This window comes from Chiloscyllium plagiosum, unplaced genomic scaffold, assembly GCF_037043375.1.
Source record: "Chiloscyllium plagiosum isolate Xiang-an unplaced genomic scaffold, Cpla_swu_hap1 HiC_scaffold_11, whole genome shotgun sequence".
Classification (NCBI taxonomy): Eukaryota; Metazoa; Chordata; class Chondrichthyes; order Orectolobiformes; family Hemiscylliidae; genus Chiloscyllium; species Chiloscyllium plagiosum.
The window spans coordinates 4,987,625-5,248,261 of NW_028270149.1; the positions used below are offsets into that span (position 1 = coordinate 4,987,625).

Consider the following 260,637-nt stretch of genomic DNA (forward strand, 5'->3'; position numbering starts at 1 on the left):
CTGGTACAGAGGGTGCTAGCTATGAAGAGAGGTTGAGTAGATGAGGATTATTTTCATTTTAAAGATGGAGGTTGAGGGGGGATCCTGATTGAGGTTTACAAAATCATGAGAGTAATTGACAGGGTGGATAGCAAGGAGCTTTTTCCCAGAGTGGGGGACTCAATTACTAGGGGTCACGAGTTCAAAGTGAGAGGGGAAACGTTTAAGGGAGATATGCATGGAAAGTTCTTTACACAGAGGCTGGTGGGTGCCTGTAACATGTTACCAGTGGAGGCGGTAGAGGCAGGCATGATAGCATCAGTTAAGATGTATCTAGACAGATACACGAATGGGCAGGGAGCAAAGGGATACAGATCTTTGGAAAATAGGCAGCAGGTTTAGGTAGCGGATCCAGATCGGTGCCGGCTTGGAGGCCGAAGGGCCTGTTCCTGTGCTGTAATGTTCCTTGTTCTTTGTTGTTCTTTATCATTTCTGGAGAAACTCAGCAGATCTGGCAGCACCTGTGGAGACAGAAACAGAGTTAATGTTTTGAGTCCGGTGACCCTTCAACAAGAAATTCCAAAGGGACTGTAAACTGGCAGCTAACACAATGTAGTAAACTCCTCATTAAATCCCAATGATACTGGTTAGCGTTACAGTCATGTCCCTGTGTATCTGTCTAACACCCCAGTGCTTTTTCATTAATTAACAATGTGTTAATGCAGCTTAATAGAATGTGCATAAAACCATCGTTGTGACACAATGTTTAAGTGCTTGAGGTAAGTGGAATGCAATAGTAATGCAATGTTATATTGAATATTTATTTACTCAGTAAAGTACTGTTAGTAATCTGGCTGCTGTTCAAATGTTAACTTGCTATAAAGAAAATGTAAAATCTTGAACTTCTTGTAACCTCGGGAAGTCTCAATGTTTTTACAGGCAACGATGTGCTTCTGAAGCCTTGTCACCGTCGTTATTGTGAAAACCCAGCAGCTAATTTTGCACAAAATAAGATCCCGAAAGCTGAATTTGGTCCAACACACCCATGCTGGCCCTTTGAAAGAGTTATTGAATTAGTTTCCCACTCCCCCCAGTTTTATTCTTATCCCAAAGCCCTGCAAAACTCATCATTCTGGTTGTATATCCAATTCTCTTTCTCAAGTTACTATTGAATGTGCACCCCTCACCTTTAGAGGCAGTACCTTCCAAATCATAACAACTCACTGTGCAAACAGGTTCTCCTGTTCTCTGCACTCACCTTTGTCTATGTTTTTTTACCAATTTATTTAACTCTAAATCCCTCCATTCCCACTGACGCACCTTTGTCTGCTTGTCCCCATCCACTCTACCAAAACCTTTCTTAATTTTAAACAGTTCTATAAAATTGTCCCCCCGACCTCTGTTTCCAAGAACGCAATATCAGTTCTTCCTATGTCTCTTCTGGAATTTCCATGCTGTACCCAAAACTGAGAGTTCCCTGCAGGTGCTCCAGTTTTCTCCCACAGTCCAAAGCAGGTTAGGGTGGATTGCCCATGTTAAATTGCCCATAGTGTGCAGTGATGTGTAGGCTAGGTAGGTTAGCCATGGGAAACACAGGATTACAGGTATAGAGTATGTGGGTGAATCTGGGGGGAGGGGGGATGCTCTCAGGAGGGTCAGTATGGACTCGATGGGCTGGACTGTCTGTTTCCACACTGTAGGGATTCTATGATTCCATCATCAACAATTTACTAAACTGTCACTCAGCTGTTACATTATATCTCCTTTCTAGTGCAGTGCAGTCCCTGATGCCTTTCCAATACAGGAGTGAAAAACAGGTTAAAAGAGATCATAAAACATAATTCTGAAGATGGTTGACATGGTTATCATTGACATGGTTAATATGCTTTTCCCAACTACAACAATCCTGAATATGTGCTGATTCATTCACTGCGCTCCCCACACTTGCCCAGTTCTCTCTTCTGTGATTGATTGTGCAGTTGGGAACCATTTTGTGAATATTGCTACCATATCCTTCCTCTTTCAATTATACTTTCCTATATTAAATGTTCTTGAATGTGGCAGTTATGACTCAGTTATACAGTCGCTGAGTCCTACAACACAGAAACAGATCCTTCAGTCCAACTCTTTCACACCAACCAAGTATCTCAACTGAACTAGTCCCATTTGACTGCTTTTGGCCCAAATCCCTCCAAACTTTTCCTATTCATGTACCCGTCCAAATGTCCTGTAAATGTTGTAACTGTACTTGCATCTACCACTTCCTCGGGCAGTTTATTCCACAGACATACCACCCTCCTTGCGAAACAGTTACCCCTCAGGTTCTTTCTCCCCTCACCTTAAATCAATGCCCACCAATTTTGAACTCCCCTACTCTGGGAAAAGACCTTTGCTATTCACCTTATCTATGCCCCTCATGATTTTATAAACCTCTATGAGGTGACTCCTCAATCTCCAATACTCCAGTGAAAGAGGCCCCAGACTCTCCTTATAACCCAAACCCACCAGTCCTGGTAGTATCCTTGTAAATCTTTTCTGAACCCTTTCCAATTTAATAATATCCTTCCTAAAGCAGGACAACCAGAACTGAACATAGTACTCCAAAGGGGCCTCACCAACACCCTATACAACCACAACATGGCACCCCAATTCCGATACCGAATGGTCTGAGCAATGAGGGCGAGTGTGCCAAACTGCCTTCGTAACCACCTGAAGTGAAAGTGAGGACTGCAGATGCTGGGGATCAGAATCAAGGTTAGAGTGGTGCTGGACAAGCACCGCAGGTCAGGCAACATCTGAAGAGCAGGAAAATCGACATTCCCAGCAAAAGCCCTTCCTGATGAGGGCTTTTTCTCATGAGAGTGAAGAGCTGGGCTGAGGAGTGGCAGATGGAGTTCAACCCTGTCAAGTGTGAGGTTGTCCATTTTGGAAGGACAAATAAGAATGCGGAATACAGGGTTAACTGTAGAGTTCTTAGTAAGGTAGACGAGCAGAGAGATCTTGTTCATAGCTCTTTGAAAGTTGCCACTCAGGTGGATAGAGCTTGTAAGAAGGCCTATGGTGTATTAGCATTCATTAGCAGAGGGATTGAATTCAAGAGTCGTGAAGTGATGTTGCAGCTGTACAGGACCTTGGTTAGGCCACATTTGAAGTACTGTGTGCAGTTCTGGTCGCCTCACTTTAGGAAAGATGTGGAAGCTTTGGAGAGGGTGCAGAGGAGATTTATCAGGATGTTGCCTGGAATGGAGAATAGGTCGTACGAGGATAGGTTGAGAGTGCTAGGCCTTTTCTCATTGGAACGGCGAAAGGTGAGGGGTGACTTGATAGAGTTTATAAGATGATCAGGGGAATAGATAGAGTAGACAGTCAGAGACTTTTTCTCCGGGTACAACAGAGTGTTACAAGGGGACATAAATTTAAGGTGAAGGGTGGAAGGTATAGGGAGGATGTCAGGGGTAGGTTCTTTACCCAGAGAATGGTGGGGGCATGGAATGCGCTGCCTGTGGGAGTGGCAGAGTCAGAATCATTGGTGACCTTTAAGCGGCAATTGGATAGGTACATGGATAGATGCTTAAGCTAGGACAAATGTTTGGCACAACATCGTGGGCCGAAGGGCCTGTTCTGTGCTGTATTGTTCTATGTTCTAAGGAAGAGAGGTGACTTGATGGAGGTGTACAAGATGATGAGAGGCATAGATAGTGTGGACAACCCAGAGACCTTTTCCCTGGGCAGAAAAGGCTAACACGAGGGGGCCTAAATATAGGGCTTTTGCCCGAAACGTCGATTTGCCTTCTTAACCACCCTGTCTACCTGTGACACCACTTTCAAGGAATTATGTACCTGAGCCCCCAGATCGTTCTGTTCAACAACACTCCCCAAGGCCCTCCCTTTAACTGTAAGTATTGCTATTGTTCATCTTACCAAAATGCAACACCTTGAATTTATCAAAATTAAACTCCATTTGTGACTCCTCGTCCCATTGGCCCAGTTTCTGAAGATCTCTTTGTAATCTTAGACCATCTTCTTCACTATCTACTGTACCACTAATTTTGGTGTCATCCGCAAACTTACTAATCATGCCTTCTAAATTCTCATCCAAATTGTCATTCTTGTACAGTGCCAATGGACTGTGGAGACAGGACCCACTGTATTGAGTTGAGCCTGAAGGCCAGTCTGACAATCCAATGCAATGCCGGACTGAGGGAATGCTGCATGGTTAGAGCTTCCAGCTTTGGATCAGACATGAAACTGAGTTCTCATCTGCCCTCCAGATGAATGCCTTTTCAAGACTGCATCTTTTTATTTTTTTCTTCATTTTTAGTTGCAGATTACATGGGAAAAAAGATAGTTTTAAAACCATTGACTGTGGAAGGAATTTCTGCACTTTCTCAAAACAGATTCTTGAGTTTAAGAGCTGTGAGGTTACACTGTAGCTCTATAAAGCCCTGGTTAGACCACACTTGGAATATTGTGTTCAGTTCTGGTCGCCTCATTATGGGCAGGATGTGGAAGCTTTAGAGAAGGTGCAGAGGAGATGTACCAGGATGCTGCCTGGACTGGAGGACATGGCTTATGAAGTAAGGCTGAGGGAGCTAAGGCTTTTCTCATGACAGCGAAGAAGGATGAGAGGTGACTTGATGGAGGTGTACAAGATGATGAGAGGCATCGATAGAGTGGACAACCACTGGGCAGAAAAGCCTAACACGAGGGCGCTAAATATACGGTGATTGGAGGAAGATGTCAGAGATAGGTTCTTTTACACAGAGAGTGGTGGGTGCATGGAATGCACTGCCAGCGGTGGTAGTAGAGTCAGATACCAGAGGGACAGTTAAGCAACTCAGCGACGATAGTATAATGAAGGGTATGTAGGTTAGTTTGACCTTAGAGTAGATAAAAGGTCAGCACTACATCGAAGGCCAAAGGGCCTGTACTATGCTGTACTATTTTATGTTTCATGTTCTAAGTTCCTGGAACTCATTGTGAGTTGTGTTTACACTGTCAATTTACAAGCAGTGGTGGGGGAGAGATAAGTTAACAAGGCGGCAGGGTCAACATGCAGAGTGAGATTTCTCCAGCAGCAGATTGCTGATTGGTTTATGCAATTGTGACCAGATACGGATGACATGAAATCATCAGCTTGACAACAGCTCTCTGATTGGCTTGTGTGCTGTGAACAGGATTTACAACAGACAGGGAGAAGCTTCTGAGCTGCTGAACAGCACAGTGAAAGTACCTGAAGCTCGAAGAAAGCCAGTTATTGTCTGTCACCAGTTCATGTGAGTTGCTGCCTTTAACTAGTAACTGAGAACTTTTATAATTAAGCTACTGGGGGCAAATTTTAAGGTGAGAGGGGAAAGAATTAAAAAGTCACAATTTTGTTTTGACACAGAATGTGGTTCATGTGTGGAATAAACTTCCAGAGGAAGTGATGGATGTGGATACAGTTACAACATTTAGATTAGTACATGAATTGGAAATGTTTGGAGGGATATGGGCCAGTGGGACTAGTTACATTTTGGATTATGTTTGGCATGGACTGGTTGGACCGAAGGGTCTGCTTCCGTGCAGTATGACTCTATGACTCTACCTGTCTTCTTCTGCCTCCTTTGAAGAAGCGAATGAATCTGGAGAAGGCGATCAAAGAACAGAAGGTGTTGGGAATTAAAGGACCACCTTGTGAAATCCTGTAGAATGGTGCGATTGAACTGTGTTTCACCAATGTTTCTCCTCCACAGTTACACCATATTTTTCGGTTTGCCTGTAACTATAGGTTTTGTAAAATAGGGTTAGAGTTTCAAAGAGAACGGTTATTTGTGAATAATTCATCATTTTGTTTACCTGTGGTGTGAACTTATTTATTTGTGATAATGGCACATCTCATCAAGAAGAGGAACCTGTCCAATGTTTTCTGATCAAATGTTTCTGTGAGTTTTAAATCATTAATATTTGTGGTGACCCTGAAAGTAGCAGAGGTCAGGATTCAGTGCACTTTCCTGGGTGGGACGTAACAGTGTTCTCCTCAGTGAGGGTCCATCATCTACTGGGAGTGTGATGGAATATGCCCCACTTGGAGAAAGTGAGGATTGCAGATGTTGGAAAGTGTGTTGCTGGAAAAGCGCAGCAGGCCAGGCAGCATCCGAGGAGCAGGAGAATCGACGTTTCGGGTATAAGCCCTTCTTCAGGAATGAGGCTGGTGTGCCAAGCCGGCTGAGATAAAAGGTAGGGGGGTGGATTTGGGAATACAATAGGTGTAAGGAGGTGAGGGTGAGGGTGATAGGCCGGAGAAGGGGTGGGGGCGGAAAGGTCGGGAAGAAGATTGCAGGTTAAGAAGGCGGTGCTGAATCCGGGGGTTAGGACTGAGATAAGGTGGGGGGAGGGGAAATGAGGAAGCTGGAGAGATCTACATTCATCTCGTATGGTTGGAGGGTTCCTAGGCGGAAGATGGGGCAATCTTCCTCCAGGCGTCATGTGGCCAGGGTCTGGCGATGGAGGACGCCAAGGACCTGCATGTCCTTGGCGGAGTAGGAGGGGGAGTTAAAGTATTCAGCAATGGGGTGGTTGGGTTGGTTGGTGCGGGTGTCCCAGAGGTGTTCCCTGAAACGTTCCGCAAGTAGGCGGCCTGTCTCCCAAATGTAGAGGAGACCACATCGGGTGCAGCGGATACAGTAAATGATGTGTGTGGAGGTGCAGGTGAATTTGTGGTGGATATGGAAGGATCCATTGGGGCCTTGGAGGGAGGCGAGGGGGGAGGTGTGGGCGCAAGTTTTGCACTTCTTGCGGTTGCAGGGGAAGGTGCCTGGAGTGGAGGTTGGGTTGGTGGGGCGTGTGGACCTGACGAAGGAGTCACGGAGGGAGTGGTCTCTCCGGAATCTGATAGGGGTGGGGAGGGAAATATATCCCTGGTGGTGGGGTCTGTTTGGAGGTGGCGGAAATGACGAAGGATGATACGATGTATCTGGAGTTTGGTGGGGTGGTAGGTGAGGACCAGTGGGGTTCTGTCCTGGTGGCGATTGGAGGGGCGGGGTTCAAGGGCGGAGGAGCGGGAAGTTGAGGAGATGCAGTGGAGAGCATCGTCGATCACGTCTGAGGGGAAATTGCGGTCTTTGAAGAAGGAGGCCACCTGGGTTGTTCGGTATTGGAACTGGTCCTCCTGGGAGCAGATGCAGCGGAGACGAAGGAATTGGGAATATGGGATGGCACTTTTACAGGGGCAGGATGGGAGGAGGGGTAATCTAGGTAGCTGTGGGAGTCGGTCGGTTTGTAGTAAATGTCTGTGTTGAGTCGGTTGCCCAAGATAGAAATGGAGAGGTCTAGGAAGGGGAAGGAGGAGTCTGAGATGGTCCAGGTAAATTTGAGGTCGGGGTGGAAGGTGTTAGTAAAGTGGATGAACTGTTCAACCTCCTCTTGGGAGGACGAGGTAGCGCCAATACAATCATCGATGTAGCGGAGAAAAAGGTGGGGGGTGGTGCCAGTGTAGCTGCGAAAGATGGATTGTTCCACATATCTGACGAAGAGGCAGGCATAGCTGGGGCCCATGGCTACTCCTTTGGTTTGGAGGAAGTGGGAGGATTGGAAGGAGAAGTTGTTAAGAGTGAGGACCAGTTCAGTCAGTTGAAGGAGGGTGTCAGTGGAAGGGTACTGGTCGGTACGGCGGGAAAGGAAGAAGCGGAGGGCTTGGAGGCCTTCGTGATGGGGGATGGACGTGTATAGGGACTGGAAGATAAGGCGTTGGGGGCCGGGGAAGCTAAAATTATGGAGGAGGTGGAGGGCGTGGGTGGTGTCCCGAACATAGGTGGGGAGTTCTTGGACTAAGGGGGACAGGACCGTGTCGAGGTATGCAGAGATGAGCAGGCTGAGACAATGGGTCGGCCGGGGCAGTCAAGTTTGTGGATTTTGGGCAGGAGGTAGAAACGGGCGGTGCGGGGTTGTGGGACTATGAGGTTGGAGGCGGTGGATGGGAGATCCCCTGAGGCGATGAGGTTATGGATGGTCTGGGAGATGATGGTTTGGGAGGTGGGGTCATGGTCAAGGGGGCAGTAGGAGGAGGTGTCCGCGAGCTGGCGTTTAGCCTCAGCAGTGTAAAGGTCGGTGCGCCAAACTACCACCGCGCCTCCCTTGTCTGCCGGTTTGATAGTGAGGTTGGGGTTGGAGTGGAGGGAGTGGAGGGCTGCACATTCCGAGGGTGAGAGGTTGGAGTGGGTGAGAGAGGTGGACAGATTGAGGCAGTTAATGTCGCGGTGGCAGTTGGCTGTGAAGAGATCGAGGGCAGGTAGGAGGCCAGCACGGGGTGTCCAGGTGGATGGGGTGTGTTGGAGGTGGGAGAAGGGGTCGTCAGATGGTGAGCAAGATTCTTGGTTAAAGATGTAGGCGCGGAGGCGAAGGCGGCGGAAGAATTGTTCGATGTCTCGCCGCGTGTTGAACTCGTTAATCCGGGAGTGTAGGGGGATGAAGGTGAGGCTTCTGCAGAGGACTCAGAGAGGGGGGGGGTCTGGACAGATGGTGAAAATGAGGCAGGGCTGGGAGCTAGGACCTAGTGTGGGGCTGGAGCTGGGTGTGGGGGCGGAGTTAGTCATGGGGGCGGAGATCGACATGGGGCGGAGATCGACCTGGGGGTCCCACCCCTCCAATCGCCCCACCAGCATCGTATCATCCTCCATCATTTCCGCCACCTCCAAACAGACCCAACCACCAGGGATATATTTCCTTCCCCTCCCCTATCAGCATTCCGGAGAGACCACTCCATCCGCGACTCCCTCATCAGATCCACACCCCCCACCAACCCAACCTCCACTCCCGGCACCTTCCCCTGCAACCGCAAGAAATGCAAAACTTGCGCCCACACCTTCCCCCTCACCTCCCTCCAAGGCCCCAAGGGATCCTTCCATATCCACCACAAATTCACCTGCACCTCCACACAATCATTTACTGCATCCGCTGCACCCGATGTGGTCTCCTCTACATTGGGGAGACAGGCTGCCTACTTACGGAACATTTCAGGGAACACCTCTGGGACACCCGCACCAACCAATCCAACCACCCCGTTCCTGAAAACTTTAACTCCCCCTCCCACTCTGCCAAGGACATGCAGGTCCTTGGCGTCCTCCATCGCCAGACCCTGGCCACATGACGCCTGGAGGAAGAGCGCCTCATCTTCCGCCTAGGAACCTTCCAGCCACACGGGATGAATGTAGATTTCTCCAGCTTCCTCATTTCCCCTCCCCCCACCTTATCTCAGTCCCAACCCCCGGATTCAGCACCGCCCTCTTGACCTGCAATCTTCTTCCCGACCTCTCCACCCCCACCCCCTCTCCGGCCTATCACCCTCACCCTCACCTCCTTCCATCTATCGTATTCCCAGCACCCCTCCCCCAAACTCCCCCCCCCCCCCCCCCCCCCCACCCCCCCACCTTTTATCTCAGCCCGCTTGGCACACCAGCCTCATTCTTGAAGAAGGGTTTATGCCCGAAACATCGATTCTCCTGCTCCTCGGATGCTGCCTGGCCTGCTGCGCTTTTCCAGCAGCACACTTTTCAACAATACTCCCCACTTGCCAGGATGGGTGCAGCTCCAATACTCAAGAAGCTTGACACCATCCAGGACAAAGCAGCACTTGGCACCACATCCACGAACAGTCACTCCCTCCACCACTGAAGAAATCACGAAGACGCCTTAGTTATCACCTTCACCACCTTTACCATCCAGAAGGACAAGGGCAGCAGATACATGGGAGCACCATCCCTTGCAAGTTCCCTTTCAAGGGATGGTATGGTGGCTCAGTGATTGGGGTGGTGCATTGGCTCAGTGATTAGCACTGCTGCCTTATAGCTCCAGGTTCCCAGGTTCGATTCCAGCCTGGGGTGACTGCCTGTGTGAAGTTTGCACATTCTCCCTGTAACTGCTTGGGTTTCCTCTAGATGCTCTGGTTTCCTCCCACAGTTCAACGATGTGTGGGTCAGGTGAATTGGCCATGTTAAATTGCCCATAGTGTTAGGTACATTAGTCAGAGGGAAATGGGTCTGGGTAGGTTACTCTTCAAAGGGTCGGTGTGGACTTGTTGGGCCGAAGGGCCTGTTTTTACACTGCAGGGAATCTAATCTAATCACTCACCACTGTGACTGGGAAACAAATCGTTGTTCCTTCACTGTCTCTGGGTCAGAATCCTTGAATTCCCTCCCTAAGTGAATTGTTGGTTAACTCACAAGTGGACTGCAGCGGTTCAAGAAGGCAGCTCATCATCACTTTCTCAAGGGGCAACTAGGGACAAGCAATAAATACTGGGCCCAGCCAGCAACACCCATGACCCATGAGTGATTTTGAAAAAGATTATTCAAGTAACGCAACTAAAGGCCACGTCTATGGGAGAGTTTCTTCAGGCAGAGAGAGTTGGTGTGAGAGCACGCAAGGGAATCAGAGCAAGGCAAGGTGCTGCTAGAGAGCTCAATGACATATTATGTTTTCCTGCCAAAATCCCACCTAAGAGATTAATGTGTAACATTAAAGCACAGGAGATTGAGGTAGAGTATTGAAATTGAGAGAAAATTAGTTAGCAGACAGGTAACAGGGGAGGGATAAATTAGCTTTTCTCTGAACAGCAAGCAGTGACTCATGGGGTACTGCAGGGATTGGTACGAGGACCCCAGCCATTCACATTATATATTAATGACTTAGATAAGGGAACAAAATGTGATATCTCAAAGTTTGCAGACAACACAAAGCTGGGTGGGAGGGTGAGCTGGGAGGAGGATGCAGAGATATTGCAGTGTGATTTGGACAGGCTGAGTGAGTGGGTAAATACCCAACTGATGCAGGATAATGTGGATAAATGAGACGTCATCCACTTTGGTAGCATAAACGTAAGGCAGACTACTATTTGATTGGCTGAAAATTGAGAGAGGGGAATATTCAATGAGACCTGGGTGTCCTTGAACACCAGTCCCTGAAGGTGAGCATGCAGGTGCAGCAGGCAGTGAAGAAGGCAAATGGTACATTGGCCTTCATAGTGAGAGGATTCATTACAGGAGCAGGGATGTCTTACTGCAATTGTACTGGGCCTTGGTGAGACCACACCTGGAGTACTGTGTGCAGTTTGGGTCTCCTTATCTGGGGAAGGATGTTCTGGCGATGGAGGGAGGGCAGCGAAGGGTTACCAGACTGACACCTGAGATGGCAGGGTTGACATATGAGGAGAGATGGAGTCAGTAAGGATTGTATTCACTGGAGTTGCGAAGAATGAGAGGAACCTATAAAATTCTAATAGGACGAGACAGGTTAGATGCAGGCAGGATGCTCCTAATGGTAGAGGAGTCCAGAACCAGGGATCATAATTTAAGAACAAAAGATCAAAGAAAATTTACAGCCCAGGAACAGGCCTTTCGGGCGTCCAAGCCTGAGCCAATCCAAATGTACTGTCTAAACCTGTTCCCCAATTTCCAAGCATCTGTTTCCCTCTGCTCCCCATTTACTCATGCATCTGTCCGGATGCATCTTAAATGAATCTACCGTGCCTGCGCTATTACCTCTGCTGGCAACGCATTCCAGACACCCACCACCCTCTGTGTGAAGTACTTGCCGCGTGTATCCCCCTTAAACCTTTCACCTCTCACCTTGAAAGCACGACCTCTGATTATTGAATCCCTCACCCTGGGAAAAAGCTTGTCTCTATCCACCCTGTCTATACCCTTCATGATTTTGTAAACCTCAATCAGGTTCCCCCTCAATTTCCATTTTTCTAATGAAAATAAACCTCACCTACTCAACCTCTCTTCATAGCTAGCACCTTCCATACCAGGCAACATCCTCGTAAACCTTCTCTGCACCCTCTCCAAAGCGTCCACATCCTTTTGGTCATGTGGTGATAAGGGGTAAACCACTGAAGATTGAGATGAGGAGAAATGTCTTCAGCCACAGAGTGGTGACCCTGTGGGATTCTCCACCGCAGAAATGGCAGTGAGGCCAAACATTACGTGTTTGCGAGGAGGAGGTAGGTATAGCAATGTGGCTAAAGGGATGGAGGGAAGTAGGGGAGGGGTGGAATTAGAATATTGAACTCGATCATCCATGGTCACGCTGAATGGTGGAGCAGGCTTGGGGGCTGAATAGCCTTCTCCTGCTCCTATCCTCCATGTTTCTCTATTTCAACCCTGAGAACCTACAAGATTATTCCAAACTGAAGGCTTTACACTCAGAGCTTTATTCCTTTCTGTTCTATTCCTTTCTTCTTTTAAAGTAGTGATGGGAAGGGTAGACCAGATCGAAAAGTTGAAGCTCTAAACTGGAAGAAGGCTAATTTTGACTGCATTAGGCAAGAACTTTCAAAAGTTGATTTGGGCAGATGTTTGCAGATAAAGGGACGGCTGGAAAGTGAGACGCCTTCAGAAATGAGGTAACAAGAATCCAGAGACAGTATTCTCCTGTTAGGGTGAAAGGGAAGGCTGGTAGGTATAGGGAATGCTGGATGACTAGAGAAATTGAGGGTTTGGTTAAGAAAAAGAAGGAAGCGTATAGCAGGTATAGACAGGATAGATCGAGTGAATCCTTAGAAGAGTATAAAGGCTTATGAGAGAAATCAGGAGGTCAAAAAGGAGACATGAGGTAGCTTTGGCAAATTGGGTTAAGGAGAATCCAAAGGGTGTTTATAAATACATTAAGGACAAACGGGTAACTAAGGAGAGAATAGGGGTCCTCAAACATCAGCAAGGCAGCTGATGTGTTGAACAGCAGGAGATGGGGGAGATCCTAAATGAGTATTTTGCATCTGTGTTTACTGTGGTGAAGGATATGGAAGATATAGAAAGTGGAGAAATAGATGGTGACATCTTGAAAAAGGTTCGTATTAAACAGGAGGAAGTGCTGGATGTCTTGAAATGTATAAAAGTGGATAAATCCCCAGGACCTGATCAGTTGTACCCTAGAACTCTGTGGGAAGTTAGAGAAATGATTGCTGGGCCTCTTGCTGAGATATTTGTATCATCAATAGACGCAGGTGAGGTGTCAGAAGACTGGAGGTTGGCTAATGTGGTGCCATTATAGAGTCATAGAGATGTACAACATGGAAACAGACCCTTTGGTCCAACCTGTCCATGCCGACCAGATTTCACAACACAATCTAGTCCCAACTGCCAGCACCCGGCCCATATCCCTCCAAACCCTTCCTATTCATATACCCATCCAAATGCCTCTTGAATGTTGCAATTGTACCAGCCTCCACCACATCATCCGGCAGCTCATTCCATACACGTACCACTCTCTGCGTGAAAAAGTTGCCCCTTAGGTCTCTTTTATATCTTTCCCCTCTCACCCTAAACCTATGCCCTCTAGTTCCGGACTCCCCCACCCCAGTGAAAAGACTTTGTCTATTTATCCTATCCATGCCCCTCATAATTTTGTAAACCTCTATAAGGTCACCCCTCAGCCTCCGACACTCCAGAGAAAACAGCCCCAGCCTATTCAGCCTCTCCCTGTAGCTTAGATCCTCCAACCCTGGCAACATCCTTGTAAATCTTTTCTGAACCCTCTCAAATTTCACAACATCCTTCTGATAGGAAGGAGACCAGAATTGCACGCAATATTCCAACAGTGGCCTAACCAATGCCCTGCATAGCCGCAACATGACCTCCCAACTCCTGTACTCAATACTCTGACCAACAAAGGAGAGCATACAAAACACCTTCCTCACTATCCTATCTACCTGCGACTCCACTTTCAAGGAGCTATGAACCTGCACTCCAAGATCTCTTTGTTCAGCAACACACCCTAGGACCTTACCATTAAGTGTATAAGTCCTACTAAGGTTTGATTTATCAAAATGCAGCACCTCGCATTTATCTAAATTAAATTCCAATTGCCACTCCTCAGCCCATTGGCCCATCTGATCAAGATCCCGTTGTAATTTGAGGTAACCCTCTTCGCTGTCCACGACACCTCCAATTTTGGTGTCATCTGCAAACTTACTAACTGTACCTCTTATGCTCGCATCCAAATCATTTATGTAAATAACAAGAAGTAGAGGACCCAGCACCGATCCTTGTGGTACTCCACTGGTCACAGGCCTCTAGTATGAAAAACAACCCTCCACCACCACCCTCTGTCTTCTACCTTTGAGCCAGTTCTGTATCCAAATGGCTAGTTCTCCTTGTATTCCATGAGATCTAACCTTGCTAATCAGTCTCCTATGGGGAACCTTGTCGAACGCCTTACTGAAGTTCATATAGACCACATCTACTGCTCTGCCCTCATCAATCCTCTTTGTTACTTCTTCTAAAAATTCAATCAAGTTTGTGAGACATGATTTCCCACGCACAAAGTCATGTTAACTATCCCAAATCAGTCCTTGCCTTTCCAAATACATGTAAATCCTGTCCCTCAGGATTCCCTCCAACAACGTGTCCAACACCGACGTCAGGCTCACCGGTCTATAGTTCCTTGGTTTGTCCTTAACACCTGATGTGATATATACTGGAATGTGTCTTATAAAACAGTCATAGATTTTATAGCATAAACAGTTAGTTTCTGTCCTGTCTTTCGATATTTTCAAACTGCTATTGGTGACGTAGAACTTGAAGATTGTTGAAAAGAGAGATATGTTTTGAAGCTTTCCATATTGTTGTCATCAGGCCAAACATCAGAATGCCAAATTTCAAACAACATGTATTAGAGGAGAAAGAAATGTTGACAAGTTAATTTTGATTGGGTGAGGTATTACTGGGGAGAAAGCAATGATTGTTCCCCAAGATATGTTCCCTGAAACTCTCAGGTAGTTCAAAAAAAAGTGCAAAGCTTGAACATGTTCCTTTTGTTATCAGAGTAACTGGATGCCAGTTTTGCCATGCGTAAGTGAGTCAAGGTAGAAGCTTGATTGATCACACAATCATAGCACAGCTATTGTCACACTTGGGATTGAACAGGTCCTGCCAAGTTGTAGAAACACATTTAACAGAGAGACGTTTTGCTTTGGGTTTTGCACTTGTGGCTGCATGTGTACAGTTTGTATCTTGTGAATTATAATTGTAGGAGTATGCAACCAACAACATTTATTTTCAACAAGAATAGATGTTTAGTGATAATGAGCAGAGCAACGTGGAGCACAGGAGTTTCATGTGGAGAACTGAACCTGTGTGATTAATCACGATACCCAAAGCTTGGGTTCATTTGAATTTGGTTTCCCTGCTGCAACAAAAAAAATTGTTCATTTATCAGATACAAAGTCAGAGAGATGTACAGCACAGACACAGACCTTTCGGTACAACTTGTCCACGCCCACCAGATATCCGAAATTAATCTGATTAGAAACTGTTTCTCTTCAGTGATTTAATCTGTTCCAGTAATGACAGTGTGCCTCATTTTGAACTCATGTCGTATTCAAGAAACAGTTACTTTGTCAAAATTAACTTCTGTCGTTGCAGTAACATTGAACCTTGTTTGAACTTTACTCCTGATAATAGATTATGTTAAAATAGATAAGAACACGTATTCTTCAGCTCTACTGGGTCAAAATGTTTCAATAAAATATACCCACACGTTGTGGGCCAATTTTCTCCGCGACTAAACATATCGGTAATGGACGAAACACTCTCCTTTGCAGGTTTGATGTTGCGATTACAGAATCTTGCTCAGCTTGTTTTTGTCAGTTCTTTCAAAGACGGTGAGTTCACAAAAACCCAGGAAATACGAGCAGGAGTGGACTGTTCGGCCCATCGAGCTTGTTTTGTCATTCAGAACCATCCGTGATGCTGCTGGGCTTCAGCACAAATTTCACACCCATTCCCTAATTCCTTGATGCCTCGAGAGAGCAAAGATCCATCTACAACAAACTGAAATATATTAACTATTGCAGATATCATAAACTTGCGGGGGAGAGAACTGCCGAGATGCACAACCTTTTGAGTCAGGCAGATGCTAGTCATCCATCCTCCTTTAAGCGTAGATGACAAAACTGCACTCAGTATTACAGGAACTGTCATCAAAACTGCACTCAGTATTACAGGAACTGTCACCAAAACTACACACAGTATTACAGGAACTGTCACCAAAACTGCACTCAGTATTACAGGAACTGTCACCAAAACTGCACTCAGTATTACAGGAAATGTCACCAAAACTGCACTCAGTATTACAGGAACTGTCACCAAAACTGCCCTCAGTATTCCAGGAACTGTCACCAAACCTGCACTCAGTATTACAGGAACTGTCACAAAAACTACACTCAGTATTACAGGAAATGTCACCAAAACTGCACTCAGTATTACAGGAACTGTCACCAAAACTGCCCTCAGTATTACAGGAACTGTCACCAAACCTGCACTCAGTATTACAGGAACTGTCACCAAACCTGCACTCAGTATTCCAGGAACTGTCACCAAACCTGCACTCAGTATTACAGGAACTGTCACCAAAACTGCACTCAGTATTCCAGGAACTGTCACCAAACCTGCACTCAGTATTACAGGAACTGTCACCAAAACTACACTCAGTATTACAGGAACTGTCACCAAAACTGCACTCAGTATTACAGGAACTGTCACCAAAACTGCCCTCAGTATTCCAGGAACTGTCACCAAACCTGCACTCAGTATTACAGGAACTGTCACCAAAACTGCCCTCAGTATTACAGGAACTGTCACCAAACCTGCACTCAGTATTACAGGAACTGTCACCAAACCTGCACTCAGTATTACAGGAACTGTCACCAAAACTGCCCTCAGTATTCCAGGAACTGTCACCAAACCTGCACTCAGTATTACAGGAACTGTCACCAAAACTGCCCTCAGTATTACAGGAACTGTCACCAAACCTGCACTCAGTATTACAGGAACTGTCACCAAAACTGCCCTCAGTATTCCAGGAACTGTCACCAAACCTGCACTCAGTATTACAGACACGGTCACCAAAACTGCACTCAGCATTACAGACACTGCACCAAACCTGCACTCAGTATTACAGGAACTGTCACCAAAACTGCACTCAGTATTACAGGAAATGTCACCAAAACTGCACTCAGTATTACAGGAACTGTCACCAAAACTGCACTCAGTATTACAGGAAATGTCACCAAAACTGCACCCAGTATTACAGGAACTGTCACCAAAACTGCCCTCAGTATTCCAGGAACTGTCACCAAAACTGCCCTCAGTATTCCAGGAACTGTCACCAAAACTGCACTCAGTATTACAGGAACTGTCACCAAAACTGCCCTCAGTATTACAGGAAATGTCACCAAAACTGCACTCAGTATTACAGGAACTGTCACCAAAACTGCCCTCAGTATTCCAGGAACTGTCACCAAAACTGCCCTCAGTATTCCAGGAACTGTCACCAATCCTGCACTCAGTATTCCAGGCACTGCCACTAAAACTACACTCAGTATTACAGGCACTGCCATCAGCACTGCTCTCAGTATTACAGACACTGCCACCAAAACTGCACTCAGTTTTCCAGGCACTGCCACCAAAACTGCACTCAGTATTACAGGAACTGTCACCAAAACTGCCCTCAGTATTCCAGGAACTGTCACCAAACCTGCACTCAGTATTCCAGGAAATGTCACCAAAACTGCACTCAGTATTACAGGAACTGTCACCAAAACTGCCCTCAGTATTACAGGAAATGTCACCAAAACTGCACTCAGTATTACAGGAACCGTCACTAAAACTGCCCTCAGTATTCCAGGAACTGTCACCAAAACTGCCCTCAGTATTCCAGGAACTGTCACCAAACCTGCACTCAGTATTCCAGGCACTGCCACCAAAACTACACTCAGTATTACAGGCACTGCCATCAGCACTGCTCTCAGTATTACAGACACTGCCACCAAAACTGCACTCAGTATTCCAGGCACTGCCACCAAAACTGCACTCAGTATTATAGGCACTGCCATCAGCACTGCTCTCAGTATTACAGACACTGCACCAAAACTGCACTCAGTATTACAGGAACTGTCACCAAAACTGCCCTCAGTATTCCAGGAACTATCACCAAAACTGCCCTCAGTATTCCAGGAACTGTCACCAAACCTGCACTCAGTATTACAGGAACTGTCACCAAACCTGCACTCAGTATTACAGGAACTGTCACCAAACCTGCACTCAGTATTCCAGGAACTGTCACCAAAACTGCCCTCAGTATTCCAGGAACTGTCACCAAAACTGCCCTCAGTATTCCAGGAACTGTCACCAAACCTGCACTCAGTATTACAGGAACTGTCACCAAACCTGCACTCAGTATTACAGGAACTGTCACCAAACCTGCCCTCAGTATTACAGGAACTGTCACCAAACCTGCACTCAGTATTACAGGAACTGTCACCAAAACTGCACTCAGTATTACAGGAACTGTCACCAAACCTGCACTCAGTATTACAGGAACTGTCACCAAAACTGCACTCAGTATTACAGGAACTGTCACCAAACCTGCACTCAGTATTACAGGAACTGTCACCAAACCTGCACTCAGTATTACAGGAACTGTCACCAAACCTGCACTCAGTATTACAGGAACTGTCACCAAAACTGCCCTCAGTATTACAGGAACTGTCACCAAACCTGCACTCAGTATTACAGGAACTGTCACCAAAACTGCCCTCAGTATTACAGGAACTGTCACCAAACCTGCACTCAGTATTACAGGAACTGTCACCAAACCTGCACTCAGTATTACAGGAACTGTCACCAAACCTGCACTCAGTATTACAGGAACTGTCACCAAAACTGCCCTCAGTATTACAGGAACTGTCACCAAACCTGCACTCAGTATTCCAGGAACTGTCACCAAACCTGCACTCAGTATTACAGGAACTGTCACCAAAACTGCCCTCAGTATTCCAGGAACTGTCACCAAACCTGCACTCAGTATTACAGGAACTGTCACCAAAACTGCCCTCAGTATTACAGGAACTGTCACCAAACCTGCACTCAGTATTACAGGAACTGTCACCAAAACTGCACTCAGTATTACAGGAAATGTCACCAAACCTGCACTCAGTATTACAGGAACTGTCACCAAAACTGCACTCAGTATTACAGGAACTGTCACCAAACCTGCACTCAGTATTACAGGAACTGTCACCAAAACTGCACTCAGTATTACAGGAACTGTCACCAAAACTGCCCTCAGTATTACAGGAACTGTCACCAAAACTGCCCTCAGTATTACAGGAACTGTCACCAAACCTGCACTCAGTATTACAGGAACTGTCACCAAACCTGCACTCAGTATTACAGGAACTGTCACCAAAACTGCCCTCAGTATTCCAGGAACTGTCACCAAACCTGCACTCAGTATTACAGGAACTGTCACCAAAACTGCCCTCAGTATTACAGGAACTGTCACCAAACCTGCACTCAGTATTACAGGAACTGTCACCAAAACTGCCCTCAGTATTCCAGGAACTGTCACCAAACCTGCACTCAGTATTACAGACACGGTCACCAAAACTGCACTCAGCATTACAGACACTGCACCAAACCTGCACTCAGTATTACAGGAACTGTCACCAAAACTGCACTCAGTATTACAGGAAATGTCACCAAAACTGCACTCAGTATTACAGGAACTGTCACCAAAACTGCACTCAGTATTACAGGAAATGTCACCAAAACTGCACCCAGTATTACAGGAACTGTCACCAAAACTGCCCTCAGTATTCCAGGAACTGTCACCAAAACTGCCCTCAGTATTCCAGGAACTGTCACCAAAACTGCACTCAGTATTACAGGAACTGTCACCAAAACTGCCCTCAGTATTACAGGAAATGTCACCAAAACTGCACTCAGTATTACAGGAACTGTCACCAAAACTGCCCTCAGTATTCCAGGAACTGTCACCAAAACTGCCCTCAGTATTCCAGGAACTGTCACCAATCCTGCACTCAGTATTCCAGGCACTGCCACTAAAACTACACTCAGTATTACAGGCACTGCCATCAGCACTGCTCTCAGTATTACAGACACTGCCACCAAAACTGCACTCAGTTTTCCAGGCACTGCCACCAAAACTGCACTCAGTATTATAGGCACTGCCATCAGCACTGCTCTCAGTATTACAGACACTGCACCAAAACTGCACTCAGTATTACAGGAACTGTCACCAAAACTGCCCTCAGTATTCCAGGAACTGTCACCAAACCTGCACTCAGTATTCCAGGAACTGTCACCAAAACTGCCCTCAGTATTCCAGGAACTGTCACCAAAACTGCACTCAGTATTACAGGAACTGTCACCAAAACTGCCCTCAGTATTACAGGAAATGTCACCAAAACTGCACTCAGTATTACAGGAACTGTCACCAAAACTGCCCTCAGTATTCCAGGAACTGTCACCAAAACTGCCCTCAGTATTCCAGGAACTGTCACCAATCCTGCACTCAGTATTCCAGGCACTGCCACTAAAACTACACTCAGTATTACAGGCACTGCCATCAGCACTGCTCTCAGTATTACAGACACTGCACCAAAACTGCACTCAGTATTACAGGAACTGTCACCAAAACTGCCCTCAGTATTCCAGGAACTATCACCAAAACTGCCCTCAGTATTCCAGGAACTGTCACCAAACCTGCACTCAGTATTACAGGAACTGTCACCAAACCTGCACTCAGTATTACAGGAACTGTCACCAAACCTGCACTCAGTATTCCAGGAACTGTCACCAAAACTGCCCTCAGTATTCCAGGAACTGTCACCAAAACTGCCCTCAGTATTCCAGGAACTGTCACCAAACCTGCACTCAGTATTACAGGAACTGTCACCAAACCTGCACTCAGTATTACAGGAACTGTCACCAAACCTGCCCTCAGTATTACAGGAACTGTCACCAAACCTGCACTCAGTATTACAGGAACTGTCACCAAAACTGCACTCAGTATTACAGGAACTGTCACCAAACCTGCACTCAGTATTACAGGAACTGTCACCAAAACTGCACTCAGTATTACAGGAACTGTCACCAAACCTGCACTCAGTATTACAGGAACTGTCACCAAACCTGCACTCAGTATTACAGGAACTGTCACCAAACCTGCACTCAGTATTACAGGAACTGTCACCAAAACTGCCCTCAGTATTACAGGAACTGTCACCAAACCTGCACTCAGTATTACAGGAACTGTCACCAAAACTGCCCTCAGTATTACAGGAACTGTCACCAAACCTGCACTCAGTATTACAGGAACTGTCACCAAACCTGCACTCAGTATTACAGGAACTGTCACCAAACCTGCACTCAGTATTACAGGAACTGTCACCAAAACTGCCCTCAGTATTACAGGAACTGTCACCAAACCTGCACTCAGTATTACAGGAACTGTCACCAAACCTGCACTCAGTATTCCAGGAACTGTCACCAAACCTGCACTCAGTATTACAGGAACTGTCACCAAAACTGCCCTCAGTATTCCAGGAACTGTCACCAAACCTGCACTCAGTATTACAGGAACTGTCACCAAAACTGCCCTCAGTATTACAGGAACTGTCACCAAACCTGCACTCAGTATTACAGGAACTGTCACCAAAACTGCACTCAGTATTACAGGAAATGTCACCAAACCTGCACTCAGTATTACAGGAACTGTCACCAAAACTGCACTCAGTATTACAGGAACTGTCACCAAACCTGCACTCAGTATTACAGGAACTGTCACCAAAACTGCACTCAGTATTACAGGAACTGTCACCAAAACTGCCCTCAGTATTACAGGAACTGTCACCAAAACTGCCCTCAGTATTACAGGAACTGTCACCAAACCTGCACTCAGTATTACAGGAACTGTCAACAAACCTGCACTCAGTATTACAGGAACTGTCACCAAAACTGCCCTCAGTATTCCAGGAACTGTCACCAAACCTGCACTCAGTATTACAGGAACTGTCACCAAAACTGCCCTCAGTATTACAGGAACTGTCACCAAACCTGCACTCAGTATTACAGGAACTGTCACCAAAACTGCCCTCAGTATTCCAGGAACTGTCACCAAACCTGCACTCAGTATTACAGACACGGTCACCAAAACTGCACTCAGCATTACAGACACTGCACCAAACCTGCACTCAGTATTACAGGAACTGTCACCAAAACTGCACTCAGTATTACAGGAAATGTCACCAAAACTGCACTCAGTATTACAGGAACTGTCACCAAAACTGCACTCAGTATTACAGGAAATGTCACCAAAACTGCACCCAGTATTACAGGAACTGTCACCAAAACTGCCCTCAGTATTCCAGGAACTGTCACCAAAACTGCCCTCAGTATTCCAGGAACTGTCACCAAAACTGCACTCAGTATTACAGGAACTGTCACCAAAACTGCCCTCAGTATTACAGGAAATGTCACCAAAACTGCACTCAGTATTACAGGAACTGTCACCAAAACTGCCCTCAGTATTCCAGGAACTGTCACCAAAACTGCCCTCAGTATTCCAGGAACTGTCACCAATCCTGCACTCAGTATTCCAGGCACTGCCACTAAAACTACACTCAGTATTACAGGCACTGCCATCAGCACTGCTCTCAGTATTACAGACACTGCCACCAAAACTGCACTCAGTTTTCCAGGCACTGCCACCAAAACTGCACTCAGTATTATAGGCACTGCCATCAGCACTGCTCTCAGTATTACAGACACTGCACCAAAACTGCACTCAGTATTACAGGAACTGTCACCAAAACTGCCCTCAGTATTCCAGGAACTGTCACCAAAACTGCCCTCAGTATTCCAGGAACTGTCACCAAACCTGCACTCAGTATTACAGGAACTGTCACCAAACCTGCACTCAGTATTACAGGAACTGTCACCAAACCTGCACTCAGTATTACAGGAACTGTCACCAAACCTGCACTCAGTATTCCAGGAACTGTCACCAAACCTGCACTCAGTATTACAGGAACTGTCACCAAAACTGCACTCAGTATTACAGGAACTGTCACCAAACCTGCACTCAGTATTACAGGAACTGTCACCAAAACTGCCCTCAGTATTACAGGAACTGTCACCAAACCTGCACTCAGTATTACAGGAACTGTCACCAAACCTGCACTCAGTATTACAGGAACTGTCACCAAACCTGCACTCAGTATTACAGGAACTGTCACCAAAACTGCCCTCAGTATTACAGGAACTGTCACCAAACCTGCACTCAGTATTACAGGAACTGTCACCAAAACTGCCCTCAGTATTACAGGAACTGTCACCAAACCTGCACTCAGTATTACAGGAACTGTCACCAAACCTGCACTCAGTATTACAGGAACTGTCACCAAAACTGCCCTCAGTATTACAGGAACTGTCACCAAACCTGCACTCAGTATTACAGGAACTGTCACCAAACCTGCACTCAGTATTCCAGGAACTGTCACCAAACCTGCACTCAGTATTACAGGAACTGTCACCAAAACTGCCCTCAGTATTCCAGGAACTGTCACCAAACCTGCACTCAGTATTACAGGAACTGTCACCAAAACTGCCCTCAGTATTACAGGAACTGTCACCAAACCTGCACTCAGTATTACAGGAACTGTCACCAAACCTGCACTCAGTATTACAGGAACTGTCACCAAAACTGCCCTCAGTATTCCAGGAACTGTCACCAAACCTGCACTCAGTATTACAGGAACTGTCACCAAAACTGCCCTCAGTATTACAGGAACTGTCATCAAACCTGCACTCAGTATTACAGGAACTGTCACCAAAACTGCCCTCAGTATTCCAGGAACTGTCACCAAACCTGCACTCAGTATTACAGACACGGTCACCAAAACTGCACTCAGCATTACAGACACTGCACCAAACCTGCACTCAGTATTACAGGAACTGTCACCAAAACTGCACTCAGTATTACAGGAAATGTCACCAAAACTGCACTCAGTATTACAGGAACTGTCACCAAAACTGCACTCAGTATTACAGGAAATGTCACCAAAACTGCACCCAGTATTACAGGAACTGTCACCAAAACTGCCCTCAGTATTCCAGGAACTGTCACCAAAACTGCCCTCAGTATTCCAGGAACTGTCACCAAAACTGCACTCAGTATTACAGGAACTGTCACCAAAACTGCCCTCAGTATTACAGGAAATGTCACCAAAACTGCACTCAGTATTACAGGAACTGTCACCAAAACTGCCCTCAGTATTCCAGGAACTGTCACCAAAACTGCCCTCAGTATTCCAGGAACTGTCACCAAACCTGCACTCAGTATTCCAGGCACTGCCACTAAAACTACACTCAGTATTACAGGCACTGCCATCAGCACTGCTCTCAGTATTACAGACACTGCCACCAAAACTGCACTCAGTTTTCCAGGCACTGCCACCAAAACTGCACTCAGTATTATAGGCACTGCCATCAGCACTGCTCTCAGTATTACAGACACTGCACCAAAACTGCACTCAGTATTACAGGAACTGTCACCAAAACTGCCCTCAGTATTCCAGGAACTGTCACCAAAACTGCCCTCAGTATTCCAGGAACTGTCACCAAACCTGCACTCAGTATTACAGGAACTGTCACCAAACCTGCACTCAGTATTACAGGAACTGTCACCAAACCTGCACTCAGTATTACAGGAACTGTCACCAAACCTGCACTCAGTATTACAGGAACTGTCACCAAACCTGCACTCAGTATTACAGGAACTGTCACCAAACCTGCACTCAGTATTCCAGGAACTGTCACCAAACCTGCACTCAGTATTACAGGAACTGTCACCAAAACTGCACTCAGTATTACAGGAACTGTCACCAAACCTGCACTCAGTATTACAGGAACTGTCACCAAAACTGCACTCAGTATTACAGGAACTGTCACCAAACCTGCACTCAGTATTACAGGAACTGTCACCAAACCTGCACTCAGTATTACAGGAACTGTCACCAAACCTGCACTCAGTATTACCGGAACTGTCACCAAAACTGCCCTCAGTATTACAGGAACTGTCACCAAACCTGCACTCAGTATTACAGGAACTGTCACCAAACCTGCACTCAGTATTACAGGAACTGTCACCAAAACTGCCCTCAGTATTACAGGAACTGTCACCAAAACTGCACTCAGTATTACAGACACGGTCACCAAACCTGCACTCAGTATTACAGACACGGTCACCAAAACTGCACTCAGCATTACAGACACTGCACCAAAACTGCACTCAGTATTACAGGAACTGTCACCAAAACTGCACTCAGTATTACAGGAAATGTCACCAAAACTGCCCTCAGTATTACAGGAACTGTCACCAAAACTGCCCTCAGTATTACAGGAACTGTCACCAAAACTGCACTCAGTATTACAGGAAATGTCACCAAAACTGCCCTCAGTATTACAGGAAATGTCACCAAAACTGCACTCAGTATTACAGGAACTGTCACCAAAACTGCCCTCAGTATTACAGGAACTGTCACCAAAACTGCACTCAGTATTACAGAAAATGTCACCAAAACCGCACTCAGTATTACAGGAACTGTCACCAAAACTGCACTCAGTATTACAGGAACTGTCACCAAAACTGCACTCAGTATTACAGGAACTGTCACCAAAACTGCACTCAGTATTACAGGAAATGTCACCAAACCTGCACTCAGTATTACAGGAACTGTCACCAAATCTGCACTCAGTATTACAGGAACTGTCACCAAAACTGCACTCAGTACTACAGGAAATGTCACCAAAACTGCCCTCAGTATTACAGGAACTGTCACCAAAACTGCACTCAGTATTACAGGAACTGTCACCAAACCTGCCCTCAGTATTACAGGAACTGTCACCAAAACTGCACTCAGTATTACAGGAAATGTCACCAAAACTGCACCCAGTATTACAGGAACTGTCACCAAAACTGCCCTCAGTATTCCAGGAACTGTCACCAAAACTGCCCTCAGTATTCCAGGAACTGTCACCAAACCTGCACTCAGTATTCCAGGAAATGTCACCAAAACTGCACTCAGTATTACAGGAACTGTCACCAAAACTGCCCTCAGTATTACAGGAAATGTCACCAAAACTGCACTCAGTATTACAGGAACCGTCACTAAAACTGCCCTCAGTATTCCAGGAACTGTCACCAAAACTGCCCTCAGTATTCCAGGAACTGTCACCAAACCTGCACTCAGTATTCCAGGCACTGCCACCAAAACTACACTCAGTATTACAGGCACTGCCATCAGCACTGCTCTCAGTATTACAGACACTGCCACCAAAACTGCACTCAGTATTCCAGGCACTGCCACCAAAACTGCACTCAGTATTATAGGCACTGCCATCAGCACTGCTCTCAGTATTACAGACACTGCACCAAAACTGCACTCAGTATTACAGGAACTGTCACCAAAACTGCCCTCAGTATTCCAGGAACTGTCACCAAAACTGCTCTCAGTATTCCAGGAACTGTCACCAATCCTGCACTCAGTATTCCAGGCACTGCCACCAAAACTACACTCAGTATTACAGGCACTGCCATCAGCACTGCTCTCAGTATTACAGACACTGCCACCAAAACTGCACTCAGTATTCCAGGCACTGCCACCAAAACTGCACTCAGTATTATAGGCACTGCCATCAGCACTGCTCTCAGTATTACAGACACTGCACCAAAACTGCACTCAGTATTACAGGAACTGTCACCAAAACTGCCCTCAGTATTCCAGGAACTGTCACCAAAACTGCTCTCAGTATTCCAGGAACTGTCACCAATCCTGCACTCAGTATTCCAGGCACTGCCACCAAAACTACACTCAGTATTACAGGCACTGCCATCAGCACTGCTCTCAGTATTACAGACACTGCCACCAAAACTGCACTCAGTATTCCAGGCACTGCCACCAAAACTGCACTCAGTATTATAGGCACTGCCATCAGCACTGCTCTCAGTATTACAGACACTGCCACCAAAACTGCACTCAGTATTACAGACACTGCACCAAAACTGCACTCAGTATTACAGACACGATCACCAAAACTGCACTCAGTATTACAGGAACTGTCACCAAAACTGCACTCAGTATTACAGACACGATAACCAAAACTGCACTCAGTATTCCAGGCACTGCCACCAAAACTGCACTCAGTATTACAGGCACTGTCACCAAAACTGCACTCACTATTACAGGCACTGTCACCAAAACTGCACTCAGTATTACAGACTCTGCACCAAAACTGCGCCCAGTGTGACAGGCACTGCACCAAAACTGCACTCAGTATTACAGGCACTGCCGCCAAATCTGCACACAGTATTACAGGCTTGCCAACAAAACTGCACTCAGTGTTACAGACACTGCCACTAAATCTGCACTCAGTATTACAGACACTGCCACCAAAACTGCACTCAGTATCACAGACACTGCACCAAACCTGCACTCAGTATTACAGGCACTGCCACTAAAACTGCATTCAGTATTACAGACATTGCTTCCAAAACTGCACTCAGCATTACAGACACTGCCACTAAAACTACATTCAGTATTACAGACACTGCCACCAAAACAGCACTCTGATTTAAAGACACTGTACCAAAACTGCACCCAGTATTATAGGCACTGCAACCAAAACTGCACTCAGTATTACAGACACTGCCACCAGAACTGCACTCAGTATTACAGACACTGCACCAAAACTGCATTCAGTACTACAGGCACTACCACCAAACCTGCACTCAGTATTACAGGCAGTGCCACCAAAACTGCACTCAGTATTACAGGCACTGCCACCAAAACTGCACTCAGTATTACAGCCAGTGCCACCAAAACTGCTCTCAGAATTACAGACACTGCCACCAAAACTGCACTCAGTATTACAGACACTGTCACAAAACTGCACTCAGTATTACAGACACTGTCACCAAAGCAGCACTCAGTATTACAGACACTGCCACTAAAACTGCACTCAGTATTACAGACACTGCCACCAAATCTGCACTCAGTATTACAGACACTGTCACAAAACTGCACTCAGTATTACAGACACTGTCACCAAAGCAGCACTCAGTATTACAGACACTGCCACTAAAACTGCACTCAGTATTACAGGTCCTGCCACCAAAACTGCACTATGTATTACAAGCACTGCCAACAAAACTGCACGCAGTGTTACAGGCACTGCCACCAGAACTGCGCTCAGTATTACAGACACTGCCACCAGAACTGCACTCAGTATTATAGACACTGCCACGAAAAGTGTACTAGGTATTACAGGCACTGCCAACAACACTGCTATCAGTACTACAGGCAGTGCCACTAAATCTGCACTCAGTATTACAGACACTGCACCAAACCTGCACTCAGTATTACAGGCACTGCCACCAAAACTGCACACAGTATTACAGGCACTGCCACCAAAACTGCACTCAGTATTACTGACACTGCCACTAAAACTGCATTAAGTATTACAGACATTGCTTCCAAAACTGCACTCAGCATTACAGACACTGCCACTAAAACTGCATTCAGTATTACAGACACTGCCACCAAAACAGCACTCTGATTTAAAGACACTGTACCAAAACTGCACCCAGTATTATTGGCACTGCAACCAAATCTGCACTCCGTATTACAGTACACTGCCACCAAATCTGCGCCCAGTAATACAGGCACTGTCACCAAAACTGCACTTAGTATTACAGACACTGCACCAAAACTGCACTCAGTATTACAGTCACTGCCACCAAATCTGCACTCAGTATTGCAGACACTGACACCAAAACTGCACTCAGTATTACTGACACTGCCACAAAACTGCATTCAGTATTACAGACACTGTCACCAAAGCAGCACTCAGTATTACAGACACTGCCACTAAAACTGCATTCAGTATTACAGACACTGTACCAAAACTGCATACAGTATTATCGGCACTGCAACCAAAACTGCACTCCGTATTACAGGCAGTGACACTAAAACTGCACTCAGTATTACAGACACTGCCACCAAATCTGTGCCCAGTATTACAGGCACTGTCACCAAAACTGCCCTCAGTATTACAGACACTTCCCCAAAACTGTACTCAGCATTACAAACACTGCCCCATAACTGCACGCAGTATTACAGGCACTGCCACCAAAACTGCACTCAGTATTACATGCACTCAATACTACAGCACTCAATACTACAGACACTGTTACCAAAACTGCACTAAGTACTACAGACATGGTCACCAAAACGGCATTCAGTTTTATAGGCACTGACACCAAAAGTGCACTCAGTATTACAGACACTGCCACCAAATCTACACACAGTATTACAGACAATTCCACCAAAACTGCACTCAATATTACAGGCACTGCCACCAAAACCGCATTCAGTATTACACACACTGCCTTCAAACCTGCACTCAGTATTACAGACACTGCCACGAAAACTGCATTCAGTATTACAGACACTGCCACCAAAACTGCATTCAGTATTACAGACACTTCCACCAAAACTGCACTCAGTATTACAAGCACTGCCACAACAACTGCACCCAGTATTACAGACACTGAACCAAAAGTGCACCCAGTATTACAGGCTCTGACACCAAAGCTGCACTCAGTATTACAGACACTGCCACCAAAACTGCACTCAGTATTACAAGCACTGCCACAACAACTGCACCCAATATTACAGACACTGAACCAAAATTTCACCCAGTATTATAGGTACTGCAACCAAAACTGCATTCAGTACTACAGGCACTGCAACCACAACTGCACCCAGTATTACAATCACTGAACCAAAACTGCACCCAGTATTATAGGCACTGCAACCAAAACTGTACTCCGTATTACAGGCACTGTCACCAGAACTGCGCTCAGTATTACAGACACTGCACCAAAACTGCATTCAGTACTAAAAGCATTGCACGAAAACTGCACTCAGTACTACAGACACTGCCACCAAATTTACACTCAGTATTACAGGCACTGCCACCAAAACTGCACACAGAAGTACAGGCACTACCACCAAAACTGCACACAGTATTATAGGCACTGCCAACAACACTGCTATCAGTACTACAGGCAGTGCCACCAGAACTGCGCTCAGTATTACAGACACTGCCACCAAATCTACACTCAGTATTACAGGTACTGCCACCAAAACTGCACTCAGTTTTATAGGCACTGACACCAAAAGTGCACTCAGTATTACAGACACTGCCACCAAATCTACACTCAGTATTACTGACACTGCCACAAAACTGCATTCAGTTTTACAGACACTGTCACCAAAGCAGCACTCAGCATTACAGACACTGCCACTAAAACTGCATTCAGTATTACAGACACTGTACCAAAACTGCACTCAGTATTACATGCACAGCCATCAGCACTGCTCTCAGTATTACAGACACTGTCCACAAAATTGCACGCAGTGTTACAGGCACAGCCACCAAAACTGCACTCAGTATTACAGACACAACCACCAAAACAGCACTCAGTATTACCGCCACTGCCATCAAAACTGCACTCAGTATTACAGGCACTGACACCAAAACAGCACTCAGTATGACAGGCAATGTCACCAAATCTGCACTTAGTATTACAGGCAAGGACACCAAAACTGCACTCAGTATTACAGACACTGCCACCAAATCTGCACTCAGTATTACAGACACTGCCATCAAATCTGCACTCAGTATAACTGACACTGCACCAAAACTGCACTCAGTTTTACAGACAATGCCACCAAAACTGAACTCAGTATTCCAGACACTGTCACCAAAGCTGCACTCAGTGTTACAGTCACTGTCACCAAAACTGCACGCATTTTTACAGACACAGCCACTGAAACTGCACTTAGTATTATGGACACTGACACCAAAACTGAACTCAGTGGCACTGCCACTAAAACTGGGCAGCACGATGGCACAGTGGTTAGCACTGCTGCCTCACAGCGCCAGAGACCCGGTTTCAATTCCCACCTCAGGCAACTGTCTGTGTGGAGTTTGCACATTCTCACCGTGTCTGCGTGGGTTTCCTCCGGGTGCTGCAGTTTCCTCCCACAGTCCAAAAACATGTAGGTTAAGTGAATTGGCCATGCTAAATTGCTCGTAGTGTTAGGTGAAGGGGTAAATGTCAGGGAATGGATCAGGGTGGGTTGCTCTTCGGCGGGTCGGTGAGGACATGTTGGGCTGAAGGGCTTGTTTCCACACTGTAAGTAATCTAATCTTAAAACACTGCCCTCAGTATTACAGACACCGCCACCAAAACTGCACTCAGTATTACAGGCAATGCCACCAAACTGCACTCACTATTACAGGCACTGCTATCAAAACTGCACTCAGTATTACAGGCACTGTCACAATTCTGCACTCAGTATTACAGGCACTACCACTAAAACTGCACTCAGTATTCCAGTCACTGTCACCAAAACTGTACTCACTATTACAGACAGTGCACCAAAACTGCATTCAATATTACAGACACTGCCACCCAAACAGCACACAGTATTACAGGCGCTGCCACCAAAATAGCACACAGTATTACAGGCACTGCCACCAGAATTGCACTCAGTATCACAGGCACTGCCACCAAAACAGCACTCAGTATGACAGAGACTGCCACCAAAACTGTACTCAATATTACAGACACTGTCACCAAAACTGCACTCAGTATTACAGGCAGTGCCACTAAAACTGCACTCAGTATTATAGACACTGCACCAAAACTGCACTCAGTATTACAGACACTGCACCAAACCTGCACTCAGTATTACAGGCACTGCCACCAAAACTGCACTCAGTATTACAGGCAGTGCCACTAAAACTGCACTCAGTATTACAGACACTGCACCAAAACTGCACTCAGTATTACAGGCACTGCCACCAAAACTGCACTCAGTATTACAGACACTGCCACCAAAACTGCACTCAGTATTACAGGCAGTGCCACCAAAACTGCACTCAGTATTACAGACACTGCACCAAAACTGCACTCAGTATTACAGGCACTGCCACCAAAACTGCACTCAGTATTACAGGCAGTGCCACCAAAACTGCACTCAGTATTACAGGCACTGCCACCAAAACTGCACTCAGTATTACAGGCACTGCCACCAAAACTGCACTCAGTATTACAGACAGTGCCACTAAAACTGCACTCAGTATTACAGACACTGCACCAAAACTGCACTCAGTATTACAGGCACTGCCACCAAAACTGCACTCAGTATTACAGACAGTGCCACGAAAACTGCACTCAGTATTACTGACACTGCCACAAAACTGCATTCAGTTTTACAGACACTGTCACCAAAGCAGCACTCAGCATTACAGGCACTGCCACCAAAACTGCATTCAGTATGACACACACTGCCACCAAAACTGTACTCAATATTACAGGCACTGCCACCAAAACTGCACTCAGTATTACAGACACTGCCACCAAATCTGCACCCGGTATTATAGACACAGCACCAAAAGTGTACTCAGTATTGCAGGCACTGCCACTGAAACTGAACTCAGTATTACGGGTACTGTCACCAAAACTGCACTTAGTATTGCAGACCCTGCACCAAAACTGCACTCAGTATTACAGGCACTGCCACTAAAACTGAACTCAGTATTATGGGTACTGTCACCAATACTGCACTCAGTATTATAGGCACTGCCACTAAAACTGGGCAGCACGGTGGCACAGTGGTTAGCACTGCTGCCTCGCAGCGCCAGAGACCCGGTTCCAATTCCCACCTCAGGCTGTGTGGAGTTTGCACATTCTCACCGTGTCTGCGTGGGTTTCCTCCGGGTGCTCCAGTTTCCTCCCACAGTCCAAAAACATGCAGGTTAGGTGAATTGGCCATGCTAAATTGCCCGTAGTGTTAGGTGAAGGGGTAAATGTCGGGGAATGGATCAGGGTGGGTTGCTCTTCGGCGGGTCGGTGACGACTTGTTGGGCCGAAGGTCCTGTTTCCACACTGTAAGTAATCTAATCTTAAAACACTGCCCTCAGTATTACAGACACCGCCACCAAAACTGCACTCAGTATTACAGGCAATGCCACCAAACTGCACTCACTATTACAGGCACTGTTATCAAAACTGCAGTCTGTATTACAGGCACTGTCACAATTCTGCACTCAGCATTACAGGCACTACCACTAAAACTGCCCTCAGTATTACAGGCACTGTCACCAAAGCTGTACTCAGTATTACAGGCAATGCCACCAAAACTGCACTCAGTATTACAGACACTGCACCAAAACTGTACTCAATATTACAGGCACTGCTATCAAAACTGCAGTCTGTATTACAGGCACTGTCACAATTCTGTACTCAGCATTACAGGCACTACCACTAAAACTGCACTCAGTATTACAGGCACTGTCACCAAAACTGTACTCACTATTACAGACACTGCACCAAAACTGCATTCAATATTACAGGCACTGCCACCAAAACTACACTCTGTATTACAGGCACTGCCACCAAAACTGCACTCAGTATTACAGGCACTCACCAAAAGTGCACTCAGTATTGCAGACACTACCACCAAATCTGCATCCAGTATTACAGACCCTGCACCAAAACTGCACTCAGTATTACAGACACTGCCACTGAAACTGCGCTCAGTATTACAGGCACTGCCACCAAAACTGCATTCAGTATTGCAGACACTGCCACCAAATCTGTACCCAGTATTACAGGTACTGTCACCAAAACTGCACTCACTATTACAGACCCTGCACCAAAACCGCACTCAGTATTACAGACACTGACACCAAAACAGTACGCAGTAGTACAGACACTGCACCAAACCTGCGCTCAGTATTACAGGCACTGCCACTGAAACTGCGCTCAGTATTACAGGCACTGCCACCAAAACTGCATTCAGTATTGCAGACACTGCCACCAAATCTGTACCCAGTATTACAGGTACTGTCACCAAAACAGCACTCACTATTACAGACCCTGCACCAAAACTGCACTCAGTATTACAGACCCTGCACCAAAACAGCACTCACTATTACAGACCCTGCACCAAAACTGCACTCAGTATTACAGACACTGACACCAAAACAGTACGCAGTAGTACAGGCACTGATACCAAAATTGCACTCAGTATTACAGGCACTGCCACTAAAACTGCTCTCAGTATTACAGGCACTGTCACCAAAATGCTGTGTATTTGTTCCAAGCCTTTTGTTAATTCCCTCCTCCAATCTCCTTGCAATAAGGGCCAACCTGCCATTTGTGTTTCTAACTGCCTGCTGCATTGGCAATTTTAACGTTAGTGGGTCTTGTATGATCAGACCCTGGAACATCAACACTCATACATTTCCGGCCTTTTAAAAATTATTCAGCTTTTCTATTCTCACCACCAAACTGAATGACCTCACTATTCCCTACACTCAACTTAGTCAGCCATCTTGTTGCCCACTATCTCTTTGTAGCCTCTTTGTCCTCCTTTTTCCCCAGGGTTAGGATTTTGTAGCCAACTTCACAACTTTGCATTCTCCAATTATTCTCAATCTCCTGCTGTTACCTCTGAGCTCTGCAAATCTTTTCCTGGTCAGGAATATCGATTGATGATTCGAGTACAGGAGAATGGATGTCTTGCTGCAATTATACAGGGCCTTGGTGAGACCATTCCTGGAGTATTGTGTGCAGTTTTGGTCTCCCTGTACATTCATCGAGTCATACAGCACGGAAGCAGACCCTTCGGTCCAACCAGTCCATGCCAAAGATAATCCCACCTCGTCCCACCTGCCTTATCTGAGGAAAGATGTATTCACATCCATGGAGTGATGAGTTTGTGGAACTCTGGGATATAAGAACTGGTTGAAGCCAAAACATTAAATGTTTTCAGGAAGGAGCTGGATTTAGTTCTTCAAGTCAAAGATAAAGTTGCCATAATCCCACCAGAACCTAGTCCTGCTCTTTCATTAGAGAGAGATGACTAGTGGTGGCTTAATCTGAGGGTATCCTGGTCTCAGGCGGTGGGGGAAAGGTTGAGAAGGAGAGTCATTCTGGGTAACCTCAGCCAGAGGGGAAATTGAACCCATGCCATTGGTATTGCTGTGCATGGCAAACCAGCCATCTGTACCAATATAACTCTTCAAGCTAAAGGGATTAAAGGGTCTGAGGAGAGAGTTGGGGGACTGAGTTGGATGATCAGCCATGATCTTATTGAATATCAGAGCAAGCTCAATGGGCCAAATAGCTTACTCCCACCCCGGTTTTCTGTGTTTCTATGTAACATGTAGAGTGCCCATTTGAAACTGAATTGAATAAAGTTGAATCTGTTTTCACCAGTTTCCAGCATATCCAAAGTTAAAACAATTCACTGCAAAACAAAATCTGTTCTTCATCCAGCAGCTCTGTTGCTAATTACCACAAATGCTTTCTTTGGTTCTCAACACACAACAGGGCAAAAACGTTTTCCTAATGGTCTCTGTTATACCTCCTCATAATTGTGGGCTGCATTCCAATGAATACCTTCTGTATTTTATCAAACACTTGGACATCATTCTGAAAGTGGGGCACTGTGCACTTGGTAGAACAAGAGGCTTCACCAATGATTGATGAAGGCTGAGATTAACGTCCTTCCTTTTGTACCTTGTGTCTGTATTTATAAAGGCAAGGATCCTGTATGTCCTTCTGTGCTGAAAGGTTGAAATTTAAATCACAATATATTTGAATAAACTCTGTGGAGCTAAAAATAGGCAGCTGCAAAGTTATGTGACAGTAGTCAATGAAATGGTAAAAGCTGGGTAAAGAGAAGCAGAGTGAGCTACCAGGAATGAGTAAAGGACTCCTCTCAGTGACCACACACTATCAGAGATACTGTCAACCGAACATCAGGAGACACCGGTTATGATATACACTAGAAACATTGATATTTGATAATAACGAATATTGATATTTCTCAAAAGATACACAGCAGCACATAGCTTACAGTGAACCAGGAGGGATTAGGCATTTTGGACAATCTCACTGGGATATTAGATTTTTTAAAGCAAATTTTGCAAGCAGCACTCCAGTTCTCCCTAGTTAACATGAATCACCTCTGACACAAAGATGCTCAGGAGATCTTGCTATATGCAAACTGGCTATCACAGAGTGGAAACTACAACATTGACTACACTTCATAATTACTCATTCGGCCATCCTGGGACACGGTAGGTGGTTATTAAGACGTTACGTATCTTGAGACACCAAACAATTAAATCTCCGTGGTTTATGATCTTTCTTAGCGTCACCTACAGATCTGTCTAAAGTGGGGCGCACAGTCAGTTGCACTCCTACATCTTAGATCAGAAAATCATTTATGCATGTCACAGTATACAGACATCAGCAGAGAAATCAGATAGATGCATTGCTAATATTGGCACACCGTCAGTACTGAGGAATTGATAAACCATTGGAGGGTCAGTACTGAGGGAGTACAACACTGTCATAGGGTCAGTGCTGAGGGAGTGCCACACTGTCAGATGGTCAGTACTGAGGGAGTGCTACACTGTCAGATAGTCAGTGCTGAGGGAGTGCCACACTGTCAGAGGGTCAGTGCTGAGGGAGTGCCACACTGTCAGAGGGTCAGTACTGAGGGAGTGCTACACTGTCAGAGGGTCAGTGCTGAGGGAGTGCCACACTGTCAGAGGGTCAGTACTGAGGGAGTGCTACACTGTCAGAGGGTCAGTACTGAGGGAGTGCTACACTGTCAGAGGGTCAGTGCTGAGGGAGTGCCGCACTGTCAGATGGTCAGTACTGAGGGAGTGCTACACTGTCAGATGGTCAGTGCTGAGGGAGTGCTACACTGTCAGATGGTCAGTGCTGAGGGAGTGCCACACTGTCAGATGGTCATTGCTGAGGGAGTGCCACATTGTCAGAGGGTCAGTGCTGAGGGAGTGCCACACTGTCAGAGGGTCAGTACTGAGGGAGTGCCACACTGTCGGAGGATCAGTGATGACGGAGTGCCGCACTATTGGAGGGTCAGTGCTGAAGGAGTACAACACTGTCAAAGGGTCAATACTGACGGGTTCCGCACTGTCAGAGGGTCAATGCTGATGAAGTGCTGCACTGTCGGAGGGTCATTGCTGAGGGAGTGCCACATTGTCAGAGGATCAGTGCTGAGTGAAGGCTGCACTGTTGGAGGGTCAGTGCTGAGGGAGTGGGCACTGTCAGAGGGTCACTACTGAGGGAGTGATGCACTGTTGGAGGGTCAGTGCTGAGGGAGTGGGCACTGTCAGAGGGTCACTACTGAGGGAGTGCCACACTGTCAGAGGGTCAGTACCAAAGGAGTGATGCACTATCGGAATTGCCACATTCTGAAAATTGTTTTGCATCCTATTTGAACAGTAGTATGTTCTATTCTCTCCAGAATATACAGTCTTGGTGTGTTTTATGAAGTTCTTTTCAGTACATTACACTCCATCACAAACTAACTGTTCCCAGCATTCGTGTCTCTCATGATCATTCATGGGCTGCGGAAATGTTCCTTTCCCAAAGCTGTGAATGTTTTGATGAAATGTTGTTCAATCTTACACACTGTGTCGATATAATGTAGCGAGGCTGGAAGAGAAGTAGTTAGTCAATCAGCTCAGCACTTTCATTCACAGACAAAGAGAATCAATTTTCAAGCTTCAGAGATAACGTGCATTCACCTGACTTTAGTTGATAAAATAGCAGGCAGATGGCGAAGTACTGTCGATTCAGAAAATTGGTTGATATTTTCATCTATCAACAAATACCCTTTTCACCTAAGGTGAAGTTGTTGTGGGGGAGCGGAGGCAGAGGGAAATTGATAGGGAAAATGAAAAAAATGGTATGAGGAGTCTCATACAAATCATAAAGACCAACATAAATGGGTTGGTCTGAATGGACAGGCAGGAGGCTGGGGGAACTCAGCAATCCAGGCAGCATCAGGAGGGACAGGCAGGAGGCTGGGGGAACTCAGCAATCCAGGCAGCATCAGGAGGGACAGGCAGGAGGCTGGGGGAACACAGCAAGCTAGGCAGCATCAGGAGGGACAGGCAGGAGGCTGGGGGAACGCAGCAAGGCAGGCAGCATCAGGAGGGACAGGCAGGAGGCTGGGGGAACTCAGCAATCCAGGCAGCATCAGGAGGGACAGGCAGGAGGCTGGGGGAACACAGCAAGCCAGGCAGCATCAGGAGGGACAGGCAGGAGGCTGGGGGAACACAGCAAGGCAGGCAGCATCAGGAGGGACAGGCAGGAGGCCGGGGGAACACAGCAAGCCAGGCAGCATCAGGAGGGACAGGCAGGAGGCTGGGAGAACACAGCAAGGCAGGCAGCATCAGGAGGGACAGGCAGGAGGCTGGGGGAACTCAGCAAGCCAGGCAGCATCAGGAGGGACAGGCAGGAGGCTGGGGGAACACAGCAAGGCAGGCAGCATCAGGAGGGACAGGCAGGAGGCTGGGGGAACACAGCAAGGCAGGCAGCATCAGGAGGGACAGGCAGGAGGCCGGGGGAACACAGCAAGCCAGGCAGCATCAGGAGGGACAGGCAGGAGGCTGGGGGAACACAGCAAGGCAGGCAGCATCAGGAGGGACAGGCAGGAGGCTGGGGGAACACAGCAAGCCAGGTAGCATCAGGAGGCTGGAGAAGTCAATGTTCCGAGTATAATCCTTCTTTAGCCTCCTGCTTGTTTGCCTTGGATTCTAGATTCTGCTGTTTTTTTTATCTCTAACTGAGTTGTGCTGAATGGCAGCTTTCTATGCAGTATCCTTGTCATTGCAGTGTCAACCAATTCAGTGACAGCACAGGGAGGCACAGGTTTTCATTTCAAATCTGCAATCTTACGGTGTGTTCTTAGGTAGTGTTCCGAGCTCTGAGCCAGTGCACCTGGCTTCACATTCCCACATTTGCCAGTCTTGTGTCATTATATCACTGAATGGATTATTTAATTTTTTTTTAAAGATTACTGCTGACACTCCAGTGTAGAGCAGAGGGAGTGCTGCACGGTCGGACGGTCAGTACTGAGGGAGTGCCGCACTGTCAGAGGGTCAGTGCTGAGGGAGTGCCGCACTGCCAGAGGGTCAGTGCTGAGGGAGTGCCGCACTGCCAGAGGGTCAGTGCTGAGGGAGTGCCGCACTGCCAGAAGGTCAGTGCTGAGGGAGTGCCACACTGTCGGAGGGTCAGTGCTGAGGGTGTGCCGCACTGTCAGAGGGTCAGTGCTGAGGGAGTGCCGCACTGTCAGAGGGCTTGTGCTGAGGGAGTGCCGCACAGTCGGACGGTCAGTGCTGAGGGAGTGCCACACGGTCTGAGGGTCAGTGCTGAGGAAGTGCCGCACAGTCGGACGGTCAGTGCTGAGGGAGTGCCGCACGGTCTGAGGGTCAGTGCTGAGGGAGTGCTGCACTGTCAGAGGGTCTTTACTCGGAAAGTGCCGCATGGTAGGACAGTCAGTGTTGAGGGAGTGCTGCACTGTCAGCGGATCAGTACTCAGGGAGCACTGCACTGTTGGAGGGTCAGTACTGAAGGAATGCCACACTGTCAGAGGGTTAGTGCCGAGGAAGTGCTGCATTGTCAGAGGGTCAGTACTGAGGGAATGCTATGCTGTCGGAGGGCCAGTGCTGAGGGAGTGCTGCATTGTTGGAGGGTCAGTACTGAGGGAATGCTTACCTGTTGGAGGGTCAGTGCTGAGGGAGTGCAGCACTGTCGGAGGGTCAGTCCTAAGGGAACACTGCACTGTTGGAAGATCAGTACTAAGGGAATGCCACACTATCGAAGGATCAGTGATGAGGGAGTGCTGCACTGTTGGAGGGTCAGTAGAGGGAGTGCTGCACTATTGGACGTAAAGCTGATTGAATGAGACATTAGACTAGAGCCCTTTTGGCCTGGATGTAACAATTCTCTGACATGATCAGGAGATAGAAGTGAACTTGTGTTCAATGTGCTCGGCCATATTGCCTCTGTGTGATCTTGCTGTGCCTAAACTGGCAGCAGCCATTTCCCGTATAACAACAATGATGACATCTCAGACATACCTCAATCATTTGAGATGCCTAGTAGATGTCAAAAACCTTATTTTAAATGGCAATCTTTTTTTCTATGTAACTGGTTATTTTCTCTTGTTGTTATAAGTGTAGTGTTTAATCCTTGACCTAGGATTTTAGTAAATGAACAAGGTCAACATTTTTCAATGTTTATTTTATTGATGTAGAGACTCCTTATCGATTAAGGAATACGTTGTGAACTTTGCCCTTGTGAAAACCCGTGTGCAAATTGACTCTGTCATCATTTGTTGGAGATTCAAGATCAGCAGGATATTTCCTCACACAGCTGTGAATAGGCAAGACTGTCTACAAAGATGAGTCTGCATTGAGTAGGAACCAATTTCAATAGTTGAAACTTGCCTCAAAATAAGAGATGTGCTTAAAGATTGGAGGACTGCCCATTTTACATCGATGTAAGTCACTGAGCCACATCAGCCCAGGATAACAAGTGTTCCCTTGTTTCAGTCCCAGGACATTTCCAGAAGACAAATACTAATAATATGCACCAATATGTAAACATGTGGCCAGGATTCTGTAAACTTAGATCATGTTTGATTTACTTGACAGAATGCTTTGAGGGAATAATTGTAAAAGCAAAGTCACCACAGCCCTTCGCTCTCATTAGAGAGAAAGAGGTGACTGGTGGTTGTTGAACATGAGTGTCACCACATCTGAGGTAATGTGAGAGGAGGAGATGGAAAGTCCTTTCCAGTAACTTGATGCAGTTCAGGAACTGAACCCACACGGTTAGCAATATTCCAAACCCGCCATCCAGTCAGTCCTGAAGAAGGGTTACAGTCATCGAATCATAGAGATGTACAGCAAGGAAACAGACCCTTCGGTCCAATTCATCCATGCCGGCCAGATATCCGAACCTAATCTCGTCCCATTTGCCACCACTTGGCCCATATTCCTCTAAACCTTTCCTATTCATATACCCATCCCATTTTAAATGTTGTCATTGTACCAGCCTCCACCACTTCCTCTGGCAAATTGTTCCATACATGCACCACCCTCTGTGTGAAAAAGTTGCCCCATAGGTCCCTTTATATCTTTCTCCTAAACCTATGCCCTCTAGTTCTGGATTCCCCAACCCCAGGGAAAAGACCTTGTCTATTTACCCTATCTGTGCCCTCCATGATTTTATAAACCTCCATAAGGTCACCCCTCAGCCTCCGACGCTCCAGGGAAAACAGCCTCAGCTTGTTCAGCCTCTCCCTGTAGCTCAGATCCTGCAACCCTGGCAACATCTGTGTAACACTTTTCTGAACCCTTTCAAGTTTTATAACATCTTTCTGATAGGAAGGAGACCAGTTTTGCACACAATATTCCAACAGTGGCCTAACCAATGTCCTGTACAGCTGCAACATGACCTCCCAACTCCTGTACTCAATACTCTGACCAATAAAGGAAAACATACCAAACACCTTCTTCACTATCCTATCTACCTGCGATTCCACTTTCAAGGAGCTATGAACCTGCACTCCAAGGTCTCTTTGTTCAGCAACACTCCCTAGGACCTTACCATTAAGTGTATAAGTCCTGCTAAGATTTGCTTTTCCAAATGCAACACCTCACATTTATCTAAATTAAACTCAATCTGCCACACCTCAGCCCATTGGCCCATCTCATCAAGATCCCATCATACTCTGAGGTAACCTTCACTGTCCACTACTCCTCCAATTTTGGTGTCATTTTGGTTATACCCGAAACATTGACTTCGCCACCTCCTGATGCTGCCTGCTTTGCTGTATTTCTCCAGCTTCCTGCCTGTCCCTCCTGATGCTGCCTGCCTTGCTGTGTTCCTCCAGCCTCCTGCCTGTCCCTCTGATGCTGCCTGCCTTGCTGTGTTCCTCCAGCCTCCTGCCTGTCCCTCCTGATGCTGCCTGCCTTGCTGTGTTCTTCCAGCCTCCTGCCTGTCCCTCCTGATGCCTGGCTTGCTGCATTCACCCAGCCTCCTGCCTGTCCCTCCTGATGCTGCCTGCCTTGCTGTGTTCCCCCAGTCTCCTGCCTGTCTACTTTGGATTTCAGCATCTGCAGCTTTTTGTCTCTAATGCAGCCAAATGAGCTAACCAACAGCCCAGTTGATAAGGGAAAGGAATGGAGTGGATTTGGTTTATATAGACTTCAGGAAAGAATTCCATAAAGGAAAGCTTAATCAACAAAATTCAATTTAAATAAACTTTTAAGGGAGAGGACTGATAGAGACAGGGAATCTTCAAGAGGTGTAGCGTAGGAATTCCATAGCTGAGCACTCAGGCAACGGAACGCCCAGTCACCACTGATGTAGTGAAGCAAGTGAGGGAAGGAGAAGAGGCCTGAAATGGAGGAGCACACACCTTGGGATTGGAAGTGTGCAGGGGATTACAGGAAATGGGAGGGACAGCACCAGGAAGAGATTTGAATACCAGTGAGAATCTTAAACACAAGATATTGTTGGACCTGAAGCCAATATAAGCTGATGAGAAAAGGATAATGAGTGAATAGAACCAGTTGTGGGTTTAGATACGGACAGCAGGGTTCATATTGTCCATTGAAGAAAATGAGGACTGCAGATGTTGGAAACATCGGATGCTGCCTGAGCTGCTGTGCATTTCCAGCACCACACTCTCTCGACTTTATATTGACCATTGTCCAGATATAGACAGCAGAACATCCATTGGCTATGACAAGACCTTTGTGTGCGGAAGTACTCTCAGTGAGATTTGAATTTTATCACAGTTAACAGTGAGCTTTACTTTTGGTTTTCATTTGATTCAATTTTAGTCTTTGCAATATCAGTGCTTCAGTGCCAGGCCATTGTTGATGAGTCAATGGTGATGAGGTAAAACATCGGATGCTGAGAACGAATAAGAATGGAATAGAAATTGAACAGTGTTCCATTTACAGAAGTTGCAGTGTTTGATATTTAATAATGGATTTGGAACAGACGTCTTTTATTCACACGTTATCATTTTCATTTCAGCAGAGGTAGACTCAGGGGCAGTCACAGTCCAGCTGGAATTTAAACAATTTCTCACCCATTTCAATTACTTTGCCTTTCATCATTTCCCCAAAGAAGTGAAAATATCTTTTAAGAACACGGGGAACATCACAGCTGAGGACAGGTTGTAGAAAGGGGGAATAACTTGTTTCAACTTCTTCTTTTGGAGGTAATTTGAGCAGTTTTTCAATAACATGAGAGATTTAGCAAATGGCTTTTTTCGCAGATTCTCACTCAGCAACCATCTGAATACACGTTGCTGAATACATGCCATCATCCAATTGCAGAATACAATTCTTAAAGATTTCAGGTTCAGAAATCGACAATGTAGAAATTTCCAATAAAATTCTTCTCTCTGATGCCTGAACATTGACTCGATCCTGCTTTATCTCAGACAGGAGTATTGCCTGCAATAAACCAGGATTTGGAGGAATCCAAATAGATGGTGCTCTTGTCCACTTATATCGACAACAGGTCATCTTTCAATGGCAAGAACATAAGCAAACAAAGCAGGAGCAGACCATTCAGCCCATCATGACTGCTCTGCCATTCAACGGCTGATTCTGGGCTTCAATTCCCTTTGCTAGCCCACTCCCATATCCCTTTATTCCCCAAGAGACTGAAAATCTGTCTGTCCCAGCCTTAAATATATTTAATGAAGGAGACTCCACAGCCCCTTTGTGACAGCAACTTCTCCTCAGCTCAGTGACTGGCTCCTTACCCTGTCACTGGACCCATGTGTTCTAGGTTCCTCAGCTGAGGAAACAAGCTCTCAGTAAAAGGGATCTACCCTGTCAAACCCATTCATAACCGTTAGTATTTGAATGAGATCCCAAACAGCCTACATCCAATTTACTCACCCTTTCATCAGTAGTCATGATTTGGAGGAGCTGGTGTTGGACTGGGGTGGACCAAGTTAAAAATCACAACATCGGGTGATAGTCCAACAGGTTTATTTGGAAGCACTAGTTTTCGAAGCGCTGCTCCTTCATCAGGTGGTTGAAGTAGGCCTTGAAAGCTTGAGTTTCCAAACAAACCTGTTGGGCTATAACCTGGTGTTGTGTGATTTTTAATTTCATCAGTAGTAAACCCTGTCATCACTGTGGTCGATTTCATGAATCTTCATTGTGCTGCCTCCAATTCCAATCTATCTTTTCTTACATTTGGGGGCCAAATACTGCACAAAGTATTCCAGGTCAGATTTCACCAAAGACCAGGACAGAGGTAGTGAGGCTCGTTTAACCATACACTTGAAACTTTTTTCTAATAAGGCCAAATCTGAATTTCTAATTGCTTGGTGTACCTGCATACTGAATTGATGGGCTACTTATATGAACAAAGCAAAGTATTCCTGGAAATGAATGTTTACAAGTTTCATGCATTTTAAAAATATTGCAATGTGACCATTTAAAGGGAAGCTAGAGAACAATACAGAAGGATAAGGTTGAGATGAAAAGGAGACTCATACTGAGCACACGGACCAGTTTGGGCCAGGGTACCACAGAGCTGTTCCTGTGGTGTAAAATATGATGTGACCGTAATGTAGTGGCAAGATGAATGGCCCTCAATCAGCAAACATCACGACGAGATGATTAGAACATAACAGCAAGGAGCAAACGGTACAGGAGTCATGAAGCATGAAGGATGAAGGATTAGCTACATTCAATCGATGATGAGATTGAGGTGGAGCTGAACAAGAGATTTTAAAATCCTGTGAGCCCTTTGACTTTATTAAATCTCAACAAAGGTCTAAAATGAGTGATAAACAATATTAAATTAAAATAAACAACATGAAGAAGTGATTTAAGATAAATTAAATACAACTTGAGAAAGAAAAAGGACTGAGAGATGAATTCAGTAAAAACTCAGAATTCATTAGACTTGGTACTGGTTCACATGAGAATTGCTACCTTTAATGTTCCCTTGTTTGCATCAAAACCATTTGTGTGATATTTAGGACCACATGGAACCATTCAGTGCTTCAAGTGAGTCCCACCATTCTTCCATCCCCTCACTGGGATAGCATGTTGGAAATTGAACCGTGATATTCCCAGAATCATCACAAAAACTAAAGCTTTGAAAGGAAACAAGCAAAATCTCCAAATTACTGGTTTCCAGACCCAACTTTTGTACTGAGCAAGAACAATTAATTATTACACATCATTAGATTCTAGCTATAGGTAAACAATTAAACTAAATTAAGTAAACTCTATAAATTATAACTCTAAACCCCTTAAAAACTCCCTTTTACATATTCACAGTCAGATATAAATAAGAAATAAAAAGATGCACATGGGTGAAGGGAAATATGGGAAAAATTCCATAGTCTTTGTTCACTCGATCTATTGGGTTGGTTCTTGCTGCTACAAAGGTTTCTCCCTGATCTCCCTGATTTTGAAAGTTTTAACTGGTTTATAAGAGGCACAGGGTGGCTGGTTCATTTATGAAAGGCCTCTAATTCATCCAATTCAAAGTTACAATTTGCAGCATCTGCTGAGGGAAATGTAAACTGGTTTTAAAGTGGCTTACTGTGGAGAACTGAGAGAAAAAAAATAGTTCTTTCTTCAGAGTGCTACACACTGTATGGTTTCTCTTCTGGTCTGACTAATTTCTCTCTGCCCAAGCTGTCAGCCACCTGCCAACCAGTCACATTGTGTTGATGGGCAGAGGACCTTTGTTATTGATAATTGGTTTCTAGTTCATGAGTCAAAAAGAGTGGCACTGGAAAAGCACAGTGGTTCAGGTAAATCTGAGGAACAGGAGAGTTGACGTTTTGGGCATAAGGTTTGACATCAGTGCAACATTTCACATTCATGGGTTGCAAAAATACATTCCAACAGGTAAATCAGTAGCAGCAGTAGGCCACTCAGCCTCCTTGAACTCACCCTGCCATTCAGTAAGATGGTATTCCACATTCCCAACAAATCCGCAATAACCCTTCACCCACTTGCTAATATTGCCTTAAAATTATTCATTAACTCTGCTTCTACTGCCCTTTGAGGCAGAGAGTTCAATGGATTTAAGAATTGATTCCCTACAGTATGGAAACAGGCCCTTTGGCTCAACAAGTCCACACTGAACCTCTGAAGAGTAACCCACCCAGACTCATTTCCCTACCCTATATTTACGCCTGACTAATGCACCTAACACTGTGGGGAATTTAGCATGGCCAATTCATCTGACCTGCACGTCTTTGGACTGTGGGAAGAAACTGGAGCACCCGGAGGAAACCCATCCAGACACAGGGAAAATGTGCAAACTCCACACAGACAGTCACCCAGGGAAGGAATCGAACCTGGCTCCCTGGCGCTGTGAAGCAGCAGTGCTAACCACCGAGCTGCCCTCAGGGCTGGGAACTTGGGCCATTGCTGTTTGTGGTATAGATTGATGATTTGGATTTACATGTTTGAGCTGTGCTCAAGATGTTTGCAGATGACGTGAAAATTGGTGGAATGATAAATAGTGGGCAGAACTGCAGCAAGATATCAACAGACTAGTCAGCTAGGCAGGACTGTGTCAAATGGAATTCAACCTGGAAAAGTGTACTTGGAGAGGGTGAATAAAGCAAGATTACATTATGAATAGTAAGACCCTGGAAAGCTGAAGATCACGAGGGATGTTGACATGATGTCCACAGATCCCTGAAGGTCAATAGATGTGAAGCTGGGAAAGCACAGCAGGTCAGACAGCATCCAAGGAGCAAAGGGTTTCAGTCCGAGATGTTGTCTGACCTGCCGTGCTCTTCCAGCTTCACATCTAGTGACTCTGACTTCCAACATCCACGGTCCTTACTGATCCCTGACGGTAACAGGGCAGGTCGAGGTGGTTAAGAAGGCATAAGGGATACTTGCCTTTTTAAGCCATGTCATCGAACACAAAAGGAAGGAGATTATGCTGGAAAGATATGAAATGGTGGTTAGACAAACCAATGGAGTTAAATGCAGGTAAGTCCCCTGGCCTGATGGCTTGTATCTTAGCATCCTAAAATAAATAGATACAGAGATAGTTTCTTGCATTGGTTGCAATTTTACAAAAATCCTTGGATTCTGGAGAATTACCAGAGGATTGTAGTTGCAGTGTCTAGCAGGTTGAGAGTAGCGAGGCCAGAAATAAGGTTTCAAGTTCACAAGAGTGCACTGGCAAGCAGGAAGGTGGTTTGAAGTGTGTTAACTTCAACACCAGGAGCATCCGGAATAAGGTGGGTGAACTTGCAGCATGGGTTGGTACCTGGGATTTCGATATTGTGGTCATTTCAGAGACATGGACAGAGCAGGGACAGGGATGGTTGTTGCAGGTTCTGGGATTTACATGTTTCAGTAAGAACAGAGAAGATGGTAAAAGAGGGAGAGGTGTGGCATTGTTAGTCAAGAACAGTATTAGGTGGCAGAAAGGATGTTTGAGGACTTGTACACTGAGGTTAGAAACAGGAAAGGAGAGGTCACCCTAATGGGAGTTTTCTATAGGCCTCCGAATAGTTCCAGAATTGGAGAGGAAAGGATAGCAAAGATGATTCTGGTTAGGAGCGAGAGTAACAGGCTAGTTGTTACGGGGGTCTTTAAGTTTCCAAATATTGACTGGAAATACTCTAGTTCAAGTACTTTAGATGGGTCAGTTTTGTCCAATGTGTGCAGGAGGGTTTCCTGACACAATATGCAGACAGGCCAACAAGGGACAAGGCCACATTGGATTTGGTACTGGGGAATGAACTCAGCCAGGTGTTAGATTTGGAGGTAGGTGAGCACTTTGGTGATAGTGATCTCAATTCGATTATGTTTACTTTAGCAATGGAAAGGGACAGGTATATATTGCAGGGCAAGAGTTATAGCTAGGGGAAAGGCAATTATGATGCGATTAGGCAAGATTTAGGATGCATAGAATGGGGAAGGAAACTCCTGGGGATGGGCACAATAGAAATGTGAAGCTTATTCAAGGAACAGCTACTGCATGTCCTTGACAAGTATGTACTGGTCAGGCAGGGAGGAAGTGGTCGGTGCAGGAGCCGTGTTTTACTAAAGACATTGAACCTCTTGTCAAGAGGAGGAAGGCTTATGTTAGGATGAGACTTGAAGGCTCAGTTAAGGTGCTTGAGAGTTACAAGTCAGCCATGAAAGACACAAAGAGCCAGGAGGGGACATGAGAAATCATTGGCAGATAGGAACAAGGAAAACCCTAAAGCTTTCTTCAGGTATGTCAGGAATAAAAGAATGACGAGGGTAAGATTAGGGCCAATCAAGGACAGTAGTGGGAAGTTGTGCATAGAGTCAGAGGAGATAGGGGAAGTGCGAAATGACTATTTTTCCTCAGTATTCACACTGGGAAAAGACAATGTTGTTGAGGAGAATACTGAGATACAGGCTACTAGAGTAGATGGGATTCAGGTTCACAAGGAGGAGGTTTTAACAATTCTGGATAGTATGAAGTTAGATAAGTCCCTTGGGCTGAATGGGATTTATCCGAGGATTCTCTGAGAAGCCAGGGAGCAGATTGCAGAGCCTTCGGTTTTGACCTTTATGTCGTCATTGTCTACAGGAATAGTGTCTACAGGAATAGTGTCTACAGGACTACTGTCAGAAGACCGGAGGATAACAAACGTTGTCCCCTTGTTCAAGAAGGGGAGTAGAGACAACCCTGGTAATTCTTGACCAGTGAGCCTTACTTCGGTTGTGGATCACATTTAAGAAAAGGTTATAAGAGATAGGATTGTTAATCATCTAAAAAATAATAAGTTGATTAGGGATAGTCAACACGGTTTTGTGAGGGGGAGGTCATCCCTCACAAACCTTACTGAGTTCTTTGAGGTGGTGACCAAACAGGTGGATGAGAGTAAAGTGATTGATGTGGTGCATATGGATTTCAGTAAGGCATTCGATAAGGTTCCCCACGCTAGGCTATTGCACAAAATACAGAGGCATGGGATTGAGGGTGATTTGATGGTTTGGATTAGAAATTGGCTAACTGAAAGGAGACAGAGGGTAGTGATTGATGGGAAATGTTCATCTTGGGGTTCAGTTACTAGTGGTTAACCGCAAGGATCTGTCTTGGGGCCACTGCTGTTTGTCATTTTCATAAATGACCAGGATGAGGGTGTAGAAGGATGAGTTAGTAAATTTATGGACGACACTCTGATTGGTGGAGTTGTGGATTGTGCTGAAAGAAGTTGCAGTTTTCAAAGGGACATAGATAAGCTGCAGAACTGGACCTAGTGGTGTCAAATGGAGTTTAATGCAGAAAAGTGTGAGGTGATTCACTTTGGAAGTTGAGCAACAGGAATAAAGAGTACTGGGCTAATGGTAAGATTCTTGGTAGTGGAGATGAGCAGAGAGATCTCCGTGTCCAGGTACATAGATCCTTGAAAGTTGCCAGCCAGGTTGATAGGGTTGTTAAGAAGGCATACGGTGTGTTAGCTTTTATTAGTAGAGGGATTAGTTTCGGAACCATGAGGCCATGTTGCAGCTGTACAAAATTCTGGTGTGGTCACACTTGGGGTATTGCATACAGTTCTGGTCACCACATTATAGGAAGGATGTGGAAGCTTTGGAAAGGGTTCAGAGGAGATTTACTAGGATGTTGCCTGGTATGGAGGGAAGGTCTTACAAGGAAAGGCTGAGGGACTTGAGGCTGCTTTCATTAGAAAGAAGAAGGTTGAAAAATGACTTAATTGAGACATATAAGATAATCAGAGGGTTAGATAGGGTGGACAGGGAGAGCCTTTTTCCTCTGATGGCAATGGCTAGCACGAGGGGACATAGCTTTAAATTGAGGGGTGATAGATATAGGACAGATGGCAGAGGCAGTTTCTTTACTCAGAAAGTAGTAGGGGTGTGGAACGCACTGCCTGCAACAGTCGTAGACTCGCCAACTTTAAGGGCATTTAAATGGCCATCGGATAGGCATATGGATGAGAATGGAAAAGTGTAGGTTGGATTGGCTTCAGATTAGTTCCACAGGTTGACGCAACATTGAGGGCCAAAGGGCCTGTACTGCGCTGTAATGTTCTATGTTCTATGATTGGAAAACTGTGAATGTGACATCCCTATTCAAAAAGGGAGGGAGCGCAAAAGCAGGTAACTGTAGGCCAATCCACCTGACATCTATTGTTGGAAAAATATTGGAATCAGTTATTAAGGAAGCAATAGCAGAATATTGGGAAAAACCATAATCTAGTCAAGCAGAGTCAGTATGGCTTCATGAAAGGGAAATCATGCCTGACTAATTTATTAAACTTCTTTGAGAAAGTCTCAACCAGAATGGAAAGACGGGAACCAGTAGATGTCTTGTTTTCTTTGCCAGAAGGCCTCTGATGAGGTATTTCATGAAAGGTTAAGTCAAAAGATGAGAGTTCACAATGTTGGAATGGCTTATGGGCAGGAGACAGCGAGTAGGGATAAGGGATTATTTTTCAGCTTGATGACCCATGACCAGTGGGATTCCACAGGGATCAATGCTGGGATCATAACTGCTTACAATATATATTATTGACAGAGAGAATGGAAGTGAAATTTGCAGATGACATAAAAATTGGTGGAAAAGCAACTTGTGTGATAGATACAGTTTAAACGTGACAAATTGAGTATAATGTGAGAAATTGTAAACCTGTTCACTTTGGAAGAGAAAACAAAAGAACAGAATATTACTTAAATTGAACAAAACTGCAGAAATCTGCAACGCAAAAGGGCTTGGGGTGACTTGTACATGAAACACAGAAAGCTGGTAATCAGGAAGACTCATGGAATATTGGGCCTTATTTCAAGGGGAGTTGGAATCTAAGAGTAGGGAAGTCTTACTGCAACTAGACAAGGTGCTGGGGAGACCACAGCTGGGGTACTGTCAGCAGTTTGGTCCCTTATTTTAAGGAAAGATTATTTTACCAGAGACAGTTCAGACAAGGTTCACTAGGATGATCCCCAGTTTGGAAGGATTGCATTTTGAGCAAAAGCTAAACAGATTGAGAGTTTACTCATTGGAATTTAGAAGAATGGGAGGAGATCTAACTATAACATAAAGAATTCTTCAGGGACGACAGGGACAAAGCTGAGAAAATTCAGCTTCTTCAGCTTGCTCTGCAATCAACAGGATCATGGCTGAGATGAGGAGGAATTACTTCCCTCAGAGGGTTGAGAGTCTTTGGAACTTGCCACAGAGAGCGGTGGGGGCAAAGTCCTATTGTGAGTTTAAGGCTGAGATTGATAGATCCTTGATCAGTCGGGAATTCAGGGTTAAGAGGAAGACATAGGAAAGTGACATGAGGAATGTAGGATCAGCCGCGATCTTACTAAATGGCAGAACAGGCTCAATGGCCTACTCCTGTTCCTATTTATATTAGATTCTCCACAGTGTGGAAACAGGCCCTTTGGCCCAACCAGTCAATACCAACCCTCCGATGAGTAACCCAGCCAGATCCATTTCCCTCTCAATGATGGACCGAACACTATGGGCAATTTAGCATGGCCAATTCACGTGACCTGCACATCTTTGAACTGTGGGAGGAAACCCACGCAGACACGGGGAGAATGTGCAAACTCTACGCAGCCAGCAACCCGAGGCTGGAATCAAACCTGGGATCCTAGTGCTATGAGGCAGCAGTGCTAACCACTGAGCCACTGTGCCTCTTATGGTCTTATGGCCTTAACTGGTGTACTGTGTGCAGTCCTGGTCACCACATTGTAGGAAGCATGTGGTTGTGCTAGGGAAGGTGCAGAGGAGAGTGACCAGGATGCTGCTGGGGCTGGATCTGATATAGAGGTGTATAAGAATAACAGGAGCATATATAGTTTAGATAGGAAGACACATTTTCCATTAGTATAGGGGCAATAAACAGGTGGCATAAATTTATGGTTGGTGATAGAAAGCTAATAGGAGAGTTGACATGGAATTAGTTTTGCTGAGATGGTGGAGGGAACTCTCTGCCTTAAAGAGTGGTTGAGTCAGAAACTCTTGTAACATTGAAGCAGTATTCAGATATTCACTTGTGTTACCATGGCGTCCAAGGCTGTAGGCAAAGGGCTGGAAAATGGGATGAGTTAGTCAAATCTTGGTGCCCAAAATGATCTCTTTCTGTGCTGTGAATGTCTATGAGCCTATTTGAGTTTTGATATTTCTGTGAAAAAGAAATTCATCTAACCATTGTCTTATATGGACAACTGCTATTTTAAAACAGTGGTCTCTAGATCTAGTTCTAGATCCTCCCACAAGATGAATGATCCTCACCACACCATCCAGTCAAGCCCCATTGATCAGGAGTGGGAGGATGGAAACTCAATGTAGCTCATATGGTACTGCCTTCTGGGAGGCAGACCCATATCGGGATGGATGCTCAGGATCGTCACCTACTCCAATGTCACCTTTCCAGATCACATTCCTGGCAGCTATCAGTGCATGGCAGGGGCACCATGCTGGAAATGTTACCATTGGCTGTTTGTGCTGAGGATGGTGGGTTTCTGCCTGTGGTGTTAATGAACCCTGCTGTAATGTGTTGACCTTTAGCTGTTTCATGGATGAGATATGTTGCAAACTGTTATTTGAGAAGCATTGGCACCCAGAGGACAGAGCTCCTTTGGAGCGTTACTGGAAATCTGGGTAACTGACTGATTAATGATCTAGGAGAAAGTGAGGACTGCAGATGCTGGAGATCAGAGCTTAAAAATGTGTTGCTGGAAAAGCGCAGCAGGTCAGGCAGCATCAAAGGAACAGGAGAATGACGTTTTGGGCATAAGCCCTTGTTCAGGAATCATTAATGATCTGCACTGAGTACCATACAAGATTCTTTGAAATCACAAGAGGGTGAGAAGCCTCAGCTGAAGGGATTATGCTGTTACACTGCGTGCACAAACCATACAGAACTGCTTTGTCCGTCAGCACCTGGCATAGCCTTGGCCTGAAAGAGTACAATCCTGTCAGATTACTGCAATCCTCCCTCATTCCTTTTCAATTTCACGTTTAAGGATGGAATTTCTGTACGTGGATGGGCAGCCCTGAACTTCAGTATAACCTGGGAACAAGACCTGGAAATTTGAGATCTTGGCATACACCTGTTTTCTGTTCCACATCAGTGACATTGCTTTGCAACACAGAGTATTGCCAACAGAGTCGGTACAGTTCCTACACCTGCTGAGGTTACCATGAAGGACTCTCCTTCTCAATCTCTCCCCTTGCCTGACATGTGGTGACCTTGAGGTTAATATCCAGCCAACAACGACAGAGTCCCAGACAATTCTATGGTCCTGAAAATCTGACTGACAGAACTGGCCCCTGCAATTCAGACTGAAGCTTACATATAACCGTTATCCTCTCATTCATTCAGTTTGTGATCCTGGTGAGGATTTAGAACCAGGCTGTTCTGCTGCTTCATTGGTGGAAATCTCATTCCGGGCATCAAGATTGGTCTGTATTTCAGTTGTGATTTTTATTGAGTGACCCCAATTGAACGTAATTTAAGAGTAGAACAATTTTATTCTTTTTTCCCTTTCCTAGGGGTTTGCTGGCATGGGGCAGCATTTATTGCCCTTGCCTCATTGCCCTGGGGAGAGTGGTGGTGAGTTGCCTTCTTGACCTACTGCAGTTCTTAAGGTGTCAGGGCAGTCACCGTGCTGTTAGATTAGATTAGATTAGATTAGATTAGATTACTTACAGTATAGAAAGGGAGATTGTAAATGCTGGCAGAGCAACTGTGGAGGAGTGAAGGCGGTACATATTCCCAAGTCAGGGTGGGTTGGGGTTGGAGGGGAACTTGCAGGGGCTGGTGTTCCCATGTATCTGCTGCCCTTGTCATTCTAGATGGTAGTGATCGTGGATTTGGAAGGTGCTGTCTCAGGACCCTTGGTTATATTAATGTTGAAAAATGCAAGCAAATATCAGCAATAGTACAAAGTATATTTTGAGATTAATTACACTTAATTGGCTTCTTGTGTAGCAGACAGTGATAAATCGTTGGAGCGTTTAATGCAAAATCATATTGGACGTGTGAAGATCAACTCCTCTTCTCCTCTCTGCTTCTTCTAATTCACTTCAGTCTGTAACCCTCTGGACACTGACCTTTCTTCCACTAGAAACTGTTTCCTCTTATTTACTGTCAAACTTGTCCATTAGTTAAATCTCCCTTTACCTTGTCTTCAGAATGGGAACAATTCTATCTTCTCGAGAATCTTCGTGCATCACAGACTAAATTATACAAAATATGTAATAAATGTATTCATTTAAACCTAGATGTGATTTAAAACAATAAAAAAAGCTGAAGTACTGCAACAGGTCAGTCAGATTAATGTTCTATGTTCAACTAATTTAAGTGCAGTACAGGCCCTTCGGCCCTCCATGTTGCGCCATATTGTGAAATCAATCTGAAGCCCATCTATCCGACACTATTCCATTCTCATCCATATGCCTATCCAATGACCATTTAAATGCGCGTAAAGTTGGCTAGTCTACAACTGTGGTAGGCAGTGCATTCCATGCCCCTACCACTCTCTGAGTAAAAAAAACTACCTCTGACATCTGTGCTATATCTATCACCCCTCAATTTAAAGCTATGCCCTTCATGCTATCCATCACCATCCTCAGAAAAAAGCTCTCACTGTTCACCCGATCTCACCCTCTGGTTATCTTATATGTTTCAACTAAGTCGTCTCTCACCTTTTTTCTCTCTAACGAAAACAGCCTCAAGTCCCTCAACCTTTCCTTGTGAGACCTTCCCTCCATACCAGGCAACATTCGAGTAAATCTCCTCTGAACCCTTTCCAAAGCTTCCACGTCCTTCGTATAATGCGGTGACCAGAACTGTACACAATACTCTAAGTGCAGCTGCACCAGAGTTTTGTACAGCTGCAGTTACAGTTGGTTGGTCGATCAACCATAGTTGATTGTTTTAAAAACCCATCTGGTTCACTAATGCCCTGTTGGGAAGGAAATCTGCCATCCTTACCCAGTCTGACATACATGACCAACCCAGAAATGTAACTGACTCTTAACTGCCCATTCCTAATTGCCTGTGGGGCATTAAGTCCCTAGACAGGGATGCCCACATCCCATGAGTAAACAAGAAACAAAAATCTCAAGTCTTTCACACAGAAGGGTACAAGATGTAATTCATTTGATAACTCTGTTTCCCTTATAATAACTCACAGAAAATTCTTGTCATATTCCTCATGGTGATTAGGACAATGCACCTTTAAGAGACTTGTTCACGGTATTGTCATTGGATCAAAGGATGTGACCTGAGGGTATAAAGATCACATTCTCCATCAAACTTCAGATCACTTCATGCATGACACGCTAGTAAATGTATTGTAACCTGATAGCTTAATGTGTGCCCAGACACTGATGTGTCCATGAAATTAGTATTTATACAGACTAATGAGCAATAGGATGCTTCTGTTGGATTCTTCAATACCATGTCCTGGTTCCTCATGTAACGAAGGATGGATTAAGCTTTGCCAGATCAGGTAAAATCCTTTGCTGGAGGCAAAGACATCACATTGGTCTCCAGAGAGGCTCAAAAATTCTCATCTGCTGCTATGATGGGAAAGTCTTCCATTGGAAGAGCTCAGACAATTGAGGCAGGTGGGAGTCCCATATAAGATCCCTATGTTGGAAAATATAGCATGATAGCACACTCAAATTAGAAGCAGAATTGATGTTTGTAAATATTTTACTCAAACGTCTCAGCCACCTCTGGAGCTGGTGGGACTTGAACCCATGGTTCTGGCCAAGCTGTGTTTATGTGCTGTACCAGGCAGAAACACTTATTTGACTCAAGAATGCTCATCATACTGATTGAATTTATAACTCACCTCTGGGCCAGTTTAATGGGGAGCAGTTCACTTGATTGACAATTCATCTCTGGTCTCTTGACTACTATTTATCTCTCTGCTGGCATTTTATTGTGACCGTGTTTGCACAAAGTCAGTCTATGAAGACTGACTGTCATCTAGTTTGGTATTTAAATAACTAGCTCACTAAATTATACATTGCAGTCAACAGAAGATAATTATTGCATTGTTTAATTAGCAATATCTGGTAATTCATCAACAAATGTTGAATGAGATTGATAGTATTCATTGAGGATTAGACAAAATTTAACACAACACATTAAGGAATGGCTGATGGGTTCTAATGTGAGTAAATATCAGTAATGCACTTTGGATTAGGTGTCCAAGGAATTTTTTTAGTTAGTCTGATAAGCCTGTGCTAAACACAATAAATTCAAGGCAAATGCTAAGTTTCTCTGATTAAGAACAGCAGCACGACTGAAATCCAAAGAAATAAACAACAAAAAAAAAACAAAATCAAAAAGATCGCTTAATTCTTTTCAGATGCCCCTTAAAACCTAACAATTTGACCCAAATGTGGTGCTGTGGGCCATCAACAGCAGCAGAACTGTACTCCAGCACAATCTGTAACCTCATGGCCTGGTATATCCCTCACTCAACCATTACCATCAGGCCAGGGGATCAATCCTGGTTCAATGGAGACTGCAGGAGGGTATGCCAAGAGCAGCACCAGGCATTCCTGAAGATGAGGCGTCAACCTGGTGAAGCCACCAAACAAGACTACTTGTGTGCCAAACAGCATAAGCAGCAAATGACAATGAACAATGTTCAGCACCATGTGGGGCTCCTCAGATACTGAACCATTCCTATTTAAATGCAACTAGATCTGGGCAATATCCAGGTTTGGGCTGACAAGTGGCAAGTAACATTCATGCCACCCAAGTGCAAGGCAATGTCCACCTCCAAGAAGAAACAATCTAATCACTGCCTCTTGACATTCAATGGTATTACCATCATAGAATCCACCAGTATCAACATCCTGGGAGTTACCATTAACCAGACACTCACTGGACCCCTGCTCGCCTTCTGAGTGCCACATCAGCACACTTCTCAAAAGGCAGTGGGCACCTTTACCTCCTGCCTCCTCCATTGTTGTCATGTCAGACTTTCGCTTCTGCATCTCTGTGGCAACTCTGCTCTTGTCTGGGGCCCTGAGCCATCGACAAAGTCCTCAAATGGTTTGAAATGATCTCACATTAATACATAATGCAGACATATGGTGTTTTGGATGGATAACCATTGTTCAATGTTGTATAAAGTGATGGATTGTGAATGGGTCAATGCTGAGGAGCACATATGACAATGTAACATAGACTGGGGTGGATCTACTAGCAACCCATACTTTTAATAACAATGCATGACATTCCAGTCCAGTGATAACCACTTTGAAGGTTGTTGTGGAAAATAAAAGGTTACGGTGTAGTTGGTAACATACTGACCTGGATAGAAGTACAGGCAGCATCCGAGGAGCAGGAGAGTCAATGTTTCAGGCAAAAGCCCTTCAGTATAGAAGGCTGGCTGACTAAAAGGAAGCAGAGGAGTCATAAATAGGTCCTTTTCTGGTTAACAAGAGGCAACAAGTGTCTGCTACAGAGATCAGTGCTGGGACCTCAACTCTTTACCATTGAGATAAATCATAGAACACAGAACATAGAAAAGTGCAGCTCAGAACAGGCCCTTTGGCCCAAGATGTTGTGCCGAGGATTAATTCTAATCTAAAATAAAATAACCTACACTATGCACCCCTCAATTCACAGCTGCCCATGTGCATGTCCAGCAGTCGCTTAAATGTCCCTAATGACTCTGCTCCACCACCACAGCTGGCAACACATTCCATGTATTCACAACTCTCTGTGTAAAGAACCTACCTCTGACATCTCCTCCATACCTTCCTCCTAATATTTTCAAACTATGACCCCTCATGCCAGTCAATTCTGCCCTTTGAAAGTCTCTGGCTATTAACTCTCTCCACACCTCTCATTACCCGGTACACCTCAATCAGGTCACCTCTCTTCCTCCTTCTCTCCAGACAGAAAAGTCCAAGCTTAGTCAACTTCTTGTCATAAGACAAGCCCTCCAGTCCAGGCAGCATCCTGGTAAACCTTCTTTGCAACCTCTCCAAAGCCTCCTTATCTTTCCTATAATAGGGTGACCAGAACTGGACAAAATATTCCAAGTGTGGTCACACCAGGGTCTTGTAGGGCTGCAGTAAAACTGGCTCTTCAACCCAATCCCCCTGTTAATGAAAGCCAAAACACCATATGCTTTCTTAACAACCCTATCCACTTGAGTGGTAACTTTGAGAGATCGAAGGAGGGATCCCACTGTTCCTCTTTAATCCTATATTCAGCATTCAAGTTTGGTCTTCCAAAATGCATCACTTCGCATTTATCTAGGTTGAATTCCATTTGCCATTTCTCAGCCCAGCTCTGCATCCTGTCTATGTCACGCTGCAGCCTGCAATAGCCCTCGATACTATCAACGGCACCTCCAACCTTTGTGTCATCTGTAAATTTACTAATCCATCCCTCAACCTCCTCATCCAAGTCATTTATAAAAACTACAAAGAGCAGAGGCCCAACAACAGAGCCGTGTGAGACACCACTCACCACTGACCTCCAGGCAGAATACTTTCCATCTACAATCACTCTCTGCCTTCTGTCAGCCAATCAATTCTGAATCCAGATAGCCAAATCTGCCTGTATCCCATACTTCCTGATTTTATGAATGAGCCTACCATGGGAAACCTTATCAAATGCCTTGCTGAAGTCCAAATACACCACATCCACTGCCTGACCTTTGTCAACCTGTATGGTCACCTCCTCAAAGAACTTAATAAGATTTGTGAGGCATGACCTGCCCTCGCAAAGCCATGCTGAATGGTTTTCCAAGTAATCATAAATCCTATGCCTCAGAATTCTTTCCAAAACCTTGGTAACCACAGACTGACTGGTCTGTAATTGCCAGGGATAAGACCATAAGACATAGGAGTGGAAGTAAGGCCATTCGGCCCATCGAGTCCACTCCGCCATTCAATCATGGCTGATGCGCATTTCAGCTCCACTTACCAGCGTTCTCCCCGTAGCCCTTAATTCCTCTAGACAACAAGAATCTATCAATCTCGGCCTTGAAGACATTTAGCGTCCCGCTTCCACTGCACTCCGTGGCAATGAATTCCACAGGCCCACCACTCTCTGGCTGAAGAAATGTCTCCGCATTTCTGTTCTGAAATGACCCCCTCTAATTCTAAGGCTGTGTCCACGGGTCCTAGTCTCCTCGTTTAACTGAAACAATAGGATGTCCCTATTCCCCTTCTTGAAAAGAGGAACAACATTCGCCTCCTTCCAATCCTCCAGTACGACTCCCGTGGAGAGTGAGGAGGCAAATATCCTCACCAGCGGCTTAGCAAACTCCTTTCTCACTTCCCAGAGCAGTCTAGGGTAAATCTGGTCTGGCCCTGGGGACTTATCAATTTTAATGTTTTCCAAAGTTTCCAGCACATCAAACTTCATCAATCTCGATCTGTTCAAGCCTGTATCCCAGCTCCTCTAAGTTTTCATTTACAACAAGTTTCCTTTCCTTGGTGAAAACCGAAGCAAAAAAAACCATTTAGGGCTTCCCCTATCTGCTCAGACTCCATGCACAAGTTCCCTCCGCTATCCCTGATCGGCCCTACCTTCTCCCTGATCATTCTCTTATTCCTCACGTATGAGTAAATTGCCTTTGGATTCTCCCTATCCTTCTTGCCAAGCCTTTCTCGTGCCACCTCCTGGCTCTCCTCAGTCCATTTCTGAGCTCCTTTCTAGCAAACCTGTAATCCTCTAAAGCTGCGCTAGATCCTTGCTTCCTCCACTTTACGTAAGCTGCCTTCTTCCTATTGACGAGAAGCTCCTCTGTTCTCATCATCCAAGGCTTCTTAATCTTACCCCTTTTTGCCTGTCTCAGGGGAACAAATTTATGCATCACACGCAACAACTGTTCCTTAAACAGTTTCCACATGTCTGTTGTACCCTTTCTGTGGAACAATTGCTCCCAATCTGTATTTCCCAACTTCTGTCTGACAGCATCATCATTTCCTTTTCCCCAATTAAATATCTTTCCATGGTAATGCTCCTTTCCCTCTCCATGGCTACAGTAAATGTGAGGAGAAAGTGAGGACTACAGATGCTGGAGATCAGAGCTGAAAATGTGTTGCTGGAAAAGCACAGCAGGTCAGGCAGCATCCAAGGAACAGGAGAATCGACGTTTCGGGCATGAGCATGAAGAAGGGCTCATGCCCGAAACGTCGATTCTCCTGTTCCTTGGATGCTGCCTGACCTGCTGCGCTTTTCCAGCAACACATTTTCAGCTACAGTAAATGTGAGGCAGTTGTGGTCACTGTCACCAAATTGTTCTCCCACTGCGAGATCTGACACCTATCCTGGCTTGTTGCCGAGCACCAAATCCAAAATGGCCTTTCCCCTCGTCAGCCTGTGCACATACTGAGTAAGGAAACCCTCCTGAACACAGCTGACAAAAATAGCACCATCCAAACCATCTGCACTAAGGAGATTCCAGTCAATATTGGGAAAGTTGAAGTCACCCATAACAACAACCCTGTTACATCTGCATTTTTCCAAAATCTTCCGGCCTATTAGCTCTTTGATCTCCCTACTGCTATTGGGGGGCTGTAGAAAACCCCCCAATGAGGTGGGTGCTCCCTTGCTGTTCCTAACTTCCACCCTTACTGACAAACCTTCCTCAACAACCTTGGTTTTTGTAGCTGTGACGCACTCTCTGATTGGCAAAGTTACAACCCCCCCGTTTTAAACATTCTAAACCCTGGAACATCTATCAACCATTCCTGTCCCTGTGAAACCCACGTCTCCATTATGGCCACAAAATCATTGTCCCAAGTGCTGATCCATGCTCTAAGTTTGTCACTCTTATTTCTGACACTCCTTGCATTAAAGCAGACACACTTTAACCGATCCCTTTGTTTCATCACATGAAAAACCTCCCTGATAAATTCACTACATCCTCTCACTGCCCCATCTACACTTGGACAAATCACTTCGACAAAGGGACTAAAGATGTGGTTGCTGCAATGAAACATAGGAAAGTAAATTCCAAAGAGAATGTCAGGTGACCATAAATTAAGACAAATAAAGAGAGTGGACAAAAACATGTATATTAGCATATAACATAAGGATATGTGAAATTGTCCATTTTGGCCAGAAAAATAAAAAAGAACTATGTCATTGAAATGGAGAAATGCAGATAATGGAGATAATCTGAGATGTAGAGGGATTTGTGTATCTTCGTGCATGGACTGTAAAAGGTTAGTTATGCAGGTACAGCAAGCATTTAGGAAAGCTAACAGAACATAACAATTTAATGTAAGGGGAATTGATACAATGATATGAAGGTTATGTTTCAGTTACACAGGCCATTTCTGCTACCACATCTAAATTGAATTGAATTAGCTTTACTTTCACATCTATTCAAATAAATACAGTGATAAATTGAGAAGTCACTATTTATAGCATCTTCATAGATACAAAGATACTTTGGTACAGTTTCTTCACTTACAAGATTAAGTTGGAGGACTGTGTACAGCACTGATCTCCTTATTTAAGGAAGGATGTAAATACATTGAAAACAGTTCAAAGAATGTCTACTTGCCTCTATCTGGAATGGGCAGGTTGTTTCATGAGGAAAGGTTGGAGAGGTTAGGGCAGTATCACTGGTGTTTAGAAGAATAGGTGATTTGATTGAAATGTATAAGGTCCCGGGGGATTTTGACAAAATAGAGATGGAAAGGATGTTTCCTGTTTGGGGAGAATCTAGAACTTGTAATCACTGGATTTAGGTTTTCTTGCTGATCTGGAAGGTTCATTCCAGACGTTTCATCACCGCACTAGGTATCATCATCAGTGAGCCTCTGGACGAAGCACTGGTGGTATAGACTGCTTTCTATTTATGTGTCTGGGTTTTCTTGGGCTGGTGATGTCATTTCCTGTGGTGATGTCATTTCCTGCTGGTTTTCTCAGGCGGTGGTAAATGGGATCCATGTCAATGTGTTTGTTGATAGAATTCCGGTTGGAATGTCATGCTTCCAGGAATTCTCGTGCATGGCTAGGGTTTCTGGAAAGTCACTGGATAGATGATTTTCCACTGCTATTCGTACACCTAAATAATAAATTCAAAAAGAATAGGTACCAAATGAACACAGTCCGCCAACTTCTCAGTAACAAACCTCAACAAGCAAACAAAACGCGTCCAGAAACCCTAGCCACTCTCCCCTACATCAAAGACATCTCGGAAATGACTGCCAGACTGCTCAGACCTCTTGGCATCATGGTAGCTCACAAATCCACCAACACACTAAAACAGCAGCTAATGAACTTGAAAGACCCTATACAGACAACAAGCAAAACTAATGTCATTTATAAAATATTGTGCAAGGATTGTAACAAACACTACATTGGACAAACAGGCAGAAAACTAGCCACCAGGATACATGAACATCAACTAGCTACAAAAAGACATGACTCTCTCTCACTAGTATCCTTACATACAGATGAGGAAGGACACCGCTTCAACTGGGACAACACATCCATCCTAACACAAGCCAAACAGATACATATACGAGAATTCCTGGAAGTGTGGCATTCCGACCGGAACTCTATCAACAAACACATTGACTTGGAGCTCATTTACCATGCCCTGAGATAAATAACAGGAAATGACATTACCATAGGAAATGACACCACTACAGTAAATGACATTATCAACCCAAGGAAACCCAGACACATAAATAGAAAGTGGGCTCTACCACTAATGCTTCATTCGAAGGCTCACTGATTCACTGATGATGTTACCGAGTATGGTGACAAAATAACTGAAATGAACCTTCCAGCTCAGTGAGCAAACCTACATCCTGAATCTCAACCTGAGCTACAAATCTTCTTAAGACTCGCTAATTTGTGATCACTGTTGCAGAATAAAGCATCAACCATTTGAGTTGTGATAAGGAGGGCCTATTTCTCAAAGGCTCATGAATCTTTGGAACTGTCTTTTTGAAAATGAAGTGGAAGCAGAGCTCTTTTTACTCTTTGAAGGCAAAGGTGGACCTTAATAAGCAAGGTGTGGTGAAAGTTTATTGGTGTAGGCAAGTATATGGAATAATGAGAGGCTGAGTGGCCTATTCCTAATTCAAGGTCTTAGAATAAGAATCTTTTCTCAAGGGGCCATCAAGTGGTTTTCCTTGACTACACCACACCAACCAGGCCCTTTGGATCCCAAGCTGAAAGGAGGATAGTGACAGCAAGGTAGCTTTCACCAGGGGTAGATGATGACGACCCAGCATATAACAGTCTACATCAGTGTGGCATCTCGGAAGATTTGTAAAACTTCAATTTTCATTCTGACCAGGTTTCGTACATTGTTGGACCTCATAAACAGCACTTTTACTGTTCCCCAGTAGGCATAAAGATCTCTGCCAGATTATAATTCCTCATTATTCCTGCTGTGAACACGTTAATTACCCAACTCATCTTACCATCTGCACCTCTGCATTTCACGTGCCCAAGTTGTGTTTTATTAAACCAGAGCAATGGTTGTGCCATTCTTTCACAGTCTTCGCCATTAGCCATCAATGCTCAATTGGACTGCAGGGTATTAGGGGGATAGTCTCCTGAAAGAGCTAGTGGGAAGATAAAACAGGAGCTAAATTGTTGACAGCAGACTATGCATCATTCGCTGTTCGTGTGTCAGCTGTTGTTCTGCTGGTAACACACTCATCTTGGAGTTACTTCAAGTCCCATAGAATCACAAAATCATACAATCATACAATACAGAACAGGCCTTTCGACCCATCAAGTCTGTACCACCAGAAACACACTACAATTTACACTAGTCCCACTTTCCCAATCTAGACCCATAGCCTTGAATGTTATGATATTTCAAGTGCTTATCCAAGTGTTTTTAAACTTTAATTGCCCTCCCAGGCAGAGCATTCTAGACCCCCATCATCCTCAGCTCCCTCTTAACCTCCTGCCTTTCACTTTAAAATTGTGTTTCTTTGTTACTGAATCTTTGACTGAGGGAAATGGCTGTTTTCTATTCACCCTGTCCATGCCCCTCATAATCTTATTCACTTCTGTCAGACTCACCCCTCAACCATAAAACATAGAACATAGAACATAGAAAAGTACAGCACAGAATAGGTCCACGATGTTGTGCCGAGGTTTAATCCTAATGTAAAATATAGTAACTTAACCTACACACCCCTCAACTCACTGCTATCCATGTGCATGTCCAGCAGTCGCTTAAATGTCCCCAATGACTCTGCTTCCACCACCACAGCCGGCAACGCATTCCAAGCATTCACAACTCTCTGTGTAAAGAATCTACCTCTGACGTCTCCTTTATACCTTCCTCCTAATATCTTCTAACTATGACTTTTCGTACCAGTCAATCCTGCCCTGGGGAAAAGTCTCTGGCTATTGAATCTATCTATTCCTCTCATTATTTTGTACACCTCGATCAGGTCTCCTCTCTTCCTCCTTCTCTCCAGAGAGAAAAGTCTGAGCTTATTCAACCTTTCTTCACAAGGCAAACCCTCCAGTCCAGGCAGCATCCTGGTAAACCTTCTTTGCACCCTCTCCAAAGCCTCTGTATCTTTCCTATAGTAGGGCGACCTGAACTAGACACAATATTCCAAGAGTGGTCCCAATGGGGACTTGTAGAGCTGCAGCTCGCGGCTCTTAAACTCGATCCCCCTGTTAATGAAAGCCAAAACACCATATGCTTTCTTAACAACCCTATCCACTTGGGTGGCAACTTTGAGGGATCTATATACTTGCACACCCAGATCCTCGGTTACTCCACACTGCCAAGAATCTTGTCTTTAACCCTATATTCAGCATTTGAGTTCGATCTTCCAAAATGCATCACTTCGCATTTATCCAGGTTGAACTCCATCTGCCATTTCTCAGCCCAGCTCTGCATCCTGTCATTGTCTGCTCCAAAGAAAAAAAATACAATCCTATCCAGCATAGTGGCTCAGTGATTAGCACTGCTACCTCACAGCGCCAGGGACTTGGGTTCAATTCCAGCCTCGGATAATTGGATGATCCAAGGATGTAGAGGCTAGGAGAGTTAGCGATGGGAAATGCAGAGTTACAGAGATGGGGTGGGTCTGGGTGGCTTGCTCTTCTGGGGATCGAGACTCAATGGGTCGAATGGCCTGCTTCCACGCTAAAATGCTCCATCCCAGGCAATATCGTGGTGAACCCCTCTACACTGACTCCAATGCAATCATATCCTTCCTGTAGTGTGGAAACCAGAGCGACACACAGTACTCCGGCTATGGCCTGACTCCACGCTTGCAGCAATGCGCCGGCACCTAACCTCTCTACAGTCAGCCCTGCCTCAGCTGAGGGCCACACTCTCTCAGAATTGCAAAGGACCCACTCTGTACTACATCCTCAGGAGAATTCATACTCTCAACAAACACTATTTCAATTCCATCTCAAACATCAAAAACTTAAGTACAACAAACTTTTATCCACCCACCTCCATAACCAGCTCTCCTCAAACATTCCAGAAGATTCCCCTGACCTCAGAATCTATTCCGCCATTAGCCATGCGACTGTTGCAGCTGCCACCCCCACGCTGATTGATGATGTCACTTCCGCCCTCATCATGGCCACTTCCACCCCTCACAATTCCTCATGCATCACACGTGACATCACTTCCGCCCCTCACATCATCGCTGATGCCACATGCTCAGTGACGTCTGCCACCCCTACTGCCGTGGTCACCACCACCTCCACCCCAACCAGCGCCACTCACCTGCATTCTGCTGATACGCCCCCCACAGACCCCACTGTCACTATCCCCGCCCCCCAGAACCCCGAGGGGAACACTACCCCTGCTCATGACTCTACCCCCATTCCCCCCAACACCACACCCACTCCAGTTACAGGTTCCGCCCCCACTCCCAGCTCCCAGCCCTGCCGAGTTTTCACCATCCCCCCAGACCTCCCTTTCACTGAGGACGAACGATCAGTCCTCAGCAAAGGACTCACCTACATCCCCCTCCGTCCACGCATCAATGAATTTAATACACGCCGTGACATCGAACAATTCTTCCGTTGCCTCCAAGCTTACTTTCACAATCAGGACTCCCGCCCACCTTGCGAGGACCCCTTCGCCCACCTCCAACACACTGCATCCACCTGGACACCCCGCGCTGGCCTATTACCTGCCCTCGACCTCTTCATTTCCAACTGCCGCCGGGACATTAACCCCCTCAACCCGTCTACCCTCCTCCCCCACTCTAACCTCTCACCCTCACAACGCACAGCTCTCCAATCCCTCTGCTCCAATCCCAACCTCACCATCAAGCCAGCAGATAAAGGGGGTGCAGTGGTAGTCTGGCACACTGACCTCTACACTGTTGAAGCCAAACGTCAACTCGAAGACACCTCTTCCTACTGCCCCCTCGACCATGACCCCAACCCCCATCACCAAACCATCATCTCCGAGACCATACAGAACTTCATCACCTCAGGAGATCTCCCACCCACAGCTTCCAACCTCATAGTCCAGGAACCCCACACTGCCCGATTTTACCTCCTTCCCAAGATCCATAAGGCTGACCACCCTGGCCGACCCATTGTCTCAGCATGCTCCTGCCCCACTGAACTCATCTCTACCTACCTCAACACTGTCCTATCCCCCCAGTCCAGGAACTCCCCACATACGTTTGAGACACCACCCACGCCCTCCACCTCCTCCAAGACTTCCGTTTCCCCAGCTCCCAACGCCTCATCTTCACCATGGATATCCAATCCCTCTACACCTCCATCCGCCATGACCAGTGCCTCCAAGCCCTCCATTTTTTCCTATCCAGACGTCCCTAACAGTACCCTTCCACCGACACTCTCATTCGTTTGGCCGAACTGGTCCTCACCCTTAACAATTTCTCCTTTGATTCCTCCCACTTCCTCCAGACCAAAGGGGTAGCCATGGGCACACGTATGGGCCCCAGCTATGCCTGTCTCTTTTTTGGCTACATAGAGCAGTTGATCTTCCGTAGTTACACCGGCACCACTCCCTACCTCTTCCTCTGCTACATCGATGACTGCATTGGCGCCACCTTGTGCTCCCGCGAGGAGGTTGAGCAATTCATCAACTTCACCAACATATTCCACCCTGACCTTAAATTTACCTGGACCATCTCTGACATCTCCCTCCCCTTCCTAGACTTCTCCATCTCCATTAATGACGACCGACTTGACACTGACACGTTTTACAAACCCACCGACTCCCACAGCTACCTGGATTACGCCTCTTCCCACCCTACCTCTTGCAAAAATGCCATCCCGTATTCCCAATTCCTCCGCCTCCACCGGATCTGCTCCCAGGAGGACCAGTTCCACCACAGAACACACCAGATGGCCTCCTTCCTTAGAGACCGCAATTTCCCTTCCCACGTGGTTAAAGATGCTCTCCAACACATCTCATCTACATCCCGCACCTCCACCCTCAGACCCCACTCCGCCAACTGTAACAAGGACAGAACGCCCCTGGTGCTCACCTTCCACCCTACCAACCTTCGCATAAACCAAATCATCCGCCGACATTTCCGCCACCTCCAAACAGACCCCACCACTAGGGATATATTTCCCTCCCCACCCCTTTCCGCCTTCCGCAAAGACCGTTCCCTCCGTGATTACCTGGTCAGGTCCACGCCCCCCTACAACCCACCCTCCCATCCTGGCACTTTCCCCTGCCACCGCAGGAACTGTAAAACCTGCGCCCACACCTCCTCCCTCACCTCTAGGAGCCTTCCACATCCATCAAAGCTTTACCTGCACATCCACCAATATTATTTATTGTATCCGTTGCTCCCGATGCGGTCTCCTCTACATTGAGGAGACTGGGCGCCTCCTAGCAGAGCGCTTTAGGGAACATCTCCGGGACACCCGCACCAATCAACCACACCGCCCCGTGGCCCAACATTTCAACTCCTCCTCCCACTCTTCCGAGGACATGCAGGTCTTGGGCCTCCTTCATCGCCGCTCCCTCACCACCAGACGCCTGGAGGAAGAACGCCTCATCTTCCGCCTTGGAACACTTCAACCCCAGGGCATCAATGTGGGCTTCAGCAGTTTCCTCATCTCTCCTTCCCCCACCTCACCCTAGTTCCAAACTTCCAGCTCAGCACTGTCCCCATGACTTGTCCGGACTTGTCCTACCTGCCTATCTCCTTTTCCACCTATCCACTCCACCCTCTCCTCCCTGACCTATCACCTTCATCCCCTTCCCACTCACCCATTGTACTCTATGCTACTTTCTCCCCACCCCCACCCTCCTCTAGCTTATCTCTCCATGCTTCAGGCTCACTGCCTTTATTCCTGATGAAGGGCTTTTGTCCGAAACGTCGATTTCGAAGCTCCTCGGATGCTGCCTGAACTGCTGTGCTCTTCCAGCACCACTAATCCAGAATATAGTTCTGTACAGCTCCAAAATAACCTCCCTGCTCTTATAATCTAGCTATGGTTGATAAAGGTAAGCCTCTGTTGCTGCCTCAACTCCTTTATTAACCTGTCCTGCCACCTTTAGGGACAAGCTCCTCTGACCTCCCCCTAGTGTCCTGCCATTCATCAAGAACTCCCTAGTCTTCTTCCAAAGTGCCTCACCTCACATTTAACAGGGTTAAATTCCATTTGCCACTGATCTGTCCATCTGACTAACCCATCCAGATCCTTCTCTAACCTAACACCTTCCAACTCACTGTCAACCACAATCTTTGTGACATCTGCAAATTTAATTATCATCCCTCCCACACCATTTATGGATATCACAACCAACAAGAATCCCGGTCTGTAATAGTTAAGTCAAAGCTTCTGGAGCTCTGCAGGAGCTGTGTGTATTGACTGGTGACATTGGAATTCAAGCAAGAGATACAGTCCCAATGTCTGCAACACAACACATTGTCCAAAGATTTCATGAAGGCCTGCTTTTCATCATTAATGTGGTTATTAAACTGGCAATTTATGATTCTTTTATATTCTTAATTTATTCCTTAACTGGGTCTGTCTGCCGGTGTGTGAGTGAGGGTTTCTGCTCAGAGCAGATTGGGCTCTGGTCATAAATATTAATTGGATTACCTTGTTGTTTATCTGTATTCTGCAAAAGTTAAAAAGTCATGGAGTCTTCAGTCCAACTAGTCCATGCCAACTAAATATCTTAATCTAGTCCCATTTGCCAGCATTTGACCCATATCCCTCCAAACCCTTCCTATTCCAAGTGTCTCTTAAATGTCATAATTGTACCAGCCTCCACCACTTCCTCTGGCAGCTCATTTCATACACGTACCACACTCTGCGTGAAAAAGTTACCCCTTAGGTCCCTTTTAAATCTTTCTCCTCTCACCTTAAATCTATGCCCTCTAGTTTTGGACTGCCCTATCCCAGGGAAAAGACTTTGTCTATTTACCCCATCCTTGCTCCTCGTGATTTTATAAACCTCTATAAGGTCACCCTTCAGCCTCCAATGCTCTAGGGAAAACAGTCCCAGCCCATTCAACCTCTCCCTATAGCTCAAACCCTCCAACCCTGGCAACATCCTTGTAAATCTTTTCTGAACCCTTTCAAGTTTCACAACATCTGTCCGATAGGAAGGAGACCAGAATTTGTTGTGGGGTCTGTGACATTCTGACAGGGATCAGAGTATTTGAGAAGATTTGTAGCTCAGGTTATGGTTGAGGTTGCTGACCTGATTACTAAGCTAGTAAGTTTGTTCACAACTGTTTCACCAACTGAAACAGAACCAGCAACAAAACCAGAAATGACACCACCCACACCAGCATACCCAGACCCACAAATAGCAAGTGGGACAGAACGCTTCACTGGAGGCTCACTGATGATGTCACCTAGCATAGTAATGAAACACCTGAGAACTAATTTATTAGCTCAGCTAAAACTTTATTGCTGGAACAGCACAGCAGGTCAGGCAGCATCTAGGGAACAGAAGATTCGACGTTTCGGGCACATGCCCTTCTTCAGGAATGAGCAGAGAGTGTTCAGCAGGAGAAGATAAAAGGTAGGGAGGAGGGACTTGGAGGAGGGGCGTTGGAAATGTGATAGGTGGAAAGAGGTCAAGGTGAAGGTGATAGGTCGGAGTAGGGTGGAGGCGGAGAGGTCAAGAAGAAGACTGCAGGTCAGGAAGGCGGTGCCGGGCTGGAGGGATTCGGCTGAGACAAGGTGGGGGGAGGGGGGATGAAGAAACTGGTGAAGTCCAAGTTCATCCCCTGTGGTTGGAGGGTTCCCAGTCGGAAGATAAGACGCTCCTCCTCCGACCGTCGCGTTGTTGTGGTTTGGCGGTGGATGAGTCCAATGACCTGCATATCCTCGGTGGAGTGGGAGGGGGAGTTGAAATGCTGTGCTACAGGGTGATTGGGTTGGTTCGTCCGGGTGGCCCAGAGGTGCTCTCTGAATCGCTCCGCAAGTAGGCGGCCTGTCTCCCCAATATAGAGGAGGCCACACCGGCTGCAGCGGATGCAGTAGATAATGTGGGTGGAGGTGCAGGTGAATCTGTGGCGGATATGGAAGTTTCCTTTGGGGCCTTGGAGAGAAGTGAGGGGGGAGGTGTGGGCGCAAGTGTTGCACCTCCTGCGGTTGCAAGGAAAGGTGCCGGGAGTGGAGGTTGGGTTGGTGGGGGGTATGGATCTGACAAGGGAGGGTGGGGGGTATGGATCTGACAAGGGAGGGTGGGGGGTATGGATCTGACAAGGGAGGACTCCTATTAGCTCAGCTAGCAAGCCAACAACGTTATTCTGACAGTGAGGATTTGGACTGAGTACAATGCTCTGGGACAGGCTTGTTGCAGCACTGCTATTACCCTGAACAGCAGAGTCTGGGAATGGTTATATTTCCATGGTGATTTCCAGCCCTACACAACAGGGTAACCTGCAGAGCGAGAACACCATGTTACTGTACAGCTGTTGTAAGGGTCTTAGCAGCAAACAAAACATATTTTTATGGCAGAATTAATTTTTTGGGGAAAATTGAGGGAAATGTAGAATTATTGTCCAGTATTCAGTTATCCAAGAGACACCATCCTTGAGGCCATTGATGGGAGTAGTTGGTATTATACAACAATGAACGTGAGTACAAAGCTCTGACTTCCATGCCAACTATTTTCAGTCTCCAATTCACTCACAGCAGACAGTAGGATAGGAAGCTGCATGTGAATGTGGTGAGATCTACAGTTAATAAGATCATTAACACACAATAATCTGCTTGAAGAGACAACTCACCATTTCCCAGTGAGAACCTCACCACGGCACCATGACCGCCACTGAAACATGCAGCAGGTTGTTTGTGATGTCTCAATCGTACCCACTGAACTCATGTGATTGTGTCATGTTTCTCACCATAGCCCACAGCGTTCAGGTCCCCATAAGATTCACTCCAAAAAGACTGTAATAAAGAAAGTATTTATATTTATCATACTCCCCTTCATAATTTCAATACTTCCAAAGAAGGTTCACCCAACAATGTTGTTTTTAGCGAAGTCCTTACAGCTGTAATGTAAGAGAAGTTGATTTTGTACTTAATCAGCAATGATAAAAACCAGGTAAACCCCCGGTTGTGGAATATTTGTTAACTGGGATAACTGCTAACCACTCTCCTCTGAAATACCTGTCAATGGTTTACCAACAGCTGGGAGTAGGAAATGTGTTGCTGGAAAAGCGCAGCAGGTCAGGCAGCATCCAGGGAACAGGAGAATCGACGTTTCGGGCATAAGCCCTTCTTCAGGAAGGCTTATGCCCGAAACGTCGATTCTCCTGTTCCCTGGATGCTGCCTGACTTGCTGCGCTTTTCCAGCAACACATTTCCAGCTCTGATCTCCAGCATCTGCAGACCTCACTTTCTTCCCAACAGCTGGGAGTACACCTTGTGCTTTCATTTAAGAATTCAAAGAATTAGAAACTGAGGATGAGAATTTTTAAGACAAGGTGTTTATGATCTGAACAAACAAGCAGTTTAACCAGTGAAGGCGGATCAGTGGAACTGAGTGAGAATTAGGATGACAGGTAACAGATTGTGGGTGGCCCCTGGTTTGTGGAGTATAGAACATGGAAGGCCAGCCAGGAGTGTATTGGACTATCCAAGACTAGACCATAAGACCATAAGAAACAGGAATAGGAGGAGTCCATTCAGCCCCTCGAGCCTGCTGCACTTTCAATAGGATCATGGCTATCCAATATTCCTCACGTCCACTTTCCTGCCTTTTCCCCATAACCTTTGATTCCCTGACTAATCAAGAATCTCCCTCAGCCTTAAATATACACAAGGGCTCCTCCCCCACAGCTCTCTGTTCCAAAGACACACAACTCTCTGAGCGAAGAAATTCCTCATCTCAGTCTTACATTTGCTCCCTTTTATTCTGAAACTATGCCCCTGATCCTAGACTCTCCCATGAGGGGCAATATCCTGTCAGCATTTACCCTATCAAGCCACGTAAGAAATGTCCTGATGAAGGGTCTTGACTGGAAACATCAACTTTCCTGCTCCTCCAATGCTGCCTGAGCTGCTGTGCCTTTCCTGCTCTGCATTTATCGATGCTGACTTCCAGCGTCTGGAGTCCTTACTATCTCTAAGCCCCTTAAGAATCCTAGACTTGAGGTGAGAAAGGCTGCCACTGACAGTTTCAGCATCAGTGGAGCCGAACCCAGGCAGAGTCGCGGGGGGGTCCTTTGGAGGTGAAGGTTGATGGTCTTGGTGATGGAGTGGTTGTGGGGTCAGAAGCTCATATTCAAGTTCCAACCTGAGACAAAGGCCGCAGTGATCAAACTGAGTGTTACACAGAGCCCGAGGAGAAGGATGGTGTTACTTAGTGAACAGAGTTTGTGGCTGCAATCAAAGACTATTTCATGTTTTACAACAAAATAAAGCACAGGGAAATTGTATCATTATGATGGTAATTAATATTTGTAGCAGGTTTAATAATAGTTGAAAGTAGTTTTCCATTTTGGTCATGCTGTATAATCAGTGAGACAAACATTTACACTTGATTTTACAGTAGTTCGAATGAGCAGATGTTCATGTTACAGTTTGTTTTGAAGAGAGTTTACATCACATTGAATTAGAAATTATGTTCAGTGCTGTTCCAAAATGCTTAATGCATTCACAGTAAATCCCTCTGTACCATTCCAAGCATCTGTCAAAATTACATGCATAAAGAAATTTGACATGCGGGTGTTAGAAGTTTGTGTGAGGACAATGTTGATCATAATTCCTGTTGTTCATTACAGAATCTAGAACAGCATATTTTATGCTTTGTTGATGGGATAATTATCTACAATTCACAAGGGAGCAGTAGCATTTCTCTCAACTGGTGAGTGAGAGAGAGAGAGAGAGATGCACTCACGAGTAGTTAGATATCTTTTTGAATCTATCTGTTCAGAGATGTAATTTCACACCTCTTGAGCAGGGTCTCCAGGTTCATAAATTGAGGGGTACCAGACTGTAACAAGTCCAGGTTCAGGTCCCACCTGCTCCAGAGGTGTACAATACCATGTCTGGACATGTAGATTTTAATGCATCTGGAGCAGGGTGAGAAGACTCCCAGTGCAATGGAATGCAATGTGGGAAAGTGTGAGGTTAGGCACTTTGGTAGGAAGAATATTTTCCAAATGAGGCAAGTCTTCAGAAATCTGAAGCACAAAGGGACTTAGGAGTCCTATGTTTAAGATTCTCTTAGGATTAACTTGCAGGTTCAGTTGGTAGTTCAGAAGGCAAATGCAATGTTAGCATTCATGTTGGCTGGGGTTGTATCAGTTTCTGGAGTATTGGGAGCAGTTTTGGGCCTCATATTTAAGGATATGCTGGCAAGTTGAATACAAAACTGTCTTGGTCACAGAAGATCAGAAATCATATAATACCAGGTTATAGTTCACCTATTCAGGCTGTCTCTATTGTTTCAGCTTTTAAAAAGATATCCCAAGGCCTCACAAACTGATTACTTTATTGTCTTGGAACAGACCACTCACCATCTCTGTCTCAACCTCTGTTCATAAACAAAGCAGAACAAAATACACCTCTCAAAGCCATAGTATTATCACAGAAGGCAATTGGACTCTAATTGGTGGAGATTGCATCTATCTAAATTCAGAGAAATTGCCCCCTGCATGAAATCTTTAAGTTCTACTGAACTAACTCTATTCATTTTTCAATAAAAGTAACTCTCCGTTACTCCTTTAAACAGAAAAAAAAACTAAACTTGCTTTATCACCAGTCCTCTGAACTGTCTTAAAAAGCTTTCAGTCTCTGGCCTTTCTAAGCTAAGATCAATCTTTGAATTTTCTGAAATCAAAACAGGCTATTGGCTGCCAATGTGGACCCACCTGCTGTAAATCACCAAAGTATATGTAATTGTCAGGACACATTAATATATTTAAAGGAGCAATGAAAAGTCACTTCAATTGAAAAATTCTGTTGATGTAGCTTCCAAAACAGTTCGAATAGAACTCTACAAGTTGTTAGATGCTTGTTAGAGTCAGAGCTCTCTTTTCTGTGGGTACTCATGTGTGAAAACTCCACAGTTGATAGGACAGCTACTGGGTAGAGTTAGTTAAAAATCACACAATACCAGGTTGTACACCCCAGTCCAACACCGGCGTCTCCAAATCATGGGTAGAGTTAGTTCATCAGAAGGTTTGATGCTGGGGTAATTTCTCGAACCATATATTTCCGTGAATGGGTAATGTTCAAAGGTCGGTTGAAAACTGAGTTACACAGCGACGACTTTTCTAAACTGTCTTCTATATCTTGAAAGTTTTTCATTTGCTTTCCTCTTTTTGTAATAAACTTCTGTCCTGCTGTTGAAAAAACTCAGCAGCTTCATGAAAATGTTTCAGTGACTGACCATCACATCAACAAAAATAAAAATAAATAATTTGTCAAATGAGATTACATTCTGGATCGGACTTGTTCGATAGTTACATCAGCTGGGGTCATAAGAAACCTTTGGAATGCACTTTAATCAATGGATGGACCTCATCTGTACAAACAGTGCAACTCTCCCAAATAAATGATTAAGGCATCACATGTCCACTTTGTCATGAGAGAGAATGAACTGGTGATGGTTTAACCTGAGAGTCACCACACCCCAAAGGGGTGTCCTTCACAGCATCTCATCCAGTATGGGAACTGAATCCACACTGTTGCCTTCACTCTGCACCAGAAACCAGCCACAGAGCCAACTGAGGTAACCAACCCCGACAGTACCATAACAAGCTATCCATTTCCAAGTTGCAGAGTAGCACAACCATCTGTGAAGCACAAGTATGACTAACTGGGCCAAACTTTCACAGCTTCTCGCACTGAGAATCACACAGTTATACCATTATTCATATCTGGGTTGGATTCTCTCACTGAAGTGGTGTGGATCAAGAAAACTTTGTTGCAAAATCTTTTGTCATGTTTGATGTACAAGACTCTCAGTACTCCATCATGAACAATCATTTTCTGACTGCTCTTTGGACTCCTGAAACATTTAAACCTCCTGGGCACAATAATATTGTCATTTCGTTCTTGCAAAATTATATCCTTTCAAAGTCATTGAACCATAGAGATGTACAGCACAGAAACAGACCCTTCAGTCCAACTCATCCATGCTGACCAGTTATCCGAGATAAATCTGGTCTGATTGGCCAGCATTTGGTCCATCTCCCTCTACAGCCTTCCTATTCATGTCCCCATCCAGATGCCTTTCAAATGTTGTAATTGTACCAGCCTCCACCACATCCTCTGGCAGCTCACTCCTTACATGCACCACCTTCTGCGTTAAAAGGTTGCCCCTTAGGTGTCCTTTAAATCTTTCCCCTCTCACCATAAACCTATGCCCTCTAGTTAGAGTCATAGAGATGTACAGCATGGAAACAGGCCCTTTGGTCCAACCAGTCCATGCCAACCAGATATCCCAACACAATCTAGTCCCATCTGCCAGCACCCAGCCCATATCCCTCCAAACCCTTCCTATTCATATACCCATCCAAATGCCTCTTAAATGTTGCAATTGTACCAGCCTCCACCACTTCATCTGGCAGCTCATTCCATACATGCACCATCCTCTGTGTGAAAAAGTTGCCCCTTAGGTCTCTTTTATATCTTTCCCCTCTCACCCTAAACCTATGCCCTCCAGTTCTAGACTCCCCGACCCCAGGGAAAAGACTTTGTCTATTTACCCAATCCATGCCCCTCATAATTTTGTAAACCTCTATAACGTCACCCCCTCAGCCTCAGACGCTCCAGTGAAAATAGCCCCAGCCTGTTCAGCCTCTCCCTATACCTCAAATCCTCTAATCCTGGCAACATCTTTGTAAATCTTTTCTGAACCCTTTCAAGTTTCACAATATCTTTCCAATAGGAAGGAGACCAGAATTGCATGCAATATTCCAACAGTGGTCTAACCAATGTCCTGTACAGCCGCAACATGACCTCCCAACTCCTGTACTCAATACTCTGACCAATAAAGGAAAGCATACCAAACGCCTTCTTCACTATCCTATCTACCTGAGGCTCCACTTCAAGGAGCTATGAACCTGCACTCCAAGGTCTCTTTGTTCAGCAACACTCCCTAGGACCTGTATAAGTCCTGCTAAGATTTGCTTTCAGAAAAATGCAGCACCTCGCATTTATCTGAATTAAACTCCATCCTCCACTTCTCAGCTCATTGGCCCATCTGGTCCAGATCCTGTTGTAATCTGAGGTAACCCTCTTCGCTGTCCACTACACCTCCAATTTTGGTGTCATCTGCAAACTTACTAACTGTACCTCTTATGCTCGCATCCAAATCATTTATGTAAATGAGAAAAAGTCAAGGAGCCAGCACCGATCCTTGTGGCACTCCAATGCTCACATGCCTCCAGTCTGAAAAACAACCCTCCACCACCATCCTCTGCCTTCTACCTTTGAGCCAGTTCTGTATCCAAATGGCTAGTTCTCCCTGTATTCCATGAGATCTAACCTTGCTAATCAGTCTCCCATGGGGAACCTTGTCGAATGCCTTACTGAAGTCCGTACAGATCATGCCTACTGCTCTGCCCTCATCAAGCCTCTTTGTTACTTCCTCAAAAAACTCAATCAAGTTTGTTAGACATGATTTCCCATGCACAAAACCATGTTGACTATCCCTAATCAGTCCTTGCCTTTCCAAATACATGATTCCTCCACACCAAGTTCTTGATTCCCCCACACCTTGTCTATTTGCCCTGTCCACGTGCCCCTCAAGATTCTGTAAACCCCTGTAAGGTCACCCCTCAGCTTCCAACGCTCCAGGGTAAACAGCCCCAGCCTGTTTAGCCTCTCCCTATAGCTCAACTCTCCAACACTGGCAACATCCTTGTAAATCTTTTCTGAACCCTTTCAAGTTTCACAACATCCTTCCTTTAGCAGTGACCGGAATTGTGCATAATTATGACAAAAATTCTGTTCTGTCCGTGAACCTTAAGATAATAACACCTTTAATATTGGAGGTTCAGGCATTGGAATAATTCAATATAAGTGTTGTGTGTAACTGTGAAGGAGTGACAGAATTTACAATCCTGTTTAGTGCTACTTGCAGTAATGCCATGCACACTCTGTGAACGATTCACCAGTCACTCAGAAGATCTCACTTGATCGAAACAATTATGATTAGATTAGATTACTTACAGTGTGGAAACAGGCCCTTTGGCCCAACAAGTCCACACTGACCCGCCAAAGTGCAACTTACTCATTCCCCTACATTTACCCCTTTACCTAACACTACAGGCATTTTAGCATGGCCAATTCACCTGACCTGCACATCTTTGGACTGTGGGAGGAAACCGGAGCACCCAGAAGAAAACCACACAGACACGGGGAGAATGTGCAAACTCCACACAGTCAGTCGCCTGAGTCGGGAATTGAACCCGGGTCTCTGGCGCTGTGAGGCAGCAGTGCTAACCACTGTGCCACCGGCTCTTCATCATTTTCAGTGAGAAAGGTGAGTGGGAGCTGATTTGATCGCATGAATGCCCCCACCCAACGTCCTGCCCCTAAAAGCTGCCTATTCATTACAACAATGTTCATCTCCCCAGTTTCCCATGGCACATGAAAAAGGTGGCTGAAATAACTGCATAGAGGCCAGTATCGTCACCAAGTCACTCTCTATTACATGTGCACAGTACACTGTCTGTGACCAGCCAGCTCAGAGACAGTCCCTCAACTGAGAAGATTCTGAATCTCCTGTTTCTTTATTTTTATTCTTTTTGTTTTCTTAAAGCAGCAGTCTTTCTCCTCACAAGAGTACGCTGGTTGTGGGCAGCCGGCTGCGAGTCAGTCCCCTGGACTGAGGATCTCCTGTTTATATTTGTTTTTAGAAAAATGTAAACTCAAAAACAAACACACAAAACCAAAAGGAAAACCAGAAGGCAAATGTCTCCTAGTACAGAGAATGCTCTTCTTCCTCCTCACAGCACACTGGCTGTAACTAGCTAGCTCAGAGTCAGTCCTCAACTGAGGAGATACTAATCTCCTGTTTACTTTCATTATACCCCCCACACTACCGCCTAACAGCAGTATTTCCCCTGCACCTATGTTGTGTGTGTGTAGGTGTAAGACACAGTGACATCAAGTGCATAAAACTTTATTCATATTGCACCACCAGGAAGAAAGGAAACACCCAAGTGGCCAGTGACAAGCATTTCCCTCTTCAACAAAGGGCAGCATTGGCTGATTAGTCAGCCAGGGCTCCCTGACTGGCCTAGGCTAATAACCCTAATCCAGGAACTCAGTCAATAAAATCCACCTGATTCCAATCAGTACAGTGGCACTTAATTCCCCATTGGGAGATTCTCGTTAATCAAGCAGCCATTTCTTTTCCAACCACTGACCTTTTTCTTATCATTTATCAACAAACAATGTTGAAAGAATCTTTATTTAATGCTCCTGTTACTTTCTATCTTCCCCTGGCTTTGCTCCCAGGTAATACCTGGAGATTCATCTTCAATTGCTGAAGATATTCGGACAAAGAATATTAATTTTTGGAATGTACCCAAAGTGTCTGTATGGATCAAGGATTCAAAGAACAGTTGGCGGGAGATAGCAGTTATGATGTCCCAGAGTCACCGAACGGTTGGTGGAAACTTTGCATTCCGATCACAATGTTCCAAAAATTGGAGCAACAGGAACTGTCAAATTGCCAGCCGTCTGTCTGGTCAGTCCTCTTGTGAACTTGATGAGTCAGTGCATTAATCATTCATCTGAACACTTCTTCGCTCCAGTCTCTCTGATTTTCATCATCAATAAAACAAATTATATTTTGTTATGGACAGATTGAGAAACTTCAAGAGATGGTTGAGTGTTCATGTACGTTAAGGAAGATAGTGCTGTCTCTCACCTACTGATCCAGAGAGCCAGAGTAATGTTCTGGAGAACATGGGCTCAAATCTCATTACTTTAGCTGGTGGAATTTAAACACAATTAATGAATACATCTGGAAGTGAAGGCTAGTCTCAGTGAGGATGAAACTCTGTGTCCATCATTATAAGAACCCATCTGATACTCAAATCCCTTTGCAGAAGGAAATTGACTATTCTTGTCTGGCTGATCTGTACCTCCCACCTCTGATCACAAGTTCATCAGAGATTGATTTATTGACGTCACATGTACTGAAATACAGTGAAAAGTGTTATTGTGCACACTATACAGACAGATCATATCGTAAAAATGCATCAGGTAGCAGAACAGGGTGCAGAATAGAGTGTTACAACCACAGTGAAGGTGCAGAGAGAGATCAGAATTAATATATGAATGAGATACTGGAATAGGAAACTGTAGATACTGTCAGATCACTCCAGGAGCAGATCTGCCAAAGTCATCTGGCAGAATGCCTCATTGCCAGAACTTGCATATAAACGCCAGCATGTTGCTTGACCTGAGGGTGAGACAGGTCCTTCCTGCCACATCCTTCCTTACTCTGTTGACATCCTGCTCAAGAGGCAGCTGCAGTGGAGATGAAACTATTGTCCACCTCCTTAGAGTCATGGAATCATAGAGTCCTACAGCACGGAGACAAGCCCTCTGGCCCAAACTGGTCCAAAATGTCCACCTACGCTAACCCCATTTCCTTGCACTTGGCCCACATCCTTCTAAACCTTTCCTATCCATGTATCTGTGGAATATGCAAATACAAAGAAGGTCTGGAGAGAGATAAACTCATCGAAGCTTGCAGAATGGAAGAGTCCCTTTCGAGCAACTCTCTGACACAGAACTCTGTACTCTACGGGTTGTTCCCAATAGAAACACCAACTGAGGCTGAAGGGCCTTCAACTCCGTGAAGGACGCTTTTTGATCTGCTCAATAATTGTTGCTGTTCCATTGCAGAGAGCTTTTCTGCACTGAGTGTGCACATTCCAAGGTGCACACTATGTGCTGAACAATGCTTGGGGCAGCTACTGCAGAAGCTCAATAGGGAAAGACCATTCATCAAAGTCTTTAGCGGTAATACCTGAACACCTCAATATTGTAAATATCGGAGTATCTAAATTGCATTGAGCCACATCAGAGTGCAACATGATGTATGCAAAAAGTTTAATTCAATTGCAGTTCTGTAATTTTCAATTTGAAATGATTTGCGTTCAGACTGTATGTGTGACATCGAATGTACATTGTGAGTGTTCAACCTATAGTTTTACTTTGTGTTAAGAGAGTGGACCCTGGTGGACAGATTTAATTTTATTGTACTAGCTGACTACCAGGGCAAATAGAGTTGGGTATCAATTATGGTGGGACAGTTGACAAGCGGTGGAAGACTTTCAAAGCAATTTTTCAAAGTGCTCAACAAAAAGTATATTCCAGTGAAAAGGAAGGACTGTGAGAAAAGGGGTAATCTGCCAGGGATTTCTGAGGAAATGGAAGGGAAGCAGGAAACCAGAAGATCGGGAAAGCTTTAAGGGTCAACAGAAAGGTCAACAGAAAGCCACAAAAAGAGCTATAAAAAAAAGTAGAACCTGAGAAAAAAAAAGCACAGAATACAAAGACAGATAGCAAAAGTATCTATAAATATGTAAAACGAAAAAGAGTGACTAAAGTAAACATTGGTCCTTTAGAGGCTGAGAAGGGGCATTTAGTTATGGGATGTGATGAAATAGTCGAGGCATTGAACAGGTAGATTGTCTCGGTCTTCACAGTGGAGGACACTAACAACATGCCAGTAATTGACAAAGAGATGAAGGTAGGTGAGGACCTGGAAACAATCATTATTACAAGAGCTAGTGTTGGACAAGCTAATGGAGCTAAGGATAGATAAGTCTCTTGGCCCTGATGGAATGCAGCCCAGGGTACGAAAAGAGATGGCAGGAGAAATAGCATGTGCACTTGTGATAAATTTTCCAAAATTTACTGGACTCTGGGGCAGTTCCAGCAGATTGGAAAAAAATGTGGTGCCACTGTTCATAAAGGGAGGTGGACAAAAGATGGGGAATTATAGAGCAGTTAGCTTAACCTCTGTAGTGGAGAAGATGCTTGAGTCGATTATCAAGGAAGAAATAGCAAGGCATCTAGATAGGAATTGTCCGGTTGGGCAGACGCAGCATGTGTTCATGAAGGGCAGGTCATGCTTAACAAACTTTTTGGAATTCTATGAAGACATTATGAACACGGCGGACAACGGGGACCCAGTGGATGTGGTGTATCTAGATTTCCAAAAGGCCTTCAACACGGTGACAGATAAGAGTCTGCTGCATAAGATAAAGATGCATAGTATTATGGCTAAAGTATTAACATGGACAGAGGATTGGCTGACTAACAGGAAGCAAAGATTGAGGATAAATGAGTGCTATTCTGGTTGGCAATCAGTAACTAGTGGTGTGCCTCAGGGATCAGTGTTGGGACTGCAATTATTCACAATTTATATCAATGATTTGGAGATGGGTGTAGTGTGTTAAAGTTTGCAGATGATACTAAGATGAGTGGCAGAGCAAAGTGTGCAGAGGACTGTGAAACTTTGCATAGGAACATAGATACTTTGAGTGAGTGGGCAAATGTCTGACAGATATAATACAATGTTAATAAATGTGAAGTCATCCATTCTGGAAGGAGTAACAGAAAAAAGGATTATTACTTTAATGGTAAAAAGTTGTAACATGCTGCTGTGCAGAGGGACCTGGGTGTCCGTGGGCATGAATCACAGAAGACTGGTCTGCAGGTACAACAAGTGATTAGGAAGGCAAATGGAATTTTGTCCTTCATTGCTAAAGGGATTGAGTTTAAAAGCAGGGACGTTATGTTGCAGCTGTACAGGGCGCTGATGAGGCTACACCTGGAGTACTGTGTGCAGTTTTGGTCTCCTTGCTTGAGAAAGGATGTACTGGCACTGGTGAGAGTGCAAGGGAGATTCACTGGGTTGATTCTGGAGTTGAGGGGGTTGGTTTATAAGGAGAGACTGAGTAGACTGGGATTGTATTCACTGGAATTCAGAAGAATGAGGGGGGATCTTATAGAAACATATACAATTATGAAGGGATTGGATAACATAGAAGTAGAGAGGATGTTTCCAATGACAGGTGAAACTAGGACAAGAGGGCAGAGCCTCAAGATTAGAGGAAGCAGATTTGGGTCTGAATTAAGAAGGAACTTCTACACCCAGAGGGTCGTAAATCTATGGAATTCCCTGCCCAGGGAAATAGTTGATTCTACTGCAGTAAATATTTTTAAAGCTAAGGAGTGGCCCACTCCTTGAACAATAAAGGAGTGAAGGGATATGAGTCCACGAAAAGATCAGCCATGAATTTATTAAATGGCGGAGCGGGCTCGAGGGACAAGATGGCCTACTCCTGCCCCTAGGTCTTATGTTCTTATGTTAGACTTGCCAGCTGGGATCATTTCGCATGAAATAATAAAAAGGAATGTTTCAATCTAGAAAACAATGAACATAGAAGTATCTGTCACAATTTGGGACAATGCTGCTATATAATGATATGGAAAATGCTTAAAGTTTCTCTCATAGTGTCCTACAGCATGGAGACAGGCCCTTTGGCCCAAACTGGTCCTTGCCGACCAAAATATCCATCCACACTAACCCCATTTCCCTGCACTTGGCCCATATCCTTCTCATCCTTTCTTCTAAATATATTTGTCCAAATGCCTTTTAAACGTTGTTTCTTGAAAGTTTTTGCTATTGTATCGACTGTAATAGCCCAAAATACTCTTTTAACTATAATACCGAATCTGGACACCTAGAAATTGATTGTACAAATTAAGGAATGTTGAAATTATAATCATAATTAGGACATGCTATGGTAATCTTCAGTTTTCCTATTTTAGATTTGAATATAAGTTAATTAATTTAACCACCTTGGTAATTGAATTGTAGATTTGTCCTTTTAGGATGTTTAGTGGAGCAGTGGAGTTTAATCACCAGTGATGTAGCAATGGAGATATTAAGAGGACTCAGACAAGAAATAACCTCTTAAAATAATAAGTCACGTGATCCAAAGATACCTACTATGGAAACATAAACACAACATAAGAACAAACTCATAAATATATGCAGGATTTCAAAATTAAACTCTACTGTTTAAATAATTGTCAAAACTTCCAAGGAGTCTGAAACAGGTAAAATTCTAAATGATAGAGTGAGAAAGTCAAAACAGATTTAATTGCAACAATAAGGTCATAGAGTCATACAGCATGGAAACAGGCCCTTCAGCCCAACTCGTCCATACCAACCAGGTTTCTTAAACTGAACTAATTCCATCTGCCTGCATTTGGCCCATATCCCTCAAAACCTTCCCTATCCATGATTCGGAGATGCTGGTGTTGGACTGGGGTGTACAAAGTTAAAAATCACATAACACCAGGTTATAGTCCAACAGGTTTAATTGGAAGCACACTAGCTTTCGGAGCGACGCTCCTTCATCAGGATTTTTAACTTTCCCTATCCATGTACTTGTCCATATGTCTCTTAAATGTTATAATTGTACCAGCCTTCACTACTTCCTCTGGGAGCTCATTCCATACATGCATCACCCTCTGTGTTAAAAAAGTTACCCCTCAAGCCCCTTCTAAATCTTTCCCGTTTCACCTTAAACCTATGCCCTCTAGTTTCGGACTCCCATATCCTGGGAAAAAGACCTTGGCTACTCACCCATTCCCTCATGATTTTATAAACCTTTCTAAGGTCACCCTTCAGCCTCTGATGCTTCAGGGAATAAGATCCCAGCCTATCCAGCCTCTCCCTAGAACTCAAACCTTCCAGTCTTGGTAACACCCCAACCGGAAACCATGGATATACTGGGGATCCACTCCCTACTGAAGTCCAGGTCTGAGGCGTTCAAGTCGGGTGAACCTGACCTATTCGGGAAATCCAGGTATGGTCTTCACAAAGCCATTAGGGACACCAAGAGGCAGTACCAAACTAAGCTTGAGACCCAAACTAACCACATGGACACCTGTCGGTTGCATAAGGCTTACACAACCAAGTCAAACAGAATCGCAGGCAACTGGACGCTCCTCCCTGATGAGCTCAATGCATTCTACACTCACTTTCAGTAGAAGGGCAGTGAAATGATATCACCTGTCCCATCACCCTCAGATGCACCTATTTCCTCGGTAACCGACACAGGCGTTAGATCAGCCTCCTTATGGGTGAACCTAAGGAAGGCCAATGGCCTGGATGGATTCCCCAGTCGTGCATTCAGATCGTGTGCAAATCAGCTGGCGGGAGTATTCACTAACATCTTCAACCTCTCCTTACTACGATCTGAAGTCCCCACCTGCTTCAAGAAGACCACATCAACCCAACATCTGGACAACAGTTTTGCCTTGAAGACTAAATTCCAAAGAAACTCATCTCCAAACTCTGGGACTGAGGTCTCTGCTCCCCCCTCTAAACTGGATTCTTGACTTCCTGAACAACGGACCGCAGTCAGTAGGGATAGGCAACACCATCTCCTCCACAATAATCCTCAACACTAGTGCCCCTTACTATACTCCATAAACACTCACGGCTGTGTTGGTCGGTTAGCTCAGCTGGTTAGAGCGTGGTGCTAATAACGCCAAGGTCGTGGGTTCAATCCCCCCACTGACCATGTGAAGCGCTTGTGTGGTTAGCAGTGCTGTGTCAGGGTCGACCGTTGCATGAGTTTAGAAGACTGAGAGGGGATCTGATTGAGACATATAAGATTATTAAAGGATTGGACACTCTGGAGGCAGGAAACATGTTTCCGCTGATGGGTGAGTGCGGGGTAGACAATTGAGGACAGAGATGAGGAGAAACTTCTTCACCTAGAGAGTGGTGGCTGTGTGGAATGCTCTGCCCCAGAGGGCAGTGGTGGCCCAGTCTCTGGATTCATTTAAGAAAGAGTTGGATAGAGCTCTCAAGGATAGTGGAATCAAGGGTTATGGAGATAAGGCAGGAAGAGGATACTGATTAAGGATGATCAGCCATGATCATATTGAATGGTGGTGCATGCTCGAAGGGCAACTTCATCAGCAAGGACAACATCCTCAAGCTAGTAGACCTGTGCCTCACTACCCACTTCACCTTCAATGACAAGACCTACAAACAAATCAATGAAACACCCATGGGATCACCAATATCAGGCTAAGAAGCAGTAAAGCAGAGACTAGAACAAACAGCCCTCCCCGCGATCCAGCCCAAACTTTGGGTCCACTATGTGGATGACACCTTTTTCTTGACAATACAGAACAAATTAGACGAAACCTACCAGACCATCAACAACATCTATACTGGCATAAATTTCACAAAAGAGGAGCAGAACGACAACAGACCCCTTCCTAGATGTCGCAGTGGAAGGAACAGTTAATGGAGACTTGTAGACCATGCCTACAGGAAAGCAACACACACAGACCAGATACTCAACTACAGAAAAAAATCATCCCCCACATCCACAAACGGAACTGCATCAGGACATTATTTAAATAGGCCACAACACTGCAGCAGCCAGGAACTGTTAGCAGAAGAAAAATACCTATACAGCGTATTCAAGAAGAACGGGTAACCAATAAACACAGTCCGCTGATTCTTAAACATCAAACCCAAATAAGTAGGCACAACATGCCCAGAAACTCTAGCCACACTACCATATATCAAAGACATATCGGAGATGACTACCAGACTAGAATCAGAGAGTCATAGAGATGTACAGCATGGAAACAGACCCTTCAGTCCAACCCGTCCAGATATCCCAACCCAATCTAATCCCACCTGCCAGCACTTGGCCCATATCCCTCCAAACCCTTTCTATTCATATACCCATCCAGATGCCTCTTAAATGTTGCAATTGTACCAGCCTCCACCACTTCCTCTGGCAGCTCATTCCATACACATACCACCCTCTGCGTGAAAACGTCTCCACTTAGGTCTCTTTTATATCTTTTCCCTCTCATCCTAAACCTATGCCCTCTAGTTCGGACTCCTCCACCCCAGGGAAAAGACTTTGTCTATTTACCCTATCCATGCCCCTCATAATTTTGTAAACCTCTATAAGGTCACCCCTCAGCCTCCGGCACTCCAGGAAAAACAGCCCCAGCCTGTTCAGCCTCTCCCTATAGCTCAAACTCTCCATCCCTGGCAACATCCTTGTAAATCTTTTCTGAAACCCTTTCAAGTTTCACAACATTTCATATTCTTGTACTAGCATTTGAGCACAAAAGATTACTAACTTGTATTAGAGCATAATGTCTTTTAAAATCTTCTCAATTACTGCTTCCAGCCCTGTTAAAGCTGGGCAAACTCACTGTTATTTAAGGTTATATATACTTTGTTTGTTTGAAGTTGCCAAAGTTTAGAGGTTTTAATAAAAGCATTGTTCTTGATAAGTTAAGTAAGTGAGCAAAATGTTGGTAAAAATCAGAAGGATGTTGTGAAACTTGAAAGTGTTCAGAAAAGATTTACAAGGATGTTGCCAGAGCTGGAGGGTTTGAGCTATAGGAAGAGGCTAAATAGGCTGGGGATGTTTTCCCTGGATGTCCAGCTCACTAGTTTGTAGTTCCTTGGCTTTTCCTTGCAGCCATTATTAAATAATGACACAACATTAGCCATCCTCTGATTTTCTGACACCTCACCCGTGGATGCTGATGGTACAAATACATGTATTAGGAGCACTGCAATTTCTTCCCTAGCTTCCCGTAATATCCTGGGAAACACTTGATCAGGTTGTGGGGATTTATCTACGTTTATATGGTCTCAGACCTCCAGCACCTCCTCATCTTTAATGAGGACTCTTTTCAAGACATCACTATTTACTTCCCTGAGTGCCTAGCTTCAATGTCTTTCTCCACAGTAAGTGCTGACATGAAATATTCGTTTAAGATCTCATCCATCTCCTGTGGTTCCATAGATAGCCTTGTTGATCTCTAAGTGACCCTATTCTCTCTCTAGTTATTCTTTTGTCCTTAATATACAGATCTCTTTGGATTCTCCTTTCTCTATCTGCCAAAGCTATCTCATGTCCCCCCGATCTGTAAAAGGTAAAGTTGTTGACAATCCACATGCTTATGATTTTAGTAATTATTTCATAAACATTAGATGTCAGCAAGCCTCCAAAATGTCAAAAAATACAATTAATTTCCTAATTAATTCTTGTATTTAATCATTCTGTCTGACCCTACCGACTGGGTGAAAAAGTGAAAGTTGTTAACACCAAAACAAGTAATTCCTGTTGTTATGATAAAGTAATGTTGATTCTCTTACTCAGAGATGTAATCGCTCACTGTCATCCAGCATCCTTTCTGCATTTTAAGTGGAGAGCTGCCAGAATCATCCACATGGTTTTGTAGTAACAACTTATCTCCAAGATCAAAAAAGACAAATTTTATTTGCTTCAAATCCAAAAAAATCACTACTAACAGACAGATTTTTTAATTAGTAAAGAGTTTTTAAATAGTTATGACGAGCAGGCAGGAAAATGGAGTTGAGGCTGAGATGAGATCAGCCATGATTGTATTGAATGGCAGAGCAGGCTCGAGGGGCTGAATAGCCTCCTCTTGTTCCTAGTTCTTATGGTTTTAAGAATTATTATGAATTTGGAACCAAGGTAATTGGACTAAATACTAAGCAAAAGAGGACTACAACATTCATTGGTGTTGTGATTGATGAGTTTTAAATTGGAATTAATAAATGGCAAGCGTTGACAAATGTTTCTCATGGCATACTGCGTAATTTTGAGATTTGATGTTGTTTCATATAATTCCATTCTTTTTCTGTATGTAACAATACAGTGGACCATTACAATCAAAAAACAATCCTAGATTCCTATTATAGAAGAAAGCTGCAGAGAGTTGAACAGATGGAGGCTATTTTGAAAATAGTGAATCATTATGTTTTTGCTTTAAATCTTTGAAAATTGCATATATACATGTATCCTTTAGAAAATGATCTCCAAATGTTTCGATTTTATTCCAATAAATTTTCTGCTATGTTCAACAATATCCTGCAGTTGAATTCTACCATTCACAATGATGAGAAATTCCTGAAATATATTTGGTTAATCCAAAGCTGGCTGTAGTGTATAAATCAAAAAGATATTCTGACTCAGGTGCGTGAAATTCAATACCCTTGCTCATGTGAACCAGTTGAAAATAAATACATAAAATTGTATTTGAAGTTTTCCTTTGTAGAGATTCATAATGGTAACATAGCAGCTAGTGTCTGCGCTCTTGTCTCTTAGGTATCATCTTTCGCTATGTTGTAAGGTGATCGCAAGAGATAAGAGTGACAGCCCTTGACATCAACCCAGCAATCGACTGAGTGTGGCATCAAGGATTCCTCGCAAAACTGGAATCAATGGGAATCTGGGAGTAAACTCACTGCTGGATGGTCTCATTACCCTGCATGTAGGAAGATGGTTCTAGTGGTTGGAGGTCGGTCATCTCGGCTCCAGGATATCTTTGCAGGAGTTCCTCAAGATAGTCCTAGGCCCAATCATCTTTAGCTGCTTCATCAATATCCTTCCCTCCAGCATAAGGTTAGAAGTGGGTATGTTCGCCAATTATTGCACAATGTTCAGCACCATTCACAACTCCTTAGAAACAGAGGCAGTCCATGTTCAAATTCAATAAGATCTGGACAATGTCCAGACTTGGGCTGAAACTAACTGCATCACACAAATGCCAGGCAACAACCATCTCCAATAAGGTACAATCCACCTACTGTCCCTTGACACTCAATGATGTTGCCATCAGTGATTTCCTGCAATATCAATATTCTGTGAGTTACCATTGAACAGAAACTGAACTGGACCTGACATATAAATTAAAAGAAACAAGAGCAGCTCATGGACTATAAATACTATGGCATGTAATTCACTTCCTGACTCCCTAATCTTTGTCTACCATCTACAAGACACAAGTCAGGAGTGTGATGAAATAGTTCCCACTTGCCTGAATGAGTGAACCTCCAACAATACACAAGAATCTTAACTTTATCCAGGACAAAGCAGCCCACTTGATTGGCACCACATCACCATTGTCATCCACTTCCTGTACCACAATACTTAGTAGCAGCAGTATGTACATTTACAAGGTGCACTGCAGAAGTTCATCAAGACTCCTTAGACAGCACCTTTCAAACCCACGATACCTTCATCTAGAAGGACGTGCCACAGTGAGAAACCGTAATGACCTCCTCAGGAGACAGATGCAGGTTGCAACCGATAAGGCACCCTTCGTTATCCAGTACTTCCTGGGAGCCAAAAATCTATGCTATGTTCTTCGCAGCCTGCAACACATTATCGATAAGGATGAGCATCTCACCAAGACCATCCCTACGCCTCCACTTCTTGCCTTTAAACAACTGCTAAACCTTAGACAATTGTTCGCAGCAAACTGCCCAGTCTTCAGGACATCGACCACAGCACTGTACAACCCTGTCATGGCAACCACTGCAAGACATGTCAGAGTGTCGACACAGACACCACCATTACATGTGGGAACACCACCCACCATGTACTCAACAGGTACTCATGTGACTCGGCCAATATTGTCTATCTCATATGCTGCAGGCAAGGATGCCTCCCCGCAAGGCATGGTACACTGGTGAGACCAAGTAGACGCTACAACAATGGATGAATGGACACCGCGCAACAATCACCAGACAGGGGTGTTCCCTCCCAGTTGGAAAACACTTCAGTGATCAGGGACGTTTGGCCTCGGATCTTCGGGTAACCATCCTCCAAGGCAGACTTCAGGACAAGCAACAGAATAGCCGAGCAGAGACTGATAGCCTCAACCGGGACCTTGAGTTTACATGACAGGTGACCCCACTGCACTATATTCTCTCTCTCACACAAACACACAGACCCTCTTTCATACACATAAGCTCTCTCATATTCTCACAAATACATTCCCCACACTCTCACCCACGCACACACCCTCTCACAGGCTTATAACTCCATCACACCCACACATACACTTTACTAAGCTTTCACACACGCAAACACATAGTCTTTCACATGCACTCAAACTCACACACTCACATGCACACACTCATGCATGCGCGCACACGTATAAGTCTATAGGGTGAATTTGTATTTGCAAAATTAAATTTGCAGGTACATTCTATTTTGCTCAAAAATGCACAATCTGCAGGCAGTCAATACATGTAATATTTTGTAAACTGAACTTTGGAAATAGAATTAGTCTGACTCAAGCATGGAAACAGACCCTTCAGTCCAACCGTCCATGCCGACCCATTTACCAGCACTTGGCCCATATCCCTCTAAACCCTTCCTATTCATATACCCATCCTGATGCCTTTTAAATGCAACTATCCCAGCCTCCACTACTTCCTCTGGCAATTCATTCCACACACGCATCAACCCCTCCCCTCTCATCGTAAACCTATGTCCTCTTGTTCTGGACACCCCACCCCAGGGAAAAGACATTGTCTACTTACCCTATCCATGCCCCTCATGATTTTGTAAACCTCTATAAGGTCACCCTTCAGCCTTCGATGCTCCAGGGAAAACAGGCCCAGTCTATTCAGCCTCTCCCTATGGCTCAAGTCCTCCAACCCTGACAACATCCTTGTAAATCTTTTCTGAAGCGTTTCAAGTTTCACAACATCTTTCCGATAGGAAGGAGACCAGAATTGGACGCAATATTCCAACAGTGGCCTAACCAATGTCCTGTACAGCCCCAACATGACCTCCCAACTCCTGTATTCAATACTCTGACCAATAAAGGAAAACATAGCAAATGCCTTCTTCACCATCCTATCTAGCTGCAAATCCACTTTCAAGGAGCTATGAACCTGATAGTGACAAAAGCCTTCTGAAAAAGAGTTTCACGAAAGGTACAGTGTTGTAGTCAGTAACCGTAGTATTCAAGTGTTAAGATTACATTAAAATATATGATTTAAAGATTTCCTCAGATAACGCTATCATTTGTTAGACTAACTATTTTTGTTTCGATTTTTCCTGATATTTTGTGGCTCACCGCTATCCCTACTTTTCCCACAGGCTCCATTACTAACATTGCATGATTTTGTAATACACCGAGTTATAGAGTCATAGTGATGTACAGCATGGAAACAGACCCCACAGTCCAACCCATCCATGCCAACCAGATATCCCAACACAATCTAGTCCCACCTGCCAGCACGCGGCCTATATCCCTCCAAACCCTTCCTATTCATATACCCATCCAAATGCCTTTTAAATGCTGTAATTGTACCAGACTCCACCACTTCCTCTGGCAACTCATTCCATACACGTACCACCCTCTGCGTGAAACAGTTGTCCCTTAGGTCTCTTTTATATCTTTCCCCTCTCACCCTAAACCTGCCCTCTAGTTCTTGCCTCCCTAACCCCAGGGAAAAGACTTTGTCTATTTATCCTATCCATGCCCCTCATAATTTTGTAAACCTCTATAAGGTCATACCTCAGCTTCCGACGCCCCAGGGAAAACAGCCCCAGCCTGTTCAGCTTCTCCCTATAGCTCAAATCCTCCAACCCTGGCAACATCCTTGTAAATCTTTTCTGAACCCTTTCAAGTTTCACAACATCTTTCCGATAGGAAGGAGACCAGAATTGCACGCAATATTCCAACAGTGGTCTAGCCAATGTCCTGTACAACCGCAACATGACCTTCCAACACCTGTACTCAATACTCTGACCAATAAAGGAAACCATACCTAATGTCTTCTTCACTATCCTAACTCCCTGCGACTCCAATTTCAAGGAGCTATGAACATGCACTCCCAGTCTGAAAAACAACCCTCCATCTCTTTGCTCAGCAACACACCCTAAGACCTTACCATTAAGTGTATATGTCCTGCTAAGATTTGTTTTCCCAAAATGCAGCACCTCGCATTTATCTGAATTAAACTCCATCTGCCACTTCTCAACCCATTGGCCCATCTGGTCCAGCTCCTGTTGTAATCTGAGGTAGCCCTCTTCACTGTCCACTACACCTCCAATTTTGGTGTCATCTGCAAACTTACTAACTGTACCTTTTATGCTCGCATCCAAATCATTTATGTACATGAGAAAAAGTAGAAGACCCAGCACCAATCCTTGTGGCACTCCACTGGTCACAGGCCTCCAATCTGAAAAAGTACCCTCCACCACCATCCTCTGTCTTCTACCTTTGAGCCAGTTCTGTATCCAAATGGCTAGTTCTCCCTGTATTCCATGAGATCTAATCTTGCTAATCGGTCTCCCAAGGGGAGCCTTGTCGAACGCCTTACTGAAGTCCATATAGATCATTTCTACTGCTCTGTCCTCATCAATCCTCTTTGTTACTTCTTCAAAAACTCAATTAAGTTTATGAGACATGATTTCTCACACACTATCCCTAATCAGTCCTTGCCTTTCCAAATACATGTACATCATGTCCCTCAGGATTCCCTCCAACAACTTGCCCACCACTGAGGTCAGGCTCAGCAGTCTACAGTTTCCTGGCTTGCCCTTACCACCCTTCTTAAACAGTGGCACCACGTTTGCCAACCTCCAGTCTTCTGGCACCTCACCTGTGACTATCGATGATATAAATATCTCAGCAAGAGGCCCAGCAATCACTTCTCTAGCTTCCCTCAGAGTTCTCAGGTACAGCTGATCAGGTTCTGGGGAATTTTACCCGTTTCAAGACATCCAGCACTTCCTCCTCTGTAATCTGGACATTTTGCAAGATGTCACCATCTATTTCCCTACAGTCTATATCTTCCATATCCTTTTCCACAATAAATACTGATGCAAAATATTCATTTAGTATCTCCCCCATTTTCTGTGGCTCCACACAAAGGCCGCCTTGCTGATCTTTGAGGGGCCCTATTCTCTCCCTAGTTAACCTTTTGTCCTTGATATATTTGTAAAAACAATTTGGATTCTCCCTAATTCTATTTGCCAAAGCTATCTCATGTCCCCTTGTTGCCCCCCTGATTTCCCTCTTAAGTATACTCCTACTTCCTTTATACTCTTCTAAGGATTCACTCGATCTATCCTGTCTGTACCTGACATATGCTTCCTTCTTTTTCTTAACAAAATTCTCAATTTCTTTAGTCATCCAGCATCCCTTTATCTACCAGCTTTTCCTTTCACAGTTGCACAAAACTACTCAAAGATCAGCAAGAAATAAGAAAGGGATGATCACCTTATTGGGATTGTATTATAGACCCCCCAATAGTCAGAGGGAAATTGAGAAACAAACTTGTAAGGAGATCTCAGCTATCTGTAAGAATAATAGGGTAGTTATGGTAAGGGATTTTAACTTTCCAAACACCGACTGGGACTGCCATAGTGTTAAAAGTTTAGATGGAGAGGAATTTCTTAAGTGTGTACAAGACAATTTTCTGATTCAGTATGTGGATGTACCGACTAGAGAAGGTGGAAAACTTGACCTACTCTTGGGAAATAAGACAGGGCAGGTGACTGAGGTGTCAGTGGGGGAGCACTTTGAGGCCAACGACCATAATTCTATTTGTTTTAAAATAGTGATGGAAAAGGATAGGCCAGATCTAAAAGTTGAAGTTCTAAATTGGAGAAAGGCCAATTTTGACGGTATTAGGCAAGAACTTTTGAAAGCTGATTGCAGGCAGATGTTCACAGGTAAAGGGATGGCTGGAAAATGGGAAGCTTTCAGAAATGAGATAACAAGAATCCAGAGAAAGTATATTCCTGTCAGGGTGAAAGGGAAGGCTGGTAGGTATAGGGAATGCTGGATGACTAAAGAAGTTGAGGGTTTGGTAAAGAAAAGGAAGGAAGCATATGTCAGGTATAGACAGGATAGATCGAGTGAATCCTTAGAAGAGTATAAAGACAGTAGGAGTATACCTAAGAGGGAAATCAGGAGGGCAAAAAGGGGACATGAGATAGCGTTGGCAAATAGAATTAAGGAGAATCCAAAGGGTTTTTACATATATATCAAGGACAAGAACTAGCCATTTGGATACAGAACTGGCTCAAAGGTAGAAGACAGAGGGTGGTGGTGGGGGGTTGTTTTTCAGACTGGAGGCTTGTGACCAGTGGAGTGCCACAAGGATCGGTGCTGGGCTCTCTACTTTTTGTCATTTACATAAATGATTTGGGTGCGAGCATAAGAGGTACAGTTAGTAAGTTTGCAGATGATACCAAAATTGGAGGTGTAGTGGACAGCGAAGAGGGTTACCTCAGATTATAACAGGATCTGGACCAGATGGGCCAATGGGCTGAGAAGTGGCAGATGGAGTTTAATTAAGATAAATGCGAGGTGTTGCATTTTGGGAAAGCAAATCTTATCAGGACTTATACACTTAATTGTAAGGTCCTAGGGAGTGTTGCTGAACAAAGAGACCTTGGAGTGCAGGTTCATAGCTCCTTGAAAGTGGAGTCGCAGGTAGATAGGATAGTGAAGAAGGCGTTTGGTATGCTTTCCTTTATTGGTCAGAGTATTGAGTACAGGAGTTGGGAGGTCATGTTGCGGCTATACTGAACATTGGTTAGGCCACTGTTGGAATACTGCGTGCAATTCTGGTCTCCTTCCTCTCGGAAAGATGTTGTGAAACTTGAAAGGGTTCAGAAAAGATTTACAAGGATGTTGCCAGGGTTGGAGAATCTGAGCTGCAGGGAGAGGCTGAACAGGCTGTGGCTGTTTTCCCTGGAGCGTCGGAGGCTGAGGGGTGACCTGATAGAGGTTTACAAAATTATGAGGAACATAGATAGGATAAATGGACAAAGTCTTTTACCTGGGGTCGGGGGTCGAGAACTAGAGGGCATAGGTTTAGGGTGAGAGGGGAAAGATATAAAAGAGACCTAAGGGGTAACATTTTCACACAGAGGGTGGTACGTGTATGGAATGAGCTGCCAGAGGATGTGGTGGAGGTTGGTACAATTGCAACATTTAAGAGGCATTTGGATGGGTACATGAATAGGAAGGGTTTGGAGGGATATGGGTGGGTGTTGACAGGTGGGACTAGATTGGTTTGGGATATCTGGTCAGCATGGACGGGTTGAACTGAAGGGTCTGTTTCCATGCTGTACATCTCTGTGACTCTATGACTCTAAGGCAGCCTTTGTGTGGAGCCACAGAAAATTGGGGAGATACTAAATGAATATTTTGCATCAGTATTTACAGTGGAAAAGAATATGGAAGATATAGACTGTAGGGAAATAGATGGTGACATCTTGCAAAATGTCCAGATTACTGAGAAGGAAGTGCTGGATGTCGTGAAATGGGTAAAGGTGGATAAATCCCCAGGACCTGATCAGGTGTACCTGAGCACTCAGTGGGAAGCTAGAGAAGTGATTGCTGGGCCTCTTGCTGGGACTATATCATCGATAGTCACAGGTGAGGTGCCGGAAGACTGGAGGTTGGCTAACATGGTGCCACTGTTTAAGAAGGGTGGTAAGGACAAGCCAGGGAACTATAGACCGGTGAGCCTGACCTTGGTGGTGGGCAAGTTGTTGGAGGGAATCCTGAGGGACATGATGTACATGTATTTGGTAAGACAAGGACTGATTTGGAATAGTCAACATGGGTTTGTGCATGGGAAATCATGTCTCACAAACTTGATTGAGTTTTTTGAAGAAGTAACAAAGAGGATTGATGAGGGCAGAGCAGTAGATGTGGTCTATATGAACTTCAGTAAGGCGTTCGACAAGATTCCCAATGGGAGACTGATGAGCAAGGTTAGATCTCATGGAATACAGGGAGAACTAGCCATTTGGATACAGAACTGGCTCAAAGGTAGAAGACAGAGGGTAGTGGTGGAGAGTTATTTTTCAGACTGGATGCCTGTGACCTGTGGAGTGCCACAAGGATCGGTGCTGGGTCCTCTACTTTTTGTCATTTACATAAATTATTTGAATGCGAGCATAAGAGGTACAGTTAGTAAGTTTGCAGATGACACCAAAATCGGAGGTGTAGTGGACAGCGAAGAGGGTTACCTCAGATTACAACAGGATCTGGACCAGATGGGCCAATGGGCTGAGAAGTGGCAGATGGTGTTTAATTCAGATAAATGTGAGGTGCTGCATTTTGGGAAAGCAAATCTTAGCAGGACTTATACACTTAATGGTAAGGTGCTCGGGAGTGTTGCTGAACAAAGAGACCTTGGAGTGCAGGTTCATAGCTCCTCGAAAGTGGAGTCGCAGGTAGATAGGATAGTGAAGAAGGCGTTTGGTATGCTCTCCTTTATTGGTCAGAGTATTGAGTACAGGAGTTGGGAGGTCATTTTGCAGCTGTACAGCATATTGGTTCGGCCACTGTTGGAATATGCATGCTATTCTGGTCTCCTTCCTATCAGAAAGATGTTGTGAAACTTGAAAGGGTTCAGAAAAGATTTACAAAGATGTTGCCAGGGTTGGAGGATTTGAGCTATAGGGAGAGGCTGAACAGGCTGGGGCTGTTTTCCTGGAACGTCGGAGGCTGAGGGGTGACCTTATAGAGGTTTATAAAATTATGAGGGGTATGGATAGGGTAAATAGGCAAAGTCTTTTCCCTGGGGTCGGGGAGTCCAGGACTAGAGGGCATAGGCTTATGGTGAGGGGGGAAAGATATTAAAGAGACCTAAGGGGCATTTTTTTCTCAGAGAGGGTGGTCCGTGTATGGAATGAGCTGCCAGAGGAAGTGGTGGAGTCTGGTACAGTTGCAACATTTAAGAGGCATTTGGATGGGTATATGAATAGGAAGGGTTTGGTGGGATATGGGCTGGGTGCTGGCAGGTGGGATTAGATTGGGTTGGGTTATCTGGTCGGCATGGGCGGGTTGGATCGAAGGGTCTGTTTCTATGCTGTATATCTTTATGACTCTGTGACTCTACTGCATTATAGGAGAACTACCTGTAAAGACAACATTTATTTGGAAGCACTAGCTTTCAATGTATTGCTCCTTCATCCGGTAGGTGACTTAAAATAAATTCTGGGAATTACATATTAATGAACCAAAACCTGCAACCCATTCTAAAAGATGAAAGACTTAACAATAATCCAGGTTTCAATATATAATTTTCATGACACTGTAATCTTTTGCTATAAATTCTGTGTCTTATGCTCCACACCTATCTGATGAATGAGCAGCACTCCGAAAGCTCGTGCTTCCAAATAAACCTGTTGGACTATAATCTGGTGTTATGTGATTTTTAACTTCAAAGGACAAGGACGGCAGATACAGTGGTGCCTCGGAATTCGACTTTAATTCGTTCCAGGAGACTGTTCAGATTGCGAAAAGTTTGGATTCCGAAACTATTTTCCCCATAAGAAATAATGGAAAGTGAATTAATCCATTTCTGGACCCAAAACAAACATTTTCAAGACACTTTTAACTGCAAATAGACATGGTTAAGGTAAAATAAGATGAGTAAATGACCCCAGCCTGTCTCAGTCAAATCCATCAAATTCAGCACCGCCTTCCTCACCTGCAATCTTCTTCCCGACCTCTCCGCCCCCACCCCAGTCTGACCTATCACCCTCACCTTGACCTCTTTCCACCTATCACATTTCCGACGCCCCTCCCCCAAGTCCCTCCTCCCTATCTTTTATCTTAGCCTGCTGGACCAACTTTCCTCATTCCTGAAGAAGGACTAATGCCCGAAACGTCGATTCTCCTGTTCCCTAGATGCTGCCTGACCTGCTGCGCTTTTCCAGCAACACATTTCCATAAATGACCTTAATATCAAGTAAGGAGGTAAAAACCCACCGACTCCCACAGCTACCTGGATTACACCTCTTCCCACCCTGCCTCTTGCAAAAATGCCCTCCCGTATTCCCAATTCCTCCACCTCCGCCGTTTCTGCTCCCAGGAGGAGCAGTTCCACCATAGAACACACCAGATGGCCTCCTTCTTTAGAGACCGCAATTTCCCTTCCCACGTGGTTAAAGATGCCTTCCAACGCATCTCATCCACATCCCGCACCTCCGCCCTCAGACCCAACCCCTCCAACCGCAACAAGGACAGAACGCCCCTGGTGCTCACCTTCCACCCTACCAACATTCGCATAAACCAAATCATCCGCCGACATTTCCGCCACCTCCAAACAGACCCCACCACCAGGGATATATTTCCCTCCCCACCCCTCTCCGCCTTCCGCAAAGACCGTTCCCTCCGTGACTACCTGGTCAGGTCCACGCCCCCCTACGACCCACCCTCCCATCCTGGCACTTTCCCCTGCCACCACAGGAACTGTAAAACCTGTGCCCACACCTCCTCCCTCAGCTCCATCCAAGGCCCTAAAGGAGCCTTCCACATCCATCAAAGTTTTACCTGCACATCCACTAATATCATCTATTGTATCCGTTGCTCCCGATGCGGTCTCCTCTACATTGGGGAGACTGGGCGCCTCCTAGCAGAGCGCTTTAGGGAACATCTCCGAGACACCCGCATCAATCAACCAAATCGCCCCGTGGCTCAACATTTCAACTCCCCCTCCCACTCTGCCGAGGATATGGAGGTGCTGGGCCTCCTCCACCGCCGCTCCCTCACCACCAGACGCCTGGAGGAAGAACGCCTCATCTTCTGCCTCGGAACACTTCAACCCCAGGGCATCAATGTGGATTTCAACAGTTTCCTCATTTCCCCTTCCCCCACCTCATCCTAGTTTCTAACCTCCAGCAACTCGATCCCCTGACTTGTCCGACCTGCCCAGCTCCTTTTCCACCTATCCACTCCACCCTCTCTTCCCTGACCTATCACCTTCATCTCCTTCCCCACTGACCTATTGTACTCTATGCTACTCTCTCCCCACCCCCACCCTCCTCTAGCTTATCTCTCCATGCTTCAGGCTCTCTGCCTTTATTCCTGATGAAGAGCTTTTGCCCGAAACGTCGATTTTGCCTGTCTTCGGATGCTGCCTGAATTGCTGTGCTCTTCCAGCACCACTGATCCAGAATAAATATCAAGTAATAATAATAAAAGCAAGAAATAAATGTACTAACATGAAAATAACTTCATTTACCTTAGTGAGGAGTGCTAATGGTGAATGCACATTTGCTCTTCTTGGGTGCCATGGTGAATGCACAAGGGTGATAATTTTAAAAAAAGCACAAAACAAGGTGAAAGCACAAGGTAAACGAATGATGGACACACGAGAGATGCTTTCGCGATTACTTCCCGGGACGAACTGAACAAACAATGTGCAACCTGAACGGCACGTGGTGTTCGGATTCTGAAAATGTGTTCGGATTTTAGGGCAAAATTTTCTCGAAATAATTGTTCGGATTCCAATTTGTTCGAACAATAGGGCGTTCGGATTCCGGGCTCACCACTGTACATGGAAACACCACTACCTGCAAGTTCCCCTCCAAGCCATTCATCATCAGTCAATAAATGCTAGGCAAACCATATTGCACAAGTGAATAAAAATAATTGCTCTTATTCCGTAGACAGCAATGGTTCATTGAACAGGAAGGTTGCCGAGGGCAGGACAGTAGATGTAGTCTGTGTGGATTTCAGTAAGGCATTTGATAAGGTTCCACATGGTCAGCTGCTCTGGAAGGTCGCCGTGGATACCCTGCTAATATGCCCTCCCCCCAATTACGACCTCTGTTGCCATGACCCCCCATTACTATGACACCTGTTACTATCTACACCCCATTACCATGCCCCCGTTACCATGACACCCCTGTTACCATGCCCCAGTTACCATGATACCCCTGTTACTATGACCCCCATTACCATGCCCCCGTTACTGTGTCCACCCAGTTACCATACCCTTCTGTCATTACCATGCACCCTGTTCCCACCTCCCCTCATTACCATACCCGTGCCCCCATTACCATGATCGCATTACCATGACAACCCTCCCCTGGTTGCCATGCCCTCCCCCCATTAGCATGGCCCCTCATTATTCCACTCCCATTACCATGACCTCCCCATTACCATGCCTGCCCCTCGTACCATGACCCCATTACCATGACCTCTCCCCCCCACCCCGGTTGCCATGACCTGCCCCCATTACCATGCCACCCCTAATTATCATGCCCCTCCTCGTTACCATGCTCCACCTTGTTACTCCAGTTGCCATTCCCCCCCATTACCATGCAGCCCCCCATGTTCCCATGCACTGCCCCACATTACCATGAACTCTCTGTTACCATGCACACCCTGCCCCCCATTACCATGCCCCCCCCACCCCCGTTACCATGCACAGACCTTCCCAAGTTGCTATGCACCCCTCCAGTTACCATGCACCCTTCCCGTTACCATGCACCCCCCGTTACCATGCACCTCCCCCCCAGTTACCATGCACTCCCGCCGTTACCATGCACACCCCCAGTTACCATGCCCCCGTTACCATGCAGCCCCCGTTACCATGCACCCCTGTAAACCATTACCCCATGTTATCATGCCACCCCCCCCCCCCCCCGTTACAAAGGTTCTCATTACCATGCACATCCCCTGTTACCATGCACACCAGTTACCATGCACCCCCATATTACCATGCCCCCTGTTACCATGCACCCCCGTTACCATGCACCACAGTTACCATGCACACTCCCGTTACCATGCACACCCCCGTTACCATGCACCTCCCTGTTACCATGCCCCGGTTACCATACACTCCCCATTACCATGCACTCCCCTATTACCATGCACCGCCCTGTTACCATGCACCCCACCGTTAGCATGCCCCCATTACCATGCACTGCCCTGTTACCATGCACCCCCCGTTATCATGCCCCCCAGTTACCATGCACAGTCCCGTTACTATGCCCCTGTTACCATGCACCTTCCTGTAACCATGCCCCCGTTACCATGCACCCCCCATTACCATGCCCCCCCAGTTACCATGCACCCCCTGTTACCATGCCCCGCCCTGTTACCATGCCCCCGTTACCATGCACCTCCCTGTTACCATGCATCCCGCCGTTACCATGCACACCCCAGTTACCATGCCCCCGTTACCATGCACCCCCCGTTACCATGCCCCCACATTACCATGCACACCCGTAAACCATTCCCCCATGTTATCATGGCCCCCCCCCGGTTACCATGGCCCTCATTACCATGCACACCCCCTGTTACCATGCACCCCCCGTTACCATGCACCACAGTTACCATGCACACTCCCGTTGCGATGCACACCCCTGTTACCATGCACCTCCCTGTTACCATGCACACCCCCCAGTTACCATGCCCCCGTTACCATGCCCCCACGTTACCATGTCCCCACGTTATCATGCACACCCCGCAGTTACCATGCCCCCGTTACCATGCCCCCACGTTACCATGCACACCCCCTCTTACCATGCCCCCCAGTTACCATGCATCCCCATGTTACCATGCCCCCTGTTACCATGCATCCCCATGTTACCATGCCCCCTGTTACCATGCACCTCCCTGTAACCATGCCCCCATTACCATGCACCCACCCCATTACCATGCCCCCCAGTTACCATGTCCCCGTTACCATGCCCCCCAGTTACCATGTCCCCGTTACCATGCACCCCCCGTTACCATGCCCCCACGTTACCATGCACCCCCCCGTTACCATGCTCCCACGTCATCATGCACACACCCCCGTTACCATGCCTCCCGTTACCATGCACACCCCCTGTTACCATGCCCCCCAGTTACCATGCACCCCCATGTTACCATGCCCCCTGTTACCATGCACCTCCCTGTTACCATGCACCCATCCCATTACCATGCCCCCCAGTTACCATGCACCTCCTGATACCATGCCCCCTGTTACCATGCACCGCCCTGTTAACATGCCCCTGTTAACATTCCCCCCCGTTACCATGCCCCATGTTACCATGCACCTCCCTGTTACCATCCCCCCATTACCATGCACCCCAGTTGCCATGCACGCCCCTGTTACCATGCACCGCCCTGTTACCATGCACCCCCATTACCATCCCCCCATTACCATGCACCCCAGTTACCATGCACCCCCCTGTTACCATGAAACCGCCCTGTTATCATGCACCCCCCATTACCATCCCCCCATTACCATGCACCCCCTTGTCACCATGCACGCCCCTGTCACCATGCACCCCCATTACCATCCCCCCCCAGTTACCATGTCCCCTGTTACCATGCACCCCCCATTACCATGCCGCCTGTTACCATGCCCCCCAGTTACCATGCACCCCCCTCGCGGTTGCCATGCCCCCCCCCCGGTTGCCATGCACCACCCCCCGCGGTTGCCATGCCCCCCCGGTTGCCCTGACCCCCCTCGCGGTTGCCATGCCCCCCGGTTGCCATGCCCCCCCCCTCGCGGTTGCCATGCCCCCCCTGGTTGTCATGCCCCCCCCTTGCGGTTGCCATGCCCCCCCTCGTGGTTGCTATGCCCCCCCCCCCGGTTGCCATGCACCACCCCCTCGCGGTTGCCATGCCCCCCCTCGTGTTTGCCATGACCCCCCCGGTTGCCCTGCCCCCCCTCGCGGTTGCCATGCCCCCCCTCGTGGTTGCCATGACCCCCCCGGATGCCCTGCCCCCCCCTCATGGCTTCCATGACCCCCGGTTGCCATGACCCCCCTCGCGGTTGCCATGCCCCCCCGGTTGCCCTGCCCCCCCTCGCGGTTGCCATGCCCCCCCCTCGCGGTTGCCATGCCCCCCCTCGCGGTTGCCATGACCCCCCCCGGTTGCCATGCCCCCGGTTGCCATGCCCCCCTCCCTCCCGGTTGCCATGCCCCCCTCCCTCCCGGTTGCCATGCCCCCCCCTCGCGGTTGCCATGCGGCGCCCCCGGATGTGTCGTCAGGCGGGTGTGCTGTGCGCTGGTCCGGGCCCTGATGATGGCTGAGTCTGTGGGAGCGGGGAAGGAGCGGGGCCCGGGTCCGGGGTCGGGGTTCCCTCTGCACGCGCTGATTCCCAAACACGAGACCGGGGCCATGAACTTCATCAGCCGCAGGCCCGAGTGTGATGGCCGCGGCACCGTGATCGCAATCCTGGACTCGGGGGTGGACCCGGGGGCGCCGGGCCTCCAGGTACCGGGGCCGAGAGGGGGTTACACCCGGGGGCAGGGTGAGGGGGTTACACCCGGGGGCAGGGTGAGGGGGTTACACCCGGGGGCAGGGTGAGGGGGCTACACCCGGGGGCAGGGTGAGGGGGTTACACCCGGGGGCAGGGTGAGGGGGCTACACCCGGGGGCAGGGTGAGGGGGTTACACCCGGGGGCAGGGTGAGGGGGTTACACCCGGGGGCAGGGTGAGGGGGCTACACCCGGGGGCAGGGTGAGGGGGCTACACCCGGGGGCAGGGTGAGGGGGTTACACCCGGGGCAGGGTGAGGGGGCTACACCCGGGGGCAGGGTGAGGGGGCTACACCCGGGGGCAGGGTGAGGGGGGGAGTGAGGGGGTTACACCCGGGGGCAGGGTGAGGGGGCTACACCCGGGGGCAGGGTGAGGGGGGGAGTGAGGGGGTTACACCCGGGGGCAGGGTGAGGGGGCTACACCCGGGGGCAGGGTGAGGGGGGGAGTGAGGGGGTTACACCCGGGGGCAGGGTGAGGGGGGGAGTGAGGGGGTTACACCCGGGGGCAGGGTGAGGAGGTTACACCCGGGGGCAGGGTGAGGGGGGGAGTGAGGGGGTTACACCCGGGGGCAGGGTGAGGGGGTTACACCCGGGGGCAGGGTGAGGGGATTATACCTGGGGGCAGGGTGAGGGGGGGAGTGAGGAGGTTACACCCTGGGGCAGGGTGAGGGGATTATACCTGGGGGCAGGGTGAGGGGGGGAGTGAGGGGGTTACACCTGGGGGTAGGGTGCGGGGGTTACACCCGGGGGCAGGGTGAGGGGGGAGTGAGGGAGCGAGTATGGTCGGGGGGGGGTTGGGGTGTTTGGGAGAGTGTGAGTAGCCCAGGGGGCACCGGTGCTGCAGTACCAGGGAGGGGGATGGTGGGGAGGGCAGACTAAGGGGTTACACCCTGTGGGTGCAGTTTCGGGGAGAGGAGAGGGTCTTCTGTGGGATGGAGATCTGGTGACAGTTGTTCACCCAGTCCCACCCCCCCGCCCCCGTCTCTCCCCCCCACCCCCGTCTCTCCCCCCCACCCCTCCCCAGTCTCCCCCTCCCCACCCCCCAGCCCCATCTCCCCCTCCCACCCCCGTCTCCCCCTCCCTCCCCCACTCCCGTCTCCCTCTCCCCCTCCCACCCCCCCCACCCCCGTCTCCCTCTCCCCCTCCCACCCCCCCCCACCCCCGTCTCCCTCTCCCCCTCCCACCCCCCCCACCCCCGTCTCCCACTCCCCCTCCCACCCCCCCCACCCCCGTCTCCCTCTCCCCCTCCCACCCCCCCCACCCCCGTCTCCCTCTCCCCCTCCCACCCCCCCCACCCCCGTCTCCCTCTCCCCCTCCCACCCCCCCCACCCCCGTCTCCCTCTCCCCCTCCCACCCCCCCCACCCCCGTCTCCCTCTCCCCCTCCCACCCCCCCCACCCCCGTCTCCCTCTCCCCCTCCCACCCCCCCCACCCCCGTCTCCCTCTCCCCCTCCCACCCCCCCACCCCCGTCTCCCTCTCCCCCTCCCACCCCCCCCACCCCCGTCTCCCTCTCCCCCTCCCACCCCCCCCACCCCCGTCTCCCTCTCCCCCTCCCACCCCCCCACCCCCGTCTCCCTCTCCCCCTCCCACCCCCGTCTCCCTCTCCCCCTCCCACCCCCGTCTCCCTCTCCCCCTCCCACCCCCGTCTCCCTCTCCCCCCACCCCCGTCTCCCACCCCCGTCTCCCTCTCCCCCCACCCCCGTCTCCCTCTCCCCCCACCCCCGTCTCCCTCTCCCCCCACCCCCGTCTCCCTCTCCCCCCACCCCCGTCTCCCTCTCCCCCCCCCCCCATCCCCGTCTCCCTCTCCCCCCCCACCCTGTCTCCCTCTCCCCCACCCCCCCCTTTCCCTCTCCCCCACCCCCCCCTTTCCCTCTCCCCCACCCCCCCTTTCCCTCTCCCCCACCCCCCCTTTCCCTCTCCCCCACCCCCCCTCCCCTTTCCCTCTCCCCCACCCCCCCCTCCCCTTTCCCTCTCCCCCACCCCCCCACCCCCTTTCCCTCTCCCCCACCCCTCCACCCCCTTTCCCTCTCCCCCACCCCCCCACCCCCGTCTCCCTCTCCCCCACCCCCCCACCCCCGTCTCCCTCTCCCCCACCCCCCCACCCCCGTCTCCCTCTCCCCCACCCCCCCACCCCCGTCTCCCTCTCCCCCACCCCCCCACCCCCGTCTCCCTCTCCCCCACCCCCCCACCCCCGTCTCCCTCTCCCCCACCCCCCCACCCCCGTCTCCCTCTCCCCCACCCCCCCACCCCCGTCTCCCTCTCCCCCACCCCCCCACCCCCGTCTCCCTCTCCCCCACCCCCCGTCTCCCTCTCCCCCCCCACCCCCGTCTCCCTCTCCCCCACCCCCCCCACCTCCGTCTCCCTCTCCCCCACCCCCCCACCCCCGTCTCCCTCTCCCCCACCCCCCCACCCCCGTCTCCCTCTCCCCCACCCCCCCACCCCCGTCTCCCTCTCCCCCACCCCCCCACCCCCGTCTCCCTCTCCCCCACCCCCCCACCCCCGTCTCCCTCTCCCCCACCCCCCCACCCCCGTCTCCCACTCCCCCACCCCCCCCACCCCCGTCTCCCTCTCCCCCACACCCCCCACCCCCGTCTCCCTCTCCCCCACCCCCCCACCCCCGTCTCCCTCTCCCCACCCCCCCACCCCCGTCTCCCTCTCCCTCCCCCCCCACCCCCGTCTCCCTCCCCCCCCCACCCCCGTCTCCCTCCCCCCCCCCCCACCCCCGTCTCCCTCTCACCAACCCACCCCCGTCTCCCTGTCACCTCCCCCCCACCCCCGTCTCCCTGTCACCCCCCCCCCCCACCCCCGTCTCCCTGTCACCCCCCCCCCACCCCCGTCTCCCTGTCACCCCCCCCCCACCCCCGTCTCCCTGTCACCCCCCCCACCCCCGTCTCCTGTCACCCCCCCCCCACCCCCGTCTCCCTGTCACCCCCCACCCCCTTCTCCTTCTTCCCCCCCCCCCCGACCCCCACCCCCCCCCGACCCCCCCACCAAGTCCCCCGGCCGCCTGCCAATCCTGCTGCTAAACCCTCCGAAATCCATCCACACTCTACCTCAGATATCCCTTTCACAAAATACAAAAGGACCTCTTATCCAGGGTTGCTGTTAGATTTAATGTTTAACATTATGTTAATGTTGTGTTAGCAAAATGTGGCTGACCTTCCCCATTGGCTGATTGCCATCAAGTTTATATTTTTTATTTCAAATATATTCCTTATTCATAAAAATATATTTATATACATACCGTGGAGGTTCTGGATTGGGTTTAACAAAGTCAGAAGTCACGCAATACCAGTCCTGATAAAGGGGCAGGGCTCCATAACCTTGTGATTTCGATTAAATCTGTTGGACTATAACCTGATGTTGAGAGTCTGGAAAAGCACAGCAGGTCAAGCAGCACCCGAGGAGCAGGAGAAATGACGTTTTGGGCATAAGCATAAGTTTTTCCAGCACCAGACATTTGACTGATCTCTAGCATCTGCAGTCCTCACTTTCTCCTATAACCTGGTGTTGTGTGACTTCTGACTTTATATACATGGATAGTCACTAAAGTAGTTCAATTCTATACAGCATCATATGAATAAACAAACTAACATCGGACTTAAACTCTATCCAGCAAACAAACCAATGACATTTCTGACTTGTATAAGATTAGGTTTGCATATATTTGAGGGATTGAGAGGGTCCGATGACTGAAAGAACCCCCATTTAACTTTGGTAGAAAGACCTTAAAGCCTGGTCTTTCTCCACTGAGCCTTGGCAGCAGCTGCCCCAAGCTGTAATGCATCCCTCAGCACATCGTCCTGGATCTTGAAATGTGCCAGGAGAAAGTGAGGTCTGCAGATGCTGGAGATCAAAGTTGAAACTTTATTGCTGGAACAGCACAGCAGGTCAGGCAGTATCCAGGGTGCCTTGAAATGTGCCAGTCTGGCCGAGGTCAACTCCTTGTTCTGGAAGACCAATAAGTTTCAGGCAGACCAAAGAGCGTCTTTCACTGAATTAATGGTCCTCCAGGCGCCGTTGATATTTTCTTTAGTGTGTTTCCCAGGGAACAGACGGTGGAGCTGAGTCCCACATCACAGGGCTGCTCCGGACAAACCTCAGTGAGAACCACACCAAATGTATGAGGAGGGAAAGAGTCAATTTGCATTTCTAAAGCAAGCGTCCATAACTTTAGAACAGTCAAAAGCTCGTTACAGCCAAGCTAGTACTTCTGAAATATCGTGGGCCAAAGGGCCTGTTCTGTGCTGTACTTTTCTATGTTCTATGAAACATAGTTAGGAAAAATAGCAGCAAAATTATGAATATCAAGATTCCAGAAGAAGGCTTAGTGATGAAAATTAGCCAGGATATCCAAGAAAGTGTGATTTTTTTCGTGTAGTGTCCTAGACTCTACCATCTTCAGCTGCTTCATCATTCATCTTCCCTCCTTCATGAGGTCAGAAGTTTTTCCAACAACTTCTGTTTTTTTTCTGATTCCCAGTATCCATTTTTTTTTATTTTGACCGGGGAAAGTCTCTTGCTCTTTCACAAACAGTTACAATGATCTCTCACGTCCACCTGAGAAGGTAACAGGACATTGGTTTAATATTTCACCTAGAAGACAGCTCCTTTAGCAGGGCAGCATTTTTTTAATTTTGGCACTGGGTCAGTCAGTCATTATATATGTTCTGTGACCACCCTGTTCAGATATGCTGTTACATAGCTCTGGAGCAGGTGGGACTTATATCGGGATTCCAGGTGCAGAGATGAGACCTTACTACTGCACCACAGAGGCCCTCTTTTACATTATATCGTGAAGTGTCTGAGTGAGATTCCAATCTACAACTTTCTGACTTAAGCAAAATGTTTGACTGATTGAATCAAGGCTGTCGGTGAGAGATTTACACTTGGGACTTTTGTGTTTCTACAGGGCATGTAATGGAAAATTGACAATTTAGTTGTTTAGACTTCACAGGATAAATTAACTGGGTTTATGAGCTACAGCAGGCACATGAAAGATATGCACACCTGGTGTTAATGTCATTTACAGAATCATAGAATGGCATTCAGCCATCTCCTCTGTCCCTTTGCTGCTATGGTGTTGGAATTCAGGGAGCAAGCTTTAATTACTGTCTCTGCAAGTTTACATTGATGTTTTTCAAATAATTTCAACTCCAGTAATACTCGTGCTTTTCTCCCTGTATGTCGCAAGACAATAGAACACTTTTGACATTTTACCCATATTCTGGAAAATTCTGCAAAGCTCGTAGCATCTTTTGTCAGACCATTGCAGTGATTGGTCTGATTAAATAAGATTTAAAACATTTTGTTCTTTCTAAGAAAAAATGAAATTTGAAGGGTCACTGGACTCAACATGTTAACTTTGCTTTCTCTGCAAATCCTGTCAGCTTGCTGAATTTTTCCAGCATTTTATGTTCGTTTGAGATCTCCAGCAGTTCGTTATTTTGTTTAAATTCAAATGTTGCTGAAAAGAGAGACAAGTTGCCACTGGTGAGGACATGTGCAAGACGCCAAATTGCATCCAATCACAACAATTTATAGTGCCTTGGCCAATCAGAATCAACTTTCCAACCAGTCAGTACCGTTTCCTTTGGAAGGGGTGGGAAGAGGGAGGATTCAGTTTGTATTGGCTTCATATAACTCTCAGCCACTTACTGTCACTCTGCCTGTCTCTCTGTCTTATTCTCTAAGTACTCACATGCTTATTAGCACTCCCTTTGTCATAGTACTATCACTCACTATGTCTGTTAGAGATACTCCTCACACTCTTTCTCTTTTCATTCATTCATACGGTGTTGCACATACTTATACTCTCACTCTTGTCACACACAATCATTCTCACTTTCTTAGACTTGGTGGAAGAAGCTATTTGCAGCCTGCAGTCATTCCTGATGAAGGGCTCTGGCCCGAAACATCAATTCTCCTGCTCCTCGGATGCTGCCTGACCTGCTGTGCCTTTCCAGCAACACACTCTCGACTCTGATCTCCAACATCTGAGGTCCTCACTTTCTCCTGCAGTGTGACTGGACCTCTGACATCCAGGGCTTGAGGGAAGGATGGAGCTGTTTTGCAGCCAGTTTACATCAGGAGATGGACATTGACAGGATGGGAAGGAAGTGGGGGGAAGGAGCCATTTCCAACCACTGGTTGAGGAAGTGATAGTAATCTCCAGCAGAGTCATCCAGGATACCAGGCAAGCATGAATAAAAAGAGAAACATTGTTGATTCTGGACATCCCTATGTAATAATGATTGATGTTCTTCAGAACAACAGCAGACATTGATTGATAAGCTTGTAAATAGGGATGGTCTGTGGTGGTGACTAGCTCATCATGATTGACAGAACACTTGGCCAATGAGCTCCACTCCACTACATAGTGCTTCATGACACGCAGCTGATCCCTGTTGCTATTGCAGGTTTAGGAGTCGCAAGTTGATCAGCCGCTCCCACTGGGGATCACAACCCTTGGTTTGGGAAGCTTTCTTCTGTGTATTTAATTCATTGTGGTGAGACTTTTTGTGACAAATTAAGAAACAGAGTTGTTGAAGGCTGGGTGAAGTCATCAGCTCTTGAAAAAATTAAGTTGTAAACGTGCTGTTGATTGCTTTGTAATGCTCTGTGTTCATGCACTGAACACAGAGGGAGAGGTAATGGCATCTGTACTTGGGGAGAGGATCCTAGTGCTGATCCAGAGCAAGTGAGTTGCCAATCAACGATTTGGCCTATTTATTTTTCTTGCCTCGCTGTGCCTGATTGCTGCTCTCTGACAAGTTGTGAAAGCATGCATACAGAATATCATCCAAAACCTTGTGAGGCTACCTGGCAATTTCCCAAGTCTCACAGGTGATTTATTCGCAGTTAATTTCTTCAATGTTACTGTAATATTTGAAGGAAATGCTGGTAAAATTGTCTCTCATAACAAGACCAAGTGTGCGGAGTTTAAAATGGAAGAGATGGTGGGAAGCTGGAGTTACATACTGATTGTGTGTCATGAGGATAGTGATGGAAACGCATTCAGGACTCATGAGAATATGACCTTACTCCATTGACCTATCTGACCTTTGTATAAGTTATGAAGAGAAATTGCACAGACTGGATTATATTCTCTTGAATGGTTTGAATGAAAAGTTTGAGTTGTAAGGTGAGAGCAGAAAAAGTTTCCTCTGGTGCTGTCCAAAACAAGAGGTTTTGAGCCTTCGGAGTAGTGTCAGGATGCATTTCTTCAAACACGAAAGTAGAAATTTGGAACTCTCTCAAAAAGCTGCTGAGATTTGGGGTCGCTTGGAAATGTCAAAATTAACATAAATTGTTGATTAGTAATGGTGTTCAGGGTGAAGGCGTTAAGCCAGATGGATTGAGTTAACAGATCAGTTGTGTTCTATATGAGTACTGAGAGAGGTTTTCTGGGTAGAAATATTTCCTCCTCTTCCTGTGTGCCAGTTAGTCAGCTGCCTGGTGTCAGACCTGCACTGAAATTCATTTTAGGTATCTACACTGAACTACTGAGAGATCTAAAAAAAAAACAAATTATTGGAGAAACTCCGGTCCGGTAGCGTCTGTGGAGAAAGAAACTGTTAACTCAAATATGACTGTCCTTCAGAACTTTGGAATGTTTTACTTTGGGTATTTTGCTTCAAGAGTGGTGTTAACTGTAGAGCTCAGTTCTGTAAACATTGTACTCCTAATTATAGAATAAGACAGCAAAGGAGACTTTGTTTGTGCCATCATACCTAGGCCTGCTGTGAAAGAACTATTGTTAGTCCCATTCCTTGCTATTTCTCCAGAGCACTGCATATTTTTCTTTTTCAGTATTTATCCATTTGAAGAGTTTCAGCCTCCGTATCAGTCATTACATTTCAGATCACTGTAGCTTTGTGTAAAATCTTCATCCGACTTCTGTTCGTTTGTCACTTGGTTCAATATGTGACCCTCTCATTACCGACCCTTCTGCCTGTAGAAAGAGTTTCTCTCTGACTAATCGAGTGAAACCTCCAATGAAATCTTGAAGGCAATAACTCATTATATTCAAACAGTGGCTTAGGAAGAATATATTAGAGAGAGGTAGGTGTAAGGTACCCTGTGACGGGAGCACATGAGTATTTCAGTATGGAATGGTTTTGTAGAAGATACCGTCGTTGCCAGTTCATCCATATGGCACCTCTTCCCAGAGACTGGATGGGCAAAACGTGTTTGGCAATTTCAGATAGGTGGTGAGCATACCTGTAAATTAGTATGCTGTTTTACAGTGTTACATCATCTGATAATCAGGACTGCAAGATCATAAGATTTTTCTGTTTGTTTATGGAATGTGATGCTATTTATTACCCATCCTAAATATCCTGGAGGAAGTGCTGGAGAGCTACCTTGAATATCTGCCATTGTTGGTGCCTTCAGGCCACCCATGATGATGTTGGAGACAGAGTTCTACGATTTTGATTTAGATGGTGAAAAGGAATAGAGTTCCAAGTCAGAATGGTCTAATCCTTGGAGGGGACATGGTGGTGGTGGTGTTCTTATGTATCTGCTGCCCTTCTCGGTGGGAGAGGTTGCATGTTTGGATGGTGCTTTGAGAGGAACCTTAGTGAGTTGTTGCACAGCATCTTGTAGATGGAAAACACTGCTGCCGTCTTGACTCAGTGAAGGAAGTGAATGTTGAATATGGTGGATGAGGTACCAAACATAGATACATGCATACATGTTGCACAGAGATTGTTTACTAAGGTTATTTTTGTGCATTTGTAGGGTATACGTGTCATTTTTGCCATCTGTAAAGGGCCGTAACTTGAATCATTGCAGTGCTTGGGGTGTAGTTATCTTCGTAGTTCTGTTAGGAAGGGACCTCTGGGATCTTGACCCAATGACAAGTGAAGGAACAATGATATAGTTCCAATTCAGAATGGAAGGGGACTTGCAGGAGGTGGTGTGAGTGACTCTTTGTAGAATTCTGAGCCACTGACCTGTTTTCATCACCATAGTATTTATATGGATTTTCCAATTAGGTTTTGAGTGAATATTAGCCCCTAGGTGGGATTTGGTAGTGATGATCATATTTAATGTCAAAAGGACGTGCAGGTGAGAGTGTTGCCATAGTTTGAGGACCATAGGGCTGTATTCTCATGAGTGTTTAAGAAGGGTGGTAAGGACAAGCCAGGGAACTATAGACCAGTGACCCTGACTGTTTGTTTGTGGTGGGCAAGTTGTTGGAGGGAATCCTGAGGGACAGGATGTACATGTATTTGGAAAGGCGAGGACTGATTGGGGATAGTCAACATGGCTTTGTGCATGGGAAATCATGTCTCACAAACTTGATTGAGTTTTTTGAAGAAGTAACAAAGAGGATTGATGAGAGCAGAGCAGTAAATGTGATTTATATGGACTTCAGTAAGGTGTTCAACAAAGTTCCCCATGGGAGACTGATTTGCAAGGTTATATCTCATGGAATACAGGGAGAACTAGCCATTTGGATACAGAACTGGCTCAAAGTAGAAGACAGAGGGTGATGGTGGAGGGTTGTTTTTCAGACTGGAGGCCTGTGACCAGTGGAGTGCCACAAGGATCGGTGCTGGATCCTCTACTTTTTGTCATTTACATAAATGATTTGGATGCGAGCATAAGAGGTACATTTAGTAAGTTTGCAGATGACACCAAAATTGGAGGTATAGTGGACAGCGAAGAGGGTTACCTCAGATTACAACAGGATCTGGACCAGATGGGCCAAAGGGCTGAGAAGTGGCAGATGGAGTTTAATTCAGATAAATGCGAAGTGCTGCATTTTGGGAAAGCAAATCTTAACAGGAATTATACACTTAATGGTAAGGTCCTAGGGTGTGTTGCTGAACAAAGAGACCTTGGAGTGCAGGTTCATAGCTCCTTGAAAGTGGAGTCGCAGGTAGATAGGATAGTGAAAAAGGTGTTTTGTATGCTCTCCTTTATTGGTCAGAGTATTGAGTACAGGAGTTGGGAGGTCATGTTGCGGCTGTACAGGACATTGGTTAGGCCACTGTTGGAATATTGCGTGCAATTCTGGTCTCCTTCCTATCGGAAAGATGTTGTGAAACTTGAAAGGGTTCAGAAAAGATTTACAAGGATGTTGCCAGGGTTGGAGGATTTGAGCTATAGGGAGAGGCTGAACAGGCTGGGACTGTTTTCCCTGGAGCGCGGAGGCTGAGGGGTGACCTTATAGAGGTTTACAAAATTATGAGGGGCATGAATAGGGTAAACAGGCAAAGTCTTTTCCCGGGGGTCGGGGAGTCCAAAACTAGAGGGCATAGGTTTCGGATGAGAGGGCAACGATATAAAAGAGACCTAAGGGGCAACATTTTCACGCAGAGGGTGGTATGTGTATGGAATGAGCTGCCAGAGGACGTGGTGGAGGTTGGTACAATTGCAACAAGTAAGAATCATTTGGGTGTATATGAATAGGAAGGGTTTGGAGGGATACGGGCTGAGATTGGATTGGGACTAGGACTAGATTGGGTTGGGATATCTGATCGGCATGGACGGGTTGCTATACATCTCTATGACTCTGAGTGGTGATTCTAGCCTGAGGGTCACCACATCTCAGGCGAGCAGTGAGGTAGGACCTTCATGGTGACCTCAGCTAGTGCTCACATCGAACCCATACTGTTGGAGTCACTCTATATCAGAACCCTACTGTCCAGCTAACTGACCCCAGAGCCATTACTTGAATGGCATGAATGTCACTTAACACCCTCAGGCTGACTGTTATCATGGGCCTGCTGGACACTGGCACACACTGCTTCAGTATCTGAAGTGTCATGGATGGTGCTGAACTCTGTAACCATCAGTGAGCACTCTTATGCTGACCTTACAATGGAAGGATAGTCATTGCTGAAAATGTGTTGCTGGAGAAGCGCAGCAGGTCAGGCAGCATCCAGGGAACAGGAGAATCGACGTTTCGGGCATAAGCCCTTCTTCAGGAAACTGTCTGACCTGCTGCCCTTCTCAAGCAACACATTTTCAGCTCTGATCTCCAGCATCTGCAGACCTCACTTTCTCCTGAAGGACAGTCATTGATAAAGCAGCTGATGGTAGTTGACCTCAGACTCAACCCTTAAAAGCTCCTGCAGAGATGTCCTGGAGGTGAGAAGACTGACCTTCAATAGCCACATCCATTTCCTTTGTGCCAGGTGTGACTCCAACCAGGTGGAAAGTTACCCCCCACCCCCACGCCCCACCCCTCCAATTCTCACAGATTTTACTCTTGCTTGAACTCTGTGATACCGTACTGAGTCAGATGCTGCCATGATCTCAGGTACACCGATCTGCAGCTTGCACAGTTTCACTTTCAATTCCCGGCATTTGTCCGGTCTTCAAACCTTTTTTGGTAAGAAATAAGATTGAACTTGCTTCTGTTTTCATTGAGCTTAATAAAGACTTGAGAGTATTCACAGTTTGTGGGGTTTTTTTTGAAAGGCTGTAGAGATTGTAAATGTGAAAACTTAGCAGTGTCTCTTATCATTCTAAAAGATGACCATAGCTGAGGAATTACTTTTCTCAAAGTTTTGTGAATCTGGAATTCACTGCCCCAGAGTGCAGCAGACACTGAATGCATTAAGGAGGAGATAGGTTTCTTTTTAATTAGTAATGGTTGAAGGGTTATGGAGAACAGGCAGCAAAGTGGAGTGATGAGATGAGATCAACCATGATCATATTAAATAGTGGAGAAGGTTGGAGGGGCTGAATTGCCTATTCCTGCTCCGATATCTTTTGCGTTCATATTTTTAAGTTAGAAAATATTGTGTCAAAGCTACTCCACAAAGACTAGGATCTATCCTAAGACCTCACAGTCAGTGATGCTGCCCTTCACCTGCAATACTGAACTCCACCAATCTTTTCCCAAAAGCAACAACGTGTACATAAAACCTTTTGAAGTTGGACTGTATAAATGATTTTGTTTCCTTTTGTTGGGAGACTATAGTTTGGACAGAGTCCAGAATGAATTAGATTTGATAATAGTCTGCAGGAAGATCTTTTTTTCATAATCCCTTGAAGAAATAGTTGGAAAGATCTAATAATTGGTAAGATATAACTTCCAAAATTATCACTTGTCACCACCCCGAGTGTGTATTTTTAAAAAAAAATCCTTTAACTCTGATTTGCTTCTTTAATAGTATTGTATTAGACTTCAGTTTACTTCAGTTCCCTTTCATTAGGATCTCTGAATCTATTTGAAGAAGGGCCTGAAGAAGTGTCACTAGACCCAAAATGTTAACTTTGCTTTCTCTCTTAAGATGCTGCCAGAACTACTGAGTTTCTCCAGCAATTTATGTTTTTGTTTGGTTTCTAGCATCAGGTTCTATTTGTTTTAGCAGAAAGTAGTTAAGTATTGTGTATTCAAGAAAAGGATGATATATGATTGTAGAGTAGAACAACTTTTGTAGCGTTGAAATGCCCAACAGCCATGATTGAATGGCCGAGTGGACTCGATGGGCCGATATGGTCTAACTTTCCTCCAGCAAAGATCCTGACTTGTCAAGTTTCAAAGCTCATAGCTTAACTTGTAATTCTTCACTTGTCATATTTACGACAGTGAGAGTCTTGTGAAAACTCTTCAATATGCTCAGAGTAGATGTTTGAAGCACAACAATTGATGCTGGGTCAATTATTGGTTTTAAATCTGAGATTGATGGCATTTTTTTAGTCAAAGGTGTCGAAGGTTTTAGGGCAAGGATGATATGAAGAGTTGGGTCTCAGATCAGCCATGATCTGAACAGAAGAGTCTAAGTGGATTCCTCCTCTGTCTATGTATTTCAGCTTTCTTTTGCTAAAACAGTATTACTTATGACTCATTATGAATGATATCATAGATGAACAACATTTATACAATATAATGTTTTATTCTTAGAATGTAAATTTTCCATATATGCTAAAAATGAATCATTTAACATAAATAGCACATTGAAGGTGACAGGATACTATTACATGCGTATGGTAGAATGCTGTCCAAAAGTCTGGATGGATGTAGCTTCAACAATGCTCAAGAAGCTTACCACCACTGAGGGCAAAGCAGTCAGCTTGATTGGCATTCCATCCACCTCCTTCAACATTCATTCACTCTGCTTATGTACAGAGGCAGCAATGTGTGCTATCTCCAAGATGTACTGCTACAACTTCTCAAAGTTCTTTTGACAGTATCTTCCAAATTGGTGACTTCTGCTGCTTAGGATGACAAGAGTGTGCCATCAGCTGAAAGTTCCTCTCCAAACCAATCGCCATCCTGACTTGGAACTATGTAGTTGTCCTTTGAACTGTGGAGTTGTTTCTTTGTTGTTGTTAGGTCCAGATCCTGGAACTCCCTTCCTAACACCACTTACATGGACTATAGCACTTCAAGTGGGCTTCCCGCCACCACATTCTCAAGGGTACGTAGGCATAGGCAGTAAATGCTGACTCAACCAGTGAAGTCCTACTCCTGTGAATGGATAAAACAAATCTGAATAAAACAAGTCTGCTTCAAATGAGTAGGCAGTATGTCTTGTGTTGTAAAAGATATTCATTTCTTGGTGTTTACAATACTTCTATTTCAGTATGTGTTGCTAGCAGAAATGAAAGTACTCACACCTGGGCTCCCAGATGTTGAGAGCATGGAATATGAATGAACTGTCTGATTTGCTGACTACCTCTTGTGTGCTGTTTAGATAACAACAGATGGGAAACCAAAGATTGTTGACTTCATTGATGTCTCAGGAAGTGGCGATGTAGACACCTCCACTGTGCTGGAAGCAAAGGATGGCATTCTTGTTGGTCTCTCAGGAAGGACTCTAAAGGTATTACTCTGACATTTCTGTACTGTTAACTTACGTATAACATTGTTGAACACTTCATTTTGCATCAGCAATGAAAATATACCAATGAATAAACCCATCCTCAAGAGCTGACAGAATTTTATGTAATGTGTTGCAGAATTACTTAGAGTGTGTAGCACAGAAATAAACATTTTGGGCCATGTTGCTGCTAATATCCTGTGAACATTCTTCTACCTGCTTCTTCTAACCCCAGTCAACATGATTTTCTATTTCTTTCTCTCTCACATACATGTAGCTTTCTGTAAATATATCTATGCTATCTAATTAAAGATATACTAGCTTTGGAGGCAGTCCAGGGAAGGTTCGCTATGCTGATCCAAGGTTTGGAGATTCTGTTTTAGAGGAGTGATTGAAGAAATTGGGCCTGTAATCAATGGAATTTAGAAGAGTTAGAGGTACTATTAGAATGAATATAGAAAAGTTGTTTCCATTTTTGTAAGAGTTGAGGACCAGAGGACATAATCTCAATAAGGGATCACATCTTTAAGGCAGAGATGAGGAAACAATTGTCCTCTGAGGATAGTGAATGAGTGGACTTCTTCATAGAGGGCTGTCAAGGCTGGTTCATGAAGTATGTTCAGGGCTGAACTAGACATTTTTAATCAATCAGGGAATGAGGGTTATGGGGAAAAGGCAGGAATGTGGAGTTGAGGGTTATGAGATGAGTCAAGATCTCATTGAAGAGCAAATGTGCTCAATGGGCTGAATGGCCTGCTTCTACTCCTATGTTTCATGGACTTATTTGCCTCAACCAGTCCATGTCCTAGCTCATATTCTTCCTTCACCTTTGGGAAAAGAGGTTCCTCCTGAATTCTATTGGATTCATGAACGAGTATCTGTAGCTTTGGTCTCCTCAGAAGTGGATAGTTCTGTACAACTCCCCTTGCAAATCCTACCATAATTTTAAACTCCTTTATCAGGACATCTCTCAGCCTTCTTTCCTTTCTTGGAAGTAATTTTCTTTCAAAATGTAGTACAAAACATGGGTTAAAATACTAATTTTGAAGAGCTGATTTTCTCATTGCAATACACTACAGCTAAATAATATTTGCATATAGTTGTGACTCATGTATGAGGTTTCTTAAAGCCGTCATCACTCATTTGACTCAGAATCAGAATGGAACCAACACAGTAGGGAGTGTGGGTGTCAGATTATTAACGTTTTCTGATGTGTTGTCATTTTAACCCATGTCATAAATTAATCAACTGAGTTTGATCTTTGTAGTTTTTAGTAGTGTTCTGTCAGAAATGTAAATTTAAGTTTAGGGCTAACTCTTAAATTATGCATATGACTTGTTCAATTTGGCTATTATGGTAATCTGCATAATCCAGTTCACTTTACAGAAAACTCGGCCACAGTTCAGTTATTACCATTAATGCTATTCAGTGACACATATCCCATCCCTAATGTTTGCAGATGACTTTCTCAAATAGTACTTTTTGATCTTCGCATTTGATGTCTTGCAATTTGGGATTTAAAAAAAAATCAAAGTTAGTATGGGAACATTCATTAAAAATGCAATAAACACTTCATTTTGTTTTGGAATGTGTCAGTAACACTGCATATAGATTTTACTCATTTCTTATTTCAGAATCCTTGTATATTTGGTGCAGAACTAAGGCATCTGCTAAGGCGCCTGCATATATAAGAGGGAAAAGATGGTTATTAGTTACTCAGTGCTGGAAGGTCGGAATAAATACACACAACCTTAAGCAGATTTGTTGATTGCTTCTCAATTTACACATGGTGTGACTGGGAGGATGAAAGGAAGATGGTTGGAGGTCTGTCATCTCAGCTTTAGAACATCACTGCAGGGGTTCCTCAAGGTAGTGTCCTCGGCCCAACCATCTTCAGATGGGGAATAGAAAAATGACAGAGAAACTAAATGATTACTTTGTGCTGTTTTCAATGAGGAAGATACAAGCACTCTCCCAGATTTAGAGATCTAAATAACTAGCAACAATGAGAATTGAAGGAACATAGTGACAAGATTGTACTGGAGAAATTAATGGGGCTGAAAATTGATAAATGCACAGGGCCTGATATTCTACATCCCAAATTGTTGAAGGGGGTGCCTGTAGAGACAGTTGATGCATTAGTGATTACCTCCCAAAATTCTGTAGATTCTGGAAATGGTTCTTGCTGATTGGAAGATAGTAAATGTTACCCCTGTATTTAAGAAGAGAGCCAGGGAGAAAACAAGGAACTACAGACCTGTTTGCCTTACATTGGTAGGAGAGAAAATGCTGGAAACTATTATTAAGGATGGAATAAATGCACATGGATAATAATTATCTGATTGGACATCATCATTATGAACTTGTGAATGGAAAATCATGTTTGATAAACTAATTGGAATTTTTTGAAGGTATAACTAACAAAACTGAAAAAGGAGAGCTGACAGATGTAGTATACTTAGATTTTCCGAAAGCTTTTGATAAAGTCTCCGTTAGGAGGCTCGTTAGAAAAATGAAAGCGCATGGAATGGGTGATACTGTAATGGCATGGATTGATTGACTAACAGGGAATGTACAAATCACCCTCCTGTTAGGCTGTGACTAGAGGAGTACTTGAGGGTCTCAGCTGTTCACAATATATATCAATAATTAGAAGCTGGGGACATGATGAGATATTTCTAAATTTGTGGATGGTACAAAGCCAAATGGAATCTGTGTTGTGAGTAAGGTACAAGGCACCTCGAGAAGAATTTGGATATACTTACTGAATGGATAAGAATTGTCAAGAATATGATGTGGATAACTGTGAGGTCATTTACTTTGGTAGAGAGAACAGATGGGCAGAGTACTTCTTAAATGGTAAGAGATAGAATGTTGAGATGTACAAAGTCTCCTTTTTGAAAAGTCACTGAAGGCTAAAATGCAGATGCAGCATGTTATTGGGAATGCTACTAGAGTGGAGTCTCAGTTCATTTGCAAAGGAGATTAATTTGACTGCATCTAGAGTACTGTGTGCAGTTCTGGTCTCCTTACCTCAGGAAGGTAACTGCTTGATCAGCCATGATCATACAGAAATACAGAGGGGGTTTGATGGCCTGACTGACTGACTCCTGTTCCGATGCTTCTTCCGTGACCAACTACCTTTTGAAGGTCAAAGTGGAAGTATTTGTTGCTGATGCAAAATGTTCAGCAACGTTTGCAACTCCTTGGAATGCTGAACCAGTCCATGTCCAAATGCTGCAAGTCCTGGACAATATCCAGGCTTCGGTTGACAAGTATCCAGTAATATTTGTGCCACTCAAGTGTTCAGGCAGAGACCGTTTCCATACAATTGTCCCTGAATGTTCAGTGGTACTATCTTCACTAAATCCTTCAGAGTGATCATCATGGACGCTACTGCTGACCACAGACTGAACTAGACTAACTATATGAATATTGTGGCTACAAGAAAGAGACAACCTAACCATTCCCTCTTGTTATTTAATGGCATTGCTATCACTGAATTCCCCACTGTGAACATCTTGAGGTTTGCCATTGATTGGAAACTGCACTGGACTAATCGGGTATAAGCAGTGGCAATAAGAGCAGGTCGGAGGCTAGGAATATTGCAGCAAATAACTCGCCTCCTGATCATCCAAAATCTGTGCAGCTTTTACAAGGCACAAGTCTGAAGTGTGATGGAATACTCCCCGCTTGCCTGAATGAGTGCAGCTCCATCAATGCTCAAGAAGCTTGACACCATCCAGGTCAAAACATTCCATTTGATTTGCACCACATCTGCTCTCCCCACTACCGATGATCCAAAGCAATAGAGTGTACTATATATGAAATGCACTGCAGAAATTTACCAAGGCACCTTCCAAACCGATGACCACCACCATCTGGAGGACAGAGGCAGTAGATATGTGACAACGCCATCCCCTGCAAACGACCCACCAAGCCTGGCATGGAAATATATTGCCCATTCCTTCAAAATTGCTGGGTCAAAATCCTGTAAGTCCCTCTCGAATGGCATTGTGGGTCCACATACAGCACATGGACTGCAATCGTTCAAGAATGCAGCTCATCCCCATGCTCTCAAGGACAGCTATGGATAGGCAATAAATACTGGAACATTCAGTGAAGTTCACATCTGAATGAATAATTAAAAAGCATGTTAGTAGAGAGAATAGGGTCTTATCCTTCTGTTTGGTAGAATAAAGCAAGAAAATGTTGTAGCACTTTGTCATTGTATCGTTGACTGAGGCCAGAAGCTGCATGTTACCTAACCTGTGTACTTTTCATTTTTTGACATAGATACCATCAGATTGGGTCAACCCTTCTTTGAGGTACCATGTTGGTATTAAAAATGCCTTTGAACTGTATCCCACAGCCCTTAAGGAGAGAATTCAGGTAAGAAAAATGAAGAAGACCAAACTTGTGGTGTGTGTGTGTGTGTGTGTGTTTTCGATGTAGAAACACATTAGATACTTCATTGAGGTGGTTGTTTCATACTTTCTATCTTTATGCATTTGATCATTGCAGTATTATATATTATGAGCATCCTATTAAGTATTGACAGTTCATAAAACTTGATAAAGGATTCTTTGGGATGCACCCCTTCCTATGGTGAATAAACCTTGTGTTTTAGATAGCGTCATACTGCATGGGAACAGACCCTTAAGTCCAATTTGTCCATGCCGATCAAGTTTTCCAAACTAAACTAGTCCCACTTTCCTGGATTTGGCCAGTATCCCCTCTAAACCTTTCCTATTCATGTGTCTGTCTAAGTGTTTTAAATGTTGTAACTCTACCTGCATCTACCACTTTAGAGGTATACAGCATAGACGAAGAACATTTATCGATTATGCTTTGATTACCCTACTTCATCATTTTCCTCAGACCTTTATTTTTCTCAATCTGTTCTACGTTGTATTATCATTATAAACAGCAAGAGCGCCGAGAGAAGCAGTGGGACCCTTTACATCGAGTTGCTGTGGCGGAAGCTCACCGACGACTGAATGACTTCAACAAGAACAACACAAACCTATCTCAGGTACCAGTTACTGTGTGGTCATAAGCAGCACGATTAGGTCATTCAGCCCATTGAGCCTATAGAGGGAAAAGGTGTACACCTCACTGGTGCAGGCTCGTTTTATGTTATATTAAAACAAGAGATGCATGATCAAGCTCATTCAAGATTAACTCCCAGTTTGTTCTTGTGTTGGAGACATGTAGGAAGTAAAATAAATCGTGAAATCTTATTAAACTAGCTGACAAAAGAACCTGAAAGAAGTAACAGTTTTTTTAACGCAACAAGTTTGGGGCTATCTGGAATTTTCTGACTGTAGGGTTTCTTGGTATCACCAACTGGGCCATCATTTATTGCCCATCCCTAAGTCCCTGTAGAAGGTGAAGGTGAGCAGTGTATCTTCTAGATGGTACACACTGCTGCTGTCAGTGATGAAAAGAGTGAATTTGAAGAAGGTGGGAGGAGTGCCAATCAAAGAGGATGCTTTGGCCTGGATGGTGTTGAGTGTCTTGAATGTTGTTGGAGTTGTACCCATCCAGTCAAGTGGCAAATTTCCATTACACTCCTAGCCCCTACAGTGTAGACAGTGGATAGACTTTGGGTGACTGGGGGTTAGTTACATGCTACAGAAATGCTCTTGACCTGCTTTAGTAGCGTGTTAGAAGAATATTCAGTAATAATTTTTAAAAGGGAGTTGGATAAATCATTGAAGGGGAGAATCTTATCGAGCTATGGAAAGGGCAGCAGAATGCAAAGGTAATGATGCAGGCCTGAGGAAGGAGTTTGCCCTAGCAGACTGGGCAAAAATATTAAAGGGTAAGACAGTTGAAGAACAGAGGCAAATGCTGAGAGAGATACTAAATACCTCTCAATCAAAGTATATTTCAGAGAGGAAGAGGAATTGCAAAAAGGTGAAAAATCATCCATAGTTGATCGAGGAAGTCAGGAATAACATAAAGGCAAAATCTGGGGCATATTGTACTGTAAAAGTTAATGGCACTCTGGAGGATTGGGAGAGCTTTCAATGTCAGTAAAGGGTTATTAAAACAAAATCAAAAGTTAAGATGAGCTACGAAAGGAAACTAGTCAAAAGCTTCTGTAAGTTTGTAAAAAGGAAAAGATTAGTGAACATAAATGTTAGCCGTAGAGAGGACAAAGATGGGAAGGGAATAATGGGAAACTCAGAAATGGCAGAGCCATTAAACCAATATTTTGTGTTTTCACAGTGGAAAATAATAATTTCTTCCTACAAACTGCAGTTACTACAGAGGATCTAAGTGAAATTACTATAATGAGGGAGATGGTATTGTGTAAACTGATGGGATTAAAGATGGATATTCCCTGACTGCCTGCACCCTAGAGTATTAAAGGAAGTGACAAGAGAGATATGTGTCCATATCTCTTTTGGCCTAGTTTTTTGAGCAGGGATGTGGTGGCACTGGAGGCAGTCCAAAGGAGATTCACCAGGTTGAATCCAGGGCTGAAAGGGATTCGAACAAGGAGCAGTTGAATAGCTTGGGCTTGTACTCACTGGCGTTAAGACGAATGGTGGGGTGGAGGGAGGGTATCTGATGCATACAAAATACTAAAGGGGATTGATAAGGTGGACATTGAACGGATGTTCTTCATTGTTATACAGTCTTAAACTAGAGGTCATAGATACAGAGTGAGTGGAGGTATTTTGAAAACTGAGATGACAAGAAACTATTTCTCAGAGGGTTGTGAATCTGTGGAACTAACTGCTCCACAGTGCAGTGGAGGCAGAAACAATCAACAAGTTGAAGAATGGAATAGATATGTTTCTGATGAAAAGTAAGATGAAAGGCTATGGGGAGTAGGCAGGAGAGTGAAATTGAGACCAGGATAAGATCAGCTATGATCATGTTAATTAGCAGAGTGGGCTCCAAGTGTTGAATTGCCTAGTCCTGCTCCTGGTTCCTGTGTTCCCATGTACTGATCAGATAGCCCTTTCAAGGAGGTGGGACACTGAAAGTTGTCCTTCTGTTCTGTAGGGTTCTCTGGTCCCAGATGTGGAGCGAGTTTTTTCCGGTTTGGTTGCGTTGTTAAATATTTCACACCGTAAGTAGGTGTAAAGAAAGAAAATGTCTTTACTTTCCCAATACCCTTTTTTGGGTTGAGTCGTGAAGCAGTGTGGAGATATTACTGGGAATGATAGTTCAGCTGGGGGTAATTAAGTACCTTTTATTTCCTATTGTCATCTGGCTTTTGTGAGGATCCTGCCTGCCCCCATATAAAATATACGCTGGCATTATTGCAGTGTATTGAGGAGAGAACGCAGCTTGGAGTCAGTCTGTGTTATTTATATGCACAAATTGCAGACATGTTGCATAGCAGAATCATCAAGAGTGTTTAATGTGCCAAAAATTTCAAAGACAAATGCTGTTTCTTTCAGCATGTTGCTCCCTGCATTGACTCCTTACACATTTAATCGATACCATTTTCAAGAGTGATATCAGACATGTCACCTGGTGAAATTAGCAACATTTAAACAGTTGTTCTCTTTTGCATGACGAGCTCAGAATCTCTGTTCATGTATGCAGAGGAGTTTCTGAACTGTGGGTGAAACTAAAACAGGCATTGCATTTGGCTTACTTTGCCTGAATGTAAACTTTGCAGTTAGCACGCATGCGCAAACATATGTTTTGTTACAAATGCCAGTCTATGAACTGGCAGTGCTTGGATTTGATATAGCAACGAGATTTGGTTTTAGTCTTACTCAAACTGTTGGCTTCATCTCTTGTACAGGTGCTGATACAAGCTGCTTGTAGAGCCTTGCGTAGGATGAGCGTTTATCTCTGGAACTGGTGTATTTCTATTGCGCCATCAACTTAATGTCTGATCCATCCCAGAATCGTGTGTGCTCAGGACTGATTTACAGATATAAAGATAGAATTAAATTGCACTTCAAAAATCATTTAGTCATTAAGCAGAGCTGAATGTGGCACTTCATTCAGTACATAATTACCAGCTTGGTCAATGGGTAAAAACATTGAGAAAAGGTTTTATATAATTTCCAAAATGTTTTGAGGTTGAATCCAACCCACCCTAAGGTTCTGCTTCTACAGTTTATTGCGACTATTTTGTTTTAACTTTTTTTTTGTATTTTTACATGAACCCCTTTTTTAAACTGGATTGTCAGCCAAGGTTATGTGGCTATGTCTCCAGACTTGACAATATTCTGACTCACTAGGAGACAATGAGGACTGCAGATGCTGGAGAATCAGAGTCGAAAAGTGTGGCATTGGAAAAGCACAGCAGGTCAGGTAGCATCCGAGGAGCAAGAGAGTCAACGTTTCAGGCATAAGCCTTTCATTAGGAATGTGCAGGGGGAAGAGGGCTGAGAGCTAAATAGAGGGGTGGGAGTGGAAGGTGATGCAAGAAATGCATAAAAGTAGATAATCCCCACAGCCTGATCAGGTGTACTAATTCCCCCCCCCCCCCCAAACCACTGATCTCAACATTCCTGATAAAGAGCTTATGCCTGAAACATTGGCTTTCTTTCTCCTCGGAAGCTGTCTGTACAGCTGTGCTTTTCCAGCACCACATTCTTCGACTGTAACGTTCTGACTCTGTGACTTCTTTCCGATGTCTGAGCTCCCTTTTCATGAGGGCAAATATATCGAAACAACATTTTAACTCCCTTCATTCTAAGTCACGTGCAATTCTCATTTCTTTATGTCATCGACATGCTTGGGGGGGCGGGGCGGTGGGCGTGGGCGTGGGCTGGATGACTGATTTGTGATGCAGAGTGACAACAACTGCATGGGTTCAATTCCCCCTCTGGCTGAGGTCACCATGAAGGTTTCGTCAGCTCCGCCTCACCTCTTGCCTGAGGGATGGTGATATTTCAGGTGAAGCTCATTTGCTCAGGGATAGCGAATGTTGTGCCCTGATTCAAGAAGAGCTGCAAAGAAAAACCTGGGAGCTATAGACCAGTAAGCTTAACATCTGTGGTAGGTAAATTACTTGAAAAGATTCTGAGGGATAAGATATACATGCATTAGGAAAGACTGGGTTTGAGCAGGAGTATTCAGCATGGTTTTGTGAATGGGAGATCATGCCATGAAAATTTGTTAGAGCTTTTTTGATGAAGTGACCTGGAAGGTTGATGAGGGCAGGGCAGTAGATGTAGTCTATATGGATTTCAGTAAAGACTTTCATAAGTTTCCACATGATAGGCTGCTCTGCAAGGTTAGACCGCATGGAATCCAGGGGAGCTGGCAAATTGGATACACAATTGGCTTGATGGTAGGAAGCAGAGGGTAATAGTGGAAGGATGATTGTTGGATTGGAGGCCTGTGATTAGTGGAGTGCCTCGGGGGTCGGTGCTGGGTCCGTTGCTGTTTGTTATCTGTATCAATGATTTAGATGAGAATGTACAAGGCATGATTAGTAAGTTTGCAGATGACACTAAAATAGGTGGTATCGTGGACAGTGTGGAAGGTTATCAGAAATTGCAGCAGAACCTTAATCAGCTGGGGAAGTGGGCTGAGGAAACGGTAAATAGAGTTTAATTTAGATATGAGTGAGATCTTGCATTTTGGAAAGTCAAATCAAGGTAGGAGTTTCATGGTGAATGGTCGGATCTTAAGGAGCATAGTGGAACAGAGGGACCTTGGAGTTCAGGTGCACGGTTCTCTGAAAGTGGAGTTCCAGGTAGACAGGGCAGTGAAGAAGGCTTTTGACACATTGAGTATAGAAGTTGGGAAGCTATATTGCAGTTATACAGGACATTGGTGTTGCCGCACTTGGAATGTTCAGTTTTAGTCAGCTTGTTATAGGAAGGGTGTTATTAAACAGGAAAGCGTGAAGAAGAACTTTACAAGGACGTTGCCAGGACACAATGGTTTGAGTTAGAGGGAGAGGTTAGATAGGTCAGGCAGCATCCAGGGAACAGGAGAATCGACGTTTCGGGCATAAGCCCTTCTTCAGGAATGGCTTCCTGAAGAAGGGCTTATGCCCGAAACGTCAATTCTCCTGTTCTCTGGATGCTGCCTGACCTGCGCTGTTCCAGCAACGCATTTTCAGCTCTGATCTCCAGCATCTGCAGACCTCACTTTCTCCTCGGAGAGGTTAGATAATCTAGGACTATTTTCTTTAGAGCAGAGGAGACAGAGGGGTCCTCTACAGAGGTATATGAGGTTTTAGAGGCATAGATACGGTGAATGCACTCAGTCTTTTTTCCCCCAGTGTTGGGAAATCAAGGACTGGAGGGTATCAGTTTCAGGTTAGAGGGAAAGGAATAAAAGGGAACCTGAGGGCAACGTTTTTACAAAGAGGGTGATCTGCATATGGAGTGAGCTGCCAAGAGAAATGGTTGAGGCGAGTACATTAACAACATATAAAAGGCATTTGGACATGGTTAGGAAAGGATTAGAAGGATATGGGCCAAATACAGGGAAATGGGATTAGCGTGGATGGACATTTTGGTTGGCATGGACCAGTTCAGGCTGATGGGCGTGTCTTTGTCCTGTTGGTCTTTATGACTCTAATGAGAGTGCAGCCCTGTGGGTTGTCTGGGACAATGGTGACTTTTCTATTACAGATTTTACACCAGTTCACCTTTACCATTTAAAGTGCTAATTATTCTTCAATCTGGTAAAGGATTAGGCCTATGTGACTCCTCACTTTGTCAATACAGTTTGTCCTCTAACACAATGACAAAAACTTCATAACTGGATGTTGCTTCTGTGATCTGCTCCAGCTTGGAATACTTCAGGGTTGGTGACAGGAAATGTTCACTCTAGATTCCCCTAACCAGGTACTGAAGCTTCTCCAAAATGAAATTTGGCATTGCTAGCTGACGCATGCAAATTCCAAATATAAGTCCCAAGGAAACCAGACTTGTGCTCACTGTAGCACCAGAATAGACAGCAAGATTATAATTAATGAATGAAGAATATACTCTTGCCTTGTCTATTCTGTAGCAGCGGATGTAATTGTAGCAGACTATAGAATCTAACAGCATGAAATAAGCTGTTCAGCCCAGAGTGCCAGTGTCCTAGTTTGGCAGCAGCTATCCAGTTTGTCCTGTAGTTTTTTTTTACACTGTTTATACAGTTTTTTGTTAAATTGATATTGAATATATCTCCAGGTTTCAGGCAAAACAGTCGAAGTCAAACCAACTTGTAATCGAGTAAAATATCCCCATTTTCCTTCTGGTTCCTTTGCCAACTACTTGAATCTTAAATTTGTGTCTTCCAGGTACTGACCCATCTACCTCTGACAAGACAGTCCCACCTCACTTATTGTTCCAAAATGTTTCATAATTCTGAGCATCTTATTACTGTCTCATCCTAACCACCTCTCGTTCATGGAGAACAATACCAGCTTTTCCAATCTTCACACTCACTGAAATTCCTGATCTCATTCCGCAGTGGATGGGGGGGGGGGGAGGAACGTTCTTCACTCCTTTGTGTTAACATTGTTTTCTTTCAATCGAACTTTCCCACAGGAAGAGAAATTGGTCTTGGAAGATCTTCAGTGCCAAGTTGATCAGTTGGATCTATTGGAGAAGAAATATTCTGACCTTGGGCCTGTCTATGATTGCTTGGTTTGGCATGATGGAGAGACTTGGAGGTAAATTTAGTGTCAATCTTTTAGCCTTGGGTATAATGGACAACAAAGTTTACATGAGATAATTTCTGATAGATTTTCAAACACCTAAGATCAATTGTCATTTAAAAAAAATTGAATCTGCATCATAATGAAAAATGTTTGATCAGGTACTTTATCAAGCAATGACATGAAAGGATGAATTCTTACTTTACCTGTAAACTACACAATGACAGCCAGTTGCACCATGCATCTGACGATGATTGCAACCAAGTACAGAAATGTGTTTGGAAGTATCATTGCAATAATCTTGCTGCAGTTCTGAAGAGGAGAAGGAACTGAGTGAAATTTTGTGCCTGCTTATTAAATCTTTCCTCTGCTCCATAGAGTCATACAGTACGGAAACAGATCCTTCAGTCCAACAAGTCTATGTCAACCATAATCCCGAACTAAACTAGTCCCACCTGCATACTTAATCATTTGTATCCTTATATATTTTTACATGTGGTTCAGAATTATCCTTTTAGGACAGACATGAAGGGAGTGTTTTTCTCTGGCTTGTGTGACTTTGGAGCGCTCTACCTCAGAAAGCGTTGGAGGGGAGGTCATTAAATACTTTTAAGGCAAAGATTGTAGATTCTTGTTAGGTAATGGAATTAAACATTATCATGGGAATGATGAACGGTATGAAATTTGGAACACAAGTAGAGCATAAGATACATGAACAGAAACAGGTCACTCAGCTTATTGAGTCTGCAGTACCATTCAATGCGATCATCCTCAACTCCACTTTGACTTTTTTCTATAACCCTTGATGCCCTTCATATTTAAATGACTGTCTATCTTGGCTGAGATTGAGAGATTCTTGATTTGGATTACAGGGAAAATGCAGAAAAGTGGACATAAGGAATGTTGAATCAGTCACGATCTTACTAAATGGTCGGGTCGGCTTGAGGGGCCGAATGGCTTACTCCTGTTCCTATTACTTATGGTCTTAGGTCTGACAGCATCAGTGGAGAGAGAAACACAATAATGTTTCACGTCCAATCTGACTTCAGAACTGAAAGGAGTTGTTAAAATGGTGAATTTTATGCTAAAGACAGGAAGAATAGATTGAGGGTTATCAGGGGCAAAGACAAAGGGGTTGCTGATGATGCAAAGGAGAGGGACAGATATAAAATGTATCATTTTGTGTAGAATTGAGGATGTGAAAAGGTGAATTTAACTTAACAGCCCTCTGTGTTAAAGAATTCCATAGATTCACAACCTCTGAAAAACAAACCTTCTTCCTAATTGAGTGATCTTTTATCTGAGCTTATGCCCTCTGATCCAAGGCAACATTTCTGTATTTACCCGATCAATTCCCCTTAGAATCTTGTATGTTTCAAAAAGACCACCTCTCATTCTTCTTAACTCTAATGAATACAAGCTGATTTGGATGCTAGCTTTTTGAAGGTTATGCACGAGGGCTTCCAACTTCCTTTGCCCAGCAATTTTTTTGAATCTTTTCTCCATTTATACATTATTCAACTCCTCTGCATCCTGCCAAAGAGTTAACCTTACATTTTCCCACATTGTATTCCATCTTCCAAGTTTTTGTCCACTTGTTCAAACTATCTGTATCCACCTGTAGACCTTTTGTGTCATTATCACCATTTTCCCTGCTTTCTATTTTTGTGTGACCTGCAGACTTGGCGAAAGTGCATTTGCTCCTATCAATCAAGTCATTGATATGTTTTGCAAATAATTGTGGTATTAGCGCTGATCCCTGTGGCACTCCATTAGTTACAGGTTGCTATCCTGAAACTGCGCTTCGTAATTCAACTGTCTTTTATTACTTTACCAATCCTCTATCCATGCTAATATACTACCCAAAATACCACAGGCTTTAATCTTATTGAGGAGTCCCTTATCAAATGCCTTTTCGAAATTCAAATATATGACTTCATCTCTGTTACCTCCTTAAAAAACTGTAGTACATTGGTCGGGCATGATTTTCCCATCATGAAGCCATGATTACTCTGCTTGATATTATTATTTATTTCTAAGTGCTTTGCTATTACATCATTTCCAATAGAATTGATAACATTTTCCCAGCAACAGATCAGTCATTACATTTTTCTTTCAAAGAGCTGGCACAGGCACAGTGGATCTGCGTTTGTGCTGTATATTCAGAGTCCAGGCTCTGCATTCCAGCTGCGATCACCAGTAACACCAGGGCTATAGCATAGTTACCAACAAAAACACTGCAGTTATATAAGATGTGGTATCATGTGCTTGACCTTTAAGATTTACACACCACTCTTCCTGCTGTCTTTGTAGAGCCTGTGTTGACACCAGTGAATGTGGAGATCTGAGCAGCTGCAGTGTGCTCAGGAACTATAGAGAAGGACATGAGTATGCACAGATCGGAAAATCTGAAATGCTGAATTACTCCATCAATGTCTATGATGATGGGAACACTCTCTGCATCGTCACTAATGCAGGTAAGTGTTGGACTGGGCGGTAAATGCTTATTGTCTAATTTTCAGAAGAAGAGCAAGATAAGTTACAAATATAGAGTCATAGAGATGTACAGCATGGAAACAGACCCTTCGGTCCAACCCATCCATGCCAACCAGATATCCCAATACAATCTAGTCCCACCTGCCAGCACCCGGCCCATATCCCTCCAAACCCATCCTATTCATATACCCATCCAAATGCCTCTTAAATGTTGCAATTGTACCAGCCTCCACCACATCCTCTGGCAGCTCATTCCATACATGTACCACCCTCTGTGAAAAAGTTGCCCCATAGGTCTCTTTTATATCTTTCCCCTCTCTCCCTAAATCTATGCCCTCTCGTTCTGGACTCCCTGACCCCACGGAAAAGACTTTGCCTATTTACCCTATCCATGCCCCTCATAATTTTGTAAACCTCTATAAGGTCAACCCTCGGCCTCCGACGCTCCAGGGAAAACAGCCCCAGCCTGTTCAGCCTCTCCCTGTAGCTCAGATCCTCCGACACTGGCAACATCCTTGTAAATCTTTTCTGAACCCTTTCAAGTTTCACAACATCTTTCCAATAGGAAGGAGACCAGAATTGCACGCAATATTCCAACAGTGGCCTAACCAATGTCCTGTACAGCCGCAACATGACCTCCCAACTCCTGTACTCAATACTCTGACCAATAAAGGAAAGCATACCAAATGCCGCCTTCACTATCCTATCTACCTGCGACTCCACTTTCAAGGAGCTATGAACCTGCACTCCAAGGTCTCTTTGTTCAGCAACACTCCCTAGGACCTTACCATTAAGTGTATAAGTCCTGCTAAGATTTGCTTTCCCAAAATGCAGCACCTCGCATTTACCTGAATTAAACTCCATCTGCCACTTCTCAGCCCATTGGCCCATCTGGTCCAGATCCTGTTGTAATCTGAGGTAACCCTCTTCGCTGTCCACTACACCTCCAATTTTGGTGTCATCTGCAAACTTACTAACTGTACCTCTTATGCTCGCATCCAAATCATTTATGTAAATGACAAAAAGTAAAGGGCCCAGCACCGATCCTTGTGGCACTCCACTGGTCACAGGCCTCCAGTCTGAAAAACAACCCTCCACCACCACCCTCTGTCTTCTACTTTGATCCTGAGTAAAGTTTTAGAATTACCAGATACTGTGCTGCAATGTTCTCTGTTCTAAATAAAGGTTTATTTTTAACATAGCAAGTTGTTGTGAGTTACACTCTACTGTCTAAAAAGAAGGAAACAGTAGTAATTTTCAGAAAGAAATTTGCCAGACAATTGAAGGAAATAGAAGAAAGAATCCAGGGCTATAGGAAAGTTGCACAGATTGGGTAGCTCTTTCAAAGAGCTAGTAGTGGGCAGCTGGGCTGAATAGCCTCCTTCTCTGCTGTATCATTCTATGAAAAGGGTTACCTTTTTATATACGCAGGGTCCCACGGAACGCATGTAGCTGCAATTGCTGCTGGATACTTCCCAGGAGAACAGGAAAGGAATGGTGTGGCTCCTGGTGCCCAGATATTGGCCATAAAGGTGGCCGATTCCAGATTAAACACTATGGAAACAGGGACCAGCTTAATCCGGGCAGTAAGTAGTATTCTTTTCATTGACTTTAGTTTATTATTATAGCAAAAAACTATGGCCCAGTTACATGACAGTGTACTCAGGTCACCTGTGTAGAATGTACAAAGTTAAATATCACACAACACCCGGTTAGAGTCCAACAGGTTTATTTGGAAGCACTAGCTTTCAGAGACCTGCTCCTTCATCAGTAGATGTGGAGTATAAGATTGTAAGACAAAACATTATTGCAAAAGTTTACAGTGTGATGTAACTGAAATTATATATTGAAAAAGACTTGGATTGTTTGTTAAGTGTCTCATTTTTTAGAATGACCATGATGGTTTCAGTTCTTTCATATATAAATCCCAGAACTTTTTTAAAGTTACATTCTCAAGTGAACTTTAACAATGGGTGCCATGTCGGCCGAGACAATGCATTGAAGGTGTGAGGTGCCCTGTGTGAGGCTGTCTGTGCCTCAATGTTCAGAATGAGTCCATTTCTAAAAAAGGGATTTGTAGAATCTTAATGGATTTGTGCAGTTTTTGAGCAAAATAAAATGTAATTCTGTAAGTAAAAATTCACCCCACAAATTTAAATGTGTGTGTGGGGGGCAGATGTGTGAGTCTCTGTGAGAGAGAGTGTGTGTTTGTGTCTGAGTGTGAAAGGGTATAAGTCTGTGAGAGGATGCATGAGAGTGTGGGAGTGTATGTATGAGCGTGTGAGAGAGAGCTTGTGTATAAGAGAGGATCTGCATGAGTGTATCGATCTGTAGGGGAGTGTGTGTGTGTGTGTGTGTGTATGTGTGTGTGTGTATATGTGTATAGAGTGCAGTGGCATCACCTGTAGTGTGACATGAACCCAAGGTTGAGGCCATCACCATGGGTACCGAACTTGGCTGTCAGCCTCTGCTCGGCCATTTTACACTGTCGCCAGTCCCAAAATCAACCTTGGAGGATGGTCACCCAAAGGTCTGAGGTCGAATGCCCCGGACAGCTGAAGTGCTCCCTGGCACAACACTCCTGCTTACTGATTGTTGAACGGTGTCCTTTCATCCGATGTCGCAGCCTCTGTTCGGTCTCGCCAATGTCCATGCTCAGGGCATCCTTGCCTGCAGCGTATGAGATAGACAATGTTGGCCGAGTCACATGAGTACCTGCTACATACATGGTGGGAGGTCTCCCCACATGTAATGGTGGTATCCGTGTCGACACTCTAACGCGTCTTGCAGTGTCTACCGTGACAAGGTTGGATGGTGTTGTCCTGGAAGCTGTGCAGTTTGTTGAGAACAATGTGTAGAATGTAGTTTTGTAAGGGACTGAAGCAGATGTTTCATCCATTGTTTGTCTCTCCCTCTAGATGATCAAAGATTTACAATCTCTGTGCTGAACTAAAATTAATCACTTTCCAATCCAGTGTTTCATTCCCTGTGGGCTACTCCAATTAGAGCTGATTTCTTATGTCCTAGCTGCACTACACTACATAATTAATGTTCCCAGTTTGACTTTTTTCTCCAAAACTATCCTGAGTAACCTCCTATCTTCCACTTCCCACAGTCTTGAGCTTAGCAGAATCCTGCTGCCTAAATCCTATCTCTCACCAAGTGCCATTGGTCTAGTATCTCGTATTGACTGATTTACATAATCTCATGTTCCATCAACACCTCAAGTTCAAGATTTTTGCCATAGAGTCATAGAGATGTACAACATGGAAATTCCCTAAATCACCTTCCTGTCTTTGTAACCTCCTCAACCATACCAAGGATTCAAACATTCTTATTCCTTTTCGGTTCTGGTCTCTCGTATCTCTACTTTTTTTGGTGCACCATATAAAGCCTTGTCTTTAGCCAGGTAGGCCCTGAGCTCCCTCCCTAAACCTCTTGATATTTCCCCTTGACATGCTTCTTCAAGCTTTTGTAGTCAGAGAGATATACAGCAGGGGAACAGACCCTTCGGTCCAACTTGTCTCTGCCGAACAGATATCCAAAATAAATCTAGTCCCATTCACCAGCATTTGGCCCATATCCCTCGCAGCCCTTCGTAATCGTATAGGCATCCAGAATGCCTTTTAAATGTTGCAGTTGTACCAGCCTCTATCACTTCCTTTTTGCAAGGTTTGTGAAGGTTTGTAGCTCAGGTTGAGGTTTAGGGTGTAGGTTTGCTCGCTGAGCTGTAGGTTTGGTATCCAGACGTTTCATTACCTGACTAGGTAACTTCATCAGTGGCGACCTCCAAGTGAAGCGAAGCTGTTGTCTCCTGCTTTCTATTTATATCTTTCTCCTGGATGGGGTTCCTGGGATTTGTGATGATGTCATTTCCTATTCATTTTCTGAGGGGTTGATAGATGGCATGTAGATCTACGTGTTTGTTTATGGCGTTGTGGTTGGAGTGCCTGGCCTCTAGGAATTCTCTGGCATGTCTTTGCTTAGCCTGTCCCAGGATAGATGTGTTGTCCCAGTCGAAATGGTGGGTTTTTTCATCCGTGTGTAGGGCTACAAGGGAGAGAGGGTCGTGTCTTTTTGTGGCTAGCTGGTGTGCATGTATCCTGGTGGCTAACTTTCTTCCTGTTTGTCCTACATAGTATTTGTGGCAGTCCTTGCATGGAATTTTGTAGATGATGTTCGTTTTGTCCATGGGTTGTACTGGGTCTTTTAAGTTTGTTAGTTTTTGTTTGAGAGTGTTGGTGGGTTTGTGTGCTACTAGGATTCCGAGGGGTCTTAGTAGTCTGGCTGTCATTTCTGAAACTTCTTTAATGTATGGTAAGGTGGTTAGGGTTTCTGGCTGTGTTTGGTCGGCTTGTCGTGGTTTGTTCTTGAGGAATCTGCGCACTGTATTTTTTGAGTATCCGTTCTTCTTGAATACGTTGTATAGGTGATTCTCCTCTGTTTTCCGATGTTCGTCTGTGCTGCAGTTTGTGGTGGCAATAGTGTTCTGATACAGCTTTGTTTGTGTGTGTGTTGGGATGGTTGCTGGTGTAGTCAAGTATTTGGTCAGTGTTTGTCGATTTTCTGTATACGCAGGTTCTCCGTTGTCCTTTCTTTCGTCTGTGACGTCCAGGAATGCGAGTTTGTTGTCAGTTTCTTCCTCCTTGGTGAACTTTATGCCTGTGAGGGTGTTGTTGATGATGTTAAATGTCTCTTCTATCTTGTTTCGATTTGTGATGACAAAGGTGTCATCTATGTAGCAGACCCAGATTTTTGTTTGATGGTTGGTAGGGCTGTTTGTTCTAGTCTTTGCATTACCGCTTCTGCTATGAATCCTAATAGCGGAGATTGCGCGCCAAAAAATGTTATTCAAACAAGGAACAAATTAAGAATGGACAGACGCTGTAGAACGTGCCATAAACACCAAACAACGACAAACACAGATAAAGAAAAATCGGGACCTGAAGAAAAACTTGACAAACTCACAAAAAAAGACAAAACCGATAACACAGGGGCATGGATAAAGAACTTATCAGACCGGACCCTATCAGACACAGAAAAAGTGGTACTAATAAAAGGATTAAATTTCAATTACCGAGACGCTGACAAAAGGATTTCCTAGTGGCATTAGAAACCACATTGAAGGACAACAATCTCACGGAAGAAACACAGCAAACGATTAGACAGACAGTTGCACTTACTCTGAGCCGAAAGATGGAAGGAAACAAACTGAACACACAAGAAAAGAAAGCTCTAGAAAACCTCAAAAAAGACAAAAACATCGTTATATTACCTGCAGACAAAGGTCGGCTCACAGTCATCCTGAACAGAAGGACTACATTGAGAAAGCCAATGCACTACTCGCAGACACCAACACCTACCAACAGGTGGCGCTAGACCCGACCCCACAACTAGAAAACAAAATGACATATCTCCGAAGAAAATTACACTATTCCGGACAATTAAACAAGACAGAATTCCAGAAAATGAAACCCGACGGGACCAACACCCCACGATTCTACGGACTACCAAAAATCCATAAACCAGGAGCCCCCCTCAGACCTATAGTCTCACTACTTGGAACACCAACTTTCAGACTGGCCAAAGAACTACGCGCAAGACTGAAATACCTAGTAGAAGAGTCACAGCACTCCATCCACTCCACCCAGGAATTCTTGAAAATCATCAAAAACACCAAAATAGAGGAAGACGAAGCAATGATCTCATTCGACGTAACAGCACTGTTCACCTCCATCAACATCGATCTGGCAAAGGAAACACTTAGCACACTATTAGAAAAGACCATCACAGATACCCCAACCACCATCAATCACATTACCACCGAAAACATCATGAAGCTAGTGGACCTGTGCCTCACCACCCACTTCACTATCTACAACATAGTCTACAAACAAACCAACGGCACACCCATGGGATCTCCGCTATCAGGATTCATAGCAGAAGCGGTAATGCAAAGACTAGAACAAACAGCCCTACCAACCATCAAACCAAAAATCTGGGTCCGCTCCGTGGATGACACCTTTGTCATCACAAAACGAAACAAGATAGAAGAGACATTTAACATCATCAACAACACCCTCACAGGCATAAAGTTCACCAAGGAGGAAGAAAGCGACAACAAACTCGCATTCCTGGACGTCACAGACGAAAGAAAGGACAACGGAGAACTACAAACCTGCGTATACAGAAAACCGACAAACACTGACCAAATACTTAACTACACCAGCAACCATCCCAACACACACAAACAAAGCTATATCAGAACACTATTCCAACGAGCCATCACAAACTGCAGCACAGACGAACTTCGGAAAACAGAGGGGAATCACCTATACAACGTATTCAAGAAGAACGGATACTCAAAAAATACAGTCCGCAGATTCCTCAGGGACAAGCCGACCAAACACAGCCAGAAACCCTAACCACCTTACCATACATTAAAGAAGTTTCAGAAATGACAGCCAGATTACGAAGACCCCTCAGAATCGTAGTCGCACGCAAACCCACCAACACTCTCTCAAACAAAAACTAACAAACTTAAAAGACCCAGTACAACCCATGGACAAAACGAACATCATCTACAAAATTCCATGCAAGGACTGCCACAAATACTATGTAGGACAAACAGGAAGAAAGTTAGCCACCAGGATACATGCACACCAGCTAGCCACAAAAAGACACGACCCTCTCTCCCTTATAGCCCTACACACAGATGAAAAAAACCACCATTTCGACTGGGACAACACATCTATACTGGGACAGGCTAAGCAAAGACATGCCAGAGAATTCCTGGAGGCCTGGCACTCCAACCACAACGCCATAAACAAACACATAGATCTAGATGCCATCTATCAACCCCTCAGAAAACGAACAGGAAATGACAACATCACAAACCCCAGGAACCCCATCCAGGAGAAAGATATAAATAGAAAGCAAGGGACAACAGCTTTGTTTAACTTGGAGGTCACCACTGATGATGTTACCTAGCCAGGTAATGAAATGTCTGGATATCAAACCTACAGCTCAGCGAGCAAACCTACACCCTACCCCTCTATCACTTCCTCTGACAGCTCATTCCATTGACAATCAAATGTTTTCCCTTTTATAGAAATGTATCAATATCAGTTTATATCTGATTGTCGTCTTGTTAACTCTATTATGGTATAGTGAGAGGAACTGCTCTTGATATCAAGGCAGCACTTGCCTGAATGTAGCATTGTGGAGTCCAAGTAAAACTGGAGTCAGTGTGAATCAGGGAGCATTGCTCCAGTGGTCGGAATAGACTATGCATAAAAGTTGATGTATGTGGTTGTTGGAGGTCAGTCATCTGAGTTCCAGGACATCTCTGCAAAAATTCCTCAGGATAATGTCCTCAGCTAAACCATCTTCATTTGCTTCACTAATCACCTTCTCTCCATCAGAAGGTCAGAAGTGGGAAAGTTCAGTATGCAATATTCAGCATCATTAGCATCTCCTCAGAAATTGACATAGTCCACTTCCTTGTGCAGCAAAACTTAGCCAACATTCAGGCATGGTCTGATAAGTGGCACACATGTGCCAAGCAATAACCATCTCCGATGATGGAATCTGACCACAGCCCCTTGGTGTTTAGTGGTATTTCTATCACTAAATTCCCCAATTATCAACACCCTCCTATTGATGATGAGCATGCAGCAAATTGGATTCTTTATGGATGGAGTAATATCATATGGTGCACTTTCACTGAAGGCTGAAGAGATTATTCCTTGGAAGGCAGGTTCTACCAACAGTGCCGCCACTGAAGTGACATTTCATTCTCTCTGTAGGTTACTGTTTTCAATGTGTGAATACATGGAAGAACATAAAGTGAAATCTTGTCAGCTGCAATTAAATGCAAGTAATTTATCTTCTGGATGTAGGTTTGCTCGCTGAGCTGGAAGGTTCATTTCCAGATGTTTCATCACCCTACTAGGTAACATCCTCAGTGGGCCTCCAGGTGAAGCACAGTTGATGATTCCTGCTTTCCGTTTATATGTTTGGATTTCTTTGGGTTGGTGATATCATTTCCTGTGGTGATTTCATTTCTTGTTCTTTTTCTCGGGGGGGTAACAGATGCGGCCTAACTTGATGTGTTTGTTGATAGCATTCTGGTTGGAATGCCATGCTTCTAGGAATTCTCGTGCATGTCTCTGTTTAACTTTTCCTAGAATGGATGTGTTGTCCCAGTCAAAGTGGTGTCCTTCCTCATCTGTATGTCAGGATACTAGAGAGAGAGGGTCATGTTGTTTTTGTGGCTAGTTTTCTGCTTGTTTGTCCAATGTAGTGTTTGTTACAGTTCTTGCACGGTACTTTGTAATAACCAAAGAAATCCAAACATATAAATAGAAAGCAGGAATCATCAGCAGTGCTTCGCCCAGAGGCCCACTGAGGATGTTACCTAGTTGGGTGATGAAGTGTCTGGAAATGAACCTTCCAGCTCAGCGAACAGACCTACATCCAGAATCTCAACCTGAGCTACAAATCTTCTCAAAACTCACTATTTTATCTTTTGTTTTCCAGATGATCGAAGTGATCAATTACAAATGTGACCTTGTAAATTACAGCTATGGGGAAGCATCTCACTGGACCAATGCAGGGTAGGTAGAAGTCCATCCTGTGTTACAGTGGTGTAAACTGGATCATGTGGAGCTCATTTTACTAACAGCCTTGTCTGTTGGCTACAACTGCAGAAATCTTGTTCACTCATAAACTGCATGCTATATGGAACAAAGTAAAAAAAGATTTGTGGACGTGCTAGCTGAATCCTCTAGTTTTTTGGGGTTCCTTCATTGGATTTGTACCTTCTAACCTGAGGCTGCATGTACCAGGAATTCATAGCAACAAACCGGCCATTCAGCCAAACTGGCCTGTGCTCCACACCAGTTTTCCGCCTGTTTTCACATCACTATATCAGCATTTACTTCTATATTTTTCTTCCCCATGTGCATATCTATCTTCTTCTTACATGTATCCATTCTGTGTTCACAACAGCTACTTTGGGTGGAAGCTTCCAGGCCTGGAAGGCGAGAAGTGTGCTTTGTTAGATAGACCAGAGCTTCACTAATTTCCTGAACTTTGTCAGAGTGAAAGTTTCGGTAGGAAGACCCAAGCTCCACCTTCCCCTCTTGCCACCAATTGAAGCCTTTAAATGATCAGTTAATGACCATTCGAGGGCCTCTGCCTACACAGTCTGCCATCAGTTCAGCTCAAGGTGGAAGGAAAGAGTCATCAGACCCAACTGTTAATCAGTGTCCACAGGATTTCCTTTCACTAGAAGGTGGTGGGGTCTTCCTTGATCTGTGCCAGTTTGTACATGTCTGAGGGTTTGGGCTTTGGCTCTCCCCTCCCCTACCCCCAATCTCCCTTCCAATCATCCCATGACTCCAAACCCCAGAAATGTCCCCTTCACCACCACTAGGTTATGGCTAGTGCCTTGGCAGGGCCCCCAGGCTCCCTCCTTATTCCAGCAGAAATCCCACTGGCACCTAATCAGTTGTCTGACTGCAGGAGAATTCAGTGGGATTTCTTAGTTGTGAAAACTCTCCCACTTTAGGATGTAGTCTGTACATGGCACAGTCCCAGCCATTATTTATTCACTAGTTCCACATTCTCACTGCCCTGTGGGTAAATCATCATCTTATTGGAATCATTTGTGACTGAGGGGGCCCTGGATAGAGTGGACATGAAGATGGCTTCCACTAGTAGGAGAGACTAGGATCCAGAGGTACGGCCTCAGAGTGAGGGGACAACCCTTTAGAACTGAGATGAGGAGGAATTTCTTCAGCCAGAGGATGGTGTATCTGTGGAATGCATTGCTCTGATAGCTGTGGAGCCCAAATCACGAAGTATATTTAAGATAAAGTCCACAACCACCTGATGAAGGAGCGGCGCTCCAAAAGCTAGTGTGCTTCCAATGAAACGTGTTGGACTATAACCTGGTGTTGTGTGATTTTTAACTGATAGATAGGTTTTTAATTAATAAGGGGATCAAGGGTTATGGGAGAAGGCATGAGGATCAGATTGAGAAACATATCAGCCATGATTGAATGATAGAGCAGAATTGGTTGACTGAATGGCCCAACAGTCTTATATTTATGACTTCCAATTTATAGACCCAAGTTTTGTTTGTTAAAGTCATTTCATATTGAATTTATTACACCAGGAAGCCTTGGCAAGGATTGCAAAACTGTTGCAAGAATTGAGTGACTCAAATTGTTAGTTTTTATTGGCTTTTTTTTAAGCTTACTCAATTCACCAAAATTTTAATTGCAAATTGGCCCTGAACTGGATAAACCAGTTTATTAATATCAGTCTTTCAGCAGATTGACAAATTAATAATTGTGAGGAAAATAAAGCTGCCTTCTCTCTGGCAACACCTGTCAGGCTTTATGCAAAAAAGGGTGAAAGGAAAACAAAAGTGAATGGCATTCACTTTTGCTGATGTTTTTGGAAAGAAGCCAGTCCTGTTGATTATTACTTGTATCTTCGGAGATTTGCCCTTTACTGTGAGAATATCCATTTCACCAGACTTACAATCTGACCTGTTTTTCATTTCAATAGTCATGCAACCTGTCTGACTGTCAGTAATAAACTGTCTTATAGAATCATAGAAATAACAGCGCTGAGAAAGATTGCTCATCCCGATGGGTTTTTGTTTGCTCCTCACACTGATCCCCTTCTCAATATTCTTTTCAATGGATCACCTGCTCCCACAGTGGCGCTGGAAGTCTTTGCTATTGGTGTCGTCAGTCTGCACCTGGAAGTTGATGTCAGGGCCCACCCCACCCCAAGGAACGCTTGTACCTTGGGTGTAGTTCATCCACTGTTCTTTGTACTGCTTCACTTGCCAGTCCCACTCCTCACCTTCAGCCTTTGTAAAGTGCCGGGAGCAGGATGGACGTGTTTTAGTGCTGTGACAATGTGATATCGTGATTCGAGCTGAATCAGTTTAAGACATTTGAAAGTTTGGTTTGGTCCTATTCTTTGATGGGAATAAAGTCACTGCAGCCTCATTGACTCACAGGTACTGTGAGTTCAAGGTGAGTGCACTCCCTGCAGTGAGGTGAAGGATTGGACTGGAGAAGCTAGATTGTTTTCCTTCAAGCAGAGAAGTGTCAGAGGAAATCTGAAAACAGTATCTACGCTCAATGGACTTAGATGCAGTAAATAACGAGAAGGTGTTTCCAGTGGTGTTGAAGGTTCGATAACCAAGAGGGCACATGAGAGCAGAGCCTCAAAATTAGGGGGAGCAGATTTAGGACGAATTGCGAAGGAACCTCTTCACCCAGAGGATTGTGAATCTATGAAATTTCCTGCCCAGTGAAGTAATTGAGGCTTCTTCATTGAATGCTTTTAAAGCTAAGATAGATAACTTATTTGAACAATGAAGGAATGAAGGGTTATAATGAGAGGGTGGGTGAGTGGAACTGAGGCCACAAAAAGATCCGCCATGTTTTTATTGAATGGCGGAGCAGGCTCGAGGGGGCAGATCACCTATCTCCTGCTCCTAGTTTGTATGTTCTTACGTTAAACCCTGAACTGGATTTGGAATCCACTGCCAGACAGGGTGCATGGTACAGATTCAGTGATTGCTTTCAAAGTATAATTGGATAAATATTTTGAACAGAATAAAATTGAACGGATGTGGGCAAAGGGCCAGTGAGTGGGATTAACTGGAATGCATTCAAAAGAGCCAAAATGATTAAACAGCTTCCTGTGCAATACGATTCTATGATGTTTATGATTTCCGTTTATCTCCTTAGCAGATTTCTTCTAACTGATGGGTAGGTGTCTGCCACAGTAATATCATGTGTTAAGATTTTCTAGTTAAGGCATTCTAATGATTCTCTATGGGGATGAAAATCATTCTGGTGCCTTGTTATTTTGCTGGTGTTGAGTTTATATCCCTATTGTCAATTTGCCAAATAAATTTTAATTACCTTTCAAAAGCTTTGATATTGCTGGAAACCAATTTTAGAACAGGTTTTAATCTTTTTCCATTCAGTACTCAAACCCAATTGTTTTCATGGCTCAATGTAACTAAGATTGGTTGCTTTATGGTTGTTGTGAATTTTCATTGTATCCTGTTACATGATCCCAACTTTCAGCTGTAAAAGAGACCATGGCACTATTCAAAGAAGCAGCTTGGAGTTCAAAAATACAAGCCTGGTGTTTAGATCAATATATATTGTTCAATCAACCTAGAGAAAAACAGATTATTTGGCCATTAACACATTGCGATTTGTGGGATCCCTCTTTAACAGCACTGTGGATGTCCCTACAACCTGAGAACTGCAGCAGTTCAATGAGACAGATCACCAGCACTTTCTGTAGGGCATTTAGGGACGGGCAATTAATTCTGGCCTCGTCATCCTATGAGTGAATATAAAATAACTTTGCTGTGCACCAACTGATATTGAAACTGAGAGAGGTGAGGCTATTAGAAGGATAATCTTGATTAGTGAATGATTTTCACCCCACTTGGGATGAAGACGCCACATCCTGATTCTGCCCAATCTCATCATTGTGATATGCGTACAGCACAAATCTGTATACAATCTAGACAATTCAAGTCTAGAAGGAGGCTAGCCAGAATGAGAATCCCCATCTTGGTCCACTAGGGATTGTACTAAAGTAGACTATTGGAGTCGAAGCAAATGGTTTGAGCAAATCACACAAAGCCTAATACTATAATAAAATGGAAAAATACTGCAGGTCTGGCAGCATCTGTGGAGACAGAAACAGATTCAATGTTTTGAATCCAGCGTGACTTGTCTTGAGAAGTGGAAATGTAATAGGTTTTATTCCATTGAAGTGAAATGATATCCCCAGATTGACGATACATAATGGAAAACAGGCATAATGGTTGTATTAAGGAACTTAACAATTAACTTTTTGAGTTATCCATTTGCTGTTAAATTGAAGGGTCATAGAATATCATGGAAGGTTACTGCCAGGTTAGTTGTCAGAAGTAGAAAAAATTCCATTCTCCAGAAATTATTTTTAAGGAAAGACTGACTAAATACAAATGCCCAAACATGATGGAGAAATCTAAATGGTTTAAGTTGCTCCTTTGAAGTCCAAAAACATTGCATCAAAAAACTATGAATTGTTGGAATTGATTAAAGGGATAGGATTTGAAAATCGGAGGGAGCATGCTTTTTAAAATGTATTCCTTTCATGGGATCTGGGTATTGCTAGCAACACCAGTCCTTGAATTGAATAGTTTACTATTTCAGAGGGCAGTTAAGAGTTAACCACCTTGCTGTGTTGGGGTGACTCATAGGCCAGTCTAGATGAGGACACCATGTTTCCTCCCAAAAGGGTATAAGTGAACCAAATCGGTTTTTACAAAAATTGATGATAGTTCCTGCATCATCAATGAGACCAGCTTTATCTTTCAAATGTTAGTAATTGAATTAAAATTTCACCTGTCAAGGTGCGTTTTGAACCCAGCAATTACTGTGACCCTCCAGATTACTGTTGAGATTAGAGTGGTACTGGTAAGCACAGCAGGTCAGGCAGCATGCAAGGAGCAGGAAAACGTCAATTCTCCTGCTCCTCGGATGCTGCCTGACCTGCTGTGCTTTTACAGCAGCACTCTAATCTAGACTCTGATCTCCAGTATCTGCAGTCTTCACTTTTCCTCCAGATTACTGGTCAAGTGACATTCCCACTACATTACCATATTTTCCTATGTGAGGTGAATGGCTTAAGTTGACTGTTCTAGATTGGAAGACTAAAGAAGTTGACGAACTGAGTGTTTTGGGAGCCATGAATAAATTAATTAAAGCAAATTGACAGCTGTTGAAGTTTCATAACCGAAGCCATGGCTCGAGGGAACGAGAAGTTTCTCTCTGTGGCATACTTATGAGCGCCAGCATCTTACTAAGTCAGTCTTTCCTTTCTTGCATTAGTGGCATTATTAATCTGTTCACTTTAAGAAATTTGGAACTGCAGTAAGGAAAGAAGATGCTTCTTCAATGGTCAAATTGAAGGCATGCAGATGCAGAGGGGTCTCAGATAAGATAGTGTCTGCTGCATAGATGAGATAATATTTAAAAATATTGATGCAGTTGATACATTCCAAGATAAGGCCACAGATAGTTCCCTTATTATTAATCTAGATGAAAAGAATAAATGAGCCAAGAGATCATTTTGAATTTGGAAATGACTTAGTTAACCTGCTTGTTATAGTATTGTGTACGGTCCTACACACCCTATTAAAGAGCAGTGGAGCCTATTGTCACTGAGAGTTATCATAAGATGCATAGTGAAAGATTACTTTGATTGGTGGGATGGTTATGAGAGGCCACAACTTGAAAGTAATAACCAGAAACATTAAAGGAAGGGTAGAAGATCACTGCTTTTCCACAGCAAATGGTTAGAACTAGATCATTCTGCTGCAAGTCAAACTTAAAGCCAAGATCATAAAATATTAACTGAGGAAGTAAATTTTTACTTGAAAGAGTTGAATATGAAATTGTACAGGGAGTTGGTTTCGATGAGATGGCATAACAAAGAGTATGGAGAGTGAGATGATGCAGCTGGATGGAATGTATGTGGAGTGAGCAGGAGGGTGGAATCAGCTGCAATAGCATATTAAAGTATTTAGAAGTGGAATTAGACACAGTTGCTTATGTAGACAGTCATTGGTTTAGAGTTCATGGGTAAAAGAGCCCTTCTGTTGCTGGAACATCCTTTGTTTCACTCTGTCTTTGGATTGAAGATTAAGCCAGTCAGGGCTGTGGGGAAAGGTCGGAAGAGAATGAGTTTTTGCAGGAGATGTGCAGTGTGCTAAGGAGTGGCCCTTGGAGTTTAATTTGGAGGTATTGCATTTTGGTACACCAGACAAGGGCAAAATTTATACGATAAATGGTAGGTAATTTTGTAGACCAGAGAGACCTGGGGGTTCAGGCATATAATTCTTCTTATTCGCAATTTCATAGGTTTTAGAATGCTCATGGACAAAGCCAAGAGTGGTCCTAAAGGAAGTGTGCTAAACTGGGGGAAGGCCAACTGTCCCAAAATTCGGCAGGAAGTGGGGAATGTAGATTGGGAGCAGCTGTTTGAAGGTAAATCCACATTCGATAAGTGGGTGGCTTTTAAAGAGAGGCTGTTTAAAGCTCAGGAGAGGTATGTTCATGTGAAAATGAGGGATAGAAATGGCAAGGTCAGGGAACCATGAATGGGTGAAATTGTGAGATCCGCTAAGAGGAAAAAGGATACATACGTAAGGTCTAGGTTACTGAAGACAGAAGAAGCTTTGGATGAATATCAGGAATCTAGGACCAATCTGAAACGGGGAATTAAGGCTAAAAGGAGTCATGAGATATCTTTAGCAAACAGAGTTAAGGAAAATCCCAAAGCCGTTTTTTCATATATAAGGAGCAAGTGTGTAACTAGAGAAAGGGTTGGCCTACTCAAGGACATAGAAGGAAAGTTATGCATGGAGTAAGAGAAAATGGGTGAGATTCTTAATTAGAACTTTGCGTCGGTATTCACCGAGGAGAGGGACGTGACGGATGTTGAGGTTAGGGATAGATCTTTGATTACTCTAGGTCGTCAGCATAAGGAGGGAGGCAGTGTTGGGTATTCTAAAAGGCATTGAGATAGACAAGTCCCCCAGACGGGATGGGATCTACCCCAGGTTACTGAGCGAGAGAGGAAATAGCTGGGGCTTTAACAGATATCTTTGCAAAATCCTTAAACAGGGGGTGATGTTTTGGAGGGCTGGAGAATTGCTAATGTTCACTTGTTGAAGAAGGGTAGCAGGGTTACTCCAGGTAATTATAGACCAGTGTGCCTGATGTCAGTGGTAGGGAAGCTGTTGGACAAGATACTGAGAGATAGGATCTATTCCCATTTGGAAGAAAATGAGCTTATCAGTAATGGGCAGCATGGTTTTGTGCAGGGATGGTCATGTCTTACAAACCTAATAGAGTTCTTTGAGGAGGTGATAAAGTTGATTGATGAGGGAAGGGCTGTAGATGTCATATACATGGACTTAAGTAAGGCATTTGATAAGGTTCCCCATGGTAGGCTGATGGAGAAAGTGAAGTTGCATGGGGTCCAGGGTGTACTAGCGAGATGGATGGAGAACTGGCTGGGAAACAGGAGACAGAGAGTAGTAGTGGAAGGGAGCTTCTCAAAATGGAGACCTGTGACCAATGGTGTTCTACAGGGATCTGTGCTGGGATCACTATTGTTTGTGATATATATAAATGATTTGGCAGAAGGTGTAGGTGGTCTGATTAGCAAGTTTGCAGATAACACTAAGATTGGTGGAGTAGCAGATAGTGAAGGGGACTCAGAGAATGCAACAGAATAGAGATAGATTGGAGAGATGGGCAGAGAAATGGCAAGTGGAGTTCAATCTGGGAAATGCGAGGTGATGCATTTTGGAAACTCCTGTTCAAGTCCTGGGAAAAATTGACATACAGAGAGATCTAGTATTCAGGTCCATTGTTCCCTGAAGGTAGCAACGCAGGTCACTAAAGTGGATAAGAAGGCATACGGCATGCTTTCCTTCATCCAACGGGGTATTGAGTACAAGAGTTGGCAGGTCATGTTACAGTTGTACAGGACTTTGGTTTGGCCACATTTGGAATACTGCGTACAGTTCTGCTCGCCACATTACCAAAAGAATGTGGATGCTTTGGAAAGGGTGCAGAGGAGGTTCAATAGACAATAGGTGCAGGAGTAGGCCATTCTGCCCTTCGAGCCTGCACCGCCATTCAATATGATCATGGCTGATCATTCCTAATCAGTATCCTCTTCCTGCCTTATCTCCATAACCCTTGATTCCACTATCCTTGAGAGCTCTATCCAACTCTTCCTTAAATGAATCCAGAGACTGGGCCTCCACTGCCCTCTGGGGCAGAGCATTCCACACAGCCACCACTCTCTGGGTGAAGAAGTTTCTCCTCATCTCTGTCCTAAATGGTCTACCCCGTATTTTTAAGCTTTTGTCCTCTGGTTCGGCACTCACCCATCAGCAGAAACATGTTTCCTGCCTCCAGAGTGTCCAATCCTTTCATAATCTTATATGTCTCAATCAGATCCCCTCTGTCTTCTATACTCAAGGGTATACAAGCCCAGTCGCTTCAGTCTTTCTGTGTAAGGTAATCCCGCCATTCCAGGAATTGACCTCGTGAACTTACGCTGCACTCCCTCAATAGCCAGATTGTCTTTCCTCAAATTTGGAGACCAGAACTGCACACAGTACTCCAGGTGTGGTCTCACCAGGGCCCTGTACAGCTGCAGAAGCACCTCTTTGCTTCTATACTCAATTCCTCTTGTTATGAAGGCCAGCATGCTATTAGCCTTCTTCACTACCTGCTGTACCTGCATGCTTGCCTTTATTGACTGGTGTACAAGAACACCCAGATCTCTCTGTACTGTCCCTTTACCTAAATTGATTCCATTGAGGTAGTAATCTTCCTTCCTGTTCTTGCCACCAAAGTGGATAACCATACATTTATCCACATTAAACTGCATCTGTCATGCATCACCTAACTTGTCCAGGTCACCCTGTAGTCTCCTAACATCCTCATCACATTTCACCCTGCCACCCAGCTTTGTATCATCAGCAAATCTGCTAATGTTATTGCTGATACCATCTTCTATATCATTAACATATATTGTAAAAAGCTGCGGTCCCAGCATGGATCCCTGCGGTACCCCACTGGTCACTGCCTGCCATTCCGAAATGGAGCCATTTATCACTACCCTTTGTTTCCTATCAGCCAACCGATTTTCAATCCAATCTAGTACTTTGTCCCCAATACCATGCACCCTTATTTTGCTCACTAACCTCCTATGTGGGACTTTATCAAAAGCTTTCTGAAAGTCCAGGTACACTACATCTACTGGATCTCCCTCGTCCATCTTCAGAGTTAGATCCTCAAAAAATTCAAGAAGATTAGTCAAGCATGATTTCCCCTTCATAAATCCATGCTGACTCTGTCCTATCCTGTTACTACTATCCAGATGTGCCATAATTTCATCCTTTATAATAGACTCCAGCATCTTTCCCACTACTGAGGTCAGACTAACTGGTCTATAATTTCCTGCTTTCTCTCTCCCACCTTTCTTAAAAAGTGGTATAACATTAGCCACCCTCCAAACCTCAGGAACCGACCCTGAATCGGTCGAACTCTGGAAAAAAATCACCAACGCATCCACGATTTCCCGAGCCACCTCCTTCAGTACCCTGGGATGTAGACCATCAGGCCCCGGAGACTTATCAAACTTCAGACCTAACAATCTCTCCAACACCAAATCCTGGCAAATATAAATTCCCTTCACCAGAATGTTGCTTGGTATGGAAGGCACTAGCTATGAAGAGAGGTTGAATAGATTAGGATTATTTTCATTAGAAAGATGGAGGTTGAGGGGGGAACCTGATTGAGGTTTACAAAATCATGAGAGGTATAGACAGGGTGGATAGCAAGGAGCTTTTTCCCAGAGTGGGGGACTCAATTACTATGGGTCACGAGTTCAAAGTGAAAGGGGAAAGGTTTAGGAAACATATATGTGTGGAAAGTTCATTACACAGAGGGTGGTAGGTGCCTGGAACGCGTTGCCAGCGAAGGTTGTAGAGGCAGGAATGATAGTGTCATTTAAGATGTGTCTAGACATACATGAAGGGGCAGGGAGCAGAGGGATACAGATCCTTAGAAAATAGGCAACAGGTTTAGATAGAGGATCTGGATCGCTGCAGGCTTGGAGGGCCAGTTATTACTGTGCTGTAGTTTTCTTTGTTCTTTGAAATTTGCAACAGATGCCGACAGGGTAGTTAAGGTGTTCAGCACACTTGCGTTCATTGCTGAGACCTTTGAGAATAGGAATTGGGATGTCATGTTGAGGTTGTACAGGACATTGGTGAGGCTTGTTCTGGAGGACTGTACAGTTCTGGTCGCCTTGCTATAGGAAGGACTTCATGAAATTGGAGAGGGTTCAGAAAAGATTTACCAGGACTGGAAGACTGGAGTTATGAAGGTGGGCTGGATTGGCTGAGAAATGTTTCACTGGAGCAGAGGAGGTTGAGGAGGGACCTTTTAGAGTTTTATAAAAACATGAGGGGCATCGAGTAGGTAAATGACAACAGTCTTCCCCCTAAGGTGGGGGAGTTCAAAACTAGTGGTTATAGTTTTAAGGTAAGAGGAGAAAGATTTGAAAAGGACATGAGGGGCAATTTTTTTTATGTATGGAATGAACTGCCAAAGGAACAAGATGCAAGTACAATCACAGTGTTTAAACGTCATCTTAATAATTACATGAATAGGAAAGGATTGGAGAGATATGGGACAAACACAGGCAAGTGGGACTAGTTTGGTATGGGAACATGGTTGACATGGACTAGATGGACCAAAGGGTCCATTTCCATGCTGTATGACTCTGTACAGCAGACTGAAAAGCCTTGGGTATTGTATGATTCTATTATTTCTGTTTTCTTTTCTCCAGGCGTGTATGCAAGGTGATTGATGAAGCAGTTTTAAAACACAATGTTATCTTTGTGTCCAGTGCTGGTAACAATGGGCCCTGTCTCTCCACTGTTGGCTGTCCAGGAGGTACTTCCACCAATATCATTGGTAAGTGTGGGATTAGTCCACTGAAGTGGTGAAAAAACACATACGGCTGCTACATTAATAAACCTCACTGTGTTGAAACAGTTCTTGAGGCTGCTGTAAATGCTGTGATGATGTTTTCCCTGGCTGGGGAACCTAGACCTAGTCTGTGAATCCGCCCTGCAGCCATGAACGGGACTCCCAAAGGCTGTGTTTCCTGCCTGCTACCAGGTTTCGATCATGTTCTCAGGCAGTTTTTTTTACACAGTGTGTGGTTCATGTGTGGAATAAATTTTCAAAGAAAGTGGAGGATGGGAGTACAGATAAAATGTTTAAAAGACATTTGGATAAGTACATGAATAGGAATTGTTTGGAGGGATATGAGCCAAGCACAGGCAGGTGGAATTGATTTAATTTGGGATTATGGTCAGCATGGTCAGGTTGGACCGCAGGGTCTGTTTCTATGCTGTGAGACTGGAGAAGAATTTAAATGGGACGGGTCCATCATTATCACTCACATTGGTAGCAGCAACATTGGTTGAGCTAGAAAGGGGTTGTGATGAAAGATTTTGAACAGTTCAGACCTAAAGTAAAAAGCAGAACCACCAAAGTAATAATCTCCAAATGACTGGCAAACTGGAGTGTGGTCAATAATGTTAATGAGTTAAATATGTGGCTCAAAGATTGGTGTAGGTGAAACAGGATTCAGTTCATGGGATAAAAGCAAATTACTGCGGATGCTGGAATCTGAAACCAAAAAAGAGAAAATGCTGGAAAATCTCAGCAGGTCTGGCAGCATCTGTAAGGAGAGAAAAGAGCTGACGTTTCGAGTCTCACTGACCCTTTGTCAAAGCTGCGAGAACAGCATTTGGAAAAATGTCGTATATTGTGCAAGTACCTGTAATCCTGGAGGCTGTATGCAGGGTGGAATTTGAGTTGAAATCCACTTGGAGTAAGTCGGAGGCGAAGACAGTCACTGAGGAAGGAAATAAGGCTGTGGAAGCGAGTCTTAGTAAATACCTTGTCTAACACTGAGAGAGAAAAGGAAAGCAGTGAAGGTGGACACGGGGAGAGAGACAAACAAAAATCCTGTCTGAGAGAAGAGCAGTACTTCTACAGGGTCGGCATTCCTGGAAGGGAGATGGCAGTGAGTTAAACACCTGGATAAAAGCAAATTACTGCGGATGCTGGAATCTGAAACCAAAAGAGAAAATGCTGGAAAATCTCAGCAAGCCTTACAACATCTGTAAGAAGAGAAAAGAGCTGACGTTTCAAGTCTAACTGACCCTTTGTCAAAGCTTTGACAAAGGGTCAGTTAGACTCGAAACGTCAGCTCTTTTCTCTCCTTACAAATGTTGCAAGACTTGCTGAGATTTTCCAGCATTTTCTCTTTTTTGGTTTCAGTTCATGGGACGTTGGCGCTGGTACTGGGGTTGAAGGGAACTGTTCTGGTTTGCACTGTGTTGGGGCCAGTATCATGGTGAATATAATAATAGGGTTGTAGAGACACCTTTAGATTAATGGGAGAGTGGAAGGGTTTGGGAGAGGTGAAGTATAAATTTACAGAGCAGGAGCATATGGCAGATTACAGGGCAGCAATAATAACCAGAGTGGCACAGGAAGGGACAAAGTATATAAATGTTTAAGACAAAGATAGTAAATAGGGTGAAAACGGGGAAAAAGTTATAAAAAGACAAATTAGTAGCTCTTTAATGCAATAGGAAAGGTAAATGGACTGTTGGCCTTTATTTCAAAGGGGAATATTAAAATAGGAAGGTGATAGCTGGAATACTGAAGTGTTTTGGTTCCTTATCTCAGAAAAGATAATGAAGGCAAATATTGAACATTGGAGGCAGTCAGAGAAGATTCACTCAGTTGATCCCAGGTATAGAAAGACTGTCTTATGAGGAGAGGTTGAGTAGATTGGGCTTTGACTCTTTGCAACTTAGAAAAAGGAGGTGACTTTATTGAAACAAGGTTCTGAAGTGATTTGACAAGGTAGATGCAGAGAGGTTGTTTCCCCTTGTGGGAGAGTCTGGGAGCAGAAGGTATGATCTCAGAGTAAGGGGTCACATATGTAAGACAGAAATGAGAAGAAGCTCTTCTCTCATAGGGTGGTGAGTTGATAAAATTCCTTACTGCGCAGAGCTGCTGAGGCAGGGTTCAGACTGAGACATATTTGTAAACAGGAAGGGAGTCATGGGAAAAGAAAGTGGAGTTGAGGATGATCAGAACAGCCATGGTCTCAGTGAATGGTGAAGCTAACTCAGTGGGTTCAAAAGGTTTGATTCTTCAGAATTCCCTGCCTCACAAATTTGTGTATACTCAGGAGTTGACCGTGTTCAAGATGGGAATCAACAGAGTTTTGCACTGTAAGGGAATTAAGTGTGAGAAGATCAACTGAGATTGAATTGAATGTTAGCATATTGAAGGAACAGCTGGCCTTGACCTTGCTTTTTACGTTCCTATCCAGTTAAAGTTGATAGCTTGCAAAGCAATCACACCTTTAAAGCTCTGTTGCAACCATAAATTGCTCACTTTTGTTTGTTTCTTTAAACAATTACATAGCTCCTTTTGGACACTCCCCACACTCCTTTAACGTTAGGCTTTGCCTTGTCACCTGCTGTACAAGTAGCAGCTTTTAGTCTCAATAGTACTGATTGTTTAAGCACTGGATTACCATAAAAGCCCATCAGGCTCGCAAATGTTCTTTTGGACTTGAGATCTGCAGTCCTTACCCAATCTGGCCTATTTCAGACTCACAACAATGTGACTGAATCCTAATTAGTCTCTGAAATGACTGAGCAAGCCACTCAATTGTTGGCCAATTCAGCTCCAAACCTTGTTGAAGACTTAGTCCAAACCAAGACAAAAGACCTGAACCCGAGTTGAGATGAGGCTGTCTTTGACATCAAGACATCTTTTGGCTGGGTGTGGCATCAAGGAAGTCCTAGCAATTCAGCAGTAATTTGCATTGAGGGGAAAGCTCTCCACTAGTTGAAGTCATACCTAGCACAAAGGAAAGTAGAAGGAAGTGTGTGTGTGTAGTAGGCCAATCATCTCCGCTCCAGAGCATTGCTACAGGGGTTTCTCTGGTAGCGTCCTAGGCCCAGCTGCTTCCTCAATGACCTTCCCTCCATCATAAGATCAGAAATGAAGATGTTTGTTGATGCTGACACCATCTGCAGCATTATTCACAATTGTTCTTAATACTGAAGCATTTTGTGCCAGGTCAGCAACGTTCATACTGCTAAGTAGCATGCCACACATAAGTGCAATGTGGAATGTAGAACACTTCAGTGCAGTACAGGTCCTTCGGCCCTCAATGTTGCGCCATCCTATGAAACCAATCTGAAGCCCATCTAATCTACACTATTCCATTCTCATCCATATGCCTATCCAATGACAATTTAAATGCCCTTAAAGTTGGCAAGTCTACAACTGTTGCAGGCGGTGCGTTCCACGACCCTACTCCTCTCTGAGTAAAGAAACTACCTCTGTATATCTATCACCCCTCAATTTAAAGCTATGCCCCCTTGTGCTATCCATCACCATCTTCGGAAAAAGGCTCTCGCTGTTCACCCGATCTCACCCTCTGATCATCTTATATGTCTCAATTAAGTCATCTCTCTGCCTTCTTCTCTCTAACGAAAACAACCTCAAGTCCCTCAACCTTTCCTCATCAGACCTTCCCTTCATACCAAGCAATATCCTAGTAAATCTCCCCGAACCCTTTCCAAAGCTTCCACATCCTTCCTATAATGCTGTGACCAGAACTGTACACAATAATCCAAGTGCGGCCGCACCAGAGTTTTGTACAGCTGCAGCATGACTTCGTGGTTCCGAAACTTGATCCCTCTGTTAATAAAAGCTAACACACTGTATGCCTTCTTAACAACCCTGTCAACCTGGGTGGCAACTTTCAGGGATCTATGTACATGGACAACGAGATCTCTCTGCTCATCTACACTACCAAGAATGTTACCATTGGCCCAGTACTCTGCATTCCTGTTACTCCTTCCAAAGTGAATCACCTCACACTTTTTTCTGCATTAAACACAACTGGCCACCTTTCAGCCCAGCTCTGCAGAGTATCTATGTCCCTTTGTAATCTACAACACCCTTCAGCATTATCCACAACTGTACTGACCTTCATGTCATCCACAAATGTACTAACCCATCCTTCTACGCCCTCAAACAGGTAATGTATAAAAATGACAAACAGCAGTGCACCCAAATCAGATCCTTGCGGTATAACCCAAGTAACTGACTTCCAGGGTGAACATTTCCCAGCAACCACTACCCTGTGTCTTCTTTCAGCAAGCGAATTTCTGATCCAAACCGCTAAATCGCCCTCAATCCCCTGCCTCCATATTTTGTGCAGTAGCCCATGATGGGGAGCCTTATCTAACGCCTTACTGAATTCCATATGCACAACATCAACGGCTTTAACCTCATCCACCTGTTTGGTCACCTTCTCAAAGAACTCCACTCAGGAGGTCCAGTGTGATCTGTAATAAAAGGAAAAGCTATGTTTATGTAATTGTAGTGCGTTTAAACATAGTAAAACATTCTGAAGTGCAACATAACAGCAATGTTAAATAAAGGTTGTCACAGATTCATGCAAGAGATTTTGAAACCAAAAGCTTGGTCAAAACATTTTGCTCTCAGGAAGGTCTTAAAGGAGAAGCGAATGAGAATGATAGAAGAAGGAATTGAAAATTTTGGGGCCAGGCAGCTGAAGGCACTGACTGAACAGGTGGAGAAATTAAAATCCGATTGAACAGAAGGATGCATAAGATGAATGCAGAGATCTTGGAGGGTTGCACAGTTGCTGAAGATTACAGAGATAGGGTTATGGCCATGAAAAAAAGTGAGAATTTTAAATAAAAATCAGATTATGCTGGAGAAACCCAGCAGATCTGGAGCATCTGTAAAGAGAGAAACAGAGTTAATGTTTCAAATCTAATATGATTCTTTGGAATTCAGTTTCTGCAGGCCGGACTGGATGAGAAGCGGAGAATTTTAAATTTAAGCCTGTGATTTTTTTTCAAATGGTCAAGTCTGTTGTATATCTGCTGTTTTACATTGTCAAGAATATCACAGGCACCAGTGACCATAACTTGTTGCATTATTAGGTGTTGGTGCGTATGTCAGTCCAGATATGATGGTTGCAGAGTACTCAATGCGGGAGAAGTTGCCACCTAATCAGTACACCTGGTCGTCGAGGGGACCTTGGTAAGAGTCTGTGAACCAGTTATCCTTCTATCCTTTGTTATTCTGCGGCTGTAATAAAAGCATGAGCTGAAAGCCATAATCAGCAAAATAAAGGGGCAGTTACTGCAATGTGGATGTTTACTGCAACGTGGGATGTTTTTCCAAAGCAGAGAATCTAAGTGGCAATGTTACTGGACCAGTGACTCAGAGGCCAAGGCTAACACTGTCAGGATGATAAAAAGCAAATTACTGTGAATGCTGGAAATCTGAAATAAGAACAAAGTACTTGGGGATGCTGAGCAGGGTATAGCAGCTTCTGTGGAGAGAGTAACAGAGTTAATGCCTTGAAGCTGCTATGGCTCTTCTTCAGAACAAATTGCTGGTGGGACAGGAGTTCAGATTCCATCATGGCAATTTATGAAATCTGAATTCAGTTAAAATCTGGAATTGAAATTGAGTTCAGTTATGGTGACAATGAAGTCTTGGACAATTATTATTTTAAAAAAACATATGCTTCACTAATGTCCCTAAGAGAAGGAAATCTGCCATCTATAACCAGTCTGACCTATATGTGCTACAGCAATGTGGTTGACATGTAGCTTCCTTCTGAAATGGCCGAGCAAGACAATAGCTGCAGGACATTTCTGGATGGGTAACAAATGTTGGACTTGCCATCAAAGTCTGTATGTCTTTAAAGAAAACAAACAAATACTTACTTTGGTTCCGTGACAATTATTACCTTTACCTGACAAAAGCCCTTTGTCATTTTTTAAATTTTCAATTGACCCTTAGTGCCAACAGTTTTTTGTGAGTGGAGTGTGGGGAAAGAATGTCCCAGTTTGAATTAGCTTTATTGTCACATGTACTTAGGTAAGCACAATGAAAAGTTTACAAGTTGTCACATTACTGTGCCATCTTGGGTATAAAGGTATCTAAGGTACAGATTTTTAAGAACAAATCCTTAAGGGGAAAAGAAACTAGAAAAATGAATGAAGTAGTCCAGTATTACACACCTTGTTAGGTTCGTTCTTGTGCCACCCCTAATTAGCTCTAATCTTTGTGGTATGTGTTCCCTTGTTTTGAATTTCCCCACCAGATCTCGCCTGCTTGAATCATTTTAAATACTTCAGTTGGTTCCTGTGTGAGTAGTGTCACCACACAGACTACAAGAAGAAAGTTCAGCATTGCTATCTCAAGGACAGCTTGGGTTAGGCAATAAATACTGGCTTTGTCAATGATTCCCACATCTATCTTCAATGCCCTTCAACTCACAAAGTAGATTTAAATTTAAACTGCCACTTGATCAATTCCAACAGCGCATATATTCAACAGTCTGTGTAAACAAAAGCAGTAAAAGGAATATGGAGAAATGATAGAGAAATAGGGTTAGATTAAACGCTAGTTCTTGCTGAACGCCTGCCTTCTCTTTATGTTGTAAATTTATTGATTGTTGAAATATAACTTGCAGTGATGTGCTGAGGATCTGTTTGAGCAAAGCAATTTGATTTTGTCGCAGGACAGTTCTCATGTAACCATGCTTTATTGAGAATACACGTACGGTAAATGGACAGAGCACATATTGACATCCATGATTTCCCCATCTGCCATGTTTAGATTAGAGTAGATTAGATTACTTAGTGTGGAAACAGGCCCTTCGGCCAAACAAGTCCACACCGCCCCGCCGAAGCGCAACCCACCCATATCCCTACATATACCTAACACTACGGGCAATTTAGCATGGCCAATTCACCTGACCTGCCCATCTTTGGACTGTGGGAGGAAACTGGAGCACCCGGAGGAAACCCACGCAGACACGGGGAGAATGTGCAAACTCCACACAGTCAGTCGCCTGAGGCGGGAATTGAACCCAGGTCTCTGGCGCTGTGAGGCAGCAGTGCTAGCCACTGTGTCACCGTGCCACCCACAAACATTTGGGTTCAGAAAAGATTTACCAAAATGCTGTTGGGTTTAGAACATTTGGGTTATAAGGGTAGGCTGGGACTTATTTCACTGGACCATGGGAGGTTGAGGGATGACATTATAGTGGTTTATAAAATCATGAGGGGCATAGCTAGGGTGAATAGCAAAGGTCAACACTAGGGGGCATGTTTTTAATGTGAGAGGAGACAGATTTAAAAAGGATCTGTGGGGCAACTTATTCACATAGAGGGTGGTTGAATGAACTGCCAGCAGAAGTGGTAGATACAGGTACAGTTACAGCATTTAAAAGACATTTGGATAGGTACATGGATAGTAAAGGTTTAGAGGGATATAGGCCAAATGCAGGCAGTTGGGACTAGTTTAGTTTTGGAAACTTGGTCGGTGTGGACAAGTTGGACCGAAGAGTCTATTTCTGCGCTTTCTGACTCTTAAGACTCCCAGAACGTTACAGCACAGGACAGGCCTTTCGCCCCTCAATGTTCTACTGACCTCTAGAACCAATCTGAAGCCCATCTAACCCACACTATTCCATTCTTGTCCATATGCCTATCCAATGACCATTTTAAATGGCTTAAAAGTTGGTGTCTACTACTGTTGCAGGCAGTGCATTCCACGCTCCTACTATTCGCTGAGTGAAGAAACTACCTCTGCCATCTGTCCTATATCTATCACCCCTCAATTTAAAGCTATGTCCCCTCGTGCGAGCTATCGCCATCCAAGGAAAAAGGCTCTCCTTGTGCAACCTATCTAACCCTCTGATTTTCTTGTATGTCTCAATTAAGTCACCTCTCAACCTTTTCTCTAATGAAACAGCCTGAAGTCCCTCAGCCTTTCCTCGTAAGACCTTCCCTCCATACCAGGCTACATCCTAGTAAATGTCCTCTGAACCCTTTCCAAAGCTTCCATATCCTTCCTATAATGCTGTGACCAGATCTGTAAGCAATATTCCAAATGTGACCGCACCAGAGTTTTGTACAGCTGCAGCATGATCTCGTGGTTCTGAAACTCCATCCCTCTACCAATAAAAGCTAACACACCATATGCCTTCTTAACAACCCTGTCAACCTGGTTATCAACTTTTAGGGATCTATGTCCATGGACATTGAGATCTCTCTGCTCATCTCCACTGCCAAGAACTTTACCATTAGCCCTGCATTCCTGTTACTCCTTCCAAAGTGAATTGCTTCACATTTTTTGCATTAAACTCCATTTGCCACCTCTCAGCCCAGCTCTGCAGCTTATCTATGTCTCTCTGTAATCCACAACATCCTTTCTCACTATTCACAACTCCACCGACCTTAATGTCATCTGCAAATTGACTAACCCATCCTTCTATGCCCCCATCTAAGTCATTTATCAAAATGACGAACAGCAGTGGACCCAAAACAGATCCTTGCAGTTAACCACTAATAACTGAACTCCAGGATGAACATTTCTCATCAACCACCACCCTCTGCCTCCTTTCAGTAAGCCAATTTCTGATCCAAACTGCTAAATCACCCTCAATCCCATGCCTCCGTATTTTTTGCAATAGCCTACCTGAGGGAACCTTATCAAACGCCTTCCTGAAATCCATGTACACCACATCAACTGCATTACTCTAGTCCACCTGTTAGTCACCTTCTCAAAGAACTCAGTATGGTTTGTGATGCATGACCTACCCTTCACAAAACAATGTTCACTGTGTTCACAATCTGTATTCACTGGGGAAGACACGAGCAATCTCCCTGAGGTAACAGTGGCTAAAGGACCTGAACTGAAGGGAATTCACATTTGCCAGGAATTGGTGTTGGAGAGACTGTTAGGTCTGAAGGTTGATAAATCCCTGGGCCTGATGGTCTACATCCCAGGATACTGAAGGAGGTGGCTCGAGAAATCGTGGATGCGTTGGTGATTATTTTCCAGAGTTGGATAGATTCGGGATCAGTTTCTGCGGATTGGAGAGTGGCTAATGTTGTACCACTTTTTAAGAAAGGTGGGAGAGAGAAAGCAGGAAATTATAGACCAGTTAGTCTGACCTCAGTGGTGGGAAAGATGCTGGAGTCTATTATAAAGAATGAAATTACGGCACATCTGGATATTAGTAACAAGATAGGTCAGAGTCAGCATGGATTTATGAAGGGGAAATCATGCTTGACTAATCTTCTTGAATTTTTTGAGGATGTAACTCTGAAGATAGACGAGGGAGATCCAGTAGATGTAGTGTACCTGGACTTTCAGAAAGCTTTTGATAAAGTCCCACATAGGAGGTTAGTGAGCAAAATTAGGGTGCATGGTATTTGGGGCAAAGTACTAACTTGGATTGAAAGTTGGTTGGCTGACAGGAAACAAAGGGTAGTGATAAACGGCTCCATTTCGGAATGGCAGGCAGTGACCAGTGGGGTACCGCAGGGATCAGTGCTGGGACCGCAGCTTTTTACAATATATGTTAATGATATAGAAGATGGTATTAGTCATAACATTAGCAAATTTGCTGATGATACTAAGCTGGGTGGCAGGGTGAAGTGTGAGGAGCATGTTAGGAGATTACAGGATGACCTGGACAGGTTAGGTGAGTGGTCAGATGCACGGCAGATGCAGTTTAATGTGGATAAATGTATGGTTATCCACTTTGGTGGCAAGAACAGGAAGGCAGATTACTACCTCAATGGAATCAATTTAGGTAAAGGGGCAGTACAAAGAGATCTGGGTGTTCTTGTACACCAGTCAATGAAGGTAAGCATGCAGGTACAGCAGGTAGTGAAGAAGGCTAATAGCATGCTGGCCTTCATAACAAGAGGGATTGAGTATGGAAGCAAAGAGGTTCTTCTGCAGTTGTAGGGCCCTGGTGAGACCAGGAGTATTGTGTGCAGTTCTGGTCTCCAAACTTGAGGAAAGACATTCTGGCTATTGAGGGAGTGCAGCGTAGGTTTATGAGGTCAATTCCTGGAATGGCGGGACTACCTTACGCTGATAGACTGGAGCGACTGGGCTTGTATACCCTTGAGTTTAGAAGACTGAGAGGAGATCTGATTGAGACATATCAGATTATTAAAGGATTGGACACTCTGGAGGCAGGAAACATGTTTCCGCTGATAGGTGAGTGCCGAACCAGAGGACACAGCTTAAAAATACGGGGTAGACTATTTAGTACAGAGATGAGAAACTTCTTCACCCAGAGAGTGGTGGCTGTGTGGAATGCTCTGCCCCAGAGGGCAGTGGAGGCCCAGTCTCTGGATTCATTTAAGAAAGAGTTGGATAGAGCTCTCAAAGATAGTGGAATCAAGGGTTATGGAGATAAGGCAGAAACAGGATACTGATTAAGGATGATCAGGCATGATCATATTGAATGGCGGTGCAGGCTCGAAGGGCAGAATGGCCTACTCCTGCACCTATTGTCTAATGTTGACTATCCCATATCAAGTTACTCCTTTCCAGATTATTATAAATCCTATTTCTTATAAACTTTTCCAACACTTTATCCACAACCAAAGTAAGGCTCACTGGTCTATAATTACCAGGGTTGTCTCTACTCCCCTTCTTGAACATGGGAACAACATTTGCTATCCTCCAGTCTTCTGTCACTATTCCTCCAGACAATGACGACATAAAGATTAAAAGCCAAAGGCTCTGCGATCTCCTTCCGAGCTTCTCAGAGAATCCTAGGATAACTCCCATCTAGCCCTGGAGGCTTTTCTATTTTCACACTTTCCAGAATTGCTCACAACCTCTCCTTGTAAACCTCAATCCCGTCTAGTCTAGTAGCCTGTATCTCGGTATTCTCTTCAACAACGTTGTCTTTTTCCAGTATGAATACTGAGGAAAAATATTCATTTAGTGCTTCCCCAATCTCCTCTGACTCCATGCACAGCTTCTCACTACTGACCTTGATTGGCCTAATCTTATTCTAGTCATTCTTTTATTCCTGATATACCTATAGAAAGTGTGAGGGTTTTCCTTGAGCCTATCTGCCAATGACTTCTCGTGTCCCCTCCTGGCTCTTCTTAGCTCTCTCTTTAGGTCTTTCCTGGCTAACTTGTAACTCTCAAGCACCCTAACTGAGCTATCACATCTCATCCTAACATAAGTCATCATCTTCCTCTTGACAAGAGATTCAACTCCTTTAGCAAACCACGGCTACCGCACCTGATGACTTCTTCTCTGTCTGACAGCTACGTACTTATCAAGGACACGCAGTAGCTGTTCCTTGAATAAGCTCCACATTTTAATTGTGCCCATGCCCTACAGTTTCCTTCCCCATCCTATGCATCCTAGATCTTACCTAACTGCATCATAATTGCCTTTCCCATGGCTATAACTCTTGCCCTGCGGTATATACCTGTCCTTTTCCATCACTAAAGTAAACATAACCAAATTGTGGTCACTATCACCAAAGTGCTTACTTACCTCCAAATCTAACACCCGGCTAGGTTCATTACCCAGTACCAAATCTAATGTGGCTTTGCCCCTTTTTGGCCTGTCAACATTCTGTATCGGGAAACCCTCCTGCACACATTGGACAAAAAAACTGACCAATTTAAAGTACTGGAACTATCGTATTCCCAGTCAATATTTGGAAAGTTAAAGTTCCCCATAACATCTACTCTGTCACTCTCAGTCCTATCAAGGATCATCTTTGCTATCCTTTCCTCTACATCTCTGGAACTATTTGGAAATGTATAGAAAACTCCCAACAGGGTGACCTCTCCTTTCCTGTTTCTAATCTCAGCCCAAACTACCTCAGTAGATGAGTCCCCAAATATCTTTTCTGCAACCGTAATACTGTCCTTGACTAACAGTGCCACAGCATCCCCTCTTTCATCATTTCTCTGTTCTTACTGAAACATCTAAATCCTGGTACCTGCAACAACCATTCCTGCCCCTGCTCTACCCATATCTCTGAAATGGCCACAACATCAAAACCCATGCTGCAAGTTCACCCACCTTATTCTGGATGCTCCTGGCATTGAAATAGATACATTTCAAACCAAGTTCTTGCTTCCAATGGCAGCTTCAAGTCAGAAATCTTAGTTCTGACTTCACTACTGTCAACCTCCCATAAAATCGAACTACAATTTCAGTTCCCATCCCTCTGCTGAATTAGTACAAACCCACCCAAAGAGAATTAGCAAATTTTCCCCCCATTATGTTGGTACTCCTCTGGTTCAGGTGAAGACCATTCTGTTTGTAGAGATCCCACCTACCCCAGAAAGAACCCCAGTTACTAAGGAATCCAAAACTCTTCCTCCTGCACCATTCTTGTAGCCACGTGTTCAACTCCCCTCGCTCCCTATTCCTCACCTCGCTAGCATGTGGCACAGGAAACAAACCAGAGATAACAACTATGTCTGTTCTAACTCTGAGCTTCTACCCTAGCTCCCTGAATTTCTGCCTTACATCCCCATCTCCCTTCCTGCCTGTCTTGTTGGTGCCTATATAGAGCACGACTTGGGGCTGCATCCCCCTCCCCTTCAACGATCCGAGACATCGCAAACCCTGACACCTGGGAGGCAATACACCAACTGTGAGTCTGTCTTGTTCCCACAGAACCTCCTATCTGTCCCCCTAACTATGGACTCCCCAATGACTAATGCTCTTCTCTCCTTCCCCTTTCCATTCTGAGCAACAGGGATAGACTCTGTGCCAGAGACCTGTGCCCCACTGCCTACCCCTGGTAACTCCCTCCCAACAGTATCCAAAACGGTATACTTGTTGTTGAGGGGAACGGCCACAGTGGATCCCTATTCTGCCTGCTGGTTCTTTTTCCGTCCCCAGGACTGTAACCCATCTACCTTCATCTTGTACCTGAGGTGTGCTTATCTCCCTGTAACTCCTCTCAATAATCCCCTCCGCCTCCCGAATGATCCGAAGTTCATCCAGCCCCAGCTCCAGTTCACTAACACAGTTTTCGATATGCTGGAGTTGGGTGCACATCCAACAGATGCAGTCAGCTTGGACACTAGTAGTGATCCTTACCTCCCATATTCTGCAGGAGGAACATTCAACTGCCCTAACTGCTATTCCCACTATTCTAAATTCCCAGTGGGACTACTGAAAAACTAAAACAAAAAAAACCTAGTCACCTTACCAATCCAGCCCACAGTACATTGTTTTTTGGTTAGAGGAGGAGGACGGTTGGGAGAGACAACCCGAGTGGTGTTGCAGGTAAAGTAACCACCCAAATATAAGCCTCCCTTACCCAGCAGTCCCCTGTCCGCTCCTGCTCAGTGTGTGCTCCGACTGTGCACGAGATAAGCTTTTATATCTTTTGAAGATTTACCTTCCCATCAGGCCTCTGGTCCTCGCCGTCGCTTCTCCTCCAAATGCCACGAGAAAATGAAGAACACTGAACTTCCGAGGAAAGCTTTTGTATCTTTTAAAAATTTACTTTCCTGTTGGGAATTTACCTGACTCTATCTGTAAGAATGATAAAGGAGAATCGCCGACACTATAAATATCATATAGTTTTGATTGTTAGCATTTTTATGTTTGTACTTAGGTATACTTAAATTTTAACAATGTATTTTAATCCTTATCCTTTTGATTTTTTTTGTGTAACATATTTCACAACAAATGCATTCTAGTGTCTTGTAATCTCTTTAATTCCAGTCTATACAGTGCAGAAACCCTCCAACATGTCCGCACTGACCAGATGTCCCAATCTGACCCAGTCCCATTTACCAGCATTTGGCCCATATCCCGCTAAATCCTTCTTCTTCATATACCCATCCAGATGCCTTTTAAATGCTGTAATTGTACTTGCCTCCACACTTTCCTCTGACAGCTCATTCCATGCTGCCTTTTGGGTGAAAGAGTTCTTCTTTAGGTCCCTTTTAAATCTTTCCCCTCTCACCTTAAACCTATGGTCTCTAGATCTGGACTCCCCCATCCTGGGAAAAAGATTTGTCTATTTACCTTATCCATGCCTCACATGATTTTATAAATGCCTATAAGGTCACCTCTCAGCCTCTGATGCTCCAGGGAAAATAGCCCCAGCCTATTCAGCCTCTCCTTAAATTATACAACTTTCTTCCCATGAAGGTAAATTAAAAGTTTCAAAACTGAAATTGGCAGATTTTTCATGAGGCAAGGATATTGTATTCCTAATTCCTCCGCCTCTGCCAAATCTACTCCCAGGAGGATCAGTTCCACCACAGAGCACACCTTGTTTAAAGACCGTAATTTCCCCTCCCATGTGATCGAAGATGCCCTCCAACACATCTCATTCACATCCCGCACCTCCGCCCTCGAACCCCACCCCTTCAACCGCAACAAGGACAGAACCGCCCTGGTCTTCGCATTTAACCCCACCAACCTCCGCATCATCCGCCGACATTTCTGCCACCTACAAACAGACCCCACCACCAGGGTTATATTTCCCTTCCCACCCCTCTTCACTTTTTGCAAAGACTGTTTCCTCCGTCAGGTCCATGGCCCCCATCAACCCACCCTCCCCTCCTGGCACGTTCCTCTACCACCAAAGGAATTGCAAAACCTGCGCCCACAACACCCCCCTCACCTCCATCCAAGGAACAGAAGGAGCCTTCTACATCCATCAAAGTTTCACCTGCACATCCACCGATATCATTTATTGTATCCGTTGCTCCCGATGTGGTCTCCTTTACATGGGGGAGACTGGACGCCTCCCAGCAGAGCGCTTTAGGGAACATCTCCAAGGCACCCACACCAATCAACCCCACCGCCCCGTGGCCAAACATTTCAACTCCCCCTCCCACTCTGCCGAGGACATGCAGGTCCTGGGCCGCCTCCACTGCCGCTCTCTCACCACCTGACGCCTTGAGGAAGGACGCCTCATCTTCCACCTCACAACACTTCAACCCCAGGGCATCAATGTGGAACTTCACCAGTTTCCTCATTTCCCCTCCCCCCACCTTACCTCAGTTCCAACCTTCCAGCTCAGCACCATCCTCATGACCTTTCCTACCTGCCAATCTCCTATCCCACCTTATCCGTTCCACCCTCCTCTCCAACCTATCATCCTTACCCCCACCTCCATCCACCAATGCACTCTTAGCTACCTTCTCCCCAGCCCCACCCCCTCCCATTTATCTCCACCCCAGAGGCTCCCTGCCTCATTCCTGATGAAAGGTTCCTGCCTGAAAAGTCGATTTTCCTACTCCTCGGATGCTGCCTGACCTGCTGTGCTTTTCCAGCACCACTCTAATCTTGACTCTGATATTGTAAAAGTTGCAATACTAAATCAGGTTGTTTGTGATAAAAATCAGATCAGCCATAAACAAACTGAATGGCAGGACAGGTTTGAGAGGCTGAATGGCCTAGTCCTGTGTTTATATCCCATCTGATATTCCTGCTGACAGCCTATATTCCATCTGGAAACTGTAATTGACAGCCCCTACGCACTGCCGTTGCACCTGAGGGAAACCGCCAATCAGAAAAATTCATAAGATGTTCTTTTAGGCTATCTGTTGCCTTCGCAATTTTAAAAAAAAATCAACATTGAAGCTGCACAATATTTTCGTTGCTCACTGGTCAATATTTTATACTGGAGCTGTGATCAGAGTCATCTTACTTGTCCCTTGTATACTTCGATCTTCGTTGTCTCTTCGTGCTTGAGAAGTTAATAATCTGACGGCCATTAGGATCGGGTGAGGTGCTGAACTGAGAGTTGCATTGCTAATTCATGGAACTGGGACAGGTGTTCTATACCTACATTCATCTTCCACCCAGCTGTATTGTTGGTAGCTCTGTGTAGCATGATTGGTATGTTTGACTACATATAGCCATTAGATTTGAAATTATCTCATTTCAGCACTTGATGTGCATTGCTAGCAGAAAACATTTGATTTCAGTCTTGAAAATTCCCCAGCCAGGTAAATTTATCTTGCTATTGCTCTCTCTGACTCTTATTGCTGCGGTTTGGAGCAGTATTGTATTACTCCAAATGGAGACCCGTACAATTGAAGAACACTTTCCTTCTTAAATTCAAGCCCACTTGGAAGGCCAATGATGCTGTTAGTGTTTTGTACCTTTTTAGAATTAGAAATCCAATTTATTTCCACACTATCTTTTATTGTGCATTACCCTGTTAAGTTCCTCATCCACAGGTCTGTATTCTAACTGTTGCCATGTCCCATTTTACCACTGCACCTGTGCTCATGACATGTATTTGCTCCCAGTTAAGCAATATCTTGATTTTAAAATTTTTGTCCTTTTATTCCATGGATTCTCCCTTACTACCTGTCTAAACTATTCCAATGTTACAACCTTTCAAGAACTTTGCATTACTCCAGGCCTAACCTTGTGTCCATCTCCAGCTTTCTGCCCTTCACCACTTGGCTTGCTCAGCAGGGAAGCTGTTGGTGGTGGTATTTCCTTTGAGGTTTTATTGGTCTGAACCTAGGGTCAGTACCTTCAGCAGCGTAGCATTCTTATAGTATCACACTGGGAATGATGGCTTACATCTTGTCCTCAATAAATAGTTGAGAGTGGGGTTCAAGTGCCCAACCTTCGGTCTGGGAGATGAGAGTACTCGTCATTGTGCCACTGCTGATCCTGTTTTTCAGTTTGTTGATTGCATGTGCAGATACACAAAGCAAGACTGGTGTATAACAAAGTCTGTCTTTGTCCCACATTAATTTATGTTTGCACTTGTTCTAAAGGAAGCAAATGAGTGATTTTAATGGTGCGAGCTGATGGATGGCAGGATTGTAGCTGTGGGCAGAGGATATGAGGCTGACCCAAAATATGAGAAGAGATGCTTTGCTTCCCATCAGTGGAAAGATGCATTCAGTAACTTCTGCAGCGAGTTGCTGACTGTTTGCATTACATTTTGATGCAGTGTGAATACTTAAATCTTTCTGCTTTATTATGGTCCTGTTCTGCACAGGTTTTCAAAGTGTGTATGAGTAACAGAGTGTTTCTGTCTGCAATTTTCTGTATGGGCTAACTTGTGATTTGTATCGCTATTCATGGTTAAAAATGTGTCTGCAATGATGGCACGTCTTTGTGCAGCTGACAGTCACTTATGGAAGTTAATGCAAGTGTGGTCACTCACCTCTTTCATATTTAAAGGGAAGCTGCCAGCATCTTATCATAATTTAAGTGAGGTCTGCAAAAGTGTAAATCTATATGGGCAGCATGGTGTCTCAGTGGTTAGTACTGCTGCCTCACAGCACCAGGCACCCGGGCTCGATTCCACCCTCAGGCAACTGTCTGTGTGGAGTTTGCACATTCTCTCCCTGTCTGTGTGAGTTTCCTCTGGGTGCTCCGGCTTCCTCCCACATTTCAAAGATGTGTAGGTCAGGTGAATTGGCCATGCTAAATTGCCCATAGTGTTAGGTGCATTAGTCAGGGTTAAATATGGGGAGTGGGTCTGATTGAGGTCGGTGGGTCCCTTCGGACGGTCTTGTTGGGCTGAAGGGCCTGTTTCCATACTGTAAAGAATCTAATCTAATCTATATACACGGGGAATCTGTTGAGGGGTGTCTGTATTTTTCATGGGTTCCTGGACTTATGTCAGTATTTACAGGGGGTCTTTATAGATGGGCCAAATAGTCATTAAAGTTAATAATTTCATCAGTACTTACATATTGAAAAGTTTGAAAGCAGTGGAAATACAGAATGGAGAAGAGGTTGAGAAACATCGAGTCATGTGATCCAGGCTGTGTTTCAGTAATGGTCCTTGCCACTGCTACCTTGCCAATATACTGCCAACTCCTAACTCCTGGTGGCAATTGAATCATTTAATGGGCCAGTGCTTGCAGTTGAAATCAAAGACCCGAGAATGTTGGAAAAATGCAGCTGGTCTGGCAGCATTAATGGAAAGAGAAACAAGGTTAGCGTTTTGAGTTTGGCATGACTGCTTCAGAATCCCCCAAACGTGTGATTGGGATCCCAAGTTAGTGCGCAGTTGGTGAGTTGATCCACCTTTACTACACACAGTCCATGGCTATCATCACCTTATCTGGAGTAATCCTCTGGCTCTCTTCACCTCGTTATCACCTCCTTGTGTCTCCTCTCCAGCTTCAGTTTGCCTATCTTCATAAATTAAAACAATGAACCTTGGTCCAAAATAATGCATCTTTATTCGACCTCTGCCAAGGCCAGCATTGAGCTAACCAATTCTTTTTGATTAATTAGTGTTGATGGAGCATTGGGAGTGTGTATCACTGCTCCAGGTGGAGCCATAGCATCAGTCCCCAACTGGACACTTCGAGGCACCGAACTGATGAACGGAACTTCAATGTCCTCTCCTAATGCCTGTGGAGGCATTGCTCTGCTGATCTCAGGTACAGTCCTTAATACTCTGGGGCTTTGATGGTAAAAATGGAGGAGGATCTGCATACAGTTTCAGATTTCAAATCTCATTCTGCTCCTGTATCAGAAGTGTGTGTATTGCTTCAACTGTTTGTATTCAAGCCAGCACAGCTTACATTGATAAATCAAACATCCACCTGAGATACCAGGCTACCTCTGCTGCTTGTGTTACTTTAAAGAATGCTAAATCATTCTGTTTGCTTTCATCTGTACTCTCTCAAAATCTGCAACTACAGTTTTTTAGTCATAGTTTTCTTGGTTTTTGTCAAAAAAAAGACATATTCTTTAAAAGTGTTTCATCCTGCACTGACCAGGAGAATTTGCAAGAATCCCAATTAAATAGGAAATAAATATATATATTTGAGGGAAGAGTACTGATTTGGTTTTCAAGTGGCATATGTTAGTAGAGACAAACGCCATGGAGAATGCACCAGTTAATGATGATTGACAGTCAAGTATCAGGCTTTGTTAAAATTTAAACCGGGCAGCTTGAGTGGTCATGGTCAGAAGTCACATGACATCAGATTATAGTCCAACAGGTTGATTTGAAATCACAAGCTTTCAGAGCACTGCTCCTTCACCAGGTAGAGTGAAGAGAAGCACACAGGCACAAGACATAACAGCAAAGAGATCAAAATATTGTACAAGAAGTTTGATGGAGTGTTGCCATGCTGAATAACAAATCTCTGCAGCTGATCAAAAGTGTCGGACAGTGAGAGTAAAGTGGCTCCGCATTTGATTGGTCACTGCATTGCTGTGGGAAATAAAGCAGTCATTCAACCAATAGGCTGTCAGGTATTTTGTTGAGTTGAAACTGGTGCAGTGATTCCACCGTTGGACATTATTTGCTAAATAATCTTGAGTGTATGAAGAATTACATTGACAACCACTTCAGAATTGTTATGCTCGCAGTATGTCAGACTTACATGAACTGAAAACTACGTACATGAATACGCAGGGCCTTGTGTGTTGTAGACAGTGCATGTACTACACTGCAACTTGGCTTAGTCAGAGCTAAATACACTATACTATGACTAAGTGCAATTGCACAAGTGATTTGTAAAGCAGCATAATTGTCTCACACTGTTGAGTTAGTACAGCAATCACAAAGTCAGTGGGGTGACCTTATTATGCAGGACCCCAGGAAAGATGTGGAAATAATCCCTTATGGAAATAGGGACCATATAAAATGGCCCGTAATAAATCCAGTTGAGAATTCAAGAGAAATGTCTTTGCCAAGAGAGTTGTGAAAACATGGAATTCACTATCATTGGGCGTGGTTGAATTTTACATTGTCGTTAGTTTTCAAGTCGTTAGGTAAACACATGAAGGATAAAGGGTATTAAGAGGATGAGATGAAGTAGAATGGAGAGTGCTTATAGCAAGCATGAATACTGACATAAGCGAGTGGGCCAAGTGATTATCCTTGCTTTGCAAAATTCTTTGTAGTTCTATATATCAATGCATACTGCTGATGGTCCTCAATATATATCATGCAGTTTTTCCATATAGATGAGTTGAAAACTTCATTCTGAACAGGTAATCCCAGCAAAGATGCAATTGAATAGATTAAATTCATACTTTGAAATCAGCATTCATTCACTGGCATTTGTCTACATTAGATGGTTTAATTCCAGTCACACGCTTGGCTATGAGTGAAGAGGGCTGTACCGAGTTGCGTTGATATGTAGAGGTCCCCATCATGAGATCTAGCTGCTCAGAAGTTTGAGGGTCAAGTGGTGATAAGTAAAAATTGGCTCTTAAAATTGAGACCATTTTACTAAATCAGTGTGGGTGGCCAGATTGTTACTAGGTTTAAATCTGCATATTTCCAGAGTTGGAATGAATTAAATCTAGCATGCTGTCATTTTAACTTAATAATTAATTTATACATTAATAATTGATAATGGATTTATTAATAAATAATTTAGCAAGCTATAACTTTTGTGCACAAAACTATGAAACTTTAAACATTTATGGAAAAGTGACAGATGTGGTCATTACTATCTGACACAATTATGTAAAATTTGCAACATAGAAACGCCCACAGTATGAACACAGTGCACCTGCAAGGGCAATTTCTCAGGAAATGTTGGGTGTTATGCTCAGTAATTTAGGTTGGAATCAAATCCAGATCTCCTCCTGCAGTGCAAAGTTTCCCTAAGGTTCCCATGAAGATTTGGTATTTCTGCAAGTCTTCCATTAACAGGTACATGAATGTCATGTCAAGTAAGAGTTCACATCCATCAGGCATGATTAAAGGAAGATTAAAATTCCAAGCTGAGCGTCATTGTTAGACATGAGAGTAAGCCAGACTGTCCCTGAAACAAGATAATCTCTCTCAAATCAGTGAACTGTCCTGACTTATTGACTGCTCAACAGTGGGTGGAGTTTGTTGTAGATTTGTGGTGTGATTTAATGTCTCCCCCACCTGACAACATGCAATATACTTTAGCTGCAGCTGCTGGAGAAGGCAGCTCGCTACCACCTTCTTGGGGGCAATTAGGAATTGGCGATAAATGCTGGCCCAGCCAATGATGCCCACATTCAAAGAATAAATATGAAAAATTTGAAGGCATGGACATGCTAGAATCTTGATGGTAACCCCTTTATAAAGGTGAATCTTGTTGGCACTGCAATATTACTGAAATGGAGGGAAGCATAAATAACCTTACCTTGGTTTATAACTACAACATTGAATTGCATCTTACAACTGAGAAATAGGCCATGTAACACAATGGGTTTATACCAATGGTTATGTTCCATATGACTCTCCTCTTAACCATATTTCAGCCAACCGACAGAAGTTCCTTTCTCCCTTGTGTATCTAGCTTCTTAAATGCATTAAAGCTGTCTCCTTGCCATGTTGAGGCAGGATCTACATCTTCTCCATGCTTGAGTTTAAAAAAAACAATTCTCTGTACTGCTTATTGGATTTATTAATGGTAATCTTACATTTACCTTTTATGCAAAATGATTTGTGCTATGTTGCATTTTATGTGAATACTTATATTAGCAATACTTATATTGATGTTCTTTTCATCAACACTTTAGCATTGAAAGCAAATGGCATTTGTTACACTACACACTCGGTGCGACGTGCTCTGGAGAACACAGCACTGAAAGTGGAGGATGTTGAAGTTTTTGCACAAGGCCATGGGATCATTCAGGTAAATCAACCAAGTTAGCAATCGTTTTCAACATCTTTGCTAAGTCACTAATATTGCGATAGCTCCAGTCACTCTCTCTGGTTCAGGAATTGATTAGAAACCTTTTTTTAAAAAGCTGAAGTGAGCTGGTGATTACTTCATCACTTGGGTCTGTGTTCCTCTCATAACTAGAAGTGTCTATCATTTCTGACAGCCAGCATCCACCCACCAGCTTATGCTGACCTCTGCTGCCTGTATTCTAACTGACACCAACCTGCATTTCTTCATCACCCCTGTAACTCTCAATTCAATAACATCTCCATCTTCAGAATCTCATTGTTTCTATCTTTTCACAGATCTCACCCCCTGACTATCTCTTTGACCATTCCAGTTTGTAAACATCTCTGCACTTGTCCCATTCAGGTTCCTTGTGCTTCCCAACTTGTTTTATCCCACCGCTGGTGGCTATGATGTAAACTCTCTCGGGGTCTTAAACTCCAGAATTCCCTTCCTAAAGCAGTCCATCTTTCAATCTTCCTTCAAAACACTCCTTAAAATTAGATTTTGATTCATCTATCTTCATACGTCCTTGTCTGCCTTGGAGTCAAATTTTGACACGCAATCATCCCTGTGAAGGCACTTGGAATATTTTGCTACATTATCGATATTTATAGATTCAAGCTGTTGTGATGTTATTGACAATGCTTCAATAGTCTGATTACCCAACTACACCCCTTTCTCAGCTCTTCTACTCCTGAAATCCTCATTCATTTCAAGAGCACTGGAATACAAGAGCAGGGATGTACTGCTGAGGCTGTAGAAGACTCTGGTCAAACTGCAGTTGGAATATTGTGAGCAATTTTGGGAAGTGTTGGCATTGGAGAGGGTCCTGAGGAGGTTTACCAGAATGATCCCAGGGACGAAGAGCTTGACATATGAGAGCAGATGCGGAGATTGGATCTGTACTCAGAGTATAGCAGGATGAGAAGGGATTTCTTTGCATTTCACTGAGATATCTGGATAGAGTGGACGTGGAGAAGATGCTTCTGTTAGTAGGAGAGGCTAAGAGTCGAGGGTACGGCCTCAGAATAAAGGGACAATCCTTTAGAACTGAGTTGAAGAATTTCTTTAGCCAGAAGGTGGGAAAACTATCAAACTCATTTTCAACAAGAGCTGTGATGACCAAGTCGTTGAGTGTATTATAACAGATAGGTTCTTGATTAGTCAGGAGAACGAGTGTTGCTGGAGAAGGCAAGAGAACGGGATTGAGAAACATATCAGCCATGATTGAATGGTGGACTGAATGGCCTAATTCTCTTCCTGTGGCCTGCTCTAATGGTCTCGTTCATGCCTTTGTTACCTCGACCATCCACGAATCGGAAGTCATCTGGATTTCTACTGGCCGTGTCTTAAGTCACACCAGGTCCTGTTTCCTGATTACCCCATGCCCTCTGATCTACACTGACACCCTGGTCATGCAACATCTTGATTTCTTCATTTTATAATTTATCCTTACTTTTGAATCTCTCCACGACCTTGCTCCCCTCCTTTCTCACTGTGATGCACTCCAGTCCTGCAAACCCACCCCTCACAACACTGAGATATAGACCAGTCTCATTATGACCATGTGAGCTCCACCATTTAGCTGCCTATATCCTACTCTCTGTTCCTTTCCAAAACAAAATATTTTACAAGTCTTTTTTTCCATTCAAATGACAATTATCTTTGTTGGAGTTACTCATGAAATGCAATTTGATATAAAGTTTTCATCGATGATGATCATTTTGTTGGGCGAATGTATTAAAGGTTATGAAGCAAAAATTAATTAGTGAAGTTGAGGTTCAGATCAGCCGTGATCCACTTGAATGATCTCCCGTGTCTGTGTTTAACAGACGAGAGCAGTCTGGTTTGATAGAATAGTAATAAAAATAGTGAGAAACAAAGACAATTCCTGTTCATTAGTTCTGCTGTTTGATCTCTAGCAGCAAATGTAATCAAACTCACCCAGTCTTCACCTCTTCCATTTTCCTCATTCTGAATGATTTATTGCTTTATCTCTGGATGTAGGTTTGCTCGCTGAGCTGGAAGGTTCATTTCCAGAAGTTTCGTCACCCTGCTAGTTAACATCTTCAGTGGGCCTCAGGTGAAGCACTGCTGATAGTTCCTGCCTTATCTCTCCAGTTTGAAGGTTAGGAACAAGAATCAGAGATCATGTAGCACAGAAGGGAGGCTGTATGCTGGCTCTTCAGACATTTTAATTAGTCCTATTCTTTGTCATTTCTCCATAGCCCTTTGTGAACACTGATCTCACTCTCATTAGAAAGTTACCACTGAATCTGTTTCCACTGCCCGTTCTGGCTGCACATTCTGAACCATCACACTTGGTTTTTTTGCCAAATAATTAAAACTCTGTTTTTTGGTTATGGACATAGCTGTGCGATAACAGCCATTTCCCCCAATTTGTTCTGTGAAACCTCCCATCTGAGTAAATCTCTTGATTACCCTCCCTAAGATCTTGATGTCCTTTCTGAATGAAATGTGGATCCCAGAACTGTTCACAATATTCAAGCTGTGGACAACAAGTTTCCCAGTTTCCATTTGGTCAGAGCTGTCTGGTAATGATGAAGGAAAATATGTGCCTTGTATGTAAAACCATGTAACATAGGAACAGAAGTAGGCCATTCAACCTTTAGAATCTGGCCTGCCATTCAATGAGATTATGGTTGATCTGATAATCCTCAACTCCACTTTTCTTCCATTTCCCCATAACCCCAAATTCTCTTACTGATGAAAAATCTGTCTGTCTCAGCCTTTAATAATCTCAGCTCTCTGTGGTAAAGAATTCCACAGATTCACTACATTCCAAGAGGAAAAATGCCTCCTCGTCTCTTTCCTAAATGAGTGATCCTTTATTCTGAAATTGTCCGCCATGGTCCTGGATTCCCCCACAAAGGAAAATAACCTTTCTGCATCTACCTAATCAGATTCTTGAATCTTTCAATAAGATTGCCCCTTATTCTTCTAAGCTCCCATGAGTACAAGCGCAATCTACTTAACTTTCCTCTCAAGGCAGCCTATCCATACCCAGGATCAGCCTAGTGAACCTTTTCTAAACTGCCTCCAGTGCCAGTAAATCTTTAGTACAATTATCAGTTGACTAGTTTCAGGTCAGGCACAGTGCTAGTTAGCCAGTGATGTGAGAACTGCTACCCAGCACAGCGACTGGGGTTTCCTGGTGACTGGGTTTCCATCATAACAGTGTGTTTAATTTTTCCCGAGCAGATCGAAAAGGCCTATGACTACCTCAGCCAAAATGCCTCAGTAAAATGTCACCAGTTGGGTTTCAGCATCAAAATATTGCACCTTCGTGGAATCTACCTCAGGGACCCAGCATACCTGTCAGTGCCAATCGACTTCTCTGTTTCTGTGGAGCCAGTGTTTCCGGAAAATGCAGGTATGGAAAACATTAATGCAAGAAGCGTGTGTGGTTTGAGGGGTTTTAATGGACTGGTGGCTGTTTGATTCGAGTTCTTTCCCATGACACATTAACAGGAAGGCCCATTTAAAGAGACATGAAATTATGCCCAAGATAGCAACAAACCATTGTCTGTGCAGTGCCCTGGGGCATGTCAGAAATCTGAGGAGGCTGTTAATAAGTGCAGAGATGTTTCATCTTAAAATTATACTTTACTGTTAGTGCCAAATATTTATTGTTTCCAATTAGCAAAAATGTGCAGTTGTCCTTTTCACTCCTGTAGTCAAAAATCTCCTCTAACACTTTATCGACCTGTCCACTTCTAACCCATGACATGACAGTACCCCTCCAGCCTAATCTTGTGCTCTGACCTCTCCTGACATCTGTGATGTGAACCCCTCCACCTTCATCTCTGGGGCTTCAACTGGACTTTAATGTCTTTCTCTTCCCACATCAGTTCACAGGCTGAGACTGCCTCTATGCCACGGCCGTCTGGCCCAACCACTGAGCAAGCAGAGCACAATATGCCTCCCATCCAGTCCCAAACCTGAGACCTTGCAACCAGAGAGTTCATTTTTTTTTACACAACTGTAGGTGATAGGCTTCCAAAGAGTATACCAGCAAGAAGCAAAGCTTTGGAAATTCACTGGTTGCAGTTTCGACCTGTGATAAGAGTTATTGAATTTCAAGTATTGAACACAACAATTAGGAGATTATTCAATTATTTTTGAACAGGCACCTGATTGATTGTTCAAGCAAACTAGTCAATTCACTTCAGAACTGAGAGTATTGCTGCTAAGTTTACAGATGACACAAAGATAGGTGGAGGGACAAGTCATGTCTAGGAATCGGGTGGCTACAGGAGGACTTGGACAGGTTAGGAGAGTGGGCAAAGAAGTGGCAGATGGAATACAATGTGGGAAAGTGTGAGCTTATGCACGTTTATTGGAAGAATAGAGGCATGGATTAATTTTCTAAGTGGGAAATGGCATCAGAAATCTGAAGCACAAAGGGACTTGGGAGTCCTAAATCGGGATTCTCTTCAGGTTAACTGGCAAATGAATCTGCATGTTAGGAAGGCAAATGCAATGTTAGCATTCATTTCAAGAGGGCTGGAATGCTAACAAAGATGTACCACTGAGTCTGTATAAGTCTCTGGTCAGACCGCATTTGGAGTATTGGGAGTAGTTTTGGGCCCCATATCTAAGGAAGGATGTGTTGGAATTGGAGAGGGTCCAGAGGATGTGTGCAAATATTATCCCAAGGATGAAAGGCCTGTTACATTAGTGGTTGAGGACTCTGGATCTGTATTTAATGGAGTTTAGAAGGATGAGAGGCCTGGATGGAATGGACACAAAGATGATGTTTCCACCAGTAGGAGATACAAGGATTTGGGGGCATGGCCTCAGAGTAAAGGAGCAACCCTTTCGAACGGAATGAAGCAGAATTTCTTTAGTCAGAGAATAATTAATCTGTGGAACTCATTTGCCACAAGAGCTGTGGTGACCAAGTCATTGAATATATTTAAGACAGAGATAGGTAGGTTCTTAATTGGTAAAGAGATAGGGGGTAATGGGGAGAAGGCAGGAGAATGGGGTTGAGAAACATATCAGCCATGATTGAATGGCACATCAGAATCCACGGGCCAAATGGCCGAATTCTGCTCCTTAGAACATAAAGACCATAAGATATAGAAGAGATAATATCTCATTTAATGCAAAGCCTTTAGTGACCTGATGCTGTTCTATCGTGTTTTGAGTTCTTGACGAATAGTTCGAGTGTAGGTAAAAGACCAGAATGGGGGGGGTCCAGGTAGAGGGAAAGTGTTGGAGGTAGGTAAAGGAGTCTGTGGGACAGGGAGAGGACTCGAGCAAAGAAATGGGCAGGGAGGCAAACCCAACAGAAGAAGAGTGCAGTGTCATTTTGTGGGGATGCAGGGGGATAAAACCAAGACCTTTGCTCAGTACAGAATGTTCAGCATCAAAGAGTGGAAAGTCAGAAGGGATAGTAAATACATGACAGGAGATGGGGTTAGGAGAGGCGAAGGAGTCAGAGGGAAAGGGCGGGGGAATTAATGTTCCAGAGGGCTGTGTTATCTCTTAAGTAGTTGCATCTTATGTTCTTCAGTGCCTTAAAGGAAAAGAAAAAGTTTCTTGTCAGCACATCGAATAAGCCAGAGGATGAAGTGGATCTGGGGGGGCAGGGCAGCTCTGAGCCAATGTGAGGTGGAGAGAGAGTGTGCGTCTGACGACGCATAGCACTGAGTGTGGATCTCAGGATGTAGCGAGAGCAGCTGCCTGAGGAGTGTTGTACATCACAGTGCAGTGTCATTGAGGACTCTGGATCTGTATTTAATGGGAGTGATCCTGGGTGGATTCAAAACACAAAGGATGAAACTTCAATCAGAATCCACGTGGAGTGAGTCTGATTCAGAGGCACTCACTGAGGAACGTGATGTGACAGTGGAAGCAGGCTTTGGCAAATAACTTGTCAAACACCAGGAATGACAACAAAAGTAATGTTGGTGAACAAGAAAAACGGTTAGAATGGAAATCCTGTCAGGGAGAGGAGCAGAATATCTTCAAGGTGGGCATACCTGAAAGAGATATGGCAATGAGTTAAACACTAAACAAACAAAAATCAAAGAATTACAGATGACAGTTATTATGGGTTATTGGCTAGGACAGAAGAGAAGCTGAATAAGGGATCATGAGAGCTGAGGGTAGCAGAGAATAAGTAGCGTGTGCCATTCATTATGCCGTCATTTATTCCCCTTTCCATATCTCTCTCTCTGGGCTCCATCTCAACTTATCCATTACCTTCCCCCCTACCCCAGCCTTGTCTTCAGCTTAAGTACAAGTTTTCCCTCGCTGTTATTAGTTCTGATGATGAGTCACTGGACTCGAAACATTAACTCTGTTTCTGTCTCAGCAAATACTGTCGGAGTTGCTGAGTCTTGTCAGCAATTTCTGTTTCTGTTTCGGAACTTCAGCATCTGCAGTTCTTTGTTTTAATTTAGTAATTTTTATCAAATTAATTTTAAGATAAATGTTGGCCAGAACATTTGCAGAGACCTCTGCTAATCTTCCTTTAAATGGTAGAATCTTTCATGTGCAGCCTAAAGGCCTGACAGGGCCACAGTTTAAAATCCCATCTGAAGGATGGCACATCTAACAACAACAATATACTGGAACATTAGCCTCGATCTTTGTTCTTTAATCCAGGCTTGAGGCAGCTATTTGACACTGAGGTTCAGGTATCCTTGTTTTATTTCATATGCACAGAACACAATGAGAAGATAGCTCTTCAGATACATCTAGCTTTGACTTGCAATGCATCGTGGGTGCATATCCCCTCCCATCTGGAGCTGATGAACCAATCCCGCCAAGTGACTGTCAGGGTGGATCCTCGAGGACTCAAGGAAGGGCCACACTTCACTGAGGTCAGTTGAATGTGATTTCCTTGACGTGTGATCACTTGACACCTTTGTGCTCGATGGCACAATGTTTTGTGGTTTTTGTTTCACTTGGTGTTGTGTTCTTGGTTAGCATATGGTTGTAATTGTCCAATCATCTGCTTTGGTTATGTTTGTTACGAATAAATATTCACAAGAACACAGGTGAAACTGCCTCACTTCTGTTCTAAGTGATGGAATCTTTTTTGCCCATTTAGGCAGATGAGGAATGGTTTAACATTTCATCTAAAAGTTGACACATCTGTCAGTACAATGATCAGTCAGTACTGCACTTAAAGTGGTACATTTAAAGGTTGCAAGGATACCCACAAAGCACCAGCTGCAAAGCTGTGGCAACCCCTGCACAGCTGTTTTCCATGGCTGTTATGAGGACCCAACAGAATTCGCTGTCTGTCAGCCTGCAGTTGGGGCTCCTTAGCCTTTGAAGATGAAGAAACTAACTCAATGAGTTTCCAACTAATCCGGTGGCCTGCTTCAGTTTTAGTAAGTGGTGACCAGACTGAAACAACAGGAGGTCAGATGCTGCAGCCAATGAGGGAGGCTTCAGGAATCAGGCAGGTGAGGTGAATACACAGGAGCCAGTTAGTGGGGTGGAGGTGGACTGGATGGGTTATATGGCGGGGGGGGGGGGGGGGGGGAGGGGTCAGGATGTGATATGCACCTCCTTGGACTCAGGTTCCTGATCCATCTCCACACACCATCAACCCTCCAGGTAAGATGCCAAATTGACAGTCCCCACCCACCCTTAATTGAAGGAGGCATTGAGAGCTCTACTCAGCATCTTCAGGGACATTTACATGGCCTGCCTACACCCCTAGATGCATCCCTGTGAGAAAGGGGATCAGCAATTAACTCCTGGAGTGTCTGGTGTTCATGTCTGTGGGATAGGATATGAACCTATGACCTTGTAAGTCAAAGTGAGAGCATTAATGACTGAGATATAGCTGACATTAATTAAATACTTAAGATTGTGACTTCATATTTGACAATTTCTGATTGAGAGACCAAATGTGGAGCTTTACTGATTCAGTCTGTGCAATCAGTAAAGGATCAGGCTGAGAAATCGAGTGGAAATTCATTGTTATGACTTCGTTCAAGACCAGTGATAAAAGGAAAAACCACAAATCCCATTATTTATGTAAGAACAAGGCCACAACTGTTTCGAGGAAAAGACAGTTTTACTCTACAGGAGTCAATGAAATACCATCCAGCGTACATGCCTGTCAGCTAAAATCCAGAATCTACCCAAGTTAAATATGAATTTACAGGCAAATAGTCATAGAGTCATAGAGATGTACAGCACGGACCAAATGATTATAAATTACTATTTAAGTGGCAAATGCAACCAAGGCAGGTCTTATAAGCTGGCTTGGCAGTCCATTTCGCACATATGTCATTAATCTCAGCCAAGAAGTCTGACAAAGCTCAGTCTTCCTCACAAAGAATTTCAACTTCCCTTCTACAACTTAGCCTGATTGCCAACCAACCTGAGTTCCATGGATGTATTGTTCACCCGAATCAACTTTGCTAATAACAGACTGGGTGGCGTAGATCCACCAAAGTTACCTTTAACTGAAATGGGTGCGGACAAAGCTGGGCTTGTCTATTCTTAACTTCTGTCATCTTCAGTCTGCCTGTACTGCCCCATTGGGATTACAGTCTCTTAATGGCTGTCAGTTCTCTTTATGTTTTTCAACCAGTTTCATTCCACCCAAGTATTCCAGTCTCCGTTTTAGTCTTATTTTCCGTACACTGAGAAGATTAGTTTTCTTGCTTGGTTTTCCTTTTCAGTTCGTGTCTGAGTGAAAAATACACACTTTGAAACTTGTCATGCCTCAGTGGTGTAGTTTGCTGGAAATCAATCCAGAGTTATCACGAAAGTTACAAGTTGTATAAAAGTATGCAGAATTATCTCATGTATCTGACTTTTTAAATGCAGGTTGACAGAAAACACAGTCCAGATTTCTGTACTGAACAAGAATTGCTATTTATTTCAGATAGAGTATAGCTACATGTAAATAACTCGAACTGTGGACATATTATTGTGCTACTTAGAACTCTAATTCCCTTATAACCCCTCTTCCCCGCCGCCGCCAATGACGACACACACCTGTAGACAGGCAAAAAACAAAATTTGCTATTAAGGATGAAGGGAAAGGTGGGAAGGATGTTAATTGGAACATGTTAGAGATTTGCTGAGATGATCCTTTTGATTTGACAGAATGTGCTGCTGCTCAATCTCTTTCCTTGAGGGATTTCCATTTGCTTGTAGGACGCACAGAGTGACTGGTTCACAACTTATAAAGTCTCTGACTCATTGGTTAAAAGCAGTAGTTTACAGCAACTGATGAAGAATAAACTAGCTTTGTTCAGGCTTTCATAGTTTCTTACTACAGAGACAATAACAGCACTTCCATTTAGATTAGATTAGATTCACTACAGTGTGGAAACAGGCCCTTCGGCCCAACAAGTCCACACCGACCCTCCGAAGAGCAACCCACCCAGACCCATTCCCCTCTGACTAATGTACCTAACATTGTGGGCAATTTAGATTTCTGGAGGTTTGAAAGCTTATAACCATCTCATTCCTACCCACAATTCTTTGCTGCGTTCCTCAGTGCTATTCATCAATGATGTCACATATTCAACTCCCTGAGAGCAAATCACAGTTAATGACAGACAGAAGGCCTTTGGTTTGTCACTGGTCTGTGGAAGAATGATCAGTTGTCAGTCAGCTACTTGTTGCTTTGGTGAGTCGCACTTTGCACAGATGCCAATCGATCTGCAGTAACATGCCCCTACAAGCAACAGTGTACCTAGCAATTACAACGCTTATACTTCTCAGTAACTTGCTTTTAAAATGTAGAGCAGTCTATTATCTAATCCTTAGTTTTAATCATACTTCTTTCGCATTTCAGCCCACTATCAAATACCATCTTTGCAAACTAGCAAGTGCTACACACTGAGTCAAGGTGCGATCTATAGTATGAGTACCTAAAGAGTATCCTCTAGAAATGTGATTGGTGGAATGTGGCCCTATATAAACTGTAGTTCAGAGGGACAGTCACTCCGCTCTGGCACAAGATAAATTGGCCAGTAATGTGGAGGGAGCACTGTATTTTTTTAAAGCGTTATAAACTTTTTCTGTTCCTTGCTGCAGGTCCTTGGTTATGATACGACAGCCCCTGATGCCGGTCCATTGTTTCGAATTCCAGTCACAGTCGTCATTCCTTCAAGGTTTGTGAAAACTGGTTTTCTGCTTCCACCACCCTCATTTATTGTTAATCTTAAAAGAAATCATGGGCAGCATCTTTTTCCCTTTGCTGCGTTTCTCACTGTAATTCAGCAGTGATGTCATGTCGAACATTCTCTTGCCCAGGATAGTGAAAATGTGGAACTTTGTTTCCCCCAAGACATGGTTGAGCCTGGGGATCACGTTTCAAAACTGAGATTGACAGGTTTTTTTTGGCAAGGGTATAAGGAGGTCACAAGACCAACATGGATTCAGTTAAAGCAAAACAAAAATGATTTTGGAGATCTGTAATAAAATTTTTAAAATGGTGGAGAAACTGAGCAGTTGAACAGCATCTGTGAGGGGAGAAGCAGAGTTACCATTTTCGGTCCAACATGCCTTCTCTTTGGAACTTCTAGTTTAGGTTAAGATGCAGATCGGCCATGATCTAATTGAATGGTAGAAGTGGCTTGTGGGGCTAAGTGGCCTCTTCCTTTAAGAGCCATGGTAACATAAAATGTTGTAAATGCACAGAATTTAGTTCTGTCAAATAATCAGATAGGAAATGGAAACATAGAACATTACAGCGCAGTACAGGCCCTTCGACCCTCGATGTTGCGCCTCGATGTCATACTAATCTGAAGCCCATCCCACCTACACTATTCCATGTACATCCATTTGCCAGTCCAATGACGACTTAAATGCACTTAAACTTGGCGAATCTATTACCGATGCAGGCAATGCATTCCATACCCTTACTACTGTCTGAGTAACATCTTGTTAAATTCTGAGGTAAAAACAATGACTGCAGATGCTGGAAACCAGATTCTGGATCAGTGGTGCTGGAAGAACACAGCAATTCAGGCAGCATCTGACGAGCAGCAAAACCGACGTTTCGGGCAAAAGCCCTTCATCAGGAATAAAGGCAGAGAGCCTGAAGCATGGAGAGATAAGCTAGAGGAGGGTGGGGGTGGGGAGAAAGTAGCATAGAGTACAATAGATGAGTGGGGGAGGAGATGAAGGTGATAGGTCAGGGAGGAGAGGGTGGAGTGGATAGATGGAAAAGGAGCTAGGCAGGTCGGACAAGTCCGGACAGGTCAAGGGGACAGTGCGGGCTGGAAGTTTGAAACTAGGATGAGGTGGGGGAAGGGGAAATGAGGAAGCTGTTGAAGTCCACATTGATGCCCTGGGATTGAAGCAAATGTGGCTGTGGTACCGAGTTTGTTTCACGGCATGGTTGAAGAGCTTCAGGGCAGAGGAAATGACCTGGGAGTTGCAGTGGGAGAGGGACTCCCTGAGATTCTTGTAGAGAGAGGAGGAAAACTTCTTCAAGGCAGGCATCCCTTGAGATTGTTAGAAAACTAAGAATACCTATAAGATTCTGAGTTGGTATTTGGGGCACTGTGCAGAAAGGCACTGCAGGAATTACCAGGGTTTTGCTTCCTTTTATAGACATCCCCTCATTTCATCGAATAGAGTCACAGTTAACCCTGTTCCATGGCCAACATTGTCCATTACAGTGCTCCCATTCTGCAGCCACCTCCCTGGAAATCAGAGAACAAAACCAGAAATTGCTGGAGGAACTCAGCAGATCTAGCGGCATCTGTGTGGTGAAAGCAGAATTAAAGTTTCAAGTTCAGTGACCTGCCAGACTTGCTGACTTTCTCCAACAATTTTGGTTTATCTTTCAGATCTGCAGTTCTTTGTTGGATTTTACTTCTCTTTGAACATCCTGCTGTTTTAACTCAACAAAGAAGTTGATTGTGTTAGACAGTTTGATTTTAACTATTCCATGCTGACTGCCTTGATTTACCCAGCCGTTTCAGAGGAGAGCTGACTTTGTCCCTGATAATGTTTTCCAAGAACTTCCCAGATTTGCCCCTTTCCTTTCTCAGTTATGGTGTAACATTAGTAACTCCCCAGTCCTCTGATACTGTTTCTCTTTTCATTGACGATTAAAATGTGCCCAGCATAGTTTTGGAGAGCAAGAATTCATCTCATTCAGATCAAATAACTTGCAAAGGTATTAAGATTTTTAGCTTCTCTACCTATTAATTTGTTCATAACTTTCCCTTTTTCTTTTAGTGCTGCACTTGTGTCATCCTTCCTTTGTGGTGACAGATGCCCTGTCCTCGTTTAATACTTTAGCCATATCCTTTTATAGCCCCTTAAGGTTCTTTCATCTCCTTGCGCAGTTCCTTGCCAGTTTTAGAGCTATGTTCCAGACGATGGATTTGCACAATCATAAGCTGAAAAGTCCCCTTGAGAAGAGTCCTGTGATGGAAAGACTAGCAATAACTGCTGAGTTCAGTCACTCAGTTACTGTTATAAACAATTGCATTGGCTTAGAATATGTTCCTGAACTTAGCACACAGTGAGAACTAGTTTTGAAATATTTTTAATAGTCTGAGTTAGTGATCAAAGAGAAAAAGAGCTGCAAGTGTCCCAGAAGTGACTAACAATGGATCCAAACTGGGACATGGGAATTTGCTGGATAAGCAAAAAAAAACACAACTAATCCTGGCAGTCATACAATCATGATTATAATGGAATTGTTGACTAATCACAGCAATCAATCTCTATCAGTTAGTCTGCAATGTAACCAGACATGAGACGAAGAAAATTCCCAGTGGCGGAGAGTTTTTGGAACCGTACATTCAAAATCATGCTCCACTCACCACACCTTGTCTCAAATTTATCTTGTATGATATCCTAAATTATTGTATTTTGGAAGAAGGCATATGATCACCTGATCTGTAGAAACTTGAGCTTTTACTTTGTCAAACTATCATAGTTAATATTAATTAATAGACTATGCTATAGTTGGAAAGTGTGACACTGGAAAAACGCAGCCAGTCAGGCAGCGTCCGAGGGGCAGGAGAGTCGACATTTCGAGCATATGCTGTTCATCAGGAATGAAGAAGAGCTGATGCTTGAAACTTAGACTCTCCTGCCCCTCGAATGCTGCTTGATCGGCTGTGCTTTTCCAGCATCACACTTTTTGACTCTGATCTCCAGCATCTGCAGTCCCCACCTTTTCCTGTGCCGTAGTTGGGAAGGGTGGAGCACAAATATCGAATTCTCTAAGAAAGGAAATTGTGTCACTTAATTGCAATTTCAGATAATTAAATTTGTTCTAATTGTCTTTCTTGCATCTGTGATATAGTGTAAATGCAACTTCTGAATACAAACTTGTGCAAAAAAATGTGCATTTCAAGCCTGGAGAGATCAGAAGACATTTCATTGAAGTGCCCCAAGGAGCTACCTGGGCTGGTAGGTGTCACATTCCTGGGAAGCCAAAGAGTTTTTGTTGATAATGAACTGAATTTGAAAAGGTACAGAAAACTGATACAACAATCAGATTAAGAACACCTTTGCAAATTGTCTCTTAAATGTATCGTTGTGAAATGTCAATATGTATTTCCCATTGCAATCTTGTACTGGACAAGATGATGATGAGGGCTGCCATCTTGAACTTCAGTCGTCTATGTGGTGAAGGCACTCCCACAGTGTTATCAATTAAGTTTATGTAAATGCATGGTATTGTTAAAGATATAAGGCAGAAGGGCAGTGGGGGAAGAAAAATGCTTAATTTGAGGCAGCTGAAATTGAGATGCTCTTTGCTTTGTAAGGTGTGAATTTGCATTTTTCTTGTGAATTACTTAGTGATTGTTAATTTTTTTTTGGCTATTCCTATATGTTTCAGCAAGCTTTAAAATGTTCACTTATAAATAAGTTCTCTCTGGTGATTAGGCAAGCAATCCATTCATTCCAGTTATTGTGAACTAGAATGTAGGTCCCAAAAGGATGGTGGGAGCAGGCTCAATAATAACTTGCAAAGAGATTTGAATACATATTTGGAAAGGGAAGAGATTTCAGTGCTACAAAATTAATAAAGCAAAGTTGTGGAACTTACTGACTAATTAAAAGCCCACTGCCTCTCCATCCCTCTTGCTGAAACTGTCAGTATTCCTATGGAATACCTGGGGGTGTTTCAGTATTTATACAGGGTCCATGAGAATGTGTCCATATTTACATGGGGCCCTGTGAGTGTGTCAGTCCCTGGGTCCCTGGGAGTGTATTAGCATATAAACAGGGTCCCTGTGAGTGTGCCACTTTGTACATGGGGTCCCTGGGAGTGTGTCAGTATTTGCACAGGGTCCCTGAGAGTGTGTCAGTATTTGCAAGCTACACCTGTCATAATTATAGTGGCACGTGTAAATATTTTCAGCTGATCTTCCAGTTAGTAACTCTCTGTGAAAGAATGTGAAGCTGTACTCCATGTGATGGTGAAAGTAGCAGGACCTTTTCGCAACACCGGGCAGTTTTTCTAGTGCAGGATTATCCCTGTGTTATGTTAACTCGTCACGCCTCACTGAGGTCTTTGTTAATTTCAGAAATAAGTCTGACTTCAAAATCGGAAGATACAACCTCTGAGTTTGTCGTGCATGCTATCCAGCTGCAGAAACTGATGGCTTTTCGGGTACATGAGTTCTACCGTCACCTGTACTTAGCAGAAAAGGCCTCTGCAGCTGATGCTTTTCCAGTCTTTGTAAGTACACCGGCATCAGTGATGACCATAGGTCATGTTTTTGGATCAAGGCAGAAGCATACATCATTGTACCAGGAAGGATTAAAAGTAGCCAGAAATATATACGCACCACATAGACTATCGTGTGTTGAGAGAGAAAGGAAGGCAGCAATATTCTCAGGAATTGCCACTGCAATAACAGGAGCCTGGGATTTATAATTATTTTGTTGATTAATGAGTATAGCTTTCAACTCTGTACATCCGTGAACCACTCTTGCAGCCATCTGATCATAGCTTACAGAATTCTTTGAAAATAATAAAGGCATCTGCACAATATTGCATAGATGTGCAACAAACCTCAAGCCATGAATGCAAGTCATTGAACATGCTAGGCTGTTCAGCCCTTGCACTGAATGGCTTGCTAGATCATTTCAGAGAAAAGTTAAGAATCAGCTGCAATGCTGGGCACCTTCATTGATGGACAGCATGGTGGCTCATTGGTTAGCACTGCTGCCTCTCAGTGCCAGGGACCCGGGTTCAATTCCAATGACTGTGTCTGTGCAGGGTTTGCAAATTCTCTCCATATCTGCGTGGGTTTCCTCTTAGGGCTCCGGTTTCCTCCCACAATCCAAAGATGTGCAGGTTAGGTGAATTGACTGTGCTAAATTGTCCATAGTTTTCAAGGATGTTTGGATTTGATGCATTAGGCAGGGGTAAAAGAGTGGTAGGGGAATGGGTCTGTGTGGGTTATTGTTCGGAGGGTCAGTGTGGACTTGTTGGGCCAAGTGGCCTGTTTCCACACTGTAGGGATTCTGTGAAATTCTTTGAAAAATGCTCTGGGTCTAAAGTAGTATCCAGGTAATGAAGAGAGATTTCCTTTTGGAAGGGGCATCAATGAACTAGATAGTTTTTTTGCAATAATTGATGATAGACATGGTCAGCATGGATTAGCTTTATATTCTAGATTTATTGATTGAGTTTAACTTGCATAAGCTTTCTAAAATGATTGCAGTGTGGTGTGTAATGATAAATTACTTTCACTGGTCTGTGAGAGAGTAAGGACAAGATCAATTTAAGATTGTCACAAACGTATCAAGGAGGAGGTACGTGCAGAATGAAGTCTTTACACAGAGTATGGTGAGAATATGCAGTTCCTTGCAACAAATTGGTTTTGAAACAGAGTCCATAAATTATTTTGAAATGACCTGAGAGATTTGTTTTAAAGGGAATATTTTGAGTTCTGAAAGGTGAATGGAAAAGTGACAGTTACAGGAAACAGTTCTTGGGGGAAGATTGCTAGCACGGATTTGATGGGCCCCGAAGCTCGTTTATGTGTGGGTAGATAATAAATCAAAACAATAGATTTGAAAAGTAAAGAGGTCATCTTAAACTCATATAGGACCTTGTTGAGGCCACATTTGTAGTATAGTCCACAATCTGGTCTCCATATCTGAAAGGGACACAGAGACACTAAAAAAGGTGCAGAGGAGATTCACGAGATTGATAACCTGAACTCAGAAGTCAGAAATACAGGGTCAGAAATCACACGACACCAAATTAAAATCACGAGCTTTTGGAGCACTGCTCTTTTGTCAGGTGAAGTGAGATTTCACCTGACGAATGTCTATGTAGAGTTTGCACCTTCTGCCCATGTCGGTGTGGGTTTCCTCTGGGTGCTCCGGTTTCCTCCCACAGTCCAAAGATTTGCAAGTCAGGTGGATTAGCCATGCTAAATTGCCCATAGTGTTCACGGATGTGCAGGCTAAGTGGGCTAGCCGTGAGAAATGCAAGGTTACAGGGATAGGGTAGGAGGTGGTAGGTCTGGGTGGGATGCTCTTCAGAGGGTTGGTATGAACTGGATGGGCCAAATAACCTGCTTCCACGCTGTAGGAATTCAGCAATTCTATCTTCTCTCTTCACTGACACTTCTTCTGGTTTTCATTTCAGGATTTTCAATTTCTTTTATTGGTACTTCCACAAAAACCTGCTGGACTATAACCTGGTGTTGTGTGATTTTTAACTTTGTCGACCCCAGTCCAACACCAGCACCTCCTCATCTTGGGGTTGTAAAAGTTTCATTGAAAAATTCTCCCAACGCTTTGAAAACTTACTTGAAACCTGTGACTCATTCTTGCATCTTGCATTTAATTGTTGAACAATCTACCATATGAAAGCTTTGTTACTCTGGTGTATTGTTGTAACCTTTTAATTCTTGTAGGAAGAGAAGACCGTTGAGATTTGTATTGCACGATGGTGGTCTAGCCTGAGACACACTACCATCGACTACGTCATTTCGTTCCACGGCCTGAGGTGTAACAGTGATACATTACACATTGTGAGTACTGTCCTTTTTGCACGGCTTATGTACATTTTTAGTAATTAGTATTGTGCTTGATTTGACTTCTTTAGATCAAAGTGGTGCTGGAAAAGCACAGCAGGTCAGGCTGCATCTGAGGAGCAGGAAAATCGACGTTTCGGGCAAAAGCCCTTCATCACTTTTGCCTAGTTGATTTGGATTGTGTTGAGTAACGGTTTGAGAGAGACACTGCTTAATGGAAATTCATGCAAAAGATGGCAAAATATTGACCTAGGCAGAGGAGAAAGTTCTATTGCTAACTTCAAAAACAGTGCGCCCTACAATTTGTTTACATCAATCTGGTTTAACATTCCTTCCTAAAGCTGGCACCTCTGACAGTGTAGCAGTCCCTCAGTAAAGCGCTGGAGTGTCAGCTCAGATTTTGGAGTGTGTTGAAGCTCCAGCCTTCATTGCAGTGACAATGCTTTCACTGAGCCATGACTAACAAGAAGAAACCAGTTAGTTTTAATCATAGCTGATCCTGGCATTCACCTGATAATAGCCTTCATGTGGAGAAATAAGCACTAAATGCCAGTGCATGTGAAAGTGACATTCATATGCATTGATTAGATCTTTTGGTTAAGTACAGACTTCAAGTTGAATGTCATGCTATGTTCCCTTGTTTAAGAAAGGGCGTCAGGACAACTCTGGGAATTATAGGCTGGTGAGCCTTACTTCGGTCGTGGGTAAGGTGTTGGAAAAGGTTATAAGAGATAGGATTTTAATCATCTAGAAAGGAATAATTTGATTAGGGATAGTCAACACGGTTTTGTGAAGAGTGGGTCATGCCACACTAACCTTATGAGTTTTTTGAGACGGTGACATTATAGGTGGATGAAAGTAAAGCAGTTGATGTAGTGTATATGGATTTCAGTAAGGCATTTGATAAGGTTCCACACTGTAGGCTATTGCACAGAATATGGAGTTTCAGGATTGAAGGTGATTTAGCAGTTTGGATCAGAATTTAGTGAACTGAAAGAATTCAGAGCATGGTGATTGTTGGGAAATGTTCATCCTGGTGCTCAGTTGCAAATGGTGTGCTGCAAGGATCTGTTTTGGGATCACTGCTGTTTGTCATTCTTATAAACGATCTGGATGTGGGTGTAGAAGGATGGGTTAGTAAATTTACGAGTGACACTAAAGTAGGCAGCGTTGTGGATGGTGCCGAAGGATGTTGTGGGTTACAGAGGGACATAGATAAGATGCAGAGCTGAGCTGAGAAGTAGCATTTGGAGTTTAAAGCAGAAATGTGTGAGGTAGTTCACTACGGAGGAAGTAACAGGAATGCAGAGTACTGGGCTAATGGTACAATTCTTGGCAGTGTAGATGGACAGAGAGATCTTGGTGTCCTGGTCCATAAATCCCTGAAAGTTGCCACCCAGGTTGATAGGGTTGTTAAGAAGGCATATGGTGTGTCAGCATTTATTGGTAGAGGGATTGAGTTTCAGAGCCACAGGGCCATGCTTCAGCTGTACAAGACACTGGTGCAGCCGCACCTGGAGTATTGCGTACAGTTCTGGTTACCGCATTATAGGAAGAATGTGGAAGCTTTGGAAAGGTTTCAGAGGAGATTTACTGGGATGTTGCCTCGTGTGGAAGGAAGGTCTTATGAGGAAAGGCTGAGGGAACTGAGACTGGTTTTGTTAGAGAAGAAGGATGAGAGGTGACTTAATCGAGACGTATAAGATGATCAAAGGGTTAGATCGGGTGGACAGGGAGAACCTTTTTTCTCGGATGGTGAAGGCTAACATGAGGGGCCATAGCTTTAAATTGAGGGGTGATAGATTTAGGACAGCTATCAGGTGTAGTTTCTTTCCTCAGAGAGTAGTAGGGACATGGAATGGCCTGCCTGCAACAGTAGGGGACTCACTGACATTAAGGGCATTTAAATGGGCATTGGACATACATATGGATAATAATGGAATGGTATAGGTTAGGTGAGCATCAGATTCATTTCACAGGTCAGCGCAACATCGAGGGCTGAAGGGCCTGTTCTGCGCTTTATCATTCTGTGTTCTATGAAAGTAACTGATGGCTGACAGCTATGGAAAGTAGCCTTAAGCTTGTAGGACACTTAGCTTTCAGTCTATGATGAACTGCAGGTTTGTTTATGATGTCAAGTGAACTTGAGTGTGCCTATTTAATAATCTATATGAGTATGTTGTGCTGTGAAATCAAAACTGTCAGCTTCATAAGGCAGTGAAAGATCGTTGCGCTGGTGGAGGTGAGAACATAGTGTTTCAGTTCATTTGTATCATTTCCCTCGGAGACACCATGGATGACCTCACTGGAACAATCTCCCTCTGGGTATGTTATGAAGAGTTGCAGAATTTTCAGGATGGATCACATTTCCAGGCTCAGTTACTGTTGATAAATGACTCAAACTCTGCTACCTGAACCACTCAATGTGTTTCCTTGTAGTGAGATTTGCCAAATCTGAAGAGATTCAGGTGTTGTCACCCAACCTTTTTCCTCCAAGCACCTTGTCCTGTCAAGCAGACATCTATTTTTATGACTAAATTATTGTTGACTACCCCATGATTTTTGTTTTTCCAGAAATCACTTGTCCAGGAGATTGACATTGCATTCCTGGAGACTTGGCAACCCTACTTGTAACAAATTCCAACCAAAACCACTCTGAAAAGCTGTGCAGTGTTCACTGGGTAGTACTGTCACCAGAGTTAAAAGGTTATTCATTCAATCTCTCACCACAGTCTTAAGCACAAAATCCAGGTTTAATGCTCCATTGCAGTCCAGATTGTTTTAAGAGTCTCGACCACTATCTGAGTACGGAAGGGAACTCTGCACAATCAAAGAGACGGTAATGAGAGTGCAGCATCATTGGAAGAGCAGCACTGAAGGAGTGCAGTTCCGTCGGAGTCTGCATGGTGAAGGTGCAGTACTGAGGGAGTGCTGTGTTGTCAGAGGGGAGTGTTCGCTAGAGTTAATACTGAAAGAACACTGCACTGTCAGAGAGGCAGCGCTGTTAGAGTCTGTACTGTTGGAGTGTGGGCAGTAATGAAAGAGTGCTGAGCTATCAGAAACTCAGTACTGAGAGAGTGCTGCACTGTGAGAAGGCATTACTGTTAGAGTCCTGCACTGTCAGCAAAACAATATTAACAAAGTAAAACAAAATTCTACAGATGTTGGAAATCTGAAACAAAAACAGAAATTGTTGGGGAATCTCAGCAGGTCTAGAAGCATCTATGGAGAGAATGCAGTGTTAATGTTTCAAATCTGGAGAATCCCTGTTCTGAAGAAGGATCATTGGATTTAAGAAGTTAACTGCTTTCTCTTCACAGACTTTACCAATATGAATGAACTACTATGCTGTTAAAGATGCTGTTTTTCTGAAATCATTAAACTCTATATTCAAATATGCATAAATATCCCACGGTAATTATTTCAGAGAAGTGATCCTTTGTAATCTGGTCAAAATTCAGCGCTCAGCCAACAACACTAAAACACAGAGATCAGAGTAAACGTTTCGGGTCCAATGACCCATCCTCAATCAGTTAAGTCTGATTTCTCTCCACAGGTGCTGTCAGAACTGTTGATCTTTTCAGCAATTTCTGTTTTTGTTTCTGATTTCCAGCATATGCAGTTCTTTCAGTTTTTACCATTAAAACAGATTTGCTGGTAAAAATACACTCGCTTTATGGTTTGGGAGCATATTGGGCATAATGTGGCTACCATATCTCCTACATTACACCATTGACCACGCTTCACAAGCTACTCCATTGGCACTAAAACTCTGACGTATCCTGACACCATGAAAGTCCACGGGGACAGTCTGAAGGTACCCTGCACAGAAGCTGTAGAAAGAGCCACTTTGTCCAAAATGTAAGTTCTCGCACATTGCCAAGACAACTAGGAATGATCAATAAATGCCACCCTTGCCCTTGATGTTGACATCCCGAGGCTAATGAATTTATTTTGTAAAAGAGTGAGCAAGGACCAGGTTTGTACTCTGAGGATTGAAGTTTAAAATAATTGGAAACTGTGGTGAGTAATGATTTCTATTCAGCAGGAAGCATAACGGTGTGATGTAATTAGGTTGAAAATGTGTTGCTGGAAAAGCGCAGCAGGTCAGGCAGCATCCAAGGAACAGGAGAATCGACGTTTCGGACATAAGCCCTTCTTCGGGCTTATGCCCGAAACGTCGATTCTCCTGTTCCTTGGATGCTGCCTGACTTGCTGCGCTTTTCCAGCAACACATTTTCAGCTCTGATCTCCAGCATCTGCAGTCCTCACTTTCTCCTGATGTAATTAGGTTGTAAAGTTAACAGGCAGAAGTGTTAACTACATTTATAATTATTTCCTTCTAGCATGCATCGGAAGGAATATCACGATTTGATATCACAGCTTCGCTGAATTATGAAGAGCTCTCACCTGTCATGACCCTAAAAAACTGGGTCCAGACTCTTCGGTAAACATTTTATTTGAAATAAGTAGCTGTGTGAAAATACCGGTTGGTGCCTTGACCTTTAACAGAATGTTAGTTTAATTAGTTGTTACAGAACATGTTGTATGGTGTAGAACAACCTGAAGGCTTTATCTCATGCAGATGTGTTTTTAGCCCTGTCTCAGTAGTAGCACGCTCATGTTTGAGTCAGAATGTTATCGATTCAAGTCCCACTAGAGACAGAAAAACACACAATCTCGGCTGACACTTCCATAGTACTAAGGAAGGGGTTGCACTGTCGCAAATGCTGCCTTTCAGATGAATGTTAAACTGAGATCTGTTTGCCCCTGCCAAGCACTAATGGCACTATTTAAAGAAGCAGGGGAATTACCTCCAGTATTTAGCACTCCATCCGAATCACTTGAGAGACAGTTTATCTGGTCATTATCTCATTGTTCTTTCTGGAAACTTGCAATCCCCAAATTGGCTGCAGGATTGCCTACATTTCAATTGTAACTGCATTTCAAAAGTGCTTCATCAGTTGTTAAAGCACTCTTGGGCATCATGAGGATGTGAAAAATGTTACAGAAATGCAAGTCTCTTCATCTCTGTAGTTCTGGCCATATAATTAATTTCCTCAGATACCCATACCGTACCTGGAATATGGTGCAACATTTATAATATCGGATTTAGTTTATTAGCTATGATAAATGATGCATTCTTTTTCTAAATCAGAACCCTGAGCTGTAGTTGATTTATGGCAGAGACAAACCTGTTGTGTTTTTTTTAGGATGCAGAAAGACAGAGGTCTTTATTTTAGTCCCAGGTCTGAATTTTGTTTTAAAATTGTAAGCCAATGATAAAAAGATTACATTTTTCAACAGGCCTGTGGATGCCAAAACAAGACCCTTAGGCTCTCGGGATGTGCTGCCCAACAACAGACAACTTTATGAGTTGGTTTTAACATACAATTTTAATCAGGTAACTGCTTACAGCATTCTTACTGAGAGGTAATTAATTTAATCAGTTACCATGTGTAATCTCCAATTGCATTGTGTTCTCCTGGATGGGAAATCTGCTATGTCAATGACTTGCATTACACCAATCTGCTTCCATGGAACCAATATCAAGCATGGTGAATTATTGTACTTGGCCTTTGCCTTTGAAAACAGGAAAGAAAAAGAAAGAGCAGAAAAGATTCATGAAAATAGCTTCAGGGATGAAGTGCTTTAGTTTTGAAAATAGATTGAGAAAGTTTTCTCCACATTTTTCATGGGGCAAAGAAGGCTAGGAGAAGCAATTTGAAAGAGGTATTCAAAAACGCAAGGGACTTACACTGTATAGGTCAGGTAAACGTTCCCACTTCTGAAGGAACAGAGGATAACAGGGCACAAGTTTAAAATAATTGGTAAAAAAATGTCTGATTTGTATATTTTTGAAGAATGTGGTTTTCAAACTAGTGACATACAGGTGTTGGTCTTTTGTGAAAGGATTTAATAATTAACTAGAACAATCTTACTTTACGATTTTAAAGCAGTATGTTTCAGAGAGCAGATGACTAAAGACCTGTTTGTTTGAGTATCTAAATGCCTCTTAAAGGTTGCTTTTGTATATGCATCTACAACCTCCCCTAGCAGTGCAATCCAGGTACCTACCACTGTCTTTGTAAAAAAAAACACTCACATCTTATAGAGCTGTACAGCACAGAAACCGACCCTTTGATCCAACTCGTCCATGCCAACCAGGTATCCTAAACTAATTTAGTCTTGTTTGCCAGCATTTGGCCTATATCCCTCTAAACCCTTCCTATTCGTATACCTATCCAGATACCTTTCAACTGTAATTATACTCACTTCCACCATCTCCTCCGGCAGCTTGTTCCATACACACCACCCTCGACATGAAAAATATTGCCCCTCTGATTCCTTTTAAATCTTGCCCCCTCACCTTAAACCTTTGCCCTCTAGTTTCAGTCTCTCCTACCCTGGGGAAAAGACCTTGTCTATTTACCCTATCCATGCCCCAAATGATTTTATAAACTTCTATAAGGTCACCCCTCAGCTTCTGCAATGCAGGGAAAATAACCCCAGCCTGTTCAGCATCTCCAAATAGCCTAAACCCTCCAACCCCGACAATATCCTCGTAAGTCTTAACCCTTTCAAGTTTCACAATATCCTTCCTGTAGTAGGGAGACCAGAATTGAACATGGTATACTAAAAGTGCCCTCACCAATGTCTTAAGCTTTCCCCCCTCACCTTAAACCAATGTTCCTAGTATTTGAAGTTTTGATCCTGGGAAAAGACTGACAATCCACCCTATCCCTGCCTCTCATCATTTTATATACTGCTTTCAGCTCACCTCAGCCTCTGCCACTCTAGAGAAACATTCAACGTTTGTCCAACCTGTCATTATACATTCTTGATGAAGAGCTTGTGCTTGAAACGTGGACTGAAAATGTGTTGCTGGAAAAGCGCAGCAGATCAGGCAGCATCCAAGGAGCAGGAGAATCGACGTTTCGGGCATGAGGAAAGTGTGTCCAGCAGGCTAAGATAAAAAGTAGGGAGGAGGGACTTGGGGGAGGGGTGTTGGAAATGCGATAGGTGGAAGGAGGTCAAGGTGAGGGTGATAGGCCGGAGTGGGAGTGGGGGTGGGAGTGGAGAGGTCAGGAAGAAGATTGCAGGTTAGGAAGGCGGTGCTGAGTTCGAGGGATTTGAGTGAGACAAGGTGGGGGGAGTCGCAGTCAAATCCCTCGAACTTAGCACCGCCTTCGTAACCTGCAATCTTCTTCCTGACCTCTCTGCCCCCACCCCCACTCCGGCCTATCACCCTCACCTTGACCTCCTTCCATCTATCGCATTTCCAACGCCCCTCCCCCAAGTCCCTCCTCCCTACCTTTTATCTTAGCCTGCTGGACACACTTTCCTCATTCCTGAAGAAGGGCTCATGCCCGAAACGTCGATTCTCCTGCTTCTTGGATGCTGCCTGATCTGCTGCGCTTTTCGAGCAACACATTTTCAGCTCTGACCTCCAGCATCTGCAGTCCTCACTTTCTCCTTGAAACATGGACTCTCCTGCTCCTTGGATGTTGCCTGACTGGCTGTGCTTTTCCAGTGCCACACACTTTGACTCTCATTATAGCTATGCATTCCAGTCTAGGCAGCAACATATTAAGCCTCTTTTGCGCTCTCTCCAGAGTGACTTGGATCCCATTTACCACCCCCTGAGAAAAGAACAGGAAATGACATCACCAACCCAAGGAAACCTAAACACACAAATAAAAAGTGGACTGTAACACCAGTGCTTCTCCGAAGGCTCACTGATGACATTACCTAGTGGGGTGATGAAACATCTGAAAACAAACCTGCCAGTTCAGTGAGCAAACTTAGATCCAGAGCTTCAACTGAGGCACAAATCTTCTCAAAACACACTAGTCTCTAATGCATCTGAGTCTACCACCACTGCCAGCTGTGCACGCGTACCCACCACTCTGTGTACAGAACCTATCTTTGGCATCTCCCCTAAACCTTCCTCCAATTACTTTTAAATTATGACCCCTCGTGATAGCCATTTCCACTGTGGGACTAGGTCTCTGGCTATCCACTCTATGTATGCCTCTCAATGTCTTGTACACTTCTATCAAGTCACCTCTCATCATCTTCACTCTCGTGAGAAAATCCATAGCTCCCTCAACCTTTCTTCGTAAGACATGCCCTCCAGTTCAGGCAACTTCCTGGTAAATCTCTTCTGCACTCTCTCTAAAGCTTCTGCATCTTTCCTATAATGAGGCGACCAGAACTGAACATAATATTTCAAGTGTGGTCTAACCAGGGCTCGATAGAATTACAACATAACCTTGCGGCTCTTTAACTCAATCCCCCTGATGAAAGTGAACACACCATATGTATTCCTAACACCCCTGTCAACCTGGGTGTCAACTTAGAGGGATCTATGGGCATGCTGCCAAGAATCCTGCCTTTAACCCTGTATTCTGCATTCAAATGCGACTTTCCAAAGTGAATCACCTCACAATTTTCCAGATTGAACTCCATCAGCCCAGCTCTGCATCCTGTCAATATCCCATTGCAACCTACAACAGCGCTCCACACTATCCACCACTCCACCAACCTTTGTGTCATCAGCAAACTTAATAACCCACCCTTCCACTTCCTGATCCAAGTCATTTATAAAAATCACAAAGAGCAGAGGTCCAAGAACCAATCTCTGCAGAACACGACTGGTCTCTGAGCTCCAGGCTGAATACTTTCCATCTACCACAACTCTCTGTCTTCTATGGGCCAGGCAATTCTGTATCCAGACAGACAGGTTTCCTTGTATTCCATGCCTCCTTTATTTCTGAATGAGCCTACCATAGGGATCCTTATCAAACGCCTTGCTGAAACCCATGTACACACGTCCACTGCTCTACCTTCATCAAAGTGTTTTGTCACCTCCTCAAAGAATTCAGTAAGGTTTGTGAGGTATGACCTTGCCCCACACAAAGCCATGCTGACTACCTTTAATCAAACTATGGTTTTCCAAGTAATCATCAATCCTGTCTGTCAGACTCCTTTCCAATAGTTTGTCTACCATTGACGTAAGACTTTCTGGTTTGTAATTCCCAGGGTAATCCCTATTGCCTTTCTTGAATAAGGGAATAACATTTGCAAACCTCCAATCATCTGGCACTACTCCAGGGGACAGTAAGGACACAAAGAACATCGCCAAAGGCACAGCAATCTCTTCCCTCACTTCCTGTATTAACCTAGGGTAGATCCCATCTGGCCAAGGGGGTTTATCTATCCTTAGGTTTTTCAAAATTTTCAGCACATCCTCCTTCGTAACATCAATCTGTTCCAGCGTATCAGTCTGTTTCATGCTATCCTCAGAAACATCAAGGACCCTCTCAGTAGTGAATACTAAAGCAAAGTATTCATTAAGAACCTCCCCTACTTCCTCCAATTCCAGACACAAGTTCCCTCCACTATCCCTGATCGGCCCTACTCTCACGCTGGCCATCCTCTTGTTCCTCACAGAGATGTAGAACGCCTTAAGGGTTTTCCTTAATCTGGCCTGCTACAGCTTTTTCATGCCCCATTCTTCAGTTCCTTCCTGGCTACCTTGTCACCCTCTAAATCCATGTCTGATCTTTGCCTACTCAACCTTAAGTAAGCTTCCTTCTTCCTCTTGACTAGATGTTTGACATCCCAAGGTGCTTTCACCCTACCATCCCTTCCTTGCCTCAGTGGGACAAACCTGTCCAGCATCATCAGCAGGTGCTTCCTAAACAACCTCCACATTTCATATTAGGGAAGTTAAAGGCATCCATGACAACAAACCTGTTACTTCTGCACATTTCCAAAATCTGCCTCCCAATCTGCTTCTCTGTGTCTCTGTTGCTATTTGGGGGTGGGGGGGGGGGGGGGGGAAGAGGGGAAGAAAACTCCCAATGAAGTGGGTGCTCTTTTCCTGTTTCTGACTTCCACCCGTAACTGCGTCTATAAATAAACCCGCGTCAATGATCTCCCTTTCTGTAGCTGTGACATTATCCCTGATTAGCAGTGCTGCTCCCCCACGTCCTTTTCCCCCTCCCCACTTCCATTACTTTTGAAACGTGTAAATCCTGGAACATCCAACAACCATTCCCACCTCTGTGATATCCAAGTCTCCATAATGACCACAACATCACATCATCAATTGTGAATTGTTCATTCAGAAAGATGATAGAAGCATGTTGGACTGAATGGCTGCCTCCTGCAGTGAATTGATTCCCCGATGCAAATACTGACCAGTGATGTGGAAGTACCAAGTGGCATAGGTGAAAGTCAATCCACAACGTTATTCAAGTTGCATTTCAATGGTAAGAGCAAGAGATATCTCTGAACTGATGAGGAGTAAGTTCAGGATTGATGCCAGGAATGGTTTCTTTGGGCATTTGGTATGGAGCAAAAGGTACCTGCATAGTGGAGTGACGTATAAAGCTCCAGAATGATCCCAGGGCTACAATCTTTAGTTGCCATGGTGAGCATGCTGGTTGAGATGCATCCGTACCTGTTACACTGCATTTGTATTCTCCTGGTGAACCTTACATTTTCCATCTTCCATGCACTTGTAATTATTCAGAACGGTTACCTGTATTTTAACTTCCATTGGTTTGACACTGCATCAATTTTTAACCCCTCTGTGATCTCACCATTCTCCTAACTCCAACTCATTTAGCCCTCTAACCCACCTGGGACCCTATGTTTCACCAAACTTGGCCACTTGGATAGCATTTGAAATGCTGTAAACTACTGAGTCACTGTTTGCAAGCTGGAGAGTGAGATTAAGTTGAGTGGCTACTTTTTGTCTGACAGACTAGATGAACTGAATAATCTGTGTTGCAAAGCTTTTGTGTTCCTCTCTACAGTTTTAATTACTTGGAACTGTGGCAGCAGTGTTTTCAACATCTAGGCTCTAAGCTCAGCAGCTCTCTGTAGTCCTCTCCAGATCTTTCTCTCGGTCTCTCTTCTTTAAGATCTTAAAGCATACCCCTTTGTTCACCTATCCTAATATTGCCTGATGTAATGGAATGCTGTATTTCATTTCATTATCTCTCATGGAACGTCTTAGGACGTTTTCCTACAGACACTATCACAAATGCGGCACGGTGGGCGGCACGGTGGCACAGTGGTTAGCACTGCTGCCTCGCAGCGCCAGAGACCCGGGTTCAATTCCCGCCTCAGGCGACTGACTGTGTGGAGTTTGCACATTCTCCCCGTGTCTGCGTGGGTTTCCTCCGGGTGCTCCGGTTTCCTCCCACAGTCCAAAGATGTGCAGGTCAGGTGAATTGGCCATGCTAAATTGCCCGTAGTGTTAGGTAAGGGGTAAATGTAGGGGTATGGGTGGGTTACGCTTCGGCGGGTCGGTGTGGACTAGTTGGGCCGAAGGGCCTGTTTCCACACTGTAAAGTAATCTAATCTAATCTAATCTAAAAAAAATGCAGGGTTGATGGATGTGAAGCTGGAAGAGTATAGCAGGTCAGACCGTGTCCAAGGGGCTGGAAAGGCAATGTTTCAGGATGAAACCCTTTGTTGGGACGGGGAAGGAGCACAGAAGTACACAGAGGGAAGGATGAGGCTGGGGAAGAGTAGGTCGGATAATGAAAAGTGGTTGAAGGTAGGGGGTTATTGTGATTGGTCAATGGGAGCAGATAGGTGAATAGGAAGATGGACAGGTTAGGTCAGGTCAGGGGGTGAGGAGGAGGGGTGGGGCTACACATGGGATAAGGCTGGGGCTGGAGGGATTTTGAAGCTGGTGAAGTCAATGTTGAGGCCATTGGGCTCTAAGTTTCCCAGACGAAATATAAGGTGGTGTTCCTCCAGTTTCTGTTTTGCCTCATTCTGACAGTTCCTGACCTGTTGTGCTTTTCCAGCTTTGCATCTATTAACTCTTGACTTCCAGCACCTGCAATCCTTACTAACAAATGCAGTTTGTATATGAGCAGATCATGACAGAGGTCAACATTTTCAGCACTGTTCAGCCCATTTTCATAGCAAATGCTAATATATGGATTTATGCATCTGCAGAAAACACTGCCTCTTTAAAAAAGAATGCTTGTGTATATTTAAATTCATGATTAAGAGATTTCTTAAAAAACCTAAGGGGCTATGGGAATTGTATGGGGGAAAAAAACATTGGTGTAAATGATGACTATTGATTGTATTGAATGGTGGAACAGGCTGATGGACTGAATGGCCTACTCCTATTCCTATAGTCCTGTATCAACATGATGCCTTGTCTCCTCTCTCAGAAACAGTGAAATGCATTCTGATGCAGAGTTGCTAATTTAAACAGAATGAGTACCCTCTAAACTGGAGCCACTACTCAGCACCATCTGAGGTTGCATTTCCTCATGCCCTAAAGACGTGGCAAATGAAACTCTAAATATTTTATATCTAGATTTGTGGCCAGTGTACAAACTACATAGGCCTCTAATGTGCAAATTCAAACCACTGTTTATTGCCAATAAACCTTCCACACCTCTTAATCTCACAATATCAACATATTCTCTACTCCTTTCTCCCTTAGGTGTTTATGTTGCTTCCCGTTAATGTCTTGTGGCTAATCACCTTAACCATTCCTTGTGGGAGTGAGTTACACTTTCTCTCCTCTCTCTGGACAGCGGCACAGCTGCTGAATTCCTGCTTGTCTTTGTTAATGACTCTATATTGATGCACTCTAGTTTTGGGCTTCAAAGTTGGAAAAGTTTTCTCTGCATTGACCCTATCCATCCCTTTATAATCTTTGGTCAAATCCTTTTTCTCTGATTGCTAGGGAAGAAAGAAATCCTGTCAGATTTTTCTTGTTAACAATAGGAGAGCAGAACTATGCACAGTGTTGCGAGTGAGGACTAACCAAGTTACTGTCCAGATTTTAAAAATCTTCCCTATTTTTAAATTTTGTCTTTACATAAGTGAACCTTAGTGCTTAGTTTGGTTTTTTTATCTTTAAGACTTGCAACATAATCTCAGCCTGGTTTGAATCATTCTCACTGCTTTGCAGGTTTTCTTGGAGTTGAAAAGTGTGGCACTGGAAAAGTTATGTGATTCAGGAATGTGATGAAAGGCATATGCCAGAAATGTCGAGGCTCCTCCTCGGATGCTGCCTGACCTGTTGTGCTTTTCCAGCACCACCCTTTCCAACTCTACTCTCCAGCATTTGCAGTCATCACTTTCTTCTGGGTTATCTTGGAGGTGATGTTCCCAATGGTAGAGGTCACAGCGGAGGAAGTTTCAGGAATGTCTTGCTGAGTAGATGTTCTGCTTCCTGCACATTACTCTGATGTGGCTTCAGTGTGCTGAGGATAAAAAGGACATGGATTGAGTCCAGTTGAACAGGCTTTCTTTACAATGTTTTGCTGTTTACTATACAGTGTTAATTGTGTTTTTTTGTAAAATGTGCTACTACAGGCAAAGTCTGGAGAAGTGACTCCAAGCTGTCCCTTATTATCTGACTTGCTGTATGAATCAGAGTATGACAGTCAACTTTGGATGCTGTTTGATCAAAACAAGAAGCTGGTGGGATCAGGCGATGCATATCCTGACAGGGTAAGAATGTTGGTTAAGGATGGGGAAATGTAATCTATGCACTGAACTGATTGAACCAATCTAACTACAAAACTGTGAAATTGACCATCTCTGTAGATGATGATGTTAATGAATGTACTATTTATAGCTGACGCAAGTGATTCTGATTTCAGAATGGTGATCACTTCACTGCAGGGCCAGAGAAGATATCAGCTTTACCATTAGTCTGTGATTCAAACATTTGAAGTAAAGTACCTTCTGCTATCATGGGAGGAAGTTTCAAGGGGAAATGTGTTTAAAATTGGAGGTTGTTTCTACAACTATGCAAGGCACTGGTCAGACCGTACTTACAATACTGTGAACAGTTTTGGTTTCCTTATCCAAGAAAAGATATACCGGCATTGGTGAATGTTGACTAGGTCAGTTCCAGAGGATGGAAGAATTTCCTGACCAGGGTAGTTTGGCTTGTACTCAATGGAGTTTAGAAGATTAAGAGGACAGCTTATTGAACCATTGGAGATTCTTCTGTTGTTTGATAGAGTAGATGTGGAGAAGTTATTTCCACTTGTGGGAGAGTCTTGGACCAGAGGGTACAATTTCAGGGTAAAGAACAAAGAAAACTTACAGCTCAGAAACAGGCCCTTCGGCCCTCCAAGCCTGAGCCCATCCAAATCCACTGTCTAAACCTGTCGCCCAATTCCTAAACATCTGTATCCCTCTGCTCCCCACCTACTCATGCATCTGTCCAGACAGATCTTAAATGAATCTACCGTGCCTGCCTCTACTACCTTTGCTGGCAACGCATTCCAGGCACCAAGTTTAAGGGAGATACACGCGGCAAATACTGTGTAAAGTATTTGCCGCGTGTATCTCCCTTAAACTTTCAAGTTCTCACCTTGGTCGCGTGACCTCTGGTTATCGAATCCTTCACCCTGGGAAAAAGCTTGTCTCTATCCACCCTGTCCATACCCTTCATGATTTTGTAAACCTCAATCAGGTCCCCCCTCAATGTCCTTTTTCCTAATGTAAACAATCCTAACCCACTCAATCTCTCTTCATAGCTAGCACCTTCCATACCAGGCAACGTCTTCGTAAACCTTCTCTGCACCCCCTCCAAATCACCCACATCCATTTGGTAATGTGGTGTCCAGAACTGTACACAGTATTCTAAATGCAGCCAAACCAAAGTCTTGTAAAATTTTAACCTGACCTGCCAGCTCTTATATTCAGTACTCTGTCCGATGAAGGCAAGCATACTATATGCCTTCTTGACCACTCCATCCACCTGTACAGCAACCTTCAGGATACAATGGACCTGCACTCCCAGATCTCTCTGCTCATCAACTTTTCCCAAGGCTCTTCTTTTTACTGTATAATTTGCTCTAGAATTAGACTTCCCAAAATGCATCACCTCACATTTGCCTGGATTGAAATCCATCTGCCACTTCTCCAGCCAACTCTCCAGTCTATCTATATTCTCCTGTATTCTTTGACAGTCCCCTATGCTTTCTGCTACTCCACCAATCTTCATGTCATCTGCAAACTTGCTGATCATACCAACAGTACCCTCTTCCAGATCATTTATGCATTTCACAAGCAACAGTGGCCCCAGCACTGATCCCTGTGGAACACCACTGATCACCTTTCTCCATTTCGAGAAACTCCCTTCAACTACTACTCTCTGTCTCCTGTTGCTCAAGCAGTTCTTTATCCACCTTGCTAGAACACCCTGCACACCATGTGACTTCACTTCCTCAATTAGTTTACCATGGGGAATCTTATCAAATGCCTTTATAAAGTCCATGTATATGACATCAACAACCCTTCCTTCATCTATCAACTTGGTCACTTCCTCAAAGAACACTATTAAGTTGGTAAGGCACGATCTACCTCGCACAAAACCATATTGCCTATCACTGGTAAGCCCATTCTTTTCTAAACATAAATAGATTTTATCCCTTAGTACCTTCTCCAGCAACTTCCCCACCACTGACATCAGGCTCACTGGTCTGTAGTTACCCGGAATATCCCGACTACCCTCCTTGTACAGGAGGACAACATGAGCAACCCTCCAGTCCTCCGGCACTTCACCTTTATTTAAGGATGCTACAAAGATATCTGTCAGGATCCCAGCTATTTCCTCTCTCGCCTCCCTCAGCAACCTGGGATAGATCCCATCCGGTCCTGGGGATTTGTCCACCTTAATAACCTCTAGCATACCAACACATTTTCCCTACTTGATCCAGAGTAATCAAACTTCTATCTCTCATCTCAACAATCATGTCCCTCTCCTCAGTGTACACTGATGCAAAGTAATCATTCAAAATCTCACTCATTTTCTCAGGTTCGACATACAGCCTTCCTTCCTTATCCTTTAGTGGACCAATACTTTCTCTAGTTACTTACTTGCTTCTTATATAAGAATAAAAGGCTTTGGGATTCTCCAGGACATGCCTGTCCTGCATTGTCTTTAGCCTATCTTTGAAAGCCTCCCATATATCAAATGTGGACTTCCCTTCAAATAGCTGTGTCCAATCCACATTTCCCAGCTCCTGCCTAATTTTGATATAATTGGCCTTGGCCCAGTTTAGTACTTTTCCCTTAAGACCACTCTCATCTTTGTCTACGAGTATTCTAAAACTTACAGAATTGTGGACACTGTTCTCAAAGAAATCCTCCACCTGGCCAGGCTCATTCCCCAACACCAGGTCCAATATGGCCCCTTCCCTTGTCAGACTATTGACATACTACTCTAGAAAATTCTCCTGGGCACTTCTTACAAATTTCGCCCCATCCAGACCTCTGACACTAACTGTATCCCAATCCATGTTGGGAAAATTAAAACCTCCCATCACCACCACCCTGTTGCCTCTACATCTTTCCATAATCTGTTTACCTATTTGTTCTTCTACCTTACACTCACTGTTGGGAGGCCTGTAATACAGCCCCAACGATGTAACTGCACCCTTCCTATTTCTCATCTCCACCCATAATGACTCACTGCTCAAGCCCTCCATAGTGTCCTCGTTTAGCTCGCCTGTGATATCATCCCTGACTAGCAATGCAACTCCTTCCCCCCATTTTACTTCCCTCCCTGTCCCACTGAAGCATGTATATCCTGGAACATTTAGTTGCCAATCATCAGGCCCTTCCTTCAAGCAAGTTTCTGTGATTGTAATAACGCCATTCTCCCAGGCACCAATCCAAAACCTTAATTCATCTGCCTTACCCACTGTACTCCTTGCATTCAAGTATGTGCGCTTCAGGCCACCAGTTCATTTGTTTTCGTCTGCTCTCTGCCTACTCTTCCCCTTATTAATGCTAACTTCATGATCCTTGCAGTCTCTAGTTTCCACCTGGCTGCCTACTTGTCTTCTCTTCTGTTTCCCAGCCCCTGCCACATCAGTTTAAAACCTCCCCATCAGCAGTAGCAAAAACTCCCCCAAGGACATTAGTTTCAGTCTGGTTCAAGTGTAGACTGTCCAATAGGTAATAGTCCCACCTTCCCCAGAACCGGTCCCAATGTCCAACAAATCTGAACCCCTCCCTCCTACACCACCCCTCAAGCCACGTGTTCATCCTGCCTATTTTTTCATTTCTACACTGGCCAGCACATGACACTGGTAATGATCCAGAGATAACTACCTTTTAGGTCCTCCTTTTTAACTTCTCTCCTAGCTCCCTGTATTCTGCTTTCAGGACCTCATCTCATTTTTTACTTGTATCGTTGGTCCATTGCAGGTTTAGGAGTCACAAGTTGATCAGCCGCTCCCACTGGGGATCACAACCCTTGGTTTGGGAAGCTTTCTTCTGTGTATTTAATCCAGTGTGGTGAGACTTTTTGTGACAAATTAAGAAACAGAGTTGTTGAGGGCTGGGTGAAGTCAACAGCTCTTGAAACCATTACGTTGTAAACGTGCTGTTGATTGCTTTGTGATGCTCTGTGTTCATGCACTGAACACAGAGGGAGAGGTAATGGCATCTGTACTTGGGGAGAGGATCCTAGTGCTGATCCAGAGCAAGTGAGTTGCCACTCAACGATTTGGCCTATTTATTTTTCTTGCCTCGCTGTGCCTGATTGCTGCTCTCTGACAAGTTGTGAAAGCATGCATACAGAATATCATCCAAAACCATGCGAGGCTACAGGACTCATGAGAATATGACCTTACTCCATTGACCTATCTGACCTTTGTATAAGCTATGAAGAGAAATTGCACAGACTGGATTATATTTTCTTGAATGGTTTGAATGAAAAGTTTGAGTTGTAAGGTCAGAGCAGAAAAAGTTTCCTCTGGTGCTGTCCAAAACAAGAGGTTTTGAGCCTTCGGAGTAGTGTCAGGATGCATTTCTTCAAACACAAAAGTAGAAATTTGGAACTCTCTCTCAAAAAGCTGCTGAGTTTTGGGGTCGCTTGGAAATGTCAAAGTTAACATAAATTGTTGATTAGTAATGGTGTTAAGGGTGAAGGCGTTAAGCCGGATGGATTGAGTTAACAGATTAGTTGTGTTCTAATTGAGTACTGAGAAAGGTTTTCTGGGTAGAAATATTTCCTCCTCTTCCTGTGTGCCAGTTAGTGGGCAGCACGGTGGCACAGTGGTTAGCACTGCTGCCTCACAGCGCCAGAGACCCGGGTTCAATTCCCGCCTCAGGCGACTGACTGTGTGGAGTTTGCACATCCTCCCCGTGTCTGCGTGGATTTCCTCCGGGTGCTCCGGTTTCCTCCCACAATCCAAATATGTGCAGGTCAGGTGAATTGGCCATGATAAATTGCCCGTGGTGTTAGATGAGGGGTAAATGTATGGGTATGGGTGGGTTAGGCTTCGACGGGTCGGTGTGGACTTGATGGGCCGAAGGGCCTATTTCCACACTGTAAGTAATCTAATCTATATGCACCAAGACAACTGGCTGTTCACCTTCCCCTTTTAGAATGCTCTGCAGGGTGACACCCCTGACCGGAGCACCTGGGAGTCAACATATCATCCGGAGTCCAGTTTTCAGCCACAGAACCGCCTATCTACTCCCATTACAATAGAATCCCCTATGACTATTGCCCTACAAGTCTTTTTCCCGCCCTTCTGAGCAGTAGTGCCTGCCACGGTGCCATGATCTTGGCAACTGCTGTTCTCCTTTGGTGAGCCATCTCCACTATTTAAATAAATCTGTGAAATTCTATACCATGGGACACTTGAGCTGGATCGTTAAGGATATTCAAGGCTGAGAGAGACAAGATTTTTGTTTAATTAGTGCGGAAATCAAGGCTTGTGGAGGTACTGTGGGGAATAAGTCAGGAACAGGGAGTTGAGGGTTATCAGATAAGCGACGATCTCATTGAATGGCCTGCTTCTGCACCTACATCTTACAATGTGTTTGGGGATGGAAAAGAAACGAGTAGGGAGAACATAAGAAAAAAAGAGAAACATTTCTGGAGAGGTGCAATCTTTCCCACCCTGTCAAACTGAATTACAGGAAAGCCAAGGCTCAATTGAAGCCCCATCCTCTAAAAAAGGTGTACAATTTATTTTTCATTTCATGTGAATGAAATTCTTAATGTGCTTAATTTATCAGTACCACGATGGGGTTTCAAACCATTTTTTCTTTAAGCTATTGAACCAGTAGTACTGGCGCTGTTAGAGAACAACAGTACTTTAGCTCTGTTCCAACTGCACTTGGGAAAATAAGGAACTCAGTTAAATTGTCACTCACACTAGTCTAAATGTGTCCGACCAAGATTCCAGATGAGAGTCAACTTATAGGGTGATGTTCCACCACAAATCTTCAATGTACTGTTCTGTCTAGCATTCTTGCCTGTATCTCAGACGTTATGGTCTCCTCTTGGAGTTGAGTGTGCCACTCACTCGAGCCCAGCCATTCAGTGTACTATTGAGCAAGTTCTACACAATCAGAAGCATCAGTTTGATTTGAAACATTAAACCAAGAACAGTAAAAGATATTGTGGCAGTACTTTATAGAAGAGCAGATGAGGTCTTCCTCAGCTTTTAATTTACATTTACCCCTCAACTAGCAAAAAAATTCTTTCATTTCTATGCTGGGTAGCACGTGGCATTGGTAGTAATCCTGAGATCACTACCAAGAGAATTTAAGAGAGAATTTGATGTGTGCAAATTGGCTGCTACATTTCCTACAACATTGACTTTACTTTAAATTGGTTGCTGATTGCTATACAATGTTGCTAAAGGTGCAATTGAAATGTAAGTCTCTGTTCCTTCTAAATGTGAGTCAAATACAAAACATTGATTTTGAAGTGTGTTGAAGGTGTATCTCTTTTTGTCAAAATGGCTTGTTCATGAAATGCTTTGTTGTTTCTTCACAGTACTCGCTAAAACTGGATAAAGGGGACTATGTGATACGCCTGCAGATTCGCCATGAGGCGTTGAGTGAGTTGGAGCATTTAAATGATCTGCCATTCCAAATCGATCGCAAGCTCCCAACTCCACTGAACTTGGACGTCTACCGAACCCATGTCAACGCGCTACTCAACAAGAGCAAGTTTTGCTCCCTTACATTGCCCCCAAAATACACGGTTCCATTCTACGTCACTTCATTGCCGGATGACAAGTAAGTAATTGGTCCAAGATTTACAGAATCCAAGATTTAAAGACTGAAAAAAGAAATATACAGCATCTTTATACAAGATCTTGCCATTCCATCATGCTGGCTCAGCTCCTAGTGGTCTGGTATGAATGCCCATCAGGCAAACTCTGTCCTGGGGTGTATGTATTTTTGAAGAGTTCCTCATTTTCAGTAGTGTTTATGACTATGCCCCAAGTTTCAAAAAAAAAGAATAACTGCTCATGTCCACATGAAGAAAAGAAATGATAATGCAGTTGTCATGTTTAATTATTTAATAGTAGTGGAGCATGAGAACCATCATTTGGGTACAGGAAATACAAAGTACTGTTTAATTTACCATAATAGCCTCGATGAATGTTGGTCCAAATCTCTTTTGTAAGGTTTTGTTCATCTCTCACATTGTGAAATTAAGTCAGGGCACTCTAAAGCCTTTTATTTCTCATCATCCAGGAAGAAAACTTGCAGTTCTTTAATCCTGTCATCATGACATTTCCAAGAAATTCACAGCCAAGGAATTAATTTGGAAGTGTTACTAGTTGTTGTGATGAGGCCAAATGCAGAGGTAGTTTGAACTCAGTAAAATCCCACAAATGAGATGACTGAATAGCGAATCTGTTTTTAGGCACAGAAGTAGGCCATTCAGGCCCTCGAGCCTGCTCTGCCATTCAGTGAGATCTTGGGTGATCTGTGACCTAACTCCATACACCTGTCTTTGGCCCATGTCCTTAATACCTTTGCTTAACAAAAAATTATGTATCTCAGATTTAAAATTTAACAACTGAACCTGCATCCACTGCAGTTTGTGGAAGAGAATTCCAAACATCTACCACTTTTCGTGTATAGAAGTGCTTTCTAATATTTCTCCGAAATTATCTGACCCTAATTCTCAGACTATGTCCCCTATTTCTAAAATGTCCAACCAGTAGAAATATTTATCTTTATCTACACTATCTTTTCCCATTAATATCTTGAAGACTCTGGTCACATCACCCTTAACCTTCTAAATTCTGAAAAAAAGATCTAATTTGTAGAATCTCTCCTCATAATTTGGCACCTGAAGTCCAGGTATCATTCTTGTAAATCTACTCACATTGACTGAGGAACAACTATTAAGTTTAACAGAAGGCAAATAGTAGAATCATTCAACACAAAAGGAGGTCTATCATGTCTGGATCAACTCTCTGATGATCCTACGTCCCTAGCAGTCAGCTCTTACCCCATAACCTTGCAAACCTTAAGAAAAAAAAGACTACATCAGCTAGTATATACAAAGAGAAAAGACAGCCTAATTAGAAGGGATGAAATTGAGTAAATCAGGAGAAATTGTGTTCACTGGCAGGAGTGTCAGAAACCAGAGGACGCTGATTTAAAATAATTAGTAACAACAGAAAGGAGATGGAGAAATAAAGAAATGCAGTGAGTATATTCCAAATCCGAACAACTGACTGACAGGGGACTGGAAGCAGCTGCGTTTTTCCTGTTCAAAAGGGAAATGGATTAATAGTTGAAAAGGAAATAAAATACAGGGATTTGGGGAAGGAGCAAGGTCAGTGAGATCAATTTGAGAGCTCTCCCACTGATCCAATCAAGGCAGAAAGGCCCCTGGGCCTCCTTTATGATTCAATGTATTTGGTTCAACTGTTGTTACATTCAAAATGTAACCGATAAACTATGAAAATATTTAGTGTTGCAGTGCAGTGCAAAAGCCTTAGAGGTAGGAGGGAGAAAAGGCAATAGATCAGAGTCACAGTCAGAACGTTCTTTTCTTACAAGCAGTTTGAGATTTGTTCCACTCAACAGACTCCGTCCTGTGAATAGATTATCCCTTCGTCTCCAACCTTCTTCAGCTTTCATTTCCTGACACCAGATCTACCTTATGAGGCTGACTGACCTACTGTGTATTCCCAACATTTTCTGTTTCTGAGAATGTTTCTGTCTCAGTGTGCAACAAGGTGGAATTCATTTCCTCTTTCATCCTCCAGAGTTCCAAAAGGAATTGAAATTGGTTGCCAACTCACTGGAACACTCACACTTTCGAAAACGGAAATGGGCAAGAAAGCTGTAAGTCTTGTTATTTATCTAGTCACACAGGCACCAGCCTAGCCTCTTGTTCATCATGTTTGGTCCTTAATGAGAGATGGCATCTGTTACACATTGGCACAAACTGTAGGTTTAGCTCTTCCCTATTGCATGTGTAAAGGAACATGGGACCAAGGATAAAATATTAAGCCCTCTGGGCATTTCTGAGATTCTGTTAGCTTGAGTTTGATCTGAAACTGAATTAATTGTTTGTCTTTGTTCGATATCACTTTACAGGTCAGGGATCGTTTAGCTGAAAACCTCAGGATCAGCTGGTTTTGGATAAAGGATATTTTCGGTTTTGAGTCCACTGTAGGCCTTTGGGAAAGAATCTTTTCCTTGACCATAAGGACCTAAACAGACCTAAAAGGAATTTTTTTTTCCCCAAAGGATGCAAACTCTGTGTATCGACGAGTTTGTTCACGTCCACATTTGAAAATACCTTTTGTTTTTCGATCTTCTTAGTTTTCAGGTGTACAGATAATGAGTACCTGACCTGTATACCTTACCTATCAAAAATCTAGTTTTTTAAATGTTTTCGTGGGAGGTGGGCATTATTGACTGGGCCAGCATTTCTTTCCCATCCCAAATTGCCCTGAGAAAATGGTGGTTAGCTGCTTCTTTGAGCTGCTGTTTTCCATATGAAGTGAGTGCATCCACGCAGCTGTTAGGGAGGGAGTTCTGTATAATTTTGTCCTAGCGTTAGTGAATAAATGGAGGTCAGGATAACGTGTGGCTCAGAAGGGAACTCGCAGGGGGTCCTTCAGCACCTCAGCCTTTCAGTTGACAAATCTCAAAAATATTGCCCCCTTTCATGTTGGAAAGTGTTTCCTATTCTTATTGCAGAGTAATCTAGCTCCAAATTTAAGATTTCGTTGACACAAAATGTTAGCCCTGTTTCTCCGTCAGCGGATGTTGTCAGATGTGCTGAGTATTTGCAGCACTTCTTGTTTTTCTCTAAGATTGTGTACCCTTGTTCAAAGGTAGACTGGTCAAATTGCCCTTTAACCTTCTGCATTCAAGGGAATGCATGTGTAACCCATGCAACTAATCTTTCAGTTTTACTGTTTTAAGCACCAGGGCCATTCTGAAGACCCTATGGGATATCATCTCCAAACCCCGTTTATTCAGTCTTCCTTGACATCTGATTTTTGTGCTGTGGAGAAACGTGATGGTGATGAACCACATTCTTTAGTCAACACAATTAATGCATTCCTCAGTTGCATCCACACTCAACTCTCTTTAAGTTCTATTGTTTTGTGTCATTGTGCTCCTTCCTTGCCACGTGTTCACAATCTTCGTCCTTGTTTTTAAACTCATTGTGTATTAGTCCATCCCTATTTCTGTAACCACCTCCAGCCCTCCTCCCCTGGCTTTGCAGCTGGAAGCACATCATTCTACCGACTCTCTGATGTGCCGCAGTTTTCGTGTGGAGGTGCTGTTTTGGACCAAGGTGGACAAAGTCAGAAGTCACATGAAACCAGGTTATAGTCCAACAGTTTTATTTGAAGTCACAAGTTTTTGGAGCACTGCTCTGTCATCAGGTGAAGTGACTTCACCAGAATATTCTAAACTGAGATCTCAGGTGGGCAGAACATGTCCCAAACCATTGTTTTGAAGAAAAGTAAACTTATACCAGCTAGAACGGCAACAGCAGTAGACACATGGGAATACCATTGCCTGCACGTTCTCCTTCAGAAATGAAAAAGTGTCATACTGGACTCAAAATGTTAACTCTGTTTCTGCCTCCACAGACGCTGTCAGACCTGCTGAGTTTCTCTGGCAATTTCTGTTTGGTTTCAGATTTACAACATCCACAGTATTTTGTTTTCATCAACTTCAACAATGAGCCATAAATTCCAATCACAGCCAGAAACTCTATATCTGACCCTGAATGGACACAAAAATGTACAGTTGCGTTTAGTCTGGGGTCAGTTAGCTGAGTTGGCTGGATGGCTAGTTTGTGATGTAGTGGGATGGTTGATTCAATTTCCATACCATCTGAGTGTTTGTTTTGAAAGTGTTTGTTTTAATTCTTTGGCTGTCAGCCTTAGCAGTCTTTACACCTTGTGTCCGGGAGTTGAGCAGATATTGTGTTGGTTTTCATGAATAAATGCTCCAAGTGCAGAGATCCAGCAGAAGGCTGCATCAGTTGCATAGATTTCTGGGTATTTTTTCAGGCCCAAGGACTGTCTGCTGTTGAATATTTGACTATTGCTCTGGGATCTCTTCACTGGAAGAGCTGCTACATCTTGGAAGTGGGACCTGAGTCTGAGGTTACCGTGAAGGTTTCTCCTTCTCATCTTTGCCCCTCATCTAATGTGTGGTGATCCTCAAGTTAAACTCACCATTGGTTGTTCCCTCTATTAAGAGAGCATTGCTATTGTCCTCTGGAATTATGACTACTTCACCAATGGATTATCAGCATTTTAAGTCATCGGCTGCAAATACTTTGAGAGCTCTCTGTTGTGATTGGCGCTGTAAAAATGTGCATTGATTTGTTCCTTTGCATCTGAAATCCATGATTGTGTTCATTTTTCTGTGAAAGTACAAACCTGGCTGCTTGGTGTGAATCAGCTGTTGGTATCCATGGTTTGTAAGTGTTGACTTTAGAGTGACTGTTTTGTGCTACTGTGACTTAGTTACCAAATTATGGGATGTAGTGGAGGCTATCCCTTTTAACAGGGTGAAGTGATATTTGTGCAGAGCGACTCTATTTGTGACATAATGGAACCTCCCCAGAGTAGATGAATCATTCTGCAACTCAACTGTTTCTGTAGATGCAGGTGTTGAGCACTGATTGTCCTGTGTTTGTGTCTATGATTTGTTCTGGCTGGTTAGTGATTTCACGGTTGCAGGTGATTGCTCCATTAGGAAGTGAACTTCATGGCTCTTTGTACACAGTGATTCATCAACCACCGATTCTGCACCTGGAAACTCAAGACAGGTCATTTCTAATACCGAGAAACAGGAGTGTTTTTAACCCTGTTACAAAAACAATATGCTGTGGTGCTGGAGATCTGGAGGAAAAAAGCATCAAATGCTGAACTGGATCAGCAGGCCTGCTAAGAGAGAAGCAGAGTTAATATTTCAGATCTGAAACCCTTTCATCTCTGGGGACTGCACAACAACAGCTTACGTTTATATAGAGTCTTTAAACGAGTAAGACATCTCAAGCCATTTCACAGCTGCATTATCAGACAAATGTTTGGCACAGAAATATAAAGAGGTACATGTTAAGGAATATCTTACAGGAGAGAGAGAGATGGCAAGGTTTAAGAGTGAATTCCAGAGCTTAGGCTGCTGACAGCTCAAGACACTGTCTTGAATGGTGGGCCACTTCCAAGCATGTGGTTTGAGAAGCCACCGCAGTACATAATGCTTAGTACCAGATAACAGAGTCTTACCAGCTCAGTAACTGAGCTTGGTGGATTTCAGAGTGTTCTGGGGAATGGATAAACATTGCAACATAGTCAGTAGATGCCTTTCCTCTCTCCCCTTTCTTTTGACCACCCCCCCACTCCCCAATTCCTTGGTCCTTCAATGATCTCCAATTCCCAAGTGATCGTGTTGAATACCAAGGCAAATCAGACCCTGACTCCCCTCTGAGTCCTTCCCACTGCCCTCATTTAGAAGTGTCTGTTTTAATTCTTTGACAGTCAGCCTCAGCAGTCTTTAAACCTTCTGTCCAGGAGTTGAGCAGATATTGTGTTGGTTTTCATGAATAAATGCTCCAAGTGCAGAGCTGCAGCAGAAGGCTACATCTGTTGCATAGATTGCTAGGTATTTTTTTAAGCCCAAGGAATGCCTGCAGTTGCATTTTTGACTGTTGCTGTGGGATCGCTTCACTGAAAGAGCTGCTTCATTGTCAAAGTGGGACCGGAGTCTGAAATAATAACGCTGATTTATTGAATCATATAAGATCCTCTTTTTGGCGGGGGGGTGTGGGATGAGGTTTGGGGGGGGATGGTGCAGAGGTGGTGTCTTCACAGAGTAGATGTGAAGAAGTTATTTCATCTTCTGGGAGAATCTCGAACTAGGAGTCACTTTAATAAGACCTATTTAAAATAGAGTATTGCCCAAAATGTTTTATCTCCATTTTGAATTTTGGATCTTGCCTTCTGAGGAAGGAATGTTTGAATATTTTTAAGGCACAACTAAATACATTCTTGGTAAGCAAAGAGGGAAAATGTTATTGAGATAGACAAGAATGTGGATTTATAATTGCAATCTGATCAGTCATGATCTTATGAAATGGCATGGCATGCTTGTGGGGCCAAATTGCCTACTCCTTGCTCCTTGTTCATGTTTCTCTCTCCAGTGATGCTGTCATACCTGATGAGCATTACCGGCATTTTCCGGTTTTGTGTCTAATACACTGTTGGTGAATTTGCCACAACAAAAGTGACTGATTCCTACTGACCCTGTGAGTAATTTCTGTGTAATTGATTATTTTCAGGATGTACACAGTTTGTACTACCATCTCATATCACCTCCAAACAAGACCAAGGATGGAAACAAAGAAAAGTCCAGCAAAGAGAAGGAGAAAGAACCAAAGGAAATGTTCGAAGAGGCCATTCGAGATCTCAGAATACAATGGCTACCCAAGTATGGAACACAAATTCACCTAATTTGTTAGGAACAAATAGTGAGGAAGATAATATTATAGCTGGCAGTGAAGATGGGGTGCTCAAACACGAGCTCGTAGCTATAGTGACCTTGCTGCAAGAGAGCATTTGACCTGTTTTTCACCCAGTTCAAAATTTGGGTTGCTAGTTTGAAGGTTTGTGCGAGCATTGACTAATTTTCTGGTTTGAGTTGTTGACTGGTTAATTATCCCACCAGAAATACAAACCCATCTCCTAGTGTTGCTACAGAGCCATTGTACCTTTTTATTTACATAATCTAGAATTGGATTATATTCCTGTGGCTAGCTGAAGATCAGCTTGTTAAAGCTGGTATTTGTTTATCTACAAGAATATCATAAACATACCAAGGTGTATTCATTACCTTTATACTCTCTGAAAGCAGTTTTATTACTTGCTCGTATATTTGGTAGAATTAATGGAACAAGTGCGGGACAGGATTTCATTTCAGGTCAAAGATCTTACTTCAGAACTTGGAAATCAGAAAAAAAATCATCGAATTGAACCATTAACTCTGTTTCTCTCTCTGCAGACCTGCTGGATACTTCCAGTGCATTCTGTTTTATTTCAGATTAGCAGCATTCACACTGTTCAGTTTCTGTTATTGTTTGTCATCATGGCATTATTGGGAGTCATTTCACATCTTTGAATTGGAAGGTTGAGGATTTGAGTTTCATCCTAAATCCCTGAACATTAAAACCTACACCAGTGCTCTGTTGTAGTCATAGGGAAGCGTTGTATTGCTGGAGGTGCCATCTTTTGGATAAGCCATGAAATTGAGTCTCTGCCCTTTCAGATGCATTTGAACTATCTGATGGTATCATTTGAAAAAGACCAACAGAGCCTTCTACAGTATCCAGCCAAATATTTATCCCTTTACAAATGCCTCTTTAACAATACCTCACGTTGAATTTATTGTCACGTGTACCGAGGCACAATGAAAAGCTTTGTCTTGGGAGCAATACAGACAGATCACAAAGTTAAGTCGCATAAATGGTAAATAATAGGTAAACAGCAGTAAAAACCAAAACACAGGTACCGGCGAACGCTAAAAGTTCTTAAGTCCATTCAGTATTCTCACAACAATAGGGTAGAAACTGTTGCGAAACCGGCTGGGGGGTGTGTGTGTGTGTTCAGGCTTGTAGAGGTAGAGGTTGTAGAAAAGCATTGCCAGGGTGGGATGGATCTTTGAAAATGCTGGCAGCCTTTCTTTGACAGCGGGCTTATAAAAGTTGGCAAGAGTATTCGCTGTCATGCCAAATTTTCTCAGCTGCCTGAGGAAGAAGAGACGTTGTTGGGCCTTTGTAACCAGACCATCCACATGAAGCGTCCAAGAAAGCTTGTTGTGGATGACCAATCCTAGGAGCTTGACACACTCCATTCGTTCCACCTCTGTACTGCTAATGTGTCGGGGGGGCATGAGTAACATCCCGCTGAAAGTCAATAATGAGTTCCTTGGTTTTGCCGGCATTGAGAGCGAGGTTGTTCTCAGTGCACCATTTTTCCAGGTCTTCCACCTCCCGTCTGAGATTCGACTGACTATGGTGGTGTCATCAGCGAACTTGTAAATGGCATTAGCTATTTGGTATTTGGCGACGCAGCCATGGGTATACAGTGAGTACAGTAGGGGGCTAAAAACAATGACTGCAGATGCTGGACACCAGATTCTGGATCAGTGGTGCTGGAAGAGCACAGCAATTCAGGCAGCATCCGAGTAGGGGGCTGTTGAGTGTTAGTGAGGATGAAATATTTTCCCTAATCTTCAGTGATTGTGGCCTGTGGGTCAGGACACTGAGGATCCAGTTGCAGAGAGTGGGGTTTAGTCAGAGATCACTAAGTTTAGTAATCAGTCTCAAGGGGATAATAGTGTTGAAGGCTGAACTGTAGTCAATGAGTCGGATTCATACGTAGCTGTTCTTAGTGTCAAGATGTTCTTGGGAGGAGTGAAGGGCAAGTGATATGGCATCTGACATGGATCTGTTGGTCCGATAGGCAAATTGGAGTGGGTCAAGAGTAGTGAGGAGGCTGGAGTTGATTAATGACCAACCTTTCAAAGCACTTCATGACCCCCGAAGTTAGGGCCACTGCGCGGTAGTCATTTAGACATGCTGCATGAGCCTTCTTAGGCACAGGGATGACGTTGGCCCTCCTGAAACAGGCAGGGACAGTGGCCTGCTGCAGGGAGAGGTTGAAGAGTCCGAGAAGACCTCTGCCAGTTGATCTGCGCATGCTCTGAATGCACGGCCTGGTACTCCATCTGGTCCCATCGCTTTCCTTGGATTCACACGGAGGAAAACTGATCTGACCTTCATGCAGTGACTGTTGGGATAGGTTCGTCAGAATAGGTGTTCCCTCTCTGCCGGAATTCTGCTCAAAGCGAGCACAGTAGGCGTTGAGACGATCTGGGAGGGATGTGTCATCGTCTGCTGTCTTGCACTGTCTCTTTTTAGAACCTGTGATGTCATTCAGTCCTTGCCATAGTCACTGGGTGTCTGTCTGGGTCTCTACTGGATCGGTATTTGTCCTTGGCTGTCTTAATGGCTCTGTGATTGCTGCATATGCTCATAGGCTGTAGTGTTTCTAATCGGACCAATCAGGAGGTCAAAAATCCAGCCCCATGGCACTATTTTGAAGAAAAGCAAAGGAAGGTTTTCTTGATGTCCTGGCAAAAAGAAAATCCTCAATGAACATTACAATAATAAAGATTTTCTGCCCATTATCATATTGCTGTTTATTGAAATTTGTGGAGTGTAAATTAGCTGCCACCCTTCCTACATCGCAAAAGTTCAAAACAGTATCACCAAACGTTATAAACAGCTCTGAGACAAGATGCTCATGAAAAGAGCAAAGTTGTGATTTTTGTTTCCATTTATTTGGTCTTTAAATCCCTTTAAAATTGAAAGTTTAAATATTATTAATTGTCAGAGCACTTGTCTCCACATGTTCCCTTTCTCAAAGGACTACTTGCCACATACATCCCTCATTTCCGTTGATTTCCCATTTTATCCAAAGATATCTGTCTTTAATAACACTCAGTCCAGCCTAGTCTAGTTAGCATGCCCTGAACAAACGTGAATACTTTCTTCTGTTACAGGTTGGATCTGCACGAGGAGTTGGTATCAGAGTACCCTAATCACTTGCCTGTACATATCGCTAATCTTTCCAACCTCAACTCATCAAAGGTGTGTTTTACCTCGAACTTGACATTGCTGTCCTGCTGTTTTTCATTTCTGCATTGTGCTCACTTCAAGCAGCTATATATGTACGTTATTTTTCAGATGATGTGCAAACATCTCCAATAAGGAGGTTGTGGCAAGGTGGTAATGGCACTGACTAGTAATCTAGAGGCCCAGGTCAATGCTGTCAGGGCATGGTTTCAATTTCCACTGTGGCAGCTGGCGAAATTTGAATTCAATAATTTAAATGAGTGAAATTTAAAGCTATTCTCAGTAATAGTGACCATGACAACTGTCTCCTTTTGTAAAAACTGACCTGGTTCACATCATCCATTCGGGAAGGAAAGCTTCCCTCGTCTGGCCTACATGTGACTCCAGAACCACAACAATGATGTTAACTCTTAGCTTTCCTCTTAAGACGTCCTAGAAAGAACATAGGAACTGGAGTAGGCCATTCAGCCTCTTGACGAAAGTGAGGACTGCAGATGCTGGAGATTAGAATCAAGATTAGAGTGGTGCTGAAAAAGCACAGCAGGAGCCCTTCATCAGGAACGTCCTCCTGCCCGAGACGTAGATTTTCCTGCTCCTCGGATGCTGCCTGACCTGCTGCACTTTTTCAGCACCACTCTAATCTTGACTCATTCAACCTCTTGAGCCTGCTCCACTAGGACAGTTAGGACGGGTACCAAATACTGGTCTTCCCAGTGACCCCCACATCCTATGAGCTGGTGTTTGTTGCCCTGAGAAGGTGGTGGTAGGCTTTTTCTAACCATGGAATGAAACTGAATGTCTTATTAGGCCAGGACAAAACTCAGTTAAGTTGTGGAACTAGTGTCATATGTAGTTGCAGACCAGGCAAGAGGAGGAAGTTTTCTTCCCTATAATGAGCTGCTTAGACTTTTGTTGGAGCTGTTTTTGTTTATTTCTAGATTTTATTAAACGGTTGAATTCAGATTCTCGGGCTGTAATACGATTTGAACTTAGACTGTCAAAACCTTGCTTCCCTTTCTCAGGATCGGATGAAGAGACTTGATGAAATTATTCAAGCAGCTGATGTGGTTATCTCTCACATTGATCAAAGTGCCCTGGTTACCAATTTGGCCATGAAAAATGACCCAAGACCAGATGCTGCCACTATCAAAAGGTACCTTGTCAAAACATGTGTCTGCAGTCAGAAAGCGTAGGCCGAAAAAATATCAAAATATTGAGTGTCAAGTTTGCCTGCCTCAGCTCGTGATGGCTGGAGCATCATGATTGGACAGTTCCAACTGTTGCCCTTGCAGACCCAGAATATAAAACCCGACCTAATGACAGGTGTAGAATATATAGCTCTTTAAGCTCATCTGAGTAATCACAGCTCTTAAAACTCCTGTTAAAGTTAGAAGCCATTAGCTGCTTATGTTTAAGCAGATGTGTGCTCATAACTATAGCAACAGTGACATCTGCAGGGAATTAATGCAGGCAAGAAATCCTTATAAATCTTTAACCAGCGCTTGACTTTTAGAATATTTTTATTGTTAGCAATCATACATATTTGTCCCATAAATTTTCTATATATCCTGCATCGAATTAATTTTTTTAATATTGCAGGCCTCAGACATGTAATTATCAAGACTCATACTTTCTGACTGAGTCTCCATTCTGAGGAGTCTCAGCCTGCATATTCATTACTTCCAGCTGAACATCTTGTTATTTTTATATGGGATAAGCATTACTGTGCAGTATTATGCAAGTGTGAGTAATATTATTACCAATGTTGTTCCATCCACACACAGTTTATTCTTTTATGGGTTGTGGGTATCACTGGTTAGGTCTCCATTTATTGCCTATCCCTAATTAACCTTGGAGAGCTGGTGGTGAGCCACTTTCTTGAGCTGCTGCAGTTGGTGTAGCTACATGGAAACATAGAAAATTGGAGTGGGAGTAGGCCACTGCTCTGCCATTTGTTTACAGTGCTGTTGGGAATGGGGCTTTAGGATTTTCTAGAATGTTCACCCAGCCACAATGAAGAAATAGTGAAGGGAATATTTGGAGAGTAGAGGGTAACCTTATGATGATATTATAATCCAGACCCTCAGGCTCATATTCTGGGAATATTGATTCTATATTTAATGACACCTTGCTTCACTGTGGCTTCACTTGCATCAAAAAGCTGCAACTCCCTCCCCAGCAGTAGCAGGTATATTCCTATAACCCAAAGTGTTTCAAGAAGGCAGCTCATCATTGCCTTCCCAAGGACAATTTAGAGTGGACAATAAGTATTGTCTGAGCCAACGTGCCACTCTGCCACAAATCACTGAAAACATTTAGTTCTAAGTCAGGATTGTGTGTGGCTTGGAGGGGATCCTGCGGGTGGCGATGTTTCCAGATATCATGTTGTCCTTGTCTTTCTAAGAGATAAAAGTTGCAGGTTTGGAAGCTGCTGTCAAGGACGCCTTAGAAAGTTGCTGCAGTGCATCTTGTAGATGGTACACTCAGCTGCTACTGAGTGTTAGTGGTGGAGGGAGTGATTGCTTAAGGTAGTGAATGGAGTGCCAGTAAAGCGGGCTGCTTTGTCCTCAGTAGTGTCAATTTTCTTGAGTATTGTTAGAGCTGCACTCATTCCATCACACTCCTGTCTTGTACCTTGGAGATGGTGGACAGGCTTTAGGGTGTCAAGGTGAATTAATTGCTGCAAAGTTCACAACCTTTGGATTGTTTGTGTAGCCACAGTATTTATACAGCTGTTTCAGCCCAATTTCTGATCAATGGTAGCCTTCAAGATGTTGATAGTGGGGAATGTCAAAAGAAGATGGCTCGATTCTCTCTTGTTGGAGATGGTTTTAGCCTGGCAATTGGGTATCTTGCTTCTTGTGAGTCCAAACCTGGATATTGTCCAGGTCTTAATCCACGTGACTGTGGATTACTTCAGTATCTAAAGAGTCACGAATGGTGCTAAACATTTTGCACCATCAGTGAATATCCCTAGTTCTGACCTTATGATGGAGAGAATGTCATTGATGAAGTAGCTGAAAGTTGCTAGATCTTGGATGTTACCCTGAGGAACTTACCTCTGAGCCAAGAGACCTAGTTTCAAGTTCCACCTGCTCCAGAGGTGTATAATAACTTCTTTGAACAGGTTGATTTGAAAATACCTACCCTGAGGAATTCCTGCAGTGACTGAGATGACTACCCTTCAACAATCACAGCCATCATGATTGAGCTGAATGTGACTCACACCTGCACAGAATGCTCTCCCCTTACTCCAAGTTTACTCGGGTTCCTGACGCCACACTCCGTCAATTGCTGACTTCACATCAACGATGATCAGTCTCAGCACACCTCTGGAGTTTTGCTTTTGAACTCTTTTGGAGTCTTTTGTTCAAATTTGGACCAAGGCTGTAAAAAAGTCAGAAACTGGCCTGAGTGGAACCTAAACTGAGTACCAGTGAGCAGGTTATTGCTGAGTAGATGCCATGTGATAGCTCTGTCAGCAATACCTTCACCCCCTTGTTGATTGTCAGTGGTAGACTGATGGGACAGTAATTGACAGGGTTGGATTTGTGCTGTTGTCAGGACATACCTGGGCGTATTTTTCCATGTTGGATCCAGTGTTCTAGCATACTAGACCAGCATTGGTAATTCTGGGCACAAGTCTCCAGCACTATTGCTTGACTGTTGTCAGGACCCCATACCTTTTGTAGTATCCAGTGCCTTCAGCCGTTTCCTGATATCACGTGAAGTGAATCAGATTGGCTGAAAACTGGTGATGCTGAGACCAGTGCAGGAAGCTGAGCTGGCTCATCCATTCGGGACTTCGGGGTGAAGGTTGTTGCAAATGCTTTAGCCTTCTCTTTTGCACTGATGTGCTAGGCTCCCCTTCGTTGAGGAAGGGAATATTATGTGGAGCCTCTTTATCCAGTGAGTTGTTTAATTGTCTGCCACTATTCCCAACTGGGTGTAGCAGGACTACAGTGCATAGATCTGATTTGTATGAGGTGGGATGCGCTTATCTCTTTATTGTTTGCTGCCTGTACTGTTTGGCCAACAAGTATTGTGTTATAACTTCAACAGGTTGACCCCATACTCTCAGATAAGTCTGGTCTAGTGGTGGCATTAAAAGTCACCCACTTTACTGTGGACCTGCTGTCACATGTAAACCAGACCAGATAAAGATGACAGGTTTCCTCCTCTAAAGGGTATTAATGAACAAATGAGTTTTTATGATAATTGACAATGGTTTCATTGTTACCATTTCTGAGACTAGTTTTTAAAACCAGATTTTTCAGAATTTATCGGGTTTAAATTCTTCCGGCATCCATGTGGGATTTGAACGCTTGTCCTCACTGGTCCTCTGGAGTATTCCTGATATTAGTGGCAGTGAAATTACTGCTGCACCATACTTCCCTGAACATATATATAGATTGGTATACATTGACATAAATAAACATGTAGGAGAAAGTGAGGACTGCAGATGCTGGAGATCAGAGTTTAAAAATGTGTTGCTGGAAAAGCGCAGCAATTCAGGAATCCTGAAGAAGGGCTTATGTCCGAAATGTCGATTCTCTTGTTCCTTTGATGCTGCCTGACCTGCTGCGCTTTTCTAGCAACACATTTTTAAGCTATAAATAAACATGTAGGTAATCCCTCAAACTTTGATAGTGAAAGCTATGTATCTCTACCATGTTCCCATTGTTTATCCCTTTAATTGATGATACCATTCTGGTGAAGCTGCATTGTGCACTCTCCAAGGCCCTACAACTGCATTGTGCACTCTAAGGCCTTACCCTCCCTCCTGTTTTTATTGCTGCCCCTCTTGAGGTAATCCTTTCTTTTTACTATGTGTTCCTATTGCTGAACGTTTCATGCAAATCCCCCAAATGTCTTTATTCCTCTATGGGATTATATTTTGATTTGTATTTCAGGGATCTATAGTAGTTGATTTCACATTTCCTTCATTGCACTTCTTTGATCACAATTTCACCCATGCATTTACGCAGTCTATATCTCATTGTAACTTCCTATGCATGCTTTTAGCACTAAAATATGCTCCCATAAGAGTTTCTCAGCTTGTTAAGCCAGTCAGTTTGTCTGTAGAGTTATGGAAAGAGTCTTTCTTGCACAGGGTAGGGTAGTGGTAGCATGATGTTATTGTCACTGAGCTATTAATCCAGGTAGTCAGACTTATACTCTGGGAGTGCAAATCCCAACATGATAGGTGGTGAAATTCGAATTCAGTAAAACTCTAGCCTGGTGACAATCATTTAACTATCAGTTGTCATAAAAACCTATCTAGTTCACTAATGTCATCGTTAACTGGTCTGGCCTACATGTCAGTCCAGACCACAGCAATGTGATTGACTCTGAATTGCATTCTGGGCAATTAGGGGTGGGCAATAAATGATCATGCCAGTGACATCCACATCTCAAAAACAAATTAAGAAGCATTGTCTAAAGGGGCATTTACTGGGCAAACTTGACAGTGAACCACCATGAAAACAGCTGTTAGGGTGAGTCTGTCAAATCTTGGTCAAAGAAGTACAGCACCTTTAAAGGAGAGAGTTAGGGAAGAAATTCCAGAGCTGGCTACTAAGACTATGATGGAGATTGGAGATGGATAAAAGTCAAAGGGTGTGCAGAAAGCCTTGGGGTTTGTCTGGCTGCAGGAGTTTCCAAAGCTTAGTAAGCAATGGAAGAACAGAAAACATACGGGTGAAGATTTTAAAACAGAGCATTGCTGAAGCAGGAACCAATCCGCCAGGACAGGTCAGCCATGATCCTACTGAATGGCAAATTAAAATGTTAAAATTTCAAAAACCTATCTAATTCCTCTTTCAATACTTTTCAGTATTGATGGCTGAATGTGACTTGGCACGTGTTAGGGTAAAGACAGCAGATGCAAAAAAAAGCTACCTATTCACATCATAACCCCTACTGAAGCCAGTCACTCAGTATTGGACTGCCTTTCCTGTTTTCAGTGAGATGGAGAAGCAGAAGTCTGCCCTGATCGATGCCCTTTGCCTAAAGGGATGTGCACTGGCTGATACACTTCTCCAGGTCAAGTTACACAATGAGATGGCACCAAGCAAACTCGTCTGTCACCATGAGAATGAGTGGGACCAAGTCCGCAAAAGCCTGTTAGACACGTTCGATGAAGTTCAGAAGTGGATTGATCTCACTGATAATAAGGTAAGTTACAAATGTTGAGCAAAGGTGAACATTATTTCCACCACTATTGAAATCTGTCTTCCTCATACCAGCTGATTTGATAGCAGCTGGGCCATGTAGGTTTAAAGTTGCAATCTCAAGCTTGAATGCGAAAAGCAAGAACAGTCCACTCAGTCCCTTAAGCCTGTCCTACCACATGGTCAGAAACTGGTCCTTGGCCCAAACCCACTTCATTTGGCTTTCCTCACCCCTGAGCAAACAAACAAGTTTTAAGGATTCCAACTGACCCCCTGCATTCACAGCCTTCTTGCAGAGGACGTTTATGATTTCTGTTACCCTGGACTTTGTTTGCTTTTGTGAAGGAAAGACATTGGCAATTTTATGCTGTTCAAGGCTGTTGGGTTATTTCTTGATCTGCATTAGTGTTGCAACCCTTTGATTATTTCTGTATGAATGTGCTGAGTTCATCTAACAGCACATTGCCTCTTTGGGTGCCAGGAGCATTTTTAGCTTTTTATCAGAATCCTCCTTGCACATCAGATAGATTGATGCAAAATTGGAGTAACTGCTGAGGCTCCAACTATAATTTGGTTTTAATCCTGAGGTAATTTAACAATGCTGACATTAGTTAAATGTTCATGTATTTCCTGATTTACAGCGTCTAATGCTTCAGTCTGCTCTGAGTGCATCGACACGTGATTCTGTATCCTGTAACATGAACATTGCTTATTTATTTTGCAAGCACAGTTAATGATTGATGTATTGTGCTGAAAACATTGCATCAAGTATACAACACAGGCCATTCATCCCAGCTGCTCTTTGCCTCTGTTTATGCTGTACACTCCTTCGGATCCTTTAAATCATTTTTCCCTTTTGCTTACCAGCTTTCTCTTAAATATGTCATAATGTTCACTACAACCCCACCACTCAGGGAAAGATTATTTTTCTCCATTGCCTTTTGGATTTATGAGCAACTCTCTCAAATTTATGGCTCTTTATTGTGGCCTTGTAAATGGAAATGTCTTTTCAATATCTGCTGTGTCAAATCCTTTTATAATCATGACGATCTCTATTGGATTATCCCTCAGTCTTTTCTAAGAAAAGGGAGCTTCACCCTATGAAATCCGATAAGTATGTCGTCTTAGTTTTGGTATCATCCTTGTGAATCCTTTTGTCAGTTCTCCAATCTCCCTATAACCTTTTGTAATATTATCAGAACTGTTCACAGGACTTTACGAAAGATGTAGCTAGATTTCCATCCAATTTCAATATAAATATTGTGGTTTTCAGTTTTCTTTCCCCCAGCAGTGAAACTGAGAGTAAATTGATTTTGAATGCCTTTTGTAACCCACGCTACTCATTGAAGCTGTTTGTGAATGTATCTCTAAATCTCTTTGTTCCTAAACCCATATTGCTGTTCCCAAATGTACGAACTGACACATGCCGATATTCAGGTTGTAAGTTTGCTCGCTGAGCTGGTAGATTTGTCCTCAGATGTTGCATTACCATGCTCCGTAACATCATCAGTGAGCCTCCGGTAAAGCGCTGGTGTTCTGTCTGGCTTTCTATTTATGTGTCCCGGTCTGTTACGGTGGGTGATATCACTTCCAGTTATTTTTTTGAGAGATTTTTAAATGGGGTCCAAATCAATGTGTTTGTTGATGGAGTTCCACTCTGAATGCCAGACCTCGAGGAACTCCCGTGCATGTTTCTGTTTAGTCTGTCCCAGGATGGATGTACTGTCTCAATCGAACTGGTGTCCCTCATCGTCTGGGTGTAAGGATACTAGTGATAGTTGGTCGTGACTTTTGGTTGCCGTTTGGTGCTCGTGTATCCTGGTATCTGTGAGTAGTGTATTGAATACATTGAAAAAGAAAACACACTATTCACAGATACCAATACTTACCAGCAAGTGGCGATGGACCCGACTCCCAGCTCGAAAACTGTATTACAGCCACACTGAAGAAAGTCTACAAGACAGGTGAAATTAACAAGTCAGACATCCAGAACATGAAACCTGAAGGATCCAACACACCCCGTTTCTACGGATTACCAAAGGTACACAAACCAGGATCCCCCTCAGATCCATAGTCTCACTTCCCGGCATACTATCATACTGACTAGCAGAGGAACTTCATCTCAAACTGAAACACCTAATAGAAGACTCAGGCCACTCCATCCACTCCACCCAGCAATTCCTGAACATCATCAAAGACACCAAGGTAGAGGTCGATGAGGTCATGGTTTCCTTCAATGTGATTACCCCATTCACATCAATAAACATCAGCCTGACCAAAGAAACACTGAATGCACTTCTAGACGAACCAAGGACCCAAACACCAGATAGCGCCAACTCCATCAGCAAAGACTGCATCCTCAAGCTAGTAGACCTGTGCATCACAACCCACTTCACCTTCAACAACAAGACCTACAAACAAATCAACGGGACACCCATGGGATCACCAGTATCAGGATTCCTACCAGAAGCAGATATGCAGAGGTTGGAATGAGCAACCCTTCCCATGATCCAGCACAAGCTTTGGGACTGCTGTGTGGATGACATCTTTGTCATCACAAAACCGAACAAATTAGAAGAAACCCACAAAGACATAAACAACACCCTTTACTGGTAGAAAGTTCACCAGAGGAGGAGAACAACAACAGACCCACCTTCTTAGATGTCATATTAGAACGAAAAGCCAATGGAGAGCTGCAGACCAGCATCTACAGGAAAGCAACACACACTGACCAGGCATTCAACCACAGGAGCAATCATCCCAACACCCACTATCGGAGTTGAATCGGGGCATTACTTAAACTAGCCACAACACACTGAAGCACCAAGGAACTACGAGCAGCAAAAGAAAAACACCCATACAGCGTATTCAAGAAGAACGGCTACCTGATCAGCACAGTCTGCGGATTCTTAAACAACAAACCCAAACAAGTAGACACCACGCCCAGAGACTCTGGCCATGCTACCATTAAAGACATTTCGATGATGACTACCAAAGTAATCTGACCCCTTGGCATCACGGTAGCCTATAAGCCTACCAACACACTGAAACAGCTACTGATGAATCTAAAGGACCCTGTATCCACAAACAGCAGAACAAACATCATATACAAAATACCCTGGAAGGACTGCAACAAACATTACATCAAACAAACATACAGGCAGGAAACTAGCCACCAGGATACATGAGCACCAACTAGCCACCAAAAGACATGACCAACTGTCACTAGTATCCTTACACATGAGTGATGAGGGATACCAGTTTGACAGGTACAACACATCCTCCTGGGACAGACTAAATAAAGACACGCTCTGTATTCCGAGAGGGCTGGCATTCAAACTGGAACTCCATCAAAAATCACATCTACCAACCTCTCAGAGACAGAACCGGAAGTGATATCACCCACCGTGACAGACCAAGTCACATAAATAGAAAGTGGGACAGAACACAAGTGCTTCGCCGGAGGCTCACTGATGATGATGTTACCTAGTATGGTGATAAAACGTCTGAAAACAAACCTTCCAGCTCAGTGAGCAAACTTACAACTTCACAAAAATCACAAACTTGCCTATATTGAAATTTATTTGCCAATTCTGCAAGCTGACTCTTCACAGAATCATCGAATCTTTGTAATGTGATAGCAGGCCATTTGGCCTATCAAGTTATTACGACACAGGGCTAAACCACTCCACGCCTCACCCCACCCCCTCTCACCCCTGCTAATTTAAACCTGCAACACAGAAATGATTTAACCTGTGCTGAAATCTGTTAAAATTCAAGAGGCTAAGAATTATCCCAAAAGTCACTGTTTAAAGTAAAAATTAACAACTTTATTTTTTAAAAGTCTAACAGATTAATATTAACCAACAACTAATTACGACTCCTTTCTCTAACCTATTTTTTCCTTTCCCTTCTACAATACTGGTCCAATAAAACTCCCGATTCAGATTTACCAAAAAATTCAAATTTAAAAACCAGCTGTCGAACCTTCTCTTAGTATCTTCCCCTGTCTTCTTTTCTTCTTCCTAGGGATTTCTGTTTCACAGGTCATTGATAGATAAGAGAGCTATTCTCAGGGCAGTCTGCATACGTTGGTGGCTTGGCAATTCTCCCCCAGCTGTTCAATTTTTCCCAGTCTTATACCCCAAAGCATCAGATCGTTTCATTGGTCTTAATATTGTCAAATCCCAAATTCAGGGAGGAGAAAGTGAGGACTGCAGATGCTGGAGATCAGAGCTGAAAAATGTGTTGCTGGAAAAGCGCAGCAGGTCAGGCAGCATCCAAGGAGCAGGAGAATCGACGTTTCGGGCATAAGCCTGAAGAAGGGCTTATGCCCGAAACATTGATTCTCCTGCTCCTTTGATGCTGCCTGACCTGCTGCGCTTTTCCAGCAACACATTTTTCAAATCCCAAATTCAAACTTGATTGGAGTTTATCTTGGGGCATGATTTAAACTGGTTGGCCGAATTTGAATTTGTTTTTTGTTTCACAACAACCCCGGTACTGCGAGGTGCTGGATCAAATATTGCATTGTAAATTTTCTAGCACTTTGTATGCTTGCTAAGTCCTTCAACTCTCTTAAACGTACAGTACACTTTCAAAACAAAGTCCACACCAACCCTCCGAAGAGCATCCAAGCCAGACCCTTCCCCTACTCTATAATCCTACATTTCTCATGGCTAATCCACCTAACTTGCACATCCCTGGACACAATGGGCAATTTAGCATGGCCAATCCATCTAAGCTGCACATCTTTGGGAGGAAACTGGAGTACCCCGAGGAATCCCACGCAGACACTGGGAGAATGTGCAAACTCCCCACAGGCAGTCGCCTGTGGATGGAATCGAACCTGGGTCCCTGGCGCTGTGAGACAGCAGTGCTAACCACTGAGTCACCGTGCCACCCCCTACCAAGATGCCACTCCTGTTTTCTTGTATTTCATCATGTGTCAACTGTGCTGCCCTGCCCAATTTGGTTTCATCCATCGTTTGTGATTATACTACTTTTTCCTGAGAATAATTGTGTAAATTATGAACTCAACAATACCAGCAGGTAATTGTGAGAGAAACGGGATGTTCTTTCTGAGAATCTGTGTGGAGATTCCCCCATGTCCTAGTCAATATTTATCCATCTCTGGGCATGACACAGAAGCAGATAATTTGTTTATCTATTTTGTTGCTGTTTGTGGAAGCTTGCAGTGTACAAATTGGCTGGCTCCATTACAACAAGGACTGCACTTCAAAAGTACTTCACTGGCTGCATATAGAGAACAGTGGTATTTTAATGAAAACATCCCAGTCATGTGTGCTTTGTGAAATAGTATTGGGGTTTTTCTGATATTTGTTTGTGTTTTGTATGTCTGTCATTAGGCATTAACATTTGCATATAAGCATGCCTTAGTGCACCAAACATTTGGACGTGCTTTGAAGTTTGCTGCTAAAATTGTTGAAAATAAGCCAAGTCAAGAAAACTGGAACAATTGTATTCAGGTTAGTACAAATGGGCAATGACAGCGATCCACCACTTCTCAACATAGCTGAGTGTAACTAACGAAGTAATGGGGTCTGCATTGTGAGGAGGCTATAGCCACTGAAACTGCTTAACCCAGCAAGGATGATGAATTAGGGGTGAGCTGCAGGAGCCAGGTGCAATCACGGTAATTAATCGCTCCCAATTTACATTTTCATTAATGCTTGCAGAAACAAAAATTGGAGAAAAGTGTATGATGGCGACTGTACACTGTCAACAAAAATCTAAGTTATTCCCAACAAGTTTAAGATCATCAGATAAGAGGAAGTGAATGGAAATGTATCAAGTATTGATGAGAATTTTGTCAGCTGTGCACATTGGATGTAAGGTGGGTGGGAGGAGCAGTATTTGTGTTGCAGGAGAAAGAGTTTGTGATGGGGATGGAGAAGGAGTTGTTGGAGGAGAGAGGAGTGTTGGGGTGGTGGGGGGAGATGGATTTGGGATAGGTGTGGGATGCAAAAGAATGGAAGGTGTAGCATGCTATGATTCAGTGACTGTTAATTTCTTGGGAAAATTAATATCAATGGTCATAGTTCAAAATAATCATTGTGAATGTAAAACATTGCCATGCTTTTTGAAATGTGACGTAGAAATGTATGATGTACATCTTGTTTTCATGTCAAGATTATAGCATTTAGTAAAACAGTTCAAATGACAAGACACTGGAATTTCACACAAGACAGCACTGTCAGATCAACTATATTTGTTAAGGTGTGCGTTGGGGAGCTTTAGTGTCAGGTCTCTATTCATTGATTACAGTTTTATTAGAATTGCTGAGAAGTACTGTTTGTCAACTTTATTTTCTTTATTGCAGTTGATGAAGACCCTCGATTGGGAGCACTGTGCCTCTTCCTATGAGAACTTTCTCTCAGTGATGTATCCCCCAGATTACGTCCCATTCTAGCGTTTATTATTGAAATAAAGAATGTATGTGTGCATTTTTAACAGGGTTTGATATAGGAGAAGCTTTCTGATGATTGGGCTCGGTTTTGTGTTTGCTCTACTTTTGCTTGTCTATTTTTTTTAAACTTTGGTATTACTGATGAAGAATCCTACAAAAATACAATATTTTATATCAGCATTGTTATGAAGTCTTCAGATTTCTTTAAGTGCTTTGGCATTTCCCTGCAGCATCACACTATCAGCCTGAGCTGTATGTTTTATATTCCATTTCTGATATGGAATTGCAAATAAGGGACAAATTATCACACTGCCCTTAAAAAGGATGCTTTCGAGATCGCAAGCTGTCTCAGTCGCAGTACATTTCTCCTAGTCTTGCGTTTCCTTCCAAATGACTTAGAAGCAGCTGTTGCCTCCTATCTTTGTGGTCTTGAAGGTGCTGTCTTTTAGATGAGACTTTGAAACGAGGCCCTACATCCCCTCTCTGGTGATATTTCAGAGAAGAGTAGGGAGAATGGCTGGGCGCCTGAGCCAATATTTATCCTTTAACGTCACGGTATAACAAAAAACGATCATCCGTCATTATCACATTGCTGTTTATGAGAGATGGCTGTGTGCACATTGTTTTCCTACGTTGCAACAATGTTTACATTTCCAAAGTATTTCATTGACTGTAGAAGACTTGGAGGCATCCAATAGAAATGTAACTCCTCCTTTCATGACCACTTTATCTTTCTGTCTGCCTGCCCTGTCATACCTTAATATCTGCCAAGCAAAATTATTCCAACAAAAGGTGCTGGAGAATTTCAGTAGGTGTAGCAACATCCTACCTTGCTTTTTGCACATCCACCATCGTGTTCCTCTTTCCTTCTCCTCTTTGTGCTTGTCTAAGTTCCCCTTAAATGCATCCATGCTATTCCCTTCACCCATTCCCTGTGGGAGTGAGTTCCATATTCTTGCCTCTCTTGGTAATGGAATTGCCATAAAGGAGCATGAGGAGGCCACTTGGCCCTTCCAGCCTGCTCTCCCAGTCAACAAGACATGGTTGATTTGATTTTAACCTCAACTCTACGTTCCTGCATGTCCCTGATAATCTTTCATCCCCCTTGGTCATCAAGAATCTTATCTACCTCTGCCTTCAAATTATTTGAAGGTACTACATCCACTGCCTTTTGACGTAGGAAATTCTAAAAATGCTCAGTCCTTTGAGAGAAAATGTTTTCCTTTTCTCTGTCTTAAATTGCTGTCCTGGTGAGCCCTGGTTTAGATTTTCCCCACGAGGGAACCTCCTTTCCCCATCCACCTGGTTAAGTCTCCTCAGCATCTTATGTATTTCAATTAAATCATCTCTGACTCTTCTAAATTCCAAAGGCCTTGAACATGTCCAAGATGTCCTGTTATGAGATCTTTAGTAATAGCTTCTAATATTTTCCCTGTGACACAGGTTAATCTAATCAGCCTGTAGTGTCCTGCTTTTTGCCTCCCTTTTTACTTGAAGGGGTTACATTGGCTATTTTCCAAACTAAAAGATTCTTCTAATCTGAGGTTTCGAAAATTGAAATCAACACATTAACTATTTTGCTAGCTACTTTTAAGACCTTAGGATGAAATCCATCAGGATGTGAGGATTTATCAACTCACCGTTACAACAATTTATTCAATGCTCCTTCTCTGGTAATGTAATTATTTTGTGTTCAACCCACCCTTTCAATTTCTGATGTACAGCTAATTCTGGGATGCTGTTTGTATTCTTTGTAGAGAAGACCAGTTCTTTCTACATTCCCTCTTTTATGGTGACTCCCTTATATTGACAGCCTCTCATTATATGCAAAAGTGAAAACATTCTTTCAGTATAAATTTTCTCAAAACCTTTCATAATTTTATTAGGTCACTGCTTGATCTTTCTAAGTGAAAAGCAACTCAGCCTTTTCTGATATGTGTACAGACATATTTCTGATAGAATTCTTGCAAATCTTCTCTGTGACTTGCCCAGTCCCTATATATTGATGTTAAAATAGCATCCAGTAGCCTAAGTACAGTCAAAAAAAGTCACAAAGAAGTTAATGTAACTTTCCTATTTACGATTCCATCCCTTTAAAATAAAACCTGGAACGTTTGCTCTCTGTGGAACAGTTTTTTTTGTGATTTACTATTTTGTTCCTCTTACTAACATAGACTTTCACCTTCCTAGTATTATGTGATCTCCTAGTTCTTCCAACCAAAATGCTGTACCTAGAATTATCGATGCTAAACAAAGTTTGCCAGTTACTCGCCCATTCTGCAAATCTGTTCATGTCTTTTCTCTCACTTGTCATGGTTCCTTCTCAATATTGACCAGCAATGTCCTCACTTAGATTGTTGTTTGTAAACCTGAAAAGTGGTTCATTGCAAAATCCAAATGTTGCTGGACCCTGCACTATTTCTGTGGAACACCACTCTGATCTCAGTCTCAAAGACAGCTAACAATCCATTCTGCCACTTGGTCCCCCATCGCATTCTAAGGTTGTTTTCATTGATAAGATGCCACACAATAGACAAAGCCCTTTTCAATATCTATTACCTAACCTATGTCTCTCTGATGCCACCTCCAAAAATGTAATAAGGTTCCTCAAACAATATGTTCACTTTTAAAGTCTGTGCTGACTACTCATTATTTTTACTGTTTTTAGATGTCTTTCCATTTCCTTCTTTAGAAGGAATTGCATTATTTTTCCAACATTAAGCTAACTGATCCATATAATCCCCTGGATGTGTCATATCCTCCTCAAATACATGAATTAGACTATCGATCTATCAGTCCTCTGACACTGCACCATTTCTGTTGAGTCGTTAAATGTGTGTCATAATGCCTCTGCAAGCTCTCACTTAGCTTATTTTAAATTTTGTGCAATCCATCTAGATCAGGGACATTGTCTTATGAGTTTATTTAATGCAGCACTTTTATTTTCTTTGCACTTATCTCATTAGTTATCCATCGTTCACTGGTCTCCCTGTCCTACCATTGTGGTAAATGCCAAAGTCAAATAGCTAATACTGCTGTCTGTCTGTCCGATGTGTTATGATCTGCCTTAATCTTAATTGTCCTCTTCCTACTGCAGCCTTCCTTTTGTTATTGGTGTGCCTGTAAAATATTTTAGAATTTTGTTTTATATTCTTCAAAAATGTAATTTCAAAAACAAAATGCTGCAGATGCTGTAAATGTAAAAATAAAAAGGTGGAGCAACTCAGCAGGTCTGGCAGCATCCATGCAGAGAGAGAGAAAGAGAGCTAGTTAATGTTTCAAGTTAACCTTTCATGAATAGTTCTAATGAAAGAGCGGACAATGATATCCACCACATGCTGACCTTGCCAGTGATATCCACCACATGCTGACCTTGCCAGTGATATCCACATTCTAAAAGGTTTTACTGTAGGATTTTACAGTACAGATGAAGACCATTTGACCCATTGTGATGTACCAGCACCTAAAAGAGCTACCCAATTAATCCCATCTCCAAAGTCCTGTACATTAATCATTTTTTAAAGAAGTTCTCCAATTTCTTTTTTCTGCTCTACTTTGATCAAGTTGAACTTCCCAGATAGTTATGATTCCAGATTTACTCTCATCTTCCTAACTTGTCTACATATTTCTTTCAGATCAGGTGGTTGGATGTAGCCTGAACATTCCACAATGAGATTGAAGGTTTTACTAAAAAGATTTATTTTCAGTTTTGTAGTTACTGTGCATCCACCAAGAAAGGGGAAAAAACCTAAAGGGTGAGCTGTGTAATTGTAATAATGTTGAGTTAACACGGCTTGATGGGGGTATGTGCTCTACGGAGTGTACTCTTGTCTAAATGCGATACTTTGCAATGTTATTTTGGAGTCTTTAAATTCTGTAGTCGTATTTCAGTGAACCTTACTGAACCATGCTCACTGCCTCCAGCTCCCCTGTTTTATTATCGATGCTTTGTGCATCGATGTACAGATAATTTTAACAAATTTCATATTTAACTGTTTTGTTAGACTAGTCTAACACACTTTATTCTTGTATTATCAGTGTCCTTTTATCGTGTCCTGTGTTTTTTTGCATTCTGACTGCTTTGCCATACAAAGGTAAATCTTCTTTTCCACACTAGCCCCTTAACTACATGTTAATTCTCATGACCTGTTCTTATGCCAGTTTGCATCTGGCTAAGACCGTAACCCAGAACCTGCTATTCTTGAGATGCTACATATTAATACAAGGCTGAAGCCTTGACGTGGTTTCAGCAGGATCTCCTCCCTTCCCGAGTTGCTGTTGATTCGCTGGTTATATCCCTCATGCTAGCACCATGTAGGCAAAACACAATTTAGGGATTCTTGTTTTTGGCTGTGGATGACTCTGTCTCTTATCTCCCCCATCCTACACCCCCACCCCCAATATAGAATCCCTTGTTTCGACACCATTTCTGCTCTGTGACAGTCCTTTTGTCCAATCTCCAGATCTGAAAATGTTTGTTTTGATTTTCTTTGTGGTCATTATTTCAAGATAAGACTCATATTCTTTATAATACTACAGTGGCATTATGGAATCAAGTAACCATGACCGTGTCTTCTGATCTGGAGCAGCACTGATGTAAATAACAGAAATACCTTTGATATGACGGCCTGTATTTCACAACAGTAATTTATGAAATGTTAATTTTATTTCCCACTTGAAACTGCAGTGTCAGTGTTTGCTTCACTGGTTTATTGTTTAATATTAAGCAAAGTTTTGTAAGGTTTTCCCCTTGCTTCATGAGAATCCTTGCTACTTTGTCTCTGCGCTCACTGTACTGAGGTAAAATGTGTACAATATCAACCCTCTCTCTCAAAGCAGCATCCAGCAGAACCCTTTTCTTGCAAACATATTAAACAAAAAAACACTGCCCTGGAGCATCACATTTTAGCCCTTGATCTTTTCCTGATTAAACATCTGTCTCGCTCAGCCTTGAATATACTTAATGGCACAGCCTCAACTGCCCTGTGCTGTAAAGAATTCCTCATGCATTACCTCCCTAGAGAAGAATGTCCACATTGGCACAAGGTGCAATTTCTTTAACCAGAGGTTGGGGAATTTTTTGAATTCTCTATCCTAGGTGACTGTCAAAACTAAATTCTTGAGCAAGTTCAAGACAGAAATCGGGCCACATTTGGAGTATTGTGCACAGTTGTGGGCCCCATAAGTCAGGAAAAATGTACTGGCCGTGGCACGTGTCCAAAGGAGGTTCACAAGAATGAAAGGTTTAATGTGTGAGAAATGTTTGAGGACTCTGGGTCTGTACTCTGAGTTTTGAAGGATGATGGGCAGATTTAATTGAAATTGAATAGTGAATGGCTTGGATAGAGTGGATGTTGGGAAGATGTTTCCATTGGTAGGAGAGACTAGGACCAGAGGGCATAGCTTTAGAGTAAAGGGAATGAAGATAAGGAGACATATCTTCAGCCAGAGAGTGATGAATCTATGGAGCTCATTGCCACAGAAGGCTGTGGAGGCCAGATCATTGAGTATATTTAAGACTAAGAAAGATAGGTTCTTGATTATCAAGGGTCATGGTGAGAAAGCAGGAGAGTGGGGTTGAGAAACTTAGCCATGATTGAATGGCAGAATAGACTTGATGTGCTGAATGGCCTAATTTCTGCTTCTATGTCTATGGAAATCGATAGGTTTCTGGACATCAGGAAAACAGTATTGAGGAAAGAAGGTGGTATTGAAGTAGATGTACAGCCAAGGTCTTACTGAAGGTGGAGCATTGCTAGAGGGCCTGCCTGTCTGTGCATATTACAAGTCAGTCCTAAAGTGTTTCTGTCCTTTTACTGAGCAACTTAAGACCATTACATTACTGAAAGGTAATAGATTTCTTTAAAACCCAAAAAAAAGACTGGTGAAATTAAAATACAATGTCACAGAGAAAATGTCATTGTTTGTTTAAAATCAGCTTACTGGAAAAAGTCTTGCTGAGGTAATGTTTCAGTGAATAGTTTGTTGGCTGGTGGCCAATACAAGTCAGCATCCTTCTCAGTTCTAACCCTCAGCTGGATAAAGCAAAGTCACTAGGAAATTCAGTCTACTTTGGAAAATAAAACTACTTGCCCTATGTCAACTGCAGTTATCAGAATGTAGGCACAGGAGATAGCCATTCAGCCTTCAAACCTTGTCTACTATTTAATTAGATCATTGACTAAACTGTATGTTAACTCCATCTACCTGAAACTTAAATCTATGAGCTATATGGTTGTGACATGTATTGGTTCTGAAAGAGTGAATGTTGAAGTTGCCTCATGATGTAACACAGACAGGACTTGAATGCTGATTGTAGTGTATTGGGCACTCTTGCATGAGGTTCAGATGGAGCAAGACAATGGCATTTCTTGCTCCTGATAATTATATTAACCTCTAACTAGTTCATCTTAATAATGCTATCATGTGGTAAGTAATTCCCTGTTATGGAAGCAAGTCTGCTTTTGTAAAGCTTCTCCAATGATTTATCCTCTAGCGCCATAATTAGACAGGCCTTTAGACTCTGAAATTAGGGTTTTCCTGTGACATTTTGATGTTTTTGTTACTGTACCCCTTGGAATTAATTTACATAACTTGAAAATGACTAAATCAAAGTTTATGTAAAGAAGGCTTGGTGACAAGGAAACACACCAAACACAGGCCAATAGTGATTGATAATCAGAGCATCCGAAAGTTTGGAACTTTGTAACTATCACCCAGCCTCAAAAACTTTGTTGAGAAGAGAATTCTGAATTTCTACCACACTTCATGATAAGACATGCTGCTTACCATCATCCCTGAATGGAAACAGAAAATGCTGGAGAAACTCAGCAGGTCTGGCTCCACCTGTGGAGAGACAAACAGCTAACATTCCAAATCTGGCATGAATCCTCAGAAAAACTGAAATGTGTTGGAAAATGGGTGGATTTTCAAGCTGTTTACAGAGGAAGAGGAGCAGATGGTGAGTGTAAAGACAGAGGCAGTGATAATGGTGATAAAGGAGTGCGAGAGATGGAAAGTAGGAGTAGATGTTAGTTGTGAAGAGCAGAACATGGGACTACTCTGCTGAGTTGAAACTTTATTGCTGGAACAGCACAGCAGGTCAGGCAGCATCCAGGGAACAGAAGATTCGACGTTTCGGGCACAGGCCCTTCTTCAGGAATGAGGGCCTGTGCCCGAAACGTCGAATCTCCTGTTCCTGGATGCTGCCTGACCTGCTGTGCTGTTCCAGCAATAAAGTTTCAACTTTGATCTCCAGCATCTGCAGACCTCACTTTCTCCACTACTCTGCTGAGGGCAAAGCTAACGAGACATGGCTGGAAGAGGATGGGGGGGGAATGCTTCAATATTACACAGTTCCTCCATTGTTCTGAACATGGTGATTGGTGTACTGACACTGATTGCAGCATTGAGTTTTAGTTCTGGAGGGTCTGCACAGAAGAAAGAGTGAATGCTTGGTGGGGGATGTCAGAAGAATGGAGCACAGCGGCAGCCTAATGGTATTGCCACCAGCTTATTGATCCTGACACTCGGGTATTGTTCTGGGGTCTCTCGTTCAAATCCTGCTACGTCAGGTGGTGGAATTTGAATTCAATATAAAGCTGGAACTAAGAGTCTAATTATGACAATGAAACCATTGTCACTTGTCAAGAAAACCCACCCATTTCATTGCTCCAGACCCTCAGCAATGTGGTTGATTCTTAAATTCCCTCTGGTCAGTAAATGCTGGTCTAGCAATTGACACCCATATCCTGTGAATAAAATTCTATGAATGCTTTAAAGTTGTGGAACTCAATATTACATCTGAACACTGTAAAGTGGTTCAGTGGAAAATATGGAGTTGTTCCTTACACTTGTTTAGTGTTCTCTTGGAACCCTGCAGCTAGTACAGGATTCATAGGATCATGGAGATGTCCAGTACGGAAACAGACCCTTCGCTCCAACTCGTCCATGCAGACTAGATATCCTAAACTAATCTAGTCTCATTTGCCAACATTTGGCCCATATCCCTCCAAACCCTTCCATTTCATATACCCATCCATTTGCCTTTTAAATGCTGTAATTGTACCAGCCGCCACCACTTCCTCTGGCAACTCATTCCATACACACACGACCCTCTGCATGAAAGAGGTGCCCCTTAAGTCCCTTTTAAATCTTTTCCCCTCTCACCCTAAACCTATGCCCTCTAATTTTGGATTCCATCACCCCAGGGAAAAGACCTTGTCTATTCACCCTATCCATATCCCTTATGATGTTATAAACCTCACTAAGGTCACCTCTCAGCCTCTGCACTCTCGAGAAAACAGCCCCAGCCTGTTCAACCTTTCCTTATAGCTCAAACTCTCCAATCCTGGTAAAATCCTTGTAAATCTTTTCTGAACCCTTTAGAGTTTCATAGAACATAGAAAAATACAGCGCAGTACAGGCCCTTTGGCCCTCGATGTTGCGCCGATCCAAGCCCACCTAACCTACACTAGCCCACTATCCTCCATATGCCTATCCAATGCTCGTTTAAATGCCCATAAAGAGGGAGAGTCCACCACTGCTACTGGCAGGGCATTCCATGAACTCACGACTCGCTGAGTAAAGAATCTACCCCTAACATCTGTCCTATACCTACCACCCCTTAATTTAAAGCTATGCCCCGTCGTAATAGCTGACTCCATACATGGAAAAAGGTTCTCACGGTCAAACCTATCTAAACCCCTAACCTCTATCAAGTCACCCCTAAACCTTCTTTTCTCCAATGCAAACAGCCCCAAGTGCCTCAGCCTTTCCTCATACGATCTTCCTACCATACCAGGCAACATCCTGGTAAACCTCCTCTGCACCCGTTCCAGTGTCTCCACATCCTTCCTATAGTATGGCGACCAAAACTGCACACAATACTCCAGATGTGACCATACCAGAGTCTTATACAACTGCAACATGACCTCAGGGCTCCGGAACTCAATTCCTCTACCAATAAAAGCCAGTACGCCATATGCCTTCTTCACCGCACTATTTACCTGGGTGGCAACTTTCAGAGAACTGTGTACATGGACACCAAGATCCCTCTGCTCATCCACACTACCAAGTATCCAACCATTAGCCCAGTACCCCGTCTTTTTGTTACTCTTACCAAAGTGAATCACCTCACACTTACCTATATTGAACTCCATTTGCCACCTTTCTGCCCAGCTCTGCAACTTATCTATATCCCGCTGTAACCTGACACATCCTTCCTCACTGTCAACAACTCCACCAACTTTCGTATCATCTGCAAACTTGCTCACCGAACCTTCTAGCCCCTCCTCCAGGTCATTTATAAAAATGACAAACAGCAATGGTCCCAAAACAGATCCTTGCGGAACACCGCTAGTAACGGCGCTCCAAGATGAACCTTTACCATCAACTACTACCCTCTGTCTTCTTCCAGCCAGCCAATTCCTAATCCAAACCTCCAACTCACCCTCAATGCCATACCTCCGTATTTTTTGCATTAGCCTACCATGGGCAACCTTATCAAACGCCTTGCTAAAATCCATATACACCACATCTACCGCTTTACCCTCGTCCACCTCCTTAGTCACCTCAAAGAATTCAATAAGGTTTGTGAGGCACGACCTGCCCTTCACAAAACCATGTTGACTATCCTTGATCACATTATTCCTATCCAGATGTTCATAAATCCTATCCCTTACAATTCTCTCTAAGACTTTGCCCACAACAGAAGTGAGACTCACCGGCCTATAGTTACTAGGGTTATCCCTACTCCCCTTCTTGAACAAGGGAACCACATTTGCTATCCTCCAGTCTACTGGCACTATTCCTGTAGACAACGAGGACATAAAAATCGAGGACATAAAAATCAAGGCCAATGGCTCTGCAATCTCCTCCCTTGCTTCCCGAGCATCCTAGGATAAATGCCATCAGGCCCAGGGGACTTATCTATTTTCACCCTTTCCAGAATTTCCAACACCTCTTCCCTACATACCTCAAAGCCATCTTTCTTAAGGGTTTTGATGGGGTAAATGCTGAGAGGATGTTTCACCTCATGGGAGAGTCTAGGACCAGAGGGCATGGTCTCAGAATAAAGGGGGCACCCATTTAAGATTGGGATGAGGAGGAACCCTCAGACCCTTAAGAATCCAATATGTTTCAATGAGATCACCTCTAATTCTTCTAAACTCCACTGACTAACTCAGGTACACTTGTTGATCAGTGTAGCGAGCATTGTATATGGACTATGTTCTTTGACAGCAAAGCTGTAAAATACCGAGGCAGTTGCATTAGCGACATCTGCTCGGAGAATAGGGGGGGCCAAGCCCTTGTGTATATTTAAGGCTGAGTTAGATCCTTGATCGATCTGAATCAAAGGTTACGGGGAAAACACACGAAAATGGATGTAAGGAATGTCAGATCAGCCATGGTGGAGCAGGTTTGAGATTCCTATTTCTAGTAGTTTCATGAAAGCAGTGCCCCTCACTCAGCCATTAAATGGTTGGCACAATTGGAGTAACATATGCTTTCTTGGTGAGCTGTGTAAATTAAAAAGGGAAAAGTGATTAATGCAGAATGTAACACATGCACAAAAATAGGACTGACTCAACAGAATATTCTTAGATCCATCACTTACTTCATCTGAATTGTTATCATCATCACTGATCATCAATAGTCTCCGTGCAGCGGGACTGATATTTCACTGCAACATTGAGGGACTCTTCAACCACAATGTTACCGTGATGAACTAGGCCAGGTGTTAGGTTTGGAGGCAGGTGAGTACTTTGGTGATAGCGACATTCAGTCACATTTACTTTAGCAATGGAAAGGGTCCGGGATATAACGCAGGGCAAGAGTTATAGCTGGAGGAAAGACAATTATGATGTTATTAGGCAAGATTTAGGATGCATAAAATGGGGAAGGAAACTGCAGGGGATGGACGCAATTGAAATGTGGAGCTTATTCAAGGGAAAGCTATTGCATGTTCTTTAAGTATGTACATTTAATGGTAAGGTCCTAGAGAGTGTTGCTGAACAAAGAGACCACGGAGTGCAGGTTCATAGCTCCTTGAAGGTGGAGTCACAGGTAGATAGGATAGTGAAGAAAGTATTTGGTATGCTTTCCTTTATTGGTCAGAGTATTGAGTACAGGAGTTGGGAGGTCATGTTGAGTCTGTACAGAACGTTGGTCAGGCCACGATTGGAATTTTGCGTGCAAGTCTGGAAGGATGTTGTGAAACTTGAAAGGGTTCAGAAAAGATTTACAAGGATGTTGCCAGGGCTGGTGAGTTTGAGCTATAGGGAGAGGCTGAATAGGCTGGGGCTATTTCTCCTGGAGCGTCAGAGGCTGAGGGATGACCTCATAGAAGTTTTTAAAATCATGAGGGGCTTGGATAGGATAAATAGACAAAGTCTCTTCTCTGAGGTGAGGGAATCCAGAACCAGAGGGCATATGTTTAGGTTGAGAGTGGAAAGATAGAAGAGACCTAAGAGGCAATGTTTTCATGCAGAGGTTGGTACAGGTATGGAATGAGCTGCCAGAGGAAGTGGTGGAGGCTAGTACAATTGCAATATTTAAAAGGTATTTGGATGGGTATGTGAATAGGAATGGTTTAGAGGGATATGGGCCAAATGCTAGCAGGTGGGACTAGATTGGGTTGGGATATCTGGTCAGCATGGACGAGTTGGACCGAAGGATCGGTTTCCATGCTGTACATCTCGATGACCTGTCAGGCAGGGAGGAAGTGTTCGAGCAAGGGAGCTGTGGATTACTAAAGAAGTTGAATCTCTTGTCAAGAAGAAGAAGGAGGCTTATGTAACGATGAGACACAAAGGCTCAGTTAGGGCGTTTGAGAGTTACAAGTTAGCCAGGAAGGACCTAAAGCGAGAACTAAGAGGAGGCAGGAGGGGACATGAGAAGTCTTTGCCAGGTATGATCAAGGAAAACCCTCAAGATTTCTATAGCTATGTCTGGAATAAAAGAATGACTAGGATAAATTAGGGCCAGTCAAGGACAAGAGTTAGTTCAAAGAGGTAGGAAAGGTACTAAATGAATATTTCACGTTGCTATTCATACAGGGGAAAAAAACAATGTTGCAGAGGAGAATACTGAGGTACAGGCTATTAAACTAGATGGGATTGAGATGCATGAGGAGGAGGTGTCGGCAATTCTGTAGAGTGTGAAAATAGTTAAATCCCCTGGGCCGATGGGACTTATCTTAGGATTCTCTGGGAAGCCCAGGGAGGAGATTGCAGAGCCTTTGGCTTTGATCTTTATGTCATCATTATCTACAGGAATAGTGCCAGAAGACTGGAGGATAGCAAATGTCCCCTTGCTCAAGAAGAGGAATAGAGACAACTTTGGTAATTATGGACCAGTGAGCCTTACTACTTTTGTGGGCAAAGTTTTGGAAAGGGTTATAAGAGATAAGATTTATAATCATCTAGAAAGGAATCATTTGATTAGGGCTAGTCAATAACGTTGTGTGAAGGGTCAGTCATGCCTCACAAACCTCACCACCTTCGAGAAGGTGACCAAACAAATAGATGAGGGTAAAGCAGTTGATGTAGTGTACATGGATTGCAGTAAGGCTTTTGATAAGATTCCACACGGTAGGCTATTGCAGAAAATACAGACACATGGGATTGAGGGTGATTCAGTGGTTTGGATCAGAAATTGGTTAGCTGAAAGAAGACAGAGGCTGGTGGTTGATGGGCAAGTATTCATCCTGGAGTTCAGTTACGAGTGGTGTATTGCTAGTGGGGCAACTGCTGTTTGTCATTTTTCTAAATGACCTGGATGAGGGCACAGAAGGATGGCACTAAAGTTGGTAGAGTTGTGGACTGCTGAAGGATTTTGCAAGTTACAGAGGGATATAGAGAAGCTGCAGAGCTGAGCTGAGAGGTGGCAAATAGAGTTTAATGTTGCAAAAGATGAGGTGATTCACTTTGGAAGGACCAACAGGAATGCAGAATACTGGGCCAGTGGTAAGATTATTCGTAGTGTAGATGAGCAGAAAGATCTCTGTGTCCAGCTATATAGATCCCTGAAAGTTGCCACCCAGGTTGATAGGGTTGTTAAGAAGGCATACAGTGTGTTAGCTTTTATTGGTAGAAGGATAGAGTTTCGGAGCCATGAGGTCATGTTGCAGCTGTACAAAACTCTGGTGTGGCCGCACTTGGAGTATTGCATACAGTGCTGGTTGCTGCATTAGAAGAACAATGTGGAAGCTTTGGAGAGGGTGCAGAAGAGATTTACTAGAATGTTGCCTGGTATGGAGGGAGGGTCTTATGAAGAAAGGCTGTGGCACTTGAGATTGTCTTTGTTGAGAGGTGACTTAATTGAGCCATACAAGATGATCAGAGGGTTAGATAGGGTGGACAGTGAGGCCTTTTTTTCTTGGATGGTGATGGCTAGCACGAGGGGGCATAGCTTTAAATTGAGGAGTGATAGATATAGGACAGATGTCAGAGGTAGTTTCTTTACTCAGAGAATATTAGGGGCTTCAAGTGCCCTGCCTGCAACAGTAGTAGACTCATCAACATTAAGGGCATTTATATGGTCACTGGATAAACATATGGATGATGATGGAATAGTGTAGGTTAGATGGGCTTCAGATTGGTTCCACAGGTCGGTGCAGTATTGAGGGCTGAAGGGTCTGTACTTCGCTGGAATGTTCTATGTTTTAAGCTTTCAGTGCGCTGCCCCTTTTCAGGTTCACCTGATGGGGGTGCAGCGCTCAGAAAGCTTGTGATTTCAAATAACCCATTGGACTATAACCTGCTTTCGTATGACTCCTGACCTTTCCAGCCCAGTCCAACACCGGCATCTCCACATCCTGCTCATAAAGAGTATTAAATGAAGAAGTGAAGGGATCAGTTTGCAATTGTTTAACATGATTGTGTGAAAACTCTTTCTTCACAATTTATATTGTTAGTTAATGTCTGCTTTGATATAACAGACAAAGGAGTTTCCAGTTGAACATTAACTCTGTGTCTACTCATTCTTCAACTAATGTGCTGTTAACTTTCAAAACTCCTTCTACCAGACGTCTCAATTTTGGATCATTTGGAAACGGCTGAAATGTTGTTTTGCTGCAAGTGCACATCAAGAACATAATTGCTGAAAATAAATTTCACGCGGGACCCAATTCAGCGATCAGGTCTGAGACATTTCCCTTAGGTTAGATATAAGTGGAAGTTGGGGAAATGAAGAGCAGTGCATGAGGCTGTTAATAATGTCCATCGCACCACAGAGAGTCATCGCACAGTGTTGACCTTAGTCTAACATTAATATTTCACATTCTTGTCCTTCATGTGTGCAATCCTATTGATTGTGTTTAGCCCGTGGGCACTGTGTAGCTTTGACACATGGGTACAGTTTAGAGGAACACATCACAATTCTTCTAAATATAATTGACGTAAACTTTGTGGTGTATTACACCAGATCTTCATCCTAATCACCATTTGTCAACTTTGCAAAAGGATTTTCTTGATGAAAGTGTATTATATCTTTAATCACTCCGATGTGTAAAGCTGTGAAATTCATGGAAATAAAAAGACCAATAAAATGAAGTTGATATTAAACAGGATGCCTTTAATGATCCTTGCAAGCAGCAATAAAGGTTAACAGTAACAGTCTAGCCATCCACTTCTCCCCAATCTCTGTTTTGCCTTAGATAATGTTGATCAAGAGTACATTGGTTTTAGCCACTGAGCCTTCAGGTCCCTGGGTAAGGGGGGTAACATGATAATGATAATTAGACCTTGAGGGTGAAAACATAGTTGGTCAGATAAATGTGAAAGAAGAGGCTCAGGAGAAGTCTTAGGGGACAGGCTGGAGCATTTAAACATCGGAGCACAAATAGATCATTTGGCAAATAGAAAAACAAATTGGATATTGGTCTTCATTGCAAGTAGATTTGGATTCAGAAGTAGAGATGTCTTTCCTGCAGTTATACAGGGCCTTGGGAGACCACTCCTAGTGTACTGGATACAGTTTTAGTCTTATAGAGTCACAGCGATGTACAGCACGGAAACAGACCCTTCTGTTCAACTCGTCCATGTCCGACCAGATGTCCAAAATTAATCTATTCCCATTTGCCAGAACTTAACCTATATCCCTCTAAATCTTTCCTATTCATATAGCCATCTAGATGCCATTTAAATGCTGTAATTGTACCAGCCTCCATTGCTTCCTCTGGCAGTTCATTCCATACACCCTCTATGTGAAAACATTTCCCTTCAGGTCCCTTTTAAATTTTGCCCCTTTCACCCTAATGCTAGGCCCTCTACTTCTATCTCCTCCCATCCTGGGGATAAGACCTTGTCTATTCACCCTATCCATGTCCCTCATGATTTTATAAATCTCTACAATGTATGATGTTGCTGCTCCTTTAACAAGATTAGATTACTTAGTGTGGAAACAGGCCCTTCGGCCCAACAAGTCCACACCAACCCTCCGAAGAGCAACCCACCCAGACCCATTCCCCTACATTTACCCCTTCACCTAACACTACGGGCAATTTAGCATAGCAAATTCACCTAACCTGCACATTTTTGGACTGTGGGAGGAAACCGGAGCACCCAGAGGAAACCCATGCAGACACAGAGAGAACGTGCAAACTCCACACAGCATGTTGCCTGAGGCATGAATTGAACCCAGGTCTCTGGTGCTGTGAGGCAACAGTGCTGCCCACAACAAGGTTAGATTGTCCTTGGCTTTTATTTTCAGAGGGGTTGTAAAGGGCAGAGGTTCCATTTTGTCTGTGTTTAATTTCCTGAAGAAGCTTTTAAGTTTGAAAAACATGTGTGCAGTGAAAGGGGAGTGGCCAGTTCTCCCAGTTCAGCTTTCTCTGGTTGGGTTTGGTTTGGGTTTCAGCAGTCTGGCTGGTCAGAGGAAACAGGTAAAAACAAGACTGCAGATGCTAGAAACCAGAATCTAGATTAGAGTGGTGCTGGAAAAGCACAGCAGGTCAGGCAGCATCCAAGGAGCAGGAAAGCCGACTTTTCGGGCAAAAGCCCTTCATCAGGGTCAGATCAAGCAGTCAGTTCTGAGGCTGTTGGTCAAATAAACAGCTAAATGGTAGAAGGTGTTCCATACTGAATCTCTCTGCCATCTCTCTCCCGTGTAAGACCCTGTGTTTGATTTTACCTTTTTTGCCAAGGGGTGTTTATGGAGATTATGGCAGGAATTTGGAACAGCATCATTATGTTGAGACACTCTGTTGGATTTTCAGGTAGGTTGAGTTATTCTATATTCTGTTCTGTTCCCCTTTGTTTGTGTTTCATTTAGTGATCTTGTAAATAATTTCTGTTTTGTTTATAACTAAGTAGTTTGATTAGCTGCATCACTCCTGGAATATCCACTCACACCTGCTTAAAGCAACTAGCAAAGTTAGGGTCCAGGCTACTTCCTTGAAATGTTTTGAGGGGGTCTGGCCTGGTCCATAACAGACTGGGGGCTTGTCCAGGATTTGTTCTATAGTTTCAATTTCAGGTTAGAGTTGTTTGACTCAAAGGCCGCAAGTGGTAGGTGTTAATATCTTTTGTTCCGGGTGTTGAGTTCGGTAGGTTAAACAGTGCTTGGGACAGCAATGGCTCTTTCAGTCACCGAGAGTTTTCTGGGGATGAAAGAAGTGGCCTTGGGGGTTTTACAAAACATGATTAACGTGGGATTGGAACTGCCTCCTTCTGTGAGGAAAGGAGATGTAATTACAGCAATAGCTCAGCATTTACATTTGCTGGAAAGGCCATCAGAATCTTCAGAGATGGCGAAAATTCAATTGAAAATGAAGCAGCATCAGTTAGAGGAAAAAGACAAGGAAAGTGCAACAGGAATGAAACGGTTTGAATTACGGTTAAAAGCAGAGGAAAGAGAAAAAGAACAAATGCTTTAGCAGAAAAAGGTAGGGAAAAGGAGAGAGAGGAAAGGAAGAAAGAGGGAATTTGAATTTCAGAAATTGGCACTTCGACAGGAAAGTCGGATGAAAAGGATGGAGACAAAGGCTGAAGGTAAGCTCAGTGAGGATGAGCAGGTAGTCAAAGGCCTCGTGAGAAACTTAAAATATTTTCATGCATTGCCTAAATTTGATGAGAAGGACGTGGAAGCCTTTTTCATCTCATTTGAAAAAGTGGCTAAACAAATGCAATGGCCAGTGACCATGTGAGTTTTGTTGATCCAAACAAAACTTGTAGGTAGAGTTAGTGAGGTATTCGCATCACTATCAGAGGAGGTATCTCGGGTGTATGAGGAGGTGAAGAAAGTAATCTTATGAGCTTGTACCAGAAGCCTGCAGACAATGTTTCAGTAATCTGAGGGACTCTGGTCAAACCTGCATTGAGTTTAAAATGATAAAACAAAGTTATTTTGATAGGTGGATAAGGGCATTAAAAATAAAGTAAACTTATGATGCTTTTAAAGAATTGATTATTTTGGAGGAGTTCCAAAATTCACTTGCTGATGTAGTGAGAACTCCTGTGGAAGAGTAGCAAGTTAAAACGACAAGATTATTAGCTGAAATGGCTGATGATCATGAGTTAATCCATAAAGCAAAGTTTAGCTTCCAGAGTCAATTTCAATCCATGATAGAAATTGGGGAAAAGGGAAATCCTCACATGGAAAGGGAAAGGTAGATCTCAGCGAAGATGAGAACGATAACTTACCACAGGGTAAAAGGGAAACCCTTGAAGGGAACTGAGAAGTTAAAAAGCTCCGATGTTTACACTGCAACGAAGTAGGCCACGGGAAAGAGACACAAGATCCTCACAATCTGTGATGCTGAAAGATGAGGACATATATACTTCTGAAGGACTATTGCCAGAAAGGGTACTAGTAGTGGGAATCCGCGGTGAGATAAGGAGTGCTCAATTACGAAAACTGAGGTGAGACTGACCAGTCCAGGAATACAATTTGTCATTGCTAATGATGTAGAATCCCTACAGTGTGGAAACAGGCCCTTTAGCCCAACAAGTCCACACTGATCCTCCGAAGAGTAACCCACCAAGTACCCTATTATTTTGTATTTACCCCTGACTCATGCACCTAACCTACATATCCTGGAACACTATGGGCAATTCAGCATAGCCAATTCACCCTAAACTGTACATCTTTGGATTGTGGGAGGAAACCCATGCAGACACGGGGACAATGTACAAACTCCACACATACTGTTGCCCAAAGTGGGAATCAAACCTGGGTCCCTGGTGCTTTGAGGCAGCAGTGCTAATGTGCTGACTGGTAGGAATGCTCACTTTTGCCCAGTAGGAATGCTGCCTACTGTGGTTAAAAAGCTATTGGAAACTCAGATAACAACTATGACAGACTGTGTAGTAACGAGGTCACAATGTCACCAGCTGAAACAGGAGAGATCAAAGAGTACCGATAAGAAAGTTGAAGTGCAATTAGCAGAGACCCTGTTTGATCAAATGGCTGACAATGTAGACATCTTCAGCTCAGAGAAGTTAACTGTGTTGCAGCAGAAAGATGAAAAACTGAACCAATTATATCAAAAAGCATACACGGAAGAAAAATCTAGATGTAACCCTGACTGCTACTATCTTAAGAATGATGTCTTAATGAGGAAATGGAGACCATCACATATTCAGGCAGATGAGAAATGGGCAGAAGTTCATCAAGTCCTAGATCTCATGGAATACAGAGAGAACTTGCCATTTGGATACAGAACTGGCTCAAAGGTAGAAGACAGAGGGTAGTGGTGGAGGGTTGTTTTTCAGACTGGAGGCCTGTGACCAGTGGAGTGCCACAAGGATCGGTACTGGGCCCTCTACTTTTTGTCATTTACATAAATGATTTGGATGTGAGCATAAGAGGTACAGTTAGTAAGTTTGCAGATGACATCAAAATTGGAGGTGTAGTGGACAGTGAAGTGGGTTACCTCAGATTACAACAGGATCTGGACCAGATGGGCCAATGGGCTGAGAAGTGGCAGGTGGAGTTTAATTCAGATAAATGCGAGGTGCTGCATTTTGGGACAGCAAATCTTAGCAGGAGCTGCGGGTGGCACACGAGCTTCCTCTATAGGGGGGTCATTTCGGATTGAGAAAAACTCATGCTAAAACAAAACAGCATTTTTACTGGCCTGGACTGCACAAGGATGTAGTTAATTTTTGCCAGACATGTCATACATGTCAGGTAATTGGAAAACCACAGGCAGTAATTAAACCCACAGCTTTAATACCTATTCCTACATTTGAGGAACCTTTTATAAGAGTCTTAATTGATTGCAAGGGACTCCTACCTCAATCAAAAAGTGGGAATCAGTACTTGTTAACAATAATGGATGTCTCAACAAGATTTCCAGAGGCCGTTCTATTACATAATATCACAGCTAAAATGATTGGAGAGGAGTTACTCAAATATTTCACCAGATGCGGACTACCCACAGAGATACAATCAGATCAAGGGTCAAACTTCATGTCAAAATTATTCTAGGAAGTTATGGATAGCTGAGACCATTAAACCATATAACATAGGAGTGGAAGTAAGGCTGTTCGGCCCATCGATTCCACTCCGCCATTCAATCATGGCTGATGGGCATTTCAACGCCACTAACCCGCACTCTCCCCGTATCCCTTAATTCCTTGTGAGATTAAGAATTTATCAATCTCTGCGTTGAAGACATTTAACGTCACGGCCTCCACTGTGCTCCGTGGCAATGAATTCCCCAGGCTCACCACTCTCTGGCTGAAGAAATGTCTCCTCATTTCTGTTTTAAATTGACCCCCTTAAGATTAGGAATAAAACAATTCAAACCAGTAGAACCATTTGGAATCACAGGGACCATCAGATGTTAAAGACCATGTCGAGGGCTTATAGTCGGGACTATCTAGATGATTGGGATAAGGGAATTCTGGGTTGTACCTTTTGCAATCAGAAATGCACCAACTGAATTAATCAAATTCAGTCCACTTGAATTACTTTTTGGGCATGAAGTGAGAGGACCGTTAAAATTGATTAAGGAGAAATTGGTAAGTCAGAACTCAGAGACTACATATTTGGATTATGTGTCAAATTTTAGGGAACAATTAAAAAGAGCGGGAGAGTTGGATGGACAGCATTTAAACGTCGAAGAGTGTGATGCTGGAAAAGCAGAGCAGGTCGGGCAGCATCCGAATGATTGATTCATTCCTGATGAAGGGCTTTAGTTCGAAATGTTGATTCTCCTGCTCCTCAGATGCTGCCTGACCAGCTGTGCTTTTCCAGAGCCACACTCTTTGACTCTGATCTCTATCTACAGTGCTCACTTTCTCCCAGCATTTAAAAGTACCATAGCATACATTGAAGCAGGAAGCAGATAAGAAATCAGAAACTTGCAGTTTTGCTATTGGAGATAAGGTGTTCGGATTACTTCCAATGATAGGTGAACCTTGAAAAGCAAGGTTTAGTGCACTCTATCAAGTCAAAAGGAGATTGAGTGAGGTGAACTATTTGATAAGGACTCCAGACAGAAAGAAATCTCTCAGAGTGTGTCATGTGAATATGCTTAAAAGGTATTTTAACAGGGAGGAAAAGAAAAAGGAGATTGTTGTTGGTTATAACAGAGTGAAGAACCAAGCTCAGAGGATTCTGAATTGGACATTCCTCAAATTAGACTGGACATTGAAGAAATTGTCAAAAATTGGGATAAATTATTGAGTTACCTTACAGAGGAAAATGGAAATGACTTGAAAGAGTTATTACTATTGTGCGGGGAGATATGTAGAAATAAGCTGGTAATGACTAACCTAATTATGCATGTTGTAGATATAGGAGATGCTGAGGTTGTAAGTTTGCTCACTGAGCTGGAAGGTTTGTTTTCAGACATTTCATCATCATGCCAAGTAATATCATCAGTGAGCTTCCAGTGAATCGCTGGTGTTCAGTCCCAGTTTCTATTTCTGTGTCTTGGTCTGTTATGTTGGGTTATATCATTTCCGGTTCTTTTTTTCAGAGTTTGGTAAATGGGGTCCATACTGATGTGTTTATTGATGGAGTTCTGGTTTGAATGCCAGAATTCAAATTCTGGTTTGAATTCCTGTCCGTGTCCCTGTTTCACCTGTCCATGGATGGATGCTTTGTCCCAGTCAAAGTCGTGTCTTTCTTCATCTGTATGTAAGGATACTAATGAGAGTGGGTCATATCTTTTGGTGGCTGGTTTTCTGCCTGCCTGACCGATGTAGTGTTTGTTACAGACCTTGCATGCTATTTTAGTAAATGACATTTGTTTTGCTAGTTGTTTGTATAGGGTCTTTTAGTTTCATCAGCCAATGTTTAAGTGTGCTGGCAGGGTTTGTGGGCTACCATGGTGCCTAGGGGTTGGGGTTGTCTGTCATTTCCGAGATGTCTTTGATGTAGGGGAGAGTGGCTCGAGTTTCTGGGCACGTTGTGTCTGTTTGTTTGGGTTCGTTGTTTAGGAAATGGCTGACTATGTTTATTGAATACCCGTTCTTCTTGAATATGCTGTATAGGTTTTTATTTTCACCGGAGGCTCACAGACGATGTCACCGAGTATGGTGACGAAACATCTGAAAACAAATCTTCCAGCTCAGCGAGCAAACGTACAACCTGAACGACAACCTGAGCTACAAATCTTCTCCAATATTGCACTGGAGATGCCGTTCCAATTAAGCAACATCCTTATAGGCATAACCCTCTAAAGTTGATACAGGTTCAAAAGTAGATTGAGCACATGCTCAAGACAATGTAACCAAAGTGAGTTACAGTGACTGGAGCTCACCCATGGGTGCTGAAGCCAGATGGTACCTGACAATTATGTGTTTGGAAGACTGTGTTGAGAAGGTGGGACAAGCAACTTAGTTGCACTTGCTCAAAAGATACTGGCCAACACCTATGTCAGAAAGAGCAAAGGCAATTTGGGCTTTCATAATGCCAAATACACTGTATCAGTTTCAAGTCATGCCATTTCAGAGATTAACCAATAAGGTCATTGCCAGATTACCCAAGTGTGTTGTATGTATCTATCACCTGGTGATTTTTAGTCACCCATGGAAGGAACATTTACAACATTTGCCAGACTTGTTTGATCAACTTCGGAAGGGGGTCTTGATGATAAAGCTGGCTAAAAATGAATTTGCCAAAGTCCAAGTCACCTTCCTGGGCCATGTTATTGGACACAGACAAATGGCCCCACGGGATGCAACAACAAAGGTAATTGGGGAGGTTCCCACACCATCGACAAAAAGAGCAGTACAATGGTTCCTGGGATTGAGCGGATTTTATTGAAAATTCATACCAAATTTTAGTGTGGCTGCTCCACTCATTGAATTGCTAAAGAAAGGCAAGAAGTTTCAGTGGACAGTCAACTGTCAGAAGGCATTTGACAGCCTGAAAGCTGTGTTAACCACTGTTTCTGTATTAGCCACACCTAATGACACAAAGTCATTCAAGATGGCTATCAATGCAAGTGATGTGGATATCGGTGCTGTGCTCTTGCAAGAAGATGATGAGAAGATAGAAAGATCAATATTTCTCCAAGAAGTTGAACATTCATCAGGAGAAATATTCGACGGCCGAGATGGAGACTTTGAATTTGGTGTTGGCGTTACAACATTTCAGTGTTTATGCTACCAGTTACATATCTGAGACAATCATTTACACTGATTATAATCCATTGAAGTTTGTGGAGAAATTTAAGGGCAAAAATGCCAGACTGTTTAAATGCAGCTTGTTAACAACCATTAAATGTGAAAATTGTGCATTTGGCAGGATGAGAAAATGCAATTGCCGATGCATTGTGAAGACAAAGATGAGAAACAGATACGGATGGTGGCGGACATAAACAGACTGAAACAGAGTGTAGAGTCGAGAGTGTGGTGCTGGAAAAACACAGCAGGTCAGGCAGCATCCGAGGAGCAGGAGAATCGACGTTTCGGGCAAAACCCTTCATCAGGAATGAGGCCTGTGGACCAAGGCTGAGGGATAAATGGGAGGGGGTTGGGGTTGGGAGGGAGGTAGCTGGGAAAGCAATAGGTGGATGAAGGTGAGGGAGGAGGTGATAGGTCAGAGGGGGGAGTGATGGAGGCTTGGGAGTGGGATAATGTGGGAGGGGAGGGGAAATGAAGAAGCTGTTGAAATCCACATTGATCCCATGTGGTTGCAGGATCCCAAGGCAGATTATGAGGCATTCCTCCTCCAGGAGTGGGGTGGTAGGGGTTTGGTGTTGGAGGAGGCCCAGCATCTGCGTGTCCTTGATGGAGTGGGAAGGGGTGTTGAAGTGTTCAGCCACGGGGCGGTGGGGTTGGTGGATGCGGGTGTCTCAGAGATGTTCTCTGAAACGATCTGCAAGTAGGGAACCTGTCTCCCCGATGTAAAGGAGACCACATTGGGTGCAACGGATGTAGTAGATGACATTGGGAAAGGTACAGGTAGGTTTTTGACAGATGTGGAAGGATCCCTTGGGGCCTTGGACGGAGATGAGAGGAGTGGTGTGGGTGCAGGTTTTGCATTTCCTGTGGTGGCAGGGAAAGGTGCCAAGAGTGGGGTGTGGGCTGGTGGGGGGTGTGGACCTGACGGAGTCGCAGAGGGAATGGTCTCTTTGGAATGCTGATAGGAGTGGAGAGGGAAATATATCCCTGCTGGTGGGGTCCATTTGGATGTGGTGGAAATGGCAGAGGATGATGTGTTGTATGCGGAGGTTGGTGGGGTGGAAGGTGAGGACCAGAGGGGTTCTTTTCCTTGTTGCGTTGGGAGGGGTGGGGTTCAAGGGCATTGGTGAATGAAGTGGAGAAGATGCACTGGAGGGCATCATCAACCACGTGGGAAGGGAAGTTGTGATATTTGAAGAAGGAGGCCATCTGGGACTTTCTGGAATTGGTCATCCTGGGAACAGATGCATTGGAGGCAGAGGAATTGGGAATAAGGGATGGCATTTTTTACAGGAGGTAGGGTGGGAGGAGGTGTAGTCTAGATAGCTGTGGGAGTCAGTGGGTTTGTAGTAGTTGTCCATAGTTAGTTGGTTGCTGGAGACAGTGATGGATCTCCCAATCACAGCCTCCAATCTCATTGAGGGAAGATTTCTTCACTCAGAGGGTAGTGCAATTCTCTTCCATAGGAGGCTGTGGAGACCACATCACAGAATATATTCAAGAAAGATGCTGATGAAGTTTTAGATTTTAAAGGCATCAAGAGGTAGTTGGAGATAATGGGACCACAGTATTAAGATAGATCAGCCACGATGATCTTGAATGGGCGAGCAGGCACGAGGGGCTGAATGGCCGACCATGCTCCTCTTTTGTATGTTTCTGGGTTTAATGCCCATTGAAAGGATGAAACCATTTTACAGTGTCTGCTGGAAAGCACTAGTACATCTGCAGGCTGTGGGCAGGTTCAGCTGATTTCCCTGCCTTAGTTATACAGCATGGTTATCGAGGGCTGATAGGCCTGTATTGTGCTGCACTGTTCTATGTTCTTAAACCAATGACTCACCTTCAGCAGACGGGAGCTGATTGGTTTCTGTTGACTGATTTTACTTCAATTAAATGAACCATTGGTATCTCATACATTTGTTTGTCATCTTCTGTCATCAAGATAGATCCCCAGAGGTCTCCAACTCTGTGTATTTCAGCCAAATCGTTTCTCTGCTACTCAGTCTGAAATGATTGTCCTGAATTGTTCTGAGAATGTACCTCTGCGTCTTCGACTCTCCAACCAGAGATTATAGGATCACAAGAAATGGGAACAGGAATAGGCTATTCGGTCCTTTGACCCTGCTCCACCATTCAATAGGATCATGGCTGATCCAACATTCCTCACATCCACTTTCCAGCCCTTTTCCCATAATGTTGGATTCCCTGATCTATCTCAGCCTTAAACATGCACAAAGCCTCTGCCCCCACAGTTCTCAGTGGTAAGGAGTTCCAAAGACTCATAACTCTCTGAGAGAAGAAATTCCTCCTCATCTCAGTCTTAAATTGGTGCCCCTTTACTCTGAGACTGTGCCCTCTGGTCCCAGACTCTCCATGATGGGAAACATCCTCTCAGCATTGACCCTGGCAACCCACATAAAAATCCTCCATATTTCAATGAGATCACTTCTCATGCTTCCAAACCCAATGTGAAGGTGCTGGTCACTTCCCCTGATGAAGGAGCAGTGCTCTGATAGCTTGTGATTTCAAATAAACCTGTTAGACCATAACCTGGTGTCATGTGACTTCTGGCTTCTTCTAAACTCCAGTGAATAGGGTCCCAACCTGATTAGTCTTCACTCAAAAGACATCCTTTCCATACCAGGCATCATCTGAGTGAACTGCCTCCAATGAAATCATATCTTTCCTTAAACAAAGGGACCAAAACTGCTCACAGTGCTCCAACCTTGTACAGTTGCATTGTGACTTCCCTCCTCTTAGACTCCAACTCCCTGGAAATAAGGCCCAATATTCCAGGAGCCTTCCTGATTACCTGCTGCCCCCTGGGTGTGAACTTGCTGCGTTTTGTGCACAAGTCATCTCAAGTCCCTTTGTGTTGCAGCTTCCTGTAGATTTTCTCCATTTAAATAATATTCTGTTCTTTTGTTCTCCTTTCCAACATGAACAAATTATACTTCCCCGTATTATACTCCATTTGTCAATTTTTTTGCTGATGTATTTTACCTATCAGTATCTCTGTGTAAACTGTTTATACAACCTCTCATAAACTGCCTTTCCACCTATTTATTGCTCTTATCTATTCCACTCACTGCATTCCACACTGAAATGTTGTGGAGGCAGGTTCAATCAAGGGATTTGAGAGTGTGTTGAATGGTTATTTGGATAATAATGGTGTGCACAGATATGGGGTGAAGGTATGAGACTGGCTCTGGGGGATAGAATTGGTGCAGACATGATGATGTGAATGGTCTCTTTCTGCACTGCTGTAATTCCATAAATCTGTGATTCTGAAAAATATTCCAGCAGATATTGTTCATCATGACTTGCCTCTCATAAACACACACTTTCCTTGTCCAATCCCATGATTGCTTTCCAAATGTTATTATTTCCTTTCTAGTGGACTCTAGCATGAACAGTGACATTAACCTCACTGCTTCTCTGTTTATCATTTCCTCGGTTTTTATATAATACGGTTTTATTTACTCCCCTTCAGTCCGGAGAATTTTGGAAGGTGACCACCAATATTTCCAGGACAACTTCCTTTAGCATTCTTCGATATCTGTCAGCCTTTGACCCTATTCATTTCCCCAAGACTGTTTTCTAATTCATCCTGATTTCCTTCAATTCCACCCTCTCACTTCATACCCTCGCATTTCTGGGGGGTTATTGTACCCACTTTTGTGAAGGTAGAAGCAAAGTACATATTCAATCATTCCTTTGTTCCCAATTATAATGACCCCAGTTTCTGACTGTAAAGGATGACCATTTACATTTACCAATCTTTTTCAAGTATTTACAAGAACTTTTGTAATCAGTTTCTATGTTCCCCCCAAATTTTCTCTTGTTGTCTATATCCTCATCTTGATCAAGCTGTCCACCCTGTTTTGTTCAATTCTCGAATCTTTCTAATCCTCAGGAATAAATTCCAAGAAATAAATATCAGTGAATACCAGAAAAAGGGGTTATCAGATGGTGCAGCACAGAAGGAGACCACTCAGCTCATTCTCTTTGAAATGACAAATCAATCAGCCCCTCTCCCCATTCTTTCCCCATCCCCCGTCCTTTCCCCATTCCCCTGTTAGAGTCATAGAGTCATAGAGATGTACAGCATGGAAACAGACCCTTCGGTCCAACCCATCCATGCCGACCAGATATCCCAACCCAATCTAGTCCCAGCTGCCAGCACCTGGCCCATATCCCTCCAAACCCTTCCTATTTTTATACCCATCCAAATGTCTCTTAAATGTTGCAACTGTACCAGCCTCCACCACATCCTCTGGCAGCTCATTCCATACACGTACCACCCTCTGCGTGAAAAAGTTGCCCCTTAGGTCTCTTTTATATCTTTCCCCTCTCACCCTAAACCTATGCCCTCTAGTTCTGGACTCCCCGACCCCAGGGAAAAGACTTTGTCTGTTTATCCTATCCATGCCTCTCATAATTTTGTAAACCTCTATAAGGTCACCCCTCAGCCTCCGACACTCCAGGGAAAACAGACCCAGCCTTTCCCTATAGCTCAAATCCTCCAACCCTGGCAACATCCTTGTAAATCTTTTCTGAACCCTTTCAAGTTTCACAACATCTTTCTGATAGGAAGGAGACCAGAATTGCACGCAATGTTCCAACAGTGGCCTAACCAATGTCCTGTACAGCTGCAACATGACCTCCCAACTCCTGTACCCAATACTCTGACCAATAAAGGAAAGCATACCAAACGCCTTCTTCACTATCCTATCTACCTGTGACTCCACTTTCAAGGAGCTATGAACCTGCATTCCAAGGTCTCTTTGTTCAGCAACACTCCCTAGGACCTTACCATTAAGTGTATATGTCCTGCTAAGATTTACTTTCCCAAAATGCAGCACCTTGCATTTATCTGAATTAAACTCCATCTGCCACTTCTCAGCCCATTGGCCCATCTGGTCAAGATCCTGTTGTAATCTGAGGTAACCCTCTTCGCTGTCCACTACACCTCCAATTTTGGGCAAAAGTGAGGACTGCAGATGCTGGAAACCAGAGTTTAGATCAGACAGGTGCTGGAAAGCACAGCAGGTCAGGCAGCATCTGAGGAGCAGAAAAATCAAAGTTTCGGGCAAAAGCCCTTCAAGAGAAATGGAGGCAGGGAGCCTCCAGGGTGGAGAGATAAATGGGGGAGGAGTGGTGTGGGGGGCTGGTGGGGCTGGGGAGAAGGTAGCAAAGAGTACAATAGGTGAATGGGGGTGTGGATGTAGGTGATAGGTCAGAGGGGAGGGTGGGGGAAGGTAAGCAAATGTGGCCTCCAATTTTGGTATCATCTGCAAACTTACTAACTGTACCTCTTATGCTCTCATCCAAATCATTTATGTAAATGACAAAAAGTAGACGACCCAGGACCGATCCTTGTGGTACTCCACTGGTCACAGGCCTCCAGTCTGAAAAACAACCCTCCACCACCACCCTCTGTCTTCTACCTTTGAGCCAGTTCTGTATCCAAATGGCTAGTTCTCCCTGTATTCCATGAGATCTAACCTTGCTAATCAGTCTCCCATGGGGAACCTTGCCGAACGCCTTACTGAAGTCCATATAGATCACATCTACTGCTCTGCCCTCATCAATCCTCTTTGTTACTTCCCCATCCCCCCACCCCGTTCATTCCTCATCCCCTGTTCTTTCCCCATTCCCCCGATCCCCTGCACAATTTCCTTTTTCAAGTATTTGCCTAATGAGTTAATTAGATTCACAGATCCATACATTGCAAGAGTGACCCTTTGGCCCATCAAGTCTGTACCACTAAAAATATCGACACTTGGCCATGTGTGTGTGTGTGTGTGTGTATGTGTCCCTCTGGTTACTGATCTTCCTGCCAATGAAATCAGTTTCTCCATTGAAGTGAAGTAAAGCCCCAGAACAGTTTGAACATCTCCATTAAATCAACATACATTACGTTCATGTTTCAACATCTCATGAGCGTCAGGTCATAAATGGGTGGCACGGTGGTTCAGTGGTTCACACTAATGCTTCACAGCAACAGGGTCCCAGATTCAATTCCAGCCTCGGGCGTCTGTCTGTGTGGAGTTTGCACATTCTCCCCGTGTCTGTGTGGTTTTCCTCTGGGTGCTCTGGTTTCCTCCCATAGTCCAATGATGTGCAGGTCAGGGTAGATTGGCCATGCTAAATTGCCAGACGTGTTAGGTGCATTAGTCAGAGGGAAATGGGTCTGGGTGGGTTACTCTTTGGAGGGTTGGTGTGGACATGTTGGGCTGAAGGGC

General features: G+C 44.1%; 1 protein-coding gene and 1 non-coding gene across 2 annotated transcripts; both read left to right on the forward strand.

The window, feature by feature from the left end:
- The first annotated feature begins 84,727 nt into the window (after positions 1-84,727).
- Positions 84,728-84,801, forward strand: trnai-aau (transfer RNA isoleucine (anticodon AAU)). Its single transcript has one exon. It is a non-coding gene; the product is annotated as a tRNA-Ile (tRNA).
- An 18,071-nt stretch (positions 84,802-102,872) lies between these two features.
- Positions 102,873-235,029, forward strand: LOC122557441 (tripeptidyl-peptidase 2-like). The gene is made up of 29 exons (XM_087991847.1): positions 102,873-103,078; positions 116,785-116,913; positions 121,207-121,302; positions 121,841-121,945; positions 128,397-128,521; positions 130,820-130,983; positions 132,434-132,588; positions 139,544-139,620; positions 150,491-150,618; positions 155,733-155,832; positions 168,853-169,001; positions 172,084-172,199; positions 175,461-175,632; positions 178,938-179,095; positions 182,289-182,365; positions 185,527-185,633; positions 186,758-186,912; positions 189,110-189,226; positions 193,576-193,676; positions 194,537-194,633; positions 202,601-202,738; positions 209,049-209,293; positions 211,291-211,369; positions 215,847-215,995; positions 219,128-219,215; positions 220,223-220,353; positions 225,167-225,377; positions 230,743-230,862; positions 231,717-235,029. Exons 1-29 carry the CDS (start codon positions 102,884-102,886, stop codon positions 231,804-231,806), a joined length of 3,774 nt encoding a protein of 1,257 aa, XP_087847973.1. The 5' UTR covers positions 102,873-102,883; the 3' UTR covers positions 231,807-235,029.
- The last annotated feature ends 25,608 nt before the right edge of the window (positions 235,030-260,637 follow it).

Excerpts from the sequence above, each read along its gene's own strand:
- LOC122557441 (XM_087991847.1), top strand. The coding sequence starts at position 102,884 with ATGATGGCTGAGTCTGTGGGAGCGGGGAAGGAGCGGGGCCCGGGTCCG. Across the intron at positions 155,833-168,852 it reads TGGTCGTCGAGGGGACCTTG|TGTTGATGGAGCATTGGGAG; the intron begins GTAAGAGTCTGT and ends TTGATTAATTAG. Across the intron at positions 230,863-231,716 it reads ACTGGAACAATTGTATTCAG|TTGATGAAGACCCTCGATTG; the intron begins GTTAGTACAAAT and ends TCTTTATTGCAG.